This window comes from Echiichthys vipera, assembly GCF_963691815.1.
Source record: "Echiichthys vipera genome assembly, chromosome: 1".
NCBI lineage: Eukaryota > Metazoa > Chordata > Actinopteri > Perciformes > Trachinidae > Echiichthys > Echiichthys vipera.
Genome location: NC_139826.1, coordinates 2,937,615 through 3,225,972, shown reverse-complemented (window position 1 = coordinate 3,225,972; position 288,358 = coordinate 2,937,615). Strand labels below are relative to the sequence as shown.

At 42.0% G+C, this 288,358-nt stretch overlaps 4 protein-coding genes across 4 annotated transcripts in view; 1 reads left to right on the top strand and 3 right to left on the bottom strand.

The window, feature by feature from the left end:
- Positions 1–45,044, bottom strand: part of cemip (cell migration inducing hyaluronidase 1) — a 255,839-nt gene extending 210,795 nt beyond the window's left edge. The window contains exon 1 of the mRNA XM_083918244.1: positions 44,913–45,044. The gene's annotated coding sequence lies outside the window, so the exon portion shown is untranslated. The remainder of the gene's footprint in view (positions 1–44,912) is intronic.
- A 10,306-nt stretch (positions 45,045–55,350) lies between these two features.
- Positions 55,351–83,425, bottom strand: abhd17c (abhydrolase domain containing 17C, depalmitoylase). Its single transcript, XM_083916481.1, has 3 exons — positions 82,732–83,425; positions 61,299–61,478; positions 55,351–57,745 (listed from the first exon to the last, which is right to left on the bottom strand). Exons 1-3 carry the CDS (start codon positions 83,214–83,216, stop codon positions 57,526–57,528), a joined length of 885 nt encoding a protein of 294 aa, XP_083772607.1. The 5' UTR covers positions 83,217–83,425; the 3' UTR covers positions 55,351–57,525.
- A 70,579-nt stretch (positions 83,426–154,004) lies between these two features.
- Positions 154,005–251,795, bottom strand: arnt2 (aryl-hydrocarbon receptor nuclear translocator 2). Its single transcript, XM_083916785.1, has 19 exons — positions 251,586–251,795; positions 238,600–238,711; positions 232,513–232,560; positions 227,955–228,168; positions 226,393–226,606; positions 216,164–216,266; positions 209,220–209,285; positions 206,434–206,519; positions 195,781–195,857; positions 192,561–192,695; positions 184,449–184,523; positions 183,263–183,414; positions 168,094–168,169; positions 166,475–166,598; positions 166,260–166,362; positions 165,954–166,092; positions 164,755–164,905; positions 157,482–157,627; positions 154,005–157,390 (listed from the first exon to the last, which is right to left on the bottom strand). Exons 1-19 carry the CDS (start codon positions 251,614–251,616, stop codon positions 157,292–157,294), a joined length of 2,151 nt encoding a protein of 716 aa, XP_083772911.1. The 5' UTR covers positions 251,617–251,795; the 3' UTR covers positions 154,005–157,291.
- Positions 251,796–270,612: 18,817 nt separating this feature from the next.
- Positions 270,613–270,795, top strand: ctxnd1 (cortexin domain containing 1; the record flags this gene model as incomplete). Its single annotated transcript, XM_083915981.1, has 1 exon — positions 270,613–270,795. One exon carries the CDS (start codon positions 270,613–270,615, stop codon positions 270,793–270,795), a length of 183 nt encoding a protein of 60 aa, XP_083772107.1.
- Between the last annotated feature and the right edge of the window lie 17,563 nt (positions 270,796–288,358).

Here is a 288,358-nt window from a genome sequence, read left to right as displayed (position 1 = left end):
CTTGATAACTTCAGAATCAAACTTAAAGCCGACTGACTTGATAACTTCAGAATCAAACTTAAAGCCGACTGACTTGATAACTTCAGAATCAAACTTAAAGCCGACTGACTTGATAACTTCAAAATCAAACTTAAAGCAGACTGACTTGATAACTTCAGAATCAAACTTAAAGCAGATTGACTTGATAACTTCAAAATCAAACTTAAAGCAGATTGACTTGATAACTTCAGAATCAAACTTAAAGCAGACTGACTTGATAACTTCAGAATCAAACCTAAAACAGACTGACTGGATAACTTCAGAATCAAACTTAAAGCAGACTGACTTGATAACTTCAGAATCACACTTAAAGCAGATTGACTTGATAACTTCAGAATCAAACTTAAAGCAGACTGACTTGATAACTTCAGAATCAAACCTAAAGCAGACTGACTTGATAACTTCAGAATTAAACTTAAAACAGACTGACTTGATAACTTCAGAATCAAACTTAAAGCAGAATGACTTGATAACTTAAAAATCAAACTTAAAGCAGACTGACTTGATAACTTCAGAATCAAACTTAAAACGGACTGACTTGATAACTTCAGAATCAAACTTAAAGCAGACTGACTAGATAACTTCAGAATCAAACTTATAGCAGACTGACTTGATAACTTCAAAATCCAACTTAAAGCAGACTGACTTGATAACTTCAGAATCAAACTTAAAGCAGACTGACTTGATAACTTGAAAATCAAACATAAAGCAGACTGACTTGATAACTTCAGAATCAAACTTAAAGCAGACTGACTTGATAACTTCAGAATCAAACTTAAAGCAGACTGACTTGATAACTTCAGTATCAAACTTAAAGCAGACTGACTTGATAACTTAAAAATCAAACTTAAAGCCGACTGACTTGATAACTTCAGAATCAAACTTAAAGCCGACTGACTTGATAACTTCAGAATCAAACTTAAAGCAGACTGACTTGATAACTTCAGAATCAAACTTAAAGCAGACTGACTTGATAACTTCAGAATCAAACTTAAAGCAGACTGACTTGATAACTTCAGAATCAAACTTAAGCAGACTGACTTGATAACTTCAAAATCAAACTTAAAGCAGATTGACTTGATAACTTCAGAATCAAACTTAAAGCCGACTGACTTGATAACTTCAAAATCAAACTTAAAGCAGATTGACTTCATAACTTCAGAATCAAACTTAAAGCAGACTGACTTGATAACTTCAGAATCAAACCTAAAACAGACTGACTTGATAACTTCAGAATCAAACTTAAAGCAGACTGACTTGATAACTTCAGAATCACACTTAAAGCAGATTGACTTGATAACTTCAGAATCAAACTTAAAGCAGACTGACTTGATAACTTCAGAATCAAACCTAAAACAGACTGACTTGATAACTTCAGAATCAAACTTAAAGCAGACTGACTTGATAACTTCAGAATCACACTTAAAGCAGATTGACTTGATAACTTCAGAATCAAACTTAAAGCAGACTGACTTGATAACTTCAGAATCAAACCTAAAGCAGATTGACTTGATAACTTCAGAATCAAACTTAAAGCAGATTGACTTGATAACTTCAGAATCAAACCTAAAACAGACTGACTTGATAACTTCAGAATCAAACTTAAAGCAGACTGACTTGCTGGCGTTGCGGTTTAACAGTGTCCCTGTTAACTGGAGACTTGAGTGCCTCTGCGGTTGCCGTAGTGACTGCAGATGATGAAAACAGGGTTATGTTTTTAAGAGAGGTACTCATAGACTATAAAAAGGAGATACTTTGAGTTTTACTACACCTGGGGGACCGGTTTGGGCTTGTTGTGCACCGGGTTAATCTCTTGACTTTCATTTATTTTCCCACAACGACATGACTACCAAAAAAAGTTTTTGTTTTGTTTTGTTTTTTAAGTGGTAAATAAAATTCTACGTGTTTACACAAGCAGGTTTAGAATTATCCAAGTGGGAGTTTCAAGTGTGACACTCCATCAGGATAAACAGGTTCATATATCATTATGCTTTTAGTGTGCAAATGCTCATACATAAAAACACAAGGGGCATTCGTAGAGTTTTAGATGCTATGTTTTAGTTCTGATGAGCTACAATTCTTGTACTGTCATTGCTAGAATATTATGTCCGGGTCAACAGGATATATATTTCAAGGTTCTTGTATTCAAGTCCAAAAATATGGGAGAAGGGAATGGGAATGTGTACAAATTGCTGCCAAAGCAGAGTTATCATGACTGACTGCTGCATCAAAGTCTGCTGCTTCTGTGACTGAAGGCTTCACAGAGGCAGGTGTTACATTTTCAGTACTACTTATAGGCGACTGTACAGGCTGTCTAAGGGGCAGAGAAAAACTTTCAAAAGATTATCAAACCATAATTGACCATATAACCCTTTACAGGTCCCAGACACGTGGTTGAAGATCTCTGCCCTAGAGGGCACTAATCCACCTCTTATACACTGGAAGGACAATGTAGAAGGCACTGCATCGTGTTTCCTCCACTGGAAGGGCACTCTAGGGAACATTTTATCACATTTTCACCATTTAATGGCAACACAGAGGGCACTTCATCGGGTGCAACACTGATTTGCTTTGTACATCAACTTGATGGAGGTACAGTTTAATATTGGAGGGGGAGAAAAATCAGTGACGTATGTTCCAGATGGGATTGCAATCAGGGAGTAGTATTATATACATCAAAATCAGCCAACCTCTGATATTTATATTATTCAAACCTTGCTTGTAACAGCTATAGTTGTAGCATGGACAAAGCATAGATTAGCACATAGTTATTCTTATTTGCTATTGTTCGGTGGTGGATGCATCAAATTTGTTTCCTTCAGCTTCCAATTCATAGAATCAAAAGGAGCCACTGAAGTGAAATGAATGTAAATCAAAGAAAGTTAAGTGAGAGACAGAGGATGAATACAGAAGCGTGGCAGAGAGGAGGGAGAGAGGCAGAAAGAAGACACTAGACAGAGACATGAAGGGACAGCTCAGACAGTCATCTTATCCAGGACTGACAGGAAGTGCCATGATTTAAGGCATTCACTTTCAATCATGGCCATAAAGGCGTGAGCCAGCAACTCCCCAGAGCGGCCCTGGCATCCCAAGCCAAATCCATCAGGTCTGACGGAGAGAGAGATGGATTCCCTGTTGTAGAACAATCTTTTGCTTTGCAAAAAAGGAATCTATCATTTGGAATAAAGATCAAGTCGGCCTGGATTTTTACGATAGCATCAAAAGAGGAAACCGAGGTTATAAATAAATAAAAGAAAAACAAGTGGGTTCTTGAGTGAAACATCTATCTCGGTGTTGGCTGAGAATGCTGTTCAGTTTCCACACACAAACACAACCAAGCAGACGGCAGCAGACTGTAAACACACTGCACATTATCCAGGGATTAAACAAACTGTTCTCGTTTACAACAAAGATCCTTCCTCTCCTCCTGGCTGCACAACACTTTGAGGCCTAATCCAAATTAGTTTTAAAGGTGCTTTTGAGATTTGTATTCTGAGGGACATTCATGTTTTATTTGTGGTATGTGAAGTAAATGAGAACCTACACTTAGCTTATTTTTCCAACGACAAGCCCAAGTCTGTCGACATAAATATACTCACTGAGGCAGTCAAGTCAGATACATGTAATATCCCCTAGAGTTATTCAGTGTTAAATACGAGAGGTGGAAAGCTGCTCAGAGCTCAGGATACAAATGTTCCATTACATTTTGATACTTTATTGTAACTTTCGCTCTACTGCATTTATCTGAGACAAATAGTTATTAAATTAATATTTAAAAGAACTATAATTAGCATTGTACAATGAATTAAGCAGTTAATCCCCCCCTGCTTTGTTTAGTTATGCTAAGCAAGGCTAACCACCTCCTGACTCTGGCTCTGTATTTAACACACAGGCTTGCAACTGAAGTAAAGGATCTGATTAATTGTTTTACCACATTAATACTGGCTAAAGGAGCCCGGAAGTTGGAATTTTTGATCCCGATTGTCCTCAGATTACACTGTCCTTTCTGTTGGGATCTCAGCCTGAAGCCAGTTCTTTTAATTTGGCAACAACACTGTGGAACCACGCTGAACCCTAACACACTGTGGGAGGAGAGTCTTACTCCAACATTCCTGAAGAAAAGGGCCCAAATTCTTCCTGGCTGAGGGAGACCGAGACGAGTTAGAGTGGGGTCACATCCGAGTGTACAATGTGTATCAAACAGAATTCAGATGGAAACATCACAGACAGAGAAACAGGAGGCAAACAGATGATGGAGGAGGATTGAAAAGCACAGCTGCATTTCTGCTGACTCTCTTTATTTACATACTGTATTTCCAAAGTGAATCTTAAACATTTAAGAAGTAACTTAAAACATAATTTTGTCAAACTGCAAATCTGCTCGGGAAGGTGGATGCTCTCTATTTCTATAATTTTTTCTTCTGTTTTCTATTAATTTCCTCTCTATTCCTTTACTATTCCTTCCTCCACATCAGTATAACACTTGACGGCACTTTTCATATTTTTACACTAAACTACATTCTGAATTGCATTAGGGCAAACTTTTTATTCCTTTCTGGATTACATGTTCTACCAGCCACAGGTGCACGTTGTGAAGTAGCCACAGTTATGCTGTGATTACACGACGCGATAGAAGCAGCACGATTACATACAAAGTCAATGAACAGGCGCTTTACTCGCAGCACAACAGAGCAATATTCATCTCCATCGTGCGAGTGGAAAAAATGTAACTTTTCAGATGAATCGCCTGACGCTGTGGTGCATGAGCCAATCAGTGTTGTGATTCAGTAAGCGCCATAACATCCGGGGGATCACCAGGGGGTCACCACAGCTGCCATTGTTGCAGTTCTTGACTACATCAAGGAAACAGGACTGTTCCTGTGGATATAATATAAATGATATAACTCTGACCTGTCTGCCAGAAATCCAGAAGAAGGAGAAGAAGAAAGCCGTCAGTGCAGAGGGAAGCCTATCCCATGCAGCTGTCTCGACACTCCAAACGCGCGATCGGTGTGATGGTCCAAATATGATCCAAATATGATCAAGCAGCGTGTTACTCACGCTTCCTGCGATTTCATCGCGTGTCTTATAATTGCAGCTTTAAACATATGGTTAATGTTAACTTTTGGTTTCACAGAGGCAAAGTACTGTCTTTATTTGACCCATCTATCTATCCATCCATCCATCCATCCATCCATCAATCCATCCATCCATCCATCCATCCATCCATCCCTCCATTCTTCCATCCTTCCATCCTTCCATCCATCCACCTCCTCCCTGCACGGACTCTGACTTTGATTAGAAACATGCTTGTGATACGTCAAAGGAAATCATAATGGGACATAATCTGTTTCTTTCTAAATGTAATTGAGAATGCACTTAAATTGTATGGGAATGTAATTTTCAGGACAGCACTGCCCTGACAGATATGCAGTCTTTCCACCAGTGGCGATTGCTAAGACTGCAAGGGAAGCTCAGCTTCCCCTAAAATGGCACCAAAAAAAAAAAAAAGGTGAAATATGTACTGATGTGTGTACATTTCATTGACTAAATACACGCTAGAAAGCCTTCATCTTTTGTTCAGAATCAGCTACTTATCACAGGTAACCGGAGCAACGTCCTTCCCATTCATCCCCACAGCTCCAGACGCTCAGCTTATACTGACTTCAATGGGGACGTGTAGAGCGGGTTGTTCCACTGCAGCCAAACTAGAAACTCATTGGATAAATGCTGGACTTTGTCCCGCCCATCGGATGCTCAGCGTCTCTGGGGGCTATGGGTCAGTGGGCTGGCCCGGATGCTCGGCTTCTGCGTGATGATTGGATGAGCTGTCTGAGGCAGAATCTTATTTGATTGACAGCTATATGAGCGAGTCAGCGATCTTGAAGAATAAACAGCAACCGGAGCATTTTCCCGTTGTTCTGAACTGATCCGGAGACTTTACCTATCCCTAGAGACTTTGTCTTTGTTAAAACCGACTAGTGTTGTGTTTGGCGACTCTATTCCTTAACTCTGCGGTTCCTTTCACCAACGAGCAGCGGCAGCTGTGGAGCTTCTCCCCCTGTCACTCACACTCACAGGCGGTCACACTTCACAGTAGCCTGGCGCAGCAGCTCCAGCTGGGCCAAGGTCATTTAAGCAGCGTAGCTCTGCTGGCCATTGAGAGGACACTGTTCAAGTCCCTGGAAAAGACGCCTAGTTGGTGCGACAAGGTCACAGATCATTTTCTTGACAAGAAACGAACGGTAGAATTTAGATATAAATAAACACATTTATGATGTAGGCAATAATGAGCTTCCCCCTTCTTGAGAGACCAGCAGCTGCCACTGCTTTCCACCTATCTGTCCTTTCAGTCCGAGCAGACAAGCTGGGGACATTGAGGAGTGGCGCACCGGTAGGAATTGCTTGGAATCTTCCCAAAAAGTAATGAACTGCACACTTCACAGCAGATCCATATTTAAGTCCTTTCACTCTTCACTCTTATTCCAAAAGCTTAAAACTCCAGCCACCATTTCCATAGCAATTCCTCCGAACTCCATCTGCCAGTTCTTTCTCTAACAGGAAAATGCCTCCAGACAGAAAACTGAAAAAGTGAAGCCAACTGAACACGACCTTAGAGTCCTAGCAGTTTATCCAAAAGGCACCCACACTGAGTTTTGGTAATGAAATTCTAAGCAATGGTATTAGCATGATGATGTGACAGTATTTGAAGTAGAATTCATAAACACATAATGGATATTTGATAGCAAAGCTTACACAGGTCAATGACGCTGATCTTGCATGGTCTGATATACTGGATTAAATTGGTGTTTGCTTCTATTGTTGTAAAGAAGCATATACAGCTAACTAATACTGTATACATGATATAAAGAGATAGTGGAGAAATGGTGCCCTCAGCAGAGAATGAAGTCACTCTGCCTGTGTGTGTTGAAATCTGACTGTGAAAAAACTTTCAGGTATTCGGGAATGGTCTGTGAGAGCCGTGTGGAGGTAATTTCAGTCAGCCCACCTTTATTTTTTGACAGTATTTCCAGTAGAGATCCTTTCAAGTCAATATTTCACCAACTGGGTGATGTTGACAGTCCCAATTAGCAAGTGGGAAACAACCTGGGAGTCCTCAGAACTCCATGTGCCACAAAGCACAAGGATTACTATCCCCCCGCCTGATTTGTTGTTGCGGCTGGTCTGATCCCTGTTGCCTTGGCTGCCTTGTGACTCTGTAAGCTTCCGTATTTTCTCCATTAAATCACTGAACTAATCCAGTGCCTGCTTTGTGTGTTTGGGTCCTTCCCTTGTTGCCTGTATTCACCAGCCGTGACTGACATTTGGCTTAAAATGTGATGTATTTCACCGTATTTAGAAACAGGTACATTACTGTTAGAACTGGACCTTGCATGGCAGCCTGTTTCTAAATGTGTGTGAAAGGGTCCATGTGGCAAGTAGTGTAAAAGCACTGTGACTAGAAAGGCACTATATACAATAAGTACCAGTCCATTTACCATTTGGCTGTATTTTTACAGCATTTTATGATAGCACAGTCCTGAGGCTCTTTCTCTGAGAGGTGCCCTGCATCAAAATGTAGCTCTACTTTCATTATCTCAGTTTTGACCTTATCTGACATTATTCCTAAATTGATTGATTCTGGTACATAAAAACCTTACATCTTGCAGAGTGGGAGAAACAGGGTTTATTAGTAACCCACCATGATGTCAGACAGCAACTGCATCAGAAAGCATTTAGAATCCTACACCCCCATCCCCTGTTTGATTTTAACAGCTGACTGTCAGTACAAACTGGCCCAGACTGGAACACACTCAGCTCAACCTGTTATGACCAGTCTTGATGCCCAACTCAGGGAAATAATCAGCAACAATCATTACGTTAGTTCCAGCTGGGGCCGCCCCTCTTGGTCGACCAATGGTAGTCATTTTATATCACAGCTCATTTACGTCATTCAGTCGATTAATCGACGCATATATATATATACATATATATATATGTATATATATATATGAATGTGTCAGAAAAATATATGGATGTGTCAGAAAAATCATGATTAGGTAGCTAGACTAACGTTACTTACATGTTACATGTTTAAGGCAGTAGGTCATGTTCGTCGAACGTTACTTACATATTTAAGGTTGTAGGTCATGTTCATGTAACGTTACTTACATGTTTAAGGTGGTAGGTCATGTTCGGCTGACGTTACTTACATATTTAAGGTGGTAGGTCATGTTTGTCTAATGTTACTTACATGTTTAAGATGTTCGTCATGGACAAGTGAAGTTTGTCTTGCAAAGTTTGCATGTGACCTTCTTGAGGTCATCCTTGTTCTTCTCAAAGTGATCCCATTTTAGACGTCTTCACCGACATGAATGGCTATTAATTATTAACAGTCTAAACATGACGTTGAAGGGACACAGTGAGTGAGTGTCACGACTTCCTGTATCTTGCTTCAAACTGAAAGCCCTCCAGCCTTTTAGGCCAGCCTTCAGTCACATATACTTTCACTTATTTTTGAAAAGACATGGCTCCAAATGATTGTTTTTTCCTGCGACCAATGGACTAATGACATTTTGGTCGGCAAATGATTTCTTGGTTGACCAGTGCTTGGTCGACAATTTAGGGGCAGCCCTAGTTCCAGCCTCTAATTATATTGCAAAACGATTCGGTGTCTGACTGATGGAGCATCACATTGAGAAATGGTATCCACCATCAAAGACAGTCTACTGCCATCCAAGGTTCAGGGAGAATGATTATCTGTTGCCTGGAGTTTAAGCTATTATCAAGTAACTATTAATATACTCGACAGAGCCTGTGGAGGCAGAGTTTTATACATGGTCCAAGAGAAGAGCTTATCAAAGTGCAGAGCTGACAGTGTGTGTGTGTGTGTGTGTGTGTGTGTGTGTGTGTGTGTGTGTGTGTGTGTGTGTGTGTGTGTGTGTGTGTGTGTTTTCTCACCATTTATTCCACTAACTTCCCCTACAGCTGCAGTACAACTTTTTAGTCCAGATTGTTTCTGGTGACTTTGTAAACCCAGTGTGCCTTGCAGCCAGATCTCAGTAGTATGGATGGGAACCACGTCTTTACTCATATGCACAATAGTGTCATGTCAAATGCCCATCCACCACTAGCCTTATATTAGATTGAGACAGCAGCTCGTTGCTGACTCATGCAGTCATCCCTGAACTGTGTTTTTTCTTTTTCAAACAATCCAAATTCACCGACTATCTCTGGTCCTCGACGAGAAAATGTGTTCTTATCATGGTGCAATTGTTTTAGGGTAAAAGTGAACACTTGGGTTTAAAGGTTTTAAATTACCCAGATATTTGAATGTTTTTAATAGAAATTGATAGTTTTATTCGCCGTGCTGGCATTAGATTAATTTAAATATATAGCCAAGGCATCACTAATGTAAATGGCTATTACTGCTGGAAATGACTACAATTAATCATTCACATAAAACTGCAAAGACCCATTTTCAGCAGACATTACTTTAGTGTGCCAATAATAAACTTGTGCAGCTCATCCTTCATTTATCAGGTTTAAATGCAAATCGGACGAATAGAGACGCTTTAATACTTACTGTATGTTAGCACACCTGCAACCGATTCTGCTCCATGAAGCAGGTCGACTTGGTATTGCTAAAGTTAAATTTTTGGCTCAAAATGGACCAAACTAAAAAATCAAAAACAGTCTATTGTTGTTGAGGGAAATTAAGTGTCATGCAGCAGATTGGATGATGATTTCATCTAAAAGGTGACTAGTACAGTCTTGATCAAAGAGGGAAAACTGAATGTAACCAGATCAGGAAAAGGACGAATACATCAGACTTTTTAGTTGTAGAAACATGGATGCTTTACAGTTCCATAATTATTTGTTTCCTTAACTAGTACTTTTCAAATACAGGTAACTGCAAAACAGTGACAAGACTTAAAGAAAAGACACTGCTTTGGTGAATCAATCCATTTCTGATTCTTAACTCGCGTATGTTCATTGGCTTGCATGCATTTAGCTGTGCTGATGCTAACGATGCACTCTAAAGCTGTTTTCACGTATAAATTCTGGACAATGTTAGGAGAATCAATTCCAGACATAGTGTGGAATTTTTCTTTCACGCTTGCAGCACACAGCAGGAGATTGTCTCTTTCTAATGTGTTCTTTCTCTCTGTTCCTTGAAAGTGTCTGATGTTTTTGGCGTCCGACTTTCAGACAGAAGTTCCCAAATCTTGTCGTCTCTCCAGTCAGACATTTTTGTTGCCGTCTTCGTGTAACACTCCTTTCCTCTTCACCCTCTGAGGTGTGACTACACCAGTGAATGAGAGGCAGTATTTACACATGGACTCATGGATATTACACCGACTTGGTACTAGGGAGCTGGAAAGGTAAACTCCGTCTGGCATTAGTGGTACAATAAGAGTTTGTATAATAAAAACAAACCACACCAAAATTATTTTCAAGATAGAGCAAAAACACATAAACTGTGCGTACAGACATCCACATAGGGGTCTGCACAGACCCGTGCAGACCTTCGTGGATGATGATATTTATATCACAAGGACCAAGTAGAACACTGCAAACACGGAAGGTATAAAACTCGCTTTAGACAGATAAGAAGACAGCTGAAGTCTGTGTATCATCCAAACCTGTTATTTGATCTCAGTTTGAGACATTTGAATCAGATTACAGACACCTCGCATGGCTGCGTTTGACTACGTTGTTGTTAGTACTAATTTAACTGGCTAAGTTTCATGTACTATGTGGGTGTGACCATCTGGAGAATCAAACAATTCTTCACTTTTTTGAGGGAAATGATCACATTAAAATACGCTTTATCTCAGGGTCAGTACTGGAATCATCAGACAAATCTGCAGAGCTCATGTTTCATTGGCTCGGTCAGGTATGTCTGGCCCCCCTCCTATTCCGACGGATTCTGGTTAAGCCAATCACAACCATTTATTTCATATGGGGTGGGTTTAAGATGATGACTGACAGGAACGTTATAGTTACTAACTGAACTGGCGTTCTATTTCCAGCCCAGTCTACAAGGCTCACTCTGATCAAACTGTCAACTCAGCAGCGCCGATCAAATATGGTAATATTCTGTTACTCAAATGTTTCCAGAAACACATTTTAGTGAGATGTTTAGCAAAAATTTGCGAAAAATTGTGACACAGCTGCCATTTTTTCCTGATTTCTTGCATGTGTCATTCAGCACTACATCGATTCATGCCTCTGATTGGTTGTAGGTCTATCTGATTGCGCCCAGAGGCTTTTTGCTCTGCTCCGTTGATAACACCACTTGGAAATCAAAAATTAACTGAGAGGTTTCTAATTTGCATTTGCAAATGGCAGGCTAAATATCATATTAACAACCACAACATCGCATCTTGAACCACACCAGGGTTCTTATCTTAAAGAATCATTACCTCTAACTGAGAGGAAGGGGACTGGAAGCCAACACAAAGGAAGAAGAGAGAAATGAAATGTGCTGCAACTGAAAACAAATGTTGCTTTATGTGCAGCACACAACCATTTTTAAAGCAGTTTATCACCAGCCTGTTCTGTTGTCGTCACTTGTATGACACTTAAGCATGTGAATGTTGACCCTTAAACTTTTATTTTACATGGACTGCTTGTTCTTCCAGTGTTTGTTCTCTGCCTTTCTGTTATTTCAAGTAGGCCTTCAGACACTGAGTCTCCACTGCTGTGGGCTGAATGTAGACCAGATTTTTACATCGTATTACTTTATCCTGTAAACCAGGGGTGTCAAAGTGATCCAGTAAAGGGTCACTGTGGCTGAAGGTTCTTGCTTGGTTGGAATGAAAACCTGCAGCCCTTTACTGGATCACTTTGACACCCCTGCTGTAAACCATATATATATATATATATTACTCTACTCATTTATTTCAGTGAATTTCTGTTGACCTATTCTTTCTTACTTTCATATCATTAAGGTACTGCTCTCTGCTTTCTCCTACCCACTCAGATGTGATTTACCATCTGCAGTATGCTTTGTGTCACAAACCGGGCCACATGGCCATGACAAAGCAAGGAGATGCACACATGAGACAATTAACTAATTATTTATTTAAGTAAAAGTAACTTAAAAAGTAACCTAAACTAATCATGGCATGTGTAGTCAGTGGAATCAGTGGTGTAGGTGAATGCACGAGTGGAGAGGTGTGTGTGTAATGTTGTAAGATCTATCTCTGGGAGGAGAGCCACACTGACTGAGCTCCAGGAGAGAGTTAAAAGCACCCAGACTCTCACAGCCCAGGTGGTGCGAATGCTGCTGATGACCCTGCTGATGTCAGAGGGAGAGAGAGAGCAGGGAGGGTCACATTTGTTGCTGGTGTGTGTGTGTGTGTGTGTGTGTGTGTGTGTGTGTGTGTGTGTGTGTGTGTGTGTGTGTGTGTGTGTGTGTGTGTGTGTGTGTGTGTGTGTGTGTGTGTGTGTGTGTGTGTGTGTGTGTGTGTGTGTGTTATATAATTATATATATATATATATATATATATATATATCGATGGATCGGCTCCAGCCCCCTGCGACCCCCATGTCCATGGGTATATACTGCCAATAAATAGTAAGTTGGATTGGAGTTTGAATTTTACCTGAGGACTTTATTCATAAAATGCAGTTTGATGTTCTTTAAAGTCAAAATAATGGATGAGCTACATCTTCCTGAAATAGTAACATGAAGACAATAGCTCACTTTTGTGTATATACTGAATAATTTTCTAGAACAAAGTCAGATAGGAAAAAGACAGTGAATGTTTTAGTAACTAGTTTGACCTTATTTTACAGCAGGGGCATCGAACAAACACTTCCTGAATGCATTGATCACATAACCTAACCCTCTACACAGGCCAGGAGGAGTTTTATATAATTTCCCCTTTTAAAATGATTAGATATGTTCTATTAATATTTCAGGAATGTCTTTTGTTATTGGCTCTCTTCAGTTCATGTCACAGAATCTCAATTAATTTGAGTCCAGGATGACTTGAACCATTCTGAAACATTACTTTTCTTATGTCTAAGGCATTGCACTGCAGTTCATGTGTCACTGGGTTTAGGGGCATGTCATGTCAATGTCAATTTCAGCATTCACATTCTTGAGTGTCAAACAAGGGAGAACTGTGCTTTTCTCTATTGTGCCCTTCCATGAGCACCACTGTGCCTGGGATGGTTCACATCAGTTCGTGTCAGTCACCAATATTGTTCGTGTGTGTGTGTGTGTGTGTGTGTGTGTGTGTGTGTGTGTGTGTGTGTGTGTGTGTGTGTGTGTGTGTGTGTGTGTGTGTGTGTGTGTGTGTGTGTGTGTGTGTGTGTGTGTGTGTGTGTGTGTGTGTGTGTGTGTGTGTGTTGGAGTAATGTAATAGGTGTTTACATTTTTGTCACCAAGTTCAAAGATGGGTGTGATCTGAGCATGGGCACCAGAATTATGGGGGTAGGAAGTAATGATTCACATGCAGTGCCTGCCTGGCTCGATCTGCTCTATGAAGCAGTTCAAGCATCGTCTATAGTGGTCGCGATCAGCTCTGGAGGCCCAGTTGCAGCCAGAACGCGGTGCAGCTGCACCCAGTGAAATCCATTCATAGCTGGCAACTGTAGCGAAATACTGCGTGAGATCCTACAGTCATATAATTCAAAAGAGTGGTTTCTGTGCTCACCCTTGGTCTGAGTTTTGATCACTGCACCTTACATAAAGTCACATTCATTATGCATGTGTGTCTTTGGAGCGGAGCAATGAGTACATTGATCTGAGAAAAAAGCCTCATCTGGCCTCCCTGTGTGAGGGAGTTTTATTGAAACTGAAACAAAATAAAAAATATATATTCAAACTGACACAGAAAGCCTGCTGAGCTCCTTATCCAATCAGAGTTTCCTGAGATATGACACAGACTGTTGTCTGTAATCTGGCCTCTAGCTCCACTCATTGCTCTCTTCTTCTGTCACTGTATCAGACACACAAAGAGAATGAATGAGGCTCGGTTGGGCAATAACAGGTATTCAATTGTAATAATAATTTGGCTGTAGGTAAGGGCTTAGGATGCTGGGGCCTGTGGTGAACACTCAGCCAAAGCTCCTTTTCTCCTTTAAAATGCCCCTGCAGGGCAGCAGCTCACTTTAATTGGACGTGTTCTTTTTTCCCTCAGGTTTTGAAAATGATTGTCCACATTCTGAGGGAGCTGAAAGAGCACGGTGAGTCAGAGATAGGGGACGCAGAATTTCATTGCTAATGTGATCTCTAACCTGTGGTGTTGCCTGAGAGACCATTTAGAAACACATGGCCAACAGTAGTAAAGGCTTGCTAGTGCTGAGCAGGTCACCCTGCTGATACAACTGCTTTCTATGAGAAAATATTTCAGCTGAGTACTCAGCATTTAACAATACCTTCTGTACTGATCATTGTGCCTGAATGTAGATGGGAAACAGTTACCTGGAGGGGGCCTGAGTCTGGAGTTTTGCAGTGGGGCACTATAGGTTGGCACAGAGTTCAGCAGTACAATGCTTGGCTTCTGTGTCAGTACTCCTGACTGCTTCCCTAAACTGGCGGTGTGCTAAAACTTTAAACTGACTCTACGATTTTATAATCGGACTCCTCCAGATGGATAGATTCTCATTGTCTCAGCAGATCCATCTGAACTCTGGTTTGGACATCTTTTGGGAAGGGGTGAAAATACTGGATGCTGATTGGATAAACCATCTGTCTATCACCAACATACGGCCAAATCAACCAATCAGATCAACAAAGCGCATGACGTACTAACAGCGTGGAGGCAAAGCTCAGAAAGGAAACAACATGTGGGTAAAGAATATTTTCCATTTGTGTAACCTGAATTTACAGATCAAAGGCCCAATTTCAGGAGCCCGGTCCATATTCAACAGAAGGATCCAGAGAAAAAAAGAGTTAGTGAGCGGCTTGCTCCATAGCTGCGCTCATCTCATCTGCGAAAGCCGCCATGTTGTTTACACTGAACAGTTGACAAACAAATTTTCTCTGTTGCACGTTGCCAGACTGATTTGAGTAAAATACAATGGAGTTTGCAAGATCAGGATGGTCTTACGAGGCTAGTGACTTTATAATTCAGGGAAGGAACTTCCAGAGGGTGGGAGCCACAAATGCACAGTGACTTTTGGTTTTAAACCTGTTTTTTGTGGGACAGCCAGAAGGCCATTGGTCATTAATCCTCAGAGATCTCACCCTCACTAGAGGATGCAACAGTTCTCAGATACAGTATTTTTGAAAATATAATTCATCACCATATACGTTATTATGTGTTATAGTGTGTTTTAAAGTGTGTGTTTTTTACATAAAGGCTGGGTCCATGTGACGGCTCTGACTGGGCAGAAAGAGACAACCAGGGTCAACTGTATGTGGCATAATAATAAACTGGGGGAAAAAAAATTCTGATTCAGTCAGGCAACTCACATACAGTTTGTACAAAAGCAATTAGCTGCCAAAAATCACGTCTGATGGCTGCCAGAGACTTTTGCAACTCCTCATATGGGAGGATTTACTAAAATAGCCATTTTTCCTCCTGCACTGGCACACAGTATATTCCTCTCTCTGGCATACACCTCAGTCAGTGTGTACATGTGTAGCCAAGCAGCCTCTGACTTGACCAAACCACACGATTGAGGGCTTCATCTACTGTAGACCTGTAATTAGAGTCTTTACAGAGTTTTCAAGTAGGCACCTCAAAGAGCTTGGACTGTACGTTTCACATTTATGTGTGTGTGTTCAGCACTTATAGCAATTGGCAGTCTAAAAATACCATGTGGACATCATTGTAATGATATCATTCTTGTGAATATTACACGTTGGTGGAGGGAAATGCAGACCTCCAACAGTGTTAAGCTTTGACTGTGTCTATGGCAGGCTTTAGATGCATGTCTTTTGCAAAGCTGTCTTGACTACCCTCAATAGGACTAATTTCTTTTGTATTCTGGGGAAATTAAAGCTACGCCACATAGTAACTTGCTGTTCAATTCAGACAGAAACATGGGACTTCTGCAAGAAGAAAGCTTTACTGAAAAATTTAGTTAGGATTAAACACAAAAATATCTGTTATAAATAAATGTGTTATTGCCTCTATTTTGCTTACTCATTGCTCATAAAAGAGACATAAAAACTGCATGTTTTGTCCCAAACTGTATGGATTAAGTGGACATGTCTGTAAAGAGGTGACTTGTTGTTTTTCATTTTCATTCCTATATTCCTATATCTTAAGGTCAGGGGACCCGTTTGAAAATGGACATGCCAGTTTTTCCCTTGTCCAAACTTAGCCTAACTTTGGAGTGTTATTTAGCCTCCTTACAGACAAGTTCCATATGCTGTCAATATATTCACTGTAGCTTTAAAACTGAGCCTGCTACAGCCTCGGAAAGACAGGATGTTGGCCAGGCCCACCGGTGGTCATCAGAACATTCAGTGCTACAAAAATCAAAATAAAATCTACTTAGCAGGGAGGTCATGGATGTTTTAGCTCAAGTTCCTGACAGGATGCAAAATAAACATGGCAGCCCACATGGCCATATGACTATCCACTGTCCAGTAGTGTTGCAGGGTAAAACGATATTAGAAAGATACTGCAGTACCCGGCCGTTAAAAACGATACTATTTCATGTTTTATTAATATCTGTACTTAATGAACTTAGTGTGACAGCGGGGCAGTGTGTCTGTGTGCAGGCTCTCTCTGCTTCATCACAGCCTGCAGCCAGAGTGGGTGTGGTGTCAGGGTGACAGACACTCACAGAGACATGGCTGATAGTCCTCGTCTGTAGACGATGCTTTAAATCAATACAGACAAGGGAGCCAACATGACCAACTTTGAGAAACATCAAGCTGACAGACATGGACTCGTTCAAAGAATTCAGAGAGCTGCAGTTTACAAATAAATATCCCCTTGATGTAACGTGAAGTCAAGCAAGTGTTTACTTTCTGTGCACGAGGCGGTCAGGGCTAAAGCGAACTGTTTAACTGTCCAGTGTGGTTCACACATCTCTGTATGCAAACAGTTCACAATGGAGACATTAACTTTACCAGAACATGAGCTGGAGACATTAACTTTACCAGAACATGAGCTGGAGACATTCACTTTACCAGAACATGAGCTGGAGACAATGGGCCTCATTTATCAAACTTGCGTGGAAACGGGTGCAGATCTGCGCACATAATTGGTCGTAGGACAGGACCCACGTGTGATTTATGAAACATTCGTATCTGACCAATCTCAGCGTACGAATGAGCGGGCCTTGATAAATGCGGCGGTTGAATTTGATCGTCTTTAACATGTTACGCCCTTAAATATTCCTGGTTCGGAGGCCTCGCCCACTGAGGTCAAACATGGAGAGGAGAAACACTGTGAAGAAAAGAAACTTTTCCGACACACAGATCGGCATCCTGACATCCGAGATGGAGCAAAATAAGGACGTGCTTTTTGGCAGTCTTAAGAGTGGAATAAAAGGGGCCCATAAAAACGCTGTATGGGAAAAAATAATGGAGGGAGTCAACCCGAAGCAGCGCTCCACTGAGACCCGAGTGCGCGTGTGCGCACTGTTGGACAGGTGTGCCGTATTCAGCACCCCTGCCCTCGCATTATAGCTGATATTCAAAAGATCCATTTAATTCATTTTATAATTATGGCTGCAGTTTATTTCCACAGAACATAAAAAAGGTGTTGTTTTGTGTTCGCTATTATCCAAGTTTGTGATTTTAAACTCTTTAAAATAGTTTAAAGACTGTAAGTAATCAATGGTCTGACCATTGTGGGTTACCTGTATATAAACTACTCCTATAGGTGGAAACAACCGCCTTCTGATCCAGAATATCACCTATAATGCGAGGGCTGCATTTCACGGCCGGGGTGCTGAGTATGGCACAACACTGGCGCTCATTAGGTATTCCGTAAGAGGATACCTTTGTCATCTAGAAGAACCATACCAAGATGTTAATCATCTGATACCTTTTTTGATTTAATGCAATTTATCGAGGGTAGCCACTTCCAAGAGATGAATTTGGCTCTGCAGTGCGTCTTGCTGCAGCCACGCGCCAACACATTCAATCATTCCTTCAATGTCGGGGTCGTGGGGGGCTGGAGCCGAGCTGTTTTGATATTTAAAAGAATTGCTTGTCCCCCCCCTGGTCACCTGGCCACCACGTTTAAAAGCGACAGCTTGGCATCACACATTACCTGTACATTTATCGAGTGGTAGTTTTGGCGATTGATGAATGCGTAATCATTCATGGATGGTGCCTTCAGACGCACATGAGTACAATCAATCGCTCCAACCACAATTTTTTTTTTTTTTTATTCGTTTTAAGAATCCGTTTTGATATGTTCTTAATATGTGACTGCTTATGCTTAATGACAGCTGAGGTTTGTTCATTATTTTCAGACAGGTTTTGCTGTGCTGCACTGCAAATACACAGGCTCAAATGTGCGTACACGACCTCAGACCAGACGTGAGATTTGATCGTAGCTCCCGCTCACGTCCAAATTGATAAATACCGACGTTTGCCAGGAAATGGTCGTACGCACGTTTTTCTGCCGTACGTTCGTTTGATTAGTGAGGCCCATTAACTTTAGCAGAACATGCACTGGTGTTCAAAAAGATGATCAACAACGCCAGTTATAAATTATCTATTTTAAGTCAATCAGTATATCTTGCCAATATTTATAATATCTATTGTAATTGTATAATAGTAGAGATGGTCTGATTACAGCACAGATCTCCACCAGGTCTGGGTCATTTGTGTTGTACTTTATAACACCCTTTAGGAGAAAGGAGCTGTCTGAACTTCAGTTTTGCAGAAGAGGCTGGTCATAAGAACAAGCAACCCACAACAGAAGGCTGCATATTGGGCCACCCTCAGCGAGACCAGCTCCAACATCGTATGACCCTGAAGCAGCCAAGAGACCGCTCAACATTCAAATGTTTCAGTGTTAGTTCAGTTTCTGACCAAATGTCTCCTCTTCTGTTCCTGAGTTATGAAACATGATGATCTCACAATGAAGTTGACCTTTGGATAGAAAATTTCCTCACTTCATCAGTTTTTCCTGGTATACATTTGTGTGAAATGTCAAAATTAGTGTAGGAATTCTTGAGTTATGGACAAAAATGCCTTTTGTGAGATCACAGTGATGTTTGACGTCCAAAATCTAATCAGTTCGTTCTTGTGTCCAGGTGGATAATGGTGCCAAATTTAAAATAAAAAAACTCTCCAGGACAGACAACCTGAAAACAAACTGCCCCCGGCCTTGGCTGTCGTAGTCGCAGAGGCATAAAAAATGACATGACAAATGACAGGAAAAAATGCACATAATATACCATACCAACCTGGAGGTGAGGGGTTGTTGCAGTACCCACCAAATACATGAAACACTTACGACCTTCTGATCGGCTTCAACTGCACTTGACTATTAACTGAGCAACTCAGCATACTGATGTTAGCATTTAGCTCAAAGTGCTATTTTCTGACACATTCAGTCAATCTTTGTTCTTTGTGGAGCTGTTCCACTAGACCAGTCTAAAAGCAAACTAAACTGACCAAATTCGGTCTTGATGAAAACCGTCTTCCACCAAAGAAATTATATGGATTTTGTTAACACACACACATTTACTTCCTTGCGGGCTGGCACTTAGTTAGCTTCAGCAATCCATGTTTAATTCCCTTTGAATGTGACAGTAACTCAAAAGACGAAAAGTGCGTCAAAAAGACTCCCCTGATGCAGTTAAATGCCAGCCCTCCCACTGGAAAGCCAGTCCAGAGAATTAGCATCAACAGCAGGTCCTTGCTCTTTTCTACAGCAGAGTGAAACACACAGATGAACTTGTCAATAAATTATTTCCATTAGAGACAGATTTGGAATTCTCATTTGGCCCATTGAGCTCCCATGCATAATTGATCCGGCAGTGTGTTTGGAGAGCTGGTGTGTGATGGTGATTGGTTCAGCTGATTCAAATGAAGATGCTTTTAGGGAGTATGATGTTCAAATGCAACCAGAGAGGCTCATAGAAGGGCTCCACACACATCTCAATGATCACAGATAAACTGAATATCGCCCCATCAACTGTTTGTTGTCACATAGTGCTATATTTAATTATGTTTTCAAATGGGTAATGTGAAAAGTAATAATAATTTACTCATATAACTTATTACTTTTTGGATACAATCTACCTTTGCAAGAAATACAGTTTGATTGGAAATGGAGGACAGGTTGATGTCAGTGATGTCAGTTTCTACGACTTTGATTAATACAATTTTCAGGGTGTAATAGAAAGTTCATGAGAGCCATACTGAAAAAAATTATAGTAGTTTTGGCAATGTGGTTAGCCTAACACAGCTGCTCTGTGTCCAGGAATGTTGGGGATAACCTATGGTGATCTCTTGTATGTAGTTTCTTCCTCTCATGAGCAACATTATGGTCCCTCTGACTTATAAATGTGGGAGTATAAGGATCAGACAAAGTCAGAGACTAAACAGAGAAAATGCAGACAAACCAGTGTTAAATAAATGTTAATTTAGTCTCTCATAAATTGTTATATTTTACCTGATGCAAAAAACATGATATAACAGAAGGCAGTGTTTCCCCTATACATTCAACAGCAGCACTGCTATATAAAATAAATGTCCCCAAATGCAACTGAATGCCTGTTGGAGATGTGCTAGGATTATAGATCGAACACTGCCACCTTTTAGCAATAACTGGTTATTGGTAGTTCGAAAGTGCAGTTGCCACTGGTCTCACTTCCTACATATTATAGCGAAGTTCAGAATAGACATAGAGACGACACAGAACATGACACGTACTGGGGTGGATCAGGGGTAGAAACGTCAGTCACATATGTCAGATCAAATTCAGGGTTTACTAATGAGTGTAACATTGGGCCTATGCCTAAATGGTGTGGGGTTGATAAGCAGTGTTGTGCCTGAACGTTCATATTTTGGGCGAACGTGAACTGAACGTACTATATTCTGCCTAATGAACGTTACTGTGGACGCGTTCATTCTGGTGTCTGTGAACGGCACACTCTCTCTCAGTTTAACTTTGTGACAGATTTCTACAAGCCTTGCAGGCAAAACCCAGGCTAAAACACACCGTCACCAGGTTTAATATGTAGCAGAAAAAACATTAATTTTGTTTATTAACTGTCAATAGGGATGTGTTGACAGATGTCACAAAACCCTCTGAGAAGGCCTCACTGGAAACAGATACGGAAAGGGCAGGCACTTTTTGGATGAAACGTCTGTCTATCAAACTCTCACCGAAGTCAATCAGGAGAAGAGAGAAAACATTTTTTCTACTGAGAAAAGCCTTCAGTGCCGTTCTCTTCTTTCAAGACAAGCTCTCCGATCCTGATAAAGCTGATCTGATAAACCCACAATTTGTGATCTTGTGTTATCATGAGAATTCAGCTGCTGTGCAAGGTAAGGGATGTGTAGGATATCCTACAAATTATGAATAATAATAATTCTCAGCAATGTTGAATTTTCCAACACATGCTCATCAACATCTAACAGATATTCAAATATAGTTAAATCAACACCCAGCGAAATCTGCCTGCAGTGCAGACATGGGAGAAGATGCCTAGGACATTCAGATTCCTACCTCTACAACCTCAAATATGCCTCTTCTTTCTCTTATTGGGAAATGAACCTGTTGCCTCGTACAGCGGCCCCTACCTGAAGAAGGCTCGTGTTCTGGACTTCAACGCCTTCACGTTGGACAAAACAGCCCGGTGCCCTGATTAATCATTCTACAGTTTCTTCTTCAACAGGCTTGTTGAAGACACACACTAAACAGTTCACTCAATTCCACAAAAACGGTGAATCACTTAAAACGTCTCGCTCCACTTCTTACTCCCTCAGGACCATCCGTTTCTGCCAGTCTTTCACCCGGTGTCTGCATCCTAAACACCAGGTAACCAAGGTAAGGCTGCACACAATAGTCTTTTTTCAAAGTTTATCAGAAAGCAGTATATGACTGAAAATATCAGTGAATTATTCAGTCAGACTTTCTCTTCCTCACCTGTACTTGCTTGGGTCTAAGAAGATGAACTTGTAAATAATATAAGTTCTAAAATAATAATGTTATTGATGTCCTTGCCTCCAAAGGTGGTCAAAGGTGGTCTCTGGTAAGGAAAATTAATATCAACATTTAATACCATGGCGAAAATGCCATGGTATTAAAATGTACGTCAAAAAAGCCTCAGCTGCAGACTGTAGTTGAAAAAAGCAAATTTCATATACTATTTGTATTTTTAATTCAGAATTGAGGAATGCAAGGTAGTCCTACTCTGAAATCATTACCAAAACCATCCATGGCCTTATTTACTACAGACTAACACAATCCTCTGTCAGTAGTTGCTGAACTTCTGTCTGAATCTATATTCTATCTAAGTCATGCACTGAATTTGCCTCCAACTTTACAGGCAAAATTCAGAAAATTAGGCGAGCGTTCAAGTTCAGTTTCTCCATACCATATGGTCTGTAAAACCATTTCCGTTAGCATGACCAAATGCCATCCCATCAATTACGTATGAAACACTGGTAAAAATTGTGCAACATCTGAATCCCCCTACTGCCTTAAATTCTACCACAGGCTTTTAAAAAAATGTTTTACTGCATGGCATCACATCCTCTGCAAACAGTCAACACTTGTCTCTCTCCGATCCTGAAACCTGCAGCTCACTAATGAACAATTATTGAAAAACACCCTCCTGACAATTGTTTGGATGTTTTCCAGTCAGCATTTTGACTACACCAGAGCACCGGCACTGCTCTTGTTAAAGTGGACCTGTTATGTTTTTCCTTAGTTTGTGTCCTATATGATTTTTATAATGTCAGATGTTCCTGCTAAACATGACAAAAGTCTCAAAAAATAAGGTAAACATGTTTATGGGTAACCACAGATCTGCTCAGGATACAGACTTTCTGTCAACGCCTCCTCTCAGACAGTCAGACGTAAAGCCATTGCAGATTTTCAAATAAGTTCACCTGCCCCAGGAAAAGCATGCCCACATTAGGAGACAAGTGGGCCCTTCACCAGTAAGAGGCAGGATTTTCGCCAACCTGATGCTAAAAGACGGGACTTTTCCATCTATAAAACGCTGTGTTGATGAAGCTGTAGGTAAAATTATATCCCTGAAATGTTTGTTTTGTATTAATATCGGACCTGGCTTGTGAGTCCATAGGGTCACTAATTCATCACTCACTCATCTTCAGCCGCTTATCTGGGATCAGGTCGCGGGGGCAGCAGCTTTAGCAGGGGACCCCAAACTTCCCTTTCCCGGGCCACATTAGCCAGCTCTGACTGGGGGATCCCGAGGTGTTCCCAGGCCACTGTGGAGATATAATCTCTCCACCTAGTTCTGGGTCTTCCCCGAGGCCTCCTCCCAGCTGGACGTGCCTGGAACACCTCCCTAGGGAGGCGCCGAGGGTTCATCCTTACTAGATGATCCTGAACCACCTCAACTGGCTCCTTTCAACACAAAGGAGCAGCGGCTCAACTCAGAGTTCCTCACGGATGGCTGAACTTAACGTATGTAATACATACACTCTATACACTCTCTCTCTCACACTCACATAAACACACACATTAGATTGCTCGTAAATCCACACGTCAGCCTGCATACACATCCTTAAAGCCATTGATTTGACATCAGAATGAATTATGAGGCGGGGGAATAGAGGCCTCCATTTGACTGCATCAGTTTATTGATAAGAATCTTTTATAGAGAGGTGGCAGCATCTTGACACTGAGCTGCCCATTATCCTATCTATTGGCTTTTGAATGGGGAAATATCTGCATCACACAAATAGAAGGTAATTGGAATCTACCACAGAGATGCTCCTCTCCCTAAATGGTTATTGTCAAATGTTGGAGCCATCACCCTCTCTGCTATCGTCAAATGTTAATGCCCTCACAAAAAGTATGCTGTCTTTATCTGCACAAACATTACTGCAATAAAGGCTCAGTAAAATGTTTATATCTATATATATGGGTGGTTGTGTGAATGTGGTGTGATTGGTTAGATTAGATGGTATGTAGATGTCCACTGCCATCAGTGTGAATGTCTGTGTGAATGGGTGAATGTGACAAGTAGTGTGAAAGTGCCTTGAGTAGTCAGAAGACTAGAAAGGCCATTTAACACTCGGTTCTGGTACCAGGCACATCGCATTCCATTACAAACGACGTGCCTGAGTTTTTCATAGAACCTCCTCAACGCGGACGGGGTCATCATACCACGGCTGCACGAAACTACCATAACATTGTTTTCAATCAGTGGCTGGCAGTCTGTTGATGTCACTTTTTAGTATTGGCTCAGCTCGCTTGGCACTTCGACAGAGGTGATACCAAAAAAAACACCAGGTACCAGGAACCCAGTTTTGGTAATGGAAAGGAAAAAAAGGCGAGCAGAGTTGAGGAGAGTTGAGCTGATACTGTGCAGTGGACAGGGAGAATAACAGACTGTAAATAAAGGGACATTTTTACAATTAGCTAGTTCCAAAAGCAAAAGTTTTTAGGACATTTTTTAAGGAAAAAAAATGTGAACAATCTCTGACTGCATCCTGTTAAATGTGAATACTTTCTGGTTTCTTTCCTCCTCTATGACAGTAAAATTAATGAATGAGTTGTGGACAAAACAAGACATTTGAGGATGTCCTCTTGGGCTTTGAGAAACACTGATCCACACTTTTCAACATTTAATGACATTTTATTGACCAAACCACTAGTACTACTATCGATTAATCAAGAAAATAATTGACAGATTGACAACGAAGATAATCGTTAGTTGCAGCCTTAGTGCAGATGATGCTATGGATGAGTATTTTGGCATCATGTTTTTGCTGAATCAGATATTCAGCTGATTTGAGGTTGAGGCTGCTGTGGCTTCAGCAGGGAGGACACAATGGAGGGACCTTGGTGCCTTTGCTCAAATCCACCTCAACTGCCAAAAGAAACCCAATCATTATGCTGCAATGAATGTCAATGTTGCCTGTATTTGTTGGGTTGTGTATCCTGTTTTTTTTTTACGAGTCAGATAGTGGGGGGTGCAGCGACTCCACTTGCTCCATAGCTCAGATATCTGAGACCACTACAGAAATTTGCAGATTAAGCATTTGAAGTTTTATTAATTTTTTTGATCACAAATACCATGTTTGATCGGTGAAATGTCAGGATGGTATGAAGGTATGAAAAATTAGAGCCAGCCTAGTGGAAATCATTTTACTGCAGCTTTTTGCAGATAAATTGTTGAGTAAAATCCCATCTTCACCTTCATCGTACTGGGGCACACGTACACACACATACACACACACAGATCAGCCACTACCTAGCGTTGCAGGGAAAGCGAGGTCATAGCACAGCTTGCGATCTGAATAATCTTGCCATCTTTTGCTTAAGTTTTAAATAATGGATAGGAGTTGCATTGAGCTGCAAGCATCCTCACAATTTTGAAGTGATTGCGCACTGTTGAGTACACACAAAGGGATTCAAAACACAGGGAGTTTAATCTTTGGCTGCTGCTGGTGAATATGTGGGAAGAGAGGTAGTTCTGTTATGATATGAAGTTCCCCAGGGCTATGGGAAAAAGATGTTTTAGATAGCATCAGTTTTTAATATCACACAGTGTGGAGTAAAAACTGATTACATGTCATTGAGTACCAGATTACATCAACTAAGTAACTGTAATCAACCCAGATTACATTTTTAAAAAAAATGTGTAATTAGATTTGATGCTAAATGATCAATCTGTTCTACTGTTTATCAAAGTAAGTTACTTCTTTGAGGTATGACACATGCGCAATGGAACTAGAGTTGCACTGTTGGAGGGTTACAGCAGATGGGGCAAGTTTCTGCTCAGGTGATCTTTTACTCCATCTGACAGAACTTTCAAAGGGTTTACCATAATAATATATGTATATATATATATATATATATATATATATATATATATATATATAATAATAATAATAATATACTGTATGTTCTGACCAAAGGCTAACGCCTCAGTGAAATTAATCATCACCCCCATGTTCTACGATAGTGTGCAAGATATTGGGCCTCTTAGCAATTGCAGGTCAGATTTGCATGTGTCAAACCCCAAAGCTCAGATGTTTTTTGTTTCCCAGCCTTTTTCCATAACTTTGGTCTCCGCTTCGCTACTCCGTTCTCTGTCTCTGTACTACTGCAGAAGACTGACGCCAGCTGTAGTGAATAGTGGGGTTTTCTACTGTCAGTAAGCCTTCTAAACCAAACACAACACAACGGGACACGTTGTATCAGGAGTGTGATCCGAATTTAGGGAGTAATGAACAACACAAAACACCAGAATTACAGCTTTTTCTGGCGTTAACATGTACACATAGTAAACAGCCGGCCAATGATTCTTGCTGTCCATACGCCATCACGCCGTAACACGTCACACGCATTGATCGCGTGTGTGTGGCTTTGTTTACAAATCTTTCCACAGACCTTGGAGTTTTTGTGCGTCTTGTCGACTGTTTTTGAATATTTTCATCCGACCAAATCTGCAGTAAACACTCCACCTCCGCATCACACCAACGTGAACCTTTCACCGCCATTGTTGTTGTTGTTAAATGTCCGCGCATGGTCCGTCCTTCTATTTACAGGCGGACATAACGCTACTGCCGTAGGGCTCGTGCTCGTGCTCGCACACGTGCGCACGCTCGTGCTCGTACATGTGCAAACGGCTCCGCTAAAGCCCACCTCTTTCAAGCGGGCCGTGGACAGCCCGCTGGCCGCAGTTGTGCGCGGAGCGGGTGCACTCACACTGCTTAAAGGTACTAGGCTTTAGCTGAAAAAACGGTTTTGGCCCCGGCCAAAAGGACAGTGTGAGTATGCCCTTAGTTTGGACGGGCCCTAAACTATACTCATTATTGTTTAACAGGCTTTTGTTTTTATTTGGGCAAGTGAACATGACATTCAGGCAAGTAGAATCTGATCTGTACTTTCCTCTGAAGCTTAATGTCAACCCCTGCTTTAAAGAATTAACGTGAATTTGACTGAAATTGCTTTGAGGATTGAACTGAATCAGTTCAAATGCTTCCTGTAGCTTTAAAAAAATGTGAGCCATATCTGTTACTCTGTCCTGTTTTCTCACTTTCATTCCAAACTGTGACCAACGCCAGTCTCCCTTCCCTCAGAACTGTGAATTTCATAAGGTTTTGGCTGAATGTCATCGTGTTATCTATCATCGTCTGTTGTCAGAGTCTGTACAGGGGAGAAGTCAGAGCCCCTGCCCCTCAAAAGGTCTCCGTGCAGTGTTTCCATTTGTGGGAAACACTGGTATCCTGAACAGATCTGTTCATGGGGGGTTGCCCATAAACACACTTACCTCATTATTTGAGACTTTGATCATGTCTAGCAGGAAAATCCGACATTATAACAAGATATATACTGTATGACAGAAACTAAGGAAACACATATTCCCATTTTCAAAATACATACAAGTTATTCCTGTTGTCTAAGGCAGGACAGAAACATGAGTTAACACAAACAATGAGTGGTTGTAGTCTCCAAGTCAAACCTGAGATAACCCTGGTGTCATCCCCATGACATCAGGGTTCATTTCTCATACATGGGAATTCTCAGACATCTGCACGGTGCTTTTTTAGAATGACTTACAGAATTCACGAAAACTGACAGAAAATGAGTGGCCAGCAGTAAACTTGACCAAGTCCAGACCTCTGGGACCTCTGTGGTAGCTGCTGTGGTGGGTGTGAAACACATTAATAGGATGTGGACTCAAATACACATCCGTGGAAGGCAGACAGGGCTTGATGCTGTGGCAGCAGCGAGGAGAAATGACTGACAGTTAGCAGAAAGATGAAGGATGAAAGCCATCAACAGCAGATGCACATGTTTTATTCAACACACAGCACAGGGAACACTATGGTAACACAGTGTGTATAGCCCCCTATGCGATATGATATACTATTCTGTGTCCTGTGTATGTGTGTGTGTGTGTGTGTGTGTGTGTGTGTGTGTGTGTGTGTGTGTGTGTGTGTGTGTGTGTGTGTGTGTGTGTGTGTGTGTGTGTGTGTGTGTGTGTGTGTTTGTGTGTGTGTCTATAATTAGGTTGGATGAGAAACTCACAAAGTCTTTGCATCCTGAAATACTCCCTGCGGAAAGACTTCAAGTCTGACAGCAGGACAGATGGAGGGTGGGGAAAGAGAGAGAGAGAAACATTACATAATGTCATGCTTTAATAAAAAGAAGTCATATATCTTCTGAGCTACTGCTGATACCAACCTGCTATCCTATACACATATGCATCCCATACTGACGTTATAAACGAGCTTCCAAAGCCTACCTTACCCCCAAGATTTTATACGCCAGATCCTAAGAGTTTTTGTCCGCTCCCTAAGCATATGAATGTAAAAACATTGAGTGGCTGCAGCCCACACAACTTCAATAACATAAGAGCAGAGTCATTTAATTCCCTATGAGAACACAGTATCAGTGTCCACTGACAGCAGCGATAGCAAGGTGCAGAGAGAGAGATGGAGAGAGGTGTGAGTTTCAAACGGGAAGAAATTCTTCAGGTCAACATGTCACAGATGTCACGGGACTCGCTTTTTAATGATAGGCTGCGGGTATCAGGTAAAAGTTAAACTTTCCCCAACTTTTATTTTGACTACACTTGGCTGCACACAGCGGCAAGCCAAGCACTGAGCCGCCGCCACAGGCTTATTCAATAGCCACTGCTTTGTGTGTTTTCAGCGTAACGTTATAGCTGTGAAAGTAGCAGTGGAGTGTTTTTGCAGTTTATTTGTTGTTAAATAAATGCTACAAATCCAAGCTACACCTGTGCCAAGTTAGCATGTCTTGTTGTGTTGCTATTTTTATCCGCTGAAGCTGGAGACAACTTCAGCCAGCACAACTGAGGTGGACCAGCTGTTAGCATTTTAGTAACAAGCTGCTCTTCTAAGTTTTCCTTTAGTATATTAGATCTCTCCCTCACAGCAACCGACAATCAAGAAGCTTTATGATAATAATTACACAATGACGTCACCAGTATGCAAATTAGCGCATGCTGTTATTTGCCCCTAAGACCACTAAAAATCCAGGGAAAACTCTGCTTATCACACTTACATTACATTATCCACAAATCTGGATATTTATGTGAACAGTGAATCATAGGAGTATGTAATGTTAGTGGTCCATATTGTTGGGTGCCATGGCTACTGAATCAAATTTTAACAGTGTACGCTAAGGATGAGATTTCTCGAAGCAGCGTGGATTGAGAATTGGCATGTGAATTAAAAGGATGCAGCCCATGTAGTTGACTGTTAAGGCCATGACAGCCTGATTGGACACCATCTGTCAGGGGGAGAGCCTAAGTACAGTCGAGCCAAGGAACACCAGGGTGGAATTTGGCTGGTGGGGAATCTCTAAAACCTGGTGCAGGGGGAAAATGCTGTGGGGCCAGGGATAGAAAGTAGGGAACGGCCTTGGCCCCGACTTCTTACACCCCTGGCCTGATAACGGTGAAAGACACAGTCAAATTTCTTTTACCGATGTGTAGTTGAGATCAAACATGTAAATACCCATTCTACGACCACACCTAATTCTTTTCTTAAATGTAACAGTTTCAACTTTCTTGCTAGTTTTCAGGGTCATTTTGTATTTTCCGGGTCAACTACAATAGGTTTACATTCTTCCATCTTTAAAAAACACATTCTATTTCTCGTATTGTCCATTGCTGCAGCACCCATGCAGCACCTCTGTGTGGCAGGCTCTGTCTGAGCTTCCATTATTTTCTTTTGCAAAAGCAGTGGTTATGACAAATACCAAATTCCAGGAGTTGAGTTTCCATTCAATCTAAATTAAGACTAGTGTCTGAACTGCATGCCAAATGAATCAGAGCACACAAGGCCTAATTGGTACAACATGACCAGATGCCGGTCTAGCTCTCCTAAAAACACAACTGTCAAGAGTCGGTTCTGTCAGTGCCCTCCTCTCTCCCGTTTGTGTGAGTTTGGCTCCCTATGTCTGTCTTTCCCTGCATGTGTCTCCCTCTTGTGTTTTGTCCAGGTCCAGTAGGCGTGTTCCCCCCAGCTGCAGCCTGTTTCACTAATCACCTGATGGAGTACTTAAACCCTGAGCTGACAGGCATGCAGCGCCGGACCGTTGTTATCCTTCCCTTGGTAAACTGTTTCCCCCGGATTGGCTCCCGTTTATCGTTCGATAGTTTTTGCACTCCTCGTGGTTTATTGTATTAATCGTTGTTGTCTTTTGTTTCTCCGTAGTATCCCGTGTTCCTGTTTCCTCGTCCTGTTCCCTGATCGTCCGTCGTTTCCTCGTTCCTGTTTTCCTGGACCGTCTAGTCCCTAGTATTTCTGTTACCCTGTAGTGTTTATCGTTTTGTTTGTCGTTTATATTAAACATTTTGTTTGCACTTCTATCCCGTGTCTGTGTCTGCATTTGGGTTCAGTCTCTTCATGTTATATCCCCATACCGTTCATGACAGCAACGTCAAACCCCTTAGCATGTTAGTGTATTGTTAATTTCTGAGCCTTTTTGTAACCAGTAGGCTATCAACAATGTTATCTTCACTTCACCTCTTCAACTGACTTCAGTGATTTAAATAACAGAAACTGGACTGTCCTACTGTTATTACAGACAGTGAACTAATCACAGACACTGGACTGCCCTGCTGTTATTACACACAGTGAACTAACCACAGGCACTGGACTGTCCTGCAGTTATTACACACAGTGAACTAATCACAGACACTGGACTGTCCTGCTGTTATAACACACAGTGAACTAACCACAGACACTGGACTGTCCTACTGTTATTACAGACAGTGAACTAACCACAGACACTGGACTGTCCTACTGTTATTACAGACAGTGAACTAACCACAGGCACTGGACTGTCCTGCAGTTATTACACACAGTGAACTAATCACAGACACTGGACTGTCCTGCTGTTATAACACACAGTGAACTAACCACAGACACTGGACTGTCCTGCTGTTATTACAGACAGTGAACTAACCACAGACAGTGAACTAACCACAGACACTGGACTGTCCTTCAGTTATTACACACAGTGAACTAACCACTGACACTGGACTGTCCTGCGGTTATTACAGACAGTGAAATAACAACAGACACTGGACTGTCCTGTTATTACACACACAGAACTAACCACAGACACTGGACTGTCCTGCTGTTATTACAGACAGTGAACTAACCACAGACACTGGACTGTCCTACTGTTATTACAGACATGAACTAACCACGGACACTGGACTGTCCTAATGTTATTACAGACAGTGAACTAACCAAAGACAGTGAACTAACCACAGACATTGGAATGTCCTGCTGTTATAACAGACAGTGAACTAACCACAGACACTGGACTATCATACTCTTATTACAGACAGTGAACTACCCACAGACAGTGAACTAACCACAGACACTGGACTGTCCTGCAGTTATTACACACAGTGAGCTAACCACAGACACTGAACTGCCCTGCAGTTATTACAGACAATGAACTAACCACAGACAGTGAACTAACCACAGACACTGGACTGTCCTACTGTTAATACAGACAGTGGACTAACCACAGACACTGGACTATCCTGCAGTTATCACACACAGTGAACTAACCACAGACAGTAGACTGACCTGCTGTTATTAAAGACAGTGAACTAACCACAGACACTGCACTGTCCTGCTGTTATTACAGCCAGTGAACTAACCACAGACACTGGACTGTCCTGCAGTTATTACACACAGTGAACTACCCACAGACACTGGACTGTCCTGCAGTTATTACACACAGTGAACTAACCACAGACACTGGAATACCCTGCAGTTATTACAGACAGTGAACTACCTACAGACACTGAACTGTCCTGCTGTTATTACACACAGTGAAGTAACCACAGACAGTGGACTGTCCTACTGTTATTACAGACAGTGAACTAACAGCAGACACTGGACTGTCCTGCTGTTATTAAAGACAGTGAACTAACCACAGACACTGGACTGTCCTACTGTTATTACAGACAGTGAACCAACCACAGACACTGGACTGTCCTGCTGTTATTACAGACATTGAACTAACCACAGACAGTGAACTAACCACAGACACTGGACTGTCCTACTGTTATTACAGACAGTGAACCAACCACAGACACTGGACTGTCCTGCTGTTATTACAGACAGTGAACTAACCACAGACACTGGGCTGTCCTACTGTTATTACAGACAGTGAACTAACCACAGACACTGGACTGTCCTACTGTTATTACAGACAGTGAACTAACCACAGACAGTGAACTGCCCTGCTGTTATTACAGACAGTTAACTAACCACAGACAGTGAACTGTCCTACTGTTATTACAGACAGTGAACTAACCACAGACAATAGACTGTCCTGCTGTTATTACAGACATGTGAACTAACCACAGACGGTGAACTAACCACAGCACATCAGAACATCAGCACATAGTCATCTAAACTGCATAATGTATGTAGTGGACAGTGTCATTTTGCTGGTTTTTATATTAAAAAATTATTCAAGTGACTAAAAAGAAAATGTCCCGTATGGACGTAGCTTAGCTATTTAAGAATGGCAGATTTGTGCATGTTGTGCCTTGTCGCGCTAGTGACGATTCTCTCTCACCAATCAGTGGTCTGCAGTGTTTTAACTTCACCCTCGTGTATTGGTTCAGCAGCTTGGAACCTCGACCGAGGTGGTACTGAAAAAGTACCAGGTACTATCCACAACTTTTGCCAATGGAAAACAAAAAAAGAGTGAGTAGAGTGGAGTCTTGGCTACACGGTGGTGTAGTGGTTAGCACTGTTGCCTCACAGCTGCCCCGCCTGGGCATTTCTGTGCGGAGTTTGCATGTTCTCCCCGTGTCTGCGTGGGTTTCCTCCGGGTACTCCGGTTTCCTCCCACAGTCCAAAGACATGCACGTGTTAGGTTAATTGCCCGTAGGTGTGAATGGTTGTCTGTCTCTGTACGTCTCTATGTACCCTGTGATAGACTGGCGTCCTGTCCAGGGTGTACCCCGCCTCACGCCTGATGTCAGCTGGGATCGGCTCCAGCGACCCTGACCCCGGGATAAGCGGTTGAAAATGAATGAATGAAAAGTGGAGTCTTACCAGCTGCCCTGGTCAGCATGTTGAAGTGTCCCAAACCCTGAATTGCACATGGGTGTGTAAATGTGGTGTGAATGGTTAGATTAGATGGTATGTAGATGTCCACTGCAGTAAGATTACAGGTAATCTTACTGTGGTTGCAGGCAAAACAAGGGCTCTCACTTTCACCTTTATTATTCATAAACAATCCCCAAACGCATGCACACACACCATAGAGGTCCTGGATCACAAACAAATATCTTGGCACATTAGAGGCAAGGCTTGATAAACAAGCAGGACTTCCAAGTACCTTGTGTGTGTTCGTTTTGGCATTATTAATACGGGGTCAGTGCAGCGGTATCATGTCGAGATCTGCTCTTTCCAGAGCACAGACATGCTCCTTTATCTCTGTCGACAGCTCCATGTCTGCTTGGATCCTGCTTAAAAACTACTAATCACTGCTGAGGCATTCTTGGCCTGTTGCAAAAAGGCCTGCAGCAGCTTCACAAATGCTTCAAGCTACAAAACAACTCAAGGAGTGTCACGCGTAACCAAGTCTGTTCTGTGTGAATGAGGAGAATTCAATGGAAAGATATCTTGCTGGAAACAGGCTCCATGAATCTCAGGAATGCTAACTGGAAACTGAATTCAGAGCAGATTAGGTGCTCAAAACTGGCAGCCAGTGAGTAGAGGAAGCCATGACCTCCAGACAGAGATCTTTCTGAAAGAAAAGATCCCTCAATCCCTCCCTGTTTTTCCCTCAAACCAGCACTGTCACCGTCTGAATCTCTAAGCTTTCAAGTATCAAACACTCAATCCAAACAAGGCTGTATTTTCTCAATGACTCAGAGACATCGACTGACACTGGATGTATGAATACAAATATTTATATTGGATTTATATTTTCACTTCAATGTATTGGGTGATATAGCACTTAATCCCCTGCTGTGAGCTCTCCTGTGCAGCACCTCTCCTCCTCCTCCACCTCTTCCTCCTCCACCTCCTCCTCCTCTGCCTCCTCCTCCTCCACCTTCACCTCCTCCTCCACCTCCTCCTCCTCCACTGAAGACACCAGCAGCCTCCTCCGCATGACTGTGACTGCAGGCCAGGTTAGGAGACAGCTGGAGAGACTCCACCAGCATAAGGCTGCAGGCCCTGACGGTATCAGCCCCAGGATCCTGAAGACATGTGCCAGCCAGCTGTCTCCTGTCCTACAACACCTCTACAACCTGAGCCTTGGTCAGGAGAGAATACCAGTGCTTTGGAAGACTTCATGCCTGATTCCTGTTCCAAAGAAGTCGTCACCATCAGACCTCAATGACTATCGACCAGTGGCCCTCGCATCTTATGTCATGAAGGTGCTGGAGAGACTAGTTTTGGTCAACCTGAGGCCACAGGTGAGAGCCCTGCTAGACCCTCTGCAATTTGTTTACCAGCCCTACTTGGGAGTTGATGACGCTGTCATCTACCTGCTGCAACGAGCCCATTCACACCTGGATGGTGGAGGAGGTACTGTGAGAATCACATTCTTTGATTTCTCTAGTGCTTTTAACACCATTCAGCCACTGCTACTGGGGGAGAAGCTGCAAGTGATGGGAGTAGATGACACAATGATCTCCTGGATTACTGACTACCTAACAGGCAGGCCACAGTTTGTCCGTATGGGCAGTGTTCTGTCTGATGTGGTGGTTAGTGATGCAGGAGCTCCACAGGGGACTGTACTGTCTCCTTTCCTGTTCACCTTATACACCACTGACTTTCAGTACAACACTGGGTCGTGTCACCTGCAAAAGTTTTCTGACGACTCAGCTGTTGTTGGGTGTATAAGTAAGGGACAGGAGGAGGAGTACAGGGCACTGGTGGACAACTTTGTGAAGTGGACTGGACAGAATCACCTGTGGCTGAACATCAGCAAGACCAGAGAGATGGGGATGGATTTCAGGAAGAAGAAGATGACGGCTTTCCAACCTCTGTGCATTCTGGGAAAGGAGGTGGAGGCGGTGGAGGATTACAAGTACCTGGGTGTTACCATCAACCACAGACTGGACTGGAGATCTAACACTGAAGCTGTTTACAAGATGGGGATGAGCAGACTTTACTTCCTGAGGAAGGTGAGATCCTTCAACGTGTGCAGCAAGATGTTGGAGATCTTTCATCAGTCTGTGGTGGCCAGTGTACTTTTCTTTGCTATGGTTTGTTGGGGAAGCAGCATTGGAGCCAGAGACACCAACAGACTCAACAAACTGATCAGGAAGGCTGGCTCTGTGATTGGCTGCAAACAGGACACTCTGGAGGCTGTGGTGGAGAGGACACTGAAAAAACTGTTATCCATCATGGATAATCCTCTCCACTCTCTCCAACTCACACTGGTCAGACAGCGGAGCACCTTCTCCAGAAGGCTGCTTCAGCTTTGCTGTCATAGCAACAGATACACAATCATATAAAGTGTTTATTTTCTGACCCACTACTGCTGTTACAAAATCATTTCCCAGTCTGGGATCATTAAAGTAATTCTATTCTATTCTATTAAGACCTGTTCGGTACGGATGGACAGTGTGACTGCGCCCTAATGGAAATAAAACATACTACACTTTGTGGGGTTGTAGTGGTGTAACGGATCACCCCTCACGGTTCCGCACGCACGTGATGTGTGAAACAAAAAAGCGGGTTGTGTGTTCATATGTTTAATCTCTTTTACAAACACTTTAAATATACACCACAATCATGATGGAAGAAGGGTGGTGGACAAAACTGTCACGGTGGGTCGGCACTGTGGCACCAGAAAGTCCTACGAGCACGGTAACACAGCAAACATGGTCCCCCGCATAAAGCTTCATCACCCAGGTGTGTCAGTGACAGGAGTAGAAAAAAGGTTTACTCAAAAAAAAAAAAAAAGAAACAACTTCTCCCCGCAGCATTGAAGCAGCCCATACCTGCAGGCTCACACCGGGCTAAAGCCATTACTCAATCTATTGGGGTGTTTATAGCTAAAGACATTGTCACTCTGGATGATGTTGTGTTGTCCTCCAGCACCACAGTAAGGAATCTGGGTGTTATTTTTGATCAGGATATGTCCTTCGATTCTCACATCAAATTAACGACAAGGGCTGCATATTTTCACCTGCGTAATATTGTGAAAATTAGGAACATTGTGTCTCAGAAAGATGCAGAAAAACTAGTCCATGCATTTGTTACTTCTAGGCTGGACTACTGCAACTCCTTATTATCAGGCTGCTCCAATAAGTCTGTTAAGAGTCTCCAGTTGGTCCAAAATGCTGCAGCTCGTGTACTAACTAACACAAATAGAAGAGAACATATTTCTCCTGTTTTAGCTTCTCTGCACTGGCTACCTGTAAAATCTAGAATAGAATTTAAAATCCTTCTCCTTACGTACAAAGCTCTTATTGGTCAGGCTCCATCGTATCTTAAAGAGCACATAGTACCGTATCACCCGACGAGATGGCTGCGCTCTGAGAATGCAGGGCTACTTGTCGTTCCTAGAGTCTCCAAAAGTAGAAATGGAGGCAAAGCCTTCAGCTACCAAGCTCCTCTCCTGTGGAACAAACTCCTGAGTGTTATTCTGGAGGCAGACACTGTCCCCATATTTAAGAGTAAACTTAAAACTTTCCTTTTTGATAAAGCTTACAGCTAGGGCTTACACACCCTTAGCTATGTTGTTATTTTTAAGCTGATTCTGTCAAGACAGATGTCTGTCCTCCACAGAGCTGGGTCTTTCCGATGTTCCTGCCTGTTAAAGGGAAGGTTTTCATTGCCACCGTACTCCACAGGGGAATTGTTGGGTCTCTGTAAATCATAAATAAGTCATAGAGTGTGGTCTTTACCTACTCTGTAAAGTGTCCTGAGATAACTTTTGTTATGATTTGGCACTATAAATAAAATTGAATTGAATTGAATTGAATTATAGCTGCAGATATAGACCATACTCCGTCGTGGAGAGCAAAGGCTTTATTTATTCTATTATTTATGGTAAAGGTGCTTGAGCCACGATACGAAATACCTTCGTGCACCCACTCCACTATGAAGATCATACCGAACTTTAGGAAAAAGAAAAAAAAGGAATTATCCAAGGCCTCCTCTGTTGCCCTCACCACAGACGGGTTAACCTCCAGAGCCACGGAAAGCTGTGTGATCGTGACAGTTCACTACATCACAGCAGAGTGGGAGATGAGGGGTCCAGGGCTGCAGACACGCCCCCTCTATGAGGGTAACACCGCCATATGTCTGGTGCTGGCACTGACAGGAGCAGTACCAGAGTGGGAGCTGGAGAGGCCCAAAGGCAACATCCCAGTCACCACGGATAATGTTAAAAACAAAGTTAATGCAGTGAATGAAGCTGGACTGGGGCCACAGACTGGGTGCTGTAGATTTCTCAAAATTAAATTCACCAAAGCATTATTGGCATTAGTTAATGCATAATTTGCAAATGAAACATAACATTTTCGAAAACGTGTAATATTGTATGTTAAATGTAATGTAAAATATTTGTCTTATTAATCAACTGGGGACGTTTCATGGTGGTATCTATTAGTTAAACATTTTTACCCTAATCACCTTACTGTCTCCCTTTAAATTACAACACAGAAAAACAACAGATTTAATCATCCAGTCATCTGTCCATCACAAAATAAGTTGTTTGCTTGACTGAAAATAACACTTGTGTGGAACACGTGTCAGTTTGTAGCAAAGAATTATTTTGGTCTCGTGCTCTACAACATAATCTGTGTGTCAGCTTTTACCTATGTATCAATGTGCTGACAATACTTACACTATTTATATCCACCGGAGGTATTTTCTTAGCCTGCAAAGGTGGCAAACCCAAAAGTGGGTAAACAAGAATTCCATTGGGTGTGTGCTACACTACACCCCTCTTCTCAGCGCTTTGATCTAAATTGGACTCTTGGTATCCAAACAAAACACAAGACGTGGCTGCTTTGTGTGAATTTAATGTCAGCTTTCTCCTGCTACTGTGTTTCAGCTCTGAGCAGCTGCAGTGGCACGTGGACATGCAGGTATGGTGCATATCTGTCTGGATCGCATCACAAAAGAACTACAGACTTGCACACAAAGTACGAGCAGCTGTGTGTTGTAGCGCCAGAGCGGTGTCTGGAATCAATTTACACGCAGTTATCCACAGGAGTCCCTCATTGCTGTTTTATTTCATTAATTAAGAATATGGACGTGGTGGAGGGGGATTGAAGTGCAACTTCTGTTGCGATGTAGCAAGTACAGGCAGGAAAACTACTGTTCCAAACAATTTCACAGCCCATTAAGGAGTTGATGGATGGGTAAAAAAAAAACCTCATCTACGGATATGGAGCCATCATTCTCCAAAGCAGAGCAGAGGAGAAAGCAGAAAGTAGCCTTCAGCCCCCAGGCCTGACCAGAGGGGAGAGAAATGATCCTCTTGCAATCGAAGTTAGAGAGCTGATGGTTTCCTCGAGTAAACTGTGGCCTTTGGCTGCCGGCCCAATCACCCACGGTGGCAGCTCTCTACCAGTTCTTCCCTCTGACTGGAAGTGTGGATGTCTGTGTGGAAACTCCAGCCTACACTGGAAAGTAATGGGGTTTTCTCTGCCAAGAGTTGTGTTCCTCACATTTGAAAAGGACTGCTTTCAATAGACATAATACAAGAGCAGCCAAAAGGTTTAGGGCACATGTGTGCGTGCCAGTGAGAGAGAAAGTTTGTGAAAATATGTGGGTCTCTCAGTAACTTTTCCATGCTTATTGGAATGCTTAGAATTGTTGCTAAATTTCTGATCCAAATACCACTTTCTTCATTTAACTCATTCACTTTATGGAGGCTCAAAGAAAAATAGTCCATGTAGCGTGCATTCATTGATTTTGTGGCCAGTAGGGGGCAGCAGAACGGGCTCAAACACTTTTAAAGATATGCTGAAGTCATTAGCAAACAATTCAATTCAATTTCAATTCATTCCAATTCAATTTTATTTAGGGTGCCAAATCATAACAAAAGTTATCTCAGGACACTTTACAGAGTAGGTAAATACCACATTCTATGACTAAACAGTTGCCTTAATACACACCTCTAGCAGACAAAACCATTAGCATGAATCTGGAGTGGTGGTTATGTTCACCAGATGAAATCTAATACTCACGCTTTTAGGTCTGGCTTTGTCTCCACCCACTCCTGAGAGAAACCTCTGGCTCTTAAGCTGCTAAATGCTCCACTCTGCAGTTTGTTCCTGAGCAGGTGGGGTGCACTGGGTTTATCAAAAGCTTTTCCAATGAAAACAGCTGCATGCTGCTGATGGAAACCAGGTTGATAAGAGAGCTGAGACTATACCAAAACAACGGTTGTAAAAGCAAAGCAGTGAGCTCTGTGGGTTTGTCATTACAAGCAACACCTTTAACATTACACATTATAATTTCATCCTTTGTTTTTTATTGATCTATGAATCAAGGGATCTCTGTCTGTCTTTCACATCTCTGGAACTGTTCATCCGAGCTATTTCCCACTTGCAGGTGTATTGCTCGGGACCCAATGATGTATTGTGCCAAATCTGGTGCAATTTGTCCGGATGGTGGTGTGAAAAAGTGATTTTTTAAGATTTCTGATGATCCACACAGTTTTTCTAAAGTTGGCCCTCAAAGTTTGCTCAAATTCTGTAGGCCGGGCTTACATTACAAACTGTCATATCTCCTGAACACTTTGTGTTATTGCAACCACATGTGGTTGCATGTGTGTAGATAACATGCCTGACTGTCCATGACAAATTTGGTGCTATTCGGCCAATAGGTGGCGCTGTAGCAGCATCTTCTAACTATAAAGGAATTCACCGTTCATCCAATCAACCTCACACTTGACATGTGCGTTGCCGGGGACCCAAGGGAGTGCAGTGTCGAGTGTGAAGTCTGATCTGATGAGTGGTTCTTGAGAACGCAGCAAGCAGCACTTCAGGGGCCAAGCTATCGCTCCACCCTGGATGGGCACTGTACTAGTATTTATTAATGTTGATTCTAGTGCAGCTTTAGGTTTTTTTGTAAGCTTGTCATTTTAAATGTGTCTTTTAAAGGTCTAGCCTATTCTTTGATCCTTTTACTGTAAAATGATTTCTGCACTTCTGTACTGTAAATTTTGTTGTACTGTTACAATGACAATAAAGACAATTCTATCCTATTCTATTCTATTCTATCCTTTTTGTAGGTGATGCTGTTGTGTCAGTTAACCCACTGTCTCCATCATCACTGCTCATGCTAACTACACAGATCTTATTCTAAACAAACAAGAATCGTCCCCTGCGCAGCAGGCACTCAGAGGGATTAGCAGCAGAATGTAAGAACATTTTACAGGCTTCTCTCTCATGCGATACTCTAGTTTCAGCTGGTACAAGTATTTTACTGCCATTTCCTCCCTAACAGCCTTCCTTCCTTCTTGTAGGAAGAAAAACTGTGTAATTTGCAGTTCTTGGTTCTTCCGCCAGTATTTCAGGTTCAGCAGCAGAGGACTCTTAATTAACGGCAGTGCATTTAAATGAACTCAACCGCAGCTTTCCTCATGTACATCATCACACGTGCTAAATAACCCCCCAAATTAAAAAGAGTCTGTCCCTCCTCAGTTTTTTTTGGTACGTTTTTTGCTGTCTGTCATCAAAGCTTTCATGAGCTGGATTAAGTTGGATCACCACTCTGTTCTATCAATCAGTGATCCAGAGCAGGAAAACAGACTTCTACACACACATGTCACAAATGAACACTTTAACTCCACTCCAAAAGTGGCTAGAATATAAGGACACTTTGAATCTCCCTTTATTTTCCAAGATTCTTTTAGTCAGTTGTTTTAAAGATATTATCAGGTGAAAGTTTTTGTCTGGATAAATAAAAGATTTGATTGTAATGCAATCAGACTGAGATCAGATAGGCAGATGTGACTGAAGGGAATCTCAGCCAGGTGGGGATTCAATCTGAACAGTGTTAGCACACTTTTTAAAAAACAATCCACTCAACATGTTGAAAGGTCACCTAACTCCACTTCCTTCTGATGCCTCGTGTTATTTGTCAAAAAGCTACAGATGAGTTCCTCCTCTGCACAGCAATATTAAGCAGAACTCACACAGCAGCATCACTCGAGGAGACTCTCGAGGGAGCACTACAAGGTGAGGATCGCGTTACTGATGGAGGTAGTCCAGCTAGCAGCAGTGCAGATTACCATTTTATAGTGACGGTAATGTTAGCCTAGTTAGCATGGCTACTGAAAGTTGCCTACAGATGTCGCAGTCTACTGCGTGACCCTCACCTTGCAAAAAAGAATCACGCATATGCCATGTTTCTATACACCAATCCTGTTTTTGTATTTTTAATTAAACATCAGTATGGCATCATTCATTTTCTTTGTGGATGGTGCACTGATTTTGTAAACAATATGACTACCGTCCAGGGACTGGGCCCTTCCCAAATCTATTTCACTCATATCAAAGCCTGTTCATGCTCTCTGCCTCCTACACTGCCACTGCAGTGCTGCGGTGCATCATATGAAGTGAACCAAGGGCCAACCCTAGCAAAGTGGTGACAGGCTGCAGTGTCACCACTTTTTATTGTGTTATTACTACTTTAACTAAAATGAAAGATCTGACTTCACCTCTGCTTAGCTCATCACACATCATTAGGTGATAATTACTTTAGATTAGGGCTGTACGGTATGGTCTTAAATTTATATCACGGTATGATCTGAAGCATAGACGTAACAGTATCATATCACAGTATATTGATTTATCTTTAAATTTCTATATAAATGCTTATCTATATAAATGCTTACTAACGTACAATTTTGAGGCTCTTGTTTTTTTCTTGAGTATTTTCTTTTCATGCTACTTTATACTTCTCTTCCACTACAACTTCACTACATGTATCTGATAAATTAAGTTACCAGTTACTATACCAATTTAGATTTTTGCTTCACACCAATATACACTAGTTGCAGAGTAAACACACATGCTTCATAGTGACACTAATTAACAAATACTTCCCTGTCCATTCGCTGTTGGATTAACGGTTTTCTGTGTCAAATTTTGTTTTTTTAGTAGAAAGAAACATTGTGGTGTGAATTTAACCTTGGATTTAACCAGACTGAAACGGTTGCAAGAACAACAGTATCTCTCAATGGACTCGAATTGAATGACAACTCTACATTGAAAATCAATGTAAATGGGGCAATGACACGCGATTCAGGCGGGCCAAATGTTCCGTCTGGCGCGACAAAACATGGCAAAATGAAGTGTCTGAAGCGTCTGAAGCGACACAAATACAGTTAAAATATTTAACTTTTCAGGAGCCAATCAGCGTTCAGATTGCGGTAAGCGTCATCAAAGTTCTCTGTAAAATATCCAGAGGCTCACCGTGCTCACCAAAGCCGGCATTGTTGCAGGCCTTGGGGGAAACCAGACTGTTCCTGTGGATATAATATAATGGCTATAACTATGAACTGTGGATGACAGCGACGTGCCTTTAGGCGTCTGTTCTGCCAGAAATCCAGAAGAAGAAGAAGAAGAAAGCAGAAAGTCAGTCAAGAGTGAAGCGTATCCCGGTCTGATCAACCGGAGACCGGGCAGCACCTGTACGGCTTCAGAGGTTAAATCACTGACGGCCTGATCTCACTACAACACAACGGCTCTTTTAAGAGCCACACACTTCACCTGAGAGCTCATTTCTGTTATTTTAGGAGCATTCAGACCGCTGGTTAGCACTAGCATCACTTCCATTTAGCAGAACAGCAGAGTAGGCTGAGCCGGGGGTTAGCTTCAGTTAGCTAGTCGCCTCGGCTGCTTCCTGCGATAGAAGCGATGATCAAAAATGTGACAAATTATGAGAAACACACACACGCACACACAGACAAACACACACACAGACACATGCGCGCGCACACACACACACACACACACACACACGCGCACACACACACACACACACACACACACACACCAGCCTCACCCTGAAAGACAGTTTCTCTCTCTACAGATTTTCCCCCCCATTCAGATTCTCTGCTCCACCATCGTCCACTCCACCCACTACACTGAGAACCTGTTCTTGCTGGTATTGACTTATTTTAGCCTCAGCTGGTTGTGTAACCTTCATTTCTTTACAGAGCAGGTCATTCAGACACAAAATGTACTCCACAATAATGCCATCCTCCTCCTCATCATTATCTCCATAACTGCCACTCTTTCCCAGCCTGCTCCTACTCCTGTTGCTTGTCTTAGTGCTGTCCTGCTCCTCATCACCATGTCATCCTCTATGGAGGACACGCAAGGTGATTAGGGAACACAGGAAGGCAGCATTCAGCCACAGACAGCTCTGAGGCATCGTCATTTCATCAGCCCGAGCACATTCCTCTTCATCCCCACAGAACACAGAACCACTGTCAGCTGCCTCAACCGTGGATCCCTCAGTGTGAGTACCTGAGCAGGTAAGCTGTCATTTAACCGTAACAATCATCCTCAGGATGCCAAAGTGAATAGTAAAGACAAGTGTTGGGTAACGGCACAGTTAAAAGTATCATATTAAACAGAAATTCATTTCAGATGTTAGAGAGAAAATTGCATTTATCCTACTCATAAAAGGCTCTAAAGCAGCACAAGGAACCCTTAACAAATGCACACTGATTTTGGCATATATTGTAATTATATTATGTGATAAGTGAAGTTATCATACAGTTCCATACAAACGACAGACGTTGCGCTTTTATATTTCGAAGTCAAAATTCTTCAGTTTGGCTCTGTAAATCCAAAAACATAAATCCAGGCTTTGAAACAGCATTTGCATAATTATGTAAAATATAATATAGAAACTGTGGGGTTGCACTGAGGGACTTTGGACTCTTGAACTTCTAAGACCGCACAGACAGACACAGATGAGAAGCATCACCCCGGCACATATGAAGAAGAACAATGTCCACTAACCTGTTGGAGGGAGACTGGAGAGCACAGCGCCTTTCCCCTGGAGCTGAACAGAGGAACGGAGGACAGGGAGACCTGCAGCAGGGCTCTGAACACGCGCTATTATCACAAAACTATATAGTTTCCTTTCCTTGTTGAAGATCACAACCTCGTCAGTTATTTTTAAGCTCCATCAGACCTCAGGCTGCTACATATAGCTCATCTCTGCCCGCAGATAAAAGCAGCGGGGGCATCAGCATCAAGAGGTGAAGCGACACCAGGAGCAGCGCTGCCCTCGGGTCTCCCGCTGGAGACTGTGCTCCTCACCACATCATACCCAGGAGGTACAGCTGTAATTACTCATTTACAGTATTTTTTTGCATTTCAGTTCCAGCTGCACCACGGTGCGACCACAGTCAGATCAAGTGTTTGTTGCAGACATCCGGGGGACTCAAGGACCGTGGTGTGGAAAGAGCGGCTCTATCAGTGCGCACTGACCGGGAGTCCACTTACCTTTGCCCATACAGTCGCGGTAAGACAGGCGTGCTTTCAACAGTCCAGCCCGCACACACTCACGGAGCGCGACTCTCTTCAGTCCGCTGTGCCAACACGCACAGAACCAAGAGTGCGGACTTCCAACAGCAGCACGCGCAACGAGCGCACGAACCGCATTTACCGACAAGGATCTTTCCCAGCACACCTGTGGCTCACAGCGGCCACATTACAACCGGAGTCCCCGCTCCGTCTGCACCACAGTATGACTAACACAACAGAGCCATGCCACTAACAAAGGTGTTTAAGAGTGCGCAGACACCTACCGGAGTAGAGCATGGAGTCCGTGTCCAGTTCCGGAGCGTGAGCGACGCGCAGCTCGGAACAGTGCAGTGATGGAGCGGAGCGTTGTCTGTGTGTCAGCCGGTGTGGGAGCGCACAGACACGGCCATTCCCGGTCCGAGGCGCACGGTGCAGCGCCGCCTCTACGTACTCCAGCTGGAGGAAAGACACGCCCACCGTGTGTGTGTGTGTGTGTGTGCGTGTCTACGTGTGTCTGTGTGTGTGGGGGTGTGTGAGTGTTTTTGTGTGTGTGCGTGTCAATGTGTGTGTGCGTGTTTGTGTGTGTGTGCGTGTCAATGTGTGTGTGCGTGTTTGTGTGTGTGTGTGTGTGTGTGTGTGTGTGTGTGTGTGTGTGTGTGTGTGCGTGTCAATGTGTGTGTGTGTGTGTGTGTGTGTGTGTGTGTGTGTGTGTGTGTGTGTGTGTGTGTGTGTGTGTGTGTGTGTGTGTTTTGCTGTGTCAGCGTTGGATTGTTCCTATTTGCAGGGGTGTAGCTGCGGTTTTAGAAATACCTTTCATACAAGTCTAAAAAATATTTTTAGAACTAAAAATTGTTGATGGATGAATAAAGAAGTGGGCTCAATAAATCCTGAAATAAATAAAGTAAGCAGAAGAAGAGCCGGGAAAATAAACAGATCAAAATGAAAGAGAAAAGGTATTATCAAGTTATCAATTGTTTAATGAATGAGATTTGTAATGTGCTATTTATCCAGTCATCTGTTCAATTATTGTCTGTGGATGTGGTCTCTACTGTAAAGGCTGTCTTAGGGCCTCCTCTACACATTCAGCCTGTGAAATAGTGTATATTTATTTTTGTTGGCCCAAAAATAGTCAAGTTCTTCTTCAGTCATCTTCTGCAATCAGCCGATAGAATATCCACGAGTCCTCCAAATGAAACTCTAGAGTAGAGAAAATGGGACTTTCTTTACACACTGCCCCTGGGGACCAATACAGTGTTTTTGAATATTGATTTATTGATTATATTCAGTATTGTTAATCAGCAAAGTAACTAATGCTGTCAGAAAGATGTAGTGGAGTGAAACATTTAATATTGAGTGGAGTAGAAGTATAGGCTGTATTCCAACGTACAGCCTCTTGCTTGAACACTTCCTTACGAGTCTCGTAGAGTCTAGAGTGCTGCCTAGCGTTTGTGAGGGTGTTAGTTTGGAATGATTTGAGAGTGCAGGAGTAGAGTGCTGGGCTGACCCTAAATAAGAGTAAACCAGTGGCGACTGGCTCATAGAGGGCACTAGGGCGCCGCCCCTCCTGCTCTTGATTGAAATGAACTCACTTTTTATTGATTTTATTCATTACTTATTTTCGTATGATTACAATTGTGTGGCCAATGAGTAGCTGATAATGCATTTTTCCTAATAAAATTAACTAAAAGCAACGACTGCATTGAAATATTGATCCGATCTCTCATCTCGGTGTCTGCCGAGCTTAGCCGAGCTGCTTCTGAAGAGGGGGAAGCTGCTCTTGCGAATATACAGGTCTCGGACGAGATTGAGGGTACTTTTTCAGAGCCACATACACACTCATTAAGAGGTTGCGCACACAACTTGCTGTGCTTTACATGGACCTCGGGGTGATAAAGACATCGCCCCAAACCACTCCCCTGATCTCTCCCCAAGTCTCATCTGTTGTGTTTCTGATGGTGACTGACAGCCGACGTGTGACCGGAAACTGAAACAACAGTTGTAGTGGGAGGGACCACAACATGGAGCGGACCGGTGTTCTTCACTGTGAAATCTGTAAAACTAAATCTATTTAAGAAAAGATCACTATCAGGTCAACTTGGACCGCATCAGCGTGATGTTACAGTTGTCATGATAACCAGTAAGAGAGGAAAAGAATGGATCTGTCATGATTCCATCAGGGCAGCCCTTCTCTCCTTTTTAGTCTCTGTGTTTTTGTCTCCCTCTGTCAGTGTTTTCCTGTATGTGCTCCCCTTTCTGTGTTTCCCTGTTGTGAGCTGGTTTTCCGGGCAGGCTGATCCAGGTGTTTCTCGTTGGCACTACTCACCTGCCTCCCTATATATTAAGCCAACCCTGAGTCTCATTCGAGGTCGGATCGTTATTCCACATTCTCCAGATGTCTCTGCAGCCGGAGCGGTAGCGTGTAGCAGGGCTTCATTCTTGTGTCGATGTTTTTCCTCTCACTCCTCCGTGGACCTATTGGTGACTACTGTTCCTTGTGTTTTTTGCCCCTGTTGCCCGTTTCCCTGTCAACCTGGGACTGTTCCTAGTGTTTTTGTTGTTCCAGTTGCCGTCTCCCTGTCAACCTGCCTGCAAGCCTGCTTGCCTACCTGCCAGCCTGTCTCCCAAACCATATCCGTAACCCTACGGGGTGCTACACATTTTAACAGGAGGGACAAACTACTGGAGGCGGGAACAGTCTTCGACACCAGCACTTTATCTGTTCAGGCTGTAGATAAATTCTTACCTAATTCCCTTTAGCCTGAGGAAATACAATGCTGCACTGTAGCCTCCAAACTATATAATAATGCATGTTAATGTTTGCTACCTTTACTGTATTAGCCACATTTATCCATCTCTGAAACGCTTTGGCGATATTGACACTTGTTTTATTCTGTTTTATGCAGTGTGTGGTTGTATAGTGTTTGTCAGACTCTTTGAGACGCAATACACCTGTCAATATTGGTGAAGCGTTTCAGAAATGGAGAGAAAATGTTGCTAGTAGTTTAGCCTGCTAACAGAGCAGCGTGCTCCAGGTCTGATAAAAACGGTGCTGAATGTTGATTTTAATGTTGATATGTCTACAGCCGTCGGACTAGAATTTAGGAACTGGCTTCCACACAATGTTGAAGCCTCTCTACTGAGAAGCTGTGCAGCTGAGGGTAGCCTTTAGCCTCCATGGTTACCAAGTTCGTCTGCTGCCTTTACATTTCCTGTCACACCGACTTTGGTGTTACCTCGTTCTCACAGCAGCAGTCAGTGATGCTGCGACTTCGAACTCTGCTCCTTGTAGCAGGGTAATGCTGCCATTACAATGAGGAGCCTCTGAGGCGGTGTGACAGGAAAGGTAAAGGCGTCTGACGAGCTGCTAGGCTTAATGCTAAGCCAAGTAGCAGAGCAGCTCTCCCCACTGTTGTCACCCGGACAATAAACTGGACTACAGATTTACACTGTGCTGCACTGTACATGGAGGACAATAAAGGCTCTTTTCTAATAGTTTAGCCTTGAATTAGCTGCAGCTGTGAGCTTTTGATTGTAGTTAGCAGCAGAACTTCCACAGAACCTGTCACGGGTTAGATTTTCTAAAGCCTGAAAACAGAGACAAGAGGATGTGGAGAAGTCTATTTTTCTGTGAGAACACTTGAATGTAGTTACGTGTCATTCTTGAACGAGCTGGCTTTAAGAGCCGATTCTTTGTAGTTAATGAGAAAAGGCGACTCCCGTTGGGGGGAGCCAAATCTTCAGCCACGCCTGCTCAGGCAGGGGCATGCAGCCAATCACATGCGGAGACTTACTAGGAGCATATCATTAGGGCATATCAAGGGGGGGTCAGATGCTCCAAACAGCGAGTGTAGTGGTACAGGCCGGCTCTTCTCAGGGAGCTGAGCCCCTGAACCTCCCATCATTATTTGAATTTCAATATGGAATTTTTGCCCAGCAATGCTAAAATATAAACTGCCTACATCAGCTAAAAGAAGCTTCTTTTGAAGACATTTTAATTCCCAACTGAACTGCTAAATATCAAGTATTTCTACTTGTAATTCTTTGTTAATCACTTTCTCACATGCATATTTAAGTATTTAACTTGTCATGGTAAATAACTAACAAGGTGATTGATATTTTTGAAGTATCACTTCAGATAGCATCCATCCCTAATTGGTATGGCATATCTAGACATAAATACTGAGGTAAAATGTGTTTGAGTTTGGAGGAATCCAGTTTTACCTTGTGATTTATTTTGTGTAATTTGTGCTTTTCACAGCAAACTATATCCTGTAATTATGGTAATGATATTATTGTTATGTAATATCCTAAATAAACTCCCACAATAAAGTAATGACACTTATGAGTTACAGATGCTGTTCATCCCTCCAGCAGTGAGTTCCACACGCTTTGGGAATATGACAAAGAGCACTGACGCAGCTCTGAAAGTCCTGGTGGAACAACACTTCACACACTTTATATTGGATTGTCATTTCATTTGACACCCATCTGTATCAGTATAGGACAGAGGGAGCTTCAACATACTATTCTGTACTCTGTCCTTGTGTGTGACATTTCCTTTTATTTTATGAATCTGAGGTGAGAAATATTACTAGAAAATGTAATTATCGAGAATAATAAAAGCCAACCTCTAAATCCCTGTCTCCATTTACACTCTGGACCTTCAACATCACTGCTGCTGCTGCAGTGGCTTTTTCTCTTTGTTCTCTGATCAGTTTGTACAAATATTAGCAATCATTAAACCGTCTCCCCACTTTACATACAGCATAGTAATTACAATGAGAGTAATGGAGGAAGGCAGAGGGTTGTATTACAGTGCTAGTGTGTAGGAAGGAGAGACAATAGTCAGTGTTGTTCTTGTATATTTTAACCCAAACTATGAGGGTATTGTTTGTTTTCAACTCATGAGAGTCAGAAAATTATTTTTAATTTAATTGTTTAATATTCACAAATAACAATAATAAAGGTGTCATTTTGAGATATCAAGTCTACAAATTAGTAGGCCAATTTTGTCTTTCATAGAACCAATGATCCTCCAGGTTTCACAGCTTTTAGGCAGCTGTGTTTAGAGAAAACATCACAGGCTGATCTAATAGAAAAGCTAATATTGGTGCCATATATTGGTCTAATACCACCAACTCTCTGCACAGCCACATTGTTTGTACAGGCTGAGGAAGACAAATTGGTGACAGCAGACCTGTAATGACCTAAAATGATAGGAGCAGCCTGTTCTACAAACATTCATCAACACAACCTGTTTGACTTTACTGTAGGGTGGTGATAGAGGAGAAGGATCAGTAGCACAAGAAGTCCAATTTTATGCAAATCAGCTTCTTCCACTTCATTAACTTGAGCGTGCCCCCGTGACCAGCTTTAGCTGGTAAATTGTCCTGATAATTCCTCTCCCTAATTCATGAACAGTGTCTCTGACACGGAGGCAGCAGCCTCACATTTAGAACATTAGGTGAGTCATCAAGTGTCAGTGAACATGATGCTGGATCTCTAAAATATATCAAGTGTTAGAGGTGTGTTATTGAACTATAGCATGAAGTATTGCAGCTCACTTTAACGTTTTATTAAAGTTGCAGTCGGCAATAATGGTTTCATCACGTTCACTGAAGCCGACACTTTGCTACAATAGAACAACATAAATCTGGTTTTAGAAAGAAAAAAAACGTGCCTCTGCGTGCCTGTTGTTTGTTTTACAAAAATCCATCCTGTCCACTCAGCACAGAGCTGACTCTCAATGACAGGTCGTGCAAAGATCGCCCCTCCACAGACTCATTTTCCCCCGGTGTAATACTGAACGCCGGAGGAAGTCTTTTCTTCCGGCGGCCATCAAACTTAATTCATCTCCCCCTGGTCAGGTAAGGAACAGTGGAGACACTGTATCCTGAAAATGTCACTTTGTCACTTTATATCATCACTGCACCACTTTATTCAGTTGTACTGTCACTTACTTCAGTGAGAAATGCTGCTATACTACACTGTCACTTTATACCACCACTACATCACTTATTTTTGTGGTACTGTAACTTACTGCTGCTACACTTTACACTGTCTCTTTATATCACCACTACATCACTTTATTTATTTATTAATGGTACTGTAACTATCTGCTGCCACACTTTACTGGGCTTAGGACATGCTGCTACATTTCACTGTGGTTTACTGTAACTTACTGTAACTTACTTCAGTACGAAATGCTGCTACACTCCACTGTGCCATACTGTCACTTAGTTCTGTAGGAAATGCTGCTACATTTTTTAATACTTATAACTTATCGCTCCTTCTCACTTATTAGTTTGTACTTATTTATTTTCAATCCGCTGCTAAACTGAACAGTGCGTATTGTTGTATATTGTATATACCTACGCTTATCCACGATGTCTGTTGCACTCTGTCCCACTTAGTTCATTGCTTGATTTATCTGATGTTAGCTTTATTTTGATTTGATTTATGTTTATGCTTATTGTTACTCTGATCCTTTCCCACCTTTGTATTGAAACTGTTGCAAAATAATTTCCCTCGGGATAAATAAAGCTTCTTGAATCTTGAATCTTGAATGATACAATATCACAGGCACGTGCCTCAAGCTAGGCGCTAAATGATGTTAGCAGTTGCTATCTATGAGTAAGTTAGAGAAGAGAAGACAGGGGCGCGTTCACAGGAATCTGGTGCACACGCATTGACGAGCACTCGGTGGGAGGGAGCGGAGGAGCTCAGTGGTAGAGGGGGAGGGGTGTAAGAGTTGTAAACATTTTAGTCAACTCTATCTGCCAGACTTGCCGGCTGCAGCCTTAAGAAGACCATTATGGAGATTGTTGACTGTAGTGAATGTGCATCCTTCCAGTTCTGCATGACTGCACATTAGAAGTACTATATAATAATATATGTGTCATATGGTCTTTACATAACCTTTGGATGTTGCTTTTGCAGGATGTTTTTTTTTTAATTTAACAGGACTAACAGACGATCATTAGCTTTGAGCTCCACACCAGCAAACTGGCATTTTCATTTTCCCAGTGTGAGGAGAGGTACTGTAGAGCAGGGCTTCCCAAATGTAATGCTGCGGCCCAGTTTGAAAATTGAAAATCTTCTCTGGCAATAACTCTGAACACGCAGTGCAACTGATTTGTAAAGCAAAACATGTAAGATAATGATGCAATAAGATACGTTCAGTATCAATAATAGGTCTGATTAATTAAGAAAACACATTATTGAAAAAGTTATTTTATGCTTATTGCTCATTAAAATGGAAACGGTGATCCTCTCTGGATCTGGATACTGTTGGAGGGTTGGCAGAACTCTATCCAAGGTGACATGGTTAAAGTCTCCCAACATGATGATGAGGGCACTGGGGTGTTGCGTCTGAAGTCTGAAGATGGTGGTATGTATGATGCTGCAGGCAGATGTCGGGTTTGCGGGGGGAGGGATATACAGGACAATAGTGATGACATCACTACAGAGCTACATAGCTGTTCTTTAACAGTGATATGACCAGGATTACAACCTCTGCTGTTTACTAGAACGGCAAGCCCCCTCCTTTCCTCTTACCGCTCTCGGTGCAATCCCGGGCAGCCCGAATGGTGTGGAAGCGATCCACGGAGACGTTCTGGTCCGTTATGTCCCTGTGCAGCCATGTCTCCGTGAAACACATCAGACTGCACTCACGGTGCTCCGATACTCCCAGTCCCCTCCAGGATCCTTACGAGAGTGAAGAGCTGGTCCATTGTTCCACGTCCGGGATGGAATCCACATTGTTCCTCTTCAATCTGAGGTTCGACTTTAGGACGAACCCTCCTTTCTAGCACCTTGGAGTAGACTTTACCAGGGAGGCTGTATAGTGTGATACCCCTGTAAGTGGCACACACCCTCTGGTCCCCCTTTTTAAAAAGGGAACCACCACCCCAGTCTGCCACTCCATTGGCACTGTCCCAAACTTCCATGCAATGTTTAAGAGACTTGTCAACCAAGACAGCCCCTCCAAACCCAGAGCTTTCAGCATTTCTGGACGAATCTCATCAATCCCTGGGGCTTTGCCACTAGGGAGTTGTTTGACTACCTCAGTGACTTCTGCCAGAGATATTGACAATGATTCCCCATCAGCCTCCAGCTCTGCCTCTACAAAAGAGGGCGTGTTAGTCGGATTAAGGAGTTCCTCAAAGTGCTCCTTCCACCGCCCGACTACCTCATCAGCTGAGGTCACCAGCGTCCCATCCTTACTGTAAACAGCTTGGACGGTTCCCCCCTCCCCCATCCCCATGAGATGTCGAATGGTTTTCCAGAAGCACCTTGGTGCCGCCCGAAAGTCCTTCTCAGAACTCCTCCCACACCCGCTGCTTTGCCTCTGACACAGCAGAGGCTGCAGCCCTTCTGGCCTGTCAGTACCTTGCAACTGCCTCCGGAGTCTTCTGGGATGACAAATCCTGGAAGGCCTTTTTCTTCAGTCGGACAGCTTCCCTTACCACCGGTGTCCACCACGGTGTTCGAGGGTTACCTCCCCTTGAGGCACCAAAGACCTTGAGGCCACAGCTCACCGCTGCAGCTTCAGCAATCGAAGCTTTTAATATTGCCCACTCCGGTTCAATGCCCCCAACCTCCACAGAAAAGCTCCGCCGGAGATGAGTTGAATATCTCTCGGACAGGGGTCTCCTCCAGATGTTCCCAGTTCACCCGCACTACTCGTTTGGGCTTACCTGGTCTGTCCAGAATCTTCCCCCATCATCTGACCGAACTCATCACCAGATGGTGATCAGTTGACAGCTCTGCCCCTCTTCACTCGAGTGGCCAAAACATACGGCCTCAGATCAGATGATACGATCACAAAATCGATCATCAACCTTTGGTCTAGGGTGCTCTGGGACCACGTACACTTATGAGCACCCTTATGTTCGAACATGGTGTTAGTTATAGACAATCCGTGACTAGCACAGAAGTCTAATAACAGACGATCACTCGGATTTAGATCAGGGAGGCCGTTCCTCCCAATCACGCCTCTCCAGGTGTCTCCATCGTTGCCCACGTGGGCGTTGAAGTCTCCCAGCAGAACTATGGAGTCCCCTACTGGAGCCCCATGCAGGACTCCATTCAGGGTCTTCAGGATAGCCGAATACTCTGAACTGCTGTTGGATGCATATGCACAAACAACCGTCAGAGCTTTCCCCCCTACCACCCGCAGACGTAAGGAGGCGATCCTCTCGTCAACCGGGGTGAACTCCAACACCCCGGCGCTCAGCCGGGGGTTTGTGAGTATCCCCACACCCACCCGGCGCCTCACTCCCTGGGCAACTCCAGAGAAGAATAGGGTCCAACCCCTATCCAGAAGTATGGTTCCAGAACCAAGACTGTGTGTGGAAGCCCCACCAGATCTAACTGGTAGCGCTCCATCTCCCGCACAAGCTCTGGCTCCTTCCCCGACAGATGATATTCCATGTCCCCGGAGCCAGCCTCAGCAGCGCACCCGACCCCAGCGGTTTCTCCTGCGAGTGGTGGGCCCACAGGATGGAACCAGCCTGTCAGTTTTCATACCAGTTTGTACTGAAGTTTCTAAATCCCAAATGTCTGTGTAGCCCATGCTAGAGAAGCAGTTAATCTGGTTACACAATTCAGAAGCATGTTAAATTCTCACTTATGAATTAACTATCAGTATTGCACATGAAACCACTTTTTAGCCCAATAATCATTTTATGTCAAACAAACGTTAACAATGTTCCTCTAATCAATAAAGAAGTGTCCAAATCAGGGGGCTTATTGTTGAGCAGAATAGCCAATCAGCAGCGTGGTCTTTGCTAGCTAACCCAGGGCTTCTTTCATGGCAGTCAGCCTGCTAATATAAATGTAACCTGTGAAGCAATGAGTAGAGGAAAAACCTGCAAGTCTAATTTATTTTCTCTAAATTAACATCGAAGTAAGCTAATAGCATTAGCACATTGTATATTTGGGAGAACTTGACAGGCACAGAAACTTTTTTTAACCATACCTCTCAGGGCATTAATCATTATTAGGGTGAACTGAGAAACAATAAGGTCTGACACACACTTCCATGCATCCTTTATTCCACTATAAGCATTAAAACATCCATTGTGCTGCCTTCTTGCAACTACACATGTATGACAATCTGTTTCACGGCATGTTTAAGGCTAATTTCATCTGTTTTACACATTATTACCAACATCTGATTCTACGAGCTTCATCCGCATTTCATTTGCATATTGTGATTCCAGTGTTCAAAGCAACGAGACAAGACCGCCCTGTGTAAGGGCTAATATGTATAGAGAAGATATACCATATAGAGGATTATCGTACAAACCAGCTTCAGAGACAGTGTAAATCTATCAACATTTAGACTGGAAAACCTCGTAAAAAATGTCAGTATCAAAACAATAATCAGGACTAAAGCAGGGTCGTCTTTTCCTTTAAAAAGAGGAGCTAGAGGAAATGACCTAGATATGATCGAGGGCTCTTTCCAAAAACATGAGCCCAACATTAGCTATAATCAGAAAACACTAATACTCAACTGACAAACCACTTCACAGCAATACACGGATCAATCATACGATCAGCACAAATTGCTATGCAAATATCCTTCAAACACAATCCTTCTCTGAAAACAGGTTCAGCTTTTACTTCAATGCAATAGTGTTTACTTATCCTTTGTCTTACTCCAATGTGATTGCTTGTCTTTTTTAGCGTTTTACTATAATTTTTTTTAAGTGTTTTCATTTTGCAAAGGGGAAAAGAACAAAAGATTCAAATACAAGCTGAAATGTCACTATGAGAGGTGACCTGCATGCGTTGTTTACTTCCACAGCAATCCCCACAGTGGTTCTTTCAGATGTCTGTGGAGTTTGAGCTGGGATAAGAGCAAAACTATCAAAGGGCTCAGCAGACAACAGCGTTGGTAGACAGGGCTCCTTTTTCTACTGCAGGCAAGAACACATGGCTGGCAAAAGGGGATGACAGTGTTCAGGCTGAATTTGGGTTTAGTACCTTGCGGTGGTTTCAGTGTTCCCCAAACTGACTGGCTTTCACAGTGATTGACTGATTGATTTCTCTGATGAATAGCAGCAGTTATCAGTCCCCCTGAAGACCATGAAAGCCCTGCTGGAGTCAACAGGACTGGGTGAAATGTTTACGAACGTAAGGCTTTATTTGTAGTGAAATGACTGATGACACCGGGTCCCAGCCACTGCTTGTTCACCTTGAATACCTTCACATGGAGCAGAGTTCACAGTTCCATCTGCGGGTAGTCCCCAGCACCGTGCTCCCCGGCTTTAGTTTACAGTAATCAGTCAAGTAGTTTCTGTTTGAATCAGTTCTCAAGTCTTATTACCACATGATCTCCAGCTGACTGAAGTATAGCCCAGACACCTGCTGCTCTCTCTTCTTTTGAGGAAAGCTTCTGTGTTACCCAACATGTGGGATATTTACTGCTGTGTTGCTTAGTAGCAAAGGGTACGCAGCTGGTGTGATACAATTTACATATACAAGTGAGAATGTTGATGCATAAACAAAATGACCTAGCTAGTTAAGACTGAGGCTTGTGGAGCAATATTACTTTTTCAACAATGGCTTCATCAGCTGCTGAGATGTCCAGATGACTTAAATTCTGCAACACAGGCTGATAAAATGATAATTACTAAATGTCATGTTGAGGCATTTCACAAATCGTTTAAGTAGTCTGGAAAATTCAGCTTTGATTTGACTAATGAAGAAAATAATCAATAGATTAATTAAAAAATTAAAATAATAATTTGCAACCCTTAAATTTGCATATTGATCCACCAATCACAATGTCTTTCAATTCACACTTTAGGTTCCCATTGCTCTTTACCACCCTTCCACAGTCTATCATCTACAATCAGTGAACAGGCAAACCCATTATAAATCTTGCCATTTTATTGACACAAGTCTCTATGCTGAATTTACCAGTGGCTCTAAAGTATTCAAGGACTGCAGTCATTTCCTCCCAGGAGTGTACCAGTATGCCACTTAGCAAGGCATATTGTAAACGGCTAGATTTCTCAATGAAGTTTGGCATTATTGTCTTCCTGTCAGAGAGTAGCATGCATCAGGGCTACAAAGACCAGGTGTGCACTCTGGTTAACAGCATCTACACACACACCTACTGAAAAAAATAAGCTCTACCTGCAGTTAAGAAGAAAACATGGAATGCAGTTAAAAGAAATCAACATATACATATTCAAACAGAAAAAAAAACATCACCTGAAAATATCTGCACATTAAAAGTGCATTTGTTTGGTAAACCCTGAATGGTAACTTAAAAATGCAGAAACAGTAAAAAAAAAAAACTTTCTATCTCAAGGTGCAAAACTGATACTTCTTCACTTGGTATAAAATAATACAAAAAACATTGAAAAGACTCAGTCAAAAGGAAAGCAAGGATTGTGGGAGAAACAGGAGGGAGAAGACAGAAAGGCTGAAGCTCACAATGAGAGACAGTGACACAGAAAAGGTCAGGGAGAGAGTGTGTAGAGGAAGGGAAGGAGAGGAGAAACTGGAGGGGGGAAAGAATTCCAGATAGAGCAGTGACCCAGAGAGTGCAAACACCGCCTAGGCCTGGGCTCATTGGCAAACCGTGTCCACATGTAGGAGACGGAGCACCTGCCAGGTTTTAGGGACAGTACGTTAGGCCAAAGATTCCCTCCAGGCCGGTACTGGCCACTGACTCTTGGCTGCACCTCAACAATCTTAAACCCCCTCCTCTTCCAGTCCACTACACATTTCCACCCTGAAATGGCTCCAAGGACAGGGGAGAACAGTGTGAGCAGCTTCCCCCACTCCCTGTGCTAAGAGAGGAAGTTGGGTGATGATAAAGAGGCAGCTTCTTGAGTGTGTTGAGATGAACCCTGGCCTGTGAGTGCTGAGCTCCCCTCAGGAGGTGGGAAGCTCGAAGGAGATGAACTGCTTGAGTCTCTCAAGGTACTGGGCGTACAGTTCGATGTCGTTGTGGCCGGCTCCCTCCACCCACAGGGGCTCGACGGCACGGGGGCAGCGCTCGTACATGGCCAGGCCGTGGGAGAAGTCGATCACTTCATCTTCTGTACCGTGGATCACCAGCACTGGGGACGCAACCTTGGACACTTTGTCAATACTGTGGAGTGGAGAGAGACAGAAAGAGACTGAGGGTAAGTATGGAAGACAAATGACATGGAGCTGCAAAAAGAAGGAAATGGGTCAGAGCATTAGAACCATTCATAGGTCTGCTGGACTACTGACCACTAGGGCTGTCAAAATGAGCCAAAAACAACACACACATCTTTCAGTGCCCATTATGTCCATAAGAGAGCAAACCAACACAAGAGATATAGCTACTTGTATTTATTTCATCAAATATCAATTGTCTGATTAAACACCAGCTGGCACGCCAAGAAAAGAACATTCAGGCAACCCGCTACAGTGCGTTGGAAACATGAAAACCATGATTCCTTTAAGTTTTTTTGTTGGACTAATTGATACAAACGCTGATAGATGCATCAATGGAATAATAGTGTATAGTGGCAGCCCTGGTGGAAACACAGTCCTGTTGGTCTTGACAACATCATGGACATGTCAAAGTGTCTGTCTATAGGCACACTCACATTGTGTTACATACATTATGATCAGCTATGACTATGACTTGTGGCCTGAATGGAATTGTGCAAAGCTCCAGTCTCTGCCGTGCATACAAATGCCTAACTCATCATCCTCGGCCATAACTAGCTGTAGCAGCGCAGCTTCCATGGTGCCCTGCTGTTCAGATAGAGGTTAGTGGGAAGATTAAGGTAGGGAAATTATTGTAAGCTCATTTCATTCCAGATGGAATAAAACTATTACTGTTCATTTCACATCTGGGGTATACAGACTTAATTATGGCAGATGTCGCTGCCACAAATGCACATAATCTCTTCAAACATTTGTATGAATGTGAGCTCACAGCTACATAGAGATATCTGCTACACAGCAGTGATTTACCCCTGTAACACTGCACAATATTGGGTTTCCAGATACTGAGGATTGGAGCTTGATAGCTTAAAGAGCGACTTGCAGGTTGATATTTTCAACTAAATTTATACTTAACCTTTCCTGAAAATGACCATTGGAAAAGTTGATCCAGTATATCCAAAGATATAAGTGAGAAATCCAGAGGGGACGGAAGCAGTTTTGAGCTATGCTTCTAAAACACTCTTCTTTTAACATCATATTACAGATGCTTGTTTCATTTGATGCTTACCCAAGACCCCACCACAGCGACTTCCTGGTTGAGCCAATAAGGTAGTGCCAAAAACTGCAGTTCAGTCCAGAGTGTCCACTAGGGGTAGTTTGTATAATAGGGCAGTTTATTATTCACCCCCATGTTAAACAGTTTTCACAGCATCATTAATTAATATTTAGGACTTGTTTATAAAAAACATTCTAGTCTGTATGTTTAGGTCATATCTCCATGACAACACTGAGGGGGTGAATTTTTTTGTACCAGGCTAGTTTTTATTTGATTGGAGGGTAAAATTTATGAATAATTAGGGTGGGGATATCATGACAACAGATACTTGCGATACCTTTCGGTTCTAAAATAAAAAAACACAGATGATGCCTGTTTTTTGGAGGCACCGGACGCACTGAGGCACTGTAAGTTTTGGTGCTGTGTCTCTTCCGGAACTAATGGGGGCAGTATAGAGTGTTCCAGTCAGACTTGGATTCAGAAATAAGAGGTCAGGAAGAATTGGAGCTCACATGACATAAACCCTATGTGGAAGCAAGTACAGCCATGGCTTCGCCCCGACTCATTGATTAAAAAGGCACCATGAATCATGTAGGGAAGTTTTTTAGATGTGAGGCAGATGACCATGGAGCTATCATCAATCCACAGAAGCCACCATGCAAACGATGCTAACAAAACTATAAAGACAGATCAGATAGGTAACGTTATGTTTAACAGTGTAATGAAAATCTAAACAAGGAGGCATTCATGAGGACAGCTACGGTACAGCTGCTAATTCATATTCATATTAATTATTAACTTTATTTTTTATCTGTCATACTGAAATACATGTTACATGATGTTTGGATGCTCGTGGACACATCTGTTGCATTAATGCCTTATGCTATGGAGCATATGTGCTATAGGTTTAACATCTAAATACTTTTGCAAACATTTTTATGTTAATGTTTTAACATTAACTATCTGCCACTACCATGATTGCATCTGCTGTAATTAGGTGCGTGTGTGTATATACCTCAGCCAGATGGACGCATACCCCCGCTGATAAGAGTTCAGTGTGTGCTAACTGCTGACTTATTTGCAGTTGGCTTCCTACAGACACCAGATGGAGATGGAGCTATGTGCTCGATTTCTCAATGCGTAGATACAAAGACCACAACACTGCAGTCATTACGGGACATATCAGTTAGATTAAATAACAGCTGTCATATGGCTTTGCTACAATGAATACATATACTAGATAAGGGTGGAGTATTTCCACATAATACTGTAGTGAAAGTATGCAACTTCTGTTGAACTGTTACATGATGTGTTGACGTTTGATGCCTGTTCAAAACTTTTTCCCTGCGTAATGTAGTTTACTACAAATCCATTTAAGTGAAAATATGTCTGAAAATATACATTAACATGATTGATTGATGATATAATTAGCTTAGATAAAATTGCCCTATTCTTAAAAAGGAAAAAGAAAACATTTAATTTACTCAATGTTGAGGCTGACTGGCCACCCACACATTAGAGCTCAGATTGGTCTCAAAGGTCCAGCCCGACCCTACCTGAGTCTGCGTACGTTCTGTCCGAGCCCGACCCACTAACTGTAATTGTGAGCCCGATTTAAATTCAACATTTTCTTTTTTAATAAGTGGGCCATTATAACTGACGTTTTCAACTAGAATTCAGAGTTGTTTGAATGACAGAAATCTGTTCAGAATGACCTTAACGAACAGTGCAACAAGAAAAGAAGCATGTAGGTAACTGCATGTTTTTTTATTAGGTTATTGATTGCAAATGGATCAACTTCATCGTCAAAGTCCTCATTTGTTTGCTGTCAAAGGGGAGCAGTGTGCCGCACGTAATGCACTCGACAAAGACAACACATGCTCTCACTGTCGGCAACTAATTTAAAATGGTTCTATACCTCAGACTTCCCTCCAGACTTGCTCAATGTTAATTCTTCTGTTCTGTTTTTATTTATGTCTTTACATCTCAAGTGCACACAGCAAAGCTGTCCTGGTGTGATGTGTGAGTGGAGGAGACAGGTCGTGTGCGCAGAACAGAATGTGCACGACAAGTGTTTGTTTTATAACATTGGAACTTGTGCAAGCCATGTGTTCCTTAGTACACATTTGTTCCTTACTTTGCTATAATATACATAACACTTCTGATTATCGCATAGCATTCTCCCCGCCCAATTATGAGTAGGATGATAAAATAATAATATACTTTTAAATATACTAAAAAAAAAAAAATAATGTAAACCAAATAATGACATCCAATTGAAGTAGGTTGACACAGAAAACCGTCAATTCAACAGTTTGAAACAGGTCCTCAAACATGTGTTTGTAAAATGAAAATTGACATACATTGCTATAGTGTGTGTGTGTGTGTGTGTGTGTGTGTGTGTGTGTGGGGGGGGGGGGTGTATGCTGTTGTGTGTGAAACTCACCTGGGAAAGGCATCAAAGCAGTAGGTCTTCCGTGTATCAGGGAAGGCCACCCGCAGCCCTGACATGAGTGGGGAGTGCAGGATGACAGCAGCACATTCATAGCGAGCAGCCAGGTCGATGGTGGGCACAGTGCCGATACTCTGACCATACAGAATGATGTTCTCGGGTGTTACACCATACCTGTACAACACACAGAAGAGCAACATTCATTTCTTAAGTAATTTTACATAAAAGAAACAAGACAGCACCATACTGCAGAAGCAATTCATAACAACAACAAACACTGCATTTATCTTCACATTACTTTTGAAGAATTTTATTTTGAAATGGCCAGGATTCTTAAAAATCAGGCAAGCCTACCAGTATAATTTTAATCTCTGTTAAAAGCCTTTCACTTCACTTAGAATTGAGATTTACTTAAAAACTGTGCAAGTAGACTTGCATTAATTGGCCTGTGCGTTTACATTATTGCAGTTGATACCCTTTTCAAATCTTGTGCTTTCTTGCCATAATTTGCCACACTGCCTTAAAGTTGTACAAGATTTCAGATACCTTGTTTTTAGCACCCTCTTTGGCTGCAAGATTTAACCCAAGGATTAAGGTTTTCCCCACAACATAGTTCCGTCTATTGGACTCAGTACTTAAAGTTTCTTTCTATGGCCCTTTATTATATTTAAAATACATATATTTCTATGAAAAATATTCTTGTATTTTTTGCCTGACGCCTAGCAAGAATAACACTATGTATAGCATACCACCATACATTGTGTATTAATCAATCAGACCAACTTTATTAATGAAAAGCTTGTTTACACAGCGGCTCAGCAAGTGTCTGTTCAATAATGAACATGACGGTGCTACAATGAAGAGGCTGTTTGTTTTGTTTCCATCATTGGTGTGATCTCGTCTGCTAACTTGGTCATCGCTTGACAACAGTAGGTTGATCATGCCGCATAACTCGCTCAGTTTAGAGACCAACAGAGGAACAAGCGTTTGGATCTTTATGGCTTTGAAAGTCCTGCTTGTACTGGATTCGATACAACAGACTATGGTTTGCGACTGAGGAACGGGTGAGCAATAATGTATTTTCTGCAATCTATTTGAGTTCTGAAGTTAATGTGAGGATTGACTTTAAGAATCGATAAGATTTGGCATTCTTGTCTTTGTTAAACGGGTCACGGACTGATCCACAGCCGTCATATGAATCCACCTGGCTGCTAGCCCGCAGCTAGCTTGCTAAGTTGTGTTTTTAGGATCTTTTTGTTCTCGATGGCACATAACTAAACTTCCTGTGCATTGTCTGATTTATTTGCACATGTACATCGATGTAAGCTAATGTCAGCTTTGATCTACACTTCGTCTGTACTGCTCTCTCACTAGGGTGAGAGAGGGAGAAACGGGTTAGACCCGGGCATTCTGGGCTATAGCAAACTTGAAGCAGACTGACTTGATAACTTCAGAATCAAACTTAAAGCAGACTGACTTGATAACTTCAGAATCAACCTTAAAGCAGACCGACTTGATAACTTCAGAATTAACAGAAACTTTAACCTACTTAGTAGACCTGCGCCGACGGGAGTCACACATTACTATTGGTCTTTCCTTTCCTTCTCAAACCACGTCACAATTGCATGTTCATCAGCCCAATTTCAAACATTTCCCCCCGAACCCCTGTCTGGAAAGAACTCTAACTTCCAATATTTTTAATAGCTAGTGAAGCGCCTGTCTCTATGACTTTTTTCAACATACTATACTAGTGAGGAAACTTCCTTTTTGTCGGAACGTGGATCTTTCGGATCAATTTGTAATAAGTTTTACAAATACTGATTGAACATAGTAGTGGTGCAACGGATCATCATTGATCCGTGATCCGTTCAGATCACTATCTTCGGTTCGGTACACACGTGATCCGCGGATTGACTTATGAAAAAAAAAGTTGTGCGCATGTTCAGTCCACACACATATTAAGAGCAGCGCGGTCATGGCGAGCGGAGGAACGGAGGAGCTTGAACACCCTGCGTCATTTAAATCCCCTGTATGGCAGCATTTTGGCTTCCCTGTCAATTATAATGATGAAGGAAAGAGGTTGGTGGATAAAACCTTGACGGTGTGTAGGCACTGTGGCACAAGAAAGCCATATGACAGTGGAAACACATCGAGCATGGCCACGCATTTGAAGCGGCATCACCCCGGTGTTTCACTGACCGGAGTGAAAATGAAGCCTGCTCAACAACCGCTTATCACCGCTGCATTTAAGCAGCCCCTTGCTGCACCATCCGACCGGGCTAAAGCCATCACAAACGCTATCGGTGTGTTTATAGCTGCAGACATGAGGCCATATTCGGTTGTGCAAAACGAGGGCTTTAAACACATGCTGAAAGTGCTTGAGCCACGTTACTACATCCCGTCGCGCACCCACTTCAGCGAAAAGATCGTGCCAGACCTTTATGAGGAGGAGAAGAAAAAAGTTGTGGATGAACTATCCCGAGCATCCTCTGTTGCGCTCACGACAGACGGGTGGACGTCCAGGGGAACGCAGAGCTATGTTACAATAACCGCTCACTTCATCACAGCAGACTGGGAGATGAGAAGTCCGGTGCTGCAGACACGCCCCCTCTACGAGAGTCACACGGGCACTCATCTTGCGCAGGTACTGACACAAGCAGTGGAGGAATGGAAGATAAAGAGGCCCAGTACTAATATCCCAGTCACAACTGATAATGCCAAAAATCAAATTAATGCAGTGAATGAGGCAGGACTGGGCCCACAGATAGGGTGCTTTGCACATGTAGTGAATTTGGCATCTCAGAAGGGAATCTCAGTCAATAGGATGGACCGCCTCCTTGGGAGGATCAGGAAGGTGGTTTCCTACTTCCACCGAAGTACGACAGCTGCTCATGTGCTTAAGACAAAGCAAGAAATGATAAATCTGCCTACTCATAAGCTCATACATGATGTCCCAACAAGGTGGAACTCCACTTATGATATGTTGGAGCGTTATCTGGAGCAGCAGGCAGCTATATACTCTGCATTGACCGACAAGACCCTGAAGAAAAATGTTAAAGACATCATCACCCTGTCTGGTGATGATGTGAGAGTGGCAGAGGAGGTCCTACAGGTGCTTAAACCCCTTAAAACTGTTACATCTCTGCTGAGCACTGAAACGTCACCATCTGTGTCAATGATTCTGCCGCTGAAAACAAGGATTCTACAATCCATGGCTCCAAGTGTGGAAGACAGCACCATCACTCAAGATGTCAAGACTGCCATTAGAGAGGACCTGAAACCCAGATACACTTCACCCCCTACTCTACAGGACTACCTTCACAGATCTACTGCCCTGGATCCAAGGTTCAAGTCCCTGTCTCACATGGACCCTGCCCTACGCCAGAGGACATACAGTGACCTCACCACTGAGATTGTGAGCAGTCTGGGCACTGAAGACTGTGATGAGGTAAAGAAAAAGAATATTATTTAAAAATGATAAATTTAAATCTAAATACATTTTTTATTTTGAGTAATAATGGCATTTATTAAATGTTATTGCCAGATGTTTCATGTCTGTGAAACATGAAAGTAAATAATAGGTTTAATTAATCAACTAATTTTTTTCTGCAGGGTCAAGCTGCAGAGCCAACAGGAACAAACTTGGACACATCTCCTCCACAAAAGAAGTCGGCGATGGCAGAGCTTTTTGGAGAGACCTTTGCCAGCAAAGACATCAAAGAGGAGGTGGCATCCTACCTGGCAGCAAGCGGCATTACAGTGGATGGTGATCCACTGACATGGTGGAAAAGCAATGAGTGTAAATACCCTCACATTGCCAAGATGGCAAGATGCTATCTTGCTGTGCCAGGGTCTTCAGTTCCTTCCGAGAGAGTGTTCTCAACAGCAGGGGACATAGTGACTGCAAAGAGGTCCACACTCTCTCCAGACAATGTAGACACCCTTGTCTTTTTGAAAAAGAATTTGAAATTATAAGCTCAGGTATGCTTTGCTTTCTTTCTTTTATTCTTCTTTGATGATGTGGACATGGGCTTTATTTCACTTTCAAAGTTTCAAGGAAGATGATGATGTGCCTCATTGCATTTTAAGTTGTTTTTCATTAATGGTCATTGGTCCATGTTTAAAGGGAGGAGATATGCCTTCTAATGTTGCACTTTAACTTGTTTTTGTTAAAAAGAAGATATTATGCCTTGTGCACTTTCAGTTGATTTTATATGTTTTAATTTAACAAGTGTTAATAAACAAAAGACAAACTTATGTTTATTTGTCTTGTCTTTTTTGTTTTTTTTGCTGATCCGAAAAATGATCCGATCCGTGACTCTGATCTGAGAAACGATCCGAACCGTGAGTTTTTTGATCCGTTGCACCCCTAGAACATAGGCAATACAACTTAACCTGAAAAAAAAAAGAGGTATTTTTGCTTTAATCCCTGTATAACCCTCTGAGGTCGATGCCCGCACCGGCGTGTCCTAGTGATGTTTTTTCACTGTTTATATCAATATCTTAGAGATTATACAGCGTTCAAACGTGATCTATATATTACAGAAACAACTGACTCCCCTCTTCCGCATTCTTTTTTACTGCGCAAGTCACTCACACGGCCAATTAGACAGGAAAGAGCCGTTGTGACTGGCATCTATTGCTTCACAGTGTGTGGTTGGTGAACCGTGGAGTCTGTCAACATTTTCTGAGAAAGTAACCAATAGATACTCAAAGACCCACCCACTACCATCAGCAAGTTAGTCTGATCTTTTTACTGCATCCTGACGCTGGCAGCAGATCACAAGAGTGGAAAACACAACCGCCTTTCCGGAACTGATTTGGCCACGACAAGGATTACGGTGCTTCTGGGCCAGATGGTTGATTCCTCCGACAGAGAGGAACAATAGAGATCCATTTGAAGATGAGTAAGTGTTTTTACTTCACAAAAACGATGCGTAATTGTGACCAGATTGGCCAAAGTTTGCTTCTGTGTGCAATGCCTAAATTGGTCTGTGTATTAATAGTCATGAACTTTGTTTGACAAAATTGACTGTCCATTAGTAAAGTATTACTCTGTAATAGTTATTTAGTTTTGTAATATTGATTAGTGAGCTTCGGTGTCAAACTGATCCCGTAAAGGCCCGCTGTGGCTGCAGGTTTTCATTCCAACCAAGCAAGAACACACCGACTTATTCAATCACCTGAATTGTCTTCACACAGTTGATTTGTTGGACCAGGTGTGTTCTTGCTTGGTTGGAATGAAAACCTGCAGCCCCAGCAGCCTAACCATTGGTGACTATCTGGGCCGACAGACCAAGAGCTGTCAGCAGTGTCACGAACATGGCGGCTTGAGCACATCTAGGGAGGGTATGTTTCCACAGACACACAGATTGGTATATAGTGCTTTCATTAGTGGGTCATATGATCAATGACCATTGATTTAACTCACTGTGATAGAGAGCAACTTAAACTAACTGGATAAAAATCTTACGGAGTACAACTATAGATAGCTCACAGAGGACTGGAGTAGATCCTGGAGCATGTACTAATTCAAAAATCGTTTTGAATCATTATGAACCGAAAACTGTTTTTAATTGAAAATCTATTCTGAATGGAATCGTGAGACACCCAAAGATTCCCACTCCTAATTAACGGTGCTAGTACGAAACAAATGCAGTCTTAACTTAAATGCATTCATGGTGCTACACAGATTTTCTGTTCATTCTTACACATACAACTAAGAAACTAAATTTTCTGAAGAAGACTGAGATGTGGTTAAAAGCTCTGAAAAAGCTACTACATGGATGTCGAGTTAAGATTATCGCGTCAAAGACAACTGCGGTGTTTATAAACACCCACAACTACTAAAAATCCTTGAAAAAATTAATACACAGTCCTTGTTCTATTAGATGAGATGAAAAAATTGCAGCAAAGGAAAATAACTTGATCTGAATTATTTAAAGCACAAGTAGGAAAAAAGAGTGTAGAGAGAAAGGGGACGCCTGGTGTAAGGTATGCACAGTGTGGTGTACGGCAGAGAACAGTTTGATATGGGACCTGGACAGTGGCATGGCTTCTCCCGGGATCTCTTCTTAAGCAGTGCAGGGTGAAAGGCAGCACTGACAGAACACAGGCCTGTCAGGGAGAGAGAGGGAGAACAGCATGTTCCCTTGCCAGAACTAACAATCTGGGGAGGAATCTCTCTGTGTCGACAAGTGGAGGAGATGATTGTTGACTTTAGAAGGGCTGGAACAGCCCACTCCCCCCTACAGCTCAATGGTCAGGATGTAGAGATATTACACAGTTTTAAGTTCTTAGAGGTCAGTGTTTCCCATGCAGAGACAAATGTGCGGCGTAGTGCCACAGAATCAAAACCAAGCAGCACAAATTGATTCTGGGTTTGTTGGTTTTCTCAACGCAATTTTTAAATATATAAATATTGTTCCGTTCATTTATCTCCGCATAGTGGGGGTACGCTTATCAAGAAGGTTTTCAACCAACCCAACTACAACTCGGACCACAAGTATTGATATTAAATATAAGGCTATTTATGTAAGTGTTTTAGAGACTGCTAAAGAAGGGGTATCACACTACTCAGCCACCCTGGTAAAGTCTACTCCAAGGTGCTGGAAAGGAGGGTTCGTCCTATAGTCGAACCTCAGATTGAAGAGGAACAATACGGATTTTGTCCTGGACGTGGAACAACAGACCAGCTCTTCACTCTTGCAAGGATCCTGGAGGGGGCCTGGGTATGTGACTGGGTCCCCCGGGAGATACTGTGGGAGGTGCTGCAGGAGTATGGGGTGAGGGGGTCACTTCTGTGGGCCATCCAATCTCTGTACACTCAAAGCGAGAGCTGTGTCCGGATCCTTGGCGGTAAGTCAGATTCGTTCCCGGTGAGGGTTGGCCTCCGCCAGGGGTGCGCTTTGTCACCAATCCTGTTTGTGATTTTCATGGACAGCATATCGAGGCGTAGTCGTGGTGGGGAGGGGTTGCAGTTCGCTGGGCTCAGGATCTCCTCTCTGCTTTTTGCAGATGATGTGGTCCTGATGGCATCGTCGGTCAGTGACCTTCAGCACTCACTGGATCGGTTCACAGCAGAGTGTGAAACGGCTGGGATGAGGATCAGCACCTCTAAATCTGAGGCCATGGCTCTCAGCAGGAAACCGGTGGATTGCTTAATCCAGGTAGGGAATCAGTCATTACCCCAAGTGAAGGAGAAGTACCTCGGGATCATGTTCATGAGTGAGGGGACGATGGAGCGTGAGTTTGGCCAGAGAATCGGAGCAGCAATTTTGGTTCCTACCCTCACCTGTGGTCATGACCGAATGAACGAGGTCACGGGTACAAGCGGACGAAATGTGTTTTCTCAGGAGGGGGGCTGGACTCTCCCTTAGAGATAGGGTGAAAAGTTCCGCCATCCGTGAGGAACTCAGAGTAGAGCCGCTGCTCAATTGGTTCCTTTGCGTTTAAAGGAACCAGTTGAGGTGGTTCAGGATCATCTGATAAGTATGTCCCCTGTGCGCCTCCCTAGGGAGGTGTTCCAGGCACGTCCAGCTGTGAGGAGGCCTCGGGAAGACCCAGGACTAGATGGAGAGATTATATCTCCACACTGGCCTGGGAACGCCTCGGGATCCCCCAGTTAGAGCTGGTTAATGTGGCCCCAGAAAGGGAAGTTTGGGGTACCCTGCTAGAGCTGCTGCCCCCGCAACCCGACCCCGGATAAGTGATTAAACAACCTGTTTTTGGCTAATTCACACAAAATAAATACATTTGCAATCGAGCAGTCTCTCTCGCCCTCGCTCTTTCGCTCTCTCTCGAAAACTAAGCTAGGGCTATATCACGACAGTTAAAATCTATTAAAATGTGTGAAGATTCAAACTGGTTGAGATGAATCTACTTTTGACTTTGTTTATGTTCTACATCAGTCGGCTCATTAGACAGAGGTGCAAAGATGGCGTAGTCACACCAGGTCGCTCCAGTCTGTTTTATCAGAGGTTGTCTCTCTGCATGCGTGCGTGCGTGCGTGCATGCGCGTGTGTGCAGGTGAAGAGAGACTGTGGATGAACTCAGAGCAGACAGCTGTAGCTGCTGATGGTCCGAGCAGAAAAGAAATTAGCTTTTAAATTGTTAAATTCGAGTACATTTTTCATATTTCCTGAAGCCGTTTTGTTTCTGTAAACATCATCATGTCCATGGGGAATATGAATAACCTGAGTTCTCTGTGCTCATGTAAACACCATATCCTGAATATGATAATAAGCCTCATAAACTGGATATGCATGTCCATCTAAATGCACTCATTTGTGAATGTGCAGAGAGCTCAACTTCTGAAAATATGCTTATATTCCTTAAAAAACATGTCAATTCCAAACTATGATATATATATTTATATCGTTTTTTCCTCTTTTTAATCAGGCACCTGAACTGGTTAAAGATTGTCCATACAAATACGATAATAAAGCAAAAGAAAAGGCAACGGTGTGTGTCTGAGCCCCTCAAATGCAGATCAGGTGTCTGGCAATATGAGGTTTCTGTACAATCCTGCACCACACATTGCTGCCTGGTTTGTGGGAAACACTGGAGGTGCACATCACAGACAATCTCCCAAGGAGGCAGAGCACCACCTCCTTCATGAAGGCTCAACAATGCCTGCACCATCTGTCTAAACTGACTTGCTGCATCACTGTTTGGTATGGGAACTGTTCAGCTGCAGACAGGAAGGACTGCAGCAACACGGTCCCCACTCTTTAAGAAATAATTTTTCAGGACTTTTCCAATACATTTTTCATGAAAATGCAGTAGCACATACTGTATGTCCAGTGTTAATATTCATTGCAATATTCAAGCGTCATACTTCTGTATCGTCTTACAGTTGGTTGCAAAGTGTCCGAAGGGGGAAATGTTATATCATGTGCAGGGCGCGATTGTGCCTTTGACAGCTCTGAGAGCTGACTGGAGTGAAGACTAGCAGCTGGCTGATGATAGAATATTTCCTCAAGTCATTTAAAGTCAAAAGATTAGCAAAACAGTTTCAGACACTGAAACACAGTTTCATTAAAATGACATGCATAATAACAGATACTAGTCTATATTTGCATTGCAGGCTGCCATTATTCTCCCTGCCTAATAAAGTGTCACAGTGAACCATTTTGCCCCAACAAATCACATGAAAACCTGTCAGCATAACATTAGTCCACGTTAGTTAGCTAGCTCATTTCTATTTAGCTTCTCTGACAATTCCACTTGAGAAAAAAATAGACGTGACACCAAAAATATTGCTGAGCGAGCCAGACTCTCAAACCATAGACTGTATACACACAAGCACTAGGTTTTTTACTGGGTAAAATTTGATCAACACCACCCACAGTGTCAGACACTCTGAGCCAACAGTCTGGCATTGTCATCTGTTTTAACCTGTAGTTATTTATTTATTTATTTATTTACTGATATTAGCACTGCATTTATACCTGAGACGAGGCCGAGTAGTACAACACTGATGGTTGCAGAAGTGGTTGTTCAACAATGAAGACAACTCCCATGATCCCAGGCTACTTCACAATGTCAGCAAAGTCTGTCTTTTATTGTTTTGATTGTGAGACAGAGACAACATACTGTGCGTTTTTTAAAAACTCCCATGTCCTGACAGTGGTGTGAATACAGAGAATATTTAGCAGCCGTCTGCAACAAAACACACACAGAAGGATTCCAGCCATGTATTACAGACAACCATGGCAAAGGGTTTGGACAAGAGGTGCTGGGTTATATGTCCTATGAAGTGATGCCATCATAAGAGCTCTTCAGATAACAGCTTGGGTGTGACTAATCTGTTGGCCGAGACAAATCATGCCTCTGATAAGCAGCCACTGAAGTGAGCAGTCATCCTGAAATAAGACTCTGACCCCACACATGGATGGACAAAGTACCCACTGAAAACCCTGATCTCTGATGCAGCACACTGTTAGGATCAGACTCACTGCAAAACTGTAAGGATGATTAAAGGCAGGACTGTACCTTATGCCCTATGAAATCTGCTTATTTTTTCTAGATTCAGTTAAATTCATCAAATTCTTCCATTTTAATTTTTACTAAATTCAGTGTTTTAGAATTTAAGCACATTGTCACATATTCAAAATGTAATGATATCAGTGAAATTGATGTAACATAACACTGCACTTTTTGTTTTATCAAAGACAGTGCTTCAATAAAAAAAAAACACATTCCAGCTGTTTGTAAAATAACGTGGTAAAAGAACTTGCATTTATATCGCACATTTCTAGTATTCCTTCCACTAACACTGATGGCAGCAGCTGCCATGTAAAGGTTCCATGTGGCCCCCCAAGGCCATCATGTGCACTTATTGTTGCAACTAAAATTAAAATAGCTGTCAATATTATTATTAATTTGAAGATTTTAAAGCAGTGGAAAGTGAGATGGACTTAGTCTCCTGTCCTTTCACGTGGGACGTGGTCAATGCTTCAACTGATGTCCAGATGGAACTCACAGATCTGCAGTCAGATGTCACTCGTCTCAAGAAAGAGAACTTCCCACAGATAAGAAGTAGAGCCCTGAGGACGCTCATGCTTTTTGGATCCATATACATATCACGATTCAATTCAAAACGATTCTTGGTTCAAAATCGATTTTTTTAATTAGTACATGCTTCAGGATTTACTCCAGTCCTCTGTTGGCTAATAAAGGCAGTGTGGCAAATTATGGCATTATGGCAGAAGATTATTTGCCTGGAGATCCAGACGCACATCTATCAAGACGTAGGTTCTGGCAACAAGCAATAGACCTTCCCAACTCAAGGGGCAGCACCAACGCATGCAGTCCAAAACAAAACTGCACGCAATTTGATAGTACTATGGCCGACTGACCAATCAAAAACCACCAGTGGGTTTTCACTCAGCCCCATTGGTTTAGCGACCAACAGGGCTAACTGGTTAATGAAACTTTTTGTGTATCCAGTCAGCAAAACAGCAAATACATCTGCCCCTTCAAACGAAAGATTTGAGTGCCGTCTAATGTTCATTTTTTAAAGAAAAAGCCAAGTCCAAATGGTTTAGAATTAAGGCCAAAGCCGTTTCAAACAACCGCTGTTCATCATCCACAGCCATCTTTATTGTTAACGATGATAATATTGACAGCACATCACTGTCGTCATCTGTTACGCCCGTCCAAAAAAGATAGTACGATTTGATTGGTGAGTTGGGATCGTCTGACAAATTTAATGAGCTCCAGGGTGAGAGTACCCAGAATTGAAATTTGCTGGTGGAGGGTCTGAATTTCCAGGGTAGATAATTATATTTTATTTTTTGAAAAAGGTATTGACTGGTTGCAATAATATTATTAATATAATATTTCCACACAAAGACCAATCTATGACCAAAGGTAATTTATTCATGCTTAACTTGCAAATTCTTTTAGTACCAATTCTCAGTGACTTCAAAATGTTAGTATTACTCACTTTCTCAGTGACTGCTACATTAACAGGTTCAAGTTTTTCCAAAAATAAAAGCGCTATCAAGTTCAAGTTATACAAAAACTAAAAATGTCTTTGTATTTCTCAATTTTAACTTTCTCCGTTTCAACATTACATCAAGTTGTACAAAAATAAAAGTGCTATTAACATAAACAAAATTACACACGTAGGCACGTAGCTGACTTATTCATCTGAATCTTGGCCGTTTAAAAAAGTCTAATTTTTAATGCAATATAATATTTTAGTGTACAGTATATTTTCAAATACCTTTTATTCTGAAATTCAACAGTGAAAAGTTCTCTGAATATTATGTAATTAATCTTACTTCCATATTTATTTGGTATACTTTATTTTGAAAACTGAAAACCGGATTGGGACACAACAAAAACATTTTTGAAGCAATTTGATGAGTTGGTTTTCACATGCTGTGTTCATGTGAAGTTAATACTTCAGCTCCTCTCTGCAGGTAAGAGTTTTATACTGCAAAAATAGAATGACAGCAACATGTTATTTTATTAATTATTTAATTTAGACGAATACACCTGAGTCTAACAATGATCAAAACTGTGACAACCTTCAGCTGCTTAATAACGAGCACATCAGTAGAATCAGGTGTGAATCAAGTGTTTTGGAGCAGGGAGAAACCTAAAATTGTCCACCTCTGCATTAGACAAAAATGACCTTCCACCTTAAACATGTAAGTAACGTTAGACGAACATGACCTACCACCTTAAACATGTAAGTAACATTAGATGAACATGACCTACCACCTTAAACATGTAAGTAACATTAGACGAACATGACCTACCACTTTAAACATGTTGTAACCTTAGACCAACATGACCTACCACCTTAAACATGTAAGTAACCGTAGATAAAAAATGACCTACCACCTTAAACATGGTCATGTTCGTCCAAGGAAATTAATTTCCCAGTCTGGGATCATTAAAGTAATTCTATTCTATTCTATTCTATGTTCAAGGTGGTAGGTCATGTTGGTCTAACGTTACTTACAAGTTTAAGGTGGTAGGTCATGTTCGTCTAACGTTACTTACATGTTTAAGGTGGTAGGTCATGTTTGTCTACGGTTACTTACATGTTTAAGGTGGTAGGTCATGTTCGTCTAACGTTACTTACATGTTTAAGGTGGTAGGTCATGTTCGTCTAACGTTACTTACATGTTTAAGGTGGCAGGTCATGTTAGTCTGCGGTTACTTACATGTTTAAGGTGGTAGGTCATGTTCGTCTAGCGTTACTTACATGTTTAGGTGGTAGGTCATGTTCGTCTAGCGTTACTTACATGTTTAAGGTGGTAGGTCATGTGACCTTCTTGGGGTCATCCATCTTTTCAAAGTGATACCATATTTTTTTTTTAAAAACACTGACAGTGAGTGACTGTCACAATTTCCTGTTTCAAATTAGAAGCCCTCCAGACTTCAGTTACATAGATTTTCACTTTCATTTGACAAAAAATGGCTCCAAATGTTTGTTTTTCCTGTGACTAATCGACCAATATAATTTTGGTCTGCTAATGATTTTTTGGGGGCAGCCCTGATAAAATGTTACTTAAATAAATTGCCGCTGGGAATAACAAATTGAAGATTTTTCATTTTTAACATCATTTAATTGAGCCACTTTTCTTTCAATAGCTGCCACTTTCAAATAAAGAAAAAGCGGTTAATCACAGAAAATGCTTCAAATGAGTTTTACATACTAATGAATAATCACCTTTGTGAAGTTATTTGTCCAACGTTTTTCCTACAATGAAATAAAATTAAAAGTCAAGTTCAGTGAACCATCTTGACTGTAGTGTTTGATTTCAGTGTCACTATCAACAAGGTTTAAGACTGTAGAAGAAACAAGTCAGGTTATGTAACTGCTTTTTGTCAAATAGGGTAACCAATATGTTTCTTACAAATATGATCATGTGCAGGTAAATTAATGAATGGCGTGTAATAACACATTTTTTAAAGACTTTTTACACAATTTGTTAACAATTATTAAGAAAGGATTTTTTTTGTTTTTTTCTGTCACTTGACACTGCAAGTACAATTATAATTTAACTATATAAGTAATCCTAATAAAAAAATCTATGTTTGGGTTATAAGTTATTAGTATGAGTACACTCGTAAAATGTTGTGGATGGAATATTTAATATTTATCATTCTTTTGTGGTTAGAACACATGGTAATAAAAAATGTTATATATATATCCTATTTCAAGTGAAATAAAATTAATATTTACACAAAATATACCTTTAAACAAAACTCAAAGATGCTTTTAAAAGAGTTTTTCAAAGATTTTTAAATTTCTCATCTTACCAACCCCTTTTCGTCACTGACCCTTATATTGTACACCCCTAGTAACCACGTACAGTATAAACTGGCTTTGGCACCTTTTTTGCTCTCCACACTCTTTCCCTGTGTTCTGCTGCCCTCCAGCTGCTAACACACATACCTAATATTAATATCACTCGCCCTGTGTGTGTGTGTGTGTGTGTGTGTGTGTGTGTGTGTGTGTGTGTGTGTGTGTGTGTGTGTGTGTGTGTGTGTGTGTGTGTGTGTGTGTGTGTGTGTGTGTGTGTGTGTGTGTGTGTGTGTGTGTGTGTGTGTGTGTGTGTGTGTGTGTGTGTGTGTGTGTCACGATTGGACTCCGATTCTAGGTGCCATGCTTCGATTCAGAACAAAAAAAAGGTTTATGTTGAAGTGGCTGGTCTAGTCAAAGCTCATATTCTATCAAATTATGTACAATAAAAAAAACGCTATTTCAGAATAAATTAAGAAGTTATAATTAGTTCTCTAATTATGAGCACCACTATATACATATATACCCTCACCAGCCACTTTATTAGGTACACCTTGCTAGTACCAGGTTGGACCCCCTTTTGCCTTCAGAACTGGTTTAATCCTTCGTGGCATAGATTCTCCCGTTCCACAACATCCCAAAGCTGCTCTATTGGACTGAGATCTGGTGACTGTGGAGGCCATTTGAGTACAGTGAACTCATTGTCATGTTCAAGAAACCAGCCCGAGATGATTTGCGCGTTCTCCTGCTGGAAGTAGCCATCAGAAGATGGGTCCACTGGTCATAAAGGGATGGACACGGTCAGCAACAATAGTCAGTGTGGCGTTAACATGATGCTCAATTGGTACTAAAGGGCTCAAAGTGTGCCAAGAAAATATCCCCCACACCATTACACCACCACCAGCACCCAGAACCGTTGATACAAGGCAGGATGTATCCATCCTTTCATGTTGTTGACGCCAAATTCTGACTCTACCATCTGAATGTTGCAGCAGAAATCGAGACCCATCAGACCAGGCAACGTTTTTCCAATTGTCCAATTTTGGTGAGCCTGTGCCAATTGTAGCCGCTGTTTCCTGTTCTTAGCTGACAAGAGTGGCACCGGTGTGGTGCTCTGCTGCTGTAGCCCATCCGTCTCAAGGTTCGACGTGTTGTGTGTTCACAGATGCTCTCCTGCATTCCTCTGTTGGAACCAGTGGTTATTTGAGTTACTGTTGCCTTTCTATCTGCTTAAACCAGTCAGGCCATTCTCCTCTGACCTCTGGCATCAAGGAGGCATTTGCGCCCACAGAACCGTTCTTCCCCATTCTGATGCTCGCATTGAATTGCAGATCCTCCTCACCATATCCATGCCTAAATGCATTGAGTTGCTGCCATGTGATTTGCTGATTAGAAATTTGCATTATCGAGCAGTTGGTCAGGTGCACCTAATAAAGTGGCCGGTGAGTGAGTGTGTATATATATATATATATATAAAAACCTGATAGGGATTAAACTTGTACTTACAAATGTTGATTTTTTTGATCAGCCTTTTAAGTTAATATCTATCACAGAGTGAGTTAAAACAATTGTGATTGATATGACCATATGACCCACTAATGAAAGAACTTTTTTTCTGTTGCGACATTCACAGGCTAGATGTAAAAAAGCCACCATGTTAGTGACGCTATTGACAGCGGTTGGTCTGTCGGCCCAGAATGTCACCAACGGGTATGCTGCGTTCACTTGTAATCAGAAAACAGAAATTCCAACTTCTGAGTCAGGCTTGTAATAAGGATAGAAGTATGGCGTGTGTATGGATTTAACAGGGAACATATAGGGGACGGACTGGAAGTAGAGAGGTGAATGTGTTTCAATAAAGTTTACAAATGACCAAAAAAAAAATACAATTGCCAACACACAGTGACCGTGAAAAAACAGGTACAACTTTAAAGAATCACAAATCAAGTACAATAAAGTACTCATTAAGCTATTTCTCATATTATATACTATTACTATTATATTACTATACTATATACTATTCTCCCACAGTCTTAATGATCATAATTTTACTTAAAAAATATTAAACGAAACAAAGATCTCCTCACCTCCTCAGATGCGTAGCTGCCCTAAGGGAAGCCTAATGATTAACTCTGTTTTATGCTTGGTCAAGGAACAAGGAAATGTCTCACTTTAATGCCAGGAAGGACACATTATGGTTTCCTTTCAGTGGCATTTAGACTATTTGTCAGATGGAACATTATTAGGGCACGAGCACCGACAGAGTCGTTAGACAGGGACCTATTGAATTTGCCAGAATTTTTTTTTTTTTCTCCCAATACCAAATGAATTGCCTTTTTGGAGGCTTCATCATATTCAAAACTCCCCAAACTTCACACAAAATTCAAGGTCGGTGAAAATTTATGTCTTTTAGTGTTTTTGGAAATGGGCATGGCAAATTGACTCACTAGCACCCCCTAGAATCAGCCCGGACTCCACGATTGATGTACATTTACCAAAATTGGTAGGCATAAAGAACTCTTCCAGACAAACAAAAAAGCCTCTTGGAGCGATATCGTAAACTCAACAGGAAGCCATTTTGAATTACGATATTAGCACGTGTTGTATTTTAACGAACTTCTCCAAGGGATTTAACACAATCGACTTCAAAATAAGCCAGTATCATCTAAAGACATATCTGACAAAACGATACTATGCACTTTTGGTCCATATCACCGTGGCATGGCGTCCAAGTTCAGCCTTACACCTTCAAACAGGAAGTAGCTGTAACTTTACGTTACGTACATTATCCAAAAATTCTCATGATTCATAAGAGTCCCGCCCTAAACACAACCCTGTCTTAATATTGACTCAAAATAATAGCGCCCCCTACGACAGGAAGTCACATGTTTTTACATGTCTTTATAGTTTAACGAACTCCTCCTAGAGATTTAATATGATCATCTTCAAAATTTGTTAGTACCATCTTAAGACCTGTGACCAAATGATACTCAATGTTAGCGTTTAACTGCACTGCGTTGGCACGGCTCTGCGCCAAAGTCGGCCCTGTCGTCAAACAAGAAAAAGTTGTTTTAACCTGACCTCCAGTCAGCTTTTCACCAAATTTGACATACATGACAAGAGTCCCGGCCTGAACACCCCTTTATCTCTAATATTGACTCACAATGATAGCACCCCCTATTGGCAAACACAAAATGACAGCCCCTCCCCCAGGATTGACATAAAATTATTTTTGAAAACGATTGGCATATAAAACTCATCGAGGCGTAAAAAAAAGTCTCTTGGAATGATATGCTATATATGCTACAAAAGGAAGTCGGCCATTTTGAATTTTATGCCCATTTTTGCACATTTGCACGTGTCGTACTTTAACGTACTCATCCTAGGGCTCACAATCAACTTCAAAATCAGCCAGTATCATTTAAAGACGTGTCTAAGTAAAGATACTTGGCACTTTCTATTTTTTGCTCCGTGCCACCGTTGCTTGGCGTCAAAGTTAGGCCTTTCGCCATAAACAGGAAGTAGCTGTTTCTTGGGCATACATTGTCCAATCTGCACCAAATTTCTCATTCATGACAACAGTCATGTCCTGAACACACCTACATCTCGATATTGACTCCCAGTGAGAGCAGCCCCTATTGCCAGGATGAAAAATGACAGACATCATCCGATATACATGAAATTTCTATTGTGGGATCTGCCGTACATGTAGGGAAACATAAGGCATGTTTTGAGCCTATTGCATGATGGCATGGTGGCCATTTTGTGCTTCTCACAATTAAACAGGAAGTCGCTCTGTGTTTAAGATACATTGTTCAAACTGCACCAAATTTTCCAGACATGATGAGAGTCCAGGCCTGAAGACAGCCACATGCCATTAGTGACCAAAAGCCACAACACCACCTACCGGCAACAGGAAGTCAGTCCAGATATGACAAAATGAATCCCATTTACATCAAATTTTCAATGTGGCTTAACACAAAGCATGTTTAGAAAAGGCTCTCTAGCACCACACAGCAGACGCAGGAAGCGCTGAAAAGCATCCCTGCGCTCTCCACACCTGCCGGGGTCCTGCCGGCTCCGCCTACGCACAGCGGGTGCTCGTTCATCGGCACTTGTGGCTTTAATTCTAATGGTTTCTGTTCACAATGATATATCTTCAGGCCGGCTTATATAAAGTAATGATCAAGTATTGAGTCATTGGTCTAACAAAATGTATTGATAGAACACTTCATACAAGAGATGTAGCTCAAAGTAATTCACAATAAAATTGCAGCAACTTAAGACATGGCAACTACACAAAATTAGACGACCTATGCTGTGTGGTCTATGAAATTTTTTTTTATCAGACAATTTAGATGGAGGTGACAGACAATAGGCAGTAACTCAGGAAGTTGAACACACTGTCCCTCACTCATTTATTTTCAACCATTTATCTGGGCTCGGGTCGCGGGGGCAGCAGCTTTAGCAGGGGACCCCAAACTTCCCTTTCCCGGGCCACATTAACCAGCTCTAACTGGGGGATCCCGAGGCGTTCCCAGGCCAGTGTGGAGATATAATCTCTCCACCTAGTCCTGGGTCTTCCCCGAGGCCTCCTCCCAGCTGGATGTGGCTGTAACACCTCCCTAGGGAGGCGCCCAGGGGGCATCCTTACTAGATGCCCGAACCACCTCAACTGGCTCCTTTCAACGCAAAGGAGCAGCGGCTCTACTCCGAGTTCCTCACGGATGGCTGAACTTCTCACCCTATCTCTAAGGGAGACTCCAGCCACCCTCCTGAGAAAACCCATTTCGGCCGCTTGTACCCGCGGCCTCGTTCTTTGGGTCATGACCCAGCTTTCATGATCACAGGTGAGTGTAGGAACGAAAATTGACCGGTAGATCTCTTTTCGTCACAACGGTGCCCCCGCTGCCAAACTCATGCTCCATCGTCCCCTCACTTGTGAACATGATCCCGAGGTACTTGAACACACTGTCAATGTTTCCAATGGAATTTAATTCTGATATTGTCATATTTAACAGTCAGCACAGAGCAATGACCCAGCATGGCCCAGAGCCACAGCTGGCTCAAGAACATGCCAGATGGGATGTTGCGTTTACTCTGGAGAAAACACAATCCTTCACATGTTCATTTTGTCAAGTAGTCACTCTAAAAGGTATGCAGGCTTTTCCTGCATAAAAAATTGGGGGGGGATGTCCTGCCACCAGCTCTCGACATAACTCCGACAGTCATGGAAAACACTTATTTAACAAGCAATGCATATATAGCTACAATTGTCACTGAAGATAGGAAGAAAATAGCCATCTGTAAGTAAAAAAGAAATAAGTAAAGAAAGTGAAAATTTCCCCAATCAATCAACATCGACAGCAAAGAGTTGAGTCTCCTTTTCCTTGCCGCTCGATGTTTTAATATTAATTATACTGCCAGCCTGCATTTAAACACTGTTGTAAAAAGCAGCTCTATGCCGCTCCACATGTGTCTGAATGGCGTCTTGTACAGCAACATAATATCAGTGTGCATCTGTTGACACCTGTGCAATGTAAGGAAATAGTCATTTTTCATTATTTTTTATATTTCAGTGTTCAGTTTCATAGTTCAGTTCCCCCCTGTATTTAATCAACTTTTTACCACTTTATCAAACAAAATGTAAAACAGAACATGATTCATTAAAATACATCTGAGACAATGACTGCCACAAATACTGATAAATGCAAATCAATTAAATTAGGAAAAAATTTTTGTAAGCATGTCAAATTCATTTAAAAGCTTTTCCAAATGAGTGTAATGTTTTCAGCTCATTCAGAGAACCACTGCAAACATTATCTGATTACAGGCAGTTAAAAAGAAATTAAATTTAGTTATCTCTTAAAATGAGATGCTTGTAAAAGTGTTGGAGGCAAGCTATGCGTGCAAGTTTGAGCACACAACCCTGGGGAGTTTACAAACTATGGATGTTCAGCAATTTTGTATCTAATTTTTTATGATTGTATAATTTTATGAGATGCACTAGGGGTGTGCAATAGATAGTCTACGGTGGTATCTAAATTTTGCAAAAAATAAAAACCTGGCCACACATTCACTGCATGATGATGCCTAGTAGGACAGACTACTACCAGTGTTGCCAGATTGGACGGTTTTCAGCCTGTCAGAATTTTGTCAGGGTTTTGTGTGTGTCTGGCTTAGAAATGTAATCTCAATTTGGCAACCCTAACTGCAGCACGTGCGTATTGAGAACACATACAGTGTTCACGCTTCATAACAACAACAACAAACCAAGTTAACATAGCTGCTGAATTGCTGAAGTTAAACATGAGTAAACAAACAGCGCCAGGAGACAAAACACAAACTACTAGCCTTAAAGTCTGCGCCGTTAGATTTAATATCTAAACGTGGATCATCCTCGTATAGAGGTGGCTTGGCTTCGAAAACACCAATGTTGCTTTAAAAAAAGGTCAATCTGCAAACTATGTCGGAAAGCGGTTGCTGTTAAAGACAGCTCAACAACGACCTTGTTTCACCATCTGCAAATTAACCACCACACAGTATATGAAGAAGAAGAAAACCCCTTTCAGTACAGCAGTTAAATGTGTATCCACATTCTAATGTTCATGCCTTGTAGTTCTAATATGATGAGTGTTGTTTACATTAGGGGTAAGTGTCAGATAAATGCTCTCATGATAGTTTGTTAATGATATAATTTATAAAGTCAATCCTATTAGCCACTTTGAAATGGTTAACGTATACTTGCACTGCTTGATCTCAATACGTGCAATGGTGATTTCACTGTTTTTGTATTGTACTTACTTGAATGACTCAGTTTTGAGTTAATAAATAATAATAACTTTATTTGTATAGCACCTTTAAAAGCAGCAGTTTACAAAGGGCTTTGACAGCGCAAATCAAAATACACACATATTTACAGTAAGTAATAATAATTATAATAATAATAGTAGTTGTGAAAACCAGTAGGGTACAACCATATTTACACATTGTATAGAAAGAAGGGGCATCATTAATGGACGAAGGAAATTATTATTAGCTTATGGTGCTTGAAAGAATAAATAAGACCTGTTTTTCTTGAACAAGTTGTTTTTGTGAATATTATCATTAACATCTAATGTACTATTGAGCTAGTACAATAGGCCTTTGATGCTTTTATAAAGACATTTTTGAGGGATACAACATATCAGCAATTATCGTAAACGGCAAAATCACAAAAAAACAACATGTTATTGGTATTATATCACCCGACACCCTGCACATTGGCCATTGAAAACCCATATCAGTCGACCACTGAAATGGGATGCAGCAGTCTGTCATGGTTCATGATTCAGCCTGTTTCTCCGCGAAACAATATTATGAATGTCATTTTAAATAAACTGAAATGTGTGTGCATCATTTTTTCCAAAATAAAGGTTTGGATTTGGGTGAGAAGCTTACGTCTCAGAGAGTCATTTTGAAGCTGTTGTCACTGATTCTGAATCGTTTACGGATTCAAACTACTTCATGTATGAGGCAGCTTCTACGGTGCACCTGTTTGTTTGGAGGGGAGAGGGACCCATGTTGACTTCGACCAGCATGGGCTGTCTTACTACTTGAACACCAAACAACTGAGGACATGTGGTGATCCAGAATAGCCTCATGGTTCAGACTCACTTGTTCCTCAGGACCTGCCAGGCCGCCTCGATGTCCGCATACAGGTTCTTCTCAGATGGCTTGCCAGTGCTGACTCCGTAGCCTGAGTAATCGTAGGAGAACACGTTGCAGTTGATCCTGGAGCCAAGGCCGATATAAAAACTGCACATCTGCCCCAGGTCCACAGCGTTACCGTGGGAAAACAGCAGAGTGTACCGACTGTTCGGGGCGCAACGCACAAACATACAGCCAACCCGGTTACCCCGGCTGCTTCTGGTGCTGAACACTTCCACTGCATCGAGCTCTCGCTGGGAGTACTGCCAGTCCGCGCGCTCGGTTAAATGTAAGCTAGTTACCCCGTTGGCGTCGGTATGCACGGAGTACGTGGGCTCCGGTGGGAGGAAAGCTAGCTTGGCCGCGATGCGACTGGGACAAGGCGGGCAGCAGAACAGCCAGCATAGTTCACCGAGAGAAAAGCCATTCATCCTGGGGCCTTGTTCGGGCATCTAGGCGCGGGGTTACCCGGTTAAATACCTTCTATTGAATCAAAAGACAGTTCTCTTTGGGGTTCAGGTCCTATTTATTTCCCATTCACAGGCGTTAACGAGCAGTGTTGGGTGAGCGAGGGCTCTGCAGCTAACTCGCTAGCGGGCTGGCAGGTGGTTAGCTAACAGCGAAACTAAGACTTCATGCAGACCTGATATTTACTCAAACGGGAGCAGTTCCGTTCATGTTATTTCACAGCATAAGACAGTGCAGCGACGAGTTTCAAGAGAACAAATCCGCCCTTGAACCACATTAGTTGCTATACGTCGAGATGTACTGTTAGAATGAGAACGGCCATTTCTGTAGAATGGAGACAAGGCGGTTTTCCGGTACAACCGGATATCCTGTTTGGCTTTTATTTTGTTGGTTTGGGTTTGTTAGGTCATATATTATATTTATTTTAATTATCGATTTAGATTTTTTATATATATATACAAAAATAGTATTATCAAAATGTACTCAAAGTACAAAAAGTAAAAGCAGTCATATGCAGTCTGGTCTATTTCAGAATATCATATTATTGGTCAAATCAATGTAAATATCACTTAAATGTTGCAGCTGATCATAGTGGGGCTAATTTTAATGTCTTTAAAGCTGCTGTGTAGGGTAATCTATAGCACTATAAGAGATTTAATTTGTTGATAATATTTTGTAATAATAATCTCAATCTGTAAAGTAACTAGAAACTAAAGTTACCAAATAAATGTAGAGGAGTAAAAAGTATAATATTTCCTCTGAAATGTAGTGAAGTAGAAGTATAAATTAGCATACAATGGGATAACTCAAGTAAAGCACAATTACCTCAACACTGTACTTAAGTACACAACTGATTTATGTACTTCATGAATTGATTTTCATTCAAACTTACATTAACATTGCATACATTAAATAGAACATTTATAAGCCATTGTTAGTCAATAGTCATTTATCGTTATTATTAGTAATGTCAAACACATATCAGTCACCCAAAATTATATCCTTGGGTTTTACTGCTACGCAGTTCACTTTTATTTCAAAATAATGCACTGACTTTTAACTTCCTCCTAGATCAAGAGGTCAAGCGGTCACTTGCAGTTGACATGGGAATATGGTTAGTCAAATCTTTCTTCATTTGAATTCTTCATCAGAATTTTTTGTGAAGCTTTTAAGTCAATCATTTGTGTTACTCATTTTATAGCCACAGGGTTTTAACATAATAATTGATTACATTGATTATTTGAGGGGGTTATTATATGGTTGAAAATATGAAGTCTTATATGGGGTAGCCATTTTGTAAAATTGTGTTTTTCATGCCAAATTGTCACTAACGTTACTTGTCTCCTTGGTAACAACAGTAACCCCAGTAACATATAAATAAAACACATAAAAGATGTGTGCGTCATTGGAGTTAAATTGCATGACTGTTGTTACTCCATGTATATATGTATATATGTATTTGTTTTACTTTTTAGCCATTTTTTTATTGGTAGTTGATATTTTAAGGTTGATTTCAAACACTTTGTTTGAACATTCTTCAATTGTTATTGGTTTGACAGAAAAAAATGGGTCAAATAAAATGAATTCATGGAATTTAGTTTAAACATGTGTAATTCTTTTTTTTATTTTTTTTAAATGTAAATAATCAAATACTTTTCTTGGTCTTATCATTCCACTACACTGCTTTTAACTAAATATTCAGGTTTTAATAAGAAAAGTCTTTTTCTAAACATTTGATGTTTGCATTATAGGTAACAACAATGACAAACAGAGGCGCATTGATACTTTAATGAAATTTACAAAAATAATAAAAATAAATTAAGCTCTACTTTTTATGTATTCATCAAGTACAGAAGGATTGATTGCAAATGTGAAATGTGTTATAATTGCCATTCAGAGTAGGGGTAGTGTTGTAAGAGTAGCGTATCTCTTTAAGAGAATAGCAGACCAGTATGTGTGTGTAAGGAAGAGGATGTATGCGCGGGAGCAGGGAGTGGAGTGGCATGCTAGTGGTGGTGTTTTCAAATTGTTTGCTTCTTCAGGTTGTTCGCTTGAGAAAAGCGGCTGTAGGAGATTTCTGAATTTGTTGTTTTTTGTGTTGTTCAGCTTCGGTATTGCAGGGAACTGTTTGAAGGGCTATTGGCCGACGGCCTGTATAGGTCGGGGAACAATATTCCTGCATACATCTGTGCAGACTTAACCTGACCCTTGCTTCCATTTTGACCCCGCCTAGCTCCACTCAACCATCTAGATTCGCTCCATAGGAAAGTGATTTCAGGGTCCGCCAAAAATGGTCAGGCTAATCAGGACCGCCGGGCAGGGTTTGATAGATGTGATGCAGCAGAGAAACGACTGTTGTGATTCAGACAACAATGGCGGCTCACATCGAGGAAGCAGACGTCAACATGGATGCTGCTGTTTCATCCGTGTTGTCCAATCTAGAGAATATTTCTTCTTTAAAAGAGCACCAGAGAACGGCTCTGAAGGCTTTTGTTGGTGGAAAACATGTTGCCTGTTCTGTTTGGCTTTCTCCCTGCGTCACTCTCATCAGTGTCACAGGTTGGTTTCAATGTGAGTGGTTGAAGTAGCATGTCAATAAAGATGACGGACAAGTGGTTTATCCAATCATATGCAAGGAATTTTGATAATGCCAAGCCTCCTGAAATTGCTTCTCAGTGAAACGATCCCAGATGTATGTGTGAAGCAAGGCAGAACGAAATTTATCTGGCCAGAGTCAGGTTAGTGCAGACTCTGATGAATTGAGAATCAGGAGTTGAGTCACCTGTAAAGCCCTTCAATCCTATACAGTCGGTGATTGCCGAAAATCAGAGTTCCCCAGTGGCGATTGCTCTAAGACTGTAAGGGAAGCTAAGCTTAACTAGACACTCAATGGATAAATGCTGGGCTTTGTCCCGGCCATCGGATGCTCAGCGTCTCTGGGGGTCTATGGGACAGTGGGCTGGCCCGGACACTTGGCTTCTGCATGATGATTGGATGAGCTGTCTGAGGCGTAATCCTTTTTTATTGACAGCTAAATGAGCGAATCCGCGATCTTGAAGAATAAACATCGAGCGGAGCATTTTCCAAGTTTTTCATTCCGCTGTTCTGAACTGATCTAGAGACTTCACCGATCCCTAGTGACTTTGTCTTTGTTAAAAACGACTAGTTTTGTGTTTGGAGACTTTGTTCTGTCACTCCATCACGGAGCCCCCCCGTCACGATCACTCGCACTCACAGGCGATCACACTTCACAGTAGCCTGGCGCAGCAGCTCCAGCTGCTAGCATTAGCAAGCTGCACATCAAGGCAGATAATATGAATGTTGTCGATCGGATTTTGGCGAAGCCATTTGATAGTCTTCCTTACAAAGAGAAAATTAGAATTAAGTAGCAGGGCAGTTCAACTCCTAAGATGATTTAGTGAAAAAGGTTTTTTCAGGTGTCCTGGTATGACAAGGTGAGCTGGCTGACTGGAAGTGCTGTCACAAATAAAATGTACTGTTGGCCAGGCCTCTTGAGGAAACCATCTCAGGGATGTGTTGGTCAAAAGTTGGTTTGGGGATCTATCCAACTTTGACAGGGCATACTAAAGGCATGAAAAAAGCAATGAACGTGTGAGTGCATGTGCAAGGTTAAGTTGCCTGGGCAGAGTCAGGGTTGAACTTGCAATAAATGAAGGTGCTCGCATTCAAGTAGCAAAACATAATGAAACAGTCGAAGAAAACAGGGCTTTCCCAAGCCGCCTTATTGATGTGACTTCCTTGCTTGGCCGTCAGGGGCTGTCATTTAGGGGGCATGATGAGATTGGTGAATCATCCAACAAGGGGAATTACAGGGAGTTTACAGAAACATTTGCAAAAATATGACTCTGTCCTGGCCACACAATTCCAGTCATCAGCTGTGTTTCCCGGGATGTCCCATTCAATCCAAAATGTCTTGATCACTGCTTTTTCGGCCACTGTTTCTGATGAGATCAAAGATGAAATTCAGGCTGCTCCCCTTTTTGCATGGCAGGTGGATGAGACAACTGATATAGCTTGCTGTGCCCAAGGGCCTCATGTACTAAGACTTGCGTGGATTTCTTACTGAAACATGGCGTACGCTAGAATCCAGAAACTGTCGTACGCACACAAAAAAAAATCAGATGTATCAAAGTGTGCGTACGCATGGATCCAAGCACTTTTCCTTTGTACATCCCAAATAATGTGGAATTGAGCGCACATGTAGAAGTGCTAAACTCCTCCCTGTCCAAGCCCCCATTTAAATATGCAAATCAATTTAAATAGGGCCTGCACCAGGGATTCCCTCTCTGCACCATCAGATTTAAACGATGAGTAAAGGTAAGAAGCGCAACTTCAACGAGTCTGAGCTCGAAATTTTATTAAATGAAGTGGAGACCGAAGAGCTGTTTTATTTGGTAGCCTCTCTTCAGGGATAAACACAAAGAAAAATAAATTTGAGTAGGAGTGTGTGTGAGGCAGTGAACGCTGTGGGGTCGGAGGAGCGCACACCCACTGAAATTTAAAAAAAATGGTCCGACGGGAAGGTGGAGGTGAAGCGGACCTCCACTGGCACCTCGCACCCTGGCTCCTCCACCAGCACCTCCACCGGCACCTCGCATCCTGGCGTCTCCACTGGCTCCTCCAGCACCACGCGCCCTGGCGACTCCACGCCAGCTGCTGACGTCTGCCCGACTGGCCGTGTCCTTTCACAAGCTGTGCTGGAATCACAGGAGGAAATAGTGAGAGCAATCCGTGGTGTCAGTGACCATCTAGATCAAATTGTCAATGCACTGGGAGATATTTATCACGCAATAAATGCACTTACAAAGTATATTGTGTCCTTGTCTCTTTACATCGTTGAAATCAGATGCTGCCGGGCCCGTAACGCTTTACGGGTTGGGTCGAGTTTGACGGGTCCGGCATCCGGTCCCTCTGGTGGGGGGATGTGCTCTGGCAGTGGTATGCTATGGCGGTGTGCCAAGTTGTGCAGGACACCACAGGCCAGCACGATGCGGCACACCTTCTTAGGTGTGTACAGCAGCAACCTGCCCGACCTGTCTAGACAGCGCCTGCGCCCCTTCAATAGGCCAATTTCCTTCTCCACCACTGCCCGAAATCGGGAATGGCGGTCGTTATACCTCCCCTCTTGGTCGGTGCCGGGGGTTATGAGAGGGGTCAACCGCCACATTCTCAGGGGGTAACCACTGTCCCCTGGAGTCAAATAAAGGAAGAATACAACATGTGAAATAGATTTAATTTCCTTTGTTCATGCACCACTTGATTAAATCACTTACTTTTCTAAAGATATACTGTATATATATATATATATAATCACACTACTGTTTGTGGGAAAACAAACAGGACAAAACAACTTCAATACAAGGATTGACCAGAATGATCACACTTATATTAATGACTGCAGAGGTGCGCCGTGGCTACTGCAGTGTGACATTTGCAACTTTGCGCACACGTTTATTGAGACAAATATTGAACACAAGGAGACAAAAAAAGGCTTACTAGATAGCTCTGCCACTCTATTTTCACCAGGGAAAAAACAAATACACATATTTGAATGCACGTGCCCAAACGGGCATTGTGCTGGTTTAAATTCGGGGAGCAATTAAACGGATAAATTATTTACTCACGAGAAGCCGCCCATCGCGCACCGTGCCAGCCTCCAACCTGTTACCAACCATGCTATTGGTTAGAATGAACAAGTCATGCGTTGAACCAGGCCACCTTGCCACGATGTTGGTGAGCTGCATTTGTGCATCACATATTATTTGAACATGTTGAAAATGTCTCCTGTTCACAAAAACAAATTCATCCTGTGATGGCGCTTTCTCTGGAAGGCTCCTGTTGCCAGAAACCCTAGAGTGGTCAGCACCTCTGTGGCTAGGACAACACCTGGCTCCTGGCTGTGTGTCGTTCTAGGGCTGGCCGCAGCTCTGCGCACAGCTCCAGTAACACTGGCCTCGGCAACCTGAAACGACTCATGAGCCAGTTGTCATCATTTTCCAACAGATCTTTCCGTTCTCTAAACACCCTCTCACGTCTGATATAACCATTTGCGATGTCTTCTAACAAGGCCAAGGCTGCCATTGTTAATGTCATTTTTTCATCACTTTGCGCATGCTTTTATATCCATCCTTATGATTGCAAACACGTGTGTGTTAATTTTCCATTAATGTATCTCTGATGTGCACATTACACTGAGGATTAATTGTTTTCACATAATTAACAGTTTCCCAGCATCACCTCTAAGTGTCGCCAAAGAAACAATAGCTGTAGAAACGTACGTACACCAGCCATGAAGTTTGGGTGGCGCAACGCACATTTCCACCGTCATTTCACTTTTGATACATCTGAACGTTGCCGTCGAAAATGGCGTATGCCACGTTTTTTGATACACGAGGCCCCAACTCTCTGTCATTGTTCTCTATGTGGATAGTGCGGGTAAAATTCAGGAGCGCTTTATTGGATTTTTGATGTTTCTTGGGGAAGAGATGCTCAGTCTGTTTTTGAAGTCTTGAATGAGAACATGCAGGGCTATAATTTCAGGGAGAAACTTGTGGCACAAACCTATGATGGGGCTGCTGTCATGGCTTCAGCTCTAGATGGTTGGCAAACCAAAGTTAAAGCAATGTTTGTGCATTGCTATGCACACATATTGAATCTGGTGATGTCTCAAAGGGCTAAATGCTTATCTGAGTCCAGAATTTTTTTTGCATCTCTCTCTCGGTTTGCCACATTTTTCTCAAAATCCACAAAAAGGACGTCTTTTCTTCAGTCTGCAGGCTGCTCAAAGTTGCCCAGAAACACTCCTACTTGATGGAATTGTACATAACGGATAGTGAGCACTGTTGCAAACAATTATGATGCCCTCCTGGAGACTTTTGAGAAGATCATTGCAGATAAGACCATGGATGTTATACACATATGAACAAATCATCTCTGAGACTGATGTGGTGTTTGACATTGTCCAGCAGAGATCTATGGATGTTCTGTACTGCAAGAAAATAATTGAGTCTCTTCTTGCTTATGTCAAAGAGAAGAGGTCAGAGGGGGCTTTCCAGGCTGTCTATGCCAAAGCAGCAGATCTCACATCGGACCCACAATCTGAGCCCCTGAGAAAGCGCCGTCTGTCACAACTGCAGGATCCCAAGGAGCGCTACAGAAATCTGTACATGGCCATCCTAGACAATCTTTCAGAGCAGATACCTCGGCGTTTTGCAAATTTGGAAAGCATGCGCATTTTAGAATTAGTCAATCCAGGGAAATTTGATGAGTGGTGTGTTTCCAGAGGAGGCGTTTCAGAATGTCCTGAAAAGTCATCGCCAGTTCTTTGATTCAGGGAGACTAAGGTCTGAACTTCAGGTCCTTTATTCAAACCAGGACTTGCAGGGCAACAGGGGAAAGCTGTTTGATTTCTTGCTGTTTCTGAAAGACATGGAGAGACAGTGCAATGCCTCAGCTGTACAAACTGTTGTCATTAGTGGCAACAGTTGGAGCTACATCTGCAGGTGTAGAGAGGAGCTTCACCTGTTTAAAGCAGCTCAAGTCTTACACCCGCAACACAATGGTCCAAGGCCGTTTAAGCAGCCTAGCTCTGCTTGCCATTTAGGGCGCACTCATACTGTCCGTCCGTACCGTGCCCCATGCTTTAGGGTACTTGCCCCCCCGCGGGCAAGGCCCGTTTGTACTCACACACTCACGTTTGTACTCATGGGCCTCGCGCGAATGCTTCTTGCCTGCCTATACGTCATCACGCCGTAACACGTCAGACGCATAGATTGACGTCATCGGATGCGTCGCTTTGTTTACAAATCTTTCCATAGACCTCAGAGTTTTTGTGCGTCTTGTCCGACTGTGTTTGAATATTTTCATCTGACCAAATCTGCAGTAAACACTCCACCTCCACATCGCACCAATGTGAACCAACATGTTTTAAAATGTCCGTGCATGGTCCATCCTTCTTTTTTCTATGTCCGAACAGATGCACATAAAATGACGTCAGAACCGCCGTAGGCCTCCTGCTCGCACACGTGCACACGCTCGTGCTCGTACATTTGCAAATGTGCTTTACAAAAGCCCACCTCTCCCAAACGGTCCTTGGCCGGCAAGTGTGCCGCAACTGGGCATGGTACGGATGGACAGTGTGAGTGCGCCCTTAGAGGATACTGGTCAAGTCCCTGGAAAAGATGCCTAGTTGGTACGACAAGGTCACAGATAATTTTCTTGAAAAGGAACAAAGGGTAGAATTTACATATGAATAAACAAACACATTAATGATGTAGGCCGGAAAAATGAGCTTCCCCTCCTTGAAAGACCAGGAGCCGCCACTGGAGTCCAGTGAGCAGGGATAGACTCAAAAGCAAAGAGAGAGTATATAATTCTCCCTCTAGTGATATGAACTAACAGAGGGAAAATCACTGTTGTTAATTTGTATAACCCCTGCATTAATTTAGAGGATAATCCTTTTCAGGAAATTGTGGTTCAGATTAGTGTACTAGTGGTGTGGGTCATGGATTTTAATGCTCACATGAGCTTTGGGGAAGTAAGAAGAGAAATAGAAATGAGAAAATTGTAAAAGATTTAATTGACAAAAAACAGCTAGTTGTGTTAAATGATGATCACTACATGTTTTAGAACACGTCGGGCAGTCTCTTCCTCCATAGGTATTACAATTGCATCAGCGGAGTTGGCATCAGTTAGTAGGTGGGAGACAATGGATCTTTATAAAGTACGAAGTGATCATGTTCCAGTCATTTGTAAATTTGGTAGATGTTTAATTGAGGGACCATTCAATATTCCAAAAAAAAAGTTCCTGTAAGAGGATCAATGATTCCGTGGTGGACTTTGCAGTCAGAGCTAGAAACAGGGCCAATAAAAGGTTCAGAAAATATCTATTAGAAGAGCTATGCTATTGAGTACAAGAGACTCAGAGCTAAGGCTAACCGGTCATCATGGTGGCAAAGAAACAACTTTGGAGACATTGTTGTTGTAAATTAGAACCATATACACCCATAAAAAGATTTGGAGTCTTGTTCATAGAATGACAGGGGTGTTTCAGCAGGCAGCAATCCCTGTCATTCACTGTGCTGGAGCTGAAACTGTAAATAACAGAGAAAAATCAAATATGTTAGTTAAGCAATGTCATAAAGTACAGAGCTCTAACAATGTAAGTGACGTCAATAGGAGTATGCCATGTGAAGGAAAGCAACTGGATGAACTGCAAATTAATAGTGATAACTCTAATCATATCAATTTGTTTTTCTCACTAGGAGAGTTACAAAAAGCTATTCATCAGGGAAAAGATACCTCTCCAGGTAGTGATGGACTGGGCTGGGCTATCAATTATTTAAACATTCTGGAGAACTGATGGGGGAGGAAGTGCTTGCCCTAATTAATAGTGAGAGAGTGGATATCTTCCTAAAGAATGGAAACATGTGGTAGTTATTCCAACTGGGAAACCTGGAAAGCCATCAGATAACCCGAGTTCCTGTAGACCAATTGCCTTGACCTCTGTCTTGCGCAAAATTATGGAACGTATGATAACGGATAAGGGCGGCACGGTGGGGTGGTGATTAGCATTGTCGCCTCCCAGCAAGAGGGTTGCTGGTTTGAATCCCAGCTGTGGCCCTTCTGTGTGGAGTTTGCATGTTCTCCCCGTGTCTGCTTGGGTTTTCTCCGGGTCATACATGTGTTAGGTTAATTGTTGACTCTAGATTGCCTGTCCAGGGTGTACCCCGCCTCACACCCGATGTTAGCTGGGATCGGCTCCAGCCCCCCCGTGACCCCGATAGGGAGAAGCGGTTAAAGAAGATGGATGGATGGATGATAAAGGATAGACTTGTGGATAAGCCAGAGAAAAGTGGTCATTGTGTGACTATCCAGAGTTGATTTAGGCAGAGACGTTCAACAATGAATGCTATTTTAAGTTTAGAAAAGAAAGATAAAGAAAGCTATCGCAAATAAGGAAGCAGTTTAGCAGTTTTTCTGGATGTTGAAAAAGCTGTTTTTCGTTATTTGCAGATGATGGGGCAATCTGGAAGCAAGGAAGGAACTTCCCCTACCTGTTTAACCGAATTCAAGGTGCTTTAGAGAAAGTGACTGAGTAGGCAAATGATTGGGGTTTTTTAAATTTTTACAGATAAAACTAAATAAATTATCTATGGAAATAAGAAAACTATGCAGACACAGCAAATACAATTGTACAATAACAATTTTTAAAAAGCCAAGTATTAGAAATGTCTAGGAATGTGGTTGGATGAAAGGATGACAGGGAAAAACATAATGAAATGGTTTCACAGAAGTGTGGTGTGTGGCTGGATCAGACTGGGGGGCTGATAGAGAATCAATGATCAGAATCAGAAATACTTTAATAACCCCTGGGGGAAATTGTTTAAATATGATGAAGTTTTACAGAGCAATGATAAGATCAGCTATTGATTATGGATGTATGGTTTATGCAGCAGCTTCTTCAGTGATCAGTAAACTTGACATAGTCCAAGCAAAAGCCCTCCAATACCAGCATTATTGATAGAAATGGGGGCGATGTTGTAGAAATCAGGAGAAATAAACTTGGTTTGTGATATCTAATGAAGCTCAAAGGACAAAATGAAATGTTACCAACGAAAAGTATATGTCCTCCAGTATGTTGTCCAGCTGTATCATCATGATTGATTCCAGATACCGTTAGGTCAATAATGTTGATCCAAAGGTTTTGAATTAAAGCAAATCAAGGATGTCAGCAGTATTTGAAAGGATGTAGAAGTGTGGCAGCAACTAAAATGGGGAGACCACCTACAAATTTATACAGATGGGTCAAAAGATCATAAGAGAGGGAAAGTGGCAGTTGGTATTAGCATTCCTGAAATCGGGTATAAAAAAGGATACAGAATTTCATATCACATGTCAGTCTTCGCAGCCGAAATGATGCCAGTTCTGTTGGCATTAAGATGGGTTGAAGACAATAGGTGCATTTCCACTATGGTCGACTACCCAGAATGAGGCGGGTCTATCTCGCCAAAAACACCCCTAATATGCTGTACGAACACAGTTTAGCCCGGCCCACTGGTTTGTTTTGAGTGTGTTGTGTATGTGTGCGAGCTAGTGATGGTCAACCCAGATCATTTTAAGGACTCTGGTTAGTCTGAGGGTTCATCCACGCAATCAAAATCGACCTTTTCCTCTCCAGACGGCCTCGACCCAAGAAATATCTGCGTCCACATGACACCAGTGAAACCGACTCAGGCCTGGATGTGGTGCTGTAACTGCCACAGAAATACAACAACAAGGTGTTTCTCCACCGACTCATAACAGTTGGATACGTGAAATTTTACAATGTCTACGGTTAGAGAAGTTAAGGTTTTCACAGAGGAGATCTTTGACAGCATTCTACAAAACTTGGGACCCACTGCTGGCTCTCTTTAGTAACAGCCTCACTGTTACTCCTGATGATGCTGAGGACACTTCCTAGTGCCTGGAAGGAGAGAGACCCCCCCCCCCCCGGCCCTTTCTCTTTTGGTTTTCCTCCTTCTTGAATTACTTTATTTATTTTTGCTGTTATTTTTATTTTTTTATTTGTTTTGGGTTTGTTTTACTTTACCTATCTACTTATGTTATATGTTGTTTGGTTGGTTATTGTGACCGTGTCAGACATGGGTTGTTTGGAGGGATGGCGGGATCCGTGTTGGTTTGTTTTTGATTTTGTCTCTGTTCTTTTTCACTTTAAAGCAGACACACTGTACTGCTGTAATGCTTTTTCTTGTGTACTTGTCTGCCAAATTGAATCCACATTCCGTGCGCGACTCAGCCACTCAGTGAGTCTGACTCACCTCCAGTGGGCGGCACTCGCCACTCGAGTAATAGGGCACATAACGGTAATTTGAGGATTTAAGGAATGGATTTTAAACATTTGTAGTAGCCTTCCACCCAAAGCACAGTAAAATATTGATGGGTGGGCTAATAACACGAGGAATTAGCCGATTCACCATCTTTCGAAAGAATCACCATATACCCGGATGTGCCTGATCCGCAAGTCAGACTCCAACTCTGTGAATCAGCCGATTCAATGTCTCTCTCGGATATACCCGGATGTATCCTGATTTGCGACTCAGACTGACAGAGTTATATAACATTTGGCAGCATATATAGAGTTCTATAATGTTGTTGAGTTGTAAACATTTCAAGATGTTTGTGTTTGATGCAAATTCTCATTTAACAGCGGAATATGTGTGAGGACTCAACTGACTCGAGTGAATGGTCACTAAAGATACATGATTCCTGTGTCATTTTAGGTAGCCGGGTGACGAGTTTACCGAGCATTACTTGTGTGAGTGTCAGTCTACGCAGAGAAAGAGAACATCACCCTCTCCAACTCACACTTGTCAGACAGCGGAGCACCTTCTCCAAAAGGCTTCTTTAGCTTCACTGTCGTAGCAACAGATTCAGGAAATCTTTCCTGCCACAATCCATCACTTTTTATAATAACTCTCTCACCTCTGCCTGACAGAGAACTCTGCTCTCTCTACTGTTTTTTCTGTTTGTTTTGTATATATTATTATTGTTATAGTATATTTTGCATATTTTGTTGTATATATTATTATTGTTTATGGTTTATAGCACACTGTGCACTGTATATACGTATACACTATGTATATATTGGATTCTATTTATGTTATGTACAAAGTTTTTATTTGCTGACCCACTACTGCTGTTACAAAATAATTTCCCAGTCTGGGATCATTAAAGTAATTCTATTCTATTCTATCAAGTGGGAGCAGAGTTTTGAAAAGTGAGCCAAGTGAGACTGAAAGGGAAATAAATTTAAATTAAGTGAAAACATAGTCTACTGAAGGCAAATGAGCTGTCAGTGAGTGTTTGCTGATAAAAAAAAAGCAATAGAAAGTGAGTTAATGATAAGGTAGATGTGGTAACGGCTGTTGTTTTTTTACTGCCATTAGCCGTTACTGCTGTTTGCTCTTAACTACAGTTAGCTCGTCTGCTAGCATTTGTAGCTGTTACTGTTCTTGGCTCTTAACTACAGTTTAGTCCTCTGCTAGTGTTTGTAATCGTTACTGGTCTTGGCTCTTAACTACCGTTAGCTTGTCTGCTAGCGCTTAGCTGTACCCTATATGCTTAAGTTATTTTTTCAGTCCATTTTTCTACATAGTTTTTTTTTGATACTCAGTTTTTCTCCCCCTGTAGACAACAATACAATAAACAATAAATCGACAGAGAGAAGGGGGTTGTGCCTCTACAGCAGAAAGTAGGGAGAGTATCCTGTTGACTTGTGCTGCATACAATTGTAAGCATGCACAGTTTGTTGGAGATGGTCTTTCCACCGCTCTTTGTCTTTTTCAGCAAGTGTCCTTAGCATCTGCAAGAGGGTTCTGTTGAATGGGATTATACAGGTTTGTTCAGATTTCTCCACAGTGTCCGGAAGAGTTTGTTCTCAAACTCATGACCCTGATCATGGTGTAACTTGCCGGGGTATGCCTGTGAATGTTCTCATTCGTTATCCCCAAATAAATTTAAGTCAAAAGCAAGTGGACTTGGTTGTTTGTCTTTGAAGATGTTTCACCTCTCATCCAAGAGGCTTCATCAGTTCATTTATGCATCTAACCAGGCCTGCCGGGGTATCCAAAGCATGAGATGAATTTGTAGCTGCTGTTCATCCAGATTTGTTTTTGGTCCGATACACCAGAGCAAATCTCCTGAAATTATCCTCTACGACCAGGATATATTCATATCCACCTCTACTAGATTTGAGGTGCAGGTAGTCAATGCACACTAGGTACATGGGGAGTTGACGTGATTGTGACCATCGGGTGCGAATATGTACTGTTGGTTTCTTTTGTTTTATGCAGGGACATATTCTTTCACTTCTTTTTTCAGAAACAGCAAGTAGTGAAATGTTCCAGTATTCCCTGGTGCTCAGTAGTCTACTCCACAGGGGTCTTGAAAGAGAGTTTAGGGCCCTTGGATTTTGCTTGGTGGGTCTGCATCAATAATACACTATTTGTCACCTTCAGGAACACTTACACTGCTTTTGCAATATGTGAGAAATCCTGGATGTAGCTTCTGTAGTAGCTGAAAAGGCCAAGGAGTCATTTCATGTCACCAACCATTAGATTTTTTTTTTTAACCTCCAGAAAACGCACTGCTTCTAGGTCCCTGGGGTTGATGTTCACCCCTACAGAAAAAAGTACTTTACCCCATGTTTTTGGAGTGCTCTCAGGACTTTAGAAACTCCCTCAACATGCTCCTCAAAGGTTAGCTCAAAGGATGTTGTCCAAATAGGGGATACAGCATTTGTCTCTGAGTGAGCTCAACGTCTCTTCCATACTTCTTTAAGGGCGCACTCACACTGTCCTTCCGCACCGGGCCAAAACAGATTTTTTCGGGTCAAGCCTAGTGCGTTTCACCAGTGTGAGTGCATCCGCTCCGCGCATAACTGCGGCCAGCTGGCCGTCCACGGCCCGTCTGAGAGAGGTGGGCTTTTGTATAGCGGGTTTGCACATATACAAGCACGAGCGTGCGCACGTGTACGAGCACGAGGCCTACAACGGTTCTGACGTAATTTATGTGCGCCTGTTTGGACATAGAAAATAGAAGGACGGACCATGCGCGGACATTTAACAACAACAATAATGGCGGCAAAAGGTTCACGTTGGTGTGATGCGGAGGTGGAGTGTTTACTGCAGATTTGGTCGGATAAAAATATTCATAAACAGTCGGACAAGACGCAGAAAAATTCAGAGGTCTATGGAAAGATTTGTAAACAAACGACGCACCGCGATGACGTCAATCAATGCGTATGACGTGTTACGGCGTGATGACGTATGGACAGCAAAAAACAATTGCGTGAGGCCCAGGCAGTGTGAGTACAAACGGGCCTGGGGCGCGGGGGGAGAGGGAGGGGGGACAAGTACCCTAAAGCCCAGGGCGTGGTGCGGAAGGACAGTGTGAGTGCGCCCTAAAGAGCCGTAGGGTCGTTGGAGAGGCCAAAGGGTATTCTTACTCTTACGAATGCTGTGACATGTCCCGAGCCTTCCACTATGAACCCTTGATGGAACGCCTTTCCTTGATCAAAGATTCTGAACCACAAATGCCCCCCAAGGGCATCAGTCAGAGCTTTGATTGAAGGTAGTGGGTGCCTGTCAGGGACGGTTTTCTGGTTCAATAACATGAACCATCCTTCTGGCGGACACGCACTAGCGGGGCTGCATAAAGAAAACCTTACTTGAGCCATCCTGTTGCTAAAAGATCTTAGATGTACTCCTTTACTTCCGCAAACAATGGCTTTGGGATAGAGGAATAGGCTTTATGTACTGGAATGTCATTCATGTCGGTTTATTGACATCTGTAAACTGGGAATACAGCCAATATCGTTAGCATCTTTAGCAATAGCCGCTGACTCCGCATACAGCATTTTGCCCACAGTCTCTTGTTGCTCCTCATTAAGGTTACTGACATTGTGACTGACAAACGGTGGTTGCCACTGTGAAGCAACAGAGGTTGAATCAGATTGGTAAGTAGTGACACCCTGTACACAACTATATTTCTGGTTCAAACCAGCAAGTCAGATGGGTCAAGCTGGGGTAGCGCTCTACACTTCACCGGAGTCACACTACTTGCAGGGATTACTCTCTCTCTTTGTCCTGTTCTCAAGCTCAAGCATCCCTGGAGGTAACTGTCTTTTTTGTCTGAACATAGTTTACGTTAGTCTGTGCTGTGTCATCAGGGATGGACATGGCTAGCAGTCAAGTTAAGCCAGAAGCTAATTTCTCAGACTTTCCTTGAATTAACACTTCAACCTCAGTGGCACTTCTAGAGGTAATGGACTCACCATAAAGGGGGCGCTACTTGATAGGTTTGGGTCCTTATTTCAAGGCAGGTTTACAGTAATAACGACCCAACCATCAAAGGGAATGAGTTACCCATACACAGCATACATTTCTAACTTTTTTGTGTCTGTCATGAGCTCTATGAGTTCAGATAGCTGGCAAATGTCAAGGTCAGGTAAGAATTTGTCTTTCCATATTTATTATGCTAACTTGGGCACCAGTGTCTAAAAGAGATTTACTGCGAGGCTGTAAAGGATGCACTTATTGTAGTTAAAGCTTTCCTTCCAAACAGCAGTCTGTTCATTGGTGAAAGATGGTGGTCTTGCTTCTTTCCACATGAGCTGGCTGACATTTAATATAGTTTCTGTATCTGCAAGATCGAACTGGGGTGTGCTCGGGTTACTGTCTATACCCCCTCAGCAACTGGTTGGCATTTTCCTGCTGCTTAGGGTATTTTAGACAACCTCTTGCTGAGTTACCCCTTTTCACCACAAGTAAAGCAGAGTCTAGAATCCTGAAAAACCTCCTCAATACACTTTGGATTACCATAGGATCTCTCTTCTTGAAATTGAATTGAAATTTGGCAGGTGAACAGTCACAACTGTGGTCTCTTTGCACTTTCTCTGCAAGTGAGTCTACTAAGAGCCTCCTCACACTGTCCATTCGTACCGTGCCCAAGCACGCTTCACGGCTAAAGCCTAGTTTGTTTGATCAGTGTTAGTACAACTGTTCCGCGCTCAGGCATGGCACATTTGCCAGGCAGTGGCCCAGTTGAGAGGGTTGGGCTTTTGTAAAGCACGGTCGGAGTGTGAGCACGAGCATGCTCACATGTACAAGCATGAACAATTAACGGCGGTCCCTTATGTCTATTTATATACAACTGTTCCCCGTGAAGGACTTTCAAAAAGATCGGCCTAAGGGTTCACGGTGGTCTGATGCGGAGATGGAGTGTTTACTGCAGAAATGGTCCGATGAAAATATTCAAAAACGGTCAGACAAAACTAAATCTCTGAAGGATGGCAATCACACTAAAATACGGCGTTGATTATCTGAGCAAGTGAGTGCACCCTAACTTAGTAAGCACACGCATTTTCCCTGAGAGATGCTGCACAGTGTCTGTTTTGGTTTTCTGTTTCATATAGTCTCTTTCTTAATGTTTAGCTGCTTCAAGTACCCCCCCCCCCCCCAACTTGAGCACTGTGCGCTGTTTCTTCGCCATTGGGTTGAGCCCAACCTATGCTGTCACTCACTCTGACATGTTTACGAATTGTCTCATTTGTAACTGTGTGGTCTGAAAGCAAGGGTGTCAACTCACTGCGATTATTATTGTGTTTATGTCCGATTCCTTGTTATACTGTGTGCAGAAAGACACCTTGGACTGTGTCTGGGTTATACTTAATTCCAGCTTCAGATTGTTTTGATTAGAACAGGATTCTTTGCTTCAGTCCAATAACACTGTACAGAAATTGCAGAGGGGTCTCACGGTCACTTTGACTCGCGCACATTAGCTCTTGAAATAGTTCTGAGCTATTTCTCTCCCCTAGATGCAACTTCAGAAGTCCCCTAAACTCAGCCATGGTCATATCTTCTCTGTTGACAAGCATGACCTTGAAATCTCCTTGTTTTACTATCTTTAGCACACCTCTGACTATCTCAGAATCAGTGAAGTTATCTTTAACTTCCTCTTCCATTTGCCTACACATGCTGTTAAGTTATGTCCGATGAGTGATCCCCAATTTTGGCCCCCTGGACTCTAAATTCACGGCGCTGAATGTAGGGGAGATCCTTTAAGGACAACACGTTTTTAGCTGCGTCGTGTATGGCAGCTTCTTTGTGAATGCGCTACTGTGAAGTGAGGCACTTCAATGTTGGTTGAAGTGGTTCAATGGTTCAATGTAGTAGGTTGTGCAAGTACAGGTTGTGTGGTGGCTTGTGATGTGGGTTCACAAATTGGAGGATCTTCTTACTCAATTCATCATAGTTCAAAAGCATTTGCTGAACATTATCCGGCAAAACAATAGCATTGCTAGCTGAAGCAGTTGTGTCAGGGCTAACAATTCACTCATACCCCTGTCCTCAGAGTCTGGAACTGCACCAATACTTATAGCAAGCTGGAAAAGTTCATTGGCCGGCAGCGAAAGACGGCTTTTCCTGATATCCCACACCAGGATCTTCCCCTCCAGTCCTTCACAGCAGGCCACTCAGTCCCAGTCTCAGCAACACCTCTGCTCTCAGTGGGTCACCACTCTCATGGATCGCAGCAGCTGCTCACCTTCGACACCAGCTCGGCTTCTCATCACAGGTATTGTAGGTTTTAGGATCAGCTCATGCCAGCACGAAAAGTCAATCCCGGACAGGCCTTTTATAACAGACCCCGGGCGTAGGGCATGTAGCCAGATTAAAAGTGGTCTGTGGAAACAGAAAAACAATGACACTGGCAACAGGTTGTGTCACTCTTTCTCTTGCTTTAGCCAGACTAAGTTTTATATATATATATAATTAACATATGTACTACAGCTGGTCTTTACATGCACTTATCAGAACTGTACAGAACAGTACTGCCCCTGAGCTAATCAGTGTTGGCCACGTCCGGCTGTTAGCTACTCGCCTGGATTTCTCTATTAAAAGTTGATACACGAAAAAAACTGTCTCAATGGCTATTTGATGTATATAAGTGCTGAAAAAGATGAATTACACTTTAAGAAGATGCTGATAGTACAATCAGTTCTGTTTTTCTTCATCTTTGAAATCCAGTGCCAGACTGATGAAATGCTTGTAAAGCAATTAAAAATAAATAAAAAGAGTATTTATTGGCTGTGTCCTTAGTTTAAAGTATTTAGAGTGAATATGAACACAATGAGGAAATTGGAAAAGGTTGTTGTTTGTTTTCATACAATAATTAACACGTGTAATAGAGTATACTATACAGTTCTGTTTGACTTATATACATTTCATCTCATCTCATCTTCAACCGCTTATCCGGGGTTGGGCCCCAAACTTCCCTTTCCTGGGCCACATTAACCAGCTCTAACTGGGGGGTCCCGAGGCGTTCCCAGGCAAGTGTGGAGATATAATCTCTCCACCTGGTCCTGGGTCTTTCCCGAGGCCTCCCCCCAGCTAGACGTGCCTGGAACACCTCCCTAGGGAGGCGCCCAGGGTGCATCCTTACTAGATACCCGAACCACCTCAACTGGCTCCTTTCAACGCGAAGGAGCAGCGGCTCTACTCTGAGTTCCTCACAGATGGCTGAACTACTCACCCTAACTCTAAGGGAGACTCCAGCCACCCTCCTGAGAAAACCCTTTTCGCCTGCTTGTACCCGCGACCTCGTTCTTTCGGTCATGACCCAGCTTTCATGACCATAGGTGAGGGTAGGAACGAAGATTGACCGGTAGATCGAGAGCTTTGCCTTCCCGCTCAGCTCTCTTTTCGTCACAACGGTGTGATAGAGTGACTGCATCACCGCCCCCGCTGCTCCAATTCTCCAGCCAAACTCACGCTCCATCGTCCCCTCACTCGTGAACATGATCCCGATGTACTTGAACTCCTTCACTTGGGGTAAGGACTCATTCCCTACCTGGAGTAAGCAAGCCTCAAATTTAGAGGTGCTTTTCCTCATCCCAGCTGTTTCATACACGGCTGCGAACCGATCCAGTGAGTGCTGAAGGTCACTAACCGACGAAGCCATCAGGACCACATCATCTGCAAAAAGCAGAGACGAGATCCTCAGCCCAGCAAACTGCTACCCCTCCCCACCACAACTACGCCTCGATATCCTGTCCATGAAAATCACAAACAGGTGACATTGGTGACAAAGCGCACCCCTGGCGGCGGCCAACCCCCACCAGGAACGAATCTGACTTACTGCCGAGGATCCGGACACAGCTCTCGCTTTGGGTGTACAGAGATTGGATGGCCCACAGAATACTCCTGCAGCCCCTCCCACGGTATTTCCCGAGGGACCCGGTCATATGCCTTCTCCAGATCCGCAAAGCACATGTAGACAGGATGGGCATACTCCCAGGCCCCCTCCAGGATCCTTGCAAGAGAGAAGAACTGGTCCGTTTTTCCACGTCCAGGACGGAATCCGCATTGTTCCTCTTCAATCTGAGGTTCGACTATAGGACGAACCCTCCTATACAGCACCTTGGAGTAGACTTTACCAGGAAGGCTGAGTAGTGTGATACCCCTGTAATTGGCACACACCCTCTGGTCCCCCTTTTTAAAATAGGGGAACCACCACCCTGGTCTGCCACTCCCTTTGCACTGTCCCAGACTTCCACGCAATGTTGAAGAGACGTGTCAACCAAGACAGCCCTTCCAAACCCAAAGCTTTCAGCATTTCGGGAAGAATCTCATCAATCCCTGGGGCTTTGCCACTGTGGAGTTGTTTGACTACCTCAGTGACTTCCGTCAGGCTTATAAAAATGTTGAATTTTATTATGGGTCCCTGAAAAGTTTGGAAATTTTGTCAATGTAAGTGCAGCATTTCAAAAACAATGTGAACATCACAGCATAACCATTTCTTTATGTTAATTTAAAAACATAATCCTGCCAGCATCACTGTGCGCTTTTTACAAACATATTTGCTTAGGCAAATTAGTTGAAGGATACATAAATGTCTTATAAACTCATACACTATTCAACATAACGCAGGCAGTACAGTCACAACACAGAACACAGGATGTCATTGTAGCATATTTCAGTAACAGCAGCAGCATTTCAAAGCCTGCTGAGAGTCAGAAGAGGGTTGACTTCACACGTATTTCAGTGTTGTTGTCACTACTAACCATATGGAACCAGTCATAGCCTGGAGGAGGGAAGCCATCACTACATAGTCTGATGTGTTCAAATCTAACAGACTGCTGAGATGGAGTCTATGCCAACCTTCCAATTCAAATACAGCAGGATAAAGCAAGAGCCCCCAGCTGCAGACAAAGGGGGGGCCTCTGACGCCTGCATAATAGAACCTTCACAAGCGCAATAGGCCGCAGTAAATCACATCTCAGCTCTGGGAGTTATTCATTAGAAAAATATTAATATTAACATTAATATTAAATAACGTTAATGAACTTTCTTAAAGGTAAACTTTGCTGACTTTGTGTCATTGCATTGTGGGCAGTATACTGTTAATGCAGTTATACTACCCAAACTGTAATGACACTAAAAAGCAGCACTAAAAAGCAGCAGAGTTTACTTTTGAAGGCTACAATATTTTAAAATTGAGGTTTGTAGTTATAGCTTTTTAAATGTAAATTCAATAAGTATTTTTAAATGTTGAAATCAAATGAATTGATAAAACCCTGTGAGCTACTGATCTACAATCTGTGACCCATTTACACTTTTATTGCTTTACTATGTCAAAATAAGGACGGTCTTCTATATTCCTTTTGACCTTATGAGCTTCCTCTTTCCATTTGGGAGTGAGTACACCGACGGTGTTAATCTGAGATAAAGAACCCAGGTGGACAGACACACAGTTCACGCAGAGATCTTATTTTCAATCATTTTTTTATTGCTCTGACTTACATCCGATAACTCTTTGTCATGCAGGTCCTGTGTGTGTTTCCTATCCTGGACTAATGTGTTTCTTACCTCTGTAAAGTCCTCCAGCAGTCAATGCCACGAAAGGCTGCTGAGGTATTTGTTGTGCAGGCACTTACAGAGGTCAGAGGTCTGCCCTTTGTCTGCAAAGAGGTCCCTTTCCAATAAAATGCCCATCGATCAAGACCCTATGTCTGATATTTTGAATGCATGTATACTTATGTTTGGCTCTTTTCCAAACATAAGTAGAACATTTATTCAAGATTACAAGTCTGTCACCTAATCTAAGATTTCTCACCCTTGAAAATGTGTTCTGTACCAGAATCTGAACCAAAGCCTCTACCCAGACATGTTTCTTGCCTGTCAGACACAATTTATTGAGGATCAATCAAGAAAATATGGGATCATGAACCTGCCAACATGACATCTCATGCTGTTGAGGTTGTTGTGTTTTTTTTGGGTTGTTTTGTTAAAACTTTTCTTGACTCCATTTCATCCATGTAACTGTGGCTGAAAACAGAATGATTTAAGGGTCACGATGCAGGCTGTTCTCATTTACTGTTCGTACATATAACTATGTAACGTGGCGAGGTATAAGAGCGCTAAATTCCATGCAGGGACATGGGTCGGGTGGTGAATGGGTCCCAAAACACAGGACTTTCACCTGGGGGAGCGGTTTGTGTCCCAGAAGTACTTAGACGAACCCCCACCTTTTTTTCTAATCTTAACCAAAACGCTTTGTTGACTAAACTTAACGGTTGCGGCCCACTTTGGTCGACGTTTCACAGCGTTAAATAGAAGGTCATATTGTGTAAGATATCATAGGAAGCTCTTGATGAGAAGTCTTTGATAGTAGGTAGGAAGTGGTGCTGAAAAACTTTAAAATATAAAGGGAATTATATGCACACTCAATCTGTTATACTACCAGTATATAAGGTACCATCTATGGTGTGTATCACAATAGTTCTTTGTTTTTATACAGTGTAAGCCAAAACAAAAAGACTCCAAATAAAGACAAAAAGAAAACAGGTGTTAAGTGGCTCTTTATTAATGGATATACCAGGGGTGTAGTGCTGCCAGAGCAGCTCCTTTCTCCAAGTGAGAGAAACAAAATAGTTGCAGTTTGAATAATCTGGATGACATTCAGTTTTTTGAGCACTTCAAGATTCGACCATTATTAAAGTGTATGTCATTCAAGAAAGATGATGAAAACAAAGTTTGTTGTCATTTTGACATTTAAGGTGGCTCGATTGATTCACGACCTCAACTCGTGAACTAACATGAAAGAAAACACTCCACCTTAAAATATCCAGTAGCTGTCAAAGAGCGGTAAAAGACAGAATGAGAGTGGGGAAAGACAGATGCACTATTTACACCGGCAGTGATGCGAATGTGTGACATCTAAGGTTTGAATATTCACAGCAGCTCAGGGGTAGTCCCGTGTCTTGTTTCTGCTGCTGAGTGCAGTGACGGAGGTAAGCACCGGATAAAATAAAAAGCGTCTCCTCCTGTGATTTCTGACCACAGTCAGCCTAAACAGGAAAAGCTAAAACTGAGCTACTGTGAGATATTTTATTGAGTTTCCTTTTAGAGAAATGCTCTGAATTAATTCAAGTTCCCTCTGGTAAACAGTTAACTACGTTATGTGTGTCTAGAGCTTTTATTGTGTATGAAACTAAAAAGTGAAGCTATCTACGCTGCTTTAGTCGAGGTTTAAAGTAAAATAGTTTTCCGTCAAATGAGATTTATTAAAGTAGGGCTGTGCGATATGGGGAAAAAATGAATATCCTGATACATTTCCTCCATTTCACAATGTACGATATATATCTCGATATTTTGAAATCTCCTTTAAAGGACCCCATGAAATCTCACATTTACCTTTTACTGGGGCAATATAAAACAGGGCTGCTCAGAACTCGGAGCAATAAAGTGCAAACTCAAGTGGAAACCTGGGAAAGAAAAGAACAGAAGTGCTCTGGACCAGGCAACTCGTGGGATCTAGAGTTTTAATGAATTTTCGGAAGCCTGGATTTTCTACTTACTAGCATCATGTCTTGTGCTATGAAATGAGTGACAGCATCCGTGATATCTCTCCATTTCTGACTGGTTTTCTCATGTGGGGTGGCTTTGGAAAACGTGGCAGCTATGGTCATTTGTTGAGCTGGTGGAGGCGTTTTAGCGGTTTTAGCGGTTTTAGCCGGTGTGCACAATGTTCGGAGTTTAAGAGACTCTTCATACTGTAGCGGGTGAGTTTCGAGGTGATGAAACATATTTGTGGTGCTGCTGCTTTTCGTGTACAGTTTTTTTCCACACTTTGCATACTGGTGAGACTTGCTCCACGTCCTCCTCTTGATATCCAAAAAACTTCCAGATCACCAATCCCTTATTAGTTCTTAGGAAAAGCTGTTTGTCCGCTTCCATGTTTAATTTGTGGATTGAATTGGTTTTGAACACACTGTATACAATAGATTTCACGACCTGAGCCGGCTGGCGCTGCAAGCCGAGAGAGACTAGAAGATGAAGTCCCCTCCCTTCTGCACCTAGATGTTGCGCGGGATTGGTTGGTGAGTGTGTGACGTGAGTGTTTTTCTACCCCCTCTGCCTGAGGGAGAGGGAGAAACCCACCGGAGAATGTTTTAAACACGAAACCAAGGCAAGTCTTGGCTGTCGCTTGAAAAAAAAACAGTTGACCATAAAATACTCAATACATACAATACAATAATGTCATGTATCTCACACATCTATTTCAGACATTTATCAAGTATATTCGACATATCGCACAGCCCTTTATTAAAGCTGAAGTCGGCAACATTTGTTCGATCATATTCACTGAAGCCGACACTCTACTCCGATACAACAACATAAATCATCTGGTTTTAGAAAAAATATATGTATCTACGTGCACCTAGAGCCTGTTGTTTGTTTTACAAAAATCCCCCGCGCCCACGTCATCCTGTCCACTCAGCACAGAGCTGACTCTCAGTCACACACAGATCCCCCCTCCCCCCTCGCGCATCTTACAATATCACATGCCACACCTCAAGCTAGGCATATGCTAAATGATGTTAGCAGTTGCTATCTATGAGTTAGTTAGCCAGCCTACCTCTGTGAAACGTTTACTCATTGCTGTTTATTGATGAGAGAAGACACGGGCGCGTTCACAGGAATCTGGTGCACGTGCACTGACGAGCACTCGATGGGAGGGAGCGGAGGAGCTCGGTGGTAGAGGGGGAGGGACGTGAGAGTTTTAAACATTTTAAATTTGAGTCAACTCCATCTGGCAGACTTGCCGACTGTAGCTATGTCTAGCAGCAGACTGTTGTTGTTTACATAATCCTCAAAACAACCTGATTGTTTGATGTCTATTCGTGGTGCAACAGCCCCGTGAAATATTTTTTGCCATTCTGTGTGAAAGTATTCATGAGAAAAACAATAGTTTGAAAAAAAAATATCAATGTGCAAATTAATCACACGAACAACAGCTGACTCATTTAAGGTCTATGTAGACTTGTCACATTAGCTTACACAACCTTAGAAAAGGTGTAACATTTTAATAATGCGCGTGCACACATAACCATGCACGTGCACATACGTCATAGGTGTGCTCTGGTAGTAAGGTAGTAAGGTATGGCACTACTACACTGGAAACTACTACTACTTTCCAAGAATTTAGAAGGTAGAACACAAAATAAATGACTAATGAAAAATATTAAAATAGAAAAAGCATGACGAGCCAAAATAGTTAAATTACTTAAATAATCACTTAAAAGCACATATGTAAAAGATTCTTTCTGCACTTCTCGCTACAGGAAGGTCATTCTAGAGTCTAGGAGCCCTGACAGCGAGGGCAACATCACTGTCAATCTCTACCTTTATAAAAGAAAACAACTATCCTGCACACTGCTGTCTTTTTCCAGGGTTTTTTTCATTCTTTCTACATGAACTTGACAACCATTCAAGCACTAATGGGCCTTCTCAGTTAAACAGAGTAGTTTACAGATAGAATACTCATGCTTTAATGAAATTAAACCTTTAACATTAGACAAGTCCTTTAACAGTATCCGTTCTATTCTTGTCCTCAGTATTCTCATTTAGGTTGTTCTTATTTCACTGTTGCTACAACCCTCCTTACTCAAATATTCTGGAGACAGGGTGTCAACTAAGGTGCTCACACTGTCCTTCCGTACCGCGACCTGGGCTTTAGGGTACTTGTCCCCCCTCCCTCTCCCCCCGCGCCCAAGCCCCGTTTGTACTCACACTGCCAGGGCCGGCCAATGCTTCTTGCTGTCCATACGCCATCACGCCGTAACACGTCACACGCATTGATAGCGTGTGTGTGGCTTTGTTTACAAATCTTTCCACAGATCTGCAGTAAACACTCCACCTCCGCATCACATCAACGTGAACCTTTCACCGCCATTGTTGTTGTTGTTGTTAAATGTCCGCTCATGGTCCGTCCTTCTATTTACATGTCCGAACAGGCGGACATAACGCTACTGCTGTAGGGCTCGTGCTCGTGCTCGTGCTCGTACACGTGCGCACGCTCGTGCTCGTACATGTGCAAACGACTCCGCTAAAGCCCACCTCTTTCAAGCCGGCCGTGGACGGCCCGCTGGCCGCAGTTATGCGCGGAACGGGTGCAATCACACTGCTTAAAGGTACTAGGCTTTAGCTGAAAAAACAGTTTTGGCCCCGGCCAAAAGGACAGTGTGAGTACGCCCTAAGGCCCAGGCCACACTACACACTGTGACAGCTGCCTCGCTCAAACTGCTGCGGCTCATGTGTCAGAAGCATTATTTTGGCTATGAGTCGCATTCTAGTGGTTCTTCAGGATCAAAGTCCTCTGCTTCTTTCATGATTTTATTGAGAGGACCAAACTCACATGCTCTAAATACTGAGGGGGACAGGCAGCATCAGGAAGTCTCAGTATCCAAAGGAAGAAACAGCAGGCTGACCACTGTGACACCACAGTATTTTGAAAAACACGTATTCTGCAGCTTTGACAAACATTTTACAGCATAAATATGGCAATAACTGTCCAGTGGGTGTAAAGAGTGAATACAGACAGACAATATGTGATGGAAGCATGTAAATTTGTTCTAGTAGAAACCCAAAACACACGTATGAACCTGAAAAGAGCAGGATTATATGTCCTCTTGAACATGTAGCTCATGATATATGTTAATGCTTCCCATCACACTCAACTGTTCTGTGTGTTTCCTTTGTTATGCTTATGGGTGTTTTTGTTCCCAGCTCTTTCCTGGACCACAGATCATGATCTCACTGAGACTGAATCTGATTAAATAAAGGTTGAAATCAAGAGAAACATTCACCATATCAAATATCTGCCTGAGCAGTCACTTTGGAGCCACATATTTGATCTAACAATCAAACACAATATTACCACAAGGCAGCATTTGAATTCTGGTTCCTCACTCACAGACATAGCAGTGGTAGTTGTGACTCGGGAGATTTAATCTGAAATTCAAACGAGCGATAAGAAACAAAGCCAGCAGAATACTGAACATACACTGAATATATTTACATTCCTCTAACCCTTTCACTCGATTCCGGAGGTGAAGTCTCAGCAGTCCCATGTCGCAGCTGAAGGATTTCATTACAATCAGTGTTTGTGAACAAATACATTGAAGCAGAACTAAAACTTCAGGATTCAAAAGTTATGTGGATACAAACACTCTGTCACAACAATCATCAGAGTGAAATGTGTCTATAGGGAACAGTGGTTCTTTTTAAGAGTTGCAGAGTTAGTTTGAGGCTTGCAATTAAACACATAATACAGTAGGTGTTAAGGTGCACATACATGTCCTAATGAGAGAAGATCAGGCAAGACCTTTTTTAATTATAAAGCGCATTTCATACCAAGGCAACTCAGGGCACACGTTTCACGGCTAATGTCTAGTTCCTTTGACCAGTGTGAGTGCAACCGTGCCGCTCCTCGGTGCGATACGCTTACCGGCCGCGGACCATTTGGCAGAGGTCGGCTTTTGTAAAGCACGTTTGCACATGTACGTGCACGAGCGTGCGCACGTGTATGAGCACGAGGCCTACAGCGGTTCTGACGCCATTTTATGTGCGCCTGTTGGGACATAGAAAAAAGAAGAAAACCATGCGCAGACATTTGCAACGTCGACTAAACGGGGTCGTGCTGCATCACAATCCAAAAAAGTCCAAAAAAACCACAAAGCCAAAAACGTTACCATGTTTTCTGCGCTGCTTTCCATTATGTGGTCAAAAGACCGCACGCTTTTGTAAACAAAGCGACGCATCGCGATGACGTCGATCAATGCGTATGACGTGTTACGGCGTGATGACATATGGACAGCAAGAAGCATTCTCTGAGGCCCAGGTAGTGTGAGTACAAACGGAGGAGGGGGGGACAAGTACCCTGAAGCACGGACGGACAGTGGGAGTGCGCCTTCAATGTGCTTTACATAAAACAGTATACAAACAAAAAACACAGTTAAAAGCAGGAGCAAAGAAGAATAAAAAAATAAAAATAAAAACATAGATCAAATTTAAAGTTATTAAAAAGAGCTCAACTTTAAGCACATGAAAAGGGAAATGTTTTCATGTGCTTATAGCTGAGGTAAATATTGGTTCAGTCATTTTATGAAAAAAAGGGTGAACTAATTGCAACAGAAGCAAACTCAACTGATTTTGAATCCTCAATATGTCCTGAGTAAGGGGAAAAGAGCCCTGAAGAATCCCAATCGAGGAAAGTTTTAAAAAAAGACCCAAATATTCCCTATGATTCACTTAGTCATTATTTTTCTCACATGAATAGGGTTAAAAAAAATAACCTTCAGATATCACCATGAAAATAACTTAGTTGATTATTTACATCAAGACAAACAAAACATGTATTACAGTTTTTTTTAATTGTTTGTTCTCATGGGCAAATGGGGCATCATCTAATTAAATATGTGCTAATTTAATAAATACCACAATAGATGTAAACATTGGGTGTATCCAGGTGAAATGTCTGGTTGAATCTTGTTGATATAAAACAGTAAAAGACTGAATGATCAGGTGTGAATGAACCCATTTAGTCGACCCATGAGTGTTAAAAAAATGGAGCAGGAAGAAGGAGTTAAAGCAGGGACTTGGGTCACTGCTGAATGGATTTGGCTCCTGTAGATGACTGAGAACTATAAATGGATCCTGCACAAGACACAGAATTACACAATAAACATAGACATTATTTTAGCTCCTTTTGTCTTGTGCATTCTCCTGTTCTGTCCTGCTCTTCCCTCACTTATCCCCCCGAAAACGTTCCCACAGACCCAGCCCCAAACCCATCTCTGCAATAATCATTCAGAAAGGCTGCTTCAAAGTCCTTCTTCCTGCCTTCATTAGTGCTCATAAATGGATTCATTCAGACCTTAACATTAATTATTTTACTGTTATATGTCAACAAGATTCAACCAGACATTTTCACCTGTCTATACCCAACGTTTAGATCTGTTTTGGTATTTATGAAAATTAGCACATGTGTAATTATATTATGCCCCATTTGCCCATGTTATCAAACAATTAAAAAAAAAATTGTAATACATGTTTTGTTTGTCTTGATATAAATAATCAACTCAGTCATTTTCATGGTGATATCTGAAGGTTTCCCTATTCACGTGAGAAAAATAACGAATAGGCATATAGATAGTAGTCGGATGCAGGCTGCTGTGTTGTTCTGTGTGTGTGTGTGTGTGTGTGTGTGTGTGTGTGTGTGTGTGTGTGTGTGTGTGTGTGTGTGTGTTTCTCTCCCTCTCTCGCTCTCTCCCTACTCTGAGCGGTGTGTGTGTGTGTGTGTGTGTGTGTGTGTGTGTTTCTCTCCCTCTCTCCCTACTCTGAGCGGTGTGTGTGTGTGCGTCTCACTCAGTGGGACACACACATTCCAGCATATATGAGGGATCTGCGCCGACTGAAGGAGAGCTTTTAAAACTTTGAGAAATCAGGGTTTCCCTCAGCATTTTTAGGCAGCCGCCTAAGCAGCACACGCCTGCCACCTTAACTAACGTCTACATTCCAAACCGTGACTAACGCCAGATATATCTGTTATTTTATTGTAACATCAGCCGCTGATATTGAGTGTCACATTTTTCACAACAAATGCTTTTATTGTAAAGCAGCAAAATAAGGAAATGGGCTTCACCTGCAGTCACTTAACATGTAAACTATAACAGCCGGCGAAGCTGAGCACATTGTTAATATATATTTTTTAAAGATTGTTTTGTGGGCGTTTTCATGCATTTAATTGAAAGTCACAGAAAACAAGGGGGTGACATGCAGCAAAGGGCCCCAGGTGGGAATCGAACCACGGCCACTGCTTTGAGGACTTTAGCCTCACCCCTTTAGTTGTTCTACCTCACCTGTTGTTAATATTTGTTAAATATTGTTTACTTGTTCTACCCCCCCTTTTTTAGGTTCAATAAAAAAAATTCTAAATTGAGACTCGTTACATTTGTTATCATCATTGTGTAATTTTTATGATGTAAATTGGGGGAGCAAAAGTATAATCGGCTCCAAATATCAGCTTAAGAAAATTGGCAGTCCGTATCAGCATCGGCCCTAAAAAAACATTTCGGTCGATCCCTTATGTATAGGGTATATTTGCGTCTTTTTCGAAAACTTTCCCCTATTGGGATTCTTCTGGGCTTTTTTTTCTTACTCAGGACATTTTGAGAATACAAAAACAGTTGAGTTTGCTTTTGTTGCAATTTGTTCAACGTTGACCCATTTAGGCTTAAAATAACTGGACTATATGAACAGCCACCAGACCATAATGTTAGCATGGACACACACTAGTACCACCTAAAACAAAACTGTTTTAGTGGTGCTGAGTAACTTTGAAAATAGAAATTTAATTCTGGATTCCGGTGACGTCACCACACCAAATGGCAGCCTAAACCAACAGCTCCCACAAAGAAATAATAACTTCGCCCCGTTAAATCGTCTAATTTAAAAAACTGAGATAATTCTTGAACTGGCAAGTGGGGCAACAATGGGAAAAAAGGATGGAAGCAAAAAAAGCGCAGCAGGAGAACGAGCAAACGAAGAAAATGCGGAGAACAGCTCACCTGGAGAGGTACAAGATGAGCTGAATGAAGCTAACGCTAGCGACACTGCTAGCGCTAGCCTAAATGACTCCGCAAATATAGCAAAAGTTCTGGAGGAGATACGTGACTTCCGCAAAGACACAAAGCAACAACTGAACGATATTAAATCCGAGCTCATCAATGTTAATCGAAAAATAGCGGAGGCAGAGACACGAATTGAAAAGACGGAAGACCGTGTTCAAAACGTGGAACAGGTGTTAAACAAGATGATAAAAGTGATAAACCAACAAGAAAATAAACTTCTCGATCAAGAGGGGAGGTCGCGACGAGAAAATTTGAGGGTATACAATGTCCCAGAAGGAGCAGAGGGGTCGGCTATGGTGGAGTTCACAGAGAATTTACTACGGGACACGTTGGAGATTCCCCAGACTACGAGCCTGGACATAGAGAGAGCACACCGGGCGCTCGCCCCGAGACCTCCCGGGGACAGAGAAGACAAACCACAGTCAATCATCATCAAATTCCTCCGCTACAAAACCAAAGAAGAGATTCTACGTAAAGCTTGGGGAAAGAAGAAGGTGCTTTTCAACGGGAGAATAATATATTATGACCAAGATTACCCACCAGCAGTCCTGCAGAAGCGCAAGGAATACTCTGAAGCGAAGCGAGCTCCCAAGCAGAGAAAGATCCGCTTCCAGACTCCGTTCCCCGCTAAACTGCAAGTGTTTTATGAGGACGGGGTGCGGCTCTACCAGACAGCGGAGGAGGCGACTACAGATAGGAAGGATAGAGGTCTACCTGTCAATGTGATTACACCGAAGGAGAGCCTGGCTGAGCAGCTGTCCCACTTCGCCTGGGAAACGGTGGGAGGACCGAGACAGCGGGAGACGGGAGAGGGACGAGAGAAGAGCATCAGGGAGAGACTGCGAGCTTTCAGGAAACAGCACTATCCCCATCCAGAAGAGCTGTGAGCTCTGACTAACTTTATAAGTGTTGGTGAGTTAAACAGAATCTAAAATAGACGGTGTACAGAACTTGAGAAACACATATTCAGTATGGTTCCTTTTTGAATCCACTCCTTTCCCCCATCTAAATGAGAATGTATACATGGGAGGAATGCACACGGAAGCCCATTCTGTGTAATGGACAGAGACTTTTCTCTTCCTTTCGGGAGCTGCAAAGGGGGCCCTCAGCCTACGGGTAAGAGAGGCTCTCCCCCTCAGCTAGATGTTCCTTCTAGCTCAGCCCAGGGTCAACTAGAGACCCCAGCCTTGGAATCTAACCTTTTTCTTGCTTTGTTCTCTTATAGTTCTTGGTTCTGGTTTGTTCAGGGAGTAGATATGTTAAGTTTTCTTTGTCTCAATAAATTCAACAATATATTGGTAGGTAAATGGCTAACGAGGAAGTAAAATTCATCTCTTTCAATGTCAATGGGCTGTTAAACCCAATCAAACGCAGTAAAATCTTAACTAAAATGAAGAAGGAACAAGCCCATGTGGTATATTTACAGGAAACTCATTTGAATGCCAAACTAAAGAGGATGGGCTTCTCCAGTCTGTTTTTTTCTTCATACAAATCAAGACATAGGAGAGGTGTTGCTATTCTCATCTCAAGCAAATTAAACTTTGAAAAAGTATTTGAAATGAGGGATAAGGAGGGCAGATTTATTTTAGTAAGGGGGAGCATAGATGGGAAGTCAGTTACTTTAATGAATGTATATGCACCCCCAGGAAGTGACATCCATTTCTTTCGGAAAATCACTAAAATCATGATAACAGAAACAGAAGGTCTTCTGATATGCGGAGGAGATTTAAATATACATTTGCAACCAAAGCTCGACTCATCCAGTAGGAAAATTCATGATAAAAACCCTATACACAGAAGGGTTAACACACTTTTTGAAGAAGTCGGGCTGGTGGACATATGGAGGGACCTTTTCCCCAACAGAAGGGATTACACTTACTACTCTGCCCCCCACTCCGTGTATACAAGAACAGACTATTTTATAACATTTGGAAAAGATAAAAACAAAATAAACACTTGTGGGTTTGGAACAATAGACTTAAGTGACCATGCACCTATATACTTATCTGTTGATTTTAACCTGCGACTGAAGAATAATAATTGGGAACTAAACTCAAGTTTGATGAACGACCCCCATTTCAGAGAGCAAATTAAAAAGGAAATCAATCTCTACCTAGAATTCAACGGTAATGAAGAGGTCTCACCTCCCATTCTGTGGGATACTCTCAAAGCTGTTTTAAGAGGGAAAATTATATCATTGTCCTCGTACAAGAAGAAAATGAGACATAAAACACTAGAGGCATTACAAAACAAGTTGAAGGAACTGGAAGGAAAACACAAACTGAATCTGTCTCAGGATGTATTGAGGGAAATTAAAATAATTAGGAATGAAATCGATAATTTGCACAACACATGAAATCAAGAAAAATCTAATGTTTTTAAAAGAGAGACACTATGAAAGCGGAACTAAGTCTATGAAGATATTGGCATGGAACCTAAAGAAAAAGATGGCAGAAAATACGATTCATAAAATTAGGCATCCAATAACAAAAGTTACCAAGAATAAAATAAGTGAGATTCAGGAAGCTTTTGAAGTGTTTTACAAAACTCTATATTCAGAAGTCCCAGGGGGAACGTGACGCAAATTGATACTTTCTTGAATTCTCTGGACTTACCTACTCTAAATGAGGATGAAAATAAAGCGCTGACTGCTGATATAACGGAAAGTGAACCAACAGTTGCAATTAGAAGACTGAAATTAAGCAAGTCACCAGGCTCAGACGGTTATACAGCGGAGTGGTATAAGGAATTTAAGAAAGAATTAACACCTGTCTAACTCCCCACACTAAACTGGGCTTTAAAAAAGGCACAAACGCCTCCCAGCTGGAAAGAGGCAATAATTTCAGCAATACCAAAAGAAGGCAAAGATAGAATGGAATGTGGGTCGTTTAGACCAATATCTGTCCTAAATGTAGATTATAGATTATTTACCTCCATCATTGCCAAACGGTTAGAGGAGTTCCTGCCCAAATTGATACATAATGATCAGACAGGTTTTATACAACAACGGCAAACACAAGACAATATTTGAAGGACGTTACACATTATGGATCATATACAAAAAAATCAAATTGAGGCAATAGTGATAAGCGTGGATGCTGAAAAGGCCTTTGATTCCATTAGCTGGGATTTCCTTTATAGAGTTCTACATAGATTTGGACTACATGATACAATTATTAAAACCATACAAGCACTATATGACAGTCCCACTGCCAGGATTAAAATCAATGGATATTTATCAAATAGATTTACCTTAGAGAGAGGGTCGAGACAGGGATGTGCATGGTCACCGCTACTCTTCGCCTTATATTTGGAACCATTAGCGCAATACATCAGACAAAACAAGGATATCAGGGGAATCATTATTAAGGATAGAGAGCATAAATTGGCGTGCTATGCAGACGACATTTTGATTTACCTAGGACAACCAACATACGGTCTACCTAAATTAATGCAGTCATTTGAACAATATGGTCAACTATCAGGATATAGAATTAATGTAAACAAAACCCAACTCCTTTCATATAATTACAACCCACCAGGGGAAATTATAAACAGATATCCCTTGAGATGGCAAACACAGTCTTTCAAGTACCTGGGCCTCAATATACCAAAAGACCTGGCAAGACTATCAGACTGCAACTACTTGCCTCTACATAAAAAAATCAAGGAGGACATAGCAAGGTGGAATTTGATTCCTTTTCTTAGTTTTAGTTCGAGAGTTGAATCTATTAAAATGAACATATTACCCAGACTGTTGTACCTATTCCAGACCCTACCAATATAACTCACCCAAAAACAATTTGATGAATGGGACAAAATGCTATCAAGATATATATGGCAAGGTAAGAAACCAAGGGTTCGTCTCAAAACTCTACAGTTGGTCAAAGAAAGGGGGGGATGGGGCTTCCCTTCTTTTAAAGATTATTATTTTGCAGCACAGATGAGAGCTATGATATGCTGGTGCAACCCATCATATGCTGCTCAATGGAAAGTCATTGAGGAGAATGTGTCTCCCATTCCCATACAAGCAATCGTAGCCGATAATAATCTACAAAGTCACATAAACACTATTGATAACCCATGGGTGAAATCTACTCTTAAAACCTGGAAAACTATCATAAAAGAACACAAATTAGAGGAAAATATGGTAATCCTTAAATGGTGTGCATACGACTCAGACTTTACACCCAATAAATTGGATACTAGATTCAAAGACTGGACAGCTAAAGGAATAACAGCTATATGTAATGTAATGAAAGAAAGAACACTGCTCAGTTTTGAAACCCTTAAAGAGAAAAATTCATTAGAAAAGCATGACTTTTACCGGTACCTGCAGATGCGACATTACATTTGTCTAAAGATGAAAAACATGTCTGAGACAGGTAGGTGTTTGATAGAGCTGTTCAGGAAGGCATATAACTCAGACACTGGTGGCAATATTATCTCATGTTTGTATAAGAGTCTGTTAAATCTTAAAATGCACTCAACCTCGTACGTTAAAACAAAGTGGGAAAAGGAAGGAGGAATTGTTCTATCCGATGAAGACTGGACAACAATATGGAGATACCAATGGAAGTGCACCAGTTCACAGAAATGGAGGGAATTTGGGTGGAAAAATCTAATAAGATATTTTATTACACCCACACAGAAATCCCACTATGTTAATAACCCCCCTGTCTGTTGGAGAAACTGTGGAAACCAAAACGCGAACCATTATCACATCTTCTGGGAGTGCTCTGTTATTAAAGACTATTGGAGGGAGATACACAAGGCCTTACAAGACATTTTTAAACGTGAATTACCTTTTGCAAGTAAAACCATATACTTTGGATATATACCTCAAGACTGGTCAAAAGGAGATAAACTTCTAATGAATGCACTGCTTGTAGCCGGTAAAAAAACTCTTACCAGGAAATGGTTATCTCAGGAGAGCCCAACTTTAAATGCATGGATGGAAATTACAATGGACATTTATAAAATGGAGATGATAACAGCATTTGTCAACTATAGATCAGAACAATGTGCTTCCTGCTGGCAGAAATGGGTTTCCTACGTAAAGCCTCTTAGGCCTGATTTTACTTTTACTTATCAATAATAAGGTTACAAAGAAAATGTCACTCCCTAAAAGTTCTTTTTTTTTCTGTTTGTTTATTTAGTTTTCTTCTTTCCTTCTTTTTCCTTTCCTCTGTTTGCCTGTTATGTTTATATACACAAACAAAAAGACTGGGAATTGTAGCAAATATGAATATATGAAGAATACATATATTTGAAATGCATTTTGTGAAGAAGCATATTTGTATTGATGATGAAGAATATCAATAAAAAATTAATTACAAAAAAAAAAAGAAATTTAATTCTGGATTAAAGCGTGTAAAGTAGGTAACCTTTATATATATATACAGTATATATATATATATAAATCATATTTAATGAAACTGTCCCTATATCCTGACAGCACAGTTAAACAGATGATCTGTGAAACAGTCATGTGTCTCTACCTCCACCTTCTGTCCCTGTCTGCTCCCAGAGTCTTCTCTGTCTGCTCCTAATGGAATCTACTAGATCCCACCACAACCAACCTTAAACAACCAATCTTTAGCTGTAAAGTTTGTGATCTAGTCAAGCAAAAATTATGCACCTCCCAACCTGCCAGACAAACATTTTCATTTTACAGCTAAACAGTACACCAAAATTATGTTTCTGATAACACACATATTTGCTTGCTCACACACTTTGGCACCCCAAGCAGCCACTTTCTCTAAAGTTTCTTTTAAATTTTCTCTCAATTTTCTGTTCAGAGAAAAAAATCAGAGAAGTCCAGATGCACCACATGCTCTTAACCATCCAGATGTGCTCTTATCCAGGTGAGCTGAAGGATGGATACCACTTCCTTCATTGTTATTAGCATATGATAATGCCCCCTCAACACTTGTGTTGTGACATGACTAAGAACTAGAGATATCACTTAAATAAGTTCAGTTTTTGACAGTGTCAGTACTGATGTCACAGGAAAATCCAAAGCATATATTAATCAAATATAATATGCATGGACATAATGTTACATGATTGTTTATGTTTAGCAAACATGTTTCAAGTATGTGCACAACAATAACAGAAAGCAATCAGTGCTCATTAAATATGGATTAAAAAAAGAAAATCACCCAAGTAAAAGAAAAATGAGAATCTATGACATGCTAGTACAGTTGAATTAAAGGTCTAAATATTAACTTGTGAAATATAAATAAAGTATTATATAGACAATATTTGCAAATGAACAAACTGAAAGTAAACAGAATGTAAACAGGTATTGTTATGTTGGTGAGTGAAGCACTGGAGACAACAAACTGTTGAGTTTATTATCTTTCTCAGCAAACTGCTAACCATAAATTCTTGCGCTCTTTCTACTCTCTTCCTTAAACTCTTCTTCTCTTCCCTCATCCCCAGTCTAGTGGAGACCCCTACTGGCGGTCGAGCACAAATACACCCACAACGTGAACACATATACAAATTGGGAATGTCTGTAAACACGATCTCCCCTGTTACCCAAAGGAATTCTTTTCACTCAGTCAAACTAACTTAGCATAAGAAGCATTAACCATTTCTTTATTTTAACCTAACATTACCAACACTGAAGAACCTAATCCTCTCGTTATGTTGGTACCTCATAACAATCCTAAAAGTATTATTGTAGCTGACACCTTCAAGGAACATTTAGAGAGTGGCATATGCTATATGCACATGAATGCATATAGGCAATGCTATGGTCACATACTCTTTTATGCAGGATGATAAACCAGTCAGTAATCAGATCCGAATCAGAAATGTTTTAATAATCCCAGGGGGAAATTAAACAAACTCCAGCTATACGAACAACATATTTAACAACAATATTATACAGATAACATATTTGGAAAAAACGAAATAAAACTATATATATATATTTATATATATATATATATATATATATATATATATATATATATATATATATATATATGGTGTTCAGCTCCTCCCCCACGACATCACCAACCCTCCTGATTAGTTTGTTCAGTCTGTTGGTATCTGCGACCTTCAGCCCACTGCCCAAGCATGTGACAGCAAAGAAGATCGCTCTGGCCACAACAGACTCATAAAACATCCTCAGCATCGTCCGGCAGATGTTAAAGGACCTCAGCCTCCTCAGGAAGAAGCGTGGACCCTTTTTGTAGACAGTCTCTGCGTTTCTAGTTCAGTTCAGCTTGTCGTTTAAGTACACCCCCAGGTACTTATACTCCTCTACAGTGTCCACGGGGACCCCCTGGATAGAGACAAGGGTCACAGGTGTTTTCACCCTCCTCAGGTCCACTACAAGCTCCTTTGTTTTAGTCACGTTGAGCTGCAGATGATTCAGCTCATTTCAAGTGACAAAGTTGCCCAACAGTCCTGTATTCACTTTCATCCCCCTTTCCTATGCAGCCAACTATTGCTGAGTCATCAGAAAACTTCTGAAGGTGGCAAAACTCAGTGCAATAGTTGAAGTCTGAGGTGAAGAGGGTGAAGAGAAATGGAGAGAGGACAGTCCCCTGTGGGGCCCCAGTGTTGCTGACCACCCTGTCAGACACACAGTTCTGTAGGCGTACATACTGTGGTCTGCCCATCAGGTTATCCACAATCCAGGACACGATGGGGGCCTCCACCGGCATAGCAGCCATCTTCTCACCCAGTAGAGCCGGACGGATGGTGTTGAATGCACTGGAGAAGTCAAAGAACATGACTCTCACAGTGCTCGCAGGCTTGTCCAGATGACTGTAGACCAGTGGCGATAGCTTTAAGACTGCAAGGGAAACTCAGCTTCCCCTAAAATGTCACCAAAAAAAAAAAAGTGCTGAAATATGAACTGCTGTGTTTACATTTCATTGACTAAATACGCGCTAGAAAGCCTTCATCCTTCAGATTCCTTCAGAATCAGCTACTACTTCCACAGCTCTTTACACAGTTGGACCCTCAGCTTCTACTGACTTCAACGGGGAAGCGTAGAGCGGGTTGTTCCACTGCAGCCAAACTAGAAACTCATTGGATAAATGCTGGGCTTTGTCCCGCCCATCGAACACTCAGCGTCTCTTGGGGTCTATGGGGCAGTGGGCTGGCCTGGAGGCTTGGCTTCTGCAAGATGATTGGATGAGCTGTCTGAGGTGGAATCCTTATTTGATTGACAGCTAAATGAGTGAATCAGCGATCTTGAAAGATAAACATCCACCGGAGCATTTTCTTAGTTTTTCATTCCGTTGTTCTGAATTGATCGGCTGCACGGTGGTGTAGTGGTTAGCACTGACGCCTCACTGCAAGAAGGTTCCAGGTTCGCATCCCGGCCTGGGCCTTTCTGTGTGGAGTTTGCATGTTCTCCCCGTGTGTGCGTGGGTTTCCTCCGGGTACTCCGGTTTCCTCCCACAATCCAAAGACATGCATGTGTTAGCTTGATTGAAGACTCTAAATTGCCCGTAGGTGTGAATGGTTGTGTGTCTATGTTCGTCTCTATGTGCCCTGCGATAGACTGGCGTCCTGTCCAGGGTGGACCCCGCCTCACGCCCGATGTCAGCTGGGATCGGCTCCAGCACCCCCCGCGACCCCGACCCCGGGATAAGCGGTTGAAGATGAATGAATGAATGAATGTTCTGAACTGATCTGGAGAGTTTACCGATCATCAGCGACTTTGTCTTTGTTAAAAACCACTAGCGTTATGTCTGGCGACTCTGTTCTGTCACTCTGCGGTTTCTTTCCCAAACGAGCAGCGGCAGCGGAGCTTCTCCCCCCGTCATGATCACTCACACTCACAGGCGGTCACACTTCACAATAGCTCCAGCTGGGCCAACTAGGCTTTATCCGTAAAACCTGTTTGGGCACGGTATGGATGGACAGTGTGAGTGCGCCCTAAGCAGCCGAGCTCTGCTGGCCATTGAGAGGACACTGATCAAGTCCCTGGAAAAGACGCCTAGTTGGGACGACAAAGTCACAGATCAGGAACAAAGGGTAGAATTTACATATAAATACACATTTATGATGTACGTCGGAAAAATTGACTTCCCCTCCTTGAAAGACCAGCAGCCACCACTGCTGTAGACTCTGTTCAGCAGGTAGGTGATGCAGTCCTCAACTGCCAGGCGGGGCTGGTAAGCGAACTGTAGTGGATAGGTGAAGGGCCCAACCATAGGCCTTAGCTGCTCCCGGGGGGAATCTTTCCATGGTCTTCATGATGTGGGACATCGGGGCCACTGTAGTCCTGAGGGCCACTAGGACGCGACGTCTTTGGCACAGGCATGAGGCAGGACGCCTTCCAGAGCACAGGGACCCTCTGGAGGTGCAGGCTGAGGCTGAAGACTTGATTCAGTACTCCACACAGCTGGGGGGCACAGGCTTTAAGCGCCCTGGGAAATACACCATCGGGTCCTGCAGCTTTGCCGGAGTGGAGTCTCATCAGTTGTCTTCTCACCAGGTCACTCGTGAAGTACACTGTAGAGGTGTCCATTAGGGCAGTGCTGAGATCATCAGTTCATTGGCCTGGTCCACATGGCCCTCCAACCCTGTGCTACCAGTCTTCTGGAAACCCGGTGATGGTTCTCATGCCACTCCACACGTCCCTCATGTTGTTTTGCTGGAGTTTGTTCTTCAGCTTTCTCCTATAATTGTCTTTAGCCTCCCTGATTTTAAGTTTGAGAACCCCCTGCACTCTCCTCACATCATCACGGTTGCCATCTCTAAACACTCTCTTCTTTTCATTTAGGATGGCCTTAATGTCCTTGGTGATCCAGGGTTTATTGTTGGCGTAGCAGGTTACAGTCCGAGCTGGGACATGTAGTCCGTGATGCACTCAGTGAGCCCATCAATGTTCCCCCTGTGCAGCTCACAAAGTGCAGGCCAGTCAGTCACTTCAAAGCAGCCTTGCAGTGTCTCATAAGCCACCTGAGACCACCTCCTCACAGTCCTTGTAGTCATACGCTTCCTCTCTACCAGAGGCACATAGCAGGGTTTGAGTTAAACCAGGTTATAATCGGACCTGCCCAGAGGGGGGAGAGAAGAGGAGATGTATGCTACGTTAATGTTAGCATACATCAGGTCCAGAGTCCTCTCTGGTAGGACAGCTCACGTACTGTTGGAAGGACGGCAGAACTATATCAAAGGTGACGTGGTTAAAGTCTCCCAACATGATGATGAGGGCACTGGGGTGTTGAGTCTGGAGTCTGGAGATGGTGATATGTATGATGCTGCAGGCAGATGTCAGGTTTGCAGAGGGAGGGATGTACAGAACAACAGTGATGACATTTGGGATCTCTCTAGGCAGATGGTATTGACGGAGTCCAAAAGCCAGCAGTTCAACATCCGGGCTACAGAGCTGTTCTTTAACAGTGATATGACCAGTACTACAACATCTGCTGTTGACTTGAATGGCAAGCCCCCCTCCTTTCCTCTTACCGCTCTCGGTGCAATCCCGGTCAGCTGAATGGCGTGGAAGCCATCCACGGAGACGTTCTGGTCCGTGATGTCCCTGTGCAGCCATGTCTCCGTGAAACACATCAGACTGCACTTAAGGTAGTCCAGGTGGCTACGGTGTACAGAGACCATACATTGCCCATAACAGCAGAGGGGAGACACAGCTTAAATCTTCTCCTCTCCATAAGCCCGTCCCGCCTCGACCCTCCTCTATTGACCCGACGTTGCTTCCCACTTCTACATCCCCGGTGTGTTTTTCTCCAGTTTTCGGGTGGAATATCCGCTGGTCTGGCCGCTATGCATTCAGCATTACGCAATCAGCTGTTCTCTGAAGTAAACAAAGGCAGCGTTGATAAAAACAGCATGAAAAAAAACACAAAAACAATCGAAAGTAATCTCATTGTAAAGGGCAGAAGTCAGAGTGAAGAAACAGAATGAAGAAAAGAGAATAAAAGTTAAGAAAGTTTTAAAAAGTGAACTCAAGGCTGGAGTAGCAACAGACAGCATGCCACTTTTTGCACATGCACGCTAATGATCAAGACATGTCTTTCACTACCATGGACATATATTTATGTACATTGTCATATTATGGTCCAGATAAAAGTAGTAGGCATAAAACTGAGTGTTATAGGAGGCTGCGACTGAAATCACGTTTTTGCACACGATTACTTTTTGGCGCCATGTGACTTCACTACAATTCACAATTTCACTACATTTACATAAAACATATTTGTGCCAAGTCAGGTGCTGAAGCTAATACTTAGCTTGAGTCTGAGATATGATGCGCTTTCAGAGACCCCCAAAACCAGGCCAGGTACCTGATCATGATACTGCAGCTATAACAAATTATGAATTGCACCGTAAGATTAGCTTTGTTGATGACTGGAATGTGGAATTTCCATGGATTCAGCACATTGCAAAAGATGCAGTCCTCCTGTGCAAAGTGTGCAGGGAGTTCCCTGCCATTGCCGATAGATAAGACCTCTATTATAGCCTATGTAAACATGCCGTATGCCGAGTATTGAGTCAATTAACTTAACATTTACGGGAACTGTACATGTATTTACAGGACATCATCATTGTATAATGGATGCCAGTCATTTAGACATCCTGTATTAAATGCACATGGCCAGAGTAAGCGCCATCTATTGTGCAAGAGTGATGGGCAACACTTGGAGGGAACGCACCGATGCCTCCAGTAATGAGGGCTGCTCTCCAAATGGAAGAACAATTACGGCAAAAAATGGTGAACAATATGCACATTGCATATTATGTGGCAAAGAGAGAGCAGTCGTACACTGAATTTCAACACCTCCGTGCTCTGGTTGCCAGAACAGGAAGAAAGGTGTCTGATTGCTACGATAGCAATAATGCATGCAAAAGTTTGATTTTTTTTTTTAACTTTATGACACAGTCAATCAATATAATGTAGTGCCTATCAGAAATTCAGAAATACTAACAAAATACCATATGAATAAATGGTATTTAAAGTGATAATTTAAATATTGATAACAAACTCTGCTTTCTGTAAAATGTTTTACTGTCATGTTCCTTGAGCAAGGCACTATAAGCTTCAATAAAAATATTTACTATATATAGATGACATGAAAGTCACTTTGGATAAAAGTGTCTGCTAAATGGGTTAGGGGTTAGGGGTAAATGTTATTATGGGTTAGGGTTATGTTATTATTATGTTGTAAATGTTATTCTAATTTTATTAGATTCTTTGGAGGAATTTATGAGATGGAGTGGGAGAAGAAGATCCAGACCCTCAACAACGCAATCTGTCAGTTATGATTGATGGTGCCACAGATACTGCCAGAATGGAAAACAAAGTAGTCTATGTTAGGTTCTTGGCTGCACAGGGACCCAAGATATTTACCTGGGCATCGATGAAGTTTGACATGCTCACACAGAGGGTGTCTTGGTAGCTGTTGAAGCCTGTGGGTGTATTTTTGTAGCCTTGTCAAGAAAATGCATTTTATATAATTTTTAAAGCAGCTTATGTAAAGGTTATCTTTATATGTGAAATAGTTACTTTTACAGTTTTTTTTAAATCTCGAGATATTTCACCATGCTGGTGATGTTTTATGGCAACACATTTTTAAAAAAAAATTTGTCCTTGGTGCTATGTCTGAGTAGAGTGTGGTGCTCTTCCAACGGTGCATTTTAGAGCGTTCCTAATGTACAAACAGTCCAGTTTGTGTTAAAGAGTGCTCTGGCACCCAAATTGACTAATCAGGAACACAGTCTTGGTTGTCATGACTACGTGAGTGATTGTCACTGTTCCAGTTACTCATCAGCAGGGTGGAGAGAGGGCAGAGGAGATGAGCATTCATTTGAGTATGGTGGAGAAGAGTACAGACAGATCCACTGTCCTGTAATTGTGACTTCATAATTAGAAAGTATTCTCCCATATACATTTAACACATCACTGCTAAATGTATAAGGAGGAAACACTGCTCATTGTATGTGGACTATTCCTCTAAGTGAGTGACATCAACTTTTTCTATAATTAGTGATGTCCAAATGAAGCTTCATGAACCTAATTCCCTTTCCTTTATTTTTCTTAAGAGTCCACTAGATGGTGCTCTCTGTTCAACAAAATGTTGAAAGCAACTATTCATTGAGCCTTTTTTCTTTAAACCAAGACCTCCATCTTGTGGGCTAAACAAATACAACTAATGGTTCATCAACCGGATTGGGACATCACTATCCTAAATGGTATAATGATGCCTGTTTGAGTTTCCTCAGGTAGTGCGGCCCCTCATTGGCCTGTTTTTGACCATCCCAGTGGTGTTTGTGGTCCAGGTGAGACTGGCTGTGATCTGCACTCCAAGGAACTTTATGTTTCTCCACTCTCTCTTCCAGGGTGCCACTGATGTTGAGGGGTGTGTGTTTGGGCTGTGACCCCTGAAGTCAACAATCATCTCCTTGTTTGTTTGTCGACGACAAGGTCCAAGTTGTTGTTGCCACACCAGTCCACTAGGTGTTTCACTGCCCCCCAGTACATTGTTTGATTCTTTCCACTGAGTGCCTTCACTGTGGTGTCATCTGCAAATGGAATAATCCTGTTGTCCCTGAATCTGGCAGCACAGTCGTGTGTTAGCAGTGTGAACAGCAAGGGGATGAGCACACAGCCTTGAGGGGGAGCCTGTGTGCGGCCTGAGGTGCAGACTGACTGCGGTCTCTGTGTAAGAAAGTCCAGGATCCAGTGACACAGGGTGGTGTTGAGGCTGAGGCCCAACATTGTTAGTTTCTCCACAAGTCTCTGTGGGATGATGGTCTAAAAAGCTGAGCTGATGTCAATGTACAGGATTCTGGCAAAGGTATTTTGTTTGTCAGGTGAGTGAGTACCGTGTGCAGTGTAGTGGAGACAGCACCTTCTGTTAAACTGTTGGGACGATAGGCAAACTGGAGGGGAGGCTGGCCGTAATGTGAGGTTTGACCAGACGTTCAAAGCACTTCATTACCATGGGGGTCAAGGCGACAGGACGGTAATCATTTAGAGCGTACTCACACTGTCCTTCCGGACCGCGACCCGGACTTTAGGGTACTTGTCCCCCCTCCCTCTCCTCCCCGCGCCCCAGCCCCGTTTGTACTCACACTGCCAGGGCCGGCCAATGCTTCTTGCTGTCCATACGCCAGCATGCCGTAACACGTCACATGCATTGATCGCGTGTGTGTGGCTTTGTTTACAAATCTTTCCATAGACCTTGGAGTTTTTGTGCGTCTTGTCGACTGTTTTTGAATATTTTCATCCGACCAAATCTGCAGTAAACACTCCACCTCCGCATCACACCAACGTGAACCTTTCACCGCCATTGTTGTTGTTGTTAAATGTCCGCGCATGGTCCGTCCTTCTATTTACATGTCCGAACAGGCGGACATAACGCTACTGCCGTAGCGCTCGTGCTCGTGCACGTACACGTGTGCACGCTCGTGCTCCTACATGTGCAAACGGCTCCGCTAAAGCCCACCTCTTTCAAGCGGGCCGTGGACAGCCCGCTGGACGCAGTTGTGCGCGGAGCGGGTGCACTCACACTGCTTAAAGGTACTAGGCTTTAGCTGAAAAAACGGTTTTGGCCCCGGCCAGAAGGACAGTGTGAGTACGCTCTTAAGCACACCACAACAGATTTCTTTGCTATTGGGATTATTGTGGACTGGACTTGCCCACCACCGGCGCACAACGGACCCACAACTGGCCAAACCCATCCCCTCCACCAGGACTTAACGGAAATATGACCACTAGATGGCAGAAGGCAAAATCACACAATTGACAATAAAGTGCAGGTTGGGTTCTGGTTGTTTTGGAATAAATCTGTGATTTTTGACCATTTTGATGAGCTCTGCTCAAGCATCTGCTTCTTCTTCATCCTGGCCTTTTCAGCCTCTCCTTTCTCCTTCTTCTTCTTGCCCTCCATCAGGTGTAACTGAGCAAATCAAACACGCAAATCCAATTCCTTTTCAACTGTAAGAAAATCCACTACTTCAGCCTTGCCCTCTTTCTCTCTGTCTGACAGCCGCTCATCCATCCCCATTCTTCCATTGGATAAACGCGGAGCGATCATTGGAGCGATACGCCGTTCCCATTTCCCATGAGGCTTTGCTCCGACCATTCTACATTCATTTATGACCAAAAAACGAATTAAGTTGTTGGCCATTTGTGGTCATGAAAGTTATTAACGTCTGAATAAAAAGAATTAGATCAAGATAGGAGGCTAAATAAAAATCAGTAGAGAGTGAGTCTGACACTCTAGCAACCATGAGTGAGATGTAGAGAGACAACAAGTGTTATATGTAGTGGGTGGATTATCTTGTGTGTATGGTTTATAGAGCAGGGGTTAATGCTGAAGAATCACACGGTTGTGCAGCCGGTTCAGTTAAGCTTATTGGCCACCGATCGTCCCGATGGCCACTCCCTGGGTTTGACTAAAGGCTCACTCACACTGTCCTTCCGTCCCGGGCCAAAACCGTTTTTTCAGCTAAAGCCTAGAGCGTTTGAGCAGTGTGAGTGCACCCGCTGTCCGCAGTTATGCGTGGGCCGTCTACGGCCCGCCTGAGAGAGGTGGGCTTTTGTAGAGCCCGTTTGCACATGTACGAGCACGAGCATGCGCACGTGTACGAGCACGAGGCCTACGGCGGTAGCAGTATGTACGCCTGTTCAGACATAGAAAATAGAAGGACGGACCATGCGCAGACATTTAACAACAACAACAATGGCGGTGAAAGGTTCACGTTGGTGTGATGCGAAGGTGGAGTGTTTACTGCAGATTTTGGTCGGATGAAAATATTAAAAAACAGTCGACAAGACGCACAAAAACTCAGAGGTCTATGGAAAGATTTGTAAACAAAGCCACACACACGCGAGCAATGCGTGTGACGTGTTACGGCGTGATGACGTATGGACAGCAAGAAGCATTTGCGCGAGGCCCAGGCAGTGTGAGTACAAACGAGGCTGGGGCGCGGGGGGAGAGGGAGGGGGGACAAGTACCTTAAAGTCCGGGGCGCGGTGCGGAAGGACAGTGTGAGTGCGCCCTAAGGGAGATATTGAATTGTCTGTTAGCACATCTGCTAACTCATCAGCACATTCCATGAGCAGACATCCTGGGATGTTGGCGGGATTGGCTGCTTTCGGCAGGTTGACCTCAGTAAGGATCCTCCATGTGTCCATTGAGTCTTTGATCAAGACTGGCTAATCAGATGGTGAGCAGGGACTGTCTCTCACCTTATTATTATTATTATTGTACTGTCATACTGTTTGCTGTGTATTCATGATCATATTGCTGATTGTTGCCAGTTCGAACATGCAAGAGAAGTGCGGAAGGATGATTAATTTAATACTTCTACTTTTTATCTTTTTTTATATAGGTAATTGTATCGTGTATTGTATTGCATTGTATTAGTGTTGTTCTTTGAGGCTGGACTAAAATGCTCCAGGCCCCAACCGCTAATATTTTTTCTATTGTATTCCAGCCATTCACATCCCTGGTACCACAAGGACACAAAACAGCAGACAGGCAGCCAGGGTAATACTGTAGAACTACTTGATCAGGCCTCTTACTGCCAAAATGTTCTGGAGGCTGTAGCTGTGGTCCACTGACAGCAGGTCTACTAAAACCGGATCACCCGAGAACCACTGACAGCTGCAGGCCTAATGCTAGCTTGTCCTTCTTCTCCTCCTCATCTCACTACTTGTCTTTTTTCCAAGCTGGACGTTTCTTCCTTTCTGTTTGAAATTAAAGAATACCAATTGGCAATGCTAGCTAGCTCCCAAAAATCTTAATGCAGCTTTACCCATGACCTTGTGACTGGCATAGGTGGGTGGGTATGGGGTAGAGTGACAAATGGCGATGAGACGATTTATAAATCTGAAAGTTGAGTCTAGTTTTATATTATTTAGTCAGGATAAATTAACATTTTGGTCAAGCTACAACAGAGAGTTGTGACTTGCCTCCTCCATCAACAACAGAAGTCCCTCGTCTCAGTTTTAAAGCAGGTCTCAACACAGGGAGTGGGGCCAGGTTTTATGCTTCTCCGAAACCGTCAGTCCTCTGACAGGAGGCCTGCTAATTACAGCCAATTAGCTCTTATAGCACTGTGGAAGCAGAGAGAAATAAGACTGCTGCTGTTTTATGATGCCTTCAGTGTACAGGCTGACGGCTGCTGCACTACATTAGTTGCACTTTATAATAGTGTAATTGTTATCAGTCATTCAAAGTCTTTTCCAACCCAGCATGCTCCATCACAGAGAGCTCACAGGCTTTTCATTGCTCACAGTTTTCACTGAAGACTAATTGCTGCTGAAGGTAGAAAATACTGAGAACTGTTGACAGCAAGATAGAACAACCGGATGTTTTAAATTTCTGAGCACCATAAAAAGAGACCTACTGGTACTGAAATCAGCCTTGATGGACAGGTGGAGAGGCATCTTAAGTGAGTGCCTGAGGGCACAAGCTGAAAAATTTTGGCAGTAATTTTAACACAAAAAGAGTTTTTGTGGTATAAAGAGAATGTGGTCATGCTGAAGACCTTCAACACACTTCAGGATGTCTTGGTGACACCTGCCTTCTCAGTTTGTATAAGCCCATCACCACTGCACTGAATCCAAACAAGACCAGGCCAGGCAAGTCACAGTACACTGACAACCACTGCTAACTGCTGTACCAGAACCAGAGTCCCATAAAAATAGAGCAAATACAAAGTGTGTGTGTGTGTGTGTGTGTGTGTGTGTGTGTGTGTGTGTGTGTGTGTGTGTGTGTGTGTGTGTGTGTGTGTGTGTGTGTGTGTGTCTTTGTGTGCCTGCTTGTCTCTCTTTGTTTAGACACAACTGAAAAATAGGTAGAATAAGTATGTAATTTAAAAAACATGATTACAACCAGCTGTGACACTAGACTATTTCTAATAAATATAGCCAAGCAGATTTCATCATGTGGGGTGAAAAAATCAGGAGATTAAAATGGACTTATAATAGAATATAATGTACTTATATAGCGCCTTTCTAGGGTTCGTCCACACAATCCAAAACGACCGTCATTCTTAAAAAGTTTTCCATCAACACGGCCTTGAATCAATATATATTCCGCGTCCACAGGAAACAAGTGAAACCGACTCCAAAGTGTAATACACATGCCAGGCCTGGATGTGGAGCTGTAACTGCCACAGAAATACACCAACAAGGAGAAGAAGAGACAGGGAGGCACTGTGGAGTATACAAACTCCCAAGAAAGACTTCCCAAATCCTCCTCCATCCTAGAGAGAAATATGTCCACTGTTTCTGGTGTTAGTGGAGAATTTTGTGCTGTTTTGGACTCTGATGCACCAATCACTCTGCAGTTACAGCGTGATCACACTGTCCTTTTGGCCGCGGCCAAAACCGGTTTTTCAGCTAAAGTCTAGTACCTTTAAGTAGTGTGAGCGCACCCGCTCCGCGCTCAACTGCGGCCAGCTGGCCCTCCACGGCCCGCTTGAAATAGGTGGGCTTTAGCGGAGCCGTTTGCACATGTACGAGCACGAGCGTGCGCACGTGTACGAGCACGAGCACGAGCCCTACGGCAGTAGCGTTATGTCCGCCTGTTCGGACATGTAAATAGAAGAACGGACCATGCGCGGACATTTAACAACAACAACAATGGTGGTGAAAGGTTCACGTTGGTGTGGTGTGGAGGTGGAGTGTTTACTGCAGATTTGGTCGGATGAAAATATTCAAAAACAGTCGACAAGACGCACAAAAACTCCGAGGTCTATGGAAAGATTTGTAAACAAAGCCACACACACACGATCAATGCGTGTGACGTGTTACGGCGTGATGGCGTATGGACAGCAAGAAGCATTGGCCGAGGCCCAGGTAGTGTGAGTACAAACGGGGCTGGGGCGCGGGGGGAGAGGGAGGGGGGACAAGTACCCTAAAGTCCGGGTCGTGGTCCGGGAGGACAGTGTGATCACGCTCTTAGTGTCCTCAACAAGGGTGCTGCTGTGAGCCCCTTCCCCGTCCAAAAGCACTCACAGGACACAGGACACAGCACTGTCTCACTAGATTTACAGACTTTTCACACCTTCTTAGAACTTTATTTCGAAAAAGAGACTAGAGAGCAGTTTAGCTCCTTATTAAGAGCATCAAGGAAAAGGGAGAAATCTGTGGTCGGCCTAATTCATTCCCATGCAGGTAGCTCAGAGTCCAGTTCAGTAAACAGTCTATGGGTCCGTCTCTCTACTCTCACGCAGCAGCACTGTTGTTGTTATGTGACATCGCGGGGTTAGAGGTCGGAGGTGGGGCAATGACGACAACGCCATGGGGGGCGTTTTCAAATCTTCACACTCTGGGACCCGGTTTCAGAAGATCACGTTTTCAGGCTCTGATAAAGCCGGCTGCTGTGGATGGTCGGCCAAAACCAGACTAAAGTTGTGCGGTTACAGGAAAATGATATGATAGATTATCACTGTGTGGGCGCCAGGTAGCTCGCTGCTCGGCGAGAAAACCGACAAAACACTGAAACATTTCCAGATTATTGATTCTTGTGTCTCTCTCTGACAGAGAGCCACAGCTCTATTGAGCCATGTATTCCTATAACCCTCAGTAGTAACGACTTCATGACCTTCTTTAATGACAAAATTATAACTATTAGAGACAAAATCAACTCGCTTGGCACTATTTTTTTCATCAAACCCAGGAACCTTAGAAACTGTACGACCTGATATATTCTTGGACTGCTTTTCTACAGTCGACCTTAACAAATTAACCTCTACTATTTCAGCATCAAAACCTTCTACTTGTCTCCTAGACTCTATTCCAACTAGGTTACTTAAAGAAGTGTTACCTTTAATTAGCACTCCTGTATTAGATATGATTAACATGTCTTTATCAGCAGGTTATGTACCACAGTCTTTTAAAGTAGCTGTAATTAAACCTCTTCTTAAAAAGCCCAGTCTTGATCCTGAGGTACTAGCCAACTATAGACCTATATCTAACCTTCCTTTTCTCTCTAAGATCCTCGAGAAATTAGTCGCCAATCAGTTGTGTGAGTTTTTACATAATAATGAGATATTTGAGGATTTCCAGTCAGGATTTAGAGCAAATCATAGCACTGAGACAGCACTGGTGAAAATTACTAACGACCTTCTAATAGCTTCAGACAAAGGACTTGTCTCTGTACTTGTTTTACTAGATCTTAGTGCTGCCTTCGACACTATTGACCATCACATCCTGCTACAGAGACTGGAGCATTTAATTGGCATTAAAGGAACCGCACTGAGCTGGTTTAAGTCATATTTATCAGATAGATCTCAGTTTGTACATGTTAATGACAAATCCTCCATGCACACTAAAGTTAGTCACGGAGTCCCACAGGGTTCTGTCCTTGGACCGATTCTTTTCACCTTATATATGCTTCCCTTAGGAAATATTATAAGGAAGCTGATGATACACAATTATATTTGTCGATCAAACCAGAAGAAACCCATGTGTTAGATAAACTTCAAATGTGCATTAAGGAAATAAAAAGCTGGATGACCTGCAATTTTATGATGTTAAACTCAGACAAAACTGAAGTTATTGTACTTGGCCCCAAAGGCCTCCGAAACTCAATAGCTAAAGACATTGTTACTCTGGATGATGTTGTGTTGTCCTCCAGCACCACAGTAAGGAATCTGGGTGTTATTTTTGATCAGGATATGTCCTTCGATTCTCACATAAAACTAACAACAAGGACTGCATATTTTCACCTGCGTAATATTGCAAAAATTAGGAACATTGTGTCTCAGAAAGATGCAGAGAAACTTGTCCATGCATTTGTTACTTCTAGGCTGGACTATTGCAACTCCTTATTATCAGGCTGCTCCAATAAGTCTGTTAAGAGTCTCCAGTTGGTCCAAAATGCTGCAGCTCGTGTACTAAATAAAACAAATCGAAGAGAACATATTTCTCCTGTATTAGCTTCTCTGCACTGGCTACCTGTAAAATCTAGAATAGAATTTAAAATCCTTCTCCTTACGTACAAAGCTCTTATTGGTCAGGCTCCGTCGTATCTTAAAGAGCTCATAGTACCGCATCACCGAACTAGATCTCTGCGCTCTGAGAATGAGGGGCTACTCGTTGTTCCTAGAGTCTCCAAAAGTAGAAGTGGAGGCAGAGCCTTCAGCTACCAAGCTCCTCTCCTGTGGAACAAACTCCCAAATGTTATTCGGGAGGCAGACACTGTCCCCTTATTTAAAAGTAAACTTAAAACTTTCCTTTTTGATAAAGCTTACAGCTAGGGCTTACGATAAGACTTTATTCTGCTTAATTATGCTGCTATAGGCCTAGTCTGCCGGGGGATAATACTTTTCCTGATACTCTGAGCTTCTCTCCTCTCTGTCTGTATCATTCATGTCTCATCAATGCACGTTACTAATTCAGCTTCTTCCCCGGAGCTGTTTGTGCTTTGTCGTCTCGCAGGTCTCTGCTGATCGTGGTGGTGCCTGTTGCCGTGGTCCTACATGACGCTTCCTGCTGCTATTATCACTGTTAGTCATATATACTATCACTAGTTTAATAAACTATAAAATTTGTAGCTGTATCGTAGCTGCTATTGCCACTACTCATCATTGATCATGTTTGCCACCATAATTATTATCATTTTCATATTCTGTCACCTTAGCTGTGCTTGTTTCTACTATTCTGTTGTAACTGTCTTAGCATATACGTTATATTCACATTACTATAAATATTATTATAGTTACTGTTAGGCTTTGCTTGCATCTCTGGAAGTGTGTCTGTCACTCTCTGTCCATCTGTGTGTCTTTTCTCTCTTTCTCTCTCCTTTCTTCCTCCCCAACCGGTCAAGACAGATGGCCGTCCTCTACAGAGCTGGGTCTGTCTGACGTTCCTGCCTGTTAAAGGGAAGGTTTTCGTTGCCACCGTACTCTACAGAGGAATTGTTGGGTCTATGTAAATCATAAATAAGTCATTGAGTGTGGTCTTTACCTACTCTGTAAAGTGTCCTGAGATAACTTTTGTTATGATTCGACACTGTAAATAAAATTGAATTGAATTGAATTGAACAACCCAAATGGTTAACTTGGCCCTAGGGTCTAAAGAATCTAATTCTGATGGTCTCCGTGACCCTGAAGTACTGTACTAAGCCAAACCAGAACCTTTTTTCTAATCCTAACCAAGTCGTCTTGTTGCATAACCCTGTCACCTTTTGTTGCCTAAACTTAACCGACACTGGTTGTCGTTTCATAAGATATCATAAACACCTGTTGGTGAGAATATATTGTTCATGGATACGGAAAGTCCTGAACACGAAAATAAAATAAATGAAGGAAACTTAATGAACATTTTGCAAACAAAATGTGTCATTTTGTCCAGCAAACTTTCACTTCAGATCTGTTCCTGTAAAATGTTACTATTGAATAACTTTGAGTGTGTGACACAATTGTGCTGGGAACTCTTCACCCGTGTGCACATTCCGGTAAGAGAATACGAGGGACACCGTCGAAGTTTCACTTATTTTATATAAAGAAAACCTTTTTCAGCCGCTAGCTGCATACACACATGTAAAAACACTCACTGTAAGGACCCCAACAACCCAACATAACTGTCCCATATACAGCCTTACCCAATAACGGGCTAACTAAAAGATGCCTGACTAAATATTGAAACACTTAAATCAGATTATATTCAACAAATTAACATCTTATTAACCTGTATTTGGCATACTCTTAAGGGAATTTATATCAGCCGCCCCCTAAATAGCATGGCTATTTTGCAACAAAAACATAAATTCCCACAACAAGAGTCCTTTAGCTAGAATTGTCTTCTGGAAGAGCCAATAACTGGACCAGCCGAGCTACCGGTCTCAGGTAAGTCTTCTTGCCAAGCCTGACCTCAGCTCTTCTGATGCATCCATCATCACTTGCATTCAGCTTGACCACCTTTCCAATTAGCCAGTGAGCACGTGGAAGCTGAGGATCAACAATCATCAAAACTATGTCCATGGGAAGATGATCTGTGTGTTGTCGCCACCTCTAGCATGTTTGAAGAGTGGGTAGGTAGTTCCTGATGAACTGTGTCCAGAAGTGGTCCGCCATCATCTGGCAATGCACCTCCTGGTCAGGGTGTCGAGAGCATAGGTGACTTATGGGAGAGAGGCATCCTGCCGCCCCATCGACAACATGCTAGGAGTCACTGGATCTGAATCGGCCACATCTGAGGAAACATATCCTAAAGGCTTGGCATTAAGGATCCCTTCCACCTCGATGAGGAGTATGAGCAGAACCTCTTCTTGGAGCACTTGTGTCCCTATGACCACTTGCAGAGATTTCTTGACTGATTGAATCTCACGCTCCCAGACGCCACCAAATTGGGGACATGCGTGTGGATTGAAACAGAACTTAATCTTTTTTTCTGCCAGTCTCCTTTGCAGCTGTGATTCCATTGCTGCAAAGGCCTCCTTCAGCTCCTTATCTGCCCCTCTGTAGTTAGTCCCTCGGTCCGAGAGCACCTCAAAGAGGGTACCTCTCCGTGCGATGAACCGTCTCAGTGCTGGGAGGAAAGCATCTGTGTCGAGGCTGCTGAGCAGATCCAGATGTACGCATCACATTGTCAGAATCTTAGAAATGATCCCCCAGCGCTTTTCACTTCGGCTCCCGGCCTTGACCATGTACGGCCTAAAGCAGTCCACGCCTGTGGAGAAGAATGGAGGCTTGAGCAGCAGCAGATGGACAGAAGGCAGATCTGCCATCCTCGGCACTACTGGCTTCCCTCTCAACTTCATGCAACCAGCACAGGCTCTTTGATTCTTTATAGCCTGCCTTCCCCGCAGAATCCAGTAATGATGCCTCATCTCCACAAACACCCTATCAGGCCAAGGGTGATGAAGTTGGGCATTCCGTGTCTTTTATAAGGAGTTGGGTAACTGCATGGTGTGGATCCAACAGTATCGGGTGAATGTCAGTAGAGTTAGAACTGTCAATGAGGTGGAATCGTCCCCCAACACGTATAACAGGGTCTAATTCTGGTGCAAGCGTACTCAGCTTACTGCTTGTGGGCACTGGTTTGCCGGCTGTGAGGCATCTGACTGCCTCAGAGAAGCAGTCTGCTTGGCTGCTCCTTAGCAGATGGACTTCTGCGTCTTGAAAGTCACACAGAGGTGAAGCAGGGTCAGTCACCGCCCCATGAAGAGACTGCTGAGTAGCCTTGACCAGCTCTCTCCAGCTGCTGAACTGGGTGATGCCTGGTATCTTCAGTGGTTTGTCAGCGTGAGGCCACAGAAAACACTCTGTTTAACTCACTACTGTCCTCTGGTCCTGTGGTGGTTGGACGTGATGGCCATTCATCTGGCGGACGTCGAAGGAATGCTGATCCCTGGATCCAACGACTTGATGCTGCCAGCTCAGCTAAAGTCTTGCCACGTGTGAGATCGTCGGCTGGATTGTTAGCTGTATCCACGTACCTCCAAGTGTGTGAGGCAGTAGATTCCTGGATCTCAGAAACCTGGGTTCCCACGAAAACCTTTAACCTGCACGATTGAGATGTCAGCCAGGTAAGAACTGTCATGGAGTCAGTCCATAAAAAAGTCTGGGAAATACACAAGGTGAGCTCTTTGTGGATGAGGGAGGACAACTGGGCTCCTGTCAGCGCTGCACAGAGCTCCAACCGTGGCATTGACTGCTGCCGTTTTAGAGCCACCCTAGACCTTGCCATGACAAATGAAACATGGACTGTGTCATCATTCGTTGTGGTGAGGTATGCCAATGAACCGTATGCTTGCTCAGAGGAGTCACAGAAGACGTGGAGAGTGTACTTTGTGGTGTCAGTAGCAAGCGGCAACGGTGCATAAGTCCGAGGGATGGAGATGCTGGCCAGCTCGGGGAGCTCTCTCTCCCAGCTGGACCAGGCCTGGAGAATGTCAGGAGGGAGGTTTGGGTCGTCCCAACTACTCTTCTTTACCCACAGTCTCTGCACAAGGATCTTGGCCCAAGTTGTGTAAGGGATAATAAGGCCAAGCGGATCATACTGGCGGGCGAGCACCTTATATATGTAGCTCATAGTGGGGGTCTCACTCTCCGGAGGCTTTGGCTTGTAGCTGAGCCGGTCAGTTGGACAATGCCACCGTAGGCCTAGAGTTGGCTCCTGTGGGTTGTTGCTCTTCTCAGTGAGCCACAGCTCTGTGCTCTGAGATCTGGTGCTGGAAGGTAAATGGGAGACAGCAGATGAGAAGATACTTGTCACTGACGGATCTCAAATCCTCCTGAGGCCAGACACTGTCTCACAGGCTCTGAAGACAATTGTCCACGTAGAAAGACTGTTCCATGGAATTAATTAATTAATTCATTCATTCATGAATGAATTAATTCATCCATCTTTAACCCCTTGTCCCTATCGGGGTCATGGGGGGGCTGGAGCCGATCCCAGCTGACATTGAGCGTAAGGTTAAAAATCTGTTTTATTTTCATAGTGGAAAAATCAATTCACGAAATATACTGTTTTGTTTATGATTGAAAACAGATTTAAAAAAAGAACTAGAACTGTAATAAAATAAGCTATTTAGAGTTTTAATTTAATAAAAAGAGCTGGCTTGGAGATGTTCCTTCGTCCAATCGGAGAGAAGGTCCCGCCCATTGACCTGATCGGACCGGGCTCACTTCCTCTGAAGCTGCTAAGAGAGAGAGAGAGTAGCGGCATTGAGTCACGATACACACACGTTGGGACAGTGAAACAATAATACGTGGATAAAACTGTTGGAGAAATCCCCCTGGACGACCTGGACCCGTGTGAGCGCAGTTGGAGGAGCCGCTCGGGAGGAAAAACGCATCGGTGAGCAACCGGTTTGAAATGCTAAATCGCTAATGCTAATAGTGAAACGAGCTCACCGTTAGCATACGAGCTAATGTCGGAGCGCTAGCTCCTGGTTCTAATTAGCACCAGGGCAGGTACACTAGACAAAGTATTAACCTGACATTTTATAGACGTTCATTTTCTATTGTGTTGTTTTTTGTGCATACTGAGCTGTATTGTGTGTGTGTTTAGCACTTTATCTGTGAACTTTAAGCACATTTAGCCACGATTTACCAGCTGTGTACATTAGATATTATTCTGTCTTAATGGCTGATTTTGTTTGTGTGCTTATTACTATTTAGAGCAGAGAATATTTTGATACTGTTGATTTTGAGAAGTTATTTCAATTACATGATTATTTGAATGCTGTTTATTTTATTACTGAGAATTGTGAAGTCATTACAACAGTTATTTAGTAGAAATAGTTATTCTCTATTGAATTAGTTTGTCTAGATTTAACATGACTTATGTTCTATAATTCATTGAGAGCTGGATCCTATTGAGATTTGGACCTACCTGGATGTTGGAGCCAGTCGAAGTTTTATGGCGAGCCACACCCAGGAGGATACTTAGAGATATGACGCCGCAGAACCTGAATCCTTTTACACCAACACACATACACACCATCCACACACAAGTGAGGTGGCACTGATTTTCCACCTATTACAGGTCCGCCAATCCTGCTCCTAGAGGGCCACTGTCTTGTTTTAGGTTTCTCTCTGCTCCATGGACACCTAATCTAATGATGTGCTCGTTATCAAGCAGCTGAAGCTTGTCACAGGTTTGAAAATCTTTAGACTCAAGTGTGTTAGAGCAGGGAGAAACCTAAAACACAAAGGACAGTGGCCCTCCAGGAGCAGGATTGGGCAGCCCTGACCTATACGTTGAATGAACTCAACTATATAGACCGTTTATGGTGCAGGTAAATCCAAGCTGATTTGGGTTTTATAAAATGTATAAAATGTGCACTGGCATACGCAAGGATTTATAAACCAGAATATTTTTTGCTGTACTTAGCCTACATATCCTAATGTGTTGATACGCAAACATTTAGCATGGATTCTCCAGAGTTTCTGTGGTCACACTGATTACACTCAGCTTTCATATCCAGTCCCATATGCACACATGCAGTGCTGCCCAGACATGGTGGGAATATGAAGGGAAGATGGATAGGTGAAAAATAATAAAGTTGTGTTGAGTGTGTACCTGCAGGTAAACAGGCAGCAGTCTTGATGGGCCCAGTTGGTTGTTTTTCTGTCTCTGGGGTTTGAATGCTGTTGTTACTGCGTTGGGAGGAGATTCGCAGCAGCATGATTTAAGATAGACCTGTCAGCATGGAGACACACTGACTGCAGACAAGCATGCAGCTATGCTCCGCCAACCACAATGTACACACACACACACACACACACACACACACACACACACACTGCATAATATCTCAGTGGCTTATGCAAATCAAACACTATCTCACTCTCTCACACAAACACACACTCCGACATGCACAGCACAGCAGAGCGTCTTGGTGATGGTTTCGAGGCCTGAGGCAAGGTGCTGTAAAAAGACCAGATGCCATGAATCAAACGCTATTTACAACACTTGAGTTGGGACTTTTTCAAATAAACACTGTTATCAGTTATCAGCTAATGACAATCAGGCAGTAGATGTGGAGTGGAGTCAGACGAGGTCGGCATGTAGATACAGAATGAAGACATCCTGAGAATTAAGTGTTCCTCTCTCTCCTCCTTGTCAGTCCATCACAAATGCTGCAGAGCTTAGCAAATGTCAGAGGGGAATTTAAGAGGGTAATCGGAGTGCATGTCATGTCAGGAAGGAATGTGGGAACTATTTCGTTTCAAATATCCCCCCAATATCTTCAAACCTTGAAGAAAGGTGTGAATGTGCCAAGAAAGAGAGATGCCAAGAGCTGCCAGTTTGTGTTTATGAGGAAAACACATCTAAGCTTTGGCATTCCATACATGCTTGGCATGCTTCAGACAAGATCTCATGGCTTATGCAGAGATGATATAGGCTGAGTAGGCTGATGAAATGCTGCAGGACATTTAAATTCCCGCTCCAGACATATTTTAAAGTGTGAAAATCTACTCTGCTATGATTCATATTTTGTTTAATGTAGTTTTCCCTCATAGAAAGTATAAGAAGCTCAGAGAAGGGGCTGGAAGCATATCTACTTTTTCTCCCTCTTTGAGAAATTCTGAATCTGCCTTGTGTCACCCCGGTTGAGACTCTTCGGCGACTACATTCTAACTTCTCCCCAAGCCTGACCAGTGAAATAGCAGTGTGATGGCTAAACATCAGAGAGATTCAGCCACAAGCCTCCATGTTCGAATTGACTTCAGACAGGAGGTTTCTGTCGCTTGTTAGCTTGTAACTGTCAGTGACTGACAGCTACAGAATGATGGCAGTGTGTTTTCTCTCTGTTCTGACAGTTTGAGCAGGAGGTTTCAAGTTTCTTTGTTGGTTGTTTCTAAGTTGTTCCCCGTCCAATAGTGTTTCAGAAAGCGACCGGTTTATTTTCTAGTGACGTTGGGCAGTTACACAGTAACATATTACTGTGATATAATTTCTTTCCCCAGTAACGAGTAATGTAAAGGATTACTTTTCCAAAACAGTAATTATGTTATAATTAGTAATCAGTAATAACGCTGAGTCAAAATAATCTCATACATCTGATCGGGGGCAGAACGACCAGGAATCTCCCGGTGGCCAATAAGCTCAAGTGAAGCAGCCGGCAGACTGCCTTGCGCAGCCGTGTGATGTTCTTGATCGGCCCATTGAGTTAAAACTCTTCAGAATCAAGCACATTCCTGAGAAAATCTCAGAAATCTCTATAAACCGTGGACACAGAGAGTCCTACCACTATATATAACACTTGTTGTGTCTCTACATCTCACTAATGGATGCTACAGTGTCACACTCACTCTCAATAATCCAGGGCGGCTGTGGCTTGGTGGAAGAGTGGGTCGTCCTCTGTTCGAGAGATTGGTGGTTCGATCCCCATCTCCCCCCGGTCCACATGCCGAAGTGTCCTTGGGCAAGACACTGAACCCCGAATTGCTCCCCGTGCTGCGCATGGGTGTGTAAATGTAGTGTGAATGGTTAGATCACATTAGATGGTATGTAGATGTCCACTGCCATCAGTGTGAATGTCTGTGTGAACGGGTGAATGTGACAGACACTGTGAAGCGCCTTGAGTAGTCAGATGACTAGAAAGGCGCTATATAAGCACAAGTCCATTTACCATTAATCCAGCCTACTGATTTTTGTTTAGCCTCCTATCTTGATCTAAATCTTTTTCAGACGTTACATAACTTTCATGACCACAAATTTAAAATGGCCAACGAATTTGAATTTGAATTAGTTTTTTGGTTCATAAATGAATGTAGAGTGGTCGGAGCAAAGCCTCATGGGAAATAGGAACTGCGTATCGCTCCAATGATCGCTCCGCGTTTATCCAATGAAAGAATGGGGATGAATGAGTGGCTGTCAGACAGAGAGAAAGAGGGCAAGGCTGAAGTAGTGGATTTTCTTACAGTCGAAAAGGAATCGGATTAGCGTGTTTGATTTGCTCAGTTACACCTGATGGAGGGCAAGAAGAGAAAGGAGAAAGGAGAGGCTGAAAAGGCCAGGATGAAGAAGAAGCAGATGCTGGAGGAGAGCGCATCAAAATGGTCAAAAATCACAGATTTATTCCGAAACAACCAGGCGTCAACTAGTGCTGCAGGTGAGTTGACAGGAAAACGGTTAGCTCAAGCTTTGACATTGTTGAGAATTAGCAAAACATTTGAGCTGAGTTCTTCATAGTTCCTCCTCAGTGGGGCGGTGTCGTCATATCAAGGTCTGCACATACACACACACACCTGTACCCGTGTCCTGGTGGAGGGGATGGGTTGTGGGCCGGTGCAGTCAGAATTATCCCTGTGGATTTTATTGTCCCACTCCGCCCCCCCAGGGCGGGTCATGGTGGCTGCTAGCTGAAAAACCTAAACGCAGGATGGAGAATGACAGACAGGACAAGGACTTTCCAACACTGGAAGTTTTGTCAATATTATATAGAATTACTTTGCTGGTGAACCGGGTAGCAAAGATGCACTTCTTGCAGTTGCCAGCTGTCCTCTCGATTGAGAGGATTGTTGAATCCTTCTGTAAAGTTACTCTGCAATAAAGTTGAATTACATTGAAAAGGAGCTGGCAACAAAAGCTGTATGTCACTTTTGAAAGAAAAAAAAAGTAATGTAACTTTTAAAACCAAGTAATACATGAAGTAATATTACTTTTTAAAAGGGTAAATTGCCAAACACTGTTCCGGATATGTTTGAATGTCAAAGCTCAGAGAAGTGCTCAGGAGAGGAATGGGAAAACACCTCTGTAGTGACAAAATGTGCTCTGATACAAGTCACTATAGTCGGTGTTAGTGTTAGATATAGATTAGGAGAGAAACAGAAGAACCACACATTGTTTTAGTGAAGGGATAGACTTTCATGTATATGATCTGTTTCTAGCAAATATGTAAACATGTAAAATATAACATCACTGATGCTGTTTGGGTTAAAACCAAAATTATACTAACCTCCAGTTCCTGTTCACACCTTTTGTCACTGTATGTTACCAGTCAGAGCTGCTCCAGAGAGAGTTTTTTTGTGTTCATATAGATCTATATAATATAGATTACTCAAGGGAGCCTGAGGCTAAAACATAAAGTGTAAGTGTAAGTGTAATTGTGGTGTAAAGTCATCCCATGGTCTTTTTTGGCAATTACAGTACATACATCAAATAAGCCATCAAGACTTTTTTCCTTGTATGAACTATTAACGGAGAAATCCCGGAGAGTCGCTAACAGTTGCTAACAGCCGGACGTGGCTAGCACTGATTTGTCAGGGACCAGGGACTCGGATGCAGACAAGGATTAGTGGAAAACAAAATAATTTATTGAGTGGAACACAGATATGGCTTGAGGCAGTGCAGCGGTGGTGTCTGTGGAGGTTGGTGAGTCTCAGGGTCCAGGCTGGAGGTTTGAGTCGTTTGGCGAGGCAGGCTGGGTTCAGGCTCTGGGCTGGTGTCTGTAGCGTACACAGGAAAAAACAGAATTAGCTACGTGCTAAAAAATAGGTTACATGAGTTGTCAGATGGCTGGCGTCTTCTCACTAGAATTGATACAACGATCCGGCGGGGACTGGAAGGCTGCGCTGAGCATAAGTAACCGGGGTGATTGCCTGTGATGGGCAGCAGGTGTGTCATCAATGGGCTCCTTCCTTTGGGATTGACTTTGGGTGGAACGGTTTATTAAAAAAATCTGTCCCCTTCAGTGCGCTTGTCACGGTTCGGTACATGTGTGTACCGTTCGGTTAATGAGGTGCAACGTAGCATAAGCCTTCATGACCGCTGTCCTCTCTCGTATCCATCTCAGCGCTACGTCTCAGCTCGCTAAGCTCTGCTCTGTTGTTGTTCTCAATCGTTTTTGTCTGGTTAAATCTGTGGTTAAATCACAGCATCAATGTCTCTTTCTACTCTGAAAAAAAGAAAAGTTGTCACAGAAAACTGTTCACCAGAGAACGGAGAAGTTTTAGTTTCTGTCACTGTGAAGCCTGAGTTTACTCTGCAGCCATATCTGAGTGTAAAGAGGAGAAGTTGATAAAAATCATGCTACTCTGCATTTATGTTACGTTCATTTGTGTCAGTCCAGTTTTTGATGAATAAACTAATGTTCACAGGTTTGTTCATTTAACAAGGATTGTTTTTGACAAGCTTGTTGCACTTTGAGGTCATGACTAATATTTATACTGATAAAATAAAGACAATATATGTACTATATTGGATTATGTACAATATCCATTAATGTGTGTCATATTTTTACAGCCCCTCATTTTGGATCATTTTCGTCAACCGGCCTCAATTCCACATTAACTGAATAACCCTGATGCAGCCTTTATTCAGTCAGTTCAGTGATTGCTGTTTGTGCGTATTTTAGTGAAAGAAAACCTATTTTCTTCATTTTTTTAAAAGATTTGATAATGTAAGTGTTTATATTCTTACCTAGAAGGCAAACAATTGTTTACCTTTTGGCCAAATAAATATATAAATGAGTAAATGCAGCATTGTGTCTCCTACTGTTTCACAATCTCACTTCACTTTGATTTAAGATTGTTACAGTAATCCCTAAGCAAGCGGCCTCATTATTTCAGTTTTTGCATGATTTCATGACATGTCCTTAAGAATATCTGATTACATTTTTTTTAATTATTAGGCCATAGATCTGATAAATGGTATTTTTAGATTATAAAAGAAATAGAAAAAACAACCAACTGAAAAACCATGACCCCAAAACCGTGATATGAACCACACAGTGGATTTTGTGAACCGTTCCACCCCTACTATCTATGTTGTTGTTCCTTTGTTTTCTGTGTAGGGACTCTTCTCATGCTATTGCAGCTGTTTGCTGTTATTTTCAGCAGTATTAGTGGTTAAAAAATAAGTTTTAATGCCTTCATTGTACTTCCCTGAGCTAATCACTGTTAGCCACGTCCGCCTGTGAGCAACTCCCCGGGATTTCCCCGTTAATAGTTTGTACACGAAAAAATTGCTTTTCTCGATTACTTATTTAATGTAATTGCCGAAAAAGACCATGGGATGTTTTTACGCCAGAATTACACTTAAAATGGCTTGACAAAACAGGTGATTGTTTGCAGGTGAGAGTTTGTAGCTTTTGAAAGACTCAAAAAGGTTGTGCAATAGGCTTTGAGGTATGTCGTATGTCGGAGAGTATCAGCAGTGACTGAATATACACTTGTTGTATTGTGCGCTTGTGCACACAACAGGGTGTTCAACGCATTGGAAACACCCAAATAATACAATACTTGGCCAATAGTAAGTAAGTAGGTAAAACATTTTCCTTAGATTAATTTAATACATTTTAATGGAACTCTTAAGCCGTTTTCACATGTGAACTCTGGACAATCAAATCAAGGCCTTGTCCAGATTGTGTGTATCGTCAGAGAATATAAATGGACAATACAATGGATAATGAGCGGCTGTATTCATGAGCTCACTCTGAGATTATTCTATAAGGGAGCTCGCAGTGGTCCTTCAGGGTTCTGTCCTGGGTCCCCTCCTCTTCTCTCTGTACACCAACTCTCTTGCTTCTGCTATTCACTCACAAGGCTTTTTTCCTTTTCCTACCAACTGATTTAGTCTTTTCCTCAGTCCGAAACACATGTAGTAGCATGGATCTCTGCTTGTCTGACTGATATCTGTCAATAGATGAAACTCAACCTAGACAAGATTTCCTGGGAAGGGTTCTCCCACCCAAGACCTTACTATCACCCATGACAACTCTGTGGTAGCCCCAACCAAGTCTACAAGAAACCTGGGTGTGACACTTGACGACTCTCCCCCAACGTTGCTGCAACAACCCGATGGTGCAGATACATGTTGCACAACATCAGGAGGATACGTCCTCTTCTGACCCAGGAGGCAGCACAGCTTCTGGTCCAGGCTCTTGTCATCTCACACCTTGACTCCTGTAACTTCCAACTGGCTGCTCACATCTGTTTCAAGACACTAGCACTTGCTTATCGTGCTACTAACAGATCAGGCCCAGCTTACATCCAGGACATGATTAAACCTTACACCCCAGCACGCCCTCTCCGCTCTGCATCGGGAAATCTGCCGCTCCCTCATTGAGAGGAACACAGTCACTCGACTAAGACAAATAGAATAGAATAGTAATATTAATCCCAAGCTGGGAAATTGCAGTGTTACAGCAGCATTACAGAAAGACACATCATAAAAGTAATATAAAAATACAGTCTATAAGAAACCTAAAAAATTAAATGTATAAAAAGCAGTCTAATTGTAGTGCAAATGTAAACATATAATAAATTAAGGTGCAGTGGAAAGATCATGACAAAAAAAAAGATTTCCTCTATCTGTCCCTTCGACAATGGAGCTGAAGCAGTCTGTGTGAGAAGGTGCTCTGCTGTCTGACCACTGTGTGATGGAGAGGGTGCTTATCATTGTCTATGATGGATAACAGACAGTGTACTGTACTCACACTCATCCCCTACCCTTACACACCCGACAACAGCTGAGTCGTCAGAAAACTTCTGCAGGTGACATGACTCACCTGATGTTTTTATGGCTGTGAAAACTAATGATAGTATATATGAGAAATAGTAATAATAGCCGCAGGAAGCGTCATGCAGGACCACGATCAGCAGAGACCTGAGAGACGACAAAACACAAACAACTCCGGGGAAGAAGTTGAATTCGTAGCATGCATTGATGAGACATGAGTGATACAAACAAAGAGGAGAGAAGCTCAGAGGATCGGAAAAGTATTATCCCCCGGCAGCCTAGGCCTATAGCAGCATCATTAAGCAGAACAAAATCATCTTAAAAATAACAACATAGCTAAGGGCTCGTAAGCCCTAGCTGTAAGCTTTATCAAAAAGGAAAGTTTTAAGTTTACTCTTAAATATGGGGACAGTGTCTGTCTCCAGAATAACACTTGGGAGTCAACTTGCTCTTTGTTTTTCTTTCTCAGTCTATTTGCAAGTTCCCATAAAAGCATGTGTCATTTGACTCTTCTACTGCACTAAATGGAAAACATATTTCAGCAAAAAGCAGCACTGTTGCTGAAAATATGGCAAGAGAGGAATGCTGGCAGAAAATGTCTTTATTAGAAAATATATTTATTTGCCCACTCGAGGCAGTCTTAATGCCTCCTGTGGGCAAATGGCCAGAGATCAACACATATTCAGAAGTTCAATATGAGTGGGATTCCATTTTGAATCATTTGACATTTAAGTGATATTGCACAAGGGTTTACTCACTTCTGTTATATACTGTAAGTGGTGTTCACAATTTGTTTCTGCTGCCAGCAAAGAGGCCAAACAAATCAGTAGAGGTTGCAGGTTTAAGTAGAAGTAGCAATGCTGATTCAATTCAATTTAATTTATAGTGCCAAATAATAACTAAAGTTATCTCAAGACACTTTCCATATAGAGTAGGTCTAGACCAAACTGATTCATGATTTACAGAGACCCAACAATTCCCCCATAGGTGGCAACAAATGGTATTGTAGAAATCTTGCGCAGTAGCAATAAAAAAAAACTTCCACAATGTGAAAATACTCCATTACAAGTTACTACCATAGACTGTATGGACATAGCCTCTTCGTCGAGGTCCGTTCTCTCAACTTGATCCAATCATACTCACCTATGAGAGTCACCATCTTGTCAGAATTTCACTCCGCCTCATTTCCTCTTACCAAAAAAGGACATGTATGTGATGTTGGGGGGAGGGAGGTACGTCTGAATTAGCCACATCAGCACCACCGCCCAGGAGCTAGGCTAACAACACGTTACTAGATAAACGGAAGTGGGGGTCAATGCTGAGATTTTTTTTCCTTGACCGGGAGGGAATGGCCGTCATTATTTTTTATTTTGTAATGGGAACAGGAGTTTTTTTGGGGTAGAGACAGATGGAACTCAGTGTCTCTTGCGGACATTACACTAAGATTTCTGAGTCAAAATCTGGGGACATTTTTGGTTTAGAGGCGTAAAACCCTCAAAAACTTGTAGTGTTTTTGTCTTTGAAAAACTATAACAGGGACACTGCCCGTACCATTCATAAAGCAGTTTTTCTCACCCTTTTATTAAATTACAAAGGTTTTTTTCCTCTGATCAAAGCATCTGAGATCAAGAAGATCCATAAAATCAGCTGTGATGAACAGGTATCAGACACTTCACCCAAACTAAGGCCTCCTCCTTACACCAGATGATTTTGAAATGGAAAAGGCCACAGTTGAATGACAACCTGGGGTATATGGTTTTAGAAAAGACATGGTTTTAAGGTGGTGAATCAATTTTCTATTAATGTGGGTGGAAAATGGCAAACATATCTCCTCTTGTTGTACAATATGAATGTCTAATAGTGAATGGTCCCTAACTTGAAATAAATCAATTTTAAATAAAAAATGACAAATGAAAGCCAAAATACCTTACACCTGATTTACCTAACCCAATGTAAAAACATATTCAATGTATTAATATTGTCTGTTTCTCATCATAATTTTAATGTTCTGAATAGGCCTGAAATAAAAGCCCACGTGGCTTCACTGTCCTGCCATATCCCGTGAAGACTAAAATGTTAAAAAGGCCATAATGGAATTCTGTCGTTCACCGACAAACCAAACAGATGTTTCCCTGTCTTCACCAGAGCCAAACTAAACTGGATATATTATATGCAGCCGACCCATTTTGAACAGAAGACTTTTTAAACTTTTGGTACATCCTGCTGCTACTGGAATATTATTCTACAGATTGTTTAGCTCTAAGCATTTGAACCATGCTAACACAACTGGAGGGAGGCGTCCTGTCAGAGCAAATACAACTCAGCTCAAGAATTTACACAATGAAGAGGTGGGTCTGTCACCACGGTAACACACAGTGAGTTAGATAGGTGACTGTAATCTTACAACTGATTTGGAAATAGTAACGTGTTAGACTGACCCAGGGGTTCCCAAACTTTTCCCTGCCAAGGCCCCCCAAACAGCATTAGCTCCTGGCCGGGGACCCCCTTTGCAAACTCACCAACAATGCTACAAAATAAATCACACATCAACTTTAAAAATGATGCCTTCAGGGCCCGCTCTGCAACGGTAGCTTGCTGTGTGAATGCAGCAGATTGCCTGATCAAATGCTCTTCTTTCCGTCTGGAGAAGGCTGCTGTTTTTTCGGCCTCTGACAGATGTTTTTGTATCAGTTGACGCTGAAGTTTTGAAGGTTTTGAATGGCTGTGAAGCCATACTTAATGTTTGCTGCCTCATACCTTCTGATTTTAGTTGGCCATGAGTTTTTAGGTTTTTATAAATTAGATTTTATAATTTAGATTTTTAAATAATCAGATTATATTTTATAATCATTCATTCATTCATCTTCAACCACTTGTCCCTATCGGGGTCGTGACCTTTTTGAGAAGAATGTGTTTGTAACCAATTGTGTTTTCTGTTTGTAGTCGTGGCCACTGTCATATTTTATTTTATGGTATTTTATTTAATTTTAATTTTTTTTTTGTAAACACACCCGCTGTAAAAAAAAAAGGTAGCAATTTTGGTTGATCAAATAAAGCTAAGGCTACAAGAACCCAAGAAGTAATTGTGTCCTGTGTGGCATCTAATTCCACGGGCTACATTTATAATAAGTTTTATTTAATGAAAAGTTACCACCTCCCTCTAAGGACTTAGAGTGACACTGCAATGTCATAAAAAGTGCTAAACAGTGGTTAGTTACATCGCTGCTAATAATGTTAGCGATAATAACAAACAGATCTGTTTTATCACACACATTATAGATAACTACACATATGAATCAACGGTTAAATAACATATGGATGCATTAATTCCATGGAAGAATGTCGTACCTGAAGCTGCTTCTCATGAAGGGAAAATAATATTCTATGTGAAGCTATTCCACCGATCAAAATACCAGAAATATGGGAATTTTAGAGGGCCATTCTGCCCTGAGCTCTTGGCTGGAGGCGCTGGTTCTGGCTTTAGCCTGTGCGAGTCGTGGGGTGTGCATCTATACGTGGCGTTTGGTCAACATTGATGCTTTGTCTGTTTTTATATATATATATATATATATATATATATATATATATATATATATATATATTCCATTTTTGGATCTTTCATTCACAGTGAAAAACAGGGACATTTCTGGGGACAGATCACTGAAAACGGGGATGTCTGGTCCCCCTAGATTACACCAGCTCCTTGAGTCGAGTGCAGACACTACTGCCTCATTCTTCAGTGGAAAAAACACCGGCTCCTGGAGTGAAGTGCAGCCAGCATTTCTGATCTATGATTTAAACTGATATTCAACACAGTACCATGACCATAGACTGTGAAACACAGACCCTCATGGCCCAAATCCTCCCTCTGCTCCAGATTAGCATCTATTGTATGTGTCATAGATAGCAGGCTGTTCTGCAAGTCATGGTGCAAGTGCTGCTGTTTAATTAACATAACAGAGCTAACGTTAACACAGTGTGTTCCTAAACCATCTGTTTGTACAGTTGATTGAAGAGCAAACCCCATCTTGTCTCTATGGAAACACCGCCACATGAATGACCACAGTCCAGGTCCAGATGATGGAGTTAGCATGCTAATGATGCTAATCCTGACAACTAGCCTCCAAGGAGAAGTGAGGGCCAGAGGCTAACTGTCTCAAGAGGCCACGTCCCCCAATTATTCATAAACTTTAAGGCAAGGCAAGGCAACTTTATTTGTATAGCACTTTTCATACACAAGGCAGACTCAAAGTGCTTCACAGCACAACATGTCATGAATTAAAATGCATTACAGAAAGACAAAGAGAATAAAAACATAGACAATAATCTAAACAGTGCGGACGTTAAAAGTGCAAAGATTTAGCAGAAAGCTAAGGTGAACATAAAAGTTTTCAGTCTAGTTTTAAAAGTGGTCAGAGTGAAAAGTTGAAGGTGAAAGTCTGGAAGTTTATTCCAGCTGTTTGTTGCATAATGACTGAAAGATGCTTTCCCTTGATTTGAGTTTACTCTGTGAACCACTTATAGATTGGCCTCAGAGGATCTTAGTGATCAAGAAGGCTTATGTAGTGGGAGCATATCAGTGATATACTTCGGCCCTAGACCATGTAGTGCTTTATATGCGAGCAGGAGGATTTTGAAATCAATTCTCTGACGTAGGGACAGTTTTTTCGGGAAGACCTGCAAGGAGACCATTACAGTAGTCTAGCCTACTGGTAATGAAGGCAAGTCTTGAGCTGACATGAGCCCTCTAAGTCTTGTTACATTTTTAAGGTGATAGTAGCCTGGTTTTGTTACTGATTTGATGTGACTGTCGAAATGTAAATCAGAATCCATAATAACCTCAAGATTTCTGGCTTTATTTGAGGTTTTCAGGGACAGTGATTGAAGGTGTTGGATGACTTTAAATCTTTCTTTCTTAGCACCAAAAACAATTATCTCAGTTTTATCAGTTTTATATTTAGTTGAAGGAAATTTTGGCACATCCAGTGTTTGACTTGCTCAATGCACTGGCACAGAAGATCTATGGGGCGATAGTCATTTGGTGATAGCGCTACATAGATTTGGGTGTCATTGGCATAGCAATGGTGGTCAATGTTATTACTTTGCATGATTTGTCCTAGTAGGAGCATATAGATGTTAAATAAAGTCGGCCCTAGGATTGAACCTTGGGGGACTCCACACGTTACGTTGGTTTGTTCTGATACAAAGTCGTCAATGGAAACAAAATAGTTCCTATCTTGTAGATATGACTTGAACCAGTTTAAGACTGTGCCTGAGAGCCCCACCCAGTTTTCCAACCTGTCCAAAAGTATTGAGTGGTCCACAGTGTCAAATGCAGCACTGAGGTCCAATAGCATTAATACTGAAGTTTTGCCAGAGTCTGTGTTAAGACGGATGTCATTTATAACTTTAATAGGGGCCGTCTCTGTGCTATGAAAAGGTCGAAATCCTGACTGGAGGTTGTTATGGCAGCCAGTAGAAGCCAAGAAGTGAGTTAGTTGTTGGAGTACAACTTTCTCAATTATTTTACTTATGAATGGTAGATTTGAAATTGGTCTGTAGTTGTTATTAGTTTTGCTGTTTATGATAAAAATTAAAAACTAGCCTGGTCCAAAAATACCCCCCTCAGTGTTTAATGGAGATATGACCTAAACATACTGATTCGAATGTTCTTTTGTCCCAGGCCTTAAACAGGTTTAATGATTCTGTGAAAACGGCCTGTTTAACATGGGGGTCAATCAGAAACTGCTCTATTATGAAACCTGCCCCTAGTGGACAACCAGGGAGTCTCTGTGGAGGGGGATTGGTTACTAAATATGCAGTAATACTCTCCTGCATACACTTTGATGAGTACCTCTAAAAGCATAACAATTCCCCTTTCATGCGAGTACATTAAGTATTAGAAAGCAAGAAAATTACATCTGTGATTATTATTTTGTATCATATATTATTATTACTGATGCATCCATGTAGAGGAAGAATTTCACTGGTGTAGTTGGTCAAGGTCGAGCTCATTTCAACTACTTTATATACTTTTAGTTTATTCAGTGACACACACACATAGGACCCAGTGCTACCGACAGGCAGACCAAGGCAGTAAATCATCCACTTTATTACCTCGTGTTACCACAGACCAATATATGGCTTCAAACTGTGTTTTTCTGCAGTTACAGTTTTAACACTAAGATCAAAATGAAGGATCTTACCCCTCCTTTACCCAGATGTGAAGGTGAGGCATGCCTGAGTAACAGAAGACTCAAACTTTGAATGGAAGCCACGTAACCAATAAGAATTTATTGTCACAAGCACAATTTGTTACACAAAAATAATGGGTCACATTTACACAATTTATACAGGTCTAGAACTCAATGTACAATTATTAGACTAACTAAATACCAATAGTTAAATATGTACTCACATTGCACACAATATCATTAAACCTACACAAAAAACATGTACTGTGTGAAAGTAACACAAGTCGACATAAAAATCACGTTATTTACAAAAAAAACATCAATTTGAGATCTTTAGCAAAAGGACTCTGATGTCGGTTCAAGGTTCTCGCATCCCTCTGTCAGAGACATTATACAATCTATCATGTAAAAGCTCCCCTGCTAGAAAGTATTATTCAGTCTCTTAATAGTTGAAAAGATTATAAAGTAATAAAGTCAAGTAGCCAGAGCTGTAGAACACCAAATACACTAGTAAATACTGCGCTTTGCTTGGACGGTATGGCGGTTTTTCCCTTTTAAAGCAGGCTGGTGAGATTAGCAGTTAGCTTCATGAAGTGCACTTGAAGCCTTAGCTTAGCAACTGTCTGCAATGATTTTTATTTATTTATTTATTTTTAATTTAATTTTGAATTTATACACAGAATCCTTCCATACTGGCGTCAGGTTTGTCTCTAGACTTGTGAACATCACTACACAAGTTTACACAATGAGGTTGATGGAGAGTGAGGACAGCAGCAGGTGGAGGAGAACAGCTTCTCCTCTCCTGCTGCTGTTTGGCAGCGATGCTGTGCAGGAGGCTGCAGCAGGCAGATGGAGGTGGACATCATTAACACTCAGAGCTTAGTGTGTATGTGGAAACTTGTAGTGTTTAGACCTGCACGTACATCGATACTGCTGTAGACTCAACCTCCTGTTTCCACACACATGCCCAGTGTACGTCAGTGGTCATGTGATCTGTGAATTCAGGTGTGATAATATGGACAGAGATTAGTTCAGATATGCAGCTTAAACACTTGTGTGGATAGAGATGCTTTTTGTTTTGAAACCTTTTAGAAAAAAAACGTAGCAGTGTGGATGCAGCTTCAGCTATTGTGACCGTATGTGCACATACTGTATATATGCACAAGCCTAAAGCACACTGAGGATGATTTACTGATGAATGGATGTCAACATGACTGCATTGAAGTTTTGCTGAACATGAACCGCACTTGCTTTGTCCTTAATATGGCACCAATAATATCCTCTAATAAGACCAAAGCAGCCTCTGCGTCACATTATGTACCATTACATGAGCTGGGACTTCCTCCTGACTGATGAAACCAGTGCGTGGTTTTGCCACATTGTTGTATGAATTCATTTTTCTGTATATGAATCTGCGTGCTCACACTACAATATAATCATGCTTGGAAGTAAAGGGGCCTGCGATGAACACATATTGTGTACACAAGAGTGGCTGCACAGGACTGTATACACCGATGACTCTCACTCTGCGTTCTACAGCTCTTGGTGTAAAACATGTTATTTTTGGAAAACTGTTTTCAGTGTGCACAGAGGAAACCAATGTTTTTCAATCATTTTTTTTCTTAGTCAAAATCACAGTTGAGCAAGAACTCTGAAAACTTTTCTGGAGGAGTGCAGGTCAAAATTCCTCAACAGATAAGTAATGATTAATTTTCATGCTTTTTACAGTTCAATGGAATATGAAGATACTGTGCAGTGCTACAGTAACAAGACTGAAATGTTCAGTGATCCAACAGCATATTTCTTGTTTAAGAGGAGACACTACAGGTAAAATATTGTTTATTCATGCACTGGTTACTTTACAGATGTTGGGCTATTTTTCTTCCTCAGCATGTTTTCTTTCAGACCGGAGGAAAGAAAACATTTATTTGACTTCACTCTGTCTGTTTGTCTGTAGATTTCTCCTAAATTCACCCAAAGGTAGCATGAGATAATGCCTCATTCACACATTTAAACAGAACATTACAGAAGTTTCATGGTGGTATCTATTAGTTAACGTTGTTGAGCCTCTTCTCCGGTAGTGTCTTACAGAATGTTTGATTTTGACAGAAATCTCTTTAAAGGCTGTTTTTCTCTCTCTGATCCAGAAATCTCCTCTTCAGCAGCACTTACACACACCAAAGCTTCCACTTTCATTCCGGTCGATATTCTGAAGGGTTTTACACAGGCCTTTGTTCAGATAGCATTCAGAGCCTGATTCATAAAAACATGGAGAAATCCATTTATGCCAGCATTTTCTCATTCATGGAGTAAAAAATCTTTGACTCTCATATGTCAACAAAATGAAACAAGGATTCAGATTTCTTTTCTGGACATTAATTCAAATGAGCACATTTCATAAGATAATGACTCATTTGCATATTTAAACAGGACGTTTCAGATAACAATATATAATAATATAATAGTAATATAAAAACATATTGTCCATATGTCAGTAATCAACTTGGGAAGTTTCATTGTGATATCTTTTAGTTAAATATTTTACTCTAATCACCGGTAGTGTCTCCGCTTAAGTCAATAAATTAATATTTAGGTCAAATTTCCTGGCGCTAGTTTTAGTTCAAAATAATCATATCAAAATGTCTGCATAAAACAACAAAAAGGCGCAGCCAGGATGCTGGCAGAGACAATCTGACCTTGTACGTCCAGACGGTACTTTGTGTCACTACTGTTGTTGTCATACCTAAGGTGTCTTGGACTGCACTAAATGTTAATGCTATGCAGCAGTTGAGGAGCAGTCCCCTGTTCATTCATCATTCATCCTTTATCCTGAAAACTAGACCTGATATACTCCAAAACAGATGTGAACGCAGACAGCAGCAGGCACACATGCTGTTCTGTACATCACTGATGTAGCATAATGTAGCGTCATGTGGACATGTTGGGTGGAAACAAGTTTTGCTTTGTCAAATCTGAAAGAGAGGAAGAGTCCAATCTTGGATAATAATGCTGATGCTAGTGTCTGACAAATGCAGCTCTAATCACTCGCCTGCCCTCCTCTGGTCGTGCTCATGCTGACTGGGGGGCTGGACAGGTTCAGTGACCTGAGCGTCCCAGACTGCACCACAGTGTCTATCACTGGGATGACAGACACAGAGCTGATAAGAGTTGAATGATGTGCCTTCCATCTGTCCGTCAGCAGGGTTCCTCTTTGCAAAAATGAGGTATGCGCATGTTCACGGATACATACTGCAGGCCTGGAGCCCAAAAATGAGTGAACTGTGTGTTTGTATGTGTGCGAATGACAAGTGCACCCAGACATTCACCGTGCTGCACATCAGCTGTGTGTGGGTGATCCAGCAATATAGAAAAATGAGACAACATGAGAGATGAATGGAAACATTAGTCCAGTTCTGAGAGGGAAAGGGATTACTCGGAGAAGGGTGGGAACATGCCGAGGTCAGCAAAGTCCTCAATGTTGTAGTTGGCTGTTCCCTGGGTGGGATCTCCAGCCATGGGTAACATGTCCTGCAGAGACACGGGGAGGGGTAACAGGTCACATACCACATATCAGTGTACAATGGTCAGAAGCCAGCAGCAGAGTGTGTGAGTGTGTTACCTGGAAGACTTCTGTCTGGCTAGGGTTGGGGTGTGTGTGCTGTTCCCCGGCCTGCTGGGAGTGATGCTGGTTCTGCCACTGGGACCAGACCTCACTGGGACGACCCTGGAACTGGCCTCCACTCTGACTGCTCTCCCCCGACACATCTGGAACACATAAAGGGTCACACTCAGACATGAGTTTGACTGATTACATATTCAAAGTAGAATGGAATCATTCTACTTACAGTTTGAGGTGACTCTCATCTGATGAGTTCACACTAACAATGTTAGTATTACCTTGTGTTTGAAATTACTTTTTATTTGGCCTCATTATGTCAGCAGTGCTGAGATGGAAAAGTGTGTTGATAATATGCCTCTGGTTGTCGGCTACAGTGGCACATGCTGATCCCTAGGGTGGTATGCTGCTTGTGTACCACCGGCAAATACAGGTTCCTAACAGCAGGGGGCTGCTTCAAAGTGTTGCCACTGTCCATCACTAACAGCCAAGTCTTTCCATAAACAGGTATATTTGCTGATGTGCCCAAAGTTATTATTAGAGCTAGCATTAGCTAACATGGATAGTCTAGACTGTACTAATGCCATGATGAATGCAAAAGAAGCCTTTTCATGGAAAATGATAAATAAGAATGTGTCGGATTAATGTTCCCCTATGTGGACGTTTGTATTATGTAATGTGTGAAAACATGTCAAAGTCCCTAAAATCTCTGAATATTCATGATAATAATCACAATCGATCAAAATAATGGCTGTGGTCATAACCATAGGTCATAATGATATGACAGACATCCTTTTATTGGTAATGGTGGATAAAGCTTCTGTGATGGGTTTCAGGCCCATATGACCGACCCGTTTGGATGAGTGGTGCAGCCCCAGCCTGCAGAACACATCATCACAGTTGGATTGGTTTATTCTGTTCATCAGTGGTAGTTGGAATTTACATAAAGTTTACATAAAGAGTCCATAGAAGCCTATCTCTAATAGCAGCAGTATAAGCTTTATGGCTTCTTGTTTCTCTCTCTCGCTCATACACCAACAAACGCCTGACTGACAATTCTGAGCAGCAGCTACACACTCGACACAAGATGTGAATACACACACATACACACACTCTCCCTGCCAGGCTGGTTTGAGAGTTTACCGAGTACATTAAAGCACAGCAGATTGATAAGCTGCCTGCAGAGAAACAGTCTCGTGCTTTCACAATTACAAAAAAAAGCTCATCTCAACTTCACGCAGATACAAGCAAGAGGCTGAGGCGAGGATGGAGAGAGGAGAGAAAAATATATACATGGAAAAGTAATTAACCAAACACATAGGAGGCTGCTTGTGTATGAATGAAGTGGAAAGCATACAGGATAAGGAAAAACCAGAGCTTATCATGAGTGAATACTGATGAACACATGCAACAACAGAGCAAATGAATGGCACCGGCTGTTACTGACTTCATTCTTCAAATGGGCTGACAACAAAGAGAGGGAGAGGGAGAGAACGACAGTGTGTAAAGTCACAAAAAACGCCTGAGAGAAGGACAAATGAGATGAAATAAAGAATAAAGAAATGAAGTGGCTAATGTGTGTGTCCATTAAAAGGCTATTAAGTAGCCGGTGCATGCTGGACATGCTGCATTCCTGCAGCACTGTGGACAACAAGCAGCAGAGTCTTGAAGCTGGCTGATGAGCCATCACTGCCTGAACACACACTAACACATTCACAGTCTGCTGCGTTCTATCATCACATTTAACCACCACTCGACTAGGGCTTCAACTTTTATTGTCCACCATCAATAAAGAAATTATTTTTCTCTTCATCTTGTTCGTTTGGTCTGACCGATATTTGGCATCACAATTAACCAATTAATTAATCAATTAAATTATGAATACATTTAATGACTATTCCTTTCGGCTCTCGTCTCCACAACTGTCGGATGGATTGCCATGGACACTGAGGTCGATAGTCCTCACAGGGTGAATCAGGGCTGGAGCAATTAATCATTTGATTAACGTGAACTTTTGCATGATGTGTACAATATCTATTTTGTAAGAAAATAATCTATTAGGACAAACATGCAACAAATAGTTATTTTCAGTCAAAAACTAAATGGTAGCTGGCTACATTAGCTGCATGAACTGTGTGTGCACCTGTTGCAGTTTGCAGAACTGACACGGCTCATAAGTTCATTCAGGAAGACTATCCTTCTACATACTTAGGCCTGCTTTAGTTCACATGCATCCTGCCATTCCCCCCTCTCACACAGGCTCACTCATTAGTCTTTGCTGTCATAAGGTGCATTTCCATACCCGGAATGAGGCGGGTCTATCTCGCCGAAACGCCCCTAATTTGCATGTGAGTCGCTCAAGCGACCGCTTGACCGACTTTTTTTACCCTGTCACAGAGCGGGGCCATTTTTCTTCACTGAGAGAAGCCCGTTTGCTGATTGGATGTAGCTCTCAGCAGGATGTGAAGTGCGGTAGAACAGACGCCACAACAACACGGTGAAGTAGAGCAAACACTTTTATCCAGTGGTGTAGAAGAACGCAGCAGCAGAAAAGGATCTGTGCACGGGCTTGTTAAACCGTGCACGCACACATGCGCACACACACGCATACACAAACACTTTTACAGCGCCCAGAATCTTTAAGGGGGAGTGTTTTTTTCTTCATGTTACTTGTATATAAGTTTACGTTGTGAATCATATGGGCCACCTTATATCAAACTAAAACTATTCTGTATGGAGAAAGAGGCAAACGGCGCGCCGCTGTATCACTGATCAGCTGATCGCCATTGATCCAAACCCATTCAGAGTGATACATCATCTGCAGAGTCTCCTAAATCCCTCTGGGGCCTTCTTTTGTAATGAAACACGGGGAGTGAGGGGCCATTTTAGAGGGTGTGGCCTGAAACTTTCTGAGCTGCCACATTTGACCCCAATGGAAACGCACCTATAGACCCTTTTCACAGCAGACATTTTGACTTGTCAAAGCAGGAAAAACACAGGTGGAACTACTAACAAACATGACGGCTGCATTCCATTAAGGAAGCTGGTACTAGCGCTTTGGTATTGTGCATGCTCACTCACCTACATGGCTTACTGCAGGGGTGTCCCACCCTGCTCCTGGAGAGCTACTGTCCTGCATGTTTTAGGTTTGCTCTATCACACCAGAGTCTAACGATTATCAAACCTGTGACAAGCTTCAGCTACTTGATAACGAGCACATCATGAGAATCTCCAGGAGCAGGGTTGGACACCTCTGGCTTACTGGGACACTTGATGGAATGGAGACATTGTTAATGTCATGATTTACACCTGTGCTTTTTTTCTGACACAACAAAATGTCTGTAATGAAAAGGGTTTATTGTCCAGAGCTGTCAATGTCGTCCGCCTTCTCATCAGCTGATCACATCTACGTATCCGGTAGCTCAGTGACACACACGTTAGCCTATGATCTTACTGCTGCCTCTGTTTAAATAGGATTCTCTCACTGCCTTTAGTATGTTCATGCTGCTGTCATCAACACCTCTCTGTTGCTGTCAACTGTCATTTCAGTGGCCCACCACCTCCACATCACTGCCAGTCTTTGCAGATTCATCAGTCTCAGCTCCTTGGGGGGATTTATCTTGCTGACCCCCCTCCATTACAAATCTACCTGTGGAGTCTAAACGCCAAAGACTCTCTGCCAACATTGAATTATCACATATCATCTGTTATTATAAAGGGTTGTATTTTCTTCACTCACTTGTCTCCTGATTGTAGTGGTGTAATTGAGCAATTCAGCAGAGACTTGAACTTACATACCAAGTTTGGTTAAAATAACAATATTCTTGTATTGAAGTGTGCCATTTGTTTCACTCCTTCTTTGGACAGAATCAAATCCATTTAAGTGTTGTTGCAAAGCCAAAACCTGCTCAATAATACTTGTGGCTTCGATTCTGGAAATTGAGCTGCTTCCTTCTGTTGACCAACAAAGGGTTTTGTAGCGTGTAGCTATTTTTTTTTATTACAGATAACAAAAAACTATTTGAAACCTCAGTTTTTGAAAGTCGGTCAACACAACAGCACATGAAACCCCATTCAAATGCCCACAGCTTGGGATCGACCACAGGAAGTACTTTCTCAAGCCAGTGTGACACTTTTATTGGGTTTCAAAGCAGACAGGGTTTGAATTGGAATGTAATGATCATGCTGAATGGTGGGCAGTTGGTTTCGACTTTGTTAGTGCTCCATTGAGTCTGAACGACAGTCGTTGGGAAGTCGAAACCAACTGCCCACCAACGACTGTCACTCTAACGACGAGCGTTGGCACTTGGAGCACAAAGGGGGTTTCAGTGACATCATCGGCCTTGTGAGAGGTTAAATACCTGGATCTCACACCAGTTAGTTGGACCAGTCCCAGTCTGGTCAGATGCGTACATGAACTGATGAAGCCTCTTGGATGAGAGGTGAAACGTCTTCCTAGACAAACAACAAGTCCAGTTGCTTTTGACTGAAATTGCTTTGAGGAAAACGATGACCTGGACGAATGAGAACATTCACAGGCTGAATGTAATGATGCTCAGTATTTTGCAATTTTGTGTGCTGGTCTGTAAGTAGAAAAAAAACAACTTAAAAACTTTTTCTTTAGTGTTCAGTAGCACTTATCAGAGGTACCCTCGCTGTGTTATTCATAGCACTCATAAAAAAGGCTGGTGTTCATGAGCTGTTAACGCAATGTGAGTGTGAAAAAGCTTTGAAGGCCAGACAGAATCATTTTAATGGTGGGTGGAATGGTTAATGAGTGACTCTGCCTCTCTGCTTTGCTTCCCCATCCATGTAATTACATCTGTACCTGGACGAAAATAAGCCAGTAAGGCTTGAAAGCAAGGAAATGGCTTTCCTATTTCAAGAGAATACATGGTGACTAGGGGTGTGACGAGACCCTCAGCACAATAGACAATATCACTATATTGTGTTGACAGGAACGAGACAAAACGAAGTTTTCACACTACCTTTAACTTTAAGTATTTTCTTTACAGGTGCGGTTTTAGCCCACCGCCTCAGGGCCACAGAGAGCGTGCTTTGAAGTGTCACACCCGTAATGGTCAGACCATCACCTTACACTAATTGCATCTCTTCTGAGTTGAATCGTAGGATATTTGCTCTTATGTAAAATTAAAAATGAACAATTTAGATTTACTATATTAAATATACAGGACCCACAGTAGGAACTCAATGCAACAAAATTCAGTACACCTTTCATTACTGAGATTCAGACTCAATCCTTCTTGGCATGGAGGACACCAGTGTTGCACACATTTCTGGAAAGATGTTCTGCCATCCTTAAGAGATCATTTGTTTCAGCTGCTCTTTGCTGGGGGGTTGAGTTGCTCTACCGTTCTCTTTAAAATACCCCAAATGGGTTCTATTGGTTTCAAGTCAGGTGACATACTGTAGTTCATAGTTTTCACCCTCCTTTAGGAACTCTTGTGTGGTTTTGGCAGTGTGCTTTGGATCATTATCATGCTGAATATTCCTATTGTGCCAAGCTTCTGGAGACTGGGAGTCATCTTGTCAGCCAGTATTTTAGTATATCCACATGCATTCATGGTGCCATTTAGAAATGTCATCTCTCCAACACCTTTTGCACGCATGCAGCCTTACATCATCGCCCTACCACCTCCGTGCGTCACTGTGGTAGTCCTGGCCAGGTTCACGCCAAACATGCTGGACCCCATCTGAGCCGAACAAATTTATCTTGGTCTCATCTGACCAAAGAATATGCTCCCAATATTTATCAGGCTTATTTTCATGTTCTTCAGCAAAGTTTAATCTTGCAGTTTTGTGCCGAAGAGCAAGCAAGGCTTTTTTTCTTGGACGCCGTCCATAGAGGTTGACTTAATGCAATCTACTTTGCACTTTCTGAGCTGTCACAGAAACTCTTTTTCCTTGGATAACCCCTGTTCCAAGGCTGAGGCACTTGCCTGTCTGGTTTTCAGAGCTAGATTGTGCTTACTGCTGCAAATGTGTTTCCACTGATTTTTAGTTGTTCACCAATCTTCCTGTATCCTTTTCCATCTTTGTGAAGTCTCACAATCAATTCCTCTTGCATTTCTCTTTCTTCCATGTGGACCATGATGCAGACATGCAAATAGACACAGCCCATAGGTCCAAAATTGAGGAACTTCTGGTGTCCACAGGTCATTTGATAACCATGTTCATGCAATTAGGCTAATTGGACATCACAGGTGTAGTCAGTTTTGTGTCAGTGATCACAGTTGTATTTACTTTTGTTGCATCAAGTTTCTATGTTGATGCCTGTATTTTCAATACAGTCTTTCTAAAGTATTTGTTTTTAATTTCTTATACGATTTAAGGGTGTACTCACTTCTGTTATACACTGTTACTTTGTTGATAAGTTTAATAATAAGGTAGTGTGTAATGCTGATTATAGTTTAATAACTCCAAGACATGTTGAGGTCAGACAGTAGCTGCATATTAATGTTATCGGTTTCTTGTTTTCTGTGTGAGAACTATATCTTCCCCTCCTAAATCCACACACACATGTTCCTGTTACACTTCTGCCCTTACTACAAGCCTGACTCAGAAGTTGGAAGTTCCTATTTTCCGATTACAATGAAATGCAGCATGCTGACTGACGTAAACAGTGCCAGTAACCTTGCGGGCATTTGCATTTAGAGGGAATGTCTCCACAGATGCACAAATTGGAATACACGGCAAAGAGGCAACAAGTGCTTTCATTAGTGGGTCATCAGTTATAGATAGGAACTTAAAAGACAATTAAATAGATGAACATTTTACTGATTATATCTTAATGCTACTCTGCTATCTATTCACATTCATCTTTCCACTATATTGTGGTGTTGGGTAAAATATTTTCTTATGGTGATATTGATATCGTCACCAGGCCTTACCTAATAAGATTTTCAACATTTTTTTTAACCTTTATTTATTCAGGGGGAGAGAACACACTTTCTTTTTTTTTTACATTCACACAGTAACACAACCACACCTAGAAGCTGCCCAGTACAACAGCAGTCTGCTCTGCTGGCCACTGAGAAGCTCCACTGGAGCGGTTGGGGTTATGGACCTTGCTCACCTCATGGCATCTCATAACAGAACCTGTAGATATGTTTCTATCACGTTTTTCACAATTATGTCTGCATACAAAATAATACACACAGAGACTTCCACAACAAATGAATGGCCAAGCCATACCATAATATACAGGTGGGATGTTACAATAGATCACCCAGTAATAAGAAAGAGGAAGGCTCACCAAAAGCTGTGCTGCGGTTTGTCAGTCCTGAGTAGGCATTGCCACTTGGGGAGGAAGTGGCCGGGGATGACAGGGGACTGTAGGAGGCCGGGTCAGTCTGGTAGCTGTGGCCAGACCCAATACCAAATGGACTGGACTGGGCTTTACTGGACTGGAGATCAGAGATACTGGTTAGATACACAGCATATCAGGGCTGTTGCAGGTTCAGCATAATACAAGATACTCCCGCTATTTTGAATTGATTTTCCTGAAAACTACTATGATTATTGATGTATGCTCACCATAAGCATGAAATGTGCAAAACAAAAAAGGTGGGCTTTTCCAATATTGGGTAACTGCACTGAAGAATAACAGGTTAATCAAGGTATTCCAGGGCACACTGAAATCCTTTATGATGTCTTAATATCTGCTCTGTTTAGAGGTGGTGAAAACATTTAACTCCTTTCCCCTCATATCATCTTGTGTAAGGCTGGGCAACAATTCAATATGAAAATGTATTGTCTTTCAGTGGAATCGTCTTGTGATAAAATCATACATTGAGATATTGCACGATAAAAATCTGAATATTTTGAGGGAATGTAATTTGAAGATTGTGGTTTTGTTTTTACATCACACTATTTGTGTGCATGCATGTTAATACAGCCAGTGTATAGCTAGAAAATACAGTACTTTTGCCAAGTATTTAATTCACAGAGGAGGATACAAAAATAGGCTTTACCATGTTGTTATTTCATATAGACTATTTATTTATTTATTTATGGAATTACAAGAAAACCTACAATATTGTGATACATATTACTATCGAGATATGAAATGACATATAAAGGGATAGAAGATTTTGGCCGTATCACCCAGCCATAATGTGGCTCTAGTTATGATGATGCTGTTGAACAACAAAGAATTCAGTCTAATGTAATGACCTGACAGGTTCTGTAGTGTGTGTGGAAGACAGATGAGCCCGATAAACACATGCTCAGCACACTCCCTTAGATTATGAAAAACAGACACACAAAACATGACCAATGAGACCAATAAGTTCATCTGTTAAAAGGCACCAGAGATGGGAGTCTGGGGTAGGAGCTGAATGAGTTTGGCAATCATGACAACCAGAGAGACTGCTGGCTTTTATTATTAATACAGAAGGTTTCCGTTTCACTGCAATAATAGTTTGAGTGTGTGCGTGCGTGCGCGCGCGTTACCTGTCCAGAGAAGGGGGGTCTGTTGCCTGACCATGCCACCTGGCCTGGATTGAGCTGTCTGGAGATCTGAGCTAGATTCTGATTGGATGAACCTGATGGCTGGATGTCATTCACACCGGGGACATGGATCACAGAGGAACTGTGTGCACAAAGACACACACCCACAGTTAGTTGAGTTAAATATGAGGCTCAGTCAGGCTTCACTGTTCCTCAGAGACACACACTACTACTATCACACCAGAGGCTGAACCAAGTGAGTTATGGATGTAACATGCCCAACATTATATGCACTTGACTGACATGTACCTGAAGCTTTTGCCAGTGTGTCCCTGCTGGAAGGGAGAGCTCTGTGAGTAGAGCTGCTGTCCTCCAGCTGTAGAGGAGGGAACCATCATCTTCTTATCTCCCGCTATATACACACGCACACGCACACATATATACAGTAAAGCAACTATCAGGACACGTGAGATGTATGTGGTAGTTTGTGTTTTTGTGTGTGTGTGTTTCTGTGTGTGTCGTACAGCCAGAGATACCAGTGTACATCTCAGCAAAGCGTGGGTCTCTCTCCTGGGAGAACAGGACTTCTGTCTTGTCAATGTTCTTCCCTGCCTCATGGACTCCGCTGCTGACGCTGGCCACAGGCACCTGAGGGTGGAAGTCAATATTACCAAGATTTGCATTTCAAGATTATTGTCACCAGTTCAGTTACTGACTAACTTTATGATGTCAGAGTGAAGTTGACCTTTGACCTTTTGAATATAAAATGTCATGACTTCATCATTTTATCCTGTTAGACATTTGTGTGAAATGTCAGAATTATTGTAGGATTTCTTGAGTTATGGACAACAACGTGTTTGTGAGGTCACAGTGACTTTGACCTCTAAAATCTAATCAGTTCATCATTGAGTCCAGGTGGACATGTTTTGCCATATTTAAACAAAAGCCCTCCAGAAGTTCCTGAAATATTGCTGTTACAAGAACGGGGCGCCTCATGCCACGTCTGTCATGGAAAGAAAACGGAATGTTGTATTCCTTTATTTTTGATGTTTCAATCTGGGAACTCTACCTGTGGTAGTGTTCGTTAAACATAATTTCTGTATGTTATGGAAAACACTGCATTGTGAAAGAACAAAGGATTATTTGCTATGTTTTACTTTAAGTGAATTGCTGCTGTACAACCCTATTTCCAGGGGCGCTGTGTAAAATGTAATCAGAAACATTATGTTATGATTTAAATAACATTGAAACCCCATATTAAATAGAAAATAGCACAAATAAAACATATTAAATGCTCAAACTAAGGATTGTGATTGGTTTACGAAAATGTAAAGCAACACGTTCTTAAAAAAGTTGTGACAGTGGCAACAACAGAGTGGAAAAGTTGAGGGAATACTAAAAGAAAACACCTGACCGAACATCTCACATTAATGAAGTGAACTGGCCACAGGTTAGTGACATGATTGGGTATAAAAAAAGTCTTTCTGAACTAAAGATGGGGAGGGCTTCACCACTGTGCTGTGCACCACAGACTGTGCTCGAAAACAGTGCAACAATTTCAGAATAATGGTTCTAAGCGTGAAATTGCAATGAATTTGTACAGTACATAATATCATTAAAATATTAAGAGAATCTAAAAAAAACTCTGGCTGACAAACCAATTTTGGATGTTGGTGAGGTTCATTAAAAACAGAGAGGATTCTGTAGTGGACAACAGTGCATGGGCTCCGAAACACTTCCAGACATCTGTGACAGCAACTGGTCTCCTCAGTTCCGTAACGCTTACAGAGGTGTGTTAAAAGAAGACCCTGTCCCAACTGATTTCAAATATGTTGTTTGCATCAGATTCTAAAATAAAGATAGCATTTCAAAAATAATCTAAATTCTCAGTTATCTTTGGGCTTCTTTCACTGAAACGTGGTTCAAATGATTTGCAAATCATCACACTGGTATTTTATTTACATTTTACATTGAGTCCCAACTATTTTGGAAACAGTGTTGTAAATTCATAAATGGTAATTTAACATTTGTGGATTTATCTAACAATTATGTTCAGTTATTTCAGTACAATTCCATAGAGTCTGGAGGCCTCTTCGCAACCAGCTAAGTGGTATCATACAGTGGCTCTACAGTGGATGGTTACCTGGGAGAGATCATAGGCAGTCAGTCCATCTCTCTGGTGAACCTCCAGCTCTGCTTGCTGCTGCTGCTGCAGCTGCCTGTGAGACACAACACACCACAAACACCATTAGACACATACAGTATGTCACTGAACTGAGGCTACCTTCATTATTCTCCAGGTCCATTATTTGATTAGAATTTTTGATTTCATGATTCAAATCAATATTCAGTTTGATACCTGTTTTTCCCAGCACTGACTATGCCTTTGTTAAGACCCCAATCTTGATTTATAAAGATCAACAGATCATTGGTTTTATGCTCTGACAACTGTTCTTTACATTTTCAAATTCTTCTTTTAATAGATAGATGCCTACATGGTATCAAGTGTGATATAATCACCATTTCTTCTTAGGAATGTACCACACTAAGTCCATGTATGGTGAAATTGAAATGATTTACTTAAAAAGGGTGAATTGCTGACTTTTCATTTTGATGATTGAAACAGATCGATTTTTGACTTGAAATTAAAATTAAAATTGTGAGAGCCCTACAGTAAAAAGTTAACAAACGTGATATTTCAATACAACATATAATTCATGTGGATGATAAGTGATGTGTTGTTGGAGCAGTCACTATTGACTATTGCCTTTTAGTTTTGCTCATGTCCAAACAAACCAAGGTCTATCGGTATTAAGTCTGGCGTAACACCCTTTCAAAATACTATTTCTCCAAACTCTACGTTGAAAAAAACGGACAACAACGGCCGAACCGATGAACCTTTTACGATCACTTCTTTCTTCAATGTGGAAGGAGAGGTAAAAAGACAATTCCGTCGTGTTATTAAAACTCTGATCTGTTCAAACAGACGGGGAACACAGCACTAAAGTACTGTAGAAATACAAGACATGGACCACCCTGGACCTGGAAATAGTACTTGGAAAGGGTTCTACATCAAGACTTAAAGACCACAAAGACATGAGGTAACATGGCCTGACAATTGATGAGTTGTCATCCTGCATCATCAGCATTATATGGGGAAATCAAACATTAGCACTCAAGCACTTTATTGAGGCCGAGTCCACACGAACACAGGTATTTTTGAAACCAAACTTTTATGGTCCCCGGTTAAAAAGAAATTCCCATCCACACCACCAGTTGGATAAAAATATCTCTGTCCACATGAAATCATAAAATCTGCCTCAAACAATGTCATTCACATGCCAAAGCAGTAGGTGGTGATAGTACTCCTAACAGGGAGGCCATTTTAGCCAATCACAAGGCTGGAAAAATTCATACCAGAAAAACAACAATGGCGAACCGAGGCCAGGCAGATTCCTTCGTGTAGACTGACAGCCAAGTTGAGTTACTTCTCACGGTCACTCATGAATTTAAAATCAGCATAATCCAGGAAAACGTGTTAGTTGTTGTATGAGACACACACAAAGTGCTAAGAAGTTGCTAAATAGCAGCAGTATTTAGGCTCGGTCTTCCATAACAGCAACTCCGTCAGCTGGTCACGTCTAGACTGCTCCACACGTCTCCATGGATACAACTGACTGTTTACCGTTGCACACTGTGACGTCAAACAATGTCGACAAGAAATTGTGGGTTTCCTCGGTTTTCCTGTCCACACATGACTGCTGAAACCAGAATTTTCTTAAACGTTCTCCCTGGACTTCAGTAACGAAAACTCCAGTTTCAGGAGCCCACAACTGGGGTTACGTGTGGATGAAAGGACAAACCGCACAGAGAAACACATGGTTTCAAAAATACCCCAGCGTTACCAGTCAACACTGCAACTGAACCTCATATGACAGGAATAATGACAGACAGGTAGAAACAGTGAAGGCCAAAATAGGCCAAAATACCCACCACACCCCTGTTGTAATGGTTTTCCCCTTATAATATGTTGGAGAAATCCCCGCTCATACATGCTGAACCAAATACTTGCTATCATTGGTACCAAATGATTTTAAATGGTCTCGGTAACAGTCCATTTTTGACCTTAGAAACAACAGTTTAGAAAACCACCGGCCTCACCTACAGGTCAGCTCTCAATCATATCACATTATCAGACTCAGTCCTCTGAACATTTACACATCCTGTTGATCTCCATGTGATGATGAAGATGATGTAATAGGATCCAAAAGCCCCTGAAAGCTCAATGGACCTTGTGATTTGTTTGCTTTTTCAGCTGATTTATTAGCAGTTTATCTTTGGAAATCATTCTAAAATCATGTTATGTACTATCACAGAGCCCACAGATCTGCTTTACTTTCTCACTACAAATGAACCAGAACAGAGTCAGATTGGCGCCATGCTTAGATCCCCCTTTAGTAGTCTGTGCACTGCAATAACTGTATTTCTAAGTAAGTAAGATTCTCCACAGGGAGGCATTATAATCTGATACCCTAACACTCCTTTCAAAAAGAAGGAGCAGCTATTCTGAACTTCTTCTGAATGCCTGAGCTCCTCACCCTGCCCATAAAAGCAGAGGTATGCTTTAAATGAACTGTGTTGTACAGGAGTTGTCAAACCATGTCTGAAGCCAAGGTAAGTGTTTACACCTGTTCCTGTTCCAGATGTGATCAGTCTAACAAATCATGGGTATAGCAGCACAAATACATGGTGTTGCAATCGGTTGTTCACATGAATCAAAAGAGCGTCAGACATTTGTGCAAAGCTGCCCGCTTTCACACCTACACACATGGCTGATCACTGTGTGTGTGCTTGTCGTATTGTGGATGTGAAAAGGTTACAAATATAGATCGACACATTCATTCATCTTCAACCGCTTGTCCCTGTCGGGGTCGCGGGGGGCTGGAGCCGATCCCAGCTGACATCGGGCGTGAGGTGGGGTACATTCTGGACAGGACGCCAGTCTTTCAGAAATGTGCAGAGGGAGCTTCAGACACTGTTAAACAATCTGACAAGCACTGTGTTTGAAGCCTTCTAGGCCCAGCACACACAAAACCTGAGAATCAGGTTTGAATACCAGATGTTCAGTATCAGCAAAAAACTCATACAGCTTTAAAGCTGAAGATGGTTACTTTCTATGAAAAATAGGTTTGGATTTTCACATTTGCTGAAACTGTCACTGTATATCCTGACAGCACAATGAGACAGACGGTCTGTGAAAGATTCCACTGCGCCTGACCTACAAGCAATCAGAGCCGAGGAGTCTCTAACGCAGTGCAATGACTGCTCTGAACTCTGATCAAACTGTTAAACTAGGCAGCACTGATCAGCTATGAATCAATATTCTGTTGCTGTACCGCCTATTTCTTGCATCAAGTGTATTCATATTTGAAAACATATTTTAGTTACTGATAAGCTGTAAAATGAGAAAGTTGTCCACACTCACAGATCATTGCTTTAACCCCTGAATGTAATACATTTTTGTATGTTAATTATATTGATGCACAATCCAAATAGAAGGTCTATTTGGATCTCATCAATTGCCATATCAATGAGAATTTTCCCCCTCTTAACTCAGTAGCGGTCAACATCGGTTGGGCCCTATTTAATATGACTGGAAGACGAAGCAAGCAGCAAGAAGCACGCCTCTATCTCACTTCAACAACACGCTGTGGAGCACAACGGCCCTAACAATGCGAATGGAGAATGTACACAGGTGGACTCGCCTGCTTTGACCTACACTAAGCTATGTCTCCATCACGAGTAAAATACTGCAAGAATGTCAAGAAAAGCAGCAGTAGTAAACATATCTGATGCATAGACACCGGATGCCACTGGGTCGGAAGATGACAACAAAAGCTGTGAGGCTTTGTCAGCTTTCAAAGTTCAAGAATATTTTTGTGAGGATTTTGAGACCTGCCCAGTGTATCCTCTTATCAAATATGAGGCTACAAAGAAAAATAGATTGTGAGAGACTGATAGAGATTAGGCCAAATGCTGTTGTTGTCACACACACACAGGTGTCATTATTGTGGCTCTTGATACTCAAAAGGCTTCAAGTTCACTGACTGAAATCAAACTCTTACACCTCATCAGAACGAAAGGGCAAGAGAGGCGTGAATGAATGGATGGAGGACTGTGTTCAAAAAGCTGCAGGAGCGACTGAGAGGTCTCTTTAGGAAGTCCAACTCTGATGGACAATTGAAGACTGACAGAAAGCAGTGAGGGCAGAGGAGCATGCTGCCACAGCAGGATTATAATAGGTTCATCAACTCATTCTCTTCAGCCTCCTCACACTCAGCAGTTTCTACTTTATGGTCAGAGTAGGCCCAACAAGTTTGTCGGATGTGACTGTAGATGTAAGAAGCACAGAGTTCAAATGGAAGAATAACTTGACACATAAGCATCACTATTTAACACCGATGCTACTTGCCATTTCATTGATCCATTTGACAACCGAAGCAACCCATTTCTGACAGAGACAATGGAGAAGACGACATTTAACCCTCTGAGACCCCAGCCAACATGATGTATTTAAGAGGCTGCAGCAGGCTGGATTTTTATAGCTGGAGATATATAGAAATACATAATATATATCTAAGATATAGGAATAAAAATGGGTTCTATGGGTAACCACCAGTCTCCCATTTACATACATGTCCAGTTTTTGATCCCAAATCACACCATGGGTTTTTCTGTTGTGTCTTAATTTGGTATTTTGGAGGGATTTTTGACAATTTTTTGTAGATTGGTAAAAAATGGTTTAAATTGCATGTTTTATCATCCCTTTAAGCTGACTTCTAAACCTCCAGCTACGTAGGTCCACCCCCACCCCAGCACTGTTATATGGTGAAACAGAACAAGACATTTTAGGCAACCCAAATGTTACAGTTAACTTTAAAGAAGTGAAAACACACTGGGCCTCATTTATCAATCTTGCGTGAAAACGGGCGCAGATCTGAGCGCAGAATTGGTCGTAGAAAAGGACCCACGTGTGATTTATGAAACATTCGTATCTGACCAATCTTAGCGTACGAATGAGCGGGCCTTGATAAATGCAGCGGCTGAATTCGATCGTCTTTAACATGTTACGCCCCTAAATATTCCTATTTCGGAGGCCTCGCCCACTGAGGTCAAACACGGAGAGAAGGAACGCAGGTTAGAAAAGAAACTTTTCCGACACACAGATCGCCATCCTGACATCCGAGATGGAGCAAAATAAAGATGTGTTTTTTGGCAGTCTTAAGAGTGGAATAAAAGGGGCCCATAAAAACGCTGTATGTAAAAGAATAACGGAGGCAGTCAACCCGAAGCAGCGCTCCACTGAGTCCCGTGTGCGCCTGTGCGCACTGTTGGACAGGTCTTGTGCCGTATTCAGCACCCCTGCCGTGAAATGCACCCCCTCGCATTACAGGTGATATTCTGGATCAGAAGGCTGTTGTTTCCACCTAAAGGAGTAGTTTATATACAGGTAACCCAATTAAAAGCACACACTTTTGAACCTATGAATTGCAAGAAAAACTGGGATTATAATTAGGAAACGCTGAGTCAAATACATTCAACTTGCTCAAAAGATCCATTTCATTCATTTAGTAATTATGGCTGCAGTATATTTCCACAGAACATACAACAAGGTGTTGTTTTGTGTTCGCTATTATCCAAGTTTGTGATTTTAAACTCTTTAAAATAGTTTAAAGACTGTTAGTAACCAAACTTCTGACCGTTGTGGTTTACCTGTATATAAACTACTCCTATAGGTGGAAACAACAGCCTTCTGATCCAGAATATCACCTATAATGCGAGGGGGTGCATTTCACGGCAGGGGTGCTGAATACGGCACAACACGTGCGCTCTTACTCTGTAGCGGGGTTTGCCAGCGGGGTTATTAGGTATTCCGTAAGAGAATACCTTTGTCACCTAGAACCATACCAAGATGTTAATCATCTGATACCTTGTTTGATTTAATGCAATTTATCGAGGGTAGCCACTTACCGAGGAGATGACTTTGGCTCTGCAGTGCGTCTTGCTGCAGCCACACGCCAACACATTCATTCATTAATTCAATGTCGGGGTCGCGGGGGGCTGGAGCCGAGCTGTGTTTTGAAATATGAAAGAATCGTGTGTGTCCCCTGGCCACCACGTTTAAAAGCGATAGCTTGGCATCACAAATCACCTGTACATTTATCGAGTGGTAGTTTTGTCGATTGATGAATGCGTAATCATTCATGGATGGTGCCTTCAGACGCACATGAGTACAATCAATTGCTCCAACCACAATTTTTATTTATTTTTCGTTTTAAGAATCTGTTTTGATCTGTTCTTAATATGTGACTGCTTATGCTTAATGACAACTGAGGTTTGTTAATTATTTTCAGTCAGATTTTGCTGTGCTGCACCGCAAATCCACATGCTGAAATGTGCGTACACGATCTCAGACCAGACGTGAGATTTGATGGTAGCTCCCGCTCACGTCCAAATTTATAATGCCGACGTTTGCCAGGAAATGGTCGTGAGCACGTTTTTCTGCCGTACGTTCGTTTGATAAATGAGGGCCACTGTGAGAAGGTCAAAGGAATCCGTGTATGGTTCGTTCTTTGGTTATTCTGTTTCAAAACCAAATTGGAAAAACAAACAAACTGCATGTTTTTTATGTTTTAAACCGAAAAACAGAATTTTCTGTGTTTTGTTCTTGTGATATTTGGATATTTACATTTACCGCTCGCATCAGATTCCTCACACATTCACAAATATCTTCTGGGCGATGTTCAAGCCATATCTCATATCTACTGTGGCAGATATGATTGTATAAGTGCGCACAACATTACTGCAACCTTTGAAAAATATATTTCAGAAAATATGTTTGCAATATCGCATCCAGCTGGATTTGGACTCACTAGCGCAAAACACACACTCCTCACTCCGTTAGCCACTCAAGTTCACATCATTAACTATGTCAGCATCCAGGTAACAGTTTTTATTGGGCTGATCAAAAACAACTACCTTGATCTCACATTCATTTTAAGCAATGCATAGTACAAGGGAATTTCAAAAATCGTCTGTCCATTGTCATAATGTGTAGAGTCGTATGGAGCTGTAATGTAGAAGTCAATATAGCCACAGCATTTAGAGAAAACACACCTTGACATAGTTACATTAATACGTGAACTTGAGTGGCTCAAGGAGTCTGATGAGAAAGGAGTACAGTAGGGGTACAACAGCGGTAAATGTAAATATTTATGTCCCGCCCTAAATCTTCCCCTGCTTTACGGTCTGTTTGACTCTAAATGGGACCATCATTTACTAAATGAACATCATGCATTAAGCACATAAACTCATTAGGAAAATGTTTACTGAGGAAAATTAATCAAGTGAGAAGTAGGCTCATTTTCTCATTAATTTCGATACAAACAGACTTTGTGCAACCAGTGAAGTCGCCTCCTGCTGGACATTAGAAAGAGAACCGGTTGAAGGCACATTTGCTTTAGTTCTCAGACCTGGTAGCTATGTCCATTTTTTATACGGTCCATCATCCCTCCAAAAACTGGGTCTATGTGGGTCTCAGAGGGTTAACAGGCTAGTCACTTGTGCCAGCAGCAGGGATTCTGAACTCAGGATTCTGCCTGAGCACCAGGAACTGAACAATTGATACTTTTTCAGAGCAGGTGGATCATGCAGGAAGCTCTCTCTGGTGGCCTATGATAAATTCATTTGAATTTAAAATGAAAATAACAATCTATCAATCCTTAACCAATACAGTGTAGATGGATGAAAACATTTCTTACTAAAGAGACCAGATGGTGGGTCTGAGAAAAATCAGGGCAAATTAGGGAAATACTCAATTTGTATCATCGCAAATGTGACTTAGCACAATTTGCCAACTATTTTGTTTTTTTCCATGAAGAAACTATTGTTTCTAAAATTATAGAGAATGATTTAGAAGAACTTTTCACAAGGCCATAAACAAAAACTGTGGGCAACTTTCACCTCCAAGAGTAAACTTGTGGACAATGTTCAGTTCATTTCAGTTCAGACAACTTTCTTAGTCCCTAGCGGGCAATTCAGTTCAAGCAGTTCTGGCATAGAGAAAAAACACACAAACAACAACCATAATATAAAAAAAAAGCAGCAGACAACAACAGGAGTACAATATGCAAAAATCAGTACACATCCCCTGGGGACTAAGGCACTTAAGCCACTGTCTTATAATTGTGTGGAGTGGCACAATTTAATAACAGAGACCCAGAATAAGAGTAAATAGTAACATATACAGAGCTCCAGATTAACTTTTTTTACTAGGAGCACTGTGCCCCCCAACTGAAAATTTTAGGGGCGCAACCAGAAATTTTAGGGGCACTCACTGTGAATCAATAATAGATGCAGAAACTACAATGTGCTGTTTCAAATTCAGTGTCACATTTTTATTGTGCTCTTTTGAAGATGCAACATAGAAGGTAAACCGACAGCACCATCACTGTCATTACAGAACAATATTAAAAAATATACCATACATTCAGAATAAGGGGTGTGACGAGACCCTTAGCTCACGAGACGAGACGATACGCGATATTGAGTCCACGAGAACAAGACCCTACGATTGTTTAACACTATTTTACAATGTCAGTATTTTCTTTACAGGGGGGTTGGTCTTAGCACAGAGCTGTGATGGTGCTGCAGGTGTCTTTGCATAGTACTTGCCTACAGTACTCACAGAGGTAAAGTATAGTAGAAATAAAGTCAATGAATCAGTTAAACACTGTGATTTCTTCCCATAGAGCCGACATGAAAATTATTTTTGGCGTAGTACATTTCTAAACCAAAATAGAGAGACCGTCTCTCTGCAGCTCGTCATATACAGAGGTTTCAGGTCTGACCATTTGGTCGCAGTCTGGAGACCTGATATAAATGAGTGGCACATTAAATGAAAACACAAGGGATAAAAGATTTGGCGTACCTATTTGTCCTCCTGATAGGTGCTATATAACGGCGGCCCCAAGGCATCGCTGTGAACTCCGAGGACAGGATGTGGCCGTACTGGGAAATTATTCCCTTAGGTTTCTGGACCACCTGTCTCTGCCACAAGGAATCCAAGTCCCTCTGCTCAATGCATATTATTTTAGAACAGACCTTTACAATGCTGTAGAGGCTGTTTTTGTCTCTTACAGACAGGCCTCCAAACCAGCAGATAAAGGAAAAAGTTCAAATGCTCTTGATAAAAGACTGATAAAACATACACAAAATTTTGTTACAGACTTTAAAAGAGTTTTCTTTGTAAGTGGATTCTCTGCTGGCCACGTTTGGCAATGGATTCAACATTTTTGTAAAACTTCAACTGTGAATCAAAAACAGTGCCTAAATACTTCCCTTTCTACTTTGTTCCCAGAGCTTTACTTGCCTTAGGTTTTCCACCATTTTTTCTAAAATCAATGACAAGCTCCTTGGTTTTGTTCATGTTAAGATCGAGGACATTTTCGTCACACCGGCTAACAAAGTCTGGCAGGGCACTACCACCAAAGGAAGAGGTCATGATGATCTCATCTTTCATGATTTTCTCGAAGATTTTCATAATAAGTGACGTAAGATCAATAGGCCTAAACTCAGTTAGTTGCTCAGGATTTTTTGTTTTATTAACTGGAATTATTGTTGACCTTTTCCAAATTGAAGGAAGCTGACAGTGATTGACACACATCTGAAAAAGTGTAAAATGTACAGACAATGTACAGACAAAATATAACTCCCATGACTCACAGGCTACGAGTTGAATTAAAGTAAGTTATACACATCATGATAACAGAATTTCTAATAAATGCATAATTCCTGGGAATGACGTTGGAGGATTATATGGCATCACATATATATCATTACTTCTTTGGCATATGCATTTCCATCACAATATATTACACAAGATTATCACCGAGTTCTGAATCACTCATGGAACTAAATCTACTTCTGTTTTCACAGTGTATAAAATGAGTGTTAACTGCATCAGTAATGCATCTGCTTACTTGCCAATATCAAACTGAAGAATAATCCTGACAAAGGTTTTGACACACCTGTAAGAACAATCCAGTGGTGCGCATACATTTTGTAAATCACTTCCCTATTTTTCTCTTATTTAGTTTTTACTTTGAAGAGAAGATGGAAGACCGAGAGAATACCCAATGACATTTTCTTTGTCAAATTCAATATATGAACAAATATGTCCAACATAGCTCCTATCCCACAGGTGACCAGAGGACACTCACACCACTGATATCCACCACCACTACACAGATACTCACAGCACAGTGAGCTGCTCTTTCACACATTCAACATACTGTACAGTTCCATAATACGCTCTCTTGAGTACACTATCGACATTATAAGGCAATTGCCTTCTGCGCTCCTACTTCAACATGTCATTGGGGTCTTCTGATAAACCCTTTTCTGATAGATCATTTTTTACAGTGACCTCATAATCTAACACATACTTTGACTGAAAGCTATTATCTCTATGTTTACACTGGCAATCTAGTGAGCTTCCAGCAGGCCAAATCCCTTAACTCAGATTAGACTGATCAAATATGAATCAACATTCTGTTACTGCATTGCCTATTTCTCACCTCAAATGTTAAAAAAAACAAAACCGGCTTAGACAAAATGTGCGACTAGTTACAATATGCATGGCAATATCGATGGCTCGACAAACACAAACAAGAAGAAATTGGACAATACCCCAATGTGTTATAACCAGTGGGCCATAACGAAAACAGTAAAATATTTGTTTTAGTAAAGAAAAGAAACTTTGGATATGAGGTGAGTTAAGTCAGCGACATCAGTTGTGTTAATGGATGTGTATGTATAGTGTAGCGCAGGCCTATTCAACTGGCGGCCCAGAAGCAACATCCCAGTGGCCCAGCACCAAGCCCCCTCCACAGAGACTTCCTGGTTGATCCAATCAGGAAACTCTAAAACATGCAGATCACTGAGTGTCCACTAGGGGCAGGTTTCATAACAGAGCAGTTTCTCATTGACCCCCATGTTAAACAGGCCGTTTTCACAGCATCATTAAACCTATTCAAGGGCTGGTACAAAAAACTGTCTAGTCTGTATGTTTAGCTCATATCTCCATGACAACACTGAGGGGGGTGGATTTTTTTCTACAAGGCTAGTTTTTATTTTATGGAGGTTAAAGTTTATGAATAACTAGGGGCGTGGGGTCTCTTGAGTGGCAGCTAGCCTCTGGCCCTCACTTCTCCTTGGAGACTAGTTGTCAGGATTAGCATCATTAGCATGCCAACTCCATCATCTTGACCTGGACTGTGGTCATTCGTGTCGTGGTGTTTCTGTAAGTGACAAGATGGTTTGTTCTTCAATTAACTCTACAAACAGATGGTTAAGGAACACACCGTGTTAACATTAGCTTTGGTATACTCGTTAAGTAGCCGCACTTGCACCATGTTTTGCAATTCAGCCTGCTATCGCTGACACATACACTAGATGCTAATCTGGAGCAGCAGGAGGATTCAGGCTGTGAGGGTCGGAGTTTTACAGTCCATGAGTCTGGCACTGTGTTGAATATCAGTTTAAATCAGAGATCATAAATGCTGGCTGCACTTCACTCCAGGAGCCGGTGTGTTTTCCCATAGACTGACATAGGAGTGTCTGCACTTGACTCTGCTAGAGACTGACCTCCCCGTGTCAGTCTCTAGCCTCTAAAATATCTGGTTCCCGTTCCTGGAAAAAATCTCCCACTCCCGTTTATCTAGTAACGTGTTCTGTTAGCCTAGCTCCCAGGCAGTGGTGCTAATGTTGCTAATTCAGTATACGTCAGCCAATGGACGTATCTCCCTCCCCCCAATGTCACAATCATGCCCTGTTTTGGTAAGGGAAAATGAGGAGGTGACTCCCATAGGCGAGTATGAGTGGATCAAGTTGAAAAAACAGACCTCGATGGAGAGGCTACGTCCGTTTTTTTATACAGTATATGTCCACCACATATTAATCTAAAATATGACAAAAACAGGTAAACTACATAGTCAGAGTGTATGAAGTAGTGAAATAGTGAATTCCCATCTCATGTACATCACTACTTGACATGTACAGTAGTGATCGCCTGGCCCCAAGTAAGTGTGCCAGTCTTTGAAGCCAATTTGACATTAGCTGTGTCCCAATTAAAGGGCTTAAGCCTTCAGGGGCTACAGCCTTCAGGGGACACAGCCTTCGCGGTCCATGAAGGTCAAATCCTCTGAAGACCATGTGGGCAGATGCCATGCTGTGTTTAACACAAGCTCAGTGCACTACTCTGCATATAGCGTTGTTACACAAACTGAAACTAAAGCTGTTTGTATGGAACCGTTTTGTTTAGTTGTTACATATAACTTAAAATGTAGCAAATTATGCAAACTGAGATGGCTGGGACAAAGCAGCCTTCCTTGTCTCTCAGCAGGACCTGCACATGGCTGATTAATATGCACGTCAATGATGTATTCAGACTGGTCCTGACTGGTGTCTGTGTTCTTCATTCTTTTTAAACTTCATTCACAGTGAGTGTTGTGATATCAGGAATATGAGTTATTTTACTGACCTTTGGGATCAGTTTCCAGTCAGATATTATTCAGTTTATACAGCACTTTAGAAATGCAATAGTTAAAATATTAAATTTGAATCGTGTTAAGAATCTAAGAGTCTTTTTTCAAATATTACATATCTGTAGTAGCCTGTGGATAAAACCCTAACGATACTTATCCCTAGTTATGACTGAAAATGTGGTGGCGTGTGTGTCAAGTATAATGAGAATAATAGCTCAGGGAAATCCTCAAAGCAATTTCAGTCAAAAGCATAATGATGACCTGGACGAATGAGAACATTCACAGGCTAGCTCAGAGAAAATTTCCGGCCCCGGGCGCTTAGCTTTCTCAAAATGTGGCCCCGTCAGTATGAATGTCTGCGTGAATGTGACAAATAGTGGAAAGTACAAGTCCATTTACCATGTTTGAATATCAAAGAATTCATGGCTCATAATTATAATTACTGCATGTTTGTAATATACAGTGCATTTAAAGCTGTACTCTGTAAGATTTGAGATGCCTTGTTTCTAGCAGTCTCTTTGGCAGTAAGATGTAATTGCAGGCACACATGTTCCTATTGCCCTTGCTACAAGCCTGACTCAGAAGTTGGAAGTTCACGATTTCCCATTACAAGTGAACGCAGCATAACCGTTGGTGACAATCTGCGCCGAAAGACCAACATGGAGACTTATTTACATCTAAAAGGAGGAATGTCTCCACAGACACACAGATGTGAATACTCAGCAAAGAGGCAACAAGTGTTTTCATTAGTGGGTCACATGATCAATCATCAATGTTTAAATTCACTCTGTGATAGAGAGGAACTTAAAAGACAACTAAATAGATGGAAATCTTACGGAGTATAACTTTAAGTATATTTGAAGCTAGCCTTCAAATAGATACGTGGGATATTTCATATATTATGTGGGGTTTTATAATAATTAACATATTATATTGTAGCTCTGGTCTAAATATCTTCTGAAAGCACCAACAATTGTGGTATTTCATTTTTTTTTAATACTTTTTTAGAATATTTAGACATTTATCTTGTGTACTTGAGCTGTGGAGCCTGAGAACCCACATCCAACATCCTACAAGACTGACCAAGGAAAAATAAAAGCAGCTCAAAAGAGCAGCTGGCTTTACTGGGACAGAGACTGTGCACTTTCATTTAACACCTTGTTAACAGCGTGCAAATCAATAGAGAAGCCATTATTCCTGTTGCCTTGAACAGTGTGTGAATGGACACTACTTCTTTTCAAAGGCCTGGAAAGCTTAAATATTTTTCTTGATGCTGCTGCAGGCTTCATATGACCATGACACGTTAAAGTGACAAAACAATGGTCAAATGCCTTTCTCAAAGTTATTTTACCAATACACACTCCGTAAACTAAATACTGTAGATCCCTCAAGGTGTATACACAAGATGATCGGTCATGAACTCACACGCACACACAACAGGAGATTCTCCCTGTCAGACGTGTTCTCACTTACTGGAAAAACTCTGTTTGGTTTAGAGGAGGGGGGCCTGGATAAAAGATGCAGGAGGGAGGACATGATGCAGACACACTGTGACCACAGAGACAGTTCTTAATTTAGTCATAAACAACAGCATCTTGCTGTGATTAGAATTTTTCTGATTTTCTGGGTGTCCGTCCTTACTGACAGATGTTCCTGAATCTTGTCGTCTCTCCATTCAGACATTTTCGTTGCAGTCTTTGTGAAAAATCACCTTCTGCTGCACTGCCAGGTTAATTTTCCGTAGTTTGCCGCAGCATCATATAAACGTCATCAACATGCCCCTTTCATCCACTGTGAATACACTGGTTAAGCTTTCTGGGAGATATAAGGCTCTTTAAACTCGGGGGGGGGCTGGCAGGTTAAACTGACGTCTGGTCCCTCAGAATCAGACATTTGTATTCTCACATACAGTTATGTCTAGAGAATGTATAGTTTCAGTGCATGTGTGAAGGGCTGAACAGACCTTGACTTTTCAGTTAGTAACTTGAGCCGCCTATGTATTCCAACTTCTTGTTCGGCATAGTTTTTAACAAATCCAAAAATGGTTTACCCGTCTTGTATTTACATTTTAAAATAATAAATGTATTCAATGATCACAGCAAAGCCTTCAATGCTCTTTCACTCTTTCAATACATGATATCAATACACTGTATGTGTGTATGTGTGAATTGATATGGTTAATGTGCTTTCAATAATAATAGAATAGAATAAATAGCTAAACTAAAAACTAAAATAGTCAAAACTGATTTTTATGACATTCCTTTTAATAAATTCCAGGTTTTTAACATCATTGTTGTTGATACCTCTCATACTTGTTTTATGTTTTTTGTATCTTAAAATTGTTTTTAGCATTATTAACTTGTTTTTATTACCAACTTTTTCAAACTGTTTTTTGTGTTTTCTGTTTTAATACCTTCTTTGTTGATTTGTTTGATTTTATAAAGCCTTTTGATCTGCATTTTGTGTTGAAGTGTTACACAAATGAAGTTTATTGTTGTTATAATTATTATTGTCAGTATAATAAAAAAAAATCCTTTATGAATGCCTTATGTCTTATCTTTGACAGATGTTCAATTCTGAGGAGAATGTAAACTGTATATAGAAATATATATCAAACGTTTCGGTTTTTTCAAATCCACCATTTCTGTCAACTCCCCCTCCTCTCCCGGTCCCTTAAAATCCTGTATGTGTGTGAATGAAACCTACTTGACGTTGGTGTTGGTGCAGATTATGTACTCTATCTCATCAGAGTATGGGTTCTGGAAGGTGAAGCTGCTGGTTCGGATCAGCATCCACTCCCTGTTCTTCATTCGGAAACGATACATCACCGACAGTACCTGTCCCTTCAACTTCACCACCTGCACAGGACACACACACACACACACACACACACACACACACACACACACACACACACACACACACACACACACACACACACACACACACACACACACACACACACACACACACACACACACACACACACACACACACACACACACACACACACACACACACACACACACACACACACACACACACACACACACACACACACACACACACACTTAATTATCCTACTGGGTCTGGAGGTGAAAAGTGCAGGAGTGATTGAAACTAATGTGACAACGGCTTTATGTTGTTTTTTTTTTACCATTACAAATTTCTCCAGATTTGTAGTTGACAATCTGTCACCTGAGAGTGAGTTTCTGCTATGTTATGTCCTGTCTGTGGCAGGCTGCTGGAGCCAATACTGTAGTCCCCACCTTCTCCTCTCAGCCAATCACTCTGCTGACTGTCAGTCTGACTAATGAAAGAACTGCACCTCTTCCATATGTGACATGGATCTAAAATGAAGGCCAGAGCAGCTGATAACAGATATGGACAAGTCTTCAGCCCACACTGAGGGCAGAGGCCACAGAAAAAGGGGGGGGGGGGGGCAGCTTCTGTTCTTTAAAGTACTGTTGTACCCAGCATGCCGTTCAGTGGTGTAACAGTTAGTAGGCGTCCTCGATCAATAAACTACACAGTACAGTCCTTTACAGTGTTGCAAGGTTCAGCCTCCTTTTAAGAAATAATTTTCCGGGATCTTTTCAGGAGTTTTTCTGAAAATAGCAGCGCTTGATCACAAATGGTCATATGACGCCAACACATGCAAACATTGTGACCAGTGGTGGGATGTAATTAAGAAGTACAACTTTGATGTAGAACTACTTGTACTTGAGTAATGCTATATTAATTAAGTTTTACTTACTAACAATCTTTCTTGGTCATTTGTGTAGCAAATACCCCATTTTATCCCTGTTAACTCTGATGTTATTATTTTCACTTGACTCAAAAAAGAAACCTTTAAATCCAGTGAACAGCCATAGCCACAGCCCCCTCCTACCTGCTGGAAACTTTCTCTCAGGTGACTCTGGTCCTCAGGATGGCAGAACTCCAGGATATCTTTCCCCAGCAGGTCCTACATGACAGCATAACAGTCAGTTAATAGGAATTTATCCTCATTAAATAAAGGGTTTATTTAACCCAATAAAAACACTGCATATGACATTGTACAGTAGGGATGCCATCACATGCATGTTTGTTTTCTTCTGTAAAATAAACTGGTATGCAACAACAGTTCTCTCTTAGGCTGGTACATTAAGAGTATGCTAAATAACTTAATAAGAGGAAGTAGAGTAAGAGTTTCAGCTCAGTATTTCTATATTTTCCTCTGATTTTCCTTCTTCTGATTTGAAATGTGAGATAAATGTTTTGCAGTAAAAGACAAAAAGGGTATACAGGAATACATTACAGTACATTTGAGGTAACTCCTCCGAACAGAATGCATTTGATATGAATCATACAGAAACATAACTGTTATTCAGCAAGATCTTCTGGGCTTCTTGTTGAGTAAATGAAGAGGCAGTCAACAGAGACACAAGCTGACCGGCCACAGGAATGTGTTTCACATACCAGTGCAGGCAAGTAATGTTTCTCATCCTGGTCTGTTTATTTCCACTGTCAACACAGTGACACAAGTGATAATGCAAAGTATTGCTACATCATGGAATTTTGTTCCTTATGCAGAACAGAGAGTTCATCTGAGACCATATCGTGACTAGGGTATTGCAACAGAGCCTTATTGAGTTATTTTAAGATCAGAGGTCCCAGTGATTAAAAACCAGTGTTTGTAATTCACACATGATGTTTCATTGGAAAACGAGCAGCTTTTTTCATACTAGTGTTGTCATGAATACCAAAACTATTACTTCAGTACGATAACTGCCTAAAATATCTTGCTACAGATACTGAAATGATACCATGGCGGAAAACTCAAACATCATCAAATGTAATGGAATAAAATATTAAATCACAGAAGATGGTACTTAAAAATAATTATTCATTTTCAAGTGCAAGTCTGGCAAAAATGGACCCCATGATCTTTTCTGATATGATAAAAAGTTGCACGCTGCCTGTTACTGCTCCGGCCTTTGAGTTTGCTTTTTTTAAACTTCCTTAACTTTTACTCTCCTTTGTTCGTTTTGTTTCTTCACCCTAACTTCTGTGAAGTTCTGCCCTCTACAAGAAAATTACTTTTGCTAGTTTCTTTTCGTGCTGTTTTTAACAATGCCGCTTCCACCGGGACACACTGTCTTTGTTTACTCTGGAGAACATCTGATCACCCTAATGCTGGCCGGCATGGGCCAGACCAGCGGATATTCCACCCGAACTCTGGAAAAAAACACACCGGGGATTCAGATTTGGGAAGCAATGTCGGGGCAATAGAGGAGGGTCGAGACGGGATGGGCTTATGGAAAGGAGAAGATTTAAGCCGTGTCTCCCCTCTGTTGTTACGGGAAATGTACGGTCTCTCTACAACAAAATGGATGAACTGACGGAACTAACCGGAGCCACCCGGAGTACCGTGAGTGCAGTCTGATGTGTTTCACTGAGACATGGCTGCACATGGACATCATGGACTAGAACGTCTCCGTGGATGGCTTCCACACCATTCGGGCTGACCGGGATAGTGCCGAGAGTGGTAAGAGGAAAGGAGGTGGGCTTGCCATTCTAGTAAACAGCAGATGGTGTAATCCTGGTCATATCACCGTTAAAGAACAGCTCTGTAGCCTGGATGTTGAACTGCTGGCTTTTGGACTCGTCCATACCGCAAGGACTATGAGGAGGTGGTCTGAGGAGGCCTATGAGACACTTTTGTGTGGACTACATGTCCCAGCTCAGACTGTAACCTGCTACGCCAACAATAAACCCTGGATCACCAAGGACATTAAGGCCATCCTGAATGAAAAGAAGAGGGCATTCAGAGATGGCAACCATGAAGAGGTGAGGAGAGTGCAAGGGGTTCTCAGAACTAAAATCAGGGAGGCTAAAGAAAATTATAGGAGAAAGCTGGAGAACAAACTCCAGCGAAACAACATGAGGGATGTGTGGAGTGGCATGAGCCAATGCCACTTTACCTCCCCCTACTCCTCCTCCTTACAGACCCTTTGTCTGCCCCTCACTTCACACCTATCTATTTCACCCCTCCCCCCTGCTCTACATCATGTTCTCCACAACCTGGATGGGTGGAGGCCACCATCGTGTCCTGGATTGTGGATTACCTGATGGGCAGACCACAGTATGTACGTGTACAGAACTGTGTGTCTGACAGGGTGGGCAGCTACACTGGGGCCCCACAGGGGACTGTCCTCTCTACATTTCTCTTCACCCTCTTCACCTCAGACTTCAAGTCCTGCCACCTTCAGATGTTTTCTGATGACTCAGCAATAGTTGGCTGCATAGGAAAGGGGGATGAAAGTGAATACAGGACTGTTGTGGGCAACTTTGTCACTTGGACAGAGCTGAATCATCTGCAGCTCAACGTGACTAAAACAAAGGAGCTCGTAGTGGATCTGACGAAGGTGAAAACACCTGTGACCCCTGTCTCCATCCAGGGGGTCCCTGTGAACACTGTAGAGGAGTAGCTGGGGGTGTACTTCAATAATAAGTTGAACTGGACTAGAAACGCAGAGACTCTACAAAAAGGGCCACAGTGGACTCTTCTTCCTGAGGAGGCTGAGGTCCTTAAACTTGTGCCGAACGATGCTGAGGATGTTTTATGAGTCTGTTGGGGCCAGAGCGATCTTCTTCACTGTCACATGCTGGGGCAGTGGGCTGAAGGTCGCAGACACCAACAGACTGAACAAACTGATCAGGAGGGCCGGTGATGTGGTGGGGGAGGAGCTGGACACCCTGATGACCGTGGCAGAGAGGAGGATGCTGTCCAGGCTCCGGTCTAACCTGGACAATGTCTCCCACCCTCTCTACGACACACTGGCCCAGCAGAGGAGCACCTTCAGCAGAAGACTCCTCTCACCCAGATGCATCACAGAGCGCCACAGGAAATCTTTCCTGCCTGTGGTCATTAAATTATACAATGTATCCCTAGGAGAGTCTGTCACCTCCTCTGTGATTTAAACTCAACTATAGACAATCTGTTCTATTGCACATTAGTCTGGAATTTTTGATCTTGTATATTTTCCATAAAAGTTTTTTTATAATATATGTTTTTGGCTGTATAATATTTGTTGTTTGTATATCTGGAGTTTCATAGAAAAAAAAATTTCCCCCTGGGAATTTTTTAAGTATTTCTTATTCTGATTCTGATTAAAGAGAATGCCCAGAGAGACGCTAACAGCTCCAAAGGGCTAACACTGATTGGCTGGGCGGTGCACTGAACGCATCCAAAACGTCTTTTTTAACCACTAATACTGCTCAAAATAACATCAAACCTCTGTAGCAGCATGAGAAGAGTCCCTACACACAAAACAAAGCACCAACAACGTAGTTAGTAAACCCGAAGTTGATAAAAAACTTTCCTCCTTGAACTCAAGGGTATTCTGTAATCAACTTGTATGGAGTACCTGTAGACATGGACCTACTGGTAAGGCAAAGACTTGTAAAACAGTCTTTTAAAATAAACTCCGGGTTCACTAACTACGCTGTTGGTGCTTCGTAGGGACCCTAATCCCTAATCATGCTACTGCAGAGGTTTGGTGTTCAGTGTTAGCCCTTTTGGGATGTTAGCGTCTCTTCGGGCATTCTATATACCGTGTTTCCCATAGCTCTCACTTTGTCTTGTTTATATACCATATATATATATATACACACACATAAAGCATCTACTTGTGTGTGTGTGTGCATATATATAAATATAAAAATATATATACATATATACACACACATATACACACATACATACCTGTATATACTGTATATTTTTTTTGTCTGAGCAAAAATTTATTTTGAAACTAGTCTGATCAATAATTTCATCATAACAGGATTCCTAGACTTATTTAGATAGGAATTTACTCAAAGGGTGGAACTGCCTGTACTCTGATTGTGATAACAGCAATCCAAAAAAATGTCAAAGTTTGAACACGCACTGGGGCAGTTTTCAGACGAGTGTGAAGTAGTCTAGATGAAAGTCAGAACCTCCAAGTCTGAAGCCATGCTTCTCTGCCAGAAAATGGTGGAGCATGAGAGGGACTGGCAGTCTGCTGCAGCGTCAGCATGTGGCCATCTATGTTCTGACCATGACCGATGGTCATGAGTTTTGAATAGATTCTGAAAGAACGTGATCATGGATACAAACGACGAAAGATAAAGCGGCCGAAATTCGACTTTCTGGGTTTTGTGGCTGGGCTTAACCTTAGAGACAGGGTGAGGAGCTCAAACATCCAAAGGAGGCTCAGAGTAGAGCTGCTGCTTCTTCATGATGAAAGGGGAGAGTTAAGGTGGTTTGATAAGATATATCTCGTCTGGCCTGGGAACGCCCTCGGGTCCCCTGGGAAGAGCTGGACAGCGGTGCAGGGGAGAGCGACTCATGGAATACTCTGCTCAGCCTGCTGCCCCCACAATTGGGCCTCTGGTAAGCAGAATAAAAATGGATGGATGGATGTTTAAACAAGGCAAAGTAGGAGCTGCAGAGTATGACATGACTCTCTTGTACGGACTGCTACCAATTTAGTGCTGTGGGAATGAAAATTGTATGCATGTATACAAATTTTTTCAAGACAATCTGGCCCTGTTTAAGGTTTAACAAACTCTGAGCCTAATCCAGACCTCTGAGTTGATCTATCCTGAGAGGGGAAACTCTGAGTTTTCTGTTCCAGAACGACTGATCAAAGTTAGTTCAATCAACTCTGAGTAGGTTGAGCCCGACATAAAAATCCATCATCAGTGGAGCTCTGATACTTAGATTCACCATGGCAACAGGTAAATAAAAGGCAGAGCCTCCATTTTAATCCTGTGGATGTAGAGATATTAATGCATGTATTTGCTTACTGTGCACATTTATCTTTAAAGAAAAAAGCCTGATTTAGAGCAGGGAAAGTGTCCAAAAGTTAACACATTTAAAAATATAATTGAAGATTTAAAATATAAATATATAACCAGATCAAAGACATGGAGATATTTTATGTGTGACCAAAGTCTGATCCAGTAATAATTGTCATTTACAGGTTAAAATATAGTAGATTTCAATGTTAGACATCTATTTGGATTTTAGCTCTCTTGGGGCATTCAGCATCATTATTCAACAAATGTTGACATGAGACATGCTGTTAAAACATGTTCAGACTGCACACATGTTCAAACTACATCCTGCAGCAGCAGCATGGTTCTGCTCAGTCAGACATATTAACATATAATCTTCAATATTATAGAAATTCCATCAGTGCGACTGATCACATCCTGAGTAATAGAGAAGTATTCTTTGATCCTACAGAATTTAAAGATTCACATAACCTAATGCGCCATAAACATTTTAGTGGAACTTCTCTAGCAAACCAAAAGCTGTCTTGTCCGCACGGAGTCATGGTGTTGTGATATCTAACCTAGATTCTGTAGTACGGTAATCTCTGCTATTGAGCGCTTTGATCCACGTTTTGATCCACGCTTTGATCCGGACTGAATGAATAAAGAAATGAAACAGTGTCTGGCTCTTTAAAAGGGAGGAGACACAGATGAACTTGTTACCATGTTCAGTTACCATGGTGACCTACCCAAAGTTAAAGTTACCTCTCTTTCTTCTCCAATTAAAAATCCAAAGTTACCATCATCTCAGGGTTAATTAACTCTGAGTTTTTACTAATCTTGCTTTCTGAAACAAGGCCCACGTAAACATGGAGGATGTGTTTGCAGCAAGAGAAAATTAAAACAGGAGCAGATCAGAAAACAAAGGCTTCTTACTAAGTAAGTACCGTAAATTCAGGACTACAGAGCGCACCCGATTAAAAGCCGCATGCTCAAATTTTAGAAAGAAAATAAATTTTGTAAATATACAAGCCGCACCGGATTTTAAGCCGCAGGTTTAAACAGCCAAAAAAATGAACTACCGGTAATTCACGTCCATTTCTTACACTTAAATAAATAAAACACTGTGTTATTCTTCTTAAGCATTGTTCAGATATTTACACAGAAAGATATTACAGTGAAGATTTTTTAAAAACTTTTTTTATTTAATCTTCTTAGTAACATAAACAAATATATATCATACGGTACCTAAAACATGCGTCATAACTTAATAACTTAAGTTCTTATAACTACCGTAATAACATATAGCACATACCGCATCCTACCAGAAAAAGTCACTCATCGCCTTCATTTTCCTCCTGCGCACTAAAGCCATCAAAGTCCTCTTACTCAGTGTCTGAATTGAACAGCCTCAGGATCACATCACTCGTTACAGTCTCCTCGTTTTCGATGTCGGATGAGTGCACGCCGTCTTCTTCATCGCGCAGCAGCCCAGCCTTTCGGAACCCGTTGGTGATGGTTGATGTTTTGACACGGCTCCATGCATTTAGGATCCACTGGCAGACTTGAGTTAAAGATGCTCTTCGCATGCGTCCTGTTTTGGTAAAAGATTTCTCACGGCTTGTCATCCAAGTCTCCCACTCTTCGCGTAGTGCCACTTTAAATGCCTGGTTCACGCTGATGTCCAGTGGCTGTAGATACTTAGTGGTACCCCCAGGAATCACAGCTGGAGTTGAGTTTGTGCACTTGATTGCAGCTTTCACTGAATCTGTTATATGCGCCCTCATGCTGTCCATAACGAGCAATGATTTTTTTCTGCGAAAAAAGCCCCCCGGTCGCTTTGAGTAGCACTCTCTGAGCCAATCCTTCATTAGGCTCTCTGTCATACAACCTTTCACATTGACTTTCACCACGATTTCCTTTGGGAATTTTTCCTTTGGCATTGTCAGCCGCTTAAAAATCACCATCGGTGGAAGCTTAATTCCCGATGCTGCGCAGCTCAGTACACAGGTAGAATGTGTTCTCTCGTGGCCGCTTGTTTTCAGTGTGACGGAGGAGTCACCTTTTTTATTTACAGTCCGAGTGAGAGGCAGGTCAAACGTCAGAGGTACTTCATCCATATTTATGATTTCATCTGGCCCGATGGAATTCTCCGCTATCTTTGTTTGAGTGAATGTGCGGAATGAAGTAAGTTTCTCCTCGTAGTCGGGAGGGAGCTGCTGACACAAAGTTGTGCGTGCCCTAACAGACAGACTTTTCCGTTTCATAAATCTAAACCACCACGATGGCCCACCTTTAAAATCTTCTATTTTTATCTCGGTCGCGATTGCTTTAGCTTTCAGTCTGATTTGTACAGTGGAAACACCGCGGTCGCCTGCTCTCTGTGTGTTAACCCAGTCCTCCATAAAGTTTCCAAGCTCGGGCCATCTGCTATGGTTACCTCTGAAAGCTTTGGTCGTCTTTTTGCACTGGCTCAGTTCTTCTTGCTGGCGCCTCCACCTTCTCACCATTGATTCATTTATGCCAAGATTACGAGCGGCAGCTCGATTGCCTTCTTTAACTGCTAGAGTGATAGTGTTTAACTTAAAAGCCGCATCATATGCTTTTCTTCTAGTATTTTCCATGTTGATGAGGGTTAGCACAAATGACTGATTTACAATCACGGAAGTTGTGATTACCGGTAATCATACAATTTCATTGGACCTCTGTGAACTACCGGTACTCATTCATTCTATTGGTCTACTGTTGCTGAGCAAAATGTTTTTCCCGCCACGAAAAAAAAATGAATAAGCCGCACCGTAGTATAAACCGCAGTGTTTAAAGTGTAGGAAAAAAGTAGCGGCTTGTAGTCCGGAATTTACGGTAAGTAGAAGTAGTTTTGCTGACCCACTACTGCTGTTACCAAATAATTTCCCAGTCTGGGATCATTAAAGTAATTCTATTCTAAATCTGGAACATTAGGAATTTAAAATGTACTCTAAAACAAGCCTGTTTCAAATGAAGTCCTGGTTCTCTGTTCTCTCTTGAAGCGAATTTATGATATACCACCAAGGAATAATTATAATTAAAAGCTCATGAAAGGTCAATGATGGTAACTTAAAGTGGATATGAATATTCTGCAAGGACAAGGCAAAATTCCTTTGCTTAACTTGAAGCAGACAATGCTCCTTTCTCCATTATTATAACCCTTTTAGCTCACCTGAGGCTGATAACCAATGACGTTGATGCAGCGTGGGTCGACGAAAGTGATGACACCATCTGAGTTGTGACGCGACAGGAACTCTGTGGGCACAGACAGGCCGTTCATATCCATGGAGACTGGAGAGCTGGTCACCTGAGAGAGCATACAGACATATTTAAGATACATCATTACGATATGGAAGAATAGAAATGGAGAGTTGGAGCACAAATGTGTTTTATACAATAAGTTACCACTGACATCCCAGGCATCCACACTCATTCCAAGACTAGAACTAAACAGTCTGAAATGTGACTCCATCTCATGCCTAGAGTGACAGATGAGAAGTGAATGATGCTGGAGGGCTGGTTTAAGAAGCTTATATGTGCATTTTGATACTTTTCTCAAAAGTGTATTGTGTTTTTACCAGGGGTTTCACAATTTGACTTGACTTTCAATTTTAACGTCACGATTCAATTCAGTTTTAAGATAATTTTTTATCTCTTCAACACTTGCAGCTATGTCACATTAAGGAGGTGTACCGGAATGCACCATGAAGTCCCATCAGAGCTCACACTTTCTATTTCCATAACTAGGCAAAATGTAGCCACAGCGAAGACTTTAGTGAAGCAGGAGGCAGTGGCCATGGTGTCTGGAAAAGGGCAGCTGAAGGCTTCTGGTGAGATAATGTTACACTGCATCTTTAGCTGTATGTTACCAGCTGGTAAGCCACACTGTGTTGTCTGTGTGTGTTGTTTTTTTTTCTTTGGACATGGACGAGTAGCTGTGGATATGAAGAAAAAAGTACTGGGAGACTTGTCAATGCTGCTTTTGATTCTGGACATTTAAACTTCACCCCCAGGTCTGAGCCTGACTCAGCCAACAGCATTTTTTTGAAAAGTGTGCAAGGGGCTCAGAGGGGGCTAGAGAGAGGGCAAGGGGAGGGGTGCTGCCCACTTCAGATTAGAGGGCTATAACATTGTTAAACTAACCGGTCAACTCTACCTCAGCATTGGACCAGGTCCCCAGGAAGTGTCACAACCAAGCCCCCACCACAGCGACTTCCTGGTTGATCCAATAAGGAAGTGCCAAAGACTGCAGTTCCCTGAGTGTCCACTAGGAGCAGCTTGCACAATAGAGCAGTTTCTCATTGACCCCCATGTTAAACAGGCTGTTTTCACAGCATCATTAAACCTGTTTAAGGCCTGGGCCAAAAAACATTCTAGTCTGTTTATTTAGGTCATATCTCCATGACAACACTGAGGGGGGGGGGGGGGGGGGGGGGGTTTGGACCAGGCTAGTTTTTATTTTATTTGAGGTTAAAGTTTATGAATAACTAGGGGCGTGGCCTCTTGAGTAACAGTTAGCCTCTGACCCTCACTTCTCCTCGGAGGTAAACGTCAGCCAGATGGACGTATCTCCCTTCCCCCAATGTCACATACATGTCCTTTTTTGGTAAGAGGAAATGAGGCGGAGTAAAGTCTGACAAGATGGCAACTCCCGTAGGCGAGGACAATTGAATCAAGTTGAGAGAACGGACCCCGATGGGTATGCTACGTCCAGAGATGTGCTAGACGATTTAATCCCCATTCAAATTAGCAGAGCGCTAAACAGGAAGTAGCCGGCCCGAATGGCAGAAGTCTCAAATCAATTTGGTGAGAAATGTTTATGTTGACACCAGCATTGATGTGTTTCATCACAGTATAGTCATACCATTTAGTTTACAGATCATACATGTTTAAGTGTGCAGTATCAAAATCAAATCAAAAGGATGACTAAGTCATCTCATCTGAATGAGAGTACCACAGATAAAACATAATCAAGAAGAAACAACTCAAAAACACTGGTCTCCAGGCTTCTAAAGAGCCTCCAACCTGGTCCTTGGGTGTTTAGTGTTCGTGTCTAAAAAACAAAGTCCTATTCTTCCAACAGAACATTTTATACCATTCTTCATCTACTATTTCAATATTTAGCTCTGGTTCACATTTTGTTCAGTTTATGTTTGAGATTCCTGTTTTATCCTGAGAAGAATGTGTGATTGATGTAACGAGTCACGTTGATTTATGTCCAGCATTTCAAAATGTATTACTTTCATACATTCCTTTATATATTCTCTCACTCTGAATATTGTTACAAAGACACTGCTACAGGGAACTAAAAGTCCTTTTAACACATTTGTTTGTGTTCCCACTGCAAGTGAAAACTCCAGAACATCTGCATCCACAGTAAACCATCTGTGTCTTTGATTTGCTTTAGACCGTAACCACAAAGAAACGATCAGCGAATTAAGTTTTATTTCTCTCTTTTATTCTTTTGCTCATGCTCTAAGCTCCTTCATGCTCACTGTTTCTTTACACTCATTTTTTTTGGTAGACATTACAAGAATTGTCCACCTGTCGTGTAAATATTGATACTAGTGCCGCTTTGTACTTCCATATTTTGTGACTGGATGAAAGTTGAAGCTGGCACAGGTCTGTGTTTGACCAACCAATGATGGTCAGCTTGTGCAAAACTCCACCGCAGGTTTTTTTATGTTAGTATTTTTAGACAATTTATGCCCTTATTACATAGCTGACATGATAGACATGGAAATGAGTCCCCAGCTGGACTGAAACCAGGGATTTTGCAGTTCTCTATAGGTGCCAAAAGACAATCATTTTTAACACAGAAAGTCAGGTCACACACACAGTTAAACAGTAAGCTTTACCCCTGACTGTCTCGTGCAACTCTGATGGTGAAAAAAGTTCACTTGTCACAAAATAAAGGTGGTGACTTCATGCTACATCCGGGGATATTTATGTTATCTATCTCTAACCCTAAGTCATCATGTCTGTCAGCTCAATGTTTCGCCAAGTTGGTCATTGGTCAAACGGGCCTTGAGGTGTCCGTGGGCTTGCCCTTACTGTCGGCAACGAAGGGAAAATACTTCCATATTTCGCTCCGTGCGTTTGCTTTTTCAACAAGCCTAGGGCGGTCGACAGGAACACTCGAGCCACTGTCAGCCATGTCTGTCTGTCTCTGTGAGTGTCTGTCACTATAAATCCACGGCCACTCTGGCTGTAGGCAGTGATGAAGCAGACAGAGGCTGTCACAAAGACACGCTGCCCCGCTGTCACACTAAGTTCATAAAGAACAGATACTAAATAAAAACAGGAAATAGTATCGTTTTTAAGGCCGGGTACTGCGGTATCTTTCTAGTATCGGTATACCGTGCAGCGCACACATGCACAGGCACACACACCTGCAGTCTGCCGATGGCCACTAGGCAGTATTTTCCAGTCTGACCCGCCTCTGTGTCTTCTTCTGGTATAGTCATACCTGAGGAAAAAAACAAAAAGAAGAAGGTGTGAAACAAGAGGCTAATAGACATTTCTCATAAAGTACAGCCTCTTAATTTTTCATTTGCTACTTGAATTCTGCGGCATTGAGAGGTAATCTACAGGCTGACACAGCCACTGCTCCTCCACAATGATTTATAAGTCATGTTTTCACCATTAAAGGAATACTTCAGCCCCAGAATGATCATTTGTATGTCAATTACTCCCCCGTTATCCCGAAAACTGTTTTTGTTGCACGCCTCAACAGTGAATGATGAATCCAAAAATAGAGAAAATTCTTGAGGCTGCGTTCTCCAACAACAAAAAACAACTCGTGCAGTATAATCCAAGTCTCATTTATCCAGCTGTATGCTCAGTTCTTCACTAACACATGCATGTTCACTGAACCGTTACTATTGAAAACCCTTCGGAGCCCACAAACAGACGAGTAGCGTGCTTAGGAAAGCATTAGACTGTTTATGAGAAAAGTTTAAATGCGTGTTTGAGAAGTACTGAGCAGACGAGACCTGGATTATACTGCATGAGTTGTGGCAGTTTGTGAACAGATGTTTTCATATAGTTTTTCTGTTAAACACAGCCCCCCTTTACTTACTTACAGGACTTTTCTCCATTTTTTTGACAAAAAACAACTCTGTGAGTAATTATACAAATGGTCATTATACACATTTTAAGGATTAGAATTCCTCCAAGTCTACAAACTGAAAGACAGATTTCAGCCACAATACCAGACTTTGGTATTATCAATATTAATAATATTCAAACTTGCTCCTCTATGTCTTATACAAATAATTCAGTAAAGAGAAGGGCGAAGCAGACAAAGAGACAAAAACATACAGTATCAATTCCATTTTGATGGCATTGCTTTCATAATAACTTTCATGCTTAATCAAAAATAAAGTCACATCAAATCAACAGTTAGTTTCAGTCACAGCAGCAGTGACTCATGGTTCACTTCCAGCTATACTGTCAGACTGTTTAGAGCCAGCATGTTTCACATCTTACTCTGTGAATTAAGGATTTATTCCTACCAAACCAGACTTGGTGATATTTAACAGTGGAAAGACTAAGACGGGTGTGGTGAACTTTATTTAGTTTCTTTCCAGTTTGAATGTGTGTTTGAGGAGTAAACAAGATCATTAAGCCAACATTTTTGTTTGGTGAAAGGCAGAATTGAATTCAGAAGGTGCACGATTGTGTGTTTCTGTTGTTGTTTTTCTAAAGGTTTTTTTGGCCTTTTTATGGCTTCACTAGAGAGTGATAGACAGATGGGAAAGTGGGGGGAGAGAGAGGGGGGTGACATGCTGCAAAGGACCCACACCAGTATTTTACTGTTTCAGAAGTGTATGACTATGTCTTTCCTTGATCGTTTGTTCTGCTAACTTGTTAGCGAAGCAAACTCAGGGTGGCCAGTTGAAAATTTGAACATACCGTCCAACCCTATTTGCAACATGACATATGTTGATGTGATCTTGAGAGCGCAGCTAGCTGGAAACAACTGCTCACAGCACTTAGCAGCCTATGGCAGTCTTCAGTTTCCATTGTCCAGTGCAAGATCAGTTCTGCAGAATATATCTTCAAGCCTGTTTTGAGTTAAGACGAGGTTGAAAACATTGATATGAAAGGTCAATTTTATTATATTATTTTTTCGATCAGTATTTTTGAGGATCTAATATTGATCATCTACAGAGAGAACGGGACCTCAAAAGCTCAAAGGTTTTGACACTGCTGAATATGTTATCTCTTCTCTGTCTTTGTTATTAGCAAGCGATCAGTGAACAGAACATCCTGAAAGCAGCTTCTCATTGATAGACAGATACAACATCACTTTAACTACACACATGCAGCTGGCAGTAGGTCATACCAGCAGTCTCTTATCAATATGATCAACTCTGAGTAACTTCTGACAGGCTACAATTAAACTAGTCAAACACCTCACTAGGGCTGCCTCCAAATAGTCGACCAAGCACTGGTCAAGCAAAAAAAATCACTAGCGGACCAAAATTTCATTAGTCCATAGGTCGCAGGAAAACATTTTTAGCCGTTTCTTGTCAAACTTAAGTGAAAATCTATGTGAATGGCGGCTGTCTTAAAGGGCTGGAGGGCTTTCAGTTTGAAGGTCCAGATACAGGAAATCGTGACACTCACTCACTGTCAGTGTTTTTTAGCACGACAGCTCCCCTGGCTGTACATCTTTCAAGGATCAAGGATTACAAATATCTTGGAGTACACCTGGACAACAAACTGGACTTTTCCAAGAACACTGAGGCTGTATACAAGAAGGGCCAGAGTCGCCTCTATTTCCTGAGGAGGCTCCGGTCGTTCAATGTTTGTAACACCATGCTGAGGATGTTCTACCAGTCAGTGGTAGCCAGTGCCATCTTCTTTGCTGTTGTGTGCTGGGGCAGCAGACTGAGGGCAGCAGACGCAAAGAGGATCAGTAAGATCATCAGGAAGGCTGGCTCCGTCCTGGGGGTCACACTGGACTCTTTGGTGGCGGTGTCTGAGAGGAGGATGCTGTCTAAACTGCACAGCATCCTGGACAATAACTCTCACCCTCTCCACCAGCTGCTGACCTCCAGCAGAAGCACATTCAGCCATAGACTCATTCTCCCCCGGTGTAATACTGAACGCCGGAGGAAGTCTTTTCTTCCGGCGGCCATCAAACTTTATAATTCATCTCCCCCCGGTCAGGTAAGGAACAGTGGAGACACTGTATCCTGAAAATGTCACTTTGTCACTATTTACCATCACTGCATCACTTTATTCAGTTGTACTTTATTCAGTTGTACTGTCACTTACTTCAGTAAGTAATGCTGCTATACGACACTGTCACTTATATCACCACTACATCACTTTATTTATTTATTAATGGTTTACTGTAACTATCTGCTGATACACTTACTGTGCTTTAGGACATGCTGCTACATTTCACTGTGGTTTACTGTAACTGACTTAAGTACGAAATGCTGCTACACTCCACTGTGCCATACTGTCACTTAGTTCTGTAGGACATGCTGCTACATTTTTAACATTTTTAACACTTATAACTTATCGCTCCTTCTCACTTATTTAGTTTGTACTTATTTTATTTCAATCTGCTGCTAAACTGCACGCTGCGTATTGTTGTATATTGTATATACCTACGCTTAACCACGACATCTGTTGCACTCTGTCACACTTGGTTCATTGCTTGATTTATCTGATTTATCTGACGTTAGCTTTATTTTGATTTGATTTATGTTTTTATGCTTATTGTTACTCTGATCCTTTTCCGCCTTTGTATGAAACTGTTGCACAATAATTTCCCTCGGGATAAATAAAGCTTCTTGAATCTTGAATCTTGAATCTTGAATCACGGTTAGACAGTTAATAATTAATAGCCAATCACATCGGGAAAGATGTCTAAAAAATGGGATCACTTTGAAAAGAACAAGGATGACCACAACAAGGTCACATGACCTACCACCTTAAACATGTAAGTAATGTTAGACGAACATGACCTACCACCTTAAACATGTAAGTAACGTTAGACGAACATGGCCTACCACCTTAAACATGTAAGTAACGTTAGACAAACATGACCTACCACCTTAAACATGTAAGTTGCATTAGCCGAACATGACCTACCACCTTAAACATGTAAGTAACATTAGACGAACATGACCTCCCACCTTAAAATGTAAGTAACGTTAGACGTACATGACCTCCCACCTTAAACATGTAAGTAATGTTAGACGAACATGATCTACCACCTTAAACATGTAAGTAACGTTAGATGAACATGACCTACCACCATAAACAGGTAAGGAACGTTAGCCTAGCTACCTGCCGATTTTCGACAGTCTCCTTGCTGATTTTTTCTGACACATTCAGAATTAGAATCTGAAATAATTTGCCGCTGTCATTAACGGGCGGCAGACATAGCGCGCAGCTGTGCATGGCTATTAAGACCACTGTACAGTCAGTGTGGACTGAGTGTCTCTGTAGTTCCAACAGCTCCAACAGAGTGACGTTCTCTCTCCAGCTAACTGAATCACATCAATTCCATGAATAACTCTCAAATAGATGGATAGTTTATTGTCCACCATTAGAGTACATTTGTTTCACAGCCATCCTTTAATTAAACTTTCATTCAAATCATATCAATAATGCAATCAATTTTATAGATTTGAATCAGAACAGCAAAAAATAAGGCATGTCAGGGCTCCAGACTAACTTTATTCACTAGGACTGATTAGGTCAGTCTGTATATGTGTTTTAAACATATGAACTGTATCTACACTGACTGATCAGATCAGTCTCTATATGTGTTTTAAACATATGAACTGTATCTACTCTGACTGATCAGTTAAACACTGATGATTTCTTCCTATAGAGCCGACATGAAAACTATTTTGGTTTAGTAATATTCTGCTGTCGCTCGGCTCAGGAGCTACCGACAGACAGCCAGTGCGTCACATACAGTATGGAGGCTTCAGGTCAGTGAGGTCCAGACACTGTGACTAGCTGCGGGAGCTCACATGATGCTTTCTTCTTTTTTCTGCAATAACTTTATCCACCACTTAAGTGCAATAATTTAATCTTGCTGCTCATTTCTGTCTTATAGTCATACATATTTTATCTTATACATTTTCCTCCTCCGAGTTTATTGCTTACTGTTTGTTTTTTTATACTTTCTGTATTTATTTAGCTAAGAGTTTATTGTTTACTGTTTGTTTATATATTTTCTGTATTTATTTAGCTAAGAGTTTATTGGTTACGGTTTATTTTTTTAATATATTTTCTGTATTTATTTAGCTAAGAGTTTATTGTTTACTGTTTATTTGTTTATATATTTTCTGTATTTATTTAGCTAAGAGTTTATTGGTAATCTTATACTGTAAGCTGCTGGAATTTCCTTGCGGGAGTCATCCCAAAGGATCAATAAAGAGAAGTCTAAGTCTATGTGTTTGTGTTACGGTGCTGAAGGAACTATCTTCTTATAGTGCTGACATATTGTTCCCGTATTATCTGTCACTCTGTTGCTGTTTAGCTTCTTACATATTGATTTGGAGAGACATCTGGTAGAACATGCGCGACCAGATGTCAAATTCAGCCGCACACTCTCAAATAATGCTCGCATTTGGTCGGAGTCTGGAGCCCTGCATGTTAGATCTAGTATACTACAGCCGTCATTTCAATGCATCACATACACGTCTAAGAAACATTAAGGTAAATTTAGGTTAAACTCCTTGTCAGTAAATAACCTATATTAAACAAGAATCCCCACAATGTAGTTCCGCTTTCACCAACCCAATCAGGTTGCAGTTTACTTACAAACTGTTCAAACTTACATAATATAGGAAGTAGAGACCTTGAAAGAATTCAATAAAGATATGGTGTAAAATCTTCAGATCTCTACACTCAGCTGTTTCAAGATTATTACCAGTTCAGTTTCTGACTAAGGCTCCGTTCACACTACAGGTCTTAACTTTATTTGTCATTAATTTACAAAACGTTGCAGCGCGGGTCAGAATGACCTCAAAGTTGCATAAAATGCGACCTGGCTGTTCAGATTGCGGTCGCATTTTAAAAAATCCAATTTATTAGCACACAGGCCTAATTCTGATTGGAAAATGTCAGATTGAATGAGACTTGTGCTGTTCACACTGTCAAAAGCAAATCAGACACGGGTCACAATTGAGAGGAAAAATCTGATTCAGGTCACTTGGAACTGCAGTGTGAACGGAGCCCAAATGTCTCCTCTTCTGTTCCTGAATTATGAAACATTATATTTCACAGTGAAGTTGACCTTTGACCTTTTGGATAGAAAATGCCATCACTTCATCATTCTATCCTGTTAGACATTTGTGTGAAATGTTGTCAGAATTAGTGTAGGAATTCTTAAGTAATGGACAAAAACGTGTTTGTGAGGTCACAGTGACTTTGACCTTTGACCTCCAAATCAGTTTATCCTTGAGTTCAAGTGGACATTTGTGCCAAATTTGAAAACAATGCCTCCAGGGGTTCCTGAGATATCGTGGGACTGATGGACTGACGACATGAAAACATAATGCCTCAGGACACAGCTGTTACTGGCGTGGAGGCATAAAAACTCTGATCAGGTTCTGGAAAAGATTTGACGGGATCCAAAGCATACCGATTTCATATTGACCTTGGAAAACTAATATATATTCGAATCCTTGTCTGGAAAATCAAAGATGTACCAAGCAGCATTCACGGGCCATCCAAAGGCCATAGGGGAAAGTCTATAGTCAGTAAATAAAAGGTCTGAAATCACATGCAGATGGCTGCTGTTTAATATGCAGACGTTTCATTACGCTGGAATTCCTTCCAGTTAACAATGGCAGTTTACCATAAAGTTGAAAGACAAAAACAAAACCATCAGCTCTGTCTTCATTCATAGCTACATTCCTCTCCCCGAACAGTTCATTGAGCAGCATCGGAAACGGGTGCTCAGTGTGTCGGCAGCACATCTATCTGTTATCCATCTGTGATTTAGGAGAGCGTGTGTCTTGCCTGATCACTGTTTGCCGGCAGTATTGTGCTCAGAACATTCCATTAGTATTTTTAGTGCAAGGAAGTAAACCATGTGTCACTGATTTCAAAACACATGTGGTTTATGTGTGTGTGTGTGTGTGTGTGTGTGTGTGTGTTTGTGTATTTGACTGGACAAACTTTCCAGCGTCACCTCAAAGTACGAAAAGGTCAATGGGTTGTGTGTTACTTATGTTGTTAAGTTCCATCAGCACACTTTAACACCAATGAGAGCAAAGGGGGTGCATTCCAATCCCTGTACCTGTTGACACCTCACAGTCAGTGCGTTTACATGCACGGCAGTAACCAGGTTATACTTCCATATATTATGCCAGTTCTCCCCGTATGCATGAGCGGGGAAGAATAAGAAGAATGACGGGAGTGACTCTACCTCTGGTACAGTAGGTGGCACTCTGCCAGCATACAACTGGTTGGAATGTGGCTTTTTCTTCTGGCTGACCTTTTGTCAAAATCACAACAACTTTGAAAGCAGGGAGAACATGGAGGACAGAATCACGACAGAAATGGTTCTTCTTCGATCTAATGTTAGTTGCCATGGCGAAGTCCTCAGTTGGTTTAAAGGGAAAACTTGTGTTATTGCTATTGCTTTTGGTGCCACTGCTTCCTGACCTTTAAATTTCCGTGTCAAAAACAACTGTAGCGGAGCATGTGCAGATGTGTGCCCCGATCCTACCCAGGTTAAGGTGCATACATGCACAAATACTCTGATTACTAAAGGAGTTATCTAGGTTTGTTAACTGGTGTAAGAGAACTCTGTGTTTACATGGCAATTGAGGAACTGGGGTATTGCCTTAACCCAAATATAATTGTTTTTAGTGTGTGTGTGGTGTGTCAATGTGTGTGTGTGTGGTGTGTCAATGTATCTGTTTGTGTTGAAGAGAGAGAGTGCTTCTGAGGCTCTAAGAAGGTTCTGATACTACAGTTATATTGATAAATGGTATGAGGCTCAGATAGACTTATATTAGAATACAGTAGATAACAGGTATAAATAGATATAAAATTTAATTCCCATACTTATCATCAACAATTCTGTTGTTAAAACAGATTTTGGACAAAGGATGGTTTCAGTTGACATCAAGTACAGTAGGACAACAAATGACAAGTATAGTAGGTTATACTACCTTTAACTGTGTTATTCTAGTTTTTCTTCTTTCTCTATTGTCAACCTCCTACTGAAGATGTAAAGCTCTAAAAAAAGCAACTCACAGATGCCGTTTCAATTTAAAAAGCCTCAGCAATTTCTTCACATTACTCAAACAAACATTGCTTTAAAGAGAGACAATAGTGCATTGGTTCAGGACTATTTTTACTAAAGGATTAATCCACATCTGGTGTTCTGGAGTGTTGAACACATGTGTCATGCCAATCAATGTGGGGTTGAGTCAAAATAAACTCTGGAGCGCTCTGCCACAGAGGGTTAAGACACATCAGAATCTTGTTAGTAGGATCAATTTATTGTTAGTTTAAATCTTTTCATTTGCTGACAAGAAGAAAAATATAAAACGTCGCCAAATAAATGGGGTCTTTAAGGAGGTTCCAAAGAAGGTGACTTGGCTGGTGGAAAACAGTGGTGAACAGAAAACCAGTGAAGCAGTCACTTGTTAGTTTGTTCAGAGCTTCAGATGGGTGAGGTGAGTTTTAAGATGTCTCCAGGTCAGTTGGACAGGTTAGTAAAACAGTTGGACTGACAGGAGAACATTGAGGAATAGATTTGGACATTTTTTCATAGCACTGGATTGTATTCTAACAAATGGCGTTCATTACAAATGAGCAAACTACGAACCTTCAGCAGCCATGTTTCAAACCTACGGGGGATGAGTGTTTCATACCCCAAAGACAGGTTTTTGACTGGCTATCTTTAGACCTAGTTTCAGGGTGTAAATGGGATCATTATTTCTTCAAAAATCCACTCGTGTTTCACTCCATAGGAAATGTGTGCAATGCCGCCCCACAGTTGAATTTAACAACATAAGGTAATATTTAGAGGCAGCACAAATGCAAAAAGCTCCAGCTGAAAAATGGTTTTTCATGAGCGGAGAGAACTTGCAGGTCTGCTGAATTGCATGACTCCATTTCTAATGTGTACAGAGGCTGGAGCAGAGAGGAGAGCAGAGGAAAGCAGTTTTCACATATGAACCCCAGACAATGTCGTTCTCAATTACTGGAAATATTGTTTGGTTTAGGGGGGACGGGGGTGGGGGGGGACCACATGATGCTGATTACACCGCGGTGACTTATCGGGTTCATAATCTGGCCATAAACAATAGAGTCTCTTGTTGTTCCTTGAAAATGTCTGATGATTTTAGCGTCAGTCCTTACATAAACATCTGTAGCCGTCTTTGTGTAAATCACCCTTTTATTCACCGTTCGATGTTTGCAGTGGTGGAAATTAACTAAATTAACAAACATTGTGGTATAAAATAACACTGTGGTATTACTACTTTGACTTAAAGTTGTACGTAAGATTTTCATCTATTTAATTGTCTTAAGTTCCTCTTTATCACAGAGAGTTAAAAAGGGGATTGAGCATGTGATCCACTAATGTTTCAATATCTGTGTCTGTGGAGACATTCCCTCTTTAAATGTGAATGTGCCTCCATGTTAGTGACTTGGTGCATTCACACCAAAAGTGATGGAGGCGATGAAAGTTGAAAAAATGTAACTTTCCATCGACATCGCGTTAAGCCAATCAGCATTGAGATTGCGGTAAGCTTCGTCGAAGTTCTCCGTAAAACATTCAGGGGCTCACCGTGCTCACCAAAGCCGCCATTGTTGCAATCCTTGGGGGAAATCAGACTGTTCCTGTGGATATAATATAATAGATATAATTATGGACTGTGGGTGGCAGCGACATGCCTTAAGGCATCTATTCTGCCGGAAATCCAGAAGAAGAGGAAAGCCGTCAGTGCAGAGTAAAGCTGAGGAGGAGACCGGGCAGCACCTGTACGGCTTCAGAGGTTAAATCACTGACGGTCTGATCTCACTACAACACAACGGCTCTTTTAAGAGCCACACACTTCTTCCGAGAGCTCATTTCTGTTCTTTTAGAAGCATTCGTATCCCTGTTAGCACAAGCATCACTTCCAGAACAGCAGAGTAGGCTGAGCCGGGGGTAAGCTTCAGTTTTCTAGTCGCCTTGGCTGCTACCTGCAATAGACGCGAATGAAGCGATGAAAAATGTGACAAATGTGAGCAAGTGATGCTTTTGGTGTGAAGGCCCGGTAAGGGTTCCCCTCTAAATTTAAGAGGGTAACATATGGGGGACGGACTGGAAGTAGAGAGGTGAATGTGTTCCAAAGTTTACAAAATAAATAGTCAACATACATAGTGACCATGAACATGACAAGATGGAGGCTCTGAAAGAATAGGCTCACCCGCAGTTACATCTTAGTGCCACAGAGACCGCTACAAACATGAAAATCTCAAATCTTATGAAGTACAACTTTAAGTTAAAGTTCTTCTGCCACTGGATGTCTGTTTTCTTCCATGTTCACCATGCTCACTGTGATTAGTCTGTACAATGCGCGGCTGTATTCACACTAGCTCACTCCGAGATTAAACGTATTCTGCATTCTCACATTCAGCCATGCTGGGTAGTGTCTAGATAAATTCAGGTTTGCATGTGTGAAAGGGGCTCCAGCAGTCAAACTCAGACAGAAGACAAAGATATGAAATGTTTTCTTTGCTCTGTCTGGGAGCATTGGCTCATGGGATGGAGCAGAGTCTTAAGTCAAAAGAGAACCCAGACTTTCCAAGAAGCTGCTCTGAACCCTGCCGCTCCACTCACATACCCTGGATGGGATACAAGAGGCACACAGGCTGCCGTGGTTCTGTGGTCATGATCCAGAGCTCTGCAGAGCACACAGCTGCTTTAGGTTAGACTGGGCTATTCTGGGCAGGGACTCGTGAGTGTCCCTCAGTGAGGTGAAGTTTGGGTTAAGCAGGGATAGAGACAAGAGCATCCGCTTCAGGATGTGCATGAGCGTGTGTTTGTTTACCTGCAGGGGGCCAGGCTTTGATGTAGCCAGTGCAATGCACCACAGAGTACTGAGCCTCTCCTTCTTTTGAGGGTCCAAGGCCATTCCTGTCGAACACACACACACACACACACACACACACACACACACACACACACACACACACACACACACACACACACACACACACACACACACACACACACACACACACACACACACACACACACACACACACACACACACACACACACACACACACACACACACAAGCATGTTAGGGACTCAGACAGTGGGGAAGGACTGAACAACAACACAGGCTCTCAGACATTTAGTACTTAGGGTTCGTCCACACCATCAAAAACAACCTTTTTTTCTCTGTTGTTCTTAAAAAGTTTTCCATCTGCACGGCCTAGACTCATGAAATATCTGAATCCACACGAAACCAGTGAAACCACCAAAAAACGCTGTAGTACACATGCCAGGCCTGGATGTGGACAAAAATACACCAACAACGGAATAGAAGAGACGGGGAGACGCTGTGGAGAATACAAACACCGGAGAGTTTCTCTCCAAATCTGGAGACTTCCCAAATCCTCCTCCATCCTAGATAGAAATGTGTCCACTGTTTCTGGTGTTAGTGGAGACTTTGGTGATCTTTTGGACTCTGATGCACCAATCACTCTGCAGTTAGTGTCCTCAACGAGCAGAGGGTGCTGCTGTGAGCCCCTTCCCCCTCCCAAAGCACTCACAGGCAGGCACTGTCTCACTTGATTTAGAGACTTTTCACACCTTCTTAGCAACTTTATTTATAAAAAGCTTCTAGCGACCAGTTTAGCTCCTTATTCAGAGCATCAGAGAACAGTAGAAATATGTGGTCGGCCTAATTCATTCCCATGCATGTGGCTCAGATAACGGCCGCTTCATGTGGATGGTCGGCCAAAATGATTCTAAAGTTGTGCGGTTTGAGGAAAACGCGCCTCTGTGTGGATGGGCCCCTAAGCCAGTTGGCTTCATCACTCTGTTCAAGTGATGGCTTCTAATGCAAAGCTATTATGTGTGTCTGCAAATGTCAGTGAAATATCTGTATTCACATCGTACAGAGTGGGCGTAGTTTATATCAATAGCCGGCTTAATTTTCTGCGTCAATTTTGTTTTTACTATCATTTCTACTTCTTATAAATATATATCTATGAGGTTAGCTGTGACTTTAACAAATAATAGAACGTGTATTTAAACTCTTCAAAAAGAAAAAAGGGGGAAAAAAGTCTAAACAGAAACAAAAGCAGTGTAACTGTGAATGTTTGATGTATGTCTGATGTGATCATCAGGTCATATTGCTTCATGCTTCTTTAAAAAACAGAGGTTGTGTGTATAATGGGGGAAGGAAGATGAAAGACTGCAAAGTTGGTCCAAAGTTTTATGGTGAAAAATGAGACAGCTATTGACAGAAGACAGGACTAAATCACTCTGGGGCCATACTTAAAAACATTTCAAAAAGCAAAAGTTTTATTTCTTTTAGAAATCTAAATCAGGAGACAGGTCAGGGGGGCTGAGGGTGGTGCTTGAATATCTTTGCTAAACTGTTTTTCATACCTATTCAAACAGCATTACCCATGCGTATCAGAATGATGTATTTGATGTATAATTTGTTTACGCCCTATCCATGTTACATGATGGCTTTATTTAAATATGACAGGCTTGATATGAAATACTTGTGTGATACAGTATTTGACATCTGGTATGAGGAAATTGAAAACAGTGGCCAGATCAAAGTAATAATATAATATAATAATAATATCGAGTGATGGATTTTACTACTTATTTTGGCCTTTGTATACAGCAGCAGCAGCACAGGCCAACTGCATAATGTGAAGCTTTCACTAATGATTTCTTTGTGCTCATGTGCTACATGTTAATCATGTTGCTGGGTATTCCTACTGAACTGTAAGCACTTGGATGAAACCTGAACATTTAGAAAGACTAATGGTCTGATGATTATTGTGGTTTATCATGGGGTTATTGTTGCCTGGAAGTAGATCAAGCGTTCTCTCTCTTATTACCGGACCCATCAGCCTAAAGTTGATTGGACACTTAAGGACCTCTTGTGGTTTCCTCACTTCTCTTACCCTGGCATTTTGGGCCGCAAGTGATCAACTACTGCTTCAATTACAAGCAAACGGAAGGGCGCCCTGGTAGCCCACAATTCTAACGCCCCTCCCCCTCTACCACCGAGCTCCTTCGCCCCTTCCCATCGAGTGCTCGTCAGTGAACGCGCACCAGATTCCTGTGAACGCGCCCGTGTCTTCTCTTATCAGTAAACAGTATGGAGTACATGCTACACAGAGGTAGGCTGGCTAACTTACTCATAGATAGCAACTGCTAACATCATTAAGCGTAAGCGTAGCTTGAGGCGTGTGCTTGTGATATTGTAACATGCGCGAGGGGGGTTCTGTGTGTGACTGAGAGTCAGCTCTGTGCTGAGTGGACAGGATGACTCGGGTACGTTGAATGTGCACGTAAAGGCCGTTTTTTTTTCTTAAACCGGATGATTTATGTTGTTCTATCAGAGCAGAGTGTTGACTTCAGTGAATATGATCAAACAAATGTTGCTGACTGGGACTTTAATCGCTGTGATTGTAGGTGATAACTGAGGGCGGCCCAGATGAGCATATCAACATTTTCATCAACTCCTCCCATCTCTCATGACAGACCTGAAGACTAGCTGAAACCTCAGAAGATGGGATATAAAAATTATAGTTCTTATCATTTTAGTGAATCCCAACCATGGTGAGAAGTTCCTGTACCTGTATCTCTTCCTCATGCTCGACAGACGGTTTAGGGAGATGTGATCCAGAGGAGCACTACCGCACCTGTACACAAATACAAAACAAAGAGAAAAGCATAAATGACATTCCACAGTATGCACCAAGTACTGACACAGCTCATCATTCCCTCTTTATTGGACCTTTGAAAAATGTTGTAAGTTCACCAAAGCTCTGACAAATCACAGCACTGTTTCACTCAGAAAATGTTACTTCTGATTTCGGTTTGTCTTTGGTACTCTGTGGAACAGTCTGCCTCTTGACATCAGGCAGGCATCTTCTGTTCATGTATTTAAGACTAACTCGTTTTATGTAACATGAGTCCCATGTTGTTGATTTTTAATAAATGCTAATGTTGTTCATTTTACTGGGACTTTTATTTTTCAGAAGTGTTCTTTATTTTTATTGAACTGTTCCTAATTTATCATTTTCACTTTTGTATTCTTGTTGTACAGCACTTTGATGGAAAGCACTTTATAAATATATTAATTATTATTATTATTTTTGTCTTATACAATTCACCCCATTTCCAACCAAAATCAAGTGGCATATACTGCAGCGTACAGGCCAACTACAGCTGAACATGAAACTAACATCTTAAACCTAATGTCATATTGGGACATTAAAGCTGAAGTTGGTAACTGTTTTATGAATTATTATGCAACCTTCTGTTCCTCTCTTTGTGTGCTCCTAATGGCATCTGCCAGATTCCACTGTGCCTGAAGAAAAACAACCAATCAGAGCAGAGGAGTCTGACACAGTGTCAACGACTGCTCTGAACTCTGACCAAACTGTAAAAATAGACAGGTCCGATCAAATATGAATCAAGATTCTCTTACTGTATTGACTATTTCTCGCATAAAATGTTTCAGCCATGCCTATACAATGAGCTGCAGCGCTTGACAAAGGAAGGCCTACTCTAACCTGAATCTGCCAGATGGATAGATATGCATTATTCTCATTGTCTCAGCATATACATCTGTGAACTCTGGTTTGGAGATCTTTTGGGAAGGGGTGAAAATACTGGTTGCTGATTGGTTAAACCATCTAGCCTGCTCCACAGCTCGCCTGACACCTGAGTGGGTGACTACACTTTGCCATTGTAGAGTCAGGGCGGTAGGTCTTTTCTGTAACGTGGACAAAAACACACCGACCCTATGGTATCCCTTCTCAGTGTATGCAGGTTACACCCTTGAGTTGCCATTGCTTCTGGCTGTTTTTCCTTGAGGCAAGTCTTGTGGCTGAACATAACATGAGTCTGCCTGGATCAAATAATGGCTTCCCTGAAATGTGCTGTGTTCCTCTCATGTTAAGTATGTGTCACAGAGGTGGTTGTGTTTCAATGTTTGCTTATATTCTCTCACAGTGTCCCAGCAGCATGCTGTTTGAATTATGCCGAGCCTAGAATAGCAACAGAACAAAAGAAAATGCCAGTCCAACAGATTCCTAACAACATGACACACTGTGGCTCTTGTGCAAATCACAGGCCTTTGTGATCGATCCAGACAAAACAAGGCTATGGCCAGCATGTCAGAGAGAAAATGGAAAAGGTATGTTAGTTTGTTAAACTAATCATGAGCTCCTCCAAGTCCTTGAAGCCGTCAAAGCTGCTTTGATGTTCTTTATAGTCAATAAGTAATGAGGGTTACGGGGCAAATTGTGATATCCTGACATAGAGAAAAAGGAAGGGAAAAAAATAAGAAAACTGGGTTTGTAGGGTCAAGAGGTAGGGAGTGGAGATGGGGTGATGTCCAACACATGGAAATAATTGTTAGAATATAGATAGCAAGCCTACTAGGTCTAATTATCTACGTTTGTATGATGTATGGAAACAGCAGTCATTTAACAAACATCCTCTGGAGAGCAGAAATGTTAATGCCATCATGTCAGGATATAAAGACTTATGGCCTGCTGCACACATGGTCTATGTCTAGGTTCAAAGTCACTGTCACAGAACACGAATCAAGCTGTCAAGCACATTTGAAATCTATTAATTCAAGCACATGGTATCGACAAAATACAGGCGTATTTTAAGCTGCACTGAGATCAGAGGTCGCCTTTACCAAATATTTTCCATCAATGACAGGATTTTTTTTTTAAAACGACGGAAAAATCTGAAAGCTGTCTTTCATCTTGACAGCTCAGAACACTGAAGGCGATGTACCATAACTTTAATTCACACCTCGCCCAGTTAAACTGAAAGTGTCCGCTCCAGACAGCAGCAGCAGCAGCAGAGTCGCAGCACAGAGGAACAGGAGTCAGCAAAGTTTACTGACGAGATGTTGGTGGAGAATTTAGTATCAAAGTGACAAGCAAAAATGCCCATTTGGCAGTATTTTGGATTCAAACCAAATGCCAATAGGGAAACTGATAACATTAATGAGATAATCTGTAAACTCTAGCCTCCAGCCTCACAGCCAGAATGTGGTGTGGCTGTGCACGCTCCACAGTGAAAGCTAAACCACAGAGGCTGGAGATTGACAGATATCACTGCGGCTGAGTGACTTTCTCCAAAAAGACCAATTATTTTTGATGACACAATGGCCGCAGTGTTTTTAGTGTCCTCCACTGTCACTATGGAAAGGACAGTGGCAATCTCAGACAGGAAATGTATGCAAAGTGAGATCGTACTGAAGTTAAATCTGCATAAACTTAGACCAGCGGATTCTCTACCTGCCTCAGTAGGCAGTTACCATCTATTGTAATAGTAAACTGGATCAGCCATCAACGTTGCTGTAAACTGCTTAACCGCAGCGCTGTATAAAAATGTATGACAGTAGAAAATATTTTAAAAAACAATAATTCAGCATCAGGAGGAAGGTTGGCTTAGTGGTTGGGTCAGACACACACAAGACACACACACAAGTCATCATCTCACATGGGACGCCAATACGGTTGTCCCATGTGAGATGATGACTTTTTAACATTCTTCACCCTGCCATATTCGAAGAATGTATTTTTTACTAAAATGTTTTCCATTAATACTATTTTCTTTTGGTTAGATAAATATGAAAAAAATGGAGTTGTGCTTTAAAAAGAGAACTTTTTTGTAGCAATTTTTCTTGTTAAAGCCTCGGAAAGAAGGACGGATATTTTGTTCAAAGATCAAGCTGTATAATAATCTGTATTTTGAATGTAATGTATTGATGGTGTCTTATAAACCTTTGAGGGTTGGGCACTTTGTGTGAAGATCGCAAAATACAAAATAAAAATGTATTGCTCCTCAAGCAATGCACCTGCCAAGAACGAAGTCGATTGAATGAACATTTCTGAGATATCTGATGGACAATCATACATGCATACAGACAGAGACTTTAATGTTAAATGCTAATGCTACAGTGCCATCTATTGGCACCACATTTCTCATGTCCATTCAGACATCATAACTAGTCCACCAGTTGTGGTTGCAATATCATAAGTGTTCAGGAAATATGACAAGTCCTGACCACAGCATTTGAGCAAACTTTAAGGGCCAGCTGTAGAAAACTGTATGAACATCAGAAATCTGGGGGAAAAAACTAACTTTTCTGTATTAGACATGAGACATTCACTACCAACTTAGTGATGATTGCTCAAAACGTGTAGTTGTCAGGTTATGAAATTTAATTGCACACCTAAAGGAGGAGTCACTGCAATGTATAGTTTTAACTGGAATGCACCCTGCATTAAATATCTTGGAGTGAGCTTGCCTAAAGACATGTCACAGTTATTCAATATTAACTATAACTGTATTAACAAAAAATTATATGATGACCTTGATGGGTGGAGCCTGTTGCCTCTGGACTTTGGTAGCAGAATTAGATCGATAAAAATGAATATCCTCCCGAGGTTATTATATTTCTTTTTATCATTGCCAGTGGAAATCAATCTGAAACAATTTAGAGAGTGGAATAAACATGTTTCACGATTCATCTGGAATAAACAGAGACCAAGGGTTCAATTTTCCACCCTTCAGCTTCCCCGAGGAGCGAGGCGGCAAAGCCCTCCCATCATTAAGGGACTATTTAGCAGCCCAGCTGAGACCTCTGCTATATTGGTGTAATTCTTCCTGTGTAGCTAAATGGAAAACCATGAGTTATCATTAACTGATGCACCAATACAATCACTGCTTGGTTGTGTGGGAACAGAGGAAAAAATATTACATACGGAGAACCAATGGGTGAACTGCTCATTGAAGGTATAGGGGGAGGTGGTTAAAAGATTTGAACTCCAAAAACAGATAAAACTACTTTATATATATATATATATATATATATATATAGACAATGGATCTATTATGGTGTTACTGCTATATGCAAATTTGTAATTAAAAAAAAGGGAGCTTAACAGCCTTAACGATTTATGTCAGACGTATGGACTAGGTGGGCGAGACTTTTACAGGTATTTACAGTTCCGTGATTATTTCTGTAAAAAGCTGAAAGGTTGTAACCCAGCAGAGTCACCAGAGATTATATATATATTTATGGATGCATACAACTCTGGTGATTTTAAAGGACTCATAAGCAAGCTATACCACAGCATCACCTCATTGAAGAAGGACTCTACAGACTATGTGAAGCCACGGTGGGAAAGAGAGTTGAACATTGGGATAACAGAGGAGATGTGGCTGAACGCTTGGGAAACACAGTCATCCTCCACCAACTCCTGGACTTGGAGAGACTTCTGCTGGAAAAGCTTAATTTGTTTTTTTATAACTCTAGAGCAGAAGTCCAAACAGGTCGCTACACAACCGGCCTGCTGGAGACAATGTGCAGAATATTTTTTGGTATTGCCCCTCCATCCAGTTTCTCTGGAGGGAAGTGGCAAAAATAATTTCAAAGGTTCTATGTTTTAATATGAATGTATTATTCACGACTCTCTACCTTGGGAATATGCCAGACGGGTTGAGTAAAGAGTGAGACTGTATGTTTGTACTGGGTATGATACCTTGTCTTTTGGATAGTTGATCACCCCCGGACATTGAAAATGGAAAACTGTTCTATGTTTTCTATTTGTACAAAAAGATGAAAATGATCTATAAATAAAGAGTTTTAAAAAAATGTGTAGGTGTGGTGAAAGATCAGATTTGATGACAATTCAAAGTGGCAAAAATCAATGTAGACACAAATGGGCGTGGTTTACAAGGATAAATTGTCTGGTCAAGATGTACAGTTAATTGCTATAGAGCCACCATCTGACCAAACCGCACCAAATCTGTTGAACAGATCATTGTGTCCACAGCAACCATCTGCAAGTGTGAAATAGATTGGCTGATCGGTTCCAGAGATATGGGAATTACGCACAGGAAGACAGAGATTCCTTGCTTTATAGTCAGATTGCCAGATTTTTACCTCTGTTATATCCTTGATAGTTCTACACAGGCCTGCATATTGTGATTAATTATGGAAATAATAGCCCGATCACCACAATCAATCACACATGAAAGACTATTGTAAAAGCCTCTGTGGAGCTAATTAGAAACATCTCAGCAGGACTCTTCAATGTTCTGTGTAGACAGCAGCTGAAAGAAACAAAACTACAATTCATGTCTTTGTAAACACTTAATGGCTGTCACTTTGGGAGCTACACACTGCTGATTGCCTGCCACATTACACAAGCCCCTGCTGTTTATCACAGAGTACAATTTCAGCTTGCTTTCATGGCAATAGATTCCCATTAACTGTTACAAAGCAGATGTGGCCGTTTATCAGAGGCTCCATTTGTGTTCAATATGCTTCATTTTAGCCACACCTAATGTATTTTAATGAGTCATTATCTAAATTTATTAGTGACACTACTGTAGCGGATATTGGTGACCTCAAATCAACACGCACGCACGCACGCATGCACACGCACGATAATGTGGTGGCTGTGGCTCAATGTCTCAGTGGGTCGTCCTCCGTTCGAGAGATCGGCGGTTCCTACGCCCAGTGCACCCCCACCCCCCCCCCGTGTCCTTGGGCAAGACACTGAACCCCGCATTGCTCCCTGTGCTGAACATGTATGTGTAAATGTGGTGGGAATGGTTAGATTAGATGGTATGTAGATGTCCACTGCCATCAGTGTGAATGTCTGTGGGGATGGATGAATGTGACAAGTAGAGTGAAAGCACCTTGAGTAGTCAGAAGACTAGAAAGGCACTATACAAGTACAAGTCCATTTACCATTTGATGTTTATAACGTGTCTGAATATTTGGACTTATATTGTTTTTTGATGCTTTGCTTTGGTAATATTGTTTTTCTCTAAAAATGACATGCCAATAAATCCCATTTTGAACTGAATTGAGAGAGAGACAGAGAGAAATTTTCTCTTTTACTAATGGCATGCTTCACTTCCTCATAAGTTTTCATTAGTTCTTGCAGTTTGGACACAGAAGCATCTTTTCCGTGTCTGCATCAGTGAATCTGGGCTCGACCTCGTGGTCTTCTTTGGAATCCATGAATGCGCACTCAACAGAATTACTTACACCTGGCTTGACATAGCTGCCGCTTCTCATCCTGGTTTGGCGCACGTGCAACCGATTAGACCAGGATGATCAGACCAGACTAGTTCAAGGCTAGCTTTTTCATTCATCCCGGATGTCTTAATTCTGCTTTTCCCTTGTTTCCATTTTTGTTCTTCACCTCATCTCTTTTTCATTTTGATACCAAGATGTCGACAATGTAAACTTGTGAACTGGAGTTATGACAGAGAATACGAGGAGAATGATGCAGCCGCAGTCCCTGGATATGTATTGATGCAATAATGTGTTTTTGGACTGAATATTTTACTGGATTGGATCATCTGGACCTCTGCCAATGTAACAAGACTGTTTTTATCTGAATGTTAGTATAGGATTTCTTGAGCTGAAATAACAAATGATAATGTAGCACTTGTTTATGACTACAGACTGTAGTAAAAGAAGACAAGTCAACAGACAGAAATAAAAACACATTGTCACACACACCTCATGCGGCAGATGAAGGACCGTCGGGAGCCCATGCACATCCTCATGGAGGACTGCTGGCCCTCCTTCTTCACGGTTCCTGTCTTCAGGTCCAGAATCCGTCCTGTTAACACACAAACAGCAGATCAAATTAAAATAGGGCACAAGTAAGTGCACAGTCTTTTCCTCAGCCAGTTCTATTTGCTAGCATTGAGACAGAGATGGAAAAAAATTCCTGTGAATGCCCAAAGTGACAGCTGGTAACTGGAGTTGCCAAAGGGAAACTTACTCCAACACAGAGCTCAGAATGACCCTCAAAGTCTTTGGTGTTCATTTTAAAGATTTTTTTGTACTGAAGTGGTGAAACTGTGAACATAATTTGTAATCACTTTGACTTAATTCAAGTAGAGTTATACTCTCATTTTGCCTAAGGGCCCTTATGTTCCTTGATAACATGGTTAAATAGGTTTAGTTTGGAGTAGGGCCTTCGTTCAGGTTAAGAAAATGAAGGTGAGAGCCCACAGATTGGCTTTGTTACCCTAACCTGCACAATCTCCAGTCTCCATCGTCATTAGAATAGAACTGATCCTTTCCAGATGAAAAAGGAATTCTCTGTATCGCATATATGACGGTGATTGAAACAGATAGAGGCTGATGACCATGGTAAACACATAACAGACCAGATTACATCATCAAGTATTTGCCCAAAAATCAGCATACGCATGCTAATCTTGTCATTCACTCACGCTATTTTCCAGCAGCATGACTCTGCATGCTGGGTGGAATAACTGCACTCATATCAGAACAGTTCCTTAACGATAAACTCTGCATCTGTTTACTAGTCATGGTGTGACAGCCTGTGGAATTAGTTGTGTAATATCTTCTGAACGGTTGTAGGTCCATCAAATTGCATCCAGAGGCATTTTGGTCTAAGGCCGTCAATAACAACCCTTGGAAATAAAAAATGAACTGAGCCATTCTTTTCCATCGCATTTGCGATTTGGTCTGACGACTTCAGGCTAGGTCTACATAATAATAATAATTATTATTATTATTATTATTATTATTATACATTTATTTGTATTTCACTTTACATTTCTCAAAGTGCTACAGAGCTGAATAGTTAAAATAAGGTATCAGTTGAACAAAAAGACATTGAGCAAAATGCTTTGGTGAACAGGGGGGTTTTTAGGCCTCATTTTAAAGCATCTGTAGTCTGCGGGGCCCTCGAGTGGTCAGGGAGGGCGTTCAATAACCTCGGAGCAGCCGAAGAAAAGGCCCCATCACCAATGGTGCAGAGCTTGGTTCTGGGGACTTGGAGGGTGTTTGAGGTTCCAGAACGGATGGTGCGTGAGGAGGTCTGGGGGGTGAGGAGTTCCTTCAGGTATAGGGGGGCATGTCCGTGAATGCACTGGTGGGTGAGGAGAGAGACGTTGTACTAGTTTCTGAGTGGGACAGGGAGCCAGTGAAGAGGTTTTAGAATCGGGGTGATGTGGTTGTGTTTGCCTACCCTCTCATCCTGGCAACACTGTTTTGGATGTATTGAAGTTTACCAAACAAAGGTATTATGAGACCAGGCATAGGGCTATAAAATTACTTCCCTGGAGGATACAAAAACAACAGGGAAAGAATACAATTTATAGTATTAGGAACCCCAAGACACAATAGGTCTGCAGTGAATCTGAGGATATTCAATGTGCTTTTGAACTACATTATAAAGACCTATATACCCAACTGGCCATGGCAGATATAACAACAATAGAGTCTTTTCTAAGTTCACTAGACCTACCATCTAATGGGTAACAACAGAATAAAGAAATTATGGCTGAGATAACAGAAGAACTGAATAAAGCCATTTCAAGATTGAAAGCTAATAAGGCTCCGGGTTCAGATGCATATCCGTCTGAGTGGAATAAAACATTTAAACTTGAAATTATGCTGAAAATGCATTTGACTCAGTGGGTTGGAACCTATACAGGGTACTTTCAAAGACAGCTTTATTAATTGTATTAGAGCGTTATACCTGTCTCCAACAGCCAGGATCAGGATCAATGGACACCTGTCACAAACTATTTATTTCAATTAAATTCAATTCCATTTTATTTATAGTGCCAAATCATAACAAAAGTTATCTAAGGACACTTTACAGAGTAGGTAAAGACCACACTCTATGACTTATTTATGATTTACATAGACCCAACCATTCCCCTGTAGAGTAAGGTGGCAACGAAAACATCGGACAGACTCAGAAAGAGCATTATTTATTGAACCTTTGGCCAAAGCAATTAGAGATGACTCTGAGATAAAAGGGATTATAATTAGAGGAGAAGAACATAGGACCTGTATGTTTACAGATACAGTTCAAATGTGCATTAAGGAAATAAAAAGCTGGATGACCTGCAATTTTCTGATGTTAAACTCAGATAAAACTGAAGTCATTGTACTTGGCCCCAAAGGCCTCCGAAACTCAATAGCTAAAGACACAGTCACTCTGGATGATGTTGTGTTGTCCTCCACCACCAAAGTAAGGAATCTGGGTGTTATTTTTGACCAGGATTTGTCCTTCGATTCTCACATAAAATTTACGACAAGGGCTGCATATTTTCACCTGCGTAACTTTGTGAAAATTAGGAACATTGTGTCTCAGAAAGATGCAGAAAAACTAGCCCATGCATTTGTTACTTCTAGGCTGGACTACTGCAACTCCTTATTATCAGGCTGCTCCAATAAGTCTGTTAATAGTCTACAGCTGGTCCAAAATACTGCAGCTCGTGTACTAACTAAAACAAATAGAAGAGAACATATTTCTCCTGAATTAGCTTCTTTGCACTGGCTACCTGTAAAATCTAGAATAGAATTTGAAATCCTTCTCCTTACCTACAAAGCTCTTATTGCTCAGGCTCCATCGTATCTTAAAGAGCTCATAGTACCATATTACCCAACTAAATCGCTGCGCTCTGAGAATGCAGGACTACTTGTGGTTTCTAGAGTCTCCAAAAGTAGAATGGGAGGCAGAGCCTTCAGCTACCAAGCTCCTCTCCTGTGGAACCAACTCCCAAGTGTTATTCAGACACTGTCCCCATATTTAAGAGTAAACTTTCCTCTTTGATAAAGCTTACAGCTAGGACTTATGAGCCCTTAGCAATGTTGTTATTTTTAAGCTGATTTTGTTCTGCTTAATTATGCTGCTATAGGCCTAGTCTGCCGGGGGATAATCCTGCTGCTGATACTCTGAGCTTTTATCCTGTCTGTCTGTATCATTCATGTCTCATCAATGCATGTTACTAATTCAACTCCATGTTTGCCACTAATGATAATGGTTCCGGGTCACTGCTCGTGTGGTCGACCGGTCGGAGCACAGAGCAACTTTTAGCGTTATATAGCATTTATTATGTTTTTCTACTTGTTTTATGTATATATCTGTTTTATGTATATATCTGTTACTTTAATTTACCCTTTGCATGCCACACACGCCGAGTGTGTTTTTTAACTTTTCAACTACGTTATATAGACGAAGCTGACTTATTTTCCCTCGCTCGTCCCCTCGTGGCGGTCTCTTTGTTTACCTCCCTGTTAACCCCGTGACTGCCAGACAACGTGGAAGTTCTTCTCCTTGTTTTTCTTTTCCTATTTCACCTGGCACTTTAATTCTCCATTCGGCATGGATATACCCGTGTTTTTTATAGCCATTCTTCAAGTGTGGTTTCTCCTGGAGTTTGTGACGGCGAGCAGAAACAACGACCAGCGGAACACGTACTCCAGAGAGACCCTACTGCAGCTCGGACTCCATCCTCTACACGCCTTAGCCGTAGGCTTGCTACCTAAGGAATTACTGCGGAGTAACTCAACCAGCCATGACAAGTCCACACACAAGAAAAATAAGGTAACCAGAACGGGGAAGAGAAAGAGCGGAATCAGGGCCAGGCTCAAACGGGAGACTTGTAAACAACGGCCGCTTCCATCTATTGTCCCAGCTAATGTTAGATCCCTCCGAAATAAAACGGACGAGCTACAAGCTAACGTTAACTACATGCATGAGTACAGGACTGCCTCGGTTCCTGCCTCGGACATCGAGCTTCTGGCTGTCTCCCTTCACCCTTTCTACCTACCCAGAGAGTTTCCTCAGCTCTTTGTCATCCTGGTTTACATCCACCCCAGAGCCAACGCAGTCACAGCCACTGGACACATCACAGACTCTTTAAACAAACTGGACCACATTTCACCGGACTCTCCCAAATTCATCTTGGGTGATTTCAACCACTGCTCCCTGTACAAATCATTAAAAGGTTATCAACAGTATATCACATGCCGCACACGCCTGGAGAAGACACTGGACAAGTGCTATGGTTCAGTACCCAATGTATACAGATCTGTCACCCTCCCTCCTCTGGGCTCTGCTGATCACCATGCCATCCTGCTTGCTCCGGCTTACATCTCTGGCATGAGAAGGGTGAAGAAAGTTGTCAAGAACATCCAGCAGTGGACCAACGAAAGCATCATCACACTCCAAGGATGCTTTGAATCCACTGACTGGGACAACCTCCTGGCCCCCTCTGATGACATTAATGAACATGTGGACACTGTGTCATCGTACATCTCCTTCTGTGTGGACAACATCATCCCCTCCAAAACGGTCACCATCTACCCCAACAACAAACCCTGGATCACCAAGCTCAAGGAGATCCTCAACAAGAAGAAAAGGGTCTTCTTCACCGGCTCCGAAACGGAGAAAAAGGAGGTCAACAGAGAGGTCAAACATGCCATAAAAACTGCCAAGCTGGAGTACAAGAACAAAGTGGAGGAGTGCTTCACGCAGGGTAACCTCCGCTCAGCCTGGCAGGCACTCAAGAACATGGCTGCTGTGAACACTGCTGCCAGCAACACAAAAACCATCCAGGTTACAGGCAGTAGCTCTTCATCTCTCCCCAACGACCTTAACTCTTTCTACACAAGGTTCGAGCAGGACAACACCACCTAGCTGGAAGAAGCGATGTCCAAGCTCAAGCCCAGTGACTCAGCAGCTTTCACCTTCAGCGCAGAGGACGTGGTGAAAGCCCTCAGGAAGACAAGGGAGAACAGCTCACCTGGCCCAGACAACATCAGCGGCCCCGTCCTGAAGCACTGTGCTGAGCAGCTAGGGGAGACCCTGTTTCAAAGATCCATGGACAGCAGCATAGTCCCCCAGCAGTGGAGACACTCAACAGTTATCCCCATCCCCAAGAAGAGCGCCGTCAAATGTCTGAATGACCTCCGGCCGGTGGCCCTCACCTCTCTTGTGATGAAGGCCATGGAGAGGATCATAAAACACATCAGGGAAACCCGCTCCCAGATGGACCGACTCCAATTCGCTTATCAAGCTGGCAGGGGCGTCGATGATGCAAAAACATTCATAATAGACACTGTTCACAAACACCTGGAGCGCCCCAAAACCTCAGCCAGACTCCTGTTTGCAGACTTCTCCTCTGCATTTAACACCATGCAGCCCCACATCCTGGCTGAGTTCTGGTCAACGGCACCTTCTCCGACCTCCAACACACCTCAACCGGCTCCCATCAGGGCTGTGTGCTCTCACCTCTGCTCTTCATCCTCTACACCGATGACTGCAGAACCACACAGCCTAACTGTCATCTGGTGAAGTACGCTGACGACACCGTCCTCCTGTCTCTGCTGTCAGGCCCATCTCATCACCACGGACCAGCTCTTCAGGAGTTTGTGGAGTGGTGTGACAGCTCCTGCCTGGAGCTGAATGTCAACAAAACCAAAGACATGGTGTTGACCTTCTCCAACAAGCAAAAGGAACTGGCTGCATCAGCAAACACCGTGATCCACGGGAAGCCTGTTGAAGCAGTTGAGGAGTACAGGTACCTGGGCACCATCTTCGACAGCCTGCTGAAATTCTCCTCCAACACAGAGGAGATTCTCAGGAAATATCAGCAGCGGGAAATACCTCCTTAGGCAGCAAGAACATCCTCCTGACCTTTTACTACTCCTTCATCGAGAGCATCATCACGTTCTCCATCACATGCTGGTTCTACTCCACCAGCCTCCAGAACAGAAACCGCCTGCAGAGCATAGCCACGGTCTGCTCTAAGATCATTGGACTTCCTGTTAGAACTCTGTCGACCATCTATGAGCAGCAGACACTCAGGTTAGCTGGTCGGATCATGCAGGACCCCTCTCATGCTCTCTTCTCAGCGTTCGAGTGGCTCCCCTCAGGACGCCGTCTTCGCTGTCCCTGCTGCAGGACACAGAGGAGAAGAGCAACCTTCATCCCCAGGGCTGTCCAGCTCCTCAACTCCTGACCCCTCTGACCATCCCCCTCCCTACTCTTGACACCCTCCCCTGGACAATTCACCCCCCCCCCCCCCCTCCCTGGACACCATCAACCCCCCTCTCCTCCCCAGACATCCCTCCCTGGACACCCCCCCCCCCCCCCCCCACTCCAGACACCCTCCCTGGACACCTCGCCCCCCTCTCCACCCCGGACACCCGGTCTTATATTGTATCCATCATAGCACTATGGTCACTTTATTTTTCAGTATTCATCTGGTTACACAGAGCTAGCATGCACGCCGACGATGTTCTATGTATCTAACTGTGACTTGTGTGTGTTTAACTTGTACTAACATCTAGACACTTTCCTCTTTGCTGTTCTTCGTATCTAACTCTGTGACTGGATTCCAACCTGTACTAACACACTAACATCCTGACACTTATTCTAACCTGTACTAACACACCAACATCCTGACACTTATTCTAACCTGTACTAACACACTAACATCCTGACACTTATTCTTGTTGGTAGGTTAAAATGTTTTTGTAGAGTTGCATTGTCGTTATTTGCTGCTCTGTGTGCCCTGAATTGCCCCCCGGGGACAAATAAAGTTTTTTGAATTTGATTGAATGGAATAATTATTATCATGGTCATGTTCTGTCGCTCTAGCTGTGCCTGTTTCTTGCTGTTCTGCTGTATTAACTGCCAAAACTTGTAAGTCATATTCACATTGCTTTAGATATTACCATAGTCACTGTTACTTTGTGGTTGCTTGCATCTCTGGAAGTGTGTCTGTCTGTCTTTGTCTCTCTCTGTCCATCTGTCCGTCTTTTCTCTCTTTCTCTCTCCCTTTCTTCCTCCCCAACCGGTGCAGACAGATGTCCGTCCTCCATAGAGCTGGGTCTGTCAGACGTTCCTGCCTGTTATAGGGAAGGTTTTCGTTCCCGCCGTACTCTATGGGGGAATTGTTGGGTCCATGTAAATCATAAATAAGTCATAGAGTGTGGTCCGTATCTAACCTGTACTAACACACTAACATCCTGACACTTATTCTAACCTGTACTAACACACTAACATCCTGACACTTATTCTAACCTGTTCTAACATACTAACATCCTGACACTTACTCTTCTCTTACACTTTATTCTTGTGTTAGGTTAAAATGTTTTTGTATAGTTGCACTGTCGTTATTTGCTGCTCTGTGTGCCCTGAATTGCCCCCCGGGGACAAATAAAGTTTTTTGAATTGAATTGAATTTACCTACTCTGTAAAGTGTCTTGAGATAACTTTTGTTATGATTTGGCACTATAAATAAAATTGAAATTGAAATTAGATGATGTTCTGCTTTTTATTACAAGCCCAGACTCAAGCATTCCTAAATTGATGTCCCTACTAAATAAACATTTTCAGTCAAAAGCAACTGGACTTGGTTATTTGTTGTATGACTCAATGCTGCTCACAGCAACAACTCATTACAAGCACAAAAACAATGAACTACAGACTGCAACATCTGGTGTTCTGACTGATTTATGATCAGTCCTCGTGTCAGTTAGCTGGAAAACCATGCATTTCTGCAGCAGGCACACAACAAAGTTCAAACAGTGAGCAGTAGAAGGAGAAAGAGCCTCCAAAACATACTGCTTTAGTTCCACTGACTGAAACTAAACTCTGAGAAATGCTGGGACTTCAAAGGATGCGTATGTGCTTGTGTATGTGTGCATGCTAGCGTGTGTATTTTCGTCTGTCACAGTTCTACAAGGAGATTATTATGTTATGTGGATTACATGGAACTGCTGGGTATTCAGTGTGGTTCAGATGGCCTCTGGGGTCAGATGGACATAAATACAAACTCCACTGAGATAATATGGAGCCTCCTGAGTACCACGCAGAGGAAGATATTAAACAGGGCAATGTTGCCCTCTGGTGGCCACTATGAGCATGTCAGATATTTTTACATTTTACAGTAATTTCACTCTCAACCACCATTTTTCTCATTTGTTTACACATACCACATTTTCTCAGAACACTACACAAATTAAAATAGTTTTCTTAAAATGATAAGGCCACCCCTCCTGTGCTGCACTTGTCCTTTGTCTTCTGGGTTGCTGCTGATTGGGTCCAGTTTCCTGCCTGTAGCCAGGGTGGGGGAAGCTTTGGCTATAAATGGATCACATGTACATGTGTTGTACCACTGTCCTCTTCACCAGCTTCTTGGATACTGTTGGGTCAGTCCCATCATCAATGTAGTAGTGCTGATCTGACAGCTTCCCCTTGATGACGGAAATGCTTCAAGACTTGATCGGCTTGTTCTTCGTCCGAGCCAGCTCGATGTTCTCGAAGCTTTCTCAACAGATGCACGATGAAGAAGGAAATTGGCTCCAATCAAGCGCTGACCACAGGGTACGGCATGCCGTTGCAAAATGGAGTGATAGCCTTCCTTATTTGAAATCCCTGTTACCTTGTACAAATCCCCCACTTTACCAGGACCAAAGCAGCCCCAGACCATCACATTACCTCCACCATGCTTGATAGATGGTGTCAGGCACTCCTCCAGCATCTTTTCACTTGTTCTGCGTCTCACAAATGTTCTTTTGTGTGATCCAAACACCTCAATCTTCCATTCTTCTGTCCAGAATACCTTGTTCCAATCTTCCTCTGTCCAATGTCTGTGTTCTTTTGCTCATCTTAATCTTTTCCTTTTATTGGCTTTTTTTTTGCCACTCTGCCCAGGAGGCCAGTATCCCGGAGTGGCCTCTTCACTGTGGACAAAGAGATGTTTTGCAGGTCCCATTTAATGAAGCTGCCAGTTGAGGACCTGCTATTTCTCAAACTAGAGACTCTAATGTACTTGTTCTCTTGCTCAGTTGTGCACCAGGGCCTCCAACTTCTCTTTCTATTCCGGTTAGAGCCCGTTTATGCTGTTCTCCGAAGGAAGAAGTACACAACATTGTAGGAAATCTTCAGTTTCTTGGCAACTACTAATATGGAATAGTCTTCATTTCTCAGAACAAGAATAGACCATCGAGTTTCAGGAGAAATGAGCCTTTCAACACGATTAGCTAACACAATGTAGCGTAAGAACACTGGAGTGATGGTTGCTGGAAAGGTGCCTCTGTACACCTCTGTAGGTATTAGGGATGGGCGGCAAACAATGTCAACGAGGGTGGAAAACGTATTATGACAGAGCGGCAACACTGTGGACGGATTTGGAACATTTCGGAAAAGGCAACAGCAGCACACCGCTGTGTAGAGAATGAATTCAAACAATGGAACAGAGATTTTTCCAGCATTTGAGATATAGAGGGCCTCACTCTACTATAGCCTATGCAGCACAAATAGTGAAACATCAACAACGGTATTCGGGTAATTGAATAATCGTGCCCATCCCTAGTAGGTATTCCATTAAAAATCGTCCGTTATTGCTACAATAGTCATTTACCAAATTAACAATGTCTAGACTGTATTTCTGATTAATTTAATATTACCGTCATTGAAACAAACAGTGCTTTTCTTTCAAAAATAGGGGACATTTCTAAGTGACCCCAAAGTTTTAAACAGCAGAGTGTGCTTAGGGAAATATAATTGAACTACTACTTTTTGGTAAGGGATCCTATGTTGATGAGCCAGTTCTAGGGTGATGGTATTGTTCATGCTGTCTCACTGGCATGGCTTACTGGAACTAAAAATGTTTTGCTTTTCCTGTGATAAGTCAATAAGTTTGCTGTGAAAAGGTTCCTAATAACAGTGACAACATCAGAGTGGTAAGGGAAAGAGTTTGGTAATATATGAGGAAAAAAGTGTGCCGTGGCAGTTTAAATGGTAGTAGCTGTATCTGTGTGTTACAGTGTGTGACAGGTGGTTCTCAGGACTCTCTGCTGCTCCTGTGAGACCTTTTTACAAACCAATAATTGACAAAAGCAGAAAGAAAGGAAATGTTGAGCTGAAAGAGAATTCTTGGTGGCAGCACTTCATCTACCTGTCATGGAGTTCTCAGAGGTGCTGAGTTGTTCCCTCAGCTTGTCCACATCGTCAGGGTGGACCTGTTCATACAGAGTGCTGCCAAACCACTCTGACTGGGGATGGTTCAGTACCGGCGCCACCGAGTCCGACACGTAGATCACCCGTCCTGTCTCAGCAGCAACCACAAACAGGAAGCCGTCTGCTGCCTCCAGGATCAGATGCTTCAGTTCCTACAGGAAGCAGAAAGTTACACATGCACAGACGTGAATGGCCAAATTCAAAAACCCAACGCAACATAGTTTGAGGTTGAATACTGGTGCAACACAGAGAATTCCTCACATTTCGATTATTGCACAAAATATATGAATCCAAGCACTTTCAATGACCCAGGTGTACTTATTTATTTAACTTCCAGGATATTCAGGTAGTGCTGAAAAAGCACAGTACCTTCACTGTCTTTAAATCAAAAAAGATATCTTAAAAAGAACACAGACAAACACTGAACTAGATAAACGACAAAACAGACTGTGAAACATTTGAGAGTCACACACTGTCAAATGATTCATCCATAGGTGTATAAAATGACCAGTCTCTGATTTTCCTCATTGTCTGTCTTTAACCACTCTCTCTTTCAGTAATAATAATAATTATTATTATTAATTTATTGACAGTATACAGCTCTTTTCAAAACAGATGTTACATACTGCTTTACAAGACATTAAAAGCAGATCAATTTACAATAAAGGCAACTATTAAATCAGAACATCACAGCATATATAATACAATATTAGAATAATAGTGAAATCATCATTTCCCAGGTTTCCTAATGTCAAAATTATTCCAGTTTCTTTGAAATTCCCAGGACGCACAGAAAAAAACAGTGAACTAACACAGCATCCAGGTCACCCTTTTGAAAAGGATGGAGCTGTGCTGAGCTTGTTTTATCTCCCTAGAAGCAGAGGACATTGCTCATTCAGAGGTGTTCCCTGGGAGCGTTACATACTGTACATGACAAACAATTCCTCTTCACAGGGGGACACTTGACCTATCTAAGATTATCAAGCATGTGTGAAAAGAGTAAACATATTCTGAGAAAAGAAAGTAGCTGGGGGAGTATTTACATCATACATAAAGCAGATTGTGAAAGGTTTAATCCTCTAGTTTTAAACAAATTTTGTATATGTATCCATTCTATATTGTGTGAGCACTTAAACCTAGAAAGACATTCATGAAGAAAGTCCCAGTTTGTTCTAGATTTGATGGAAAATGTTCATCTCGCTCTCTAGGTGGCCCTCCAAAGTGAGCCTTCCCACAATTCTTTTTTTGGCTTTTTTATTTCCTTTTTGTTATTGGCAGAAAGAGGGAATGACATGCAGGACGGTCAGTCCCGAACCTGGGCCGCTGCCATAGACTGAGGCCACATGTGGCACACACTCCACCAGTGAGCCAGAGGCTGCTCCTTCCCATAATTATTGTGAGTTTTTACTTTGATATTTAAGTATTTCTTGCATGTCTTAAAAAATAAAAGAAGAAACAGTGCAAGGATGGTGAATTATAGGTCCTGTATCAGTACAGTACCTGTTCAGTGAGAAAGGAGGGCTTATAGGCCCCATCAGTGGATGTGTTGCCAGTCCCCCTCATGGATTTCATATGGGAGACAGCCATACGCAGGATGGTCAGTTTATCAGGTTTTCTGGCCAGGGCGCTGCAGGTAGGGACCATGTCCGACAGCTCAGTGATGTACTGGGTCATTTTGTTGCGCCGGCGTCGCTCAATCTCACTGTGGTTCTCTCTAAAACAGAGAGAAGAGCAGTTAGATGTTTGGAGACTACACACTGAGAACCACCCGCCAGCCTTGCTTGAGCAAATGATCAACAGCCATGATGCATGTGATCATGACTTCCCTCTAATCCTTCTCACAGGGTTTGTCAATGTCCCTCAACTAAAACCCATCCGTCATCTGCTTTGGTCTTCACAGGAACAGAGGAACTGAGGAATGATTTTACCATTACATGTCACTTTTAACAAATGCCTGGAATCTGTAATAAATTGTTAGGATCGACAACTTGGATGAACAACTGATGAACATATTTGAATAAAATTGCGTGCAACGACAAGAGACTTCTACTGTACTCTGTAATTTTGAGAAGATTGCATCTATTTGGCTCAGTCTGAGACGCAATCCTCTTCAGAACTATTAAAGGGAAGCTTTGTTCATTTTTAATCCGGCTCTGTGTCATGGCAGTGTGGACAGTGTGTGTAGATGAACGGTGTTTGGCTTCAGTCCATTGCAGAAATCCCCCCGGAGCTGCGCAGCAGAGGTCCGTGTCGACTCTCCAGCAGACATCCGGTGCTCTGAACTCTGTGCACTGCAGCCAGAGATACAAACACTGCCCACACTGCCATGATGCTGGCTTGAAATCGGCAAAATACCTCTTTAATATACAACTGACACTTTTCACTGAGATTAAAGCTGCCAATACCTTTGTTGTCCAAATATTTAATTTTGAAGAATTTATCTGCCAAACATACATAAATAAAAAGCCCAAAAATAAAAAAAAAAGATCTAAATGAAACTCTTAATTGTGTAAGCAGCTAGATACCACAATATACTTTTTTAGTGGATATTGAGCTCTCAGAGTCCCTCAAGCTTATAATTCTAGTAGTCTTCTAGTAGCCTTTGCCTCAAGAATTGTTGAAAAAATCTATTGACATAAATGTATTACACAAATGAAACATATGTATATCTCTGTATATCCCTGGTACCAGCTGCTCCATTGAAGTCGATTACCAAATGCAATCCAAAAGGATCAAGCATCAAAACACGTAAACCTTGTGGTTTGTGGCAGTTGGGTGAAATGTCCCACACAGCTTTCCCCGTAGCATCGAAACGTTACGCAGATCTAAGGGGTCAGGAGGCCTGTGTTGTTGCTGGAAGACGCACAGTGAGTGCAGGCAGAGTGAAGCAGACTAGCCTGCAACTTGAAGTGAAGCGAGAAGAATGAAAGTTTACAGCCCGGAAACTTTTCATAGGCTGCCATGTGAGACGATGACCGTGCTCTGATAAACCAGTGGATTATTGTTTTGAATCTGGACATTGAGGCGCCAATCCAGACGCTGAGGCAGAGGGATTACTGTGTCTGCAGCAAACCACCATGTTTACGTGTTTTGCTGGAATATATCATCAATGGGCTCCTTCCTTTGGGATTGACTTTGGTAATCCACTTGAATGGACTTTACTATGAGAGGAGCTGGTACAGGGGCCAGTAGGTAAGTCTTTAAAACACTCTTTCAATAAACTCTGGGTTCACTAACTATGTTGTTGGTGCTTTGTTTACAGATATGGGTCACATATGAGAGGAAAAATCAGATTCAGGTCACTTGGAACTGCAGTGGGAACGCAGCCTTTGTGACATCCAACATCATCTGGTGAGTTTAGCTAACCCAACCGACTCCACTGTGGTTACCTTGGAGAGTGGGCTGCCATGTTTGGTTAGAAAGAGAGAAATTTCTGGGGCGTAATTTGTTGTTAGTATATTGTCAAGTAATGTTCGGAGCAGTGTTTCTATTTCCCAGTCTGACTGACATCTGCACCCCTGTTGAGTAAACCACTCCCCCACCACAACGGAATGGTTTCTGTGGCCAGGTTTCTGATATAAAAAAATACTGACAAAAAAGATCATTCTGATCAAAAAAGAATGGACGATCAACACTAAGAGGCTAATAAAAGATTTCTAATACACCAATTAGTCCTGATTTCTGTGGCACCAGTTAGTCACCAGTTTCACTTTTTTGGGATCTGAACAGATGTATAATGTGCAGGTTGTACAGTCTGTTAAGTCAAGTTTATTTATATAGCCCAAAATCGCATAACATGCCCCAATGGGCTTCACAAATGCACATTTACTGATTGAAGCGGGCAACCACTATCAAGCCAAAAAAAGTGCTTGAGCTTGAGCCCCGACTCAATGGAAAATCCTCTGTGGCCCCAGTTGGCTAAGCCTACCTGGCGAATCTCTCCTTATCCCCACCAGGAATCTGATCATCATCATCATACCTACAGAGAAGAGAGGACACAACATGTAACACAATGTACACATACAGGTAAAAAGCATTATGCATAATAATGCATGCGAGTAGATGGTTCAAAGACTGATGGTGTGAAACTGGGCAAAACGGAACAAAACAGACTGCAAAGGGCTGGTGTAATGGAGGAAGGAACATTTACAATCCTAGGTTTTTTGTACATTCTAGGTGTAATTGTCAGAGTTCTGGCCTTCATTCACATGTACTTACACATAATAGGAAGGTTTTTGTTGCTGTTCGATTTGCTGTTTACCCATTGGGGGAATTGTTGTGTAAATCATAAAAATATCACATTAAAGTATGGTCTACACTAGGGGTGGAACGGTTCACAAAATCCACTGTTCGGTTCATATCACGGTTTTCAGGTCACGGCTTTCGGTTCGGTTCGGTTGTTTATTCTATTTCTTTTAGATTCTAAAAATACCATGTATCAGATCTGTAGCCTAATAATTGGAAACATTTTTTTATCAGATATTCTTAAGGACATGTCATGCAATCATGCAAAAACTGAAATAATAAGGCAGCTTGCTTAGGGATTACTGTAACAATCTTAAATCAAAGTGAAGTGAGATTTTGAAACAGTAGGAGACACATTGCTGCATTTACATGTTTATATATTTATTTGGCAAAAATACTATATTACTAGTTACTTTACCAGGCCGACAAGCACATGTGAAACATCAGTTTATTAATAAAAAACTGGACTGACACAAATGAACGTAACATAAATGCAGAGTAGCATGATTTTTTATCAACTTCTCCTCTTTACACTCAGATATGGCTGCAGAGTAAACTCAGGCTTCACAGAGACAGAAACTAAAACTTCTTTGTTCTCTGGTGAACAGTTTTCTGTGACAACTTTTCTTTTTTTCAGAGTAGAAAGAGACATTGATGTGGTGATTTAACCACGGATTTAACCAGAAAGAAACGATTGAGAACAACAACAGAGCGGAGCTTAGTGAGCTGTTGCCAAGAGGATTCAGAAACCCACGAAGAAGAGCGTAGCTGGAACGTGCGTAGTGAGAGCGTGCGTAGCGAGAGCGTGCGTAGCGAGAGCGTGCGTAGCGAGAGCGTGCGTAGCGAGAGCATGTGTAGCTGGAACGTGCGTAGTGAGAGCGTGCGTAGCGAGAGCATGCGTAGCAGGAAAGTGCGTAGCGGGAGCGTGCGTAGCGGGAGCGTGCATAGCGCTGTGGCCGCGTGCCTACATGGAGCGCATAGAGCAAGTCTCCCAGCGCGCCGGAATTTGACATGCTGAGATGGATACGAGAGAGGACAGAAGTCATGCTTGCTACGTTGCACCTCACAAACCGAACGGTTAACACATGTACCAAACTGTGACAATCGTACCGAACAGGGTTTTTTAATAAACCGTTCCACCCCCTATTCTACACCTACTATATATGGAAAGTGATTTGACACTATAAATAAAATGTAATTGAATTTAACTCCCAAACTTAACTGCTGACATCTCAGGAAAGGAGATGTCAGCAGGCTGACACCTGATATTTGTCATTGCGTGACAGACATGACACCCTAAAAATCAAAGTTGTCCTCAACTTTCAACGGCGCCTCAGCGTCAATGTCAACGCTTGGCTGTTTTGTAGCTTTGAATGGTCATAGTGTAAACCCAATCAGACAAGTTTTAAACAAACACTCAGGTTTACCCCTTTACTTACACTGAAATAGATGATAATATAATGGCCTTCTGGGGAAATAAGTGGTCTAAACACCCAGGTTAAACTGGTTATCTTGATGGAAGTTAAAAAAAAAAAAGTAAGTCATGAGGTGTCCATGCAACAGTCAACGTTACAAAAGGGTATCTGCAGGGTCCTTAAAAACATATTTATAACATTTTGATTCTACCTGACATTATGCAAGGATTGTTTTAAAACCAAAGAAGACAGATGTTCCTGTTTGGTAAAGTGAATTCATACATACTGCACATGTTCATTTACCAGACCCACTGATACCCTCAAACGGGAACTGTATTATCTTTGTGAACTAGTTTAAAACATTTTAGACCCGTGCCATCTGCTTTCAGTGTTCTCACCTTGAAAATTTGCTAGGTCCCTCTCCGTCTTCATCGTCAAAGTCCATTCTGGGAAACAACCACAGGAAACACAGTTACCACTATTGGGCTTAGATCTGACAGCACTCTCTCATGAACAAATTACCTGTGGTTTCTGGTAAACAATATGTATATCCACTGTAATTAGTTTAACCACTGTAAATAGCAGACAGCTGACTGGAACAGAGTTCTTCCTCATTTGTTTCTGCTGCTGTAATTTGAAAAAGCTGTGTCTGCTTTTTAACACCATACCATTTATTGCATTGTTTATCTCTCATTACAAGTTCACTCATTATAACCCATGCTCGGCCCTTACAGCTGGTTGTACACACATTTCTCAGCTGTGTTTGCTATTATGAACTTGTAAGCAAATACAACAAGCTTGTAAGTTGACACTATCTGATCCCCTATTCTGGCTTCATGCCATTTATATAAATAAAACACTTAAACTAAAAAAAATGAGGGATGGTTCAGCTGTTTTGTGTGGTTGTATGAGAGACTTATCTATAGCCAGTGTATTACCTACAGTAGATGACGGTTATCATGCAGTCAGTTTGGAGAAGAAAACAGGAGTACTTAGACAGAAACTGCTGTGGACAGGGGCAGCAGCTGCAGCAAAATGTGCTTTAGTCATGTTAAAAAAAGGCCCACCTGGTGTATACTGTATTTAGAATATTTCCAATGCTTTACCTTGACAGTCCTTCCCTTTGGAACTTAATTTTAACAACGTATTCCTACGCATTAGTGCAACTTACTGTTTGAGTCAGACTTTCCGTAGTTTATGGAATAAACAAATACTAGAAAAGAAAAGTCAATGATTATGACAGAGATACGACGAGAGACGAAATGCCATTCACAGTGGAGATAAGAGGATCCTGTCTGTAGAACTTTTGCAGAGGGAGACTGAACGGCTGAAAGAGAGAGAGGAGAAACTTCTGTGGAAACTGTGGAGAGCTGTAATAAATATTTTCAGTTTAGTGTACATTTAAACTAAAATTAAGTTATTTATGTGGGTCTTTTTAAGGTGTCTAACATCCTTTTAGCTGCTGCCCCTGTCTGCAACAGCTTCTGTGTCAGGACTCCTGTCTGCTTCTAGAGACTTACAGCATGTTAACCATCAGCTACTGTAGGTTACACACAGACTGTGGAGAAGAACTTCATACAACCACAGTTCAAAAAAGCCTTAGCCTTTAACTTAATCCCTGATTTTCAACCGCTCTGTGTCACTGCTCTGTGCACCACAGTTCAAAAAAGCCCATGCCTTTAACTTAATCCCTGATTTTCAACCGCTCTGTGTCACTGCAATGTTGGCAGTACATGCAGATGAACGCCTCCATCCATGCCGCCAGAGAGAGTTTGAGGATGACAAAGCTGCCATCCATGATGTAGAATGACCCCCACCCCCTGCAGGAAACTCTAACAGCACTGGATAGCTCTTAAGCGACAGGCTGCGTCACCTACAGTGTGTGAAGGAGCGTTATCGCAGGTCTTTCCTTTCTGCAGCTGTCAGACTGTACAATTAGCACTGCAGTAGAACACACACACACACACACACACACACACACACACACACACACACACACACACACACACACACACACACACACACACACACACACACACACACACACACACACACACACACACACACACACACACACACACACACACACACACACACACACACACACACACACACACACACACACTTCACCAACTGGGTTCACTTCACAGTGTGAAATACTTTCAATCTCAATGTGCAATACTAATATTTTCCTGTCAATTTATAAACATTTAAAAATGTATATTGTTCCTGTTATTCTTATAGTTTATATTGTTCATATTTTTCTATTGTTTCTTATTGATGCTTCATTATGTTTTCTAACCACTTGCTTCTGTAATATGGACATTTCCCCTTTGTAGGACAAATAAAGGAATATCTTATCTTCATGGTTGAAAAGCATCAGCTAAATCAATATAATGTAGTTGCCATCTCTGCTTAGCATACATAGTATTTAGAGCAATACATTTATTACTCATGCTTATTTTGTATAGAAAGTCATATGTATATATTATTCTTGTTGTCTTCTATCCATCTGTTCTTGTACTTCCTTTTTCTGCTGAGACGCTTCAGTTTCCCTACATAAGAACAAAAGATGATCTTAGTTCCAATCTTGAGAAAATGTGATTTATCATATTATGCCGACTTCCAACACCATATTACCCACTTCGTATGGCAGTCTTTATATATTACATATAATCTATCTTTTGAATTGAAATGAACTGCTGACATTTTTGAACTTCAAGAAGATCCCCAGTGTGTCGAGCGTAAATAATGTGAATAACACAAATTATTCCAATATAATCACAGCATAATACACCCACAGATGTGCACCTCAGTAAAATCAGCATGGCCAAACCTCTGATAGTAGAAATAGAAATAGGTACATTTATATCGTCTTGCTACATGATGTCATATTGTGATGATGTCATACATTTTGTAATCAGCGTTCTATTAGCTGCAATATACAGACTTTAGCAAATTATGACCAAGCATTAAAAATCATCCAAAGTGGTAACGTGATGTATACAGGTTGTACTACTGTACTTAATAAGCTTTGTTCAGTGCCATTACTACTGTAACATTACAGCTCAACAAGTTTGCATTTACAACTCATTTCCTCAGCTGAGAATGTGTACATATCCTATGTGTCATAGATAATATTGTCAGGAAAAGCCAGCAGATCTGTTCTGTCTCTAAACTCTAACTCCAAAGACAACCTCTTACAGTTCTGGCACCAAAGTCGATTTAACAAGAATTATGACAGGAGTTGAACAGTCAAAGACTTTTAATTTTATAGCAGATTTCACTCCAAAACTGAACATAATCTTCTCCAGACCAGGTTAAGCATGCAGGGAAAGTTACCATGGCGATCTCTCCAGGTTAAAAGAGAGCCGCCTTAGTGACAAACTTTGGTTTTTGGCTCAACACAACCTGCTAACCAACCCACTAATCTGGCTTCATAGTACACCCCTCTGGTTAGTGCATGAATGGTGTGTTTACCAACCCCCTCCCCCACTCTTGGGCTGCCCTGTCACTGATCAGTTGGTATGCATGATCTACCTGAAGGCTTTATGCATCATGGCAGTGACAGTGGCTGTATGAGGGGGCAATGGAGAAGATTATCTGTTGTTGTCTTGGAATCATCTTACACACACACAAACTCAGCTCAATAAATAAAACAACAATGACATAGACAAGAGCAGTCCCCATTGCCTCCCTGTGCCATGTTTATCTGGCATATTGCCTAGACCCGACGCTGCATTATTTATTCATGTTTATGTAGGCCTAATGCCTGTGCATGGGTTAAATTCGTCGCTGTGGCCCCTGAGGATTAGAATATACAAGAGCTCATGCACAGTGCCCCACATACCCTGCTCTTTCCACACTAATGCAGAACCTGAAAATGCCATTCACATGTCAAATGGGGTTACATTCATAGTAAAGTTTGGAGGTAATTTTCTGAAAGCATTCCGTCCAAACTGAAAGAGCAGAAAGTGATTGCAGCCCTTTCTTTTTCAGTTGACAGAATAAAAAACCTCATTACCATCCTTATTTGATAAATAGAGCCGATGATCAGAGGAGGAAGATGGACCGGGTCTGACCAACCTGGCAACCAGACTGCTGCAATTATTTTTTGTTGATGCAACTACGATCTTGAGACACTAGATGGCTGTGTTCTGCTCATTCTACATATTCAACCTTTAATCGATTAGTCAATCATCAGTAGACTAGAGTAGCTCTGGACCCCACTGTGTAATACATAATATTAGTTGGCATACGCTTAAGTGATGTATTTCTTGATCTATCATGCAGAGAAGCTACATATTTGAGGGGTTTGCCAACAACGATGTAAACTAAATATTTGAGTTTCAACACATTCGTCATCAGTCATTAGTTGCAGCCCTAGCCAAGATGAACATTAAACATCTAAGGCTATGTTTGGTTGACTAGAACATTCTCTGCACGCTAGCCCTTGCCTGCATATGTTCTGTGATTGTCCGATTCAACAGGAAGTATCACATTGCATACATATGGAGCATTGCCCTTTGCCTGAACTTTTCGGATCCTTCCCAAAGAAGCATGTCAGCAGGACGGTACAGATAGACTTGAGACTTGATTTGTGAGTATGATGAATATGATTTACAGGCCTCCAGTGAGGATTTTACATTAAAGTCCACAAAGACAGTAGACATAGAGGCATAGGTTAATTATTATGCAGATAGTGGGGAAAAAATCAGCTAATACACAAGCACATTGTTGTGCTCTCTCTAAAAGTTCCTTTCAATATAATGTTGGTGGAAATTAACTCCTGTAGTTCAGGAACTACAAAAGTTCCTATTTTGATTTGTTTTTTCAAGACTTCATGATCATAATTTGTCAACAGATCGATTTGGAGATTAGTGTGATTTGAAGGCAAATTTTAGATTGTTGCTGTAGCTCTGTTTCACCGTTTTAATGTCTTCCATTTAGGCTTGAGCCATATGACGAGATTATCGTTCAACAGGATATTGGTTGGCCATAATAATGGTCCTCCTGTGTCCTCGATAACAGAGCGATATTCAATCATACAACCAGTATAAATGTGCACATAAGCATTAGTGTATCCCCCTTAAAGTTCAAGTTTATTTTATCTCCTATTTTGCATCTATTGTGAATTCTTTACGTTCAGAAACTTTTACTTTTTGGAAATTGTTTATTGTGAAGTCACGCTGTATTTCAGTTTCCTGTGCACATATTTCTACTGTTCCTGCTGACGATCGCGGTGCAGTCGTCACTGAGGATGTAAGTTATTAAGTTACAATTACAGGATTCATGAAGCACAATAATGTGATTATTTTATGATGTTATGTTGTTTTACTTAAGTCTGTTCATTGTGTTGCTTTAAGACACACATTTCAATAATTAGTCTGATCCCAAATTAGTTGCACTAAGTGATAAGCTAACTAACTAGCTCCTAACGCTGCCTTGTATTCCTGTAAAAGTTCAGGTAACGTGGTTCAATGTGATTTTATAACATTATAAGAGGGGACATTATTACCTTTTGTGTTTAATACTGATGTAGAGAAGATGCAGCTTTTAAGTTACAGTCCTTAAATGCTTATATAATGCTGGGTATTAGTGACAACTCTATAAATATTTATGCATTTGTTTATTTGTGTTTTATTTCAGAAACTGTACGTGCACCGACAAGCTTGTCCTTTGTACTGCTTTTATTTACTGTTAGTCTGGGAGTAAACCTTAAAACAACTAATGACTCACTGACTGGAGCCCTGTAGGGGCCACAGTCACATCTCACTGACCAGTTTCAGCGGAGCATAACATGAAAACATCTACACAGTTACATGGTATGAGACTACTTATTTTTGAATAAGATTTCTCTTTTTTCCCAAAGGGTCTATTTTTGTCTTAAAAACCTAATCAAACAGACACACTGTTAGCCCGTTTAACAGTCTGTGATTACTGAATAAAAGAACACTACTAGCTCGTTAATAAATAACCTGCACCAGGATGCTTGTTTTCTAAAAGTAGCGTCTACAAAGGAGCTCATTTGCAAGAACTACAATTTGGAACCTGAGGATTTTAGAACCTTGTGAAAAGGCAGGTTAGCTGTTACATCAAGCAGAGCAAATAGATGTTTTTGTTGCCAAACGTTTCAGTCATGACTCATGACAGGATGAAACAAGCTAATAATATATGTGGACCTTCCAGACATATACTGCTGAAGACCCCAATAACTGCCTAGTCAGGAAATGAACATGGAAAAAATAAGTCCAAAAGGAGTATGAAGCTCAAACACACACACACACACACACACACACACACACACACACACACACACACACACACACACACACACACACACACACACACACACACACACACACACACACACACACACACACACACACACACACACACACACACACACACACACACACACACACACACACACACACACACACACACACACACAGAGAGAGAGAGAGAGAGAGAGAGATACTCACCCCCCTGATCTCCTCTTTCCCCCACGGCCTGGCACGGCTCCTCCCATCCTCACCTGACCAGCTCCGACTGCCCCCGGCATCGCTACTGTCCCTGGCAACTCACTGCCCATCTCTGGAAGATAGAGTAAGAGAAAACGACACAGAGTCAGCAGAAGTATCTGTCACATAGACATGGGTCTACTGTTAACTTCTAGTGTTCCCCATTTGTACGATTATTCTAGTCATTATGACATTTTTTTGTAGAAAAGTACATTGCTTTATATTCAGCAGCTCTTTCAAAGCATATTTCATTGACTAATATGGAAGTAGATGTAAAAAGGCATTTTAAATCTTGCAGTTCTGTTCTGTCAACATGGATACCTCAATGATACAGGTGGCTGTTGGGGTTCACTCAGCACACACAGGAAAAGGGGTTCCAATATTATGGGACACAATAAACCATATTGACAGGCAGGCTTTAAATCTCCAATGCCAATTAATGAAGAAAAGGATCTTGTTTACAGTGCTCTCGTCTTTATAAGACTAACTTTGCCATGTTTCATCATTTCAAAAAACACATGAGCTTTCTAGAAAACAAACACAACATGTGCCATCAAACACTAGTGGCTCTGTTAGTTTAAAAACCAAACCCTGTAGTTTCAGCTGACAGATGTGTTCGAACACAGTTTCTAATGCTTTACCTTGACAGTCCTTCCCTTTGGAACTTAATTTTAACAACGTATTCCTACGCATTAGTGCAACTTACTGTTTGAGTCAGACTTTCCGTAGTTTATGGAATAAACAAATACTAGAAAAGAAAAGTCAATGATTATGACAGAGATACGACGAGAGACGAAATGCCATTCACAGTGGAGATAAGAGGATCCTGTCTGTAGAACTTTTGCAGAGGGAGACTGAACGGCTGAAAGAGAGAGAGGAGAAACTTCTGTGGAAACTGTGGAAAGCTGTAATAAATATTTTCAGTTTAGTGTACATTTAAACTAAAATTAAGTTATTTATGTGGGTCTTTTTAAGGTGTCTAACATCCTTTTAGCTGCTGCCCCTGTCTGCAACAGCTTCTGTGTCAGGACTCCTGTCTGCTTCTAGAGACTTACAGCATGTTAACCATCAGCTACTGTAGGTTACACACAGACTGTGGAGAAGAACTTCATACAACCACAGTTCAAAAAAGCCTATGCCTTTAACTTAATCCCTGATTTTCAACCGCTCTGTGTCACTGCTCTGTGCACCACAGTTCAAAAAAGCCCATGCCTTTAACTTAATCCCTGATTTTCAACCGCTCTGTGTCACTGCAATGTTGGCAGTACATGCAGATGAACGCCTCCATCCATGCCGCCAGAGAGAGTTTGAGGATGACAAAGCTGCCATCCATGATGTAGAATGACCCCCACCCCCTGCAGGAAACTCTAACAGCACTGGATAGCTCTTAAGCGACAGGCTGCGTCACCTACAGTGTGTGAAGGAGCGTTATCGCAGGTCTTTCCTTTCTGCAGCTGTCAGACTGTACAATTAGCACTGCAGTAGAACACACACACACACACACACACACACACACACACACACACACACACACACACACACACACACACACACACACACACACACACACACACACACACACACACACACACACACACACACACACACACACACACACTTCACCAACTGGGTTCACTTCACAGTGTGAAATACTTTCAATCTCAATGTGCAATACTAATATTTTCCTGTCAATTTATAAACATTTAAAAATGTATATTGTTCCTGTTATTCTTATAGTTTATATTGTTCATATTTTTCTATTGTTTCTTATTGATGCTTCATTATGTTTTCTAACCACTTGCTTCTGTAATATGGACATTTCCCCTTTGTAGGACAAATAAAGGAATATCTTATCTTCATGGTTGAAAAGCATCAGCTAAATCAATGTTGAAATCTTCTCTTGTGACACAATAGTTACTGTTCTCTAATTTTACTCCCTGTTTTTTTTCACTAAATAAAGGTTTTTGTTGTTGCCTTGGTTATTTGAAAAACATGCTAGGGCAGCAGTGGTATAGACACAGAGGATATTCTATCAAATTCTAAACAGTAAAAAATAACAGTATTTCAGAATAAATCAAGTATTAATAATGTGTTATCTAATTTTGATCTCCAGTGTAAATATATATTCCTACTAGCTCTGGAGACAGGCTCTGTTTGATATGTGACCTGGGTGAGACAGAGAATGAGATTAATTTCATGTTTTATTGCCCAGTTTATGAGGATTCAATTCAATATTGTGCAGATAGTGGGGGGGGAATCAGCTAATACACAAGCACATTGTTGTGCTCTCTGTAAAAGTTCCTTTCAATATAATGTTGGTGGAAATAACCTAATGGTGAAAATTAGGTCTGTTGTTAGCACCACAGTCATCTGATCTACAGACCCACATATTGTATCCTTGGGATAAGAATTTTAGACCCAACTTAGTTATATTCTTTATTACTATTCCAGAAATCTGTCAACCGTGTCGAATGCACTGTTCCACATTGTGCTGACGTCTGTTTTCAGCTTGTGACACGACACACTGTGTATCTGCTGCTTCTCCTCAAGCTTGTGTTTTGCAGTTGTGCTGCGGTGGAAAAACGTGGTAATAGGCCTGACCCTTGGCAGTAGCCTTGATACAGTAGGCAACTTGAGAGATCGTTGGATGCCAGATTTAGAGTGCAGCCATCACATCTCACATGCAGGAATTTACCTAGTTGCTCAGCAACCGCCATGTTGGGGGCGTTATCAGTACTAAAAGTAAATCTTTTGTTTTTGAGCTCCCATTCTTCTGCTTCATTCTGTAACAGCTCAGACACATTTGGACCTGTGTGGCTCTCATACTTGTTTGGAGCACATGTGACGCAAGCTGCCAGTCATCAGTGATAATGGTCAAAGTTACAGTGACATAAGATTCTGTAGTATCTATTCATTTTATTCTATTATATGTCATGTCTGTAAACTACTCAAACATATTCTTAATTACTACTCTCTCTTTTACTTATGTGTAATATAATTTTCTAAAAGTCTATTTCTATTTGTTATTATCCTATTTCAAGTATGTTTTGCTATATGATGTCAAGTAAGGGTTAATAGTGGGTTGGGGATCATCAGGGCATCTTGTAATGTCCATGTTCATGACAATGTCATGTTGTTTACACTGCCCAAAAAATACTAAAAATCCTATAAATAGATACAGTAGTAATACCAGTACAGGTGGAACAGGTACTTGAGCTGAGAAAGAAAGTCTAAGGCCCCTCTCACACTACAAGCTGAAAAGTATCTAGACAATAAGACCGGGTAATCTCAGAGTGAGCCGCTTATTCTTATTCTGTATCCACAGAGTTGAATGAGTTGTCTTGAGGACCTTTATTTCATACCTTGGCTTTCAGTGGAGAAAACAGACTTCCAACAGTGAAGATATTATTAAAATATCTTAATATTTGGAAATCTCCTCTAAAGCACTTAATAAATGCTCAATTTAACCCTTTAATCAATCAATTAAACAATCTCTTAAATTAAATCAATCAATCAATTAAACATTGTCTGCATCCAAACATTCCTGTTTATATTTATAACTGGCTTTATTGGGACTATTTTAAACTTACATACATACAACAGTCTTGACTATATACTGTATTATACAACCGACAGGAACTTTGTGAAACTGCTCTTGCCAAGAAAACGGGGGCTACCCATCCAGTTCCACGGACTGGAAGACCCGACAGGCCAGGCTGAGACAGTAAACAATTTCGGAAGGAGGTCCAAGAGCTAAGCTAAATCTAAATCATCATAACTGGATATCACTACCCAGCATTTTCCTCGTCAATGTCGGCAGTGTTTCCCACAGAGCAGGTAGCAACGTGTGATGCAGGGCCGTACGGAGACCTTTTGAGGGTCAGGGGCTCTGACCTCTCCCCTGTACAGACTCTGACAGCAGATATGTGAACTGCTTTTATCTGGATCATAATATGCAAATATACATAACTATATGTCTGTGGGTATAGCAAAGATATGTCTTTTTTAAACTTCAATGTTTCTTGGAACTGAATAATCAGGATCCCATTTGAAGTTTATAGAGTGATCAGGCTGACATTTATGGGATTAAGATCTATTAGGCTATGGTTGTATATATTTATGTGGGACACATTAGAGCCACCCAGTCTCTTTGATCTGCAGAAATACCTTTTTATTTGACTGAAATATCTATTTGGAACCATGACGGAAATTACAGAGCTTTTCTGTTGCTTTATTCTTGTGTTTGTTTGGACAATCTTTAACCAGGCCAGGTGCCTCACAACAGTAACAGTAACAACGAGAACAATACTGGACCAGAAGTCTGTTATTACATACAGTTTAAGTATTCACAATAAGTTCACAATACGATGTTTTTAACAAAAAGTGATCAAATCTACAAATATATAGGCTATTCTCTATATAGGTATAGACTGCAAAACAGTGCCGAATTCCTTTTCTTAATGTTAAACTGAACATTAGGGGTGGAACGGTTTATTTAAAAAATCTGTCCCGTTCGGTGCGCTCGTCACGGTTCGGTACATGTGTGTACCGTTCGGTTTATGAGGTGCAACGTAGCGTCTTCATGACGGCTGTCTTCTCTCGTATCCGTCTCAGCACGTGAAGTCTCGATGCGTTGGGAGACTTGCTCCATGCGCTCCCTGTAGGCGCGCGGCCACAGCGCTATGCACGTTCCCCCTACGCACGCTCTCGCTACGCACGCTCCTGCTACGCTCTTCTTCGTGGGTTTCTGAATCCTCTTGGCAACAGCTCGCTAAGCTCTTCTCTGATGTTGAGAGATCGGTCGGTCTGGTTAAATCTGTGGATAAATCACCACATCAATGTCTCTTTCTACTATGAAAAAAAGAAAAGTTGTCACAGAAAACTGTTCACCAGAGAATGGACAGAGAAGTTTTTGTTTTTTGTCTCTGTGAAGCCTGAGTTTACTCTGCAGCCATATCTGAGTGGAAAGAGATTTATGATATGTTCATTTGTGTCAGTCCAGTTTTTTATGAATAAACTAATGTTTTATATGTACTTGTCAGCCTGGTAAAGTAACTAGTAACTGAAGTAATCTGATAAATGTAGTGGAGTAAAAAGTAGAATATTTCCACTGATTTGTAGAGGAGTAGAAGAATAAAGTAGCATGTACATAAAATACTCAAGTAAATGTAAAAGAGCCTCAAACTTGTACTTTAGTCCAATAATTGAGTGAAAACCTCTGGTTCACAGGTTTGTTCATTCAACAAGGGTTGTTTTTGACAAGCTTGTTGCACTTTGAGGCCTATGACTAATATTTACATTGATAAAATAAAGACAATATACTGTATGTACTCCTATGTCTCTGCATTGTTTTACAATATCCATTAATGTGATGCTCATATTTTTCCTGAATAACCCGGATATAGCCTTTATTCAGTCAGTTCAGTGATTGCTGTTTGTGCTTATTTTAGTGCAAGAAAAAAAATGTCTTCATTTTTTCTAAGATTTGATAATGTAAAAGTGTTTATATTCTGACCCAGAAGGCAAACAATTGTTTACATTTTTGCCAAATAAATATATAAATGCCTAAATGTAGCAATGTCTCTCCTCTTGTTTCAAAATCTCAAAGGGTAGTGGCGCTTGGGGCGGCAGTGTTGCAAGCACAAAGGCACTGGACACCCTCTTTAGTGAGGACTAGTTCGAAAATATGTCAACCAGCTAGACGCTTATTTCAGTGAGCTATACAGTGATCCTCAGAAAAACCCACAGGAGTCCAACAGGCACCGGGGCAAAAAAGTGAGCGTTGTGTCTGTCAGAGGAGCGCCTGCTCTCCACAGCAGGACTGATCATTAACAGAACGCAAATTTAATAACTTTTTTGTAAGGAAACTATGTTTTGAAGAAGGGTAACTGTGAGTGTTTTGATTGATAATAAGCATTAGGTTTTGTGTAGGCTTAGTTCTATAACTAGATTTGTAAAAACGAGTACTCGATTGGCCCTCGAGGAACTTAGTGGATCCCTCAATCCTGGAATTAGCTACTCGTGCACATCCCTATTCACAAAAATATAAATATTGTGATATGAAAAATTTTAACACATAAATATTTTTATAATATTTATTTCACAGAAAGAGCTCGCTGACATTAAACATCTGTTTAGAGTGTCCTGAGACAGACAGCAGCATGACTGACAACGTTTCTGACAAACATAATGAGCAGCCAATACAAAATACATATTACTATAAACTATAATACAACAAAAATATATCAAATAACAAGTGAAAACATCAAATATATATATCAAAATCGAGCATAATCCTGAATATATCATTCAGAATATCTACAGCTGATTTGTCTGCCTCCAAGTTATCAAATGTCTTCAAATCCTCCAATGAGAGCAGGACCTGGAGCTTCAGGTGTGTCTGTAATTAGTTCAGGTAAAGAGAGCATCAGACTTTCTGTATTTACACAAGAGTGTTGGGACTTTGTGTAATTATACAATGAGGTTGCACTTTAACCCTATTATTTATTAAAACCATAAGAGACTCAATTAGGACTTGCTGCTTTCCTCAGAGACTTTAGACTTGACTTGGACTTGCACAAAGTGACTTGTTACCACCTCTGCTGTCCAGTCAGAGCCATATGTTGTGTAATTGATTCTTTCAGTTTTTATTTATTCAATCCCAGTCAATGGAACACACAAGATGTCACCAAAATCACACCGTCCCTTTAAAGTCTTTCAGAAAATGATGTAAGTGTATCATATCCAATCGTATCAAACCGAATCGTATTGGTGGCTGAATATCGTGATATATATTGTACCGTGAGCTGAATATCATGTATCGTATCGTATTGTGAGATTAGTATATCGCTAATCAGCCCTACTGCAGAAGTAGGGATGTCTCGAGAACCGATACTTGCGATAAATTTTGATAACTTTCGATAAATTTCGATTCTAAAATAAAAAACCACAGAAGATGCCTATTTTTTGAGACACCAGAAGCACGTAGGTTTTGGTGCTGTGTCTCTTCCATAACTAATGGCGGTAGTATAGAGTGTTCCAGTCAGACTTGGATTCAGAAGTTGGTAGTTAGGTCACAATGAAGTGGAACTCACATGACATAACAAACCCCATGTTGAACTACAGCAATCACTTCGCACCCACTCATTGGTGAAAAAAGGCCCCATGAGTTGTGTATGGAAGTACTTCTTTTTTCATCTGTCATACTGAAACACACGTTACATGTTTGGAAGTAATGCAGCCTCGGCTAATCAGCACGCCTCTTTACAGCTCAGTAGGTCTGATCAACTAAACATGTTAATGTTTTAACATCAACTACCTGCCACCACCATGTCTGTAAAAATGACTGAATCTACTGTTAGTAACTAGGTGTGTGTGCGTGTGCTGGTGCCAATGTGTTAATTCTGTGCATGAATTTTAAGTTGTTGCACTTCGACCAATGGTTGTACTGTATTGTGTGTTGTAATGGCATTTTAATATTTTCCAAATTTGCTAATAAAGAAGTTCATGTTGAAGTCAATAGGATCTTAGAAAATCCTTCTCTTTTTTTTTACCATGGTATTGAACTGGCATCGAGAATCGTGTCATTTCACTGGTATTAGCACCGACTACTGAATTTTTGGTATCCTGACATCTCTAAGCATAAAGTTTCACAGAGGTTTGATGCTGAGGTGGTGTTTACTGCAAACTTAAATATTTAAAAGCCCTTGGACGACAAAAAACCCGAGGGTGATGACGTCTATAAGCAAGAAGCAGTCGAGCCGAGGCCCGGATCACTTCAAGTTATAGGTGCATTTCCACTATAGTGGAATACCCGGGATGAGGCGGGTCTATCTCGCCAAAACGCCCCTAATTTGCATGCGAGTCGCTCAAGCAGCCGTTTGAATCATATGGGCCACCTTAAATCAAACTACAACTATTCTGGATTTCTCACTTTGAGGAAGAACGGCGCTACGCTGCATGGACATCACTGATCAGCCGATCGCCAGTGATCCAAACCCATTCAGAGCGATACGTCACCTCCAGAGTCTCCAAATCCCTCTGGGGCCTTGTTTGTAATGGAAACACAGCGAGTGAGTGGCCATTTGAGAGGGTATGCCCTGAAACTTTACGAGCAGCCACATCTTACCCTAATTGATACACACCTAATGTGAGCGCAAGAGGGCCTGGGCCATGGGGGAAGAGGGAGGGGGGACAATCCTGCTAAAGCACGGCACAGATCATCTGGGCCAAGTGTGAGTACGCCATCAGTCACATCTACATCTTCAGACAGCAAAAGCTAAAAAGCCCTGAGGTCAAAGGCATTAATGAGCCTGTGGGGGGACCAGGGGGAATGTTGCATACTTTCTCCTTTTCAATCACTGCTCTCCCTCAGAAAAGGTTGCTCCTATTCTTTCTCTTCCCTGTCATGCTTTCTTTCTTCCCTCCAGATGTCACACACACACACACACACACACACACACACACACACACACACACACACACACACACACACACACACACACACACACACACACACACACACACACACACACACACACACACACACACACACACACACACACACACACACACACACACACACACACACACACACACACACACACACACACACACACAAAGTAAAGCAAAATATAATACATTTTTACGCAGAATTACATATTTTTTTAATCCAATTACTTGATTTATCGATGGAATAATCGGGTGAAAAAGATTCCATAGCTGAAGCCCTAATTCTTTTACAGGTGCGCACAGCCGCCTGTTAATGACACCGGCAACTTATTTCAGGTTCTAATTCTGAATGTGTCAGAAAAGATCAGCAAGGAGACTGTGGGAACATCGGCAGGTAGCTAGGCTAACGTTACCGGCATGTTTAAGGTGGTAGGTCATGTTCGTCTAACGTTACTTACATGTTTAAGGTGGTAGGTCATGTTCGTCTAATGTTACTTACATGTTTAAGGTGGTAGGTCATGTTCGTCTAATGTTACTTACATATTTTAAGGTGGTAGGTCGTGTTCGTCATGGACGAGTGATAGATGAAGTTTTTGTTCTAAAGTTTGTATGTGACCTGTGAGGTCATCCTTGTTCTTTTCAAAGTGATCCCGTTTTTTAGAAGTCTTTCCCGACATGATTGGCTATTTTATGTACAGCCAGGGGAGCTGTCGTGTTAAAAACACTGACAGTGAGTGAGACTTCCTGTATTTAGCCCTTCAAATAAGAAGCCCTAGAGCCTTTTAGGCCAGCCGCTGTTCACAGATTTTCACTTAATTTCGACAAGAAACGGCAGCAAATGTTTGGGGTTTTTTTTTCTACGACCAATCGACAAGGGAAATTCTGATCTGCTAATGATTCTTTGGTCAATGAATGCTTGGTCGACTATTTAGGGGCAGGCCTGGATTTTTTTAGGGGTGCCTCTTTAAGGTGTCTTAGGGCCCACTCGCTGTCCATCCGTACCATGCCCCGTGCTTTAGGGCACTTGTCCCCCCCCCTCCCTCTCCCCCCGCGGCCCAGGCCCGTTTGTACTCACACTACCTGGGCCTTGGCGAATGCTTCTTGCTGCCTATACGTCATCACGCCATAACACGTCACGCGCATTGATTGAAGTCATTGCGATGCGTCGCTTTGTTTACAAATCTTTCCATAGACCTCAGAGTTTTTGTGCGTCTTGTCCAACTGTTTTTGAATATTTTCATCGACCAAATCTGCAGTAAACACTCCACCTCAGACCAACGTTTACCTTTTGTTTGAAATGTCCGTGCATGGTCCCTCCTTCTTTTTTCTATGTCCGAACAGGCGCACATGAAATGACGTCAGAACCGCCGTAGGCCTCGAGCTTGTGTACATGCGCATGCTCGTGCTCGTATATGTGCAAACGTGCTTTATAAAAGCCACCTCTCCCAAACGGGCCGTGGACACTCCTAGGAGATGAACGGCTGCATTCACTAGTCAAACGAACTAGACTTTAGCCGTGAAACATCCTGTGGCACGGTACGGATGGACAGTGTGGGTACGCCCTTAAAATTGTTTCTAGTGCTGGCCCTGTCCACTGCAGCACATTGCTTAGCTTTCATGTCAGAACTCCTGTCTATGTGCTAACCATCATCTACTGTAGGTAAAACACAGACTATGGATAAGTACCTCATAAAACCACACTTGAAAACCGCAAAACTATCCCTTTAACACATTTCACAAATGGTCAAAACACCAAATACACAAGCAGCCGGATGTATCAGTAGACATAAGCTACGAGACTGACAGCAGTTTGTGCACAAATAAATGTTGTTTTCGTGCTGCTAAGTGGAGTGATGGGGGTTAGAGATCTTTTATGTTATCATGAGAAGAGCAAACATTTTCTGTTCATTATAAAAATGTGGCGGAACAAATTAGACGATGGCAAGCCGGCACAGTCAGTGGGAAATCAGATTTGTCCTCTCTAAACACGCAGCCCTCATTAGATCATTTCACTTGTCATGTTTCCCATGCTCTTACACCAATTGGATCTGGGCGACAGCCAGCTGGAGATAATCCTGCAGTGACACAGCATTCCCACATCCCAGGGCATCTGGTCTGAGGTTAACACACCTGACCATACTGCCATGCCTGGGCTGATCACAGATCAGCACGCTAACTTTGTCCTCCTCTAGCTACAGCAGCAACAGCAGCAGCATTAGGCATGACTTAATTCTAACTGGGTTTCATCAGCGGATAGAGGAGCTGCACGTAGCTCTCACTGCACGCTTTCCTCCACCCTGAGTGGATCATTACATTATAACAAACATAACACGCAGGGGATAATAATTAAAGCAATAGGTTTGGCCCTGGCCTGGAGGGTTTCATCCTCCCATACAAGATGCATATATATGAGTAATACTCTCATCCTTACGGGATGGATTACTCTCATCTGCAATGACCAAGAGGAAGAGGAAGGTTTTGGTTTTGTCTTCTGAAAGGGTTATTTTCTCATCTTTTCATTGTTCATTCGAGCAACACCTCATCTCAACACTGTGTATGCAGCCACGGTGCTAATAACCAGACAATTCTTTATTTATATTCCCCTTCATTTACATTACCAATGAAAAGGCACAGAGCGTGAGGTAGAGTAGGGTTGACGTGTTATCGTATGGAGGTCTCAGAAGCCCAGACACTTTACTAAAGAATAATTACTTTGCTATCCTTTCCTGATTTTGACAGATCCTGTTGGTGTGATTTTCTTATACACATATACTAAATTAAATCCTATTTGTACAGCCTGAAACAGGGCTGAATGATGTGGCCGAAATCCTCTCTCGATAAAGCTCATTGCATATCTCAGTAATGATATATTACACAATGTATCCTTTTCTCTGCTAATTCAATAAATAAATAAATAAATATTTATGTAGTCTCTATGAAATAACAACATGGTCAAGCCTATTTTTGTATATGCCTGTGTAAATTTAATGTGAAAAATATGGAAAAAGATTGTGTATTTCCCCATTTTAAAGACAACTTTTTTGTAAAAACTAAACTCAAAATATTACACATCCGATTTTATGAAAAATTTGAATTAGTATGTACTTGTTATCAGTTTAGACGCCCCGATTTTGTTTCACGGTACTTTGATCCACTGAAAGACAATATATGATTGTGTCAAATGATCGCCCAGCCCCTGAAAGCAAACGCTGCCGTGTGGATTCATTTATACAACAATGTTTTTCTAATGATGCTGAATAATAATAGCAAAGGCCTATCCACACACAGTGCCACCGTACATTTTGTACAATTACATAATTAAACTGTAATGAATTGTACTGAAAATGTTTTGTCATGGCAAGGGACTCGGAGCACATTTAAATGATAAGCTGTATTATTGCAATAGTGTCATTATCAAGCTCATCAGAAACAAAGTAATGATGGTGAGATGGTCACAGTACTGTCTCATCCGTGGGTTGAATGAATGAATCATGCATTCAAGTTACTGTCTCATCTGGCGGTTACGAAAATAAACTGTCTTCCTATTAACACAGAGTGCACCTATTCAAATTGAACCGGCACTCACGCTTTTCGCTGGGAAAACCTGCTTCAGCACATTGGACCAGACTCTATTTAAACATTTAACGTGACAGATGCGTGACCACCAGAGAACCGCGTATTTCAGTTGAATTCAAACTTTTATGGCTGATGGACATTCCCTGCTGCACACTGAGGGGAGGACGGAGTCAACAAAGGGGACACGGCTCTCAAAGTTAACACATTATTCTAATGCCCGTTACTCGCTGTGTGGTGGCTACATGCCGGATTGCAAAACGGTTTTCAAGAAACCGTGAAATGTTTATGTTCTCTCCGGTATGTACCTCACGCCAATACAAAATGCTATACCGACATTACATTTTGAAATATGGTTTAGCGTTTCGCTCCGTTTGTGAAAGCGGTTTACCGGAAGGACACGTAAAGCCTTACGGGCAACAATGAACCAACAGGAGAGGGACGGAGGCAAAACTGTGCTGAGCCGAAGTGTCTGCCTCCCTTCACCGAAACAAATGTCCAAATGTCTCCGGTGAAACACGACATATGAAGGGCAGCGCTGTAGGGCAGCGATATGCAAAGCGACCTTTGTATCACAGTGAGGAAATGCAAAGGCTCGGCGAAATCAACGCGTTGGGCTAGTTTTACCGAGAAGAACAGAAGCAGAAATATCACAGCGTGTGGGAATAAACACATCTAACCACACAACAACCGAGTCGTTTGGACGGCTAAGTTGGCTACAAAACTGCGAAGAATAGCGGTGTTGTGAACGGCGGTTCAGTGGGGGAAGGGGATGGATGCTAGAGCCAGGCTTCGGCGGCCTGTCGGCGCTTCAGCCCTCTCCGGCAACAGCCTAAAGAACAGACAGCTGCCTTTTCTACACTCCACACAACATTATTACACGTTCTGTTCGACTCCACCGACATGCAGGGCATCCGACTTACCGGACGGGTTGACCGCGGCGGGAGTTGCCATGTTTCTTCAATGGAGAAAAAATAACAAAACGGCAGCGATGGAGATGACGCACAATACGACTACAGAGCCCCGTGAGAGACCGTCTAAACTCCGCGGGATTTGCACGCGAGGCTCGGTCCAACCGCCTCACATCCGTTAACTCGGAGGAAAACTAATCCGGGTTCAAAGGACTAAAAACGGCCCGTCTCTGTGCGGAACAATGTGCATTTAATGAAAAAAATCTCTCCAAAACCAGATTCAGTGAAATGCAAGATGTCTGAATGGTAGCACCGCGAGATTTTAGGGGTGCTTGAATAAATTAATGTTATACGGTGGGACTGGTGCAGTGATGAATGCAGTGTGGTGTAGGCTGACTCCATGTGATGCTACACACACCTGTTCAGAGTGTGCTCGGCTTGTTTGCCTTCACTTTCTAATACTGCGTGCCCCCATTAAACGCTGATTAAGGCGACACAATCACTGGCAGCAGAGAGATCTTCTACTGTGTGTGTGCCCGTGGTTCTGCTGTCTAACAAGGTCGACTATTTCAAATATCTCAGTCAGTTTCTGTCATCAAATTCATAGGGGAAACGAATCCAATCATGTTTAGTTTCATTTGGAGAATCAGAACAAATTCTGTAAGATCACAGTTGGGGAAATAAAATAGAAAAGGAAGATTAAAAGCAATTTAGTTTGAATGTATGATCTCTACTTTTAAACTAAATTGGCAAAGGGCCTGTATATTAGCCTACATTTTAATTTATGATATCAAATTCCCACAGGTGTCGTTACGGCTGCCTTTGACATGTTTTTAAAATTTGGGACCTTGAACGACAATGGGACCCATCATTTTGATTTACAAATAGATGCAGTTTTAATATACCTCACAGGGAATGAAATAAAATGTTGTAGGGCTAGCCCCAAACTATTAAGGAATCTAACCCAGATTACAGTGAATTGTGATGAGGTTCAATTCAATTCAATTCAATTTTATTTATAGTGTCAATTCATAACCAAAGTTATCTCAGGACACTTTACAGAGTAGGTAAAGACCCAACAATTTCCCCATAGAGTATGGTGGCAACGAAAACCTTCCCTATAACAGGCAGGAACGTCGGACAGACCCAGCTCTGTGGAGGACGGCCATCTGTCTTGACCGGTTGGGGAGGAAGAAAAGGAGAGAGAAAGAGAGAAACACAAAGATAGACAAAAGACAGAGAGACTGACACACTTCCAGAGATGCAAGCAGCCAGCGAGTAACAGTAACTATAACAATATCTATAGTAATGTGAACATGACCCACATGTTATGGCAGTCTGCATAGCAGAACAGCAGGAACACGCACATCCAAGGTGACAGAACATGAATGCTTTATAGACAATTCAATATTTTCTTTCAAAGGCAACCTTCTCCATCAAACAGGCACACACTATTCTTGAGTGGATGAGCCAATGAGATTTTGATACAATCTGCCCTTAAAACAGTTTGTTCACCCAATGATCACATCATAATAGTACAACATACCTACTGTTTAAGTAATGCAACAAAACTCAACATTTTAACTAATAATAACTCGAATGGTTTAAACGGACACAAATTCAGCATTAACAGTGTTTGGGGTCCGTGAGCCAGGACCCCAAATTTGGGCCACTGGTTCTATCTGGCAGGAATAATTATAATAGTGATTTTGAGTGAGGTATACACTCCTAATGTTAGAAAATATAATCACTCAATTTTATAACCCCATGCCATAACACACTTTTCAAAACAACAAAGAATAAAGCATTCAACTTTAAAGTGATGGTTCTCTCTTAATATTCACCATTGTTCTTTGAAACTTGTTAGGAATATACATGTTTTTCATTACAGGTTTTTCATTGCTCATAAGCACCCCTATCTATTACTGGCAGTTACACCACAGTGATAAGATGTACTTCTGTTTTCATGAAAGATGGAACACAAACGTTTCCTCTGTAGGCTGCATAACCTAAAGAAAGAGTCCATATTTACATACATAGATTAAAAAATCAACATCAAAATGTGATTTGGGATCAGACATGTTTGACATTTGGAGAGAACGGCATTTTTTTCAGTGATTGGATGGAGAGCATTTGTGCTGTGTAAATTGCTCAGAAACCTCTGTATTGTCAGTATCCAGAGAAAAAACCTCCATCCTCTGAAAAAATATCACATTGATACTGCAGGAGAAAAACTGTATGTTTTGTCCCAAACTGTCTGGATTATTATAAAGTGGACATGTCTGTAAAGAGGAGACTTGAGAGTACACATAGAACCCGTTTTCATTCACATATCTAACATCTAGCCTGACTCTGTAGCATTATTTCTCTCAAAAAGTTCCTCTTCAGATGATACATCAGCTCCTTCAAAATAATATATTTCAGTGCAATGCACAAAATATAATCATTAGTTGAATTGCATTGTTCTTATTGAACACTTTCAGATCCCTCTCAGTTATTGGTGTAAATCTGGTGACAATTGACTTCATTGTTGGACACACCCTATTTATCTGCAGCTCTCCTGGTTACTTTGTAAGATGGCAGCTGCTCTAAGGGGACTGAAACCCTGAGACAGCAGGTTGTCCAGATGAAGGCCAAAGGGATGACCCTCAGCCATCAGAGAGAGGTTGGGCGTTCACAGTCAGTGATTTCAAGAAGATTGAAACTGAGGACATAGATTAATTTAAGTCCCTCAAAAAGAAGGAGAAGAGAAGGATGGAGGAGAGGATTATGTGAAGACTCTCAGTGGAGAATAAGTTCAACACTGCAGCTGGAGATTCTCGTCAGTTCAGTGCTGAACAGGGCAAGGATCTGTCTCTGCACAAAATGTCTCGTCTTTTAAGACTTTTTGGAGTGAAAGCCCACTCTGCAGTGACCAAACCTCTCATCAGCAGAAAGACTCAAAAGGCTAGACTTGCCTTTGCTGAGGAGCATGTTGTGTGGACAGAGGAGAACTGGTCCAGAGTGACTTCAGTGATTAGAGGACGTTCAATTTATTTGAGTCTGATGGAAACATTATGTTGGGCGTAGGACTGGGGAAGGACCATAGACTGTACAAAAAATGGACGTAGCGTCTCCGTCGAGGTCCGTTTTCCACTGCTACATAAACAGGAGTGGGAGTCACTGTTGAAACTTTTTACCGGGACCGGGTGGCAGTTTAAAAAAAACAGGAACAGGATTTTTTTAGAGGGTAGACCCATGGCACTCTGTGTCTCTAGCGGAGATGACACCGGCTCAGCGAGTCAAGTAGAGGCACTCCTGCGTCAGTCTCTAGTGGAAAAACACTGGCTCCTGGAGTGGAGTGCAGCCAGCATTTATGATCTCTGATTTAAACTGATATTCAACACAGTACCATGACCATAGACTATAAAACACCGCTCAAATCCTCCTGCTGCTCCAGATTAGCATCTAGTGTATGTGTCATAGATAGCAGTCTGTATTCAAGTCATGGTGCAAGTGCGGCTATTTAATTAGCATAACAGAGCTAACATTAACACGGTGTGTTCCTAAAGCATCTGTTGGTACAGTTGATCAAAGAGAAAACCATCTTGTCATTTATAGTAGCACCACCACACGAATGACCGCAGCTGTAGGAATTTTACACACAATACGTTAGTCACATCAGAAGGACCTCACAGAGTATATATATTGCGTAATTCAAATTCTACAGGAGGCTTCCTGGAGTCAGCAGAGTCGTTGGTAGTTTAGTGCGCCAGCAGGCATTTATTAGCAGGAGAACATCGGAATGATACAGACGTCTGGAGAAATGTTCTATTCTCTATCTAGAGTAACTGTGAACACACAGTACCCGTGATTAGAGTCAAGAAGTTCTGATATCTATTCTAAAAGCTCCAGCATTAATGCTTGTTACAAAGGCGTGGCTATGTGTCTGCTTGTGCATGCATATGTGTATTTTTGAAACAGCCGTCAGCACGCCTTCATTTCGACACCCGCACGTAGGGGTTCCCTCTGTGTCCACAGGAGTCTTCCTTTTTATCTGTGAAGGAAACAAAACACGGACAGCAAATCTCCTAACTCTTACGCTATCTGCCAGATTCCTTGTGTGAGAACCAGTGACGTGCAGTGAGGGTGAGGGTTGGGGAGGCACTGACTCACAAGTCAGATTTACAAACATACAGTAGGATGCCAATAGAATAGGATGAGAGCATAGGAGCGAATAGGAGGCTGAAAACCATTTTAAAACACCAGTGCAACTATATAATGCAGTGTATCTGACCTTTACTTGTACATGACTTCTTGCTGTGACTGAAAGTCCAGCTTTGAAAAATGTCTCAGTTTAGAAATCAAATCCTCCATTTTCAGGGGGAGAAATGACAGCTTGTCTCTAAGCTCTACAGCATCGCACAGCACACTTCTGTGTTTACTTTATGCACACAGGTCAGAGTTCACCGTGACCTGGCTGCTGGCTATCAGGCTGCTCACTATCGCCGCCTAACTTGAGGCAGAGGTACTGCCTGCCTCAGGGCAGCATTTTCCCTGTGGATTTATGTCACATCAATAAGATGTAAATATTACACACATACGTAAAATACATTACTGAACACCGTGGAAAAGAAGACGCATACTTTTATTACATAAAAGTGTCCTCAACCATCATATTGGAAACATACACAGAAATGGGAACAAGCACGCGCCCTCTGCACGCGCTCAATCCAGTTTGGGAGTGATTGCGCAATCTGGAGGGAGGCTGCGCTGTCCGTGCCTCACCTCTCGTCTCCGATGAGACTTATTTTAGCAGGAGATACAGAATTTTCTGCAATTTTTACTATAAAAACGGTCAAAACATATTAAGAACCACACTAAAATCATAGTCCAGAGGACAAATATTAATACTTGTGTTGTTTTATTATTTCGTTTCTTTTTCCTCTCATGATGACAGGGGAGGCACAGCCTCACCTGCCTCCCCTGACTGCACGTCACTGGTGAGAACTGACTAGTTCTTTGTCTTTGTGACCTTGACTTGTTCCTGTGCAGAGAAAGCAAATACAGATTGAGTCAAAAGTTTGTGTGCTTTGCTGGAAGCAGAAAAGTTTGAGCTTGAACCTATAATCACTATCACACTTTAAATGATCATACCTAATAATCACACTTATCACATTCTTATTAATCATTACTAATACACACGCTAACATATGATTATTAATTCTTCAATCATTGATTATCACACTCTTATTGATCATTACTAATACACATACTAACACATGATTATGATACTTCACACAATGATTTTTAATTCTTCACAGCCCAGTTCGAAATGACGGAGTTAGCATGCTAATGATGCTAATCCTGACAACTAGCTAGAGTTTGAGTCAGAATTGACCAAGATCAAACCAGAGCAGTGTGAGAAACTAGTGATGTCCTGTGGGCGCAGATGTGCTGAAGTCATTCAAAGCTGTGGCCTCTACACTTCCTGTCCTTTTTTGAATCCTAGAGAAGAAAACATGGTTGAAATCTTCTCTTCTGACACAGTGAACACTGTTCTCTAATTTTACTCACTGTTTTTTTTCACAAGACCTCCTTGAAGAAGTAAAGATGTACAACGTGAATTTAGCTCTCTATTACCGCTCAGAATGTGATGCCATACATACACACACAGATTTTTCTTGTTAACAAACACACACACACATTTTTCTTGTTAACACACACTCACAGGCATTTTTCTTGTTAACACACACACACGTACACGCACGCGCGCACACACACACAAACACACACACACACACACAAACACACACACACACACAGCTGCGCACAGAGGGATTGAGAGTGGAGCAGGGGCAGGGAAGTGTGCAGCACCCTGCTCTGCTCTGCTCTGCAGAGAAGGGATGCAGCTTTCCTTTAACCTGCCAGCTTTCTCTCAACTCCTCACCTGTCTCGCCATCTCCCTCCCCTCCCTGTTTTTCATAGCGGTTCCTCGGAACACACCGGGTGCTGTCCTGCCTTCAGCAGCCCTGCAGGATATGAGGGAGGCAGGTAAGAAGCATTCAGATTCTCTCTGACTGGCTGACTTCTCTCTCTGCACTGCACTGCACTGGCAACAGTTCTTCATTTGTTAGTGCATGCTGTGATCCAGGCGGTGCTGGTCTGGATGATGCTTGCAGTGACTGATGTTCTGAAGTGTCTTTGTGAGGATTGACTAGCACAAACCTGCTTTGACAACCTTGTATAATGTTTAGATGTGTTTTGAGGTCATTACTTGTGCAGTGGTGTGTGAAATCGCTAGTACAACTATTGACTATCATTTGTAATTATTCCTGTTTTGAATTGGATTAAAAAAATTAAACTAGGGGCTGAGCAGCTCAGCTGCTAAAGTTTAAAACGTTAGCAGCTGAGCATCAAAGTGTGTTTTCTGTTAAAAGACAATGACGTTAAAAAAAAACACCATTTTGATGCCATGGCAGAAGTAATGGGGTACGTTTCAGAATTGTACCTCAGAAATTGAATTTTTGAGAGCTTCCTGAATTGGCTTTTGCCATCATAGCATCTTTAAACATCGGTTTTTGAAAAGAAATTACAAACATCTTGATGTTGTCTAGATGAATACATACAATCTCAGACTGTTGACTTGATAACAAAATATTTGACAGCAGTTTGAACTCTGCCTGTACATGTCACCCTGGTAAAGGCCTCAGTCGTAGTGTAAACTGGAACCAGCTGAGTTTTCTCAACAGCAGTTAGCTCAAGATCATGACTTAGACCTGGTGTCTAAGGTTATGAGTTTGACTCCCAGATGATGCAGGGTAAACAGGAAAAGGCCTACTCAGGCGCTGTGTGGATCAGATCATATGATTTCAAAGATATTTTTTATATTATGGTCTTCTTCTTCTTCTTCTTCTTCTTGCTCCATTTCCTTCTTTTTCTTCCTCTTCTTCCTCGTCAATTTTCTTCTTCCTCCTTCTCCTCTTCAAAGTCTGCAATTGCGAAGAGGCCCAATATATGGCGCACTATCATAGAACATGGGGTGATTGATTATTTTTTAGAGGTGTCTGCAAGCGGCCTTGGGTCGGAACATATTGTATTTAAAAAATAAATAAGTTCTGTCAGACTGAGTGAAACCAAAGATCACCTGAGCCGAGGGGTACAAATGAGAAGTGGGATTGGGCCTTAATCTTAGACTGGCTCCATTCAAATAAATGAGAGCACCGTGTTTTTCACCCAGGACTAAAGTTGGTCCGAACTGCTTCAGGCAGGACCACGACTTTCCAGCAAAGATTTTTTTTGCAACATTGTCACTGTTGTCATTAATGCAGAGAATGGAGACATCGACCAGAGTATGACAGTGTAATGCTGAGCAGAGCAGAGCTGAACTTGACTTATGTTCCACAGGACAGTTAGAGAATACGACGACTGGAGCAACTGGAGCAATAGTGACAGCTCATAGACAGTTTGAATCCAACAGTTTTAACATTGCAGTGTCTGCACTTTAGTTTTCCTCTCTGTGCGGTGTCATTAAGTATCCTTTTACACCGCAGACCACATTATCTGCTTCACTGAAAGCCCTTTTTAAAGGAAACCTGCTGGCTTTAGCAGGAGGGTTAGAATAATGGAGAGGCTGAGAGTCCGGACTGATTTCAGGACAGTTTTTTGTTATCTGTTGCTATTCCAGCAGATCAGTACTGTTCCGCTTCATTTCCATTCATAATAACACTAATCCAAAGAAAGGTCAGGACTGACCTTAAAGGAAGACATGCAATGCAGTGTGCCTCTCTTTAGTGTTTGAGATGGACAAACCAATGAAGTATCATCAGGATAGGTTTGATTAAAATCCTTGAGCCATAAAACATATTATTAGAGTCAAACCAATAAATTTGTTTACCAATGTAGTAAATCAATTTGCATATTGAGCTTTGACCTAAACTAAAAAGGAAAAGCCACATTAGTCCAGACTTAGACTTAGCCTTAGACTTCTCTTTATTGATCCTTTGGCAGGGAAATTGAAATTGAAATTGAGTTCCAGCAGCTGGAACAGATAAGAATCAACAAAGTGCTGCAATCAATAAAATAAAAGCATGGAATAAAAACAAACTAAATTAAAAATATAAAAACATAAAAATGTATGGCACACACTTATATATATATATATATATATATATATATATATATATAGAAAGTAAATAAAATACATAAAAACACTTCAGTAAAATGAGAATAAAGCAATGAGCTAAAATAACCAACCAATCTTTAAATAAAAAATAAGAGACAAAAGCGACTTGTGCAGTTTTGTGCAACTACAGCTCGTTTCCCAGTGTGAAATTCAGCTGGAACAGAGCTGTTTTTGTAACGTTTCATTCTACAGCTTGGGACTATAAACCTCTGAGCAGAGGGAAGAAGCTGGAACTCACTATGCAGGGGATGTGAACTGTCATCTACAATGGTCGCGGCTATCCGCTGTAACTGTTTGGTGTACATGGAAGAGGAGTTCAGCTGGGACTCGCCCATCAGCTCACCTGACCATTTCACTATTTGGTTCAAAGAGTTCTTGTTCTTCAAAGTGAGGCTTCCCAACCATGACACCAAAAAAGCTTCAAATGGATTTAGTAAAAGCATGATAAAATAGGATCATCAGGGTTTTTTCGATATGAAAAGAGGACAATTTTGTCAAATAATGCAAACGCTGTTGTCCTTTTTTACACACAGCTTCAGTTTCCTTGAAAATTCTGTTTAAAATCAATAATCCCAAGGTATTTGTAGGATTTCACACATTTCACTGACAGACCTTTTATGGTTGTGGCATCATGTGTGTAGGTTTGTTTTCTACAATCGATGAAAGTATCCTTTGTTTTGGATATGTTAAGTTGAAGATGTGATCCTTCACACCACTGCACAAATTCATGAACTATAGGGTTTTTCTGGAGCTGACTCACAATCACAGAATCATCTGCATACTTAATAATTGTCCTATTTTGATAATTGCTCTGGCACATGTTTGTGTAAAGGATGAACAGAAGAGGTGAAAGTATGCATCCTTATGGGGAGTCTGTGGCGCTCACCCTCACTCTATGTGTCCTGTTAGTTAAAAAATTCCAAAATCCAACCTACAAGATTAGAATTGAGATCAAATTGTTCTAAAAGGCGCTTGGCCAGGACGTGGGGGTGAATGGTATTAAAAGCAGATGAAAAGTGAATAAAAAGGATCCTAGCATGAGACCCACTTCCTTCCAGATTCAAGCAAGGTGACTGAATGTGGCATCCGCTGCTCCCCTGCATGGCCTGTAGGCGAACTGCATAGGATCAAGTGCGTTTTCAGTGATTCTAAAGTTTTTCATTAAAATTGGTCAGAGCAACAGGTCTAAAATCATTACAGATTTTAGGGCAACTAGTTTTGGCGACCGGGACCTCTACAGCATCCTTCCAGACTTTTGGTACATGTGGTGTCTGCAAGGATTTATTACAAATGTAGTGGATTATGGGACTCAGCTCTTTTGTACAAGATTTGATCAAGCATCCTTTGACTTTTTTGACTTTTGTTTTGCAAAATACATTTTCAACATCTCTACATGTGATGTTAACATGCTGATTGTTAAGTTTGTGATGGAGTTCCTGAACCTCCTGGCTAAAATCAAAGTTATCAAAATGAGTATATGGTAAGCTCAAAATCACTTAAAACCCTAAAAAGAAACAGGGCTGCTGTATATATACAGTATATTATATTATTATGAAATGTTCTCTAGGACTGTGAGCTATAACATGCACTGTCCTATGTTCATCTTAAGGTTAAGCACATGACGTTAATACATAAGCCTGTAGTTTCTTTCAATTCTACATGATTATTATCTATTTTTAAAGTAACTGGAATGGAAACTGCTATAATGGAGCCTGAGACATTCTTGCTGCTTGTATAGAGTGATGTCACATAAATGTATAGATAGCTATAAGATCATAAAGACACCAGAAATAGAATCTCACAGGAATGCATTTAAATCACAAACAAGATGTTTGGCTATTGAAAATTGTTTTTGGCAATCGGGAAAAAAAGTATACATCATATAACCACACATGAAAACCTTTTTTTTTTTTCCAGAGAAGCACTTTCGTAATAGTGCCTCTATTGGCCACCTCACACACTCTTTAAAGTGAAATTCCAGTTCTTTTTCTGCAAATTCAGTCATCAAATAAGCCATTGAGATAATGTTTTCGTGTTTGAACAATTAACGTAGAAATCTGGGACATTCGCTAACAGCTGCCAACAGCCTGCTGTGGCTAAGACGGATTAGCTCAGGGCGGCGAGTTGGATGCATTAAAACGTCTTTTTTAACCACTAATACTGCTCCAAATAACACCAAAACTCTGCAGTAGTACACATTAACCAAAGCACCAACAACGTAGTTAGTGAAACCAGATGTGAGAATGACCACAATTAGAGCTGGATGATACAGCAAAAAAAAAACTTCACAGGCAAAATGGCGCCTGTTTATAGGGTGTCAACCCATTACCTTGGAAGAATCCTTTCCCGGGGATCCCCTGCCTAAAACATGTTTAACCCACCATTGTTTTTATTTCTGTATATACACCACATCATCTGTGACCTATATACATCCTACTCTATGTCCACTAACAGAAAATACACCAATACACTTCATATTACCTCCACTAAAATACAATGCACACATTTACCATCCCCACACAAATTTACATTTGGCTGCTCCCGGAACTATATAAGCGGCGTCCGTTTCCTAGGGAAGCCTTTTGCCTGCACACCCTGAAGACAACAGACTGGTGAGTACACAACACTCTTGATTTATTCCCCACACACTTATGGAGCTACACAATACCCATTCTTAGCTTCTCAATTAAGCAACTAACACATTTCATCTGCACGTTTAACCCCATGTCCCTCTGCTCCAGGTTGAGCTGCGCGGCCCACACTGCAAACCCCAAGACCCAACAAAGGACAACAAACATGGCCACAAACATTCAATACATATGGTAAACATTTCAATACAAATGTACAAAAAGCAATGTGTTAAAATGTATTGTGCAAATATCCAATAAAGTGCTGTTGCTCTTCTTAAAGCATCTGCAATTATTAAAGTGCATCTGTAATCACACTCAGTCTAAAGTGTGTGCAAAACTGGTGACGATGCGCTCTTTGTCACACCAGAGTTTATTAAAAGAGTGTTTTAAAGACTTACCTAATGGCCCCTGTACCAGCTCCTCTCCATAGTAAAGTCCATTCAAGTCGATTACAAATACAATTCAAAAGGAAGGAGCCCATTGATTTATTCCAGCAAAACACGTCAATGTGGTGATTTATGGCAGTTTATTAGAAATTGTTTTTCTGAATAAGAAATATATGTGGCGGGAGAGAAAAGAGTGTATGTCACGCTCAATGCGTAACACTTGAGAGCCCTGACCCAGTAAGCTGGCAGAGATGACAGTAACGAGGGGTCCAAACAAAGTTTGAGTTGTGCATAGACCTAGGCAATAACGCCGGCAAAGTACATAGTTGGTCAATAACTAAACAATAAAAATAAAAATTAGTTGGCCACTAACAAAACTATTTAGTAACAGTCTTAACAGAAATTAAACATGAATGTATTGCATTAGAAGGAGCAGGATACCAGGCTTCATCCTGGGGTGATTCTGGAGCAAGCTGTCCACCAGCCATGTCTCTTGCTGCTGAGTCCTGACCCCCCTGTCTGGTAGCATGCGGCTGCTGACAGGCCCCACCAAAGAGTCTATCAAGAGCTTCCTTTTTTTATTTGAAGTCAAAACTTTGACAGTCTTTTGACATCAAACTCAGAACTAGCGTGCTCACACTATCCTTTTGGCCTCGGCCAAAACCGGTTTTTCAGCTAAAGCCTAGTACCTTTAAGTAGTGTGAGCGCACCCGCTCCGCGCTCAACTGGGGCCAGCTGGGCCGCCACGGCCCGCTTGAAATAGGTGGGCTTTAGCGGAGCCGTTTGCACATGTACGAGCACGAGCGTGCGCACATGCACGCGCACGAGCACGAGCCCTACGGCAGTAGCGTTATGTCCGCCTGTTCGGACATGTAAATAGAAGGACAGACCATGCGCGGACATTTAACAACAACAACAATGGTGGTGAAAGGTTCACGTTGTGTTTACTGCAGATTTGGTCGGATGAAAATATTCAAAAACAGTCGACAAGACGCACAAAAACTCCGAGGTCTGTGGAAAGATTTGTCAACAAAGCCACACACACGCGATCAATGCGTGTGACGTGTTACGGCGTGATTGCGTATGGACAGCAAGAAGCACTGGCCGAGGCCCAGGTAGTGTGAGTACAAACGGGGCTGGGGCGCGGGGGGGAGAGGGAGGGGGGACAAGTACCCTAAAGTCCGGGTCGTGGTCCGGGAGGACAGTGTGATCACACTGAGGTCTTGGGCCGGGGACTTTTAGTTGTCAGACGTTAGTGAGTCAGTTGCACTTTGGCGAATGCAAGTGAAACAAGTGCAGGCTGTCTGATGGCATTAATCTGAAACACCAACAGTCTGAAAAATGGCCAACTGGTCCAAATGCCCAGCAGCCTGACAAGCTATTATCCTGAAAACAAAGCTCATAAATACACACTGAAGTGGAGCAACTGCAGAGGCACTACTTTCAGACCCTGTTACCATACAGTATTATAGTTACACAGTTGATACTTTTAATCCGCAGCAGGTGAGCAGTGGAACATTTTAAACACTATTTAAAAGCAACATACACATCAACATTACTTTGGCAGAGTCAAATCTCAGACCTCCATTTCACTTTTGGTACATGTGTCTGCAAGGATTTAATACAAATGTAGTGGAATTTGGGATTTGATCAAGCATCCTTTGACTTTTTTGACTTTTGTTTTGCAAAATACATTTTCAACATCTATACGTGTGATGTTAACATGCTGATTAAGTTTGTGATGGAGTTCCTGAACCTCCTGGCTAAAATCAAAGTTATCCAAATGAGTATATAGTAAGCTCAAAATCACTTAAAAGCCTAAAAAGAAACATGGCTACTGTATATATACAGTATATATATATATATATATATATATATATATATATATGTGTATATATACAGTGTATATATACAGTGTATATATACAGTGTATATAAATATAAATAACCTTGATGTCATTATCTCAGTTAAGCTTCGGAGACTATATACTTATGAAATGTTCTCTAGGACTGTGAGCTATAACATCCACTGTCCTATGTTTATCTAGCCTGTAGTTTCTTTCAATTCTATATGATTATCTATTTTTACAGTAACTGGAATGGAAACTTCTATGATGGAGCCTGAGCCATTTTTGCGGCTTGTATAGAGTGATGTCACGTAAATTTGTCAGGAACGGTACAGAGAACGCATAAAAAGGGTGACGTGATGGTTGAGAGAAAAACAGGAACGAGGAGACGACGGAAGGTCAGGGAGACGGACGAGGAAACAGGACCACGGGAAACTACGGAGAAAACAGAAAACAAACATGATTAGAATATACTTAACGATGGGGAGCGTGATAACCACAACGGGAAAAGGAATGCCAATCCAGGGGGAATAGTTTTACCAATAAAGGAATACAACGGTCCGGTGCTACATGCCTGTCAGCTCAGGGTATAAGTAGTCTACCAGGTGATCAGCGTAACATGATGCAGCTCGGGGGAAACGCCTACCGGACCTAGACGACAGAAGACAAGAGAGACACACACATGCAGGGAAACACAGACAGAGGGAGACAAACTCACACAAAAAGGAAGAGAGGAAGGTACTGACAGAACTGATTCTTGACAGTACCCCCCCCCCCCCCCCCACCCCCCAACGAGCGCCTGGATCAGGGACGGGTCTAGGATAAGGGATCTGGATACCCAGCTCCTCTCCTCTGGACCGTAGCCCTCTGTTTGTCCATTAGACTGGGGATGGAACCCCAACGATAAACTGACCTTTGCTCCTAAGGCCTGGCAGAAGGCTTTCCAGACACGAGAGGTGAATTGGGGACCGCGGTCTGAACGATGTCCGCCGGTATCCCATGGAGGGGAAAGACATGGTCCACCAGGATTTGCGCTGTCCCCATGGCCGACAGCAGCTTAGGTAGCGGAACAAAATGAACCATCTTAGAAAAACGGTCAACAATGGTGACAATAGTGTCTCTACCTTGGGAAACGGGAAGTCCAGTAACAAAATCCAAGGCGATATGGGACCATGGTCGACCGGGTACCGGGAGAGGGTGAAGAAGGCCTGCTGGGGGGCGATGAAGTCTTTCCCCGAGCGCAGACGGTGCAGGCCAGGACAAACTCCCGAGTATCAGTACCCATGGTCTTCCACCAGAAGTGACGACGAAGAAGAGATAATGTCCTGGTGATTCCGGGATGACAGGAGACACGAGAAGAGTGACCCCACTGGAGCACCTAGGAGCAAACGCCGGCAGGAACAAACAGACGCCCTGGTGGACCACCACCAGGGTCGGGGTTAGCGCGCTGAGCCTGTCTGACAGTAGACTCGATCTTCCAGGTTAATGCTCCCATCACACAAGATGCGGGAACGATGTCATCGACACCGGTCTCCTCCTCCTCGGCTGGTCCAAACTGCAGAGAGAGGGCATCTGGCTTGATGTTCTTGCTACCAGGAATGTACGTTAGAGTAAAATTAAAGCGTCCAAAAAACAAAGCCCACAAAGCCCACAAAGCCCACCGCTTGAAGGGAATTAAGTCTCTTGGCGGTCTGGATATATGCCAAGTTCTTGTGGTCAGTCCAGACCACAAATGGAACTTCTGCCTCCTCTAACCAATGTCGCCACTCCTCCAATGCTAACTTAACCGCTAGAAGCTCACGGTTCTCGACGTCGTAGTTCCTTTCATCGGGCGACAGCTTCTTGGAAAAGAATGCACAAGGGTGAACCTTATTATCAGATACTGCCCGCTGGGACAGAACCGGTATCAGGTTGGACTAGCACAGGAGCCGACGAGAAACGCTTCTTCAGAGTCAGAAAAGCATTGTTGGCGGCATGAGGTTGGAGGCTGGAGGTGGGCGTCGGCCATTCGGTCACAGCAGTGACCTTTGCAGGATCAGCCCTAACCTGTCCACTCTCCACAATATAGCCCAAAAATGTCACGGAAGAAATGTGGAACTTGCATTTCTCAGCCTTAACAAAGAGACGATTCTCCTGGAGACACTGAAGAACCTGACGAACGTACACCACATGTTCGTTCAAGTCTTTTGAAAAGATCAGGATGTCGTCTAGGTACACGAAAATGGAGCGATTAAGCATATCACGAAGCACGTCATTAACTAGGGCCTGAAAGATGGCTGGTGCGTTAGTTAATCCAAACGGCATGACCAGATACTCAAAGTGTCCGAGTGGAGTATTAAAGGCTGTCTTCCACTCGTCCCCCTCCCTCACTCTCACAAGATGATATGCGTTGAAGCAGGCAATCCATCATATTTGTAGAAACAGGAGTAATGGATTGGATGTTACAGCTGATGTTAGTCTAACTGGGATCTGATGCAGCTAGTGGTCCATGTTTGACATGATGAATGTGATGTTGTTTGATCAACATCAAACATTGATTAACATAACATTAACATTAGCATGCTGTGAAATGTGTTACCTCAGTGTTGATGGGTGAATGAATGAACTCCTCAGCACTGACTCTATTTATATCTGCAATCTCCAGTAAGAACAGAAAAGATGATGATGGGTTTATCACACACACACACACACACACACACACACACACACACACACACACACACACACACACACACACACACACACACACACACACACACACACAAAATAAATAAAGAGAATACAGTCTTTATAACTACAGATAGTGTCAACATTGAGCAAGGCTCATATCCATGACTTCTGTTACAGTGCATGCATACGGTGAGAAAGAAATGCAGTCCCTTAATGCATTATCCACTGCCATAATTATCATTAGTCATATCCATATCTATTATAAGTCATATTCCTATTATTCAAATCAAATCAATCTTTATTTATATAGCACTTTTTATACTTTTTACTAGGGGCTAAAACAGTAAAATAATAGAAAAGGTATAGAAGCTTAAAACTGATGGAATAAAATAGTTAAAACAGTAAAATAAGATAAAGAAGCTAAAAATAATTAAAAAAATATAAGAAGCATAATAGGAATGAGAATCACGGTTCTCGTTCGTAGTTAATGTTAATTCTGTGGTTGCATCTCTCTCTCTCTCTCTCTCTCTCTCTCTCTCTCTCTCTCTCTCTCTCTCTCTCTCTCTCTCTCTCTCTCTCTCTCTCTCTCTCTCTCTCTCTCTCTCTCTCTCTCTCTCTCTCTCTCTCTCTCTCTCTCTCTCTCTCTCTCTCTCTCTCTCTCTCTCTCTCTCTCTCTCTCTCTCTCTCTCTCTCTCTCTCTCTCTCTCTCTCTCTCTCTCTCTCTCTCTCTCTCTGCCCCGAGAGAGAGAGGCGAACCTCCATAGAGCTGGGTCTGTTTGTTGTTCCTGCCTGTTAAAGGAAGGTTTTTGTTGCAATACGACTTGTTGCTCCTCATGGAGGAATTGTTGGGTCTCTGAAGATCATAAATAAGTCATAAAGTGTGGTCTTGACCTAATATATATGGAGAGTGTCTTGAGATAAGTTTTGTTATGATTTGGCACTGTAAATATAATTGAATTGAATTGTCTACATTCTGAAAATCAGTTGAGCACCTGAGACAGAGGGAGACGAGGGGATTGGATGAAGGGTACGAGCCAATGGGAGCCTTCGGTGAGTATTGAGTGTCATCACTAAACATGAGACAACACGATAGAGATGCACACAAGCTAGTTGAAAGTAACAGAATAAAATAATAACTACTGTAACTAGAGCCCATTATGCAATGGGATCACACCAGCCATGATACCACATCAGGCCAGGGAGCGTAAAAGCAGTGAGGCAATGACCCCTTGGCTACTTCATTCCTTCCTACTCCCGGCGCCCTTGTTTGGATCACACAGACAGAACACAAGTCACCTTTGGCCCACTGCAGCTCTGATTGCTTAATTGTGCTACATGTATTTGCCCATGGACGAAGTCAGAGTGGATAGTAGGAAATTAAAGTTTAACAGTCAGGGTGTCCATGTGAACAGAACTGTCAAATGTAGAGACTTGTGTTTGTGTTTTCAATTGTGAGTGAAACAGTGACCCTGATGATCCCTGGTGTTCAGAGCACACATAAGCCCCTTTCAGACAAAGATTCCTCAATAGCGCCGTAATGAAGGCCTGTCGTTACGCAGCTTTGTTGATTCATACTGATCCAAGCAAATGCGGTGTAATGCCACCCCAGTGTGTGATTTCACACCGCAGCCGGCATTCCAGAAGGAAAAGAGGCGTGACTTGTCCACTTCAAGGCACACCAACTGATCCCAACTTTGTAACCTTCATGTAGACAGCAGGGCGTAATAAAGGGTTGCAACAGTCCTGCCTTGAACAGGCTGTATGAAAGAGGCTGCAGTGTGTGCAGGAGAGGGGGAGGAAGGGGGCTGGGCCGAGGCACCAGGTTTTTCCTCTCCTCCCATCTGGCTCTGCTGAACACAATGAAGAGTAACTGAATGTGTCCAAGACAGCAGATGTGGCTCTGTCTTTCACTGTCTTTCTACTTTCTTATTCACAGTTGTCCCACCATACTTAGACTTGTAATCTACACACGTGATTGAAAATTCATATCACCCCCACTACAGTTTTTTTTTTACTGTAAACAAATGTGTTTGTAGGTGTAACTTGCCATTTCGTTTGCTGAATTGGGAACACTGTGTGTGTGTGTGTGTGTGTGTGTGTGTGTGTGTGTGTGTGTGTGTGTGTGTGTGTGTGTGTGTGTGTGTGTGTGTGTGTGTGTGTGTGTGTGTGTGTGTGTGTGTGTGTGTGTGTGTGTGTGTGTGTGTGTGTGTGTGTGTGTGTGTGTGTGTGTGTGTGTGTGTGTGTGTGTGTGTGTGTGTGTGTGTGTGTGTGTGTGTGTGTGGTGATTGCTCTAAGACTGCAAGGGAAGTCCAGCTTCCCCTAAAATGTCACAAAAAAAAGGGAAAGTGGTGAAATATGTACTGCTGTGTGAACATTTCATTGACTAAATACGCTCTAGAAAGCCTTCATCTTTTGTTCAGAATCAGCTACTTATCACAGGTAACCGGAGCAACTTCCTTCTCACTCGTCCCCACAGCATCACAGTGCTTTACACAGTCGGACGCTCAGCTTCTACTGACTTCAACGGGGAGGCGTAGAGCGGGTTGTTCCACTGCAGCCAAACTAGACGCTCATTGGATAATTTTTCACACTCACACTCACAGGCGGTCACACTTCACAATAGCCTGGCGCAGCAGCTCCAGCTGCTAGCATTAGCAAGCTGCACATCATGGCAGATAATATGGAAGAAAGATATGGATAATATGTCTTCTGAAAGACATGGAGTTGGACATAGCAATGCCTCAGCTGTACAAACTGTTGTCATTAGTGGCAACAGTTGTAGCTACATCTGCAGGTGTAGAGAGGAGCTTCTCCTGTTTAAAGCGGCTCAAGTCTTACACCCGCAACACAATGGGCCAAGACCGTTTAAGCAGCCTAGCTCTGCTGCCATTGAGAGGACACTGGTCAAGTCCCTGGAAAAGACGCCCATATGGTACGAAAAGGTCACGGATCATTTTCTTGAAAAGGAACGAAGAGTAGAGTTTACAAATAAATAAACAAACACATTTATGATGTAGGCCAGAAAAATGAGCTTCCCCTCCTTGAAAGACCAGCAGCCGCCACTGATTCAATATGACATTTAAAATGCTGATATGTTGGGCCTTCTCTGAAGTTCTAGAAGTCCCTAACCGTGCATTCACACCAAAAGCGATGGAGGCGATGAAAGCGTCAAGCTGCCATTCAAAATCAATGTAAACGACGCAATGACACGCAATGTTGGCTTCTGTGATGATGTCATGGCTTCCAATCCTCTCACATCTCTCTGTTCTCTTGATGACTTAACATATCAATCTTCTTCCTCTCTCTGTGTATCTCTAGGCGAGTCTTCAGGATGGTAGCAGTCATGGAGGTGGAGGCCACTGCAGAGCCAGCCTTCGTGGACGTGGACCAGGGCTTGACTCTGGCCTGTATCGCCTTTCTCTGCATGCTGCTGGTGGCCATGATCATCCGCTGTGCCAAGGTCATCATGGACCCCTACAGTGCAATCCCCACCTCTACATGGGAGGAACAGCTCCTGGATGACTGACACACTCAAACATACATATACTGTACATACCGTGTATGTGTTCCTCCAGGCAACCATATGTGACAAAGACACAGGAAAAGGAGCCTTCTTCAAGGGTTCTAGAGTGAGGCAGTGATTCTGTATAAACCCTAATGATTCCACAATGCATATCATTTGCAAAATTGAAAAAGACAAGCAATCGAAAAAACAACCAGGTAAATAAAAACACATTTTATTTTAACAGTTTCAGTAATTTAAAGCATTTTAGTTACTCTAAAATGATGCAGACGCCCTTACGAGTATTTTCCTGGTACATAACTTATTTTGTTTGAACACACATTCTAAAATGGTTCTGCCATATTATTAACCTAATGTAGTCATTTTCTGGAAAATTTTCTGAGAGGGTTCTTTATAGCCCCACAGAGCTGCTGTGATACAGAGTGTCATACAGTGTTCAGAGTAGAGAAATACATACAAACCAGACATGAACATTAAACCTGAAATAAAAAGCTATATTGCTTTATTCACAAATGGAGCGACAACGAGGAGAAAGACAGTGAGGAGCTGCTTGAATTCTGCCTGCCACTGATAGAGTAACACTATTACAACTCCACAGAAAAGCACATAATTTGGCTTTTTGTATCTACCTAGAGATGTCTTCAGAAGCCCCCGGACGGCCTTACATTCCTGTCGGACTAACAAACACGATCAGTAATGGCAAGTGGACGCCATCCTGCCTGCACTTTTATTCTTACATCTGTACAGACTGGAACGACAAATAAAAAAGATCAACATGAATAAAAGAAGTCGCAAACCTTTCAAAGTTCTGGAGCACTATAAGTAGGGTTTTACAGATTGCACACGATTGGAAAATGGAACAAAAATACTCATCCGTAGTCTGAAATTGTTGTCATCCCTTGTTAGCCTCATTTAAAACATAACTACAGTTCTGGCTTGCTGGATGTACTGTGCAGGTACAGTGTCTGACATCAGGCGTTCTCCTCCGCTTAGCATCATCCAAAACAATTGAGATTGGTTAAAAGAAATACAACCCAGTGCATGAGAATGATAGGTCTGGCAATGTGAGACTATTTACAATTTGGTTCATCATAGTTTTGGTCATCATTCTGCTCAGTAATATTAGAATACTCATCAGGTAAAATGCTGAGATCTGGTATCACAGCAACTAACCATAAAGAATAATAGAACTGCCTGATGTGTAAACATCATCAAAGTTTATATACTGGCTTCCAGGTTCAATTGACAGTACTGTTTTGACCTTAGGAAAAACTGAAATATAAAATAAACAATATTACATGTTTATTTTTTAATGACCTTCCCTGTCTGGAAAAATTAAATTCACTGCACCACATAAAGCCAGGGAATGTTCCCGCACTCAAAAGAGGTTTTCTTTAACCTCCAGGTGAGAACCTATAAGGTCTTTTTTAAGCTCTTTGTAATGTCTACTGTATCAGGGACAAGTCATGTCAATTTTATCTATACAGCCCAATATGTATAAATGAATCCCTACTGGAACCATTACACCCAGACACTGTTGCTTCTAATCAGCCATTAGTTTAGAACAAGCTGAGGTGTTCTTTTGGCTGTTCATTCTGTCTCTGACTTATGGATCTGCACAGACAACATTTATCATGTATGAAATGGTTGTCAATTGCATGTTATGAAGTGCCTATGCTAGTAAAACACAGAAAAGCCATTTAGCACAATGCTGAGTTCCACAGCATTTTTGCACATTATGCTTCTCTTAAGGCAGCAGAGTTAAAAAGCTGTGGTTATTCCTATACTGTTTTTCCAAATTTCCAGGAAAACCAGTGAAGTTGGTGGCAGGGGTCACACAGTGGAGCTCAACAGATTACTGTTACAAAAAAGAGTGGAGGTTATAAAATAACTTTGTGTTTATTATGCTGTATAAAATAAAGGAGAAGCACCCTAAATAGTCCGTACTCAGATGTGGATTAATGCACAGGCTGAACTAGGCTGCAGCCCCAGATTGGTCAGACTATTTTTAGTTATTTAAATTTACTTCAGAGAAATAAATACAAAAACTATACCCCTATTGGTCCATAAAAACATTAGAAAAAAATGCTGCTGCTGATTGGGCAGATGTGGACCTCATCTACCCAATCAGCTGTCCACATCATGTGGCCAGATTCATATAGTCAACTTGGTTTTCAAACTAACTGGACAGCATATTGGCAAAAATTGAAATATGAAAATATAATAGCAAAGCACAAAAATGAAAAGCACAACAGCTGAAAGAACACAAAGACCTATTAAAGAAAATCCCTAAATTGACAACAAAACAGGGTGTTCTTTACTGCAGCACATGTTTTACCTGTTGGTTTAGAAAACTAAGAGGTGTTAGCAGGTTTCTCCAGAGTATTGCTGTTTATAGTAAAGGCTGTCTCTGTGTGTGTGCAGTGTGTGTGTGTGGGCCATGTAATATTACTGACACGTAGAGATGGCACTCAATTACTTTCTTTCTGGTTAAGCATTATGAGTAAGATGGCTGCTCACTAAAACAGAAGCCTAACCCACCATTGACCGTACCAGTCAGATTCAGTGGGGCGTAAGGCATAAATGGGTTTATATTCAGTGATGCAGACTATCTGCAGACTTTGCTAGGCCTCCTAGCAACCACTAGGGGGCAACTAGCTAGCACATGAATAAACCATAGACTATATATAAAGATGGAGTCCACTGCTTCCCACTGTTGTAGTGTTGTAGTGATTAAGCGGTATTAAAGTCCGTCCATACACTTGCCCGACAAATAGCGAGTCATTCACAGCTGTCAATCTCGATGTTTCACTCTGTTTTTATAGCATCAAATAATTAATTAAAACCAAACTTATCAGAAAAATTAACACTTGACCAAACATCAGTATGATAAGATGATCTTTGCGAGATCTTTGGGTAAAAATGATTGACTTTCTTACTTCAATTTTCTAGTTTAACCCATGTCCCAATATATAGCATTATAGGAGATCCAAATGCTTTGGCTTCACTTTTAGAGGGCTGTTAAGTCGTCCATCTTTATAAACAGTCTGTGGAATAAACAAGTGAGTGAGTGAGGGAGTGAGTGAGTAAAGATGTTTTTTTGGATTCTTGTTCTCCACATTTTAAAACAGACTGTTGTGCCGTTCAATAAAGATGATTGTCCTAAAAGTGCCTGTCTTTGTGTGCTTTATAATTGAAAATAAATAAAACTGGAAGCTAATCTCACATTATTTTGGACATGTAAATGGGTAACACCAAAGGCCTGATGAATATGTATTCACTAGTTATCCATGGGGAACCGCCTACCAGCCCAATGCCTTTTCATCGACTTCTTTTTCATAGTAGGCTAAATGGTACATAGATAAAAATCTCTAATCGTGCTTAGAGTCAAGGTCATATTCTGAACATCCAACCATCCACAGGGCTTTGAAGGTCAAGTTCAGGGTACACACAGTATATTATGATAATTAGGTCAGCTCTACATTTTGAAAATGTAACACAGCGATTTAATTAGCCTTGACAGTTTAATTGTCTCCTGGTTTTCTCTTGCCTTTAACCTTGGCTCTGTGCTGGCAGCCTCCTGTCTGCTTCAGCCCTGTTTCTATAAAAAAAGGTCAGCCTGCCTCTCATGTTGAACATGTTATGGGGGCACAGGCCACCATTTACTTAATTCAGTATGCATCTGGGTGTGTGAGTGCGTCCTGATAATATTTCTCTGGCATTTCCATCTTGCTTCAACTTCTGCATGGGTGGATATTTCACATCAGTGATCATCGTCAGTCAGTCAGTCAGTCAGTCAGTCAGTCAGTCAGTCAGTCTCTCTCTCTCCCTCTCTCTCTCTCTCTCTCTCTCTCTGTGTGTGTGTGTGTGTGTGTCTGTTGGGGCAAGCATGGTGCCCCTTTTTTTTTTACAAACAGTTGACGTAATTAATGATTCAAATTTATGGAGAGTGCCCTAGGAAACTGAACTATTGCCATATATTGAGAAAGTCAGAGTCAGTGTTATGGAATTCATGTCATATATTGCTTATGGGGAATTATATATACTTCATGACCAAAAGTAAAATGTAAGGACATCTTTTAGATAAAAACTCAACGAATGGTTTATTTCAGGTAATTTGTATTTATTTTTATTATTCATTTGTTTTTATATCACAATGCACTAAAACATCTACAAAGTCATAATGTGGACTCCATAGTTCTGCTGGGAGACTTCAACGCCCACATGGGCAACAATGGAGATACCTTGAAAGGTGTGACTGGGAGGAACGGCCTTCGTGTTGTTACTTTTATAGCACATACACCACTACAGCTTTGCCAATTATTATTCACTACATAATCTGTGTATTGGTGGGCTATGTCTTTGTAAGTAGATCCCTGGGACCATGGTATGTGTTGAAGAAGTGCTCCACCATCCAAGAAGTACTGGCTACAATCAACTATATTTTCTTCTAAAGCATCTGGCCGAACAAGTTTCCAGATGGCATTAGTGGGGGCAGGCTTCTTTGCTTCATGAAGGGAAGAATAAAATACAGATGGAGGATAGCTAAATAGCTCGTACTTCAGGGCTGACTCGAGTTCATCACACTTCTGTGCCAGATTAACAGCTTGGTCTTTCCTTTTGAATGTATAGTATAGCTGTTCGTCCATTCATTGACTTCAGGATTGCAGTATCAACATTTACATTAGAAAGAGCATGCTCCCCGGTGGCAATGTTCCTCAAACTTGGGTTACTGCTTGCCCTTGTGTGAGCCCACTGCTTGTTATTAAACTCCCCATTATAAACCTGCTCAATGATCAGGTCAGGTGAGAGACCTCCCCCAAGGCAGTCACTCCGATGGATCACATGGAACCCTTTCTTCAAATGTTTTGTATCTGCTGAAGATAACCCTAGCAGATTTGGTGTACAGATTGTTCCCTGATGCTGCCAGATAGGGTAGCATGTCCTGGATAGCCAGCATATGTAATGACCAGTTTCTGGTGCGCTCTGCACTTATGTACTTTCGTAGGATGTCTTGCATATTCATGTACAGCATCAAGAAAGCTGAGGTTCTTGAGGTCTTCTTGATGGACTCAATGTGATCTCAAGGCGGCCTGATTCTTACGAGAACATCAGACTGACTGGCCTCTTCAGCTGATATTGTTCCATCCATCAAATCCTCATATATCTCCAAAGCTTCATCCACATCTGCATCTCTGCTCACCTCTATCACCTGGTCTCCATTGCTGTCAGTGCATCAGCTAACTCTGACTCTTCATCCTCACTCTCGTCTGACGTTCCAGATTGCTGTGGTAGCTTTACATTGAAAACATCTGCCAGAATCAGTGCATTGAGGGATGCATCGACAATAGAGTTGCATGAACCGCCCATGCAACAGTTTTGCCAGACATTATGTGGATTACTGTGTTTGGGGCATAGATCAACTCCAGCACTTCTTGGAGTCCAGATGAGGCCATCAGGGGTCTAAAACAACCAAGGGAGCTCATCTCTGCATGGAAGCCACGGAAACATAAGATGATTTTTCGCAGATCACTTTCCATCGGTTGAGAGTTGACGATCATGAGAGCCTTCCACCAAAGAGGCTGATCAAAGGTGATGACTGGGGTAACATTGGGACTTTGCGCATGATGACTAACATATTTCAGGGTTGAGAATATGCATGTGCTTTCACTTGGATTTAGATCAATTATGAGCAGGAACATAACGCTGGACTTGCCAGGGTGGTCACCTTTATGCACAACCATAAAGGATGGTCTGGGAGAACAGCATGGTCAACTAAACACTGCATCCCTGTGTATTTCAAACCCAGTAACACACTCAGACAGAGACTAATACATCCCAAGGACAGAACAACACATCAACAAAAGCAATCTGGTTTATGCTGTCCAATGCAATGAGGAATGCAAAGATCTCTACATCGGAGAAAAAAAACAACCACTGCATAAACGCATGGCCCAACACAGGAGAGCTAACTCCTAAGGCCTGGACTCTGCTGTCCACCCTCATCCCAAGGAGAAAGCCCACTCCTTTGATGACAACAATGTCCAAATCCTGGACAGAGAGGACAGATGGTTTGAAAGAGGAGTAAAAGAAGCCATCAATGCAAAAGTAGATAAACCGTCGCTAAACAGAGGAGGAGGTCTGAGACACCACTTATCTCCAATTTACAATGCTGCCCTTTCATCCCTTCCCAGGAGATTCAACAATCTAACCTCGAAGAACAACTATTCACAAATGGGCTCCTGTGACTCCAACGACTGTCGTTAAGACTCAATAGAGCACTAACAAAGTCGAAACCAACTTCCCACCAACGACTGCGAATCTAACAGCGGTTGTTGGCACTTGGAGCACAAAGGGTTCGAGTGACATCATCGGCCTTGTGAGAGGTTAAATACCTGGATGTCCACACCAGTTAGTTGGACCAGTCCCAGCCTGGTCAGATGCGTACATGAACTGATGAAGCCTCTTGGATGAGAGGTGAAACATCTTCCTAGACAAATAAACAAGTCCAGTTGCTTTTGACTGAAATTGCTTTGAGGATAACGATGGCCCCAACAAATGAGAACATTCACAGGCTTAGTCAAAATATGTCTTATCTTGAAAAGCAACATAAAGTTACAAGTCATTTGTTATAAATGTAATGTTTATTGGTAATCTAAACTTAAAAACAAAAAGTTGAACCTGGGTATGTCAGGTTCCGGGGACCAGGGGGGGACTCGGATGCAGACAAGGGATTGGTGGAAACAAGAGAATTTATTGAGCAAAACACAGATATGGCTTGATACAGTGCAGCGGTGGTGTCTGTGAAGGTTGGCGAGTCTCAGGGTCCATGCTGGAGGTTTGAGTCGTTTGGCAACGCAGGCTGGGTTCAGGCTCCGGGCACATTAACAACCAAAGTCATGCTCTCATATCACAGCAGATATTGTGTGTTGCGCTGCGTTTTTTTGCAAAAGGGAGTTTTTTTTATACAACGTGGTAACCCACAACGGCCATAACACTGGTTACTTACAGTCGTTAAATATTTTAAAGAGTTCACAACCTTGGATAATAGCGAACACAAAACAACACCTTGTTGTATGTTCTGTGGAAATATACTGCAGCCATAATTACAAAATGAATGAAATGGATCTTTTGAGCAAGATGAATGTATTTGACTCAGCTTTTCCTAAATATAATCCCAGCTTTTCTTGCAATTCATAGGTTCAAAAGTGTGTGCTTTTAATGTGGTTACCGGTATATAAACTACTCCTATAGGTCGAAACAACAGCCTTCTGATCCAGAATATCACCTATAATGTGAGGGGGTGCATTTCACGGCAGGGGTGCTGAATACGCACAACACCGTTTCACGTCACAGTCCATCATTTACATACACAACCTCATCCGTCCTTACATTTCCAACATTAACAACCAAAGTCATGCTCTCATATCCCAGCAGATATTGTGTTACGCTGCGTTTTTTGCAAATGGGAGTTTTTTATACAAAATATAAAATAAAAAAATAAAAAATAAACGTACGGTAATATTTACTTTAGAATGTAAAACATGCTCAAAATGAGGCGTCACCATGAGATTGTGCCGATGTTTTACCTGTTTGAACAATGTTTTTATGTTTCATCTTAAGCTGCTGCCAAGTGCGCTTCTCCCCCGTGGGACTGCACCTAAATTAAATAAACTAATAGGCTCCCACTCAAGCAGTTCCCCCTGTGATATTACTGTGATTGCAAAGGATTACATTAAAACTTACGCATTGACCCGAGCAGCAATGTTCTCCCACGCCGTCTCCCTCTCTTTTGCTGCTGCAGCGGTGTTACACTTTCGGCGAAAAACCTGCTCAAACTCCCGTATGATCGCATTAATATTTACAGTTACAGTTGTAGCGTAGCCCTCCGCTTCCCTGTTGCCATGGTGACTCGTCGAATCAGGGCTCCATTGATGCTGTCTTTTTTTACTTGTGGTGCACGCGCTTAACTCCAGGGGCCTGTTTCACAAAGCAGGTTTAGTGAAAACTCTGAGTATGTTAACCCTGAAATGAGGGAAAATCTGAGTTTTCCGTTTCACAAAGGGAGGTAACTCAAACCAGAGAGAGAGGGGTAACTCTAGCCTGTTTCACAAAGGGAGGTAACTTAAACTCTCGGTCAGTTACCATGGTAACATGCTCTCTGAAACTAACCTGGTCGGGACCAGGTTTTTCTCAAAAAACCTTGAGTTTCTCTCTGTCTCCGCCCTCTTTCAGCCACACACGGTGTTTCATTTCCTCATTCATTCAGTCAGCAGGCGAGTTTTGGCGAAGTATAGTTCTGCTATAGTTCCGTCTGTTTTTCAGAAAATCACTGCAAACATCAGACATTAGAAGTTATATTAGGTGGCGACTATTTCACTACCATGGCGTGTCCTTCTGATAACAATCCCGTGGATGAAGCTGCAGCATTACTGCGCAGAGAATTATATATTCGTCGGGAGATGATTATCAGACTATTGATTATAGATGTTCTTGCATTTCCAGGCAATTCTCTGTTTGAGCGGTACCGTTTCATGTCACAGCAGATATTCTGTGTTGCGCTGCGTTTTTTTGCAAACGGGAGTTTTTGTATACAACGTATAAAAATCATTCAGTAGGCCTACATTAAAAGTTATATTAGGTGGTGAATATTTACACTACCATGGCGTGTCATATTGATAACGATCCCGTGAATGAAGGTGACGCATTTCGCAAAGAGAATTAAATATTTGTCGGGAGATGATTATCAGACCGCGCATAGACGTCCTTAATATGCTGCAGCCATAATTACAAAATGAATGAAATGGATCTTTTGAGCAAGTTGAATGTATTTGACTCAGCGTTTCTAAATATAATTCCAGCTTTTCTTGCAATTCATAGGTTCAAAAGTGTGTGCTTTTAGTTGGGTTACCGGTATATTAACTACTCCTATATAGCCTTCTGATCCAGAATATCACCTATAATGCGAGGGGGCTGAATACGCACAACACCGTTTCATGTAACAGTCCATCTCACCCCTCCTTACATTTCCAACATTAACAACCAGTCATGCTCTCATATCACAGCAGATATTGTGTGTTGCGCTGCGTTTTTTTTGCAAATGGGAGTTTTTGATATGTTGTATAAAAAACAGCCACTTACGGTAATATTTACTTTACGATATAAAACATGCACAAAATGAGGCGTCACCATGAGACTGTGCAGAGGTTTTACCTGTTTGAAAAATGTTTTTATGTTTCATCTTAAGCTGCGCTTCTCCCCCGCGGGGTTGCACTTAAATGAAATAAATTAATAGGCTCCCACTCATGCAGTTCCCCCTGTGATATTACTGTGATTGCAACTGGACTACATTTAAACTTATGCACTGACCCGAGCCGCAATGTCCTCCAGCACCGTCTCCCTCTCTTTTGCTGCTGCAGCGGTGTAAACCTGCTCAAACTCTCCGTATGAGCGCATTAATATTTCCAATTCCAGTTGTAGCGTAGCCCTTCGCTTCCCCGTTGCCATGGTGACTCGTCGAATCAGTGCTCCATTGATGCTGTCTTTTTTTACTTGTGGTGCACGCGCTTAACTCCAGGTCAAACTACTCTGAGTTGATCAACCTAACGCAAATCTGCTGTTCTGGAACCGAAAACTCAGAGTTTCCTATCTCAGAGTAGATCAACTCAGAGTTCCGGGTTAGACTCAGAGTTTTTTGAACCTGCTTTGTGAAACAGGCCCCAGGTCAAACTACTCTGAGTTGATGAACCTAACGCAAATCAGCTGTTCTGAAACCAAAAACTCAGAGTTTCCTATCTCAGAGTAGATCAACTCAGAGTTCAGGGTTAGACTCAGAGTTTGTTGAACCTGCTTTGTGAAAAGGACCCCAGGTCTGTTAACACAGGGCACCCGGGGTATGGTGTTAAGTGTAAAGTGAGAAACCAGAGTACTGCCTTAACCCAAATATAATCAGGTTTTTAAACTGCATGAAAATGCACTGAAAGCTGCCCTCAGTGGTGTTTCAACACTGCGTCATGACTACTAGTTGCTGGTCTACCACTGTCTTGATTGGTTAGTTTGTTTGTTAGGTTTGTGACATCCCAGCCCTTTTAAAACTAAAACTAAATAAAAAGTGATACAGTAATACAAACAAACTGAGAGGCAGATTATCCATTGTTGGTTTTGGTTTTGGTTTTGGGAGGAGGCCTCGGGGAAGACCCAGGACTAGGTGGAGAGATTATATCTCCACACTGGCCTGGGAACGCCTTGGGATCCCCCAGTTAGAGCTGGTTAATGTGGCCCGGGAAAGGGAAGTTTGGGGTCCCCTGCTAAAGCTGCTGCCCCCGCGACCCGACCCCGGATAAGCGGATGAAGATGAGATGAGATGAGATGGTTTTGGTATTTTATTCATGTATAGATAAAAGAGTAAGTAAGAAAAATATAAAATGCAAGATTTGTCCTTTTAAGTAGGGTTTTTTCTTACCCCTGCTTCCAGTCCACACTAATCTAGACTATCCACACATAGATATGACATAAGTATCTTACCTTGCTTGGAAAGAAAGTCAGAAGGAAAATGTTGAAGTATTTATTCAAGATAATGTAATAAAGTGATTAGGGTGGTGAGGGGAACTGAACCTCATGTTTAACTGTGCAAAAAAAAAGCCATACCCTACCTGGGTTACTCTTTTTTTCTTATCATTCACTTGACTAAAAAAAAGCAACACCCTCCCCATAACATATCAAAACAACATGTGAAACAATATGTGAAATTGTTTAATCATGTACTCCAATTTAAACTTTCATACCTTCATAAAAGTTGCATTATTAGTATATGGTACACACTAATAAACCTAATACAGAGACAGGCTAATCTTTGCTCTACTAAAAATGTTTGTCTATTCTACATTCAGGCAAATTAAAATGATAGTAAATTACAGTGAGAAAGGGGGGAGGTGAAAACTACAGGACCAGGACATGAATGAAGAACAAAAACAATGAAATTCATCAGCAGTCTATGGTGTGTAAAAAAACAGCAGATGTTAGTGAGACTAAATATGATAACATAGAAATAGGATGAACGTGCACCACGTTCCTTTAGAAGCTTTTTATAGCTTGATCTATCAAAAGCTCCAACTGCAAACCACATTTATAAATAAGGCTCTGTTCAGTGAACATCTGTCAGTGTGCCAGCCTGGGTAGAGCATCAACTGCTTCTACAGGTCAAGTCAAGTTTTCTAGTGGTTCATTTTCCATCACGGAGCCTTGACTAATCAGGCCGAGAGAGCTGCACAACCTTCCATTTCCACAGTCGCTCATTTCTCATGAACAGTCTGACAGCTTCTTGGCAGACCATACATCACGTTACTTTTTTCAAACTGGTGTGGTAGTTTGTTTGGATTGTAAATTGCACTCAGAGGGTGACGTTGTGAAAAAAAGCTGCATTTCCCCTCGTCCCTTTAATTTATTAATTAATTCCTTACTTACATTTCATTCCCAAACTAAAGGTCAGCTTCAGGCTAATGTTAGCTTTCAGTCAAAACTGTTTTCCTGCTCCATCTTGTCATATTCCTTGAGCAAACAAGTGGAAAGAGTAACCAAATCCTTTTGTCTATCTAGACTGATATCACTGTAGATGTGTTTGAGAGTACACATGTCACTGCTCAAAAGGAGGACTAGAGAATGTAAAGTAGGGGACTGTGTGGATGTTGAGATGCGTCTGCTACATTAACTCTGTGAAGCATTCATTCATTCATTCATTCATCTTCAACCGCGTGTCCCTGTCGGAGTCGCGGGGGGCTGGAGCAGAGCCCACCTGACATCGCATTCATGTGAGCTGTAATCTGAGGTGCTGCTGTTAATTTGCGGTTTCTGGGGCTGGTAACTCTCATGAATTTAGAGGAGGAAACTCTTGGTCTTCTTTCCTGGGGCGTTCCTTGTGAGTGCCAGATTCATCATAGTTTGATGGTTTTCATGACTGCACTTGAGGAGACATTCAAAGTTCTTGAAATTTTTGAGGATTGACTGACCTTTATGTCTTAAGGTAATGGTGGACTACTGATGTTGTTTCTCTGTAGTTCTTGCCATAACATGGATTAGAACAGTAGTGTACCAATGCTAGCTTTGCACAACACAATTGATTGTCTCAAACACGTTGAAGCCGAAATTTCACCGGATGCAGAAGCGCCAAGCTCCAGAGTGCTGCTTTTCGGCAGTGCTGCGTCTGTCAGAGTGAATCGCGGCCATTTTAGTCAATGCTTGTGGCTCTGCATGACGCTCGACTAAAGGTTTTTTTTTTTGACGGAAGAACGTCAAGCTCATAGACTATGCAAAAAATGGACGTAGCATACCCGCCAAGGTCTGTTCTCTCAACTTTATCCATTTGTCCTCGCCTACGGGAGCTGAAACGAGTATCCGGTACGGATAACGCACTTTTGCCAAGTACATCTATGATGCGAGTATGAAATGCTTCAATATCATCTCCCTCACTCAGACTTGCGGGTCTTTTCCTTTAACTTTTAAGTTTCTCTAGCTTCATGTTTGTTTTAACTTTGGTTTGTACTCACTTATTAACAGCAGAGTTCTTTAAACGTGGGTTTGTTCAGATGTGCTGCTTGGTAGAGTGAGAGTGTCTGACACTTTCTTGCTGTATTCCATAAAAAAATAAAGGTAATAGTGGTATAAATATTACAAATTACGCACACACACACACAATCTCCCTCTCCCTGCTGGTCGTCTGAGTTTTCTTTTTATCAGCTGTTTTTTATGAGCTGTCAACACACACACACACACACACATCAATGGAGCCCTGATTCAACGAGTCACCATGGCAACGGGGAACAACAGGGCTACGCTACCACTGGAATTGGAAATATTAATGCGCTCATACGGGAGTTTGAGCTGGTTTTTCGCCGAAAGTGTAACACCGCTGCAGCAGCAAAAGAGAGGGAGACGGCGCGGAAGAATATTGCTGCTCGGGTCAATGCGTAGGTTTAAATGTGTCCTTTGCAATCACAGTAATATCACAGGGAAAACTGCTTGAGTGGTAGTCTATTCATTTATTTAATTTAGGTGCATTCCCACGTGGCACTTGGCAGAAGCTTAAGATGAAACATAAAAACATTGTTCAAACAGGTAAAACATCGGCACAATCTCATGGTGACGCCTCATTTTGAGCATGTTTTACATTGTAAAGTATATTACCGTAAGTTTTATTTATTTATTTATTTTTTATTTTATATTTTGTATAAAAAACTCCCATTTGCAAAAAACGCAGCGTAACACAATATCTGCTGGGATATGAGAGCATGACTTTGGTTGTTGATGTTGGAAATGTAAGGACGGATGAGGTTGTGTATGTAAATGATGGACTGTGACGTGAACCGGTGTTGTGCCGTATTCAGCACCCCTGCCGTGAAATGGACCCCCTCGCATTATAGGTGATATTTTGATTCAGAAGGCTGTTGTTTCGACCTATAGGAGTAGTTTATATACAGGTAACCACATTAAAAGCACACACTTTTGAACCTATGAATTGCAAGAAAAGCTGGGATTATATTTAGGAAACGCTAAGTCAAATACAACCACATTGAAACCTGCATTTCTGCAATAAAAACATGGCTGTCCCAGAACTTCCTCAAACTCAACAGTGACAAAACAGAACTCCTCCTCATTGGCACCAAATCCACTTTAAACAAAACCGGACCCATCTCACTTACCATTGACAGCTCAATCATTTCTCCCTCCCCCCTTGCACGCAACCTTGGTGTTATCCTGGACCCCACGCTCTCCTTTGATCCCCACGTCCGCTCCATTGTCAAGACCTCCTACTTCCACCTCCGCCTCATCGCCAAAATCAGACACTGCCTCTCCCCCCCTGCCGCTGAATCCCTCATCCACGCCTTCATCTCCTCGCGTCTTGACAACTGCAATTCCCTCCTCACTGGCATCACCTCCCATTCCCTCCATAGACTCCAAATGGTCCAGAAATCTGCTGCTCGCCTCCTCACTCACACCCGCTCCCGTGAACACATCACCCCCATTCTCTACACCCTCCACTGGCTCCCGATCAAACAAACGCATTGACTTCAAATTACTCCTCCTAACCTTCAAAGCTCTCTCTCTCTCTAACTCTGACCATGCCACCTTCCAAACTCAAAACCTTCGGACACAGAGCCTTCTCGAGAACTGCACCCCGACTCTGGAACTCTCTCCCCCAGCCCATCCGCGACTCTCCATCACTCACAACATTTAAATCCCGTCTAAAAACCTTCCTTTTCTCACAAGCCTACAACCTCCCCTACCCATAACTACATTCACTCCTGTCCTCTCCCCCCGACCCCCCCCCCCCCCCTCCTTCCGCTCTCCTCACCCATTCACCCAAAAAACGTACGGTAATATTTACTTTACAATGTAAAACATGCTCAAAATGAGACGTCACCATGAGATTGGGCCGATGTTTTACCTGTTTGAACAATGTTTTATTCAGCACAACCACTACGGTACCGCTGGAAATGCAAGGACATCTATGCGCGGCCTGATAATCATCTCCCGACGAATATTTGATGCTCTGCGCAGTAATGCTGCACCTTCATTCACGGGATCATTATCAAAAGGACATGCCATGGAAGTTGAAATAGTCGCCACCTAATATAACTTCGAATGACTGATTTTTGCAATGATTTTCTGAAAAAAACAGACGACAGAACTATACTACGCCAAAACTCACCTGCTGACTGAATGAATGAGGAAATCAAATACCGTGTGTAGCTGAAAGAGGGTGGAGAAAGAGAGAAACTCAAGGTTTGTTGAGGAAAACCTGGTCCCGACCAGGTTAGGTTCAGAGAGCATGTTACCATGGTAACTGACCGAGAGTTAAAGTTACCTCTCTTTGTGAAACAGGCTAGAGTTACCCCTCTTTCTCTGATTTGAGTTACCTCCCTTTGTGAAACGGAAAACTCAGAGTTTCCCTCATTTCAGGGTTAACAGTTTTCACTTAACCTGCTTTGTGAAACGGGGCCCTGATGACCTCAGAGAGCTACTGATTTCTCCTCATGGCCCTCCTCTGCTGGCTGATTTAATTTACTTCACATGGTTTTGTACTGGTCTGTTCTGGAATATCTTCTCAGTTTATTATTTTCCCTCTTCTCTTGTGGTAACCTGAAAAAAATGAAAAGGAAGCTTTTCCAAAGCCTTTGGTGGACAGCAGTCTGCCTCCCGAACAACACTTGGGAGTTGGTTCCACAGGAGAGGAGCTTGGTAACTGAAGGCTCTGCCTCCCATTCTACTTTTGGAGACTCTAGGAACGACAAGTAGCCCTGTATTCTCAGAGCGCAGCGATCTAGTCGGGTAATACGGTACTATGAACTCTTTAACTTGTTTTAATTCATGGGTTTGTGAGTTATACCATGTAGCTAACTTCCTCTGCTTCATTATCGTCTTTTTCAAAGGAGCAACAGAGTTGAGTGTTGTTCGTAGTGAGCCTACAACACTGTCAACAAGGTGATCAATTTCAGAGAAAGTAACATTAGTAGAAGAATCTTGAATATAAGGATTTAGGCATTAAATTAAATGCAGATGGAATCGCTTCCTTAAATTTAGTTACAGCACTATCAGATAAACATCTAGTGTAGAAACTTTTACCCAGGGGTGAGTAGTCCTTGAACTGGTAAAACTTGACGGAACTTATTCTCAATTTTAAACGTAGATTGTAAGATCCTTGCTAAGGTCCCCACCCTCCGCCTCCAAAGTGTGATGTCAACGATATTTTCACAAGACCAGACAGGCTTCATATTAGGGAGACATCTATTCTTCAATACCAGAAGGCTTGTCAACATCATAAACACTAACGGTGTACGTTCAGCATATTTCCCTCTCAGACTTGGGGCTCGGCAGGGCTGTCCGCTCTCACCCTTGTTGTTTAACATAGCTATCGAGCCATTAGCCATCCAGCCATTTTGAAACCAGAATGAGTTTGAAGGCATTACTCATTTTGGTCTAGTCCACAAACTTTCCTTATATGCAGATGACCTCCTCTTATTTGTTTCAAACCCCACATCCTCCCTCCCCCCAGTTTTATCAATTCTGGATCAGTTTGGGCACCTATCAGGGTAAAAGTTTAATATTTAGAAGATTTAGTTATTTTTTGTCAACAACTTGGCGATAATCACTCCCACAATCCATATTCCCCATTAAAACAGCTGACGAGGGGTTTAAGTATCTAGGGGTGTTTATCACCAGCTCCTTCAGGGACCTTTTTCAAAAAACTTCCGGCCGCTATAGGATAAATGCAAGTCAGACTTGTCTGGATGGGCGGTCCTCCCCCTCTCCCTTCCAGGTTGGGTTAATCTTATTAAGATGGTAATTTTACCAAAGTTTCTGTATCTTTTTTAACACCTTCCAATTTGTCTTAACAAATCGTTCTTTCCTAATCTATCTGGGTCCAAACCTCCAAACCACGTGCCCCCCCCCAATAATTGACATATCACGGCACCACACGTCTTGTTAAAAGGAGCCAGTTGCATTTTGAAATCAGTGACGCCTGTTGACTGCTAAGTCCCTCCTGTACAGTAGTTGGCGCTATGTACCACAAAGAGTTGTAAGCCACATTTATTAGGAGAACAAGAATTGCCACAAAGGAAGAAGAAGATTTGAATTAGAGGAACGGTTCTCGTCGTTGCTGGAGTGCCTTGAGCCAGGAGATCGACACGACAAGACGAAAAAGAGCTGAGCTAGCTGTTTTATGCTCTGTTTATCCTTCAGGTCTTGCCCTTCGTTATGTTTCTATACTGTTGGTATACTGATATGTTTGTATACATTATGTACTATATAAAACTGAAAATATATGAAAGATGTAACATGAAGATGGTAGCCAGCCTGTCAACTAGCTGAAAAGTTTGGATATTAAACTTACATCTACAGTGGTCTATTTCCCCTGACATTTTTAAGGCTTGAAGTGAGGATTAAATTACATTTATAAGTGATGCTAGGTGTAACAAGACTGTCTGTTGGGATCAGCTCCAGCCACCCCCACCCCACACATGATCAGTTTGCCTCAGAGTCAGGCTTCTCCAATTGGAAAAAGGCGTTGTCAAAGGAAGCTGGGTTTAAACTCCCCTCAAAATCAGAGATGCATGTCAATGCAATGTATGCATGCAATCAGTCTAAAAAAGCAAATTAGATGAACACAAGCATTTTAAGCTCTTTGAACATAAACTGACGAATGAGACTTTTGCAGGATCTTGCACTTGAAAGACGTGGAGAAAGGTCAGTGGAGGAAAGGGGTCTTCTTTCTCAGATAGATTTACAGTTCATAGGTCTTTTGGTTAACTTTTGTAAAGTGCTTGGTGATGCCAAATGTCTTCCTGACATGCTCCAGTCCCGCACTCTTGATCAAGCAAGGGCTGTGGATCTCGTAGGTGCCCTTACAGACAGTTTCCAGGACTACAGAACTGAGAATTACTTTGATGAACTATGGAAAGAGGCGGAGGAGCTTGCTGAGCAGTGCAAAATTGGTGTACAAGCAAGATTTCTCGACTCACTGGTGATGAGCACGGTAGCAAAGAGAAACTGTGATGATGAGGGCTTCCCC

Coding starts and splice junctions, on each gene's coding strand:
- abhd17c (XM_083916481.1), bottom strand. CDS start 83,216: ATGCCCGAACAAGGCCCCAGGATGAATGGCTTTTCTCTCGGTGAACTA. Junction 61,479..82,731: donor TGGCAGGTCCTGAGGAACAA/GTGAGTCTGAAC, acceptor TGTGTTGTACAG/GTATGGTGTAACACCCGAGA. Junction 57,746..61,298: donor TGCTTTGATGCCTTTCCCAG/GTGAGTTTCACA, acceptor TCCACTCCACAG/TATTGACAAAGTGTCCAAGG.
- arnt2 (XM_083916785.1), bottom strand. CDS start 251,616: ATGGCAACTCCCGCCGCGGTCAACCCGTCCG. Junction 183,415..184,448: donor TGAGAGAAAGTTTCCAGCAG/GTAGGAGGGGGC, acceptor TGTCCTGTGCAG/GTGGTGAAGTTGAAGGGACA. Junction 164,906..165,953: donor GACCCCCCTTCTCTGGACAG/GTAACGCGCGCG, acceptor TCTGATCTCCAG/TCCAGTAAAGCCCAGTCCAG.